Source organism: Xenopus tropicalis, chromosome 9, assembly GCF_000004195.4.
Source record: "Xenopus tropicalis strain Nigerian chromosome 9, UCB_Xtro_10.0, whole genome shotgun sequence".
In the NCBI taxonomy this organism is placed as follows: Eukaryota; Metazoa; Chordata; class Amphibia; order Anura; family Pipidae; genus Xenopus; species Xenopus tropicalis.
This window is the reverse complement of record NC_030685.2, coordinates 15,583,917-15,872,274: the sequence shown is the minus strand read 5'-3', so window position 1 is coordinate 15,872,274 and position 288,358 is coordinate 15,583,917. Positions and strand designations below refer to the sequence as shown.

Genomic DNA, 288,358 nt, shown 5'->3' with positions numbered 1-288,358 from the left:
AAAAATTATAGACGGTGGCACCCATAGTCGCACCGTCAACGTGCCAGTGTGGCATCATCAGGCTTGGCTAGAAAATGTAAAATGGATACCCACTCAGGACCCAGGTTCAATGCCCTAGTATAGGACTTCTGTAGCAAGCTCCTGGGTGCATCCTAAATTGTTCCTGGTACTGACCTTCCTGCCTGCTTTTGACCATCCTGTTTGCTGCCTAAACGGACCTGTGCCTGGAATAAAGCTGGCCATACACGTGGCGATCTCACGATGTTTCGTACGACCGTCGGTCGCACGAAACATCGTCAGATCCGCCACACACCATTCAGGGCTGAATCGGCAGGTAAGGAGGTAGAAACAATAGGATTTCTACCTCCTTCTGCCGATTCAGCTCTGAAGGGAGAATTTTGGTCAGGCGCCTTCTATGGCGCCCGATCAAAATTTTCTAACTTGGCCGATCGGCGAGCCGACCGATTTCAGCAGCTTCCTGCGATATCGGTCGGCTCGCTGACATGCCATACACGCACCGATTATCGTACGAAACGAGGTTTCGTACGATAATATCGGTGCGTGTATGGCCACCTTAAGACCTTGAGACTGTTTCACCCTTTTGGAATATTTGCCTAAACTCCAGACTACAGTCCAGACTACAATCCTATTTGAGGCAATCAGGCCTGTACACAGTGTATCTGACCTTGATGGACTTCCACCTATAAGAACTCTCTTCCAATGGGGTAGAACGCTTGTGTGTTGGTAAAAGTACAAGACTCGTAGGGTTGAAGTGGATGTAACAAGGTTGTGGGCTGGTAATGGATGAGTCAATGGGAAGATGACTTTAGTCTTGCCTTTCAATGAAATGCAATCCTTGTAATACCTCTGAATGGTGTAATACCTCTGAATGGTGCAAGATCTCAAAAGAAGCACATGAATTCTACAGTTGTGGGTTAAACATGCCCTACTGGGTGTTGCCAGTCAGACAAAGGCATTTCATAAAAACAAACCACAATCAGAAGTTTCATGACAAATAACTAAACTGGAATTTCAGGTGTAACTACAATCTAACTGTATATATATATGGTGCAGATTTGCAGGGCAAAAGACACATTCCTTTTAGGAGGGAAGAACATACTTCAACATACCGAAGTCTTTTTGGCTTCTTTGCAGAACAGAATTTTTTAAAGCGAGAACAGATGAGACAGGGATTTTTTTTCCCCTAAAATGAACCAGCAAATATTTTATCTTATGGCCATACTGTTATTATGTATGGCTAGCAAAGGAAATATCTAAGGGTTTAGGACCATAGATATATTTTTTTCCAGCAATTACTTTACTGCAGCCTAACACATAAAATATTATTTATGTATTGTGTGATATATGTCAGTTTTGGGCACAGGTGAATTCCCCCTTCAGTTTAGGAATTTTATTCTCAAGTGGCTCAGACGGACCAGGGCAGAATGGGCAGGGATGAATAGTGACAGTGTGAGGGGGTGCAGGGAAAGCAGGAGTCTGTTGGAATGGTAAGTACACTCTCTGGTGGGATATTTTTTTACTTTATTATTCATTATTATGTATTTGTGTGATTCATTACAGCTTGGCATATTCTTCATTTTCAAAGAATGGACATTTCTGATTTTATATTGAAGAAGGATTTATTATTCTGATTTGGTCCTGTTGTGTCTTTATTTCATAAAAGAAATATAAATATCTCGGACCATGGATAGATAATTATTAGATCACCAGACATAGTGCATATAGACATTATAACTTAATAGAAATATAATTCACTCTAAACTAAATCTTGGGTTTTGATTCTGAGATTTCATTTTTTCAGAAACACATACAGATTCAGGACACTGGAAGCCAGTGAAGAGGACCATGTTGTGTCCACATTTAATTGGACACACACTCGTAGAATCCACTCATCCTGCCACAGATATACAGGGCCAGACTTACCAACCGTGGGGCCCAATTGGAATCATTTTGGCGGGCCCCCCTAGACAGTGTGTTACTGTTTGGCACAGGGTTTCAGGGCAAATAGTTTCTGCCTCTCCCTCTCTCCATGTGACTGCTTGCAGTCGGGGTTGTGGGCAGGCTCAGCCAATTGGGTTTGGGGCAGGCTGGGCAGATGGGGTAACAAGTAAAAGCTCCTGGCTCTCTGAGTTGCCATAGTGCGGGTCCACATGGGCAGCCCAAAGGCCGTCTCTACAGATATAAGTCAATAGATATATGGATGACAGATGAAAGATAGACTATAGATAGAACTGGGTTTATTTATTTTGTGTTTTCTCTCCCTTTCTTGCTCGCTTCTCTTCACTTTTCTTTCTGTTGGAAATTATTTTTCTTGTTTTCAGATCACTGCACAACAGATCCCTACTTAAAACTGAGAAACGATGGAAGAGATGGAGCGGTCTCATCACAGGCAGGTGTTAGTCAGCACCACACCACACAAAACACAGTACTTAGTTATTACTATGTTAGACTGCACTATAGCCTACACCAGGGATCCCCAACCAGTGGCTTGGGGGCACCATGTTGATCCCCAACCCCTTGGATGTTGCTCTCAGTGCCCCCAAACCAGGTAGTTATTTTTGAATTCCTGACTTGGGGGCAAGTTTTGGTTGAATAAAAACAAGCTTTCCTACCAAATAAAGCCCCCTGTAAGCTGATAGGGTGCATAGAGGCCCCTAATACCCAATCTTAGCCCTTATTTGGCTCCTCCATGAACTTTTATGATGCTTGTGTTGCTCCCCAAGTCTTTTTACATTTGACCGTGGCTAACAAGTAAGAAAGGTTGGGGAGCTCTGGTCTACACCATATAAGTCTTTACCGCCGATAACTAATAATCTTAAATTTCACTTTTTTATGTCCTTATTAAGAATGAAAATGTCTAGAAGCAGTCACTGGAGATGTAGCTAGAGTAATACACTTTAAAATGCATTTTGAAACACTTGGGACAAAGTAGCCCAACGCCTCACTTGCGAGCAAAGGAAGGCAGTTGTAATAAAAAATAAAATTCTCAATAAGCCCTGTGTCAGTGTTTTGTTGGGTTGCAGATAAATTAGTTTAATGGTGATGGTTTGCAGTTGGGCAGTCAGGTAAGGATTGCCTAAGGGACAAGCACTTCTAAGGGGGTACCTTGGCAAGAAAATGACCCAAACCAAAGACAAAATAAGTTTTCTGTATCATGTTTGTAAGATACTATCTTCAATAAAGCCAGGGATGGCTCACTTGGAGGCACTTAAACCTCTTGTTAAACTACCTGGGTACTGCTGAGTTAAACAGACAGAAAAAAAAGCAAATTAGACATTCGTGATTGATTTCGTTGGGAGACCTTTGTTACATTGTGTGAGTGGATAAAGTTCCCTTTCAAGCTGTATCTTTTAGTTAGAATTAACCTTTATTATTATGTAGACGTTGCTATTCAGAGATAACGTGCAACTGGTCTTTTTTTCCAATTTTGTAGGTTTGAGTTATTAAAAATTAATAATGACCAGTAGCAGATTGTATTAGAAGACTGGTCTAGTATGTACTGAAAGTTAAGGTTATGGGGAACGTACCGTTCAGCAGTAATGCAGCATTGGTTACAAGTAGCTCGATGTGACCTTTCAAGGTATATTTGATTCCACCTGCCCAAGGATTCCATAGACTTCTTTATATGGCATCATTTTAATATAATTTGCAGTATAGTCCATAAGCAACTCGTTACACAGAGAAGAGTTGGCCCGGCACTTACATAGATTAACACGATGTGCTTCTGCCGTTTCCATATGCGCTGCGCAACTATGAACTCAGACAAAGAGGGCGGGACAATGACATTGGGAGGTTTGGTGATGAAGTTGGGGATGTGAAATTTGGTTGGGAGTTGGGATGCCAGGGGTGTGGCTATGATGTCACGGGATGTGACGGAAAACCTCACTTCCTTTTTTACGGCTGCCCATCAAATCGCCATTGTTTAACAACAAAGTATTAAGGTATGTATGGGATCTAGAATTGCATGTTTGCAAGCTTTATCATAATATTATTCAAAGAATCATGCTACGGCCAGCATGGGACTATATCAGGTCATTTCCTCGTAGTAATGGTTCGCACCGTAACTCAGCTATCCCGCTAGGTTCCACACCCACCCTCGCCGCTTGCAGGGATTTCCTCTGGGTGTATTCGCCCACAATCCAAGAAATATATAGGCAGGTACATTGACCCTAGTGTGTATGAAGTTCCGTAGGCAGGTACGACGGCAAAGTCTTTCTAGGCCCAAAAGCCAAATTGCAAACATATATCGTAATTGCACAGGCCTACATTCCTGGGCCCCCCAAGCAGTCACAGGGTCTGCTCCACCTATTGTAAGGTCCATTGGGGCAGGGATGTGTGTGTGAATGGTGAATAGTTTCCTTAAATGCACAGCATAAACATATCAGCACTATATAAAGGATAAAAATAAGAATATTTCTAAGACTTTTCACCTCTTGTATCGGTTATTGATTGCTTTATATGTTACTCTGTATGTGCAATGTATGAAACCCACTTATTGTACAGCGCTGCAGGATATGTTGGCGCTTTATAAATAAATGTTAATAATAATAATAATAATAATAACTGTTCAGGGGAACCCAGAAAAAATGTTTTTGGGGCCCCGAACTTAGACAGGCAGGTCCCACAGCCGCCCAAAGTCAAGTGGTCTGTTCCCCCTATACTTATGCCACCAGTCCTGAGTTCGATTCCGACCTGGACACTCTTTATAAGAATAAAATATCTGCACCAGCCTTAGGGCTTTTTTACAATGGTTCCCAATGAAGCAATAACTGGTGCTGGTGGTCAATTAAATATGTGGCAAATAATTTGTAAATCATTAATTTATTTGTGCTTAGTGCTGCCTTCCTGGGCCCTGAGTTTGATTCCGAACCTGGACATTATCGTTAGAATAAAATATCTGCAGCAGCCGTATGGCTTTATATATGATTCTTGCAACAGTTCCCAATTAGCGAATGAGTAATTGGTTCTGGCAGTAAATAAATATCAGCTTTAAAGAAGGAACACAACCCTTGCTTAGAGTAAGAATCATTAGATCCAGATTGTCACGCATGGTATCCCAAAACTCAGAACAAAAGCCAAGGTCCCGGTCTGAGCTCACACTTCTGCCTATAACAGCCACCTTTCACTTCGGGAGGAGCCTTCCGCTACTCGGGTGCCGCCAGGACTTATTGTGAGAGGACCAGGGCAAATGTTCTGAGCAAGCTAGGGAACCTAACGTTTAACGCAAATGTGAAACAGGCCGAGGTCATACATGTGCCGGGTCTAAAAAGGATGCGCGCATAACTTCACGCGCCAGAGGAGCTGGAGAGGCGCATCGGCGTGCACGAAGAGGCGGGCGTCCCCGTGTTTTATCATGTTTTATCTTTTCCCCAAATCAAGCTTTTTAGAACAAAAATTATGTACAGGTATGGGATCTTTTATCCGGAAACCCGTTATCCAGGAGGGCCATCTCCCACAGACTCCATTATAAGCAAATTATTCTAATTTAAAAAATTATTTCCTTTTTATTTGTAATAATAAAACAGTACCTGTACTTGATCCCAACTAAGATATAATTACCCCTTATTGGGGGCAGAACAGCCCTATTGGGTTTATTTCATGGTTAAATGATTCCCTTTTCTCTGTAATAATAAAACAGTACCTGTACTTGATCCCAACTAAAATATAATTACCCCTTATTGGGGGCAGAACAGCCCTATTGGGTTTATTTAATGGTTAAATGATTCCCTTTTCTCTGTAATAATAAAACAGTACCTGTACTTGATCCCAACTAAGATATAATTACCCCTTATTGGGGGCAGAACAGCCCTATTGGGTTTATTTCATGGTTAAATGATTCCCTTTTCTCTGTAATAATAAAACAGTACCTGTACTTGATCCCAACTAAGATATAATTACCCCTTATTGGGGGCAGAACAGCCCTATTGGGTTTATTTAATGGTTAAATGATTCCCTTTTTCTCTGTAATAATAAAACAGTACCTGTACTTGATCCCAACTAAGATATAATTACCCCTTATTGGGGCAGAACAGCCCTATTGGGTTTATTTAATGGTTAAATGATTCCCTTTTCTCTGTAATAATAAAACAGTACCTGTACTTGATCCCAACTAAGATATAATTACCCCTTATTGGGGGCAGAACAGCCCTATTGGGTTTATTTAATGGTTAAATGATTCCCTTTTCTCTGTAATAATAAAACAGTACCTGTACTTGATCCCAACTAAGATATAATTACCCCTTATTGGGGGCAGAACAGCCCTATTGGGTTTATTTACTGTTCAAATACATTTTTGCAGACTGAAAGTATAGAGGTCCAAATTTTTGAAAGATCGATTATCCAGAAAGCCCCAGGTTCTGAATATTCTTAATAATGGGTCAAATACCTATATTTAAATAATTACTTAAAAACCACAATTTTTCAGAATTATGTGCAAAAACCACCGAAAAATCTACTACAAAGTTTTTGGAAGTTTTGGGGTATGTCTTGTAATCGCATGAAAATTTCGAGGTATTTGTTCCGTGATTTTTTTCCTTCATGCTGCTTTCTTTTAAAAAGGTAAGTTATATGATTATTGCTTTACAGAAATTGAGAAGTAAATTGTATCTTATTCATTTGTGATTGAATTGATTTATAGAAACAGGGTCGTGCTGGGCCGCCGGGACACCGCGAAAAAACTCAGTGGGCCCTAATGGGTCCAGATCCCTGTTGCTGCTTCCCCTGTCCTCTCCTGACGCGTTTCACTTACACGCCCTCAGGGGAAGACGTTGGGTGGGGGTGTGGGTGACGCGGCCGACGGGGACACCTTGGGGGGTGCGGGGCCCCTGGGACGGCAGCCCCGGTGAGCCCTGCACCCCCCAGTCCGACCCTGTATAGAAAACATATGTGTATTAATCTTGTATTTCAGTTTCACTACTTACTGAATATAATAAATCACTGCAGTGCACAAAACACTCTGAAGTCTGAGAAATAATTCTCATGTTCTAGGCCTGTTCCTTCTGTAGGTACAGTCATTTTAATGGTTAAGTTCCCTCTGCACATACTCGTTCTGCCTACCCATAGTATTAGACTTTCTGTAAGTGCAGCACACTGACTCTCTGATTCGCTGCTAAATGCCCCTAAGTAGGGGATACAGTGCAAGAATTGTGGCCAGATACTGAGGTAACAAATGCTCAGGGGAGGCAAGCAGGGGGATGGGGTGCCTTGGGTGCCCTCACCTCTTTGCCCGGAACTGGATCAATTATTGAACAGGAAAACTTCAAGGAATCAGATCTGAGTGTGTGGTGTTGTTAAACTGTATAAGTTGGATTTGAAAGTCTAAATAGGTGGCGTGCCCTTCAGTAAATGGCTGACTGGAAAATACATTGGAGAGGTGCAAGTGATCATAACAATAATAGAAAATAAATAAATAAATAAATACAACAACAGAGGAAAAAAGGAGATATAGACCCTTCTCCCCATCCTACTAAGCTAGTTCAGACATAGGCTCCCCGGAATTATCTAAAAGGAAACATTTATTATTGTACTTAAAAACCTGCACCTGCAACTTTATAAAACATACACCACTACCCATTAATTGCTAGTGATGTACAGCGCCCATAGAAACGTAAGAATGAATAAATCACAAAGTGGACTGTCATAAAGCAGTCAGGGCAAACATAAAAGTGTTTAAGCAAGTAACTGCCATACCCCTTAACCCATTCACCATTTACTTTGGGACTAGTGGGGGCAAAGCCCAACCAAATTAAAAAAAACCTACGTGTGCAGCTTATATTTATTCACAAGCTTTTTCTATTATTATTTTTATAGGCCACAATGGAAGTGCTTTTTGGCAGACCGAAGCGGATATGGGATGCTGTTGTTGCTGCTAGAGGTGAGCCATTATTAAAATCAGTAATTACAATTAGGGGGGAAATTGAGTGGGAAATGCCCTACTTATGCAGCATCTATTATATTGGTGCAACGCACCATGATTTTTTGTCTCTCACACCTTAGACTTTCTTACAGAATGATTGCACTCACTTCTAAGTCTTGGACAAGCAGTGCCCACATCATTACGGGTGTCGCTTGGTTATGGCAAGGGAGTTGGTTGTCTTATATGTCCTCTGTTTGTGATTACAAATGGGACTGTGGATGCCTGGCCAATGGCACTGCTCTAGTAAATGAGGCCCACTGCCACTCTACCTAATGGCCAGCTAAACAGCCAATAACGTGCAAAAAATATGTATTAAAAAAATCATGTGACTCAAACACCATATATTTGTGCTCAGTAGACATAATGCAGTTTACTTTGAAGTGAAAGGCCCTTACTTGATTGCGTTGTGTTAATCTGCTCCCTCCTTGCAGACAGTTTTTTCTCTAGTGCAAGACTCATCCATTCAGTCCCCTCAGGTCCATGACATTCAGTGGCAGTTAATACACATTCAAGGCTGAGGCCTAAAAGCCCTACAAAGTGAAAATGAAGATATCAGATTTTTTAAGCACAACGCATAGTTCATATCAAGAGATACTGTTTTTATTACAACATTATTATTATGCCTTCTATATGGTAATGGTTCCTAACACACATTCATCACATTTCAGCCTTATCGTATGTTGATGACAGCACCAAACCTCTTAAGTAGATCTAAAGTATCTTGTTAAAATCCCAGTTGGTTGTACCAGGAGGCTAATTCTATGAAATACCCAAAGATTCAAACTTTAGTCAGTCGGCACCGCTCTAGAATGAATTGGCTGGCAGTTACTTATTAGATAGTAAGGTGTTTTTATTTTACATTACTTTACAGGATATTAGTACCACCTTCTTTCTACGAAAATATAAATCTTTCTTCCTACAAGCCCCCCACTACATACTGGGGCTGGACTTGCCCTTCCTTCCTCCACAGCTCAATGTTGGGCTTGGGTAAGCACTAAGTCCAGACAGCTTGGAGCAATGATGTATGTAGAGTCTCCAGCCTATCAGGTCTTTGCACCACACCCAAGCCGGCCACTCTCAATAAGGCATAGTAGGCTGGTGATACACTTGGGTAGCTATGCAAAGGCAAGAATTTACATTTCAAAAGAAAGAACAGTGCCATGAAGGTTACCAGATACAGCACTAACATTCTAACTTTGCACTTTTCAGACCAACCCACTCGTTTGTCTGTTGAAGAAACACAACCAGACCCCCGTACTGGAGTCTTCAGACAGCCACAAGAAAGCCGTTTGCACAAACGGGGATGCATTGCCTTTGATGATCAAGCCAGGAGGAATATATGTGTTATACATTTATTTTCTTAACTGGAGGGGGAATAGTAGCTGCATATATTAAAGACAATCCTGACATTCAGAAAAATATATACCTGGCACCGCTCTAGAATGAATTGGCTGGCAGTTACTTATTAGATAGTAAGGTGTTTTTATTTTACATTCCTTTACAGGATATCAGTACCACCTTCTTTCTACGAAAATATAAATCTTTCTTCCTACGAGCCCCCCACTACATACTGGGGCAGGACTTGCCCTTCCTTCCTCCACAGCTCAATGTTGGGCTTGGGTAAGCACTAAGTCCAGACAGCTTGGAGCAATGATGTATGTAGAGTCTCCAGCCTATCAGGTCTTTGCACCACACCCAAGCCGGCCACTCTCAATAAGGCATAGTAGGCTGGTGATACACTTGGGTAGCTATGCAAAGGCAAGAATTTACATTTCAAAAGAAAGAACAGTGCCATGAAGGTTACCAGATACAGCACTAACATTCTAACTTTGCACTTTTCAGACCAACCCACTCGTTTGTCTGTTGAAGAAACACAACCAGACCCCCGTACTGGAGTCTTCAGACAGCCACAAGAAAGCCGTTTGCACAAACGGGGATGCATTGCCTTTGATGATCAAGCCAGGAGGAATATATGTGGTATACATTTATTTTCTTAACTGGAGGGGGAATAGTAGCTGCATATATTAAAGACAATCCTGACATTCAGAAAAATATATACCTGGCACCGCTCTAGAATGAATTGGCTGGCAGTTACTTATTAGATAGTAAGGTGTTTTTATTTTACATTCCTTTACAGGATATCAGTACCACCTTCTTTCTACGAAAATATAAATCTTTCTTCCTACGAGCCCCCCACTACATACTGGGGCAGGACTTGCCCTTCCTTCCTCCACAGCTTAATGTTGGGCTTGGGTAAGCACAAAGTCCAGACAGCTTGGAGCAATGATGTATGTAGAGTCTCCAGCCTATCAGGTCTTTGCACCACACCCAAGCCGGCCACTCTCAATAAGGCATAGTAGGCTGGTGATACCCTTGGGTAGCTAGGCAAAGGCAAGAATTTACATTTCAAAAGAAAGAACAGTGCCATGAAGGTTACCAGATACAGCACTAACATTCTAACTTTGCACTTTTCAGACCAACCCACTCTGTCTGTTGAAGAAACACAACCAGACCCCCGTACTGGAGCCTTCAGACAGCCACAAGAAAGCCGTTTGCACAAACGGGGATGCACTGCCTTTGGTGATCAAGCCGGGAGAAATATATGCGGTATACATTTATTTTCTTAACTGGAGGGGGCACAGTAGCTGCATATATTAAAGCAATTCCTGACATCCAGAAAAATATATACCTGGCAACTATCCCAAATAATCAAATGCTACATTTGGTGCAAGAAAAAGGATTGAAGCTCATGAAATAATGGGTTGTGGCAAAGGTTGATTAGTCCGTGGCCTAGGCCGGTGGTTGTCCTACTTTCATTCAAGCCCAACATTTGCACAGAATCCTCCTCAGCTCATTGTAAGGTTGCAAACATATGCACGTATTGCAGAACCAGGAAAACAGCCATAGTTTAGGGCAGGGGTGGCCAGACCTTTTTCATCGTTTATCGACCGATGACCGGGGAATGTGGAAGTGCTGCATTTCCCGGCTTCATCACGGTCCACCAGAAATCCATGGGGGACCAACTGGTGGACTGCGATCGATGTATTGGCCACCCCTGGTTTAGGGGTGTGTCTAGAAAATCCAACTTGCAGGGCTGAACTGTCTGCAGTTTAATTTTAATGCAACCAGTGCTGCCCCCCGACATGTATTTATTAGATGTGGCCCTGAATTTTCAAGTGATTCATAGTTTAGCAGTGGCGTAGCGAGGGGGGTGCCGAGGGGGCCATGGCCCCGGGCGGCGTATCAGAAGGGGCGGCTCCTTCTCTCTTACAGGCAACAGGCGCTTTTATAAGGTTGCGCCCGTGCGTATGACTTCACACGTCAGCGACGAGGCGCAACCTTATAGAAGCGCCTGTTGCCTGTAAGAGAGAAGGAGCCGCCGCCGATGGTCTGTTGGGGGTATGTACTATGGGGGAAATTGGGGGCACTGTGTGGGGGCTACTGTCTATGGGGAAATTGGGGCACTTTCCATGGGGGGGGCCAGGTCTTTGTGGGGTATTGTGTATGGGGGCACTTCCTATTGGGGGCACTGTGTATGGGGCAATTGGGGCTCTGTGTATGAGGGCACTTTCTATTGGGGGGCAAGGTCTTTGGGGGGTATTGTCTATGGGGACACTGTGTATGGGGCAATTGGGGCACTGTGTATGGGGGAACTTCCTATTGGGGGCACTTTGTATGGGGCAATTGGGGGCACTGTTTATGGGGGCACTGTGTATGGGGGCACTTTCTATTGGGGAAACTGTGTATGGGGCAATTGGGGCACTGTGTATGGGGGCACTTTCTGTGTTGGGGGCAAGGTCTTTGGGGGGTACTGTCTATGGGGGAACTGTGTATGGGGAAATTGGGGCACTGTGTATGGGGGCACTTCCTATTGGGGGCACTGTCTAAGGGCAATTGGGGGCACTGTGTGGAGGGGGCTGTCTATGGGGACACTGTGTATGGGGCAATTGGAGGCACTGTCTATGGGGAAATTTGGGCACTTTCTATGGGCAATTGGAGGCAATGTGTGTGGGGGGCACTGTGTATGGGGCAATTGGGGGCACTGTGTATGGGGGTACTGTCTATGGGGCAGTTGTATGGGGGGGACCGTGGCCAGAATAGCGTTAGGGGGGCCTGGCCAGCATAGTGTTAGGGGGCACTGTGGTAGGGTGACCCTAATACTTTTTATGTCTGTGTGTCCTGTACTGATGGGAGGGGCCCCGTGATTTCTGATGGCGGCCCTGCCACCATGGGCAGCCACGGACGCACAGCTGAATCCACTTTTGACAATTATGACATGCGCACCGCATTTCAAATTCAATCAAAAAAAAAAAAAAAAATTTAATGCTGCTTTTTTTATTTTGTCTATTTTTTTTAAGAATAACTAAATAGAGGGGCGGCAAATTTCCGGTCGGCCCCAGGCGACAAAGCCCACGCTACGCCACTGTAGTTTAGCATATCTAGTATATTGAAAAAGTGTTCACCTCACATTTTGCTCTAACTGATTTCCAAGAGGGGCTTCCATGGGTATCTAGGGGCTGCACTACCCATTATTGCAGTTTGAGAACCACTGGCCTATGCTAGTAAGTGGAGTAACCATAGAAAGCCTTGTAATATGCCATGTTAATGTTGGCAGGTCAGGGATATGATAAAACTACTCATAAATTCTATGAGCAAGATGTTCGGCAGAAGTGTGCAGCTGGTTATAGATACAAATACAGCATTATCATTTTAACCTTTTCCTCTTAGATGAAGATATACCCTTATCTACTGAGGAAACACAACCGGACCCCCGTACCAAAGCACCATAGAAAAGAATCTCTTCCACATCGTCTGCCACCTTTCTAATGGGATGCAACAAGCAACGTCCACCATCTGATCTGCCCATTCTACTGAAATGCTCCATATTGGAGTCACGCAGTTGTATGCAACATCTTTGCAAAAGCAGGACTGGTTTATTGTATTTATTTTTTAACATTTTCAGTTTTTGTAAATATTGAAATCTCTCGGTTTTTTTTCTGCTTATATTTTGCTGCTATATATTATTGTTTTTATAAGGTAGTCTTTGGGTGAGCCTTCACTTGCTTCCCCTAGTGTATTATTTACCAGTTCCTTCCTTCTCTGGTCTATCACTGCAATGACAAAATGAAATAATAATGGTCTCAGTTCCATAATCCATCAATCTGATATTAGCTAGTGTCACTAACCAACATGGTGGCTTAAACCACTGAATTCCCCCAACATCTGTGTTCAGCTGGAGCCTGTTTCCTCTATTACAGTAAAGAAATCCCCCCTCAATGGCCACTTTCCTACCTGCGGCCAGGGAAGGGGGACATGGCATAGTGGAGACTTCAACAGGGAGTAGTTGATGGGGATTGAGTAGGGATAGGTGTGCACCGGGACTCTCCAAAGATTTTTTTAGCAGGGGGGCTTGTGGAACCCTAATTATGTCACTGGTTCAGCTGAACCAAATATGACATATTGGGTGTATCCCTACTGAAAATTAATTGAATTTGGATGGAATATAGCAACAAAAAAAAAATTAAGTCTGACATCCCTGGAATAATCATTCAAGGATTAAAGACAACTCTCCTTTCTTGTTTTTGATATGCAGGATTTAGACAAAGAGGAGGAGCAACTGGTTGAACCTGAACAGAAATGTTACCTAGATTTATTATTGATGTAATTTATAACACAATTATATGTAAGCTCTAACAATATTCAATTATAACTGTAAATTATTCTTGGAGAATGTGTGTCTGTGAATGCCAACCATTTGGCCTTGTATTTGTATCCCTTTTACTCTGTAGCGCTTCTTGAAATGATGGTGCTATATAAATAATAATAATAGTGAGTCATTTGTCACACCTAGCTGCAAAACAGCAGTATTTGTGCAGCAGGAAAAAAAAAATTTGTCTGCAGGAGCCCAGGAACAAAGCATGCAATGTATTAAACACTACAATGTGGGTGCATATTTATATATTAAATATATAGACAGGAGTTGTCTAAACCACACTCAGGTAAACAGGGTCGCATTGTAATTATTATAAAGGTGGCTTTTGCCATCTCTATTTATGTTCTGTGATAGTTCACAGCAAAAGAGTATGGAGGCTGCGATACTTAGATTTATTTCTCTCGTTATACTAAGCTAAGCTATGTGTCCTGGGGATTGTCCTTTGTTTATAGAATGTATTTATGTAGACAAAATGTACTTTGGACAAACGGCACCCCATAATGTAGCAGGTCCCTGTATCAATCAGATACTGAATGTAATTGGAATGTTGTTTAAATCAGTGTTTTTCAACCTTTTTTGGGCAAAGGCACACTTGTTTCATGAAAAAAATCACGAGGCACACCACCATTAGAAAATGTTAAAAAATTTAACTCTGTGCCCAGCAGCAGTGCCCCCCTAGTACACTGGTGCCCAGCAGCAGTGCCCCCCTAGTACATTGGTGCCAAGAGCAGTGCCCCCCTAGTACATTGGTGCCAAGAGCAGTGCCCCCCTAGTACATTGGTGCCCAGCAGCAGTGCCCCCCAGTACATTGGTGCCAAGAGCCAGCCCCCCTAGTACATTGGTGCCCAGCAGCAGTGCCCCCATAAGTCAGTGTGCCCCGTGGCCCCCCCTAATACATTGGTGCCCAGCAGCATTTTACTCTTCGGCGGCTTCAGCAGCATCTTCCCCTCACGCGCGCCGCCTCTGCACTTCTGCCTACATGCGACCGCACACAGGCCCTTTTATAACGTTGCGCCCCGTGCGTACTGACGACACCCGTACACACGGGGCGCAACCAATGACAGGGCCCGGATTTTTTTTTTAAAGTAAAAATTGCGGCCCTGCCTACGGCACACCAGGCAACATCTCGCGGCACACTAGTGTGCCGCGGAACAGTGGTTGAAAAACGCTGGTTTAAATCCTTCTATTGTACAGTTTCACAATAAACGCTTTATAAATACATGAAAATAAATGTCCCCTTGCTTCTTGAATTTAGTTTTCAGTATCTATTGCAAAAGCTTCATGCACGGACATGTGGGGAACATTTGTAGATAGTGACCAGGTAGGAAATGAATTCAGGATTATAGGACTGCATGGCAGCAATGCTAACCACTAGGGATGTAGCGAACCTCAAAAAAAAAGTTTGCGAACTCGTTCGCGAACATACGCCAAAAAGCGCGAATATTCGCGAACTTTGCGAACCCCATAGACTTCAATGGGAAGGCGAACTTTAAAACCTAGAAAAGCCATTTCTGGCCAGAAGTTGTTTAAAGAGTGCCACGACCTGGACAGTGGCATGCAGGAGGGGGATCAAGGGCAAAAATTCCTCTGAAAAATACTTTGTTGACCTAGCGGAAATATGCAGCGTTTTTTGCTATTTCGCACTATTAGCACCATGGAAACGGGATTTGCTTACACCAGTACTGGGCTGAAAAACGCCATGTGTGGCTTGTGTGGCGTTTTTAGACCGAGAAAAAACGCAGAGAAAAAATGCAGCGGGAGAAAAAACGCAGTGGAAAAAAAAATAGACGAACAAGAAAATCTGAGCTACTGTATATACTCGAGTATAAGCCTAGTTTTTCAGCACCCAAAATGTGCTGAAAAAGTCGCCCTCGGCTTATACTCGAGTCGGGTGCCATGGGCCCCTCTAGACTAGCACCCTCTGTCCTTTGTGTGCAAATTAGGCCCCCCGCAACCAGACCCCCCAGTGCCCTGGCCTAGGCTCCCACTAGCAATACTTATTCCCCCTTACATCCCTCCGGGAGTGGGTCTGCTGCCAGTTTGCCAATGCGCAATGAGCATGGGGTAGTACTCATATTGTTTTTGTTGACCCTCTTCTCCACTTACAGAGCTAGTTTACTGTTTTTCTTTGAAATAAATATTTAGAAACATATACCCCACTGATGCCTCAATTAATGTAATTTTATTGGTATTTATTTTGATTACTGAAACTTAGCATTTTTGCATTTCCCACCCTCGGCTTATACTCGAGTCAATAAGTCTTTCCAGTTTTCTTAGGTAAAATTAGGCACCTTGGCTTATATTCGGATCGGCTTATACTCAAGTATATACGGTATACAAGCCCACATAGAAATGATTCTTCTGCTTGTAAGTAATTTAAAGAGAATTCTTGGGGCAGCGACTGAGAAGAAACTCATATCCATTAAAGCCAGGGTTCCAAAGAAGAAGTGCATGGGGGTGTGGAGGTGGGAATCATTGAGAATCAAAAGAAGGATGAGAAAGTTCCCAATGAAAGTCAAAATGTAGATCAGGAGAAACAGCAGAAAAAGAGAAATATAAAGACTTGGAAGATCAGAAACCGTACTGAGAAGCAACTCGTACATGGTTTGCTTTTCACAATTTCACATTGCTATTGCTGTAAAAAGGAATTCTCACATAATAAGCATTATACGGAAACTACAGGAATCATTACAACAGACACTAACAAAAGAGACTGCCCTATAACTAGTTATCTTTCCTACAAAAAAATGAAAAGGCCCCACAAGACTGTGAAGACAAGAATCCCTGCCCACAACCCACACAAACTCCTGCCCTCCCATTCCAGAAATAACAAACCCAGAGCCCAGTTAGTGGGTAAAGGTCATCAACAGCTTTATTTATCCATCCATTTCATCAATGCACAGACATTACCCAACATTTAGATAATGTTTAGATAATGCCTTACCCAATATTTAGATCAGTGATCCCCAACCAGTGGCTCGGGGGCAGCATGTTGCTCTCCAACCCCTTGGGTGTTGCTCCCAGTAGCCTCAAAGCAGGTCTTCATTCTTGAATTTCTCCCTTGGAGGCATAAAGACCATGGCTGGTACCAAACAGAGTCTCCTGTAGGCTGCAAATCCACATAGGGGCTACAAAATAACCAATTACAGGATTTTTTTGGTTACCCCCAGGAAATTAGTTCATGCTTGTGTTGCTCCCCAACTTTTTTATATTTACATGTTGCTCACAGGTGAAAAAGGTTGGGGACCCCTGATTTAGATTTAGGGACATATTCGCTCATCACTAGTGGTTGGTGATAGTTATCTCTAATGTAATGTAAATGTTCCATGCAGAGTGACAGTGATATTGAAGTTGCAGTTGTGATATCCATTATATTAAGATATATGATTCAGTTAAAATAAAGTAGTTTGTTTCAGTGGGACTTGGCTGGATATGACATTGCTATATCTGCATTTAAGAGGGGCCTGGATGCTGTAATATCTACAGTTAGTATTAGTGGTTGTATATATAGTTTATGTATGTGAGTGTATAGATTGGTAAGTATAGGTTGTGTGTGCTGGGTTTACTTGGATGGGTTGAACTTGATGGACTCTGGTCTTTTTTCAACCCTATGTAACTATCTGGAAGTTTTTGAACAAAGGGTTCAAAGATACCTTACATATCATACTGTACAAAGATTTGTCTGATCGTTTCTGGGTTTCTGACAGTTCTTGAGAGAGGAGAAAATGGAGTTTTGTCATCATTGGAGCAAAGATTTCTCTTCTATGTTCCTTTCTGAAATTCCCTACAGAAGGGGATGATATCTATGCACTGGTAGATATTATATGTACTATGTGCTATGGCCCTTTGTTTTAAGCACCATAATAGCAAATACATTCCATCTTCCCATAACAGAGCCCTTTTGTGCACGTGTGCCTTGTGGTGGTGTAGCACGGTGGATTTTCTATTGATTTTATGATTTACAATATATATACATCTGCTTTGACATATGAATCAAATCTTAGGTTTGAGTCAAGTAAAAGCAGCAGATTTTGGGACAGCTATTGTCTAGTGTTCAAGGTATAATGTCTTTGTTCTATGTATATTGCTGGGTAAACAGTAAACACAGGTATTGTTACCCAGCAAATATCCTTGGAATAAACAAACAGACAGCATATAGACAATACACTTTATGTACAACTTATTTGAGCAACAAATAAGGCCTTCTAAGTCTAGTTAATAGGTTTTGTTCATGACAAAAGTTTGTACACAAGTCAGCACTTGGTGTTGGGGGTTTGCTAAGAACTCTACTATAAAAAGGAGCCTCCACCATGGGTCGGTAGCTTCGCCTAGGACTCCTGAACGAGTGCCGGGACATTTGGATCATCGCTTGGTTATCGGGAACCTGAAGGTCTTGCGCCAAAGGTTGTGGGGCTCCCCGATTGTGCTGAATTGTGCAGAACTGGCTATACTTGTAACTAATCATACTAAGATAAGTAAATCTATTTGATTCTATTATTACTTGTGTGTGTGTAAGTTATTGCTCACTAAAAGTCTATCAGAAGGTTTAATCATTGATCCTGCATATTTATTAATATTTGTCATTAATGTCAATTAATACAAATTATTAATATTAATAAAGGTTCACCCCCTTTTTTACATTTGGCGTAGTTGGCAGGATTAACCCTTTTGATGCTGGGAAGTGCAGTAATAACTTGTATAGAAATTGTAGAATTTATAGTGCAGCTTTGTATGGTAGTGTAGTGGCAGTATTGTAGTGGCTTGTGCAGGGCAAACATACTGTTGAAAGTTAGCAATAATGTTCTGTTGGTTGAAAAACAAAATTAGAGGGGTAGATGATCAAACGAGCAACCTTCCCACATGGGCTAGTTCCGGACCCTGGACCCATGTTGCTCGGGATGTGATAGGAGATCAGCAACTCTCTCAGGTGACTCACCCCCATCACCTGTTGCTGAATTTGGATTTGTCTATGTGTTCCAAGGAGCTGAAGTCCTCAGCACAATTGGGTTGGTTGTGTTTTCAGGCGCTCAGGGAGGAGACAGTCCAAAGGGAGGCAGTTGAGCTTGAGCTGCAGGCAGTTAAAGATCAACTAGCCACAATGAGAGAATGTTTGCTCTCCTCATTAGCACACAATGAGGAGTTGGAGATAGAATTTACAAAATATGTGGTAAGAACTATGAGTAAAAAGCACCATAGAAAAGGGACAGAACAAGCAGAAAATGGTGCATTAGTTAGAATAAGAACTCTTGTAAGTAAAAGAGACTAAGGGAGTGATTTATTTCTCAAGATAGAGAAACAAAATAAATGTTACATTGTGTTAAATTGTACTGTATGTTAATGTCATATGTTTTTCTGTTTCAGGATTTAAGAATCTGATTATTTTGAGTTAATATGGTTTTTGATAACAGGCATCAAGAGTTGATGGATCCATTATTTTTGACACTTTTTGTTTTGTTTTTTAAGTGCACAAATTTGTGCGTAAAGGCCTTAAGACATGTCTGTTTTTGTTAAAAAAAAGTTTAACAATGAAACTTGAAAGTTTTTAACACTTTTTGTTGTATGTTTCTGAGAATGTGTGGGCCCACATGCATGTTGTTGGTTTGTCTTGTCTTAATTGTGACAATGACTTAAATGTGACAGTGACTGAAAAATTCTTGACAAAGTAATACAAAATTAAGAAAGTTGATAAAGTTGACAAAACAGATCTTAAATGCTAAGAACTGATGTTGCCTTGATCTTTTGTTTTATAGATGTTTATCATGGATATAACAAGTGCATTAACAAATGGGTTAATAGCAAAACAATTGACAGCAAACAAGGATTTGGACATTGTTAATCTTGAATGGACATCAGTACAAAGTATTGAAGAACCTGGAATTCATTTGAATGGTGACCTGGAAACTTAAATGGACATTGGTTTTGGACTTTATAAATGAATACTTATGTTTTGTTCAACTGTTTCTACAGACTGAAATTAGCATTGCATACACTATTGTACAAAAGGTAATAGGAATGTTATGGCTTGTTACATTCACTGTAAAGTGCTAGTTAGTGGGTTTTATAGCACAGGCAGCACAGCTGAACTGTATATCTCCTATGGTATATAATATTGTGCAGTGAACCTGCAGTATAGAGCAGGCCCTGGCTGACAATCTGTAGATTCAGGCAAATGCCAGAGGGGCTGCTGTAAGGTGCCATAGACAGTCACTATCTATTGGGCTGGTGGGGGCTGTTTGGGTCTCTGTATTTGAAATGCCAGGGTCTATTTTGAAATTGGTGTCAACGAAACTCTTTGATAAAACAGAAAGAGTGAAATATATTATTCTGAGGGAGAAATTGTTATGTGAAACTAACAATGTCTGTAGACAAGCATTATGGTATAATTGTTGTAAGTGTGAATAGAGTAATGTAATTTTATGAGTTAGTACTATGATATCAATGGAATTAGCTGAATGTTGGCTGTAAGAGAGTTTGGACAACTCTATATGATTGAAGCAAAAGCCTTTTAAAGACTACAAGTTAATACACAATTCTGCTGAGGGACACAGTTGTTTATAAGAAGTCACTATTAGACTTGATAGTATCATCCCAAGTGATTTGAATGCCCTGGGTGATTTGTGGCCTTATGGGTGGAATTTGTGGATACTAGTGATAGACTGATATTTTGGAAAAGCATCGTCAGAATGTGTATTGAGGTTAAAACTCTGCTGAAAGGAATTCAGTTGTCATTTGGTCTATAAGAAGGGGGTAAGAAACAAAGTGCATGGCAGATACATAATATAGTAAACATATTGCTTATCAAAGAAGCACTGTTTAACTATGTGAGCTGTAAAGCCTGCAATGAAACCTGCCCTTGGCCTAATTGTTTTGAGCAGCTGATAGCCTATAATGAAAATGCAGAGTAAGAGGGATGCCTATACATGTTTGCCACATGTTTGTCTAAGATATGTATCTACAAGTAGACACAGATTTTCTCACTGGACAGAAATCATTATAGAGGTGTTTTATGATTTGGGATGTAGGTGAGATTTGTTTAATCTTTTGTTAAATGTAGTGTCCTTCAGTCAGAATTACAGTCATTAATTGTTTATTTGTTTAGGGTAATGGGGACAACCAGTGAATGCATATATTGCATTGAATGCAGCGTTGTATGTTATCTGTATTAGAGGACTTACCAATTTGTATACTGTTGGTTACTATTATCAAATCAAGTATATTTTGTAAATCAAGGGGTGGAATGTAGCACGGTGGATTTTCTATTGATTTTATGATTTACAATATATATACATCTGCTTTGACATATGAATCAAATCTTAGGTTTGAGTCAAGTAAAAGCAGCAGATTTTGGGACAGCTATTGTCTAGTGTTCAAGGTATAATGTCTTTGTTCTATGTATATTGCTGGGTAAACAGTAAACACAGGTATTGTTACCCAGCAAATATCCTTGGAATAAACAAACAGACAGCATATAGACAATACACTTTATGTACAACTTATTTGAGCAACAAATAAGGCCTTCTAAGTCTAGTTAATAGGTTTTGTTCATGACAAAAGTTTGTACACAAGTCAGCACTTGGTGTTGGGGGTTTGCTAAGAACTCTACTATAAAAAGGAGCCTCCACCATGGGTCGGTAGCTTCGCCTAGGACTCCTGAACGAGTGCCGGGACATTTGGATCATCGCTTGGTTATCGGGAACCTGAAGGTCTTGCGCCAAAGGTTGTGGGGCTCCCCGATTGTGCTGAATTGTGCAGAACTGGCTATACTTGTAACTAATCATACTAAGATAAGTAAATCTATTTGATTCTATTATTACTTGTGTGTGTGTAAGTTATTGCTCACTAAAAGTCTATCAGAAGGTTTAATCATTGATCCTGCATATTTATTAATATTTGTCATTAATGTCAATTAATACAAATTATTAATATTAATAAAGGTTCACCCCCTTTTTTACAGGTGGTAAAATGGCTTACTCAAGTTTCCCCCATTTCATTATGCCAGAATGGTTTAACCCGGCTTTAAAAACTCCTGACTGGCTACTCTTACATGTCTTCATATTTAGTGGAGTTGAGATAAAACTGGATGTCGGTGCTCTGGTTGTTATATCTTCCACATTAGTCATCAAACTCATAGGCTTCCACCTTGTCCGAATAGTCCATCTCCAGGGCTTCCTTAGCATCTCCATTCTGCCTGCAAGGGAAAAGGGTATAATCATTCCTGCTGTTGTTAAAAGAAAATTCCCAGAACCGGATAACTATAAGTGGAAAAACTGGCACCAGATCTAGCAACCAGCAAAAAGCATTTATTGGGGTTCTGATATTACAAAATACAAATTCAAAATACAAAATCTCAGATGAATGCACCATTGCTCAAAGTACTGCAAGTGACAAGGACAAAGCCGATTCCTGAGAGTCCAGTAACAACCAGCAGGGCAGATTTAAGGCAATGGTGGGCCCAGGGCAAAGATCCTACACGTTGGCCACCCACAACATACAGTAGCTAGAGGGATAAAAGGTTAAGGGAAGGGAATAAGGTCAGGTAGCCAGTAGATAAGCATATGGTGAAGACATGAAGAAGAAAAAATAAGAAACTAGAAGAACTTATACCCAGAATTCACATATAAAGAATATTGCTTGAAATATGCCCCGTGGTTGGGGCAAAATACAAATATTTAATTTGGGACCCCAAACTATGTCACAACACCATTTCTCATTATCGTGTGAGCATTTCAGGACCCCCAATACCAACAGATAAATCTCAAGAAATCCCTAATATTCAGAAACCACCACAGATGTGAATGGAATTGTATTTGGTGAATGCTCATTACTTGGTCAACCGTGATCTTTTCTTTGCTCAGATGGAAACTTTAATGGAATTAAAGCCTGGCTCCGGTTCATTTAGCTGATCAATGTAATTAAAAAGTAATGAAGAAATAAGGTTATTAGATGTAAATGTTAGGCAGGCTAATTAAGCCAATGTTCTAATCTGCTGCCAGCAGGCATCTGCCTATATTTAAATCATTAACGATCCATCAGTATCTCTATTCTGACTGCTAAAGACACCGGCAGCTTTCAGCTGTGGCCCCACAACCCAGGAATGGAGCAGGAAAGGGTGGGAACCATCACAATATATACAGCCTGTTCAGCCCTGCCAAGTATTGTCCCACCAATAAGATTACACTAAATTGGATATTATGTAATAAAGTGCATTCTCATTGGTGTGGGACACGGCCTGGGTACGTCCAATGCATTCTAGTGTAGCCCACCCTAGGGTATGGCTTGGTGTACTGTAGTTGTGACTGTGGTGACACCCCATAGATTCCCAGTAAATACCAACACAAACAGGAAGTAAACCCAGATTTATTACACAGGAACTGGGCTGAAAATGAGTTAGAAAAATTAAATGCAGATAAATGCAGAAAGTATGAACAGGCAGAAATAGCAATAACAGTGCAATGCAATGTAAACTGCACTAGCAGTTTAGTTCTAACAACTAAGTTTGGGAGCTCCCCTAATGTCCTATAAGCCGGCAGCGTTGGGGCCCTTAAACAACAATTTACATCCAGGATGCTTGTACTTTGTTATTATAGCTTCAAATGTATACTGTCACGATTATCTGTGATTCTAAGTAGTGTTTTCACTGTAATCCACTTGTGTTGGTCAGTAATAATAGTCCCACAGTGGCTTGTTGCAGTCTGTATCTCCTGTGACAACTGACACAGATTGTTCCTCCTGTAAAGTATGTATGAGGGAACTATATTGTACAGGATATCCCAGTGTTACTGCTGCTGCACCAGTTAGATATATACTGTATGTTAGTTACCTGTATCTCAGTACTGTGGCCCACTTACTACTGAGATGTGAGACAGGAAACTTGTTTGGGACCGCAGGTCTCCCTTCAGTGCTGGCAGGATTTCACTCAGCTTCCCACACTGCGCAGGGGGGATCTCTGTCACTGTTTTCCATGCAGCATCACACACATACTCTGGCCTTTAGCAGAGATCTCTAGCAGCTCTCCACCCCTCAGGTGCTCAGATCCACTTCCTCCCTTTTTCGAGCACATCCTCTCCAGAGCATGGCCTTCTGGGATCTGTAGTCCCTTCATTCCTATTACTATACATACTGCTGCAGTCCTTATATCAACAGTGAAAATCCACATAAAGCAGGAAAATAGGCTTACTTTCAAGGAAACCAGCTTGGCTACACTAGAAAAACTAACTTTTGTGTTAGTAACATAAATCCTCATTTTCTAGTATAAATAAGTACTTTGTATTCTGATGACTGTAGTGTAATAAGCGCTGGCCGGGATTGGGTCTGGGCCAGTGGGGCCCACTGGGTTTTCCTGCTGCTGCACCAGCCCAGTCAGACCCTGTGTGTAAAGGGAAAGGGACTGTTATCCTTGCCTCAGCCCCCCCTGTATTTAGCCTCATGTTGTAGCTATAAGCCTATATCTACTAAACCTGCTGCAACAGCCTGAGTAGCCGGGAGCAGTGCCCCCAGGACCATCACACATTATTATATTTTTTCTTACGTTACAGGTATTTTTCACTCGCAGGTATATTTGCTAACGACATGTGTGGCCCCCACATAACACAATAGGGACAATTACACTGATATTTACCCCGTGTTATAACTGAACCTGCTGCAATACACATCTTGAAGCAATTTCCATATGATACCGTATCTGCTGAACTGTTTGATCCAGGGTCCTTTTCAGAAGTTCTTGAACATTTCAGATCAGGTCCCCCTCCTAAATGAGGCAAAAATAGTTTTCTTTATACCTTTCAACCTTCTCTGCCCTCCCACACAATAATAATCTGCTCCTGACTACTGAGCTTGCCCCAGTTCATAGCAACCTAACATCTGTTAAATCTGGGTGTCAAGTCTCCCTGCACTGAAGAGCGGCCACTTCATTGGATAATGGGTCAACCCATACTGACAAATGTCTAAACCACACACAGACCCAGGGGCCCTCCCCAACTTGACATGGGGTCCCTCTTACTTGTATCACTCACTGTATGAACTATTTCATTTGGGGGTGCCCAGTCTATGAGCAGCCCCTTTACAGCCTGATGGGTGCTCTTCCCACAGTGGGCCCCTAACTATGCAGGAACCCAGGGCAGGGTAGTTACCCTAATCAGGTATTTCCAGCCTGGGCCAGTCCAGCTGCTACTGACCCACAACTCATTATACCATCACTATACTGAAGGTGCTGCAGGCCCTGGGGAGCCACAGAGGGACCCTTAGCAGCACAGACAGGTTTGGAAGGTAAAAGAGTGGGGGAGGTACCTAAATCAGCAATTTTTGAATCCCAGCTTCCACTCACTCCCAGACATATATATGGAACCTATCTCTCCCCAAAGCAATATGATAAGTCCTTTGTACTTTCACTAAAAGCCTGCCCACCTATGGGGCCACTACGAACCTGGGTACTTAAACAATAAACTACAAACTAAGAAATGGTAGTAACCTAAACTTAGAAATGGCTCAATTAATTTAACCTAAATGTCTCAAATGTCAGGAAATCAAGTAAATAAAACGTACCAAATACAAAAGAGAGATCCGGGTGTATAAACCCCGGATCTGTCTCACAGTTGATCTAGGTCAAATTCCCAACACCATCATATCAGCTCTCACAATGTGAAATCCTAAATACAAAGAACTCACCGTTGTTCAGAAGTGGTTCAGGTGCTCAGAGCCTGTAGCTGGGGAAGGCGAAATCACGCATATGCAAAAGGGCTCCAAATGCACCGGACACAGCGGCTTGCTTAAAACGCGATTTTTATTACTCCATTTAACAACAATACGCCTGACGCGTTTCGTGTAAATATACACTTAATCATAGGCATAACAAACACAAGCAAGAAAACATTTAAATAGTGACATAACGATGATGAGCAGGACATCAGTACCGCCCATTTAACTCTTAAACAGATGGAGAAAATTCGATACAATCAAGTACAATGTAGCAAGCCACACAAAGTTACACAGTAAAATTGAATCAATAATAAATATATAAGCACATGAGATAAAAGTCATAATACCCCACAGCGATGACCTTAATAAAATCAAAATGATTAAAGTAAGAAACAATGAATAAGGTCATTAAATTTCAGGTTAATTATGTCAAACATAGCAACTGATATCAAAAACAGAATTCAAACCAGTAGGATGCCGAGTGCCCAAAATAAAGATCCATTTCACCTCAAGGCGCAACAGTCTATCATGCATATTTGAACCTCTTTCATCAGGGAAAACCCTGTCAATAACTTGAATCTGTAAAAAGGAAGGATCGGCCTCGCAACAGTCCCAGTTCAGACCTGGTACCAATGCCTTGTACCCCACTAAGGGACCCCTGCCCATACATTAATAGACTGACCCCCCCCCCCCCCATACCTTGAGAAGCTCCAGCTCCACCTCATCCCTGAGCATCTGAGCCTCTCCCCCAAGCTCTTGGTACAGCCCGCCTGGGAACGCTGGGCCTGGGCTCCTGTCTCCGCTACAAGCTGCTTTGCCTCAGGCCTCCCCGTCTCCGACTGGTCCCGGTCCGAGAAGGCCCGGTAGAAGTTGGCCAGGTTGCCCTGCTGCCATTCTTCATGCAGGTACTTGGCTGTTCGGAAGCCGGCAGTGGCCAGACCGGAGGAGGAGCCTGTGCGGCATCCCGTTGCTAAGCAACACATTCCCAGCCAGCCAATGGGGTAATAGCGGTGGGAGGGGCCTCTGGTGTAAGTGCCCTATGTGGGAAAGGCGCGCAATTACATACTGAGGAACTCGCTAGTAAGAGCGGAGCTGTCAGAGACGCAACTGCTTGGGCAGCGGAGAGTATTTATATGCGCACCCTGATCCGCAGCCTCACACTCACCGCTTCCCCCCAGTGCGCACCTCACAGCTCTGTTCTAGTAAAGCTATGGCCTTCCTGTATTAAATACTACCTGCGTCGACATCAGCCTCTCATTTTCTATATCTCAGTGGGGAAACGCCTGGGGCAGGGGCCCCTGGGGGCGTCCAGAAAACACACAATGGGTACAACTCGGTCTGGACCACCGGGATACCCCAGCCCTGCTGTGGGTGTGTGGGGTTGGCTGTACGGTACCTTATCCCATTGGGCTCCACGGTGCGTCTGTAGTGCAAGGTGGCAGGGCTTGGGGGCGTGTCCCAGCCGGTCCCGCCCCCTTTTGAGGTGTGCGCTGGCAGGGGGCGGGGCTGGCATCTGGGCAACTTGTGGGCAGGGGGTGCAGCCGGAGCAAGGGGGGGTGGTAGGAGCAGGGGGAGCCGCAGAAAGCAGGGGGACGCTGGAGGAAGGTAAGGGGCAGCTGGAGGACGCTTGGAGGTAGCTAGAGGAAGGTAAGGGTCAGCTGGGGAGGACATTTTGGGGAAGCTGGAGGATTTTGGGTGGATGCTGGGGTGAGCTGAAGGATGTTGGGGAGGACGCTGGGGAGCTGGAGGATTTTGGGTGGATGCTGGGGGGAGCTGAAGGATGTTGGGGAGGACGCTGGGGGGAGCTGGAGGATGTTGGGTGGATGCTATGGGGAGCTGGAGGATGTTGGGTGGATGCTGGGGGGAGCTGAAGGATGTTGGGTGGATGCTGGGGGGAGCTGAAGGATGTTGGGGAGGATGCTGGGGGGGTCTAGATGATGTTGGGAGGATTCTGGGGGGAGCTGGAGGATGCTGGGGGGAACTGTAGGATGTTGGGGAGGATGCTGCAGTGGGGAGTGGCCATAGTATGGGGGATACTGGGGGAGGACCAGCAATGTTTTAGGGGGCCCTGGGCTGGCTTGGCTAGTAATGTTTAAGGGGGTCCCTGCTCTGGCACCAATGCAAAACATAACACCTGGCTATCAATGTTTTAGGGGGGCCCTGACGACCAATGTCTGTCATGAGTCTGTCATGATTTACAGGTGCCACAGTGCATAATGAAATCCTTAGGTCCACAAAATGATTGGGGCTACTGTGTCTGTCTTCTGGTGCGCTTTTGTGTATTTTATACTTTTTTTTGTAAAATGGGCCTGTTTGGGGGGGCGTGGCCAGATATTTTTGTCCCTCTTTCTGCTTTTCAAATGTTGGGAGTTATGGCTAAAGGCAGGGCCCCTGTGGGTGTAAGGCAGCAATTAGTGGTAACGGCAGGGGCCCAAGGAAGGGCCAAAGAATTTCAGTGGGTGAAGGCTGGGGCCCTAGATTTAAAGTGGCCCCTGAGGGGGAAGACATTAAGTATTTAAATGTTCCTGTCAGAGATTTCCAGCCTGCAGCCCTCCTGCTGTCCCTGGGCTTCAAGTCCCCACAGGGGATGCTGGGAGTTAGCGCGTCTCTCTGGTTTATTTATCATCCTCCCAGGTGTGTGCCTTTCTGCTGCGCCCGGGGCCCTGCTCCTCTAGCTCTGGCCCTGAGACTCCATTATTTGCCTGGTTCTGTGTGTAGGTAACTGGGGTGTATGTGTATTAGTAGATTAGTACAAATATTAACTCACTTTTCTGGATAAACCCAACTAGTCAACCTGATAAAGTTTCCTGAAACATGAAATCAGTACACACATTTCTTTAGTATGATTTTTTTATTTAATGTTAAACATTGCACAATAGAAAATACAAAATTGTAACATATTATTTACATTAAAGGGTAACTAAACCCCCCACAGGCAAGAGTTCATATAGGAGCCATCTTCTGGATCTTCAGGTCCTCTTCTTTCCCTTCGCAGACGGATGGAGCCTTCTGGCGCAGATCCTCTTCTTTCCCTTCGCAGACGGATGGAGCCTTCTGGCACATTGGCAGTCGGTGCTAATCCCAGACTAGCTCCATCTGCGCATGCCTGGAAAGTAGGTTTTCTGGATACGTAACAGTGCCATAGCCAAGAGGAAAGTCTCTGTGAAGTCTTTCTGTAGGTCAACTCTCAAGTCTCTTGTTTGAAGGTCTCCTGTGAGGTTCCTGGATATTTATAACATTTCCTACTCCGTTCCTCTTGGTTCCTCTTGTTTGTATGTGAGCAGGCCTGCCCGCTACTTGTGCCCAGGGCCCATTGTATTTCCAGCAGCAGCGCTTCAACTGGCACATGGCTTGTATGAAAGGGCATCAGGGATTCCATCCAGTTGTGTCTGTTCCTTGGTGTGGCTCTGTGTGACTCTTTGTGTGATTTCTGTATCCATTGGAACAGTCCCAGTATCCAACTTGTATCCCTTCTACTGGCCAGTTCAGCAGTACGGTTTGTTTCTCTTGCTGCCGCTGTGCCCGTGCCTTATATAACGTAGGCAATGCTAATCTTATGGCTGCTCATTGGCACTTTCTTGGCCCATTGGGGGTTCATTTCAGTTCTGCCCGTAGCAATAGCCTCCCACATTGCCTATCTGGATAGGGGCATCTCATTTTCCATAACTCAGTGCTGGGCATTCTTGGGCCACGGCCTTATTTCCTGGCAAAACTGTTATTAGCAAGGAGAAAGTCTCTAGAATATTCGTTAAGTGATTCTATAGGTCAGTTCTCATTCTCTTTGGTTCTCGGACCTTTATAAATTCTCCTCCACATTTGCGCTTGTGCGCCTTGGAGCCCGGAGTCCTGTCCGCAAGCCGCCTCACTACTTGTGCACAGGGACCATTGCATTTCCACCAGTGGCGCTTCAGTGACTCGTATTCTCGATCAAAATCATGATAGACCTATAAAATAACAACAGAAATATCATAAAAGCTGACAAATTAATAAGAATAATGAATAAAATATTAATAGAAATTAATGGTACTATACAATGTAATGTATAAGTGTGTGTATGTATATACTGTATATATACGGAACTACTTACCGTAATATTTGCGCCACTTTCTCTATTGATTCGTTCCATGTGAAAATGAAAGGTTGCGCCATGATCTATATCACTTGTTCCTCTGAGTCGCTGGTAGTAGTGGATCATTTCATGCAGGAGCGTCTGTAGGGTGAGAAACAGCCCCAATGTTACTTGTTCTGCCTTCATGTATAGAAAATGCATCACATCTTTGCAGGCAAACCCATGTCTTTTCATAGATATTACATGCACACATCTGATTCCACCTGACACATCACCTAGGCCAGGGCTGCCCAACTAGAGGCCTGCGGGCCATATGCAGCCTTCCTAATGGTTTTAATGGGGGCACAAACCAATGCTGTATTAGAGCTAACTGCCAGGGAGTCATTTGTTTAGTTTAGATACAGTATAGACTATTTAAAATCTTCTGCTATCTCTAGGGGATATTGGTGCAGTCCATGCTATGTCCCTAATGGACCAACATAGTTTCCCAGCAGCACCAGCACTTGGCCAGTTTGGCTGTTTTCATTTTCTACAAAAATACACAAGAAAAACAGTCAAAGAGAAGACTTACTTCCACTGTATTTTTCCTTGGTCGTAAATCAAGGAGAGGTTTGTTCAGGCGAATTCTGCATTTTCCACTTATATTATCTTGGATGCAAATTCCCGCAGTGCTGGAAAAAAATAATGCAGATTTAAGAAGTGTCTGAGCTGAATAAACTCTATTTATATGATACTGCACTTGTCTTGTTCCAGCCCCTGCCCTGTACAGCCAGTATGTGGGTACCTGTTGTACCCTTGTTAGTAGGTTTGCTATGGAGAAGGCAGATAATGACAGTTAAATACATGGAATGGGTGCATCTGTGCATTTAAGAGGACAAATTGTGTGAAAAACAAGAATGTGCCAGTTATACTCTAAGTTAACTTAAGATCTATGGGGAGCTCCAATAAAGTTTAAACCTTTAGCCCAGAGTGAAACCAGCACCATATAGTATTCATTATTGCCTACAAGTTTAGGGGGCAGTCACTTATCCTATGTGTCTCTTTTAACAGAAAACTAATGGCTCTGCACATACAGATCTGTCCCTCCTGTGCACCTTACCAGGCTGGGGAAGTTGGGGGGAAGCTGTATAGCAGTGACAGTGACACAGATTGCCCCCCAAGGTCTATTAACAACAAACCCCATTAGTTCCTGACTTACATGCATAACCTGTTACTCCATTTAAGGTCAATTGGCGGCAACAGTCCACGAAAGAATCTCTTATTAAACTCGTTAAATAGGGCGTGGATATCAGGTTTGGGGTCCAGCACCTCCCAATATGGATCCACAACCGACAGCTGCTCAATAGCTGGCTGAGTCACACCAGGATCCCCATCAGTCTGACAAGCTACAGAACGCTTTTCACGAGCCTGAGAAGTTACATTTTCGGTAGAATGATGATTAGAAGAAAAATCAGGTGAATATGGTGTCGAAATCTGCTCCGAAGAGCAACTCGGCGATGAGAAAAACAAGCCCATCCTCCTCCAGCTTGTGTCTCTCTAGCGCAGTTGGTACCAACTGACGATTTCTTTGGGGGCCGTTGGTCTCCTATGATGCAGTTGTGAGGTCATGTGATGTTTGTTTACACTGTGAGTGCTGCAGGGGCCTCATTGTGACAGCGCACTCCTGCTCACTGCAGCAACCACTAGTTGTTGAAGGAAAAGTACATTTTAAAAAACCACTTTCAAGGCCTTAGTTACCATTAATGGGTACAGCTGAAATGTGCAAACAATTGTTATACATGTAACACTGTCATTGAACATGTCAACATATACAACTGCACATTTTTACCACAGTTGCACTTTGTACCCAAATGGACACATTTTGCCCTTAATGACATTGGAGCGCTTGATATATATACCAGTCAACCTTGATCCCAAAACGTTTATTTGGGTTGTTTGTTTACCCATGATGCTGTGACAGTTGGTCTTGCCCATGTAGTGCAACATTAAGGTTGGGAACTCAGATGCCTCAATATAGGGGAGAGCTTTTTGGAAGGATTTCCCAATGTTTGCCAATCATTGTACCCATGCATGTATCTCAGGGATGCTTATGGTATGGGCCAGGATCCAAATATGGGTTCCATGCTATTGCACTTGGTTTCCATGATCCCCCTAAGTAATGATATTTTATTTTCTGCAATAAAAGAGTTTTGGGTTTGAAAGCTGATTCTGCAACATAATTCTATTCCCCTGAGAAAAAGAGTAAGAACCACTGAGCTACATCCTTGGAGAGCCTTTGCCGCCTTCAGGTTGCACTTTCCTTTGGCCATTCTGGCAGATTCAGAGACCTCGGCCTCTTGTTCAGGACTGAAATCTGGGAGGTTTCTGGCCACATCCAATGCTCTGCTACAGCTCAGCTTGGCCATACAAATACGGGCGACTTACAGATAATCTCGTAGGACTGACAGGTCTGCTGAAACCTGGTGCAAGGAGTAGAAGACACCTGGGTGCATGGGGACCTGGTTCTTATCAGCTGCCATAGGCATTCTCTGAGCTCATAGAGTTGCTCCTGTGCTTTACTCAACCATTGGCTACTAATTACAGCACTGACCCATTACTCTATACGTTACTAGCTGTTTGCCATTATTATGATATATTTAGACAGCAGGGTGCCCAGATTCTGTAATGCAGAAAGAGTCACTGACCTATCTTTTCAAAGACATATCATGTAAAGGTTAAGAATGTACCAGTGCATTATATTCCTCTAAATATAGAAGGATTGTGCTTAAAAAAGTTGTGCTTCTGACTAATTTATTGAGAAATTTCCCAAAAACCCTACTAGTCCCGCCCATCTGTTCCACTTCCTGTGCTTCTGTCAGGGATCATTAGGACACGCCCCCCTCTCATTTGAAACACAGACAGGGACCTGAGAGAATCTATAGGGAGCTGATTCCCAGTGGTATGTTACATATAGAGATAATTATGTCATTTTTTCCCTTTAAATTAAATGACACAGGAATCGGTCATGGGGGTAAAGGAATGGCTGTGGAGATCTGGGAAAAGGTTTAGTAAAAATGTTATTGTGCAATATTGCTTTATGAATACAACCCTGATGTTGCTGGACTACAGCTCCCAGCATGCACCACCCTTCATTATATGTTACATTATCCCGGGATATGTAATCCCAAAAGTAAAGTTTGGTTGAACAGTGCAGCAGGGTTTACATCCCATTTAATATCATTTCCAAAGATACCTTGTTCAGGTTATGTACCAAGAGATATAGGACCTGTTATCCAGAATGCTTGGGACCAGGTGTCTTTTGCATAAGGGGTCTTTCCTTCATTTTTTTCTGGATTGTTTTGCCTCCAGTAAGAATTCATTGCATCTTAGTTTGTATCAAGTTCAGTATACAGCTATTTTATAGCTACAGAGAAAAAGGAAATCTGTTTAAAAAATGGAATTGTTTGATTAAAATGTTTAATAATAATAATAATAAGTTGCCAATATAGGAGTTGCCCTACCAGTAATTTGGAGCTTTCTGGACAGCAGATTTCCAAATAATGGATCCAATACCTGGTGCTGTAACTATAAAGGTTGTGAGGGCCATATAGCAGTGAAGAAATCCCACCCCCCCCTGATACTTTCCTACCTGTGGCCAGGGAGGGTGGACACGGTGGGTGGGAGGTGCTGGCGGGTAGTGGGGGGGAGCCTCTGGTGGGGGGTGGGTAGTAGGAGGCTTGGGGTCTGAGTAGGGATAGCTCTGTGCCGGGCCCCTCCAAAGATGTCACTGCCATTACTTGTGCACAGATTGCACTATAAGAGTGAACAATGCACCTCACTTTTTGCCATATATATATATATATATATACTGTATATATATATATATATATATATATATATATATTTATATATAGTTAGAACCATACAATCCCTATTGGTTCCAGAGCAAAACAAACCACTGACAATGCTCCGTAATATCCGCCTTAACGTTTGCTGCTTTTTACTCATTATTCTACGCAGCGACTTCCAGCAGAATTTACTCCCTTCTTGAACTTTTCCCATTGACTTTAATGGCTCACTTGAGGTCTCAGGTGGTTTAAAATGAATGGCGGAACAAACAGCAAATGGGGCTTAAATAGATGACACTCATTTAAAAAAACTACAACCAGTTCTGTTGTTGAATCGTTTCCAGGATCACCACGGACGCCATACGGAGAAATACACAGCTTTATGAATAAGGCATTTTATTGATACCAACTTTTTTCCCATGTAAATCGTTTTCAGCTTAGTAGATAAGCCCCTCGTATCCGATGGCTTCATAAGCCCCCCTAAGCCTGTTTAACTGGCACCCTTAACCCCTACCATTCACTCCTGCATATAGAAATACAGGTATTCGGTCTGTTATCCAGAATGCTCGGGTTTATCCGTTAAGGGATCTTTATGTTATTGGGATCCACGTACACTGCCTCTACTAAAGTCCTTTAAACATGAAATAAACCCAATAGGATTGTTTGGCCGCCAATATGGATTTATGCAGCTTAGTTGGGATCAAGTACAGGTACTGTTTTATTATTACAGAGAAAAGGGAATCATTTAACCATTAAATAAACCCAATAGGGCTGTTCTGCCCCCAATAAGGGGTAATTATATCTTAGTTGGGATCAAGTACAGGTACTGTTTTATTATTACAGAGAAAAGGGAATCATTTAACCATTAAATAAACCCAATAGGGCTGTTCTGCCCCAATAAGGGGTAATTATATCTTAGTTGGGATCAAGTACAGGTACTGTTTTATTATTACAGAGAAAAGGGAATCATTTAACCATGAAATAAACCCAATAGGGCTGTTCTGCCCCCAATAAGGGGTAATTATATCTTAGTTGGGCTCAAGTACAAGGGGCTGTTTTATTATTACAGAGAAAGTAAATCATCTTTTAAAATGTGAATTATTTAACCAAAATGGAGTCTATAATGACATTGGAGCCTCACAAGGGGTTATGTAATAAAAGACACTAAGATCGCCCAGGAGCAGTAACCCATAACAATCAATAAGATCTGCTTTTAAACAGGTGACAAGTAATTTCTACCTGCTGATTGGTTGTTATGGGTTACTGCTCCTGGGCAAACTTAGTGCCTTTTATTACATAACCCCTTGTGAGCAGTAGTTTTTGGGCTCCTGAAGTGGGGGTGGGGTCAGTGAAAACTGGAAAAAGACAGAAGACCAATTGAAAAGTTGCTATAGCAATTCTAAAAGTTCTGTTAAAGGTAAACTACCCCTTTAATAAAATGCAGAGTAGTGCAGAGGGGTTTCCAGCTCTCTTCTCTGGCTGCCTGACGTGCCTTTCCTTGTATTTAAGTCACAATGTGAATTTCAGCAGTTCTACTGTCCCCATTGGCACCAACTTAGGATAAATATACCAATCGCATGGAGGCATACGGTCACTGTAGATGTCAGCGGCTAAAGAGGATTCAGATTTCCTGCATAGAAGCTAAGCAGCCTCATGATGGCGCTGCGCCACTGTGAGATAAAATGTAACTGCTTTGAGCAAAAGTGGCCACATGATGGCGCTGTATCAGTGTAAACTAGAAGTCAGTGATTTAGGTTTTGTATTGGAAAATGGTTTATTTTCTCTCCCTTTAAAATAGTTCTAGCCATGTTTCTGATTGCACATGTCCTGCTATTTACATCTCATTTTCCAGTCATTCTCATTCCAGCTCAGCTTCACCCCCCAAAAGTCAGGGATCCCGCTGGATGGGGAGGGGGGCAGACTTCTGTGAATCCCCTCTTCTGTCATTACTGTAAAAAGCAAGAAAAAACAAACAGAAACATATAATGAAACTATTCTTGTACAATTTCCCACCTCCTGAGCCTGAAAAGCTGGAATCCTATGGCAGGAAGAGGAAATAGATTAGAAATAAGAACTGTGTGAGGTACTTGCAACAACACCAGTGCCCCGCCGATGCACCAACTGCATGAATGGGCACAAGCAGTGGCGCCAGCACCCACCCACGCCCTTGGAACTAGGGCAGCCACCTTCTTCTGTCAATACTAACGGCTTTGGGGCAGGTCGTGACATCATTTTGGGGCAGGGCTATGACATAAGAGCAGGAAAATAGGTGGACTGGGCGGGGAAATTCTGGGTGATTATACACCCCTGGGCACCCTGAGGTGGACTTTTTGATGCCAAATGCCAGAGGGGCTGCTGTAAGATGCCATAGACACTCGCTATTTATTGGGCCAATGGGGGTCTGTTTGGGCTCTGGTGACCCTGAAATACCTGGACTTATTTTGAATCCCAGTCCAGGCCTGGGGCTGCCTTAATTTTGCCTGCTGATAGCACTGTACCACAGTGAAACCACGGTGGGTTGCGAGACGCCGCACCATTTGCCAGTAATGTATAATCCCCTCGTTACAGATTTGGGCTTGGATGAGGCTGGGAATAAATGTGCGAGCCCGCAGATAATTTAGCAGTGAAGATCCACTTAGCGCTGATATGAGACTCTCAGTGAGTGCAGCCTCTCAGCTCCTGTACTTAGCGGCAATTGTTTCAGCCTCTACTTCCCCCCTATAATAATATGGCCGCCCCCGGCCTGCTCCGTGCCCATAAGTGCTCAGCTCCATTACATTCATTTACATTGGGATTTGGATACAAACATGCCCAATTATTTAATCTTTCAACTTGTGGGGTTTATTTATAAAGTTTGCACAGGGCTGGACAGGTGGTGGTCCCATCAGGGGCCCTATACCAGTGAGGGGATTACATGAACCCTGTGTGGGTGTCCCTTCAGGGATTTTGGTGCTCATTCACCCTTATTGTGTGCTGGAGTTCATAGGCGCCATCTTCTGGGTCTTTAGATTCTCTTTTTTCCCTTCACCGACAGATGGAGCCTTCTGGCACATGTGCAGTTGGAGCTAATCCAGATAATATTATTTTCCATATTCTGTTGTGCAATCTTTAACATCATCAATAAAAATTCATACTAAAGAAATCCTTGTACCGCTTTCATGTGAATGGGATAAGTAGTAGAAATGTCTGACTGGGGGGGGCGTGGCTACCAGCTTGATGTGAGCGGTCGCAATTCCTTTGGGCTCTGCTGCTCGGGCCTAAAACAATCTCCTGGGGCCACTTCAACACGACCACTACGGACTCCGATATCAATAGACAGACTCCCCTTCCCCAGCGCAACAAAATGGGGCCAAGTAAAGCGCAGAAAAAAGCGGCGGAGACAGCAGCACGACTAGAGAGATTTGCCAGGGAAGAAAGACCAGCACAAAATGGCGCCGATGAGCAACCAGTCTCCCCAGGCCCTTCAACTCCCGGCAGCCCAACCAGGACCGTGGAACCCTCCCTTGCCGACCTGCTCCTTGAAAGCAAAGCTACCAGAGATGTATGTACCACTCTCATAACCGCCAAAACAGAGGAGCTGAAAGAATTCTGAATTCTCCATCCTGAAACACGATATTCAAAAACTGCTAGAGCATACAGTGGAGGCAGAACAACAGATAAGCTTGCTGGAAAACTCATATAACCCTCTCCCACAACAACTACAAAATCTCCAGCAGGCAGTAACGCAATGGCAAAGTAAAGCTGACGATCTGGAGAACTGCCTACGTCGCAACAATATTCGCCTACTCGGCTTCCCGGAACGGGTGGAGGGCCCTAACCCAGAGGTCTTCCTGGAAAACTGGATAAGAGACACGTTCCAGGTAACAAATCTTTCTAATGCCTTTACCATAGAAAGAGCCCACCGTATTCCGATGAGGGCCCCAATCCCAGGTGCCCCCCCCCCAGAGTTCTAATTGCACGTCTTCTCAATACTAAGGATATAGACTCCTTATTAGCAATGGCACGAGTCAAGGGCCACTTAACATATGAAAACGCCAAAATATCATTTTATCCAGATTTTTCCCTGGAAATTCAAAAACAAAGATCCAAGTTCCAGGAAGTGGAAAAATCTTAGTAAAAGTCCTTGCCAACAGGTTAGGAAAAGTCATACTCCAACTAGTGCATGAGGACCAAACAGGCTTCATGCCGGGTAAATCTACTGCACTAAATATAAGACGTCTATATACTAACTTAACATATCCCCATAACAACATAGGGCAACAAACAATTGTGGCACTTGATATAGCTAAGGCATTCAATATGGCCCTACCTATGGCTGGTAATGGAAAAATTTGGCATTGGGCAAAAATATATCAACATGGTAAAACTATTATATAAATCCCCCAATGCCTCCATCCGCATAAATGGGGAACTGACCTTACCTTTAGCACTGGGAAGAGGAACCAGGCAAGGCTGCCCCCTCTCTCCCTTACTATTCGCCCTAGCCATGGAACCATTTGCCCAACACATAAGGTCTCACCCAACAATAAATGGCCTAAGAATAGGACAAATAGAAGAACGCATCTAGTTATATGCCGATGATACATTGCTATATATAGGGGATAGAGGGAATTCAATCCAAAGTACAATGGCAACTATATATAGGTTTGGGCGTAACTCAGGTTTAATTACAAACAACTCTAAATCTATGGCACTGCTCATAGACCCCCCAGGTGCTAGCGAAGACCTGTCCACCTTCCCCTTTAAAATTGTCCCACAATTGACCTACCTAGGGGTGAACATAGCACTACCCATAACCAGTTATGCTTTAACTAACCTTGACCCAATGAAAAGTTGGCTGCAATCAAAAATCAAAACATGGTCCTCACTACCACTGGGCCCCACGGGCAGAATAAATCTAATAAAGATGTTGGTACTACCTAAGCTTCTCTATGTTTTGCAACAATCTCCAACTTAGATACCGAGAGCAAACTTTCTGAAATTAAACTCTCTATTTCACCAGCTTATATGGGCTAACTCTAGATGTAGGCTTAAGCTGGACACCCTAATGCGATCCAAATCAAATGCAGGTACCTCTTTCCCCTATATGTACCTATATTATATTGCTGCACAGCTATCCCATCTGATAACATGGCTGGAACACTCCAACCACCTCACTCTAAAAAACATTTGGGCCCAAATTACTGGTCTCCCAACACATCCAATAGGATGGCTACTAGGTAAACCCACTAAGTGTGCCCACAACAATACAACAAGCCCAATATTAGTAAATATTTGTCGTATATGGAAGGCTGCTACTCAAATAGTCCGAGACAAGGGTGTCGACCCACGTACCCCCATTTGGTTTAACTTAATGTACCCAACTCTAACAGGCACTGGACATATGAAACTATGGCTTGATAAGGGTGTTGAGACTATAGGTGATGTGTGGACAGATAACAGCACGGTACCCTTTAGAGCACTTAGACAATCTTGGGACATACCAAACAACCAATGGTTGCAATACAACACAATCAAAAAAGCTCTACAGCTGGCCCACAAAAAAGAACCAATAGTAATATGCAGGAACCGGTTACTATCTCATATTAACAGACCTTCCACCAAAGGGTTAATTTCTATTCTATATGCACTACTCCTTCAAGAAAGTAGAGCAAAACCACTAGAAAACCTACGTAATAGGTGGGAAATGGAAACTGAAATAATACTAGATGACGAATGGCAGGAAGCCCAAGAGTCGCACCAAACAGTATCTATATGCTACAGGCTTCGCATGATCCAATTATACACTATACACAGAGCCTTTTATACCCCAACCAGGTTAAATTCTATTTATCCAGCCATACCAGATACCTGCACAAGGTGCAATATAGAGAAGGGTACACTGATACATATGCTCTGGGATTGCGCTCACATCAAACCATATTGGTCTGCCATCCTGGACGAGCTTGATATCATAATACAAAGTACCCTCCCTAGGACTCCAAAAGTCTGTCTGCTAAATGTCCTTAGCAAAGCAGTCACTAACCCATACCACCGTATACTTACCAGCGAAGCACTCTTCCTAGCTAAAAAACTTATAACACAACACTGGAAAAGCACAGTTCCCCCAGACATCCGCAATTGGGAAAACCTAATGGCAGAAACCTGCAAACTGGAACAATTAATATACCTCAAAAGAGGCAGCCCAAATAAATTCCACAAGATCTGGGATCAATGGCTGGATAGACACCCCCTTCCCAATATAGTTAAAGATCAATAAAATATGTACAGATACAGGGTTCTGCCCATAAACGAGAAACCACAGTTGGAGTGTGTGCTAATGTGTAATAAAATGCTGCTACTCACTGGGTGAAAAACGTTTATTGACAATGTTAACATGATGTACATCCTATGGTTGACAATTGTATATCTCAAAGACTGTAATGCATAATGTATACCTGCCCAATTTCAGGCCAGATGTTGGTCAGCCAGTCGTTAGTGCCCATATGCGGTCTGATAAGCTGGCAACCCATATTGGCAGCTAGAATCGGCCCGTGTATGGAGAGATTTTACAAAAACTAACTAACTAATATGTTAAAAAAATACAATACAATAAACCAGTCCTGCTTTTGCAAAGATGTTGCATACAACTGCGTGACTCCAATATGGAGCATTTCAGTGGAATGGGCAGATCAGATGGTGGAAGTTGCTTGTTGTATCCCATTAGAAAAGTGGCAGACTATATGGAAGAGATTCTTTTCTATGGTGCTTTTGGTACGGGGGTCCGGTTGTGTTTCCTCAGTAGATAAGGGTATATCTTCATCTGAGAGGAAAAGGTTAAAATGATAATGCTGTATTTGTATCTATAACCAGCTGCACACTTCTGCCGAACATCTTGCTCATAGAATTTATGAGTAGTTTTATCATATCCCTGACCTGCCAACATTAACATGGCAAACTACAAGGCTTTCTATGGTTACTCCACTAACTAGCATAGGCCAGTGGTTCTCAAACTGCATTAATGGGTAGTGCAGCCCCTAGATACCCATAGAAGCCCTTCGATTTTTCGATGTACTAGATATGCTTGGAACTATGGGAAGGTTACCAGGTCACTTGAAAATTCAGGGACACTTCTAATAAATACATGTCGGGGGGCAGCACTGGTTGCATTAAAATTAAACTGCAGTCGGTTCAGCCCTGAAAGTTGGATTTTCTAGACACATCCCTACATTTTCAAGTGATCTGGTCACCCTAAACTATGGCTGTTTTCCTGGTTCTGCAATACGTGCATATGTTTGCAACCTTTTTATGAGCTGAGGAGGACTCTGTCCAAATGTTGGGCTTCGAAGGCTTGAATGAAAGTAGAACAACCACCGGCCTAGGCCATGTGCTAAGTCACCTTAGCAACAACCCTTTATTTCATGAGCTTCAATCCTTTTTCTCGCACCAAATGTAGCATTTGATTATTTGGGATAGTTGCCAGGTACATATTTTTCTGGATGTCAGGAATTGCTTTAATATATGCAGCTACTGTTCCCCCTCCAGTTAAGAAAATAAATGTATACCGCATATATTCCTCCCGGCTTGATCACCAAAGGCAGTGCATCCCCGTTTGTGCAAACAGCTTTCTTGTGGCTGTCTGAAGGCTCCAGTACGGGGGTCTGGTTGTGTTTCTTCAACAGACAAACAAGTGGGTTGGTCTGAAAAGTGCAAAGTTAGAATGTTAGTGCTGTATCTGGTAACCTTCATGGCACTGTTCTTTCTTTTGAAATGTAAATTTTTGCCTTTGCCTAGCTACCCAAGGGTATCACCAGCCTACTATGCCTTATTGAGAGTGGCCGGCTTGGGTGTGGTGCAAAGACCTGATAGGCGGGAGACTCTATAGGGCGAAGACACACGGGGTGACTTTTAAAAACTTAGTTGTGGCGACAATTTGCAACATGTGTCTTGTATTGCAATTTGTCCTTGCAACTGATCAGCTGCTGTAGCCACTACCCAGAGGCTTTTGTGCAAACTCTCGTACAAGGACCCGATGACGCAGAAGTCCCCGCCTCGAAATCCAATGACATATAGTTGCGTATCAGTGTCTGTTCACAAAATCTGGTTTCCTCTGCGTATTTTTGCAGTGTGTAATAGAAAATGCTTTCTGTGGAACAGTTGTTGGTGTTCATGTATATTTTATATTATTATCAACAAACCAAGGAAAGAGCGCAAAAGAAACGACGTAGAGCAAGAAGATACTGGGTGCATCCGCTCACAGATCAGCGGATCAGCAAGGGGCAGGGTCATGTAATGTACACGGACCTGCGTAACTACCCTCAAAAGTTCAAAAACTACTTCAGGATGTCAATCACAACCTTTGATGAGCTGCATGATATTTTAAGACTGAAGCTTGTTCCTGCTCAGACTTTAATGAGGTTTTCTATTTCACCAGAGGAAAGATTGGCTCTAACTTTAAGTTTGGTATGTAATGCAAAAACCCAAATGTTGCACTCTGCTCTTTTATCATTCTTTAATCTTCATAGTCTAACTGAACTAACTTGTTGATGATACTTGGCTTATATTAATAAAAATTTTTGTTGTTTAAGATTTTTATCAACTGGACATCCCTTTTCATCACTGTACTACCAATTCCTTGTTGGTCGGTTTACTATACGCCACAACGTTCAGGAGACCTATAAGAAGATTTGGTCAGACCTTCGTTATGCCATGTCCAAACGAACAGCAATGGCAGAAAATTGCTGATGAATTCTACATGAAAACAAATTTTCCAAATTGCTTGGGTGCATTGGATGGGAAACACACAAGAGTTGTCATGCCACCAAATAGTGGATCAAAGTACTGGAACTATAAAAAAAAAGTATTTTTCAATAGTCCTTCTAGCAGTTGTCAATGCAAACTACTGTTTTTCAGTAATAGATGCACTGGAGATTCCAGTGCATTCAAAAATTTAGTGCTGGGACAAAAGTTGCATGATGGTTCACTATCCCTTCCCCAGCCCAAGCCATTACCTGGAACAACAGCACCAGATTTGCCATTTGTGTTTGATGGGGATGAGGCCTTTGGACTAACAGAAAACTTTATGAGACCTTATCCAGGAATTTAAAGAAGTGTAATGATAAGACTTTTTAACTATAGACTTATATATATATATATATATATTATAGACTCAAGAGTACGACGTATGGTGGAATGTGCATTTGGAATTCTTTCAAACAAGTGGAGAGTTTTTCACTCTGCTATTAACTTGAAGCCTGATTTTGTGGACATCATCCTAAAGGCATGTCACATACTTCACAATTTGGTCCATCAGCGTGATGGTTACAAGTATCAGGACACACTTTCTAAACTTGATTGGGCAGCTGTGAGAGGTCCTGTTGGGGCGATGAGAATTCAGAACCAATTTGCGAGTTATTTTATGTCGCCAGATGGTGCAGTACCGTGGCAGTACTGTGACAAAATGCATGTAAGCATTTTGTTTTTCTTTGAATACTGCACTTTCTCATATAATTCATAGTGATACGTGATTTGTTTGTACAATTATGTTTTCTTATGGAGTTTCACAATAACCCATTTTGTAGCACTGCAGTTTCTTTAGCGGTAAATAAAAGATATTCTATATTGCTGTGTGTTTGTTTTTTAAATTGGCCAAGCAACAACATTATTGGAATGAATTGGTGACTAACATTGTGGCAAATCTTACAATACCTTCAATACAGTGTGGTGGGACGGGTGCAAAAGTAATTTGGCTAATCCACTCACTAGCCTTTGGTAAGGGGCAAGAGACATTACATTAATGTTAAAGATGTTACAGTAATTTGGCTAGTCCACTCACTAAAAATAAACAAAGCATGAGTATTATCTGTACCTCTGTACCTGATCACAAATGACTATATGGACTATATAACTGTACTGGGCAAATTTCTCTACTGTTTATTTATAGAACACAATAAATATTCTGTATATTATATCCTTATAACATACAGTTTGGTCATTTCCCTATGGGACCAAACTGTAAATTATATCCTTATAAACAGTGAGTAGTAATGTCTTCAGTTATAATCGGAGCTTAGTGATGTCATTTCTGTCACAACTCACTAGAACTCGTGCCTAATAATAAATAAAGGATTTTCATGACCTGTATAAAAGCACATTAAAAGGGGGTACTTTATTCAATATATACTGTAAACATTGGTGATGTCATCAGTTATAATAAACATTTAGTGATTTAAAGTCTGTGACATACTCTGTGTACTCTATTCACTATATTATTTATATAGAGTGGCCCTAGAGTGATGCAGCCTCCAGTTTGCAGGGAAATGGTCATTTTCATAAAAGTAGTTTTACGAGCGTCTATTTGTGCGCGATGCGTTGATTAGCGCTCGTTCCGTCAAATACCGCATGAAAATAGTCTTCGCGACTTAAATAACGCAAACAGCATCGCGTCTAAATTAACGCAAGTATCCTTTTAGTGAATCGTGCGTTAAGACGCGAAAAATTAGACGCGATAAAATTTTTGACTCATGCTATAAATAGCGCACGTTTTATCGGCCCTTAGTGAATCAACCCTTATATGTCTGGATAAAAAATCAGAGACAACAGGTTCAAAGAGAAAAAAACCTTTATAGTACAATAACAATAAATTATTGCTGTGTGGCATATATAATGAGCAGCCGGCGCCAATAGCTAACTTGCCGCTACAGCCGTCTAAAGGCACGATAACTGCCAATGTGATTTGGCCAAATTGCCCTTCTTTGTCTCCTTCTTTGTCTCATTCCTTGTCTTATTCTTTGTCTCATTCCTTGTCTTATTCTTTGTGTTCTTCTTTGGGCTGGTTGGGCAAGGTTTCCTTGGAAAACAGAACCTGAATGAAAAAAATCTTTATGTTACATTTTTACATAATTTAAATGATTCCTATAGTGTAAATTATTTAGTTCCAGGAGCACATTTTGAATCATATTCATAAAAGCCCCTTGGTTCCTGTCTTCTCTCTCTCTGTGAGCCAGTAGCCAATATTTTCTATTGCAATCTGGGAGAGTTTGTATATGCGGTACAAGAGTTATAGTTTCTTTTCCCCCTCTCCTGAATTATGTTAATTTCTACTTTGAAATTATTTAGCAGCCTGTAGACTAAAAGTAATGTATGCAGCAAAGCAATGTGGAGTCCTGTTCCTCCACAGGCTCAGCTTGGCAAGCCCAAGCCTCCTCTTCCTCTTTGTGCACCTTATGTGCATACTTCCTGCTTCTTCTAGGGCCTCTATCTGCTGTCTGGGCGCAAAGCGCGGGGGGGGGGGGCAAGGGGTGGCCAGGGAGTGTGGTCAACATGTTTGCCCTGTTCATCCATACCTTCTTCCTCTAGCTGTCCCTCCTCCTCCTCTTCCCACTGAACTTCCTGTTCCTCCTCCTCCATGAACATTGGATCAGCAGGGCCAAGAAAGTCATCGCCTGCAGATTATGTAAAAGAGAACAGTTATTTGTCACCACACAAAGAAAGGAGGCATGTTAGCAGTCAGCTGGCATTTCCTGCTTCTTCTAGGGCCTCTATCTGCTGTCTGGGCCCAAAGCGGGGGCAAAGGGTAGCCAGGGAGTGTGGTCAACATGTATGCCCTGTTCATCCATACCTTCTTCCTCTAGCTGTCCCTCTACCTCCATCTCCATGACCATTGAGCCAGAAGGGCTACAGAAGTCATTGCCTGCAGATTATGTAAAAGAGAACAGTTATTTGTCACCGCACAAAGGAAGGAGGCATGTTAGCAGTCAGCTGGCACTTCCTGCTTCCTCTAGGGCCTCTATCTGCTGTCTTGGCCCAAAGCGGGGGGCAAAGGGTGGCCAGCATGTATGCCCTGTTCATCCATACCTTCTTCCTCTAGCTGTCCCTCTACCTCCATCTCCATGACCATTGAGCCAGAAGGGCTACGGAAGTCATTGCCTGCAGATTATGTAAAAGAGAACAGTTATTTGTCACCGCACAAAGAAAGGAGGCATGTTAGCAGTCAGCTGGCACTTCCTGCTTCTTCTAGGGCCTCTATCTGCTGTCTGGGCCCAAAGCAGGGAGTGTGGTCAACATGTATGCCCTCTTCATCCATACCTTCCTCCTCTAGCTGTCCCTCTACCTCCTCTTCCCCCTGCACATTCTGCTCTTCCTCCTCCTCCTGCTCAACTTCACCAGCTGGTCCTGAAAGCAGAACAACAACAAATGTCAATACACATGAAGAAAATTAAGGAAAAAAGCCCAGTGTGTTAGGTTAAAATGTCGGATGGAATGGATCAGTTGAAGTGGAAGGCATGGGTGGATAGTATGGATACCAGGGCTGAGGTGGAGTTATGGGACATTCAGGTACATTTGGCTGTTGTGCCTGATTACGTGACCAGTATCATTACCACCTGCATCAATTCTAGTTGCAGGGCAGGCATCTGATCTGGCGGGATCATCATTACACTGGGGACAAGTCCTGCACAGAAATAAAATTCTGGAGTATTTTTATACGGCAGCTTAATGACTTGGTTGTATTTGGGGCTGAAACCATATGGAGCAGTGAATTAAACATTTCTTTCAAGGACCCTTAAGTATTCTCTGAATTCTTTCTTTTTTTCTTGGGGGGGCAGAGGATGAACTGCTTTGCTCTGAACTTGATGTGCTTGTGTTTGGTGATGGAGTATTGGAAAGGGGTGATGAATCTTGATCCAGTTCCCTTGATCCAGTTTCATCTCCCTGGATGGTGTCCTCTCAACTGGGAAATGAGGTTCAATGTTGATAAGTGCAAAGTTATGCATTTTGGTAGAAATAATATAAACGCGAACTATCTACTGAATGGTAGTGTGTTGGGGGTTTCCTTAATGGAGAAGGATCTAGGGGTTTTTGTAGATAACAAGTTGTCTAATTCCAGGCAGTGTCATTCTGTGGCTACTAAAGCAAATAAAGTGCTGTCTTGTATAAAAAAGGGCATTGACTCAAGGGATGAAACATAATTTTGCCCCTTTATAGGTCCCTGGTAAGGCCTCACCCTGAGTATGGGGGCAGTTTTGGGCTCCAGTCCTTAAGAAGGATATTAATGAGCTGGAGAGAGTGCAGAGACTGCAACTAAACTGGTTAAGGGGATGGGAGGGTTAAACTATGAGGTGAGACTGTCGGGGTTGGGGTTGTTTCTCTGGAAAAGAGGCGCTTGCGAGGGGACATGATTACTCTGTACAAGTACATTAGGGGGGATTATAGGCAGATGGGGGGGTTCTTTTTTCCCATAAAAACGATCAACGCACCAGAGGTCACCCCTTTAGATTAGAGGAAAGGAGCTTCCATTTGAGGCAGCGTAGGGGGTTCCTCACGGTGAGGGCAGTGAGGTTGGGGAATGCCCTGCCGGGGGATGTTGGGTAGGGGGTTCCTCACGGTGAGGGCAGTGAGGGGGTTGGGGAATGCCCTGCCGGGGGATGTTGGGTAGGGGGTTCCTCACGGGGAGGGCAGTGAGGTTGGGGAATGCCCTGCCGGGGGATGTTGGGTAGGGGGTTCCTCACGGTGAGGGCAGTGAGGGGGTTGGGGAATGCCCTGCCGGGGGATGTTGGGTAGGGGGTTCCTCACGGTGAGGGCAGTGAGGTTGTGGAATGCCCTTCCTAGTGATGGGGTAATGGCAGATTCTGTTAATGCCTATAAGAGGGGCCTGGATGAGTTCTTGAACAATCAGAATATCCAAGGCTATTGTGATACTAATATCTACAGTTAGTACTAGTGGTTGTATATATAGTTTATGTATGTGAGTGTATAGATTGGTAGGTGTAGGTTGTGGGTGCTGGGTTTACTTGGAAGGGTTGAACTTGATGGACTCTGGTCTTTTTTCAACCCTATCGGCAAGGAGGGAGCAGATTAACACAACACAATCAAGTTAGGGGCCTTCACTTCAAAGTAAACTGCATTATGTCTACTGAGCACAAATACTGTATCTGGTATTTTGAGTCACATGATTTTTTTAATATATATTTTTTGCAAGCTATTGGCTGTTTAGCTGGCCATCAGGTAGAGTGGCAGTGGGCCTTATTTACTAGAGCAGTGCCATTGGCCACAGTCCCATTTGTAATCACAAACAGAGGACATATAAGACAACCAACTCCCTTGCCATACCCAAGCGACACCCGTAATGATGTGGGTGCTGCTTGTCCAAGACTTACAAGTGAGTGCAATCATTCTGTAAGAAAGTCTAAGGTGTGAGAGACAAAAAATCATGGTGCGTTGCACCAATATAATAGATGGTGCTCAGTGTATTTAGCTGCATAAGTAGGGCATTTCCCCCCTAATTGTAATTACTGATTTTAATAAGGGCTCACCTCTAGCAGCAACAACAGCATCCCATATCCGCTTCAGTCTGTCAAAAAGCTCCATTGCGGCCTATAATAATAATAATAATAGAAAAAGCTTGTGAATAAATGTAAGCATTGAACTTATGTCTTGGGATTTATTTTTATTTGGTTGGGCTTTGCCCCCACTAGTCCCAAAGTAAATGGTGAATGGGTTAAGGGGTATGGCAGTTACTTACTTAAACACTTTTATGGTTGCTCTGACTGCTTTACGACAGTCCACTTTGTCATTTATTCATTCTTACACTTTTACTGTCCATCACTAGCAGTTAATGGGTAGCGGTGTATGTTTTATAAGGTTACAGGTGGTTTTTATGTACAATAATAAATGTTTCCTTTTAGATAATTCCGGGGAGCCTATGGCTGAACTGGCTTAGTAGGATGGGGAGGACGGTCTAGATCTCCTTTTATTCCCTCTGTTGTATTTTTTTTGTTTTCTATTATTGTTATTATGTGTTATTCTATGCCACTGTCAGCCATTTACTGAAGGGCACGCCACCAGTTTAGACTTTCAAATCCAACTTATACAGTTTAACAACACCACACACTCAGATCTGATTCCTTGAAGTTTTCCTGTTTAGAAAATGTTTTGATGTCAACGAAAAACCCATATACTGCTTCACTCCTCCCACTTGCTAATGCCAATTGCTATCACCAGCTTTATACAACAACACCACCATGTACAAAAGTAAATCTTTTTATTAACTTAGAACCTTGGTATTTGAAAATGATGAGTATTTTCTGGGATCCCATGATGGAAGATGGGCTTCTATAATTGATCCAGTTCCAGGCAAAGAGGTGAGGGCACCCAAGGCACCCCATCCCCCTGCTTGCCTCCCCTGAGCATTTGTTACCTCAGTATCTGGCCACAATTGTTGCACTGTATCCAGGCCCGGATTTGTGGAAAGGCCACAAAGGCCCGGGCCTAGGGCGGCACAAGTTTAGGGGCGGCATGCCGCCCCGCCGCAACAGAATTTTTAAATTTGGCTCCCATACGGAGCAGTCGGGACCTCTCCCCACTGCTCCGTATGGGAGTTTAAATGTGCGATTGCGCATGCGCGTTGATCACACATGCGCACTCGTGGGGGGGTGGGGGCGCCCTTGGGGCGCCGCAAAGTTAAATCCGGCCCTGATTGTATCCCCTACTTAGGGGTGTGACATAACAGGTTGTATGGGTTGGAGGGAAACATGAAATATTGTGGTTGTGCTGAGGTGTGCCCCCTGCGCCCTCCTGCCTCTTGTGGCAAGTGCATTGTGTCACAGGGCGTGGCCCCGTGTGCCCTCACAACAGGGGCAACCACACTGGAAGGGCCAGACAGAGCCGGCTGGCCACACATAACACACACCCAGATGAGACCAACCCACACAATGCACTTGCCACAACAGGCAGGAGGGCGCAGGGGGCACACCTCAGCACAACCACAATATTTCATGTTTTCCCTCCAACCCATACAACCTGTTATGTCACAAGGGGCATTTAGCAGCGAATCAGAGAGTCAGTGTGCTGCACTTACAGAAAGTCTAATACTATGGGTAGGCAGAAGGAGTACAGTATGTGCCGAGGGAACGTAACCATTAAAATGACTGTACCTACAGAAGGAACAGGCCTAGTACATGAGTTTTTTCTCAGACTTCAAAGTGTTATGTGCACTGCAGTGATTTATTATATTCAATAAGTAGTGAAACTGAAATACAAGATTAATACATGTATGTTTTCTATACAGGGTTCTACTGGGGGGTGCAGGGCCCCCCTAGGCTGCCATCCCAGGGTCCCAGGGGCCTCGCACCCCCATGGTGCCTCCGCCGGCCGCATCACCCACACCCCCCACAGAGGCCCCCGACACCTGCCCAACGCCCTCCCCTGAGTGCATGTAAGTGAAACATGTCAGGGGAGGACACTGGCGGCCAGGGGAAGCGGCTACAGGGATCGGGTCTGGGCCGGGTTTTTTCCCGGTGTCCCAGCAGCCCAGCACGACCCTATTTCTATAAATCAATTCAAACACAAATTAATAAAATACAATTTACTTCTCAAATTCTGTAAAGCAATAATCATAAAACTTAGGGCATATTTATTCAAATTTGTATTTGTGTAATTTTCCTGGTTTTTCTTTACACCATGACTAAACTAACTTTTAGTCTTTTTAGTCCAACTTAGTTGGGATCAAGTACAGGTACTGTTTTATTATTACAGAGAAAAGGGAATCATTTAACCATGAAATAAACCCAATAGGGCTGTTCTGCCCCCAATAAGGGGTAATTATATCTTAGTTGGGATCAAGTACAGGTACTGTTTTATTATTACAGAGAAAAGGGAATCATTTAACCATGAAATAAACCCAATAGGGCTGTTCTGCCCCCAATAAGGGGTAATTATATCTTAGTTGGGCTCAAGTACAGGTACTGTTTTATTATTACAGAGAAAAGGGAATCATTTAACCATTAAATAAACCCAATAGGGCTGTTCTGCCCCCAATAAGGGGTAATTATATCTTAGTTGGGATCAAGTACAGGTACTGTTTTATTATTACAGAGAAAAAGGAAATCATTTTTAAAAAGTAGAATTATTTGCTTATAATGGAGTCTAGTTTCCGGATAAAAGATCCCATACCTATACATGATTTTTGAGCTAAAAAATTGGGGAAAAGAAAAAACATGAACGCTAATAAATCTGGCCCTAATGATTCTTACTCTAAGCAAGGGTTGTGTTCCTTCTGTAAATCTGATCTTTATTTACTGCCAGAACCAATTACTCATTCGCTAATTGGGAACTGTTGCAAGAATCATATATAAAGATTTAACAGAAAAAGTACTCAGACGCCCAGTGTATTCACAGATTGCACTGGGTGTCTGCCAACCTAATTCAATAATCAGAAGGCAAGAAAGATTTAGTGCTTCATCTGATTAATTAAAACATAACTTTTAATTCATACATCTTTAAAATAATGGTTTATATGCAATCTTATAAGTGAGTATCCCAGTTCATTAGTCCATGTCAACCAGAGACATGGATAAGTTAAAAACACATATAAATATACACACACACTCTGAATTCAGCTATAGATGAACCATATAAACCATTATTTTAATGATGTATGAATTAAAAGTTATGTATTAATTAATCAGATGAAGCACTAAATCTTTCTTGCCTTCGGATCATATATAAAGCCATACGGCAGGGGCAGATATTTTACTCTAACTGATAATGCCCAGGTCGGAATCAAACTCAGGGCCCAGTAAGGCAGCACTAAGCATAAATAAATTAATGGTTTACAAATTACTAGTCACGTATTTATTTACCATGTATTTAATTGACCACCAGCACCAGTTATTGCTTCATTGGGAACCATTGTAATAATTATATATAAAGCCATAAGGTGCAGATATTTTATTCTTATAAAGAGTGTCCAGGTCGGAATCAAACTCAGGACTAGTGGCATAAGTATAGGGGGAACAGACCACTTGACTGTGGGACCAGAATGCCTTGCAAGACAGGCAGGAGGGGTGTTGGGGATCACCCGTGATTGCATGCCTGTCTAAGTTCGGGGCCCCAAAAACATTTTTTCTGGGTTCCCCTGAAGTTATGGCCCTGCTCTGGACCCTAGTGAGGCAGCGATTGTAACTGCTCAGCTAACAATGAATAAATAAAATTCAAATAATTGTATCTATTACTGTAAAAATAATAATAACAATGGATACAATTATTTGTACCTTATTTATTTGCTTATATTTGAATTCATAATATATTATATATATGATACAATAAGTCACTATTTTCATGTGCCAAGTAGGGGTTCTGGTCCTTCTGTGGACTGGATTTTTATTGGTTCTCGACCCCAGTTATTCCTTACTAATTGGGAATGATGCTCCTATAAGAATCGGATGTAAAGCCATAAGGGTGATGCAGATATTTTGTTCTTTCCCCTATGCCACCCCCCAAATATTACTGCTGTCAGCAAAGCCATCTCACTATCAATATCATATAAAGAACCAGTATTTGAAGGACTTCATTACCATTACCATTGCCCCTGCTCATATATTTTTATATAAACATTCTTAGAAATATTCTTATTTTTATCCTCTATATAGTGCTGATACGTTTCTGCTGTGCCTTTACAGAGACTATTCACCATTCACACACACATCCCTGCCCCAATGGACCTTACAATAGGTGGAGCAGACCCTGTGACTGCTTGGGGGGCCCAGGAATGTAGGCCTGTGCAATTCCGATATATGTTTGCAATTTGGCTTTTGGGCCTAGAAAGACTTTGCCATCGTACCTGCCTATGGAACTTCATACACACTAGGGTCAATGTACCTGCCTATACAGTATATTTTTTGGATTATGGATGAAAACGCCCAGAGGAAATCCCTGCACGCGGCGAGGGTGGAACCTAGCGGGATAGCTGAGTTACGGTGCAAACCATTACTACGAGGAAATGACCTGATATAGTCCCATGCCGGCCGTAGCATGATTCTTTGAATAATATTATGATAAAGCTTGCAAACATGCAATTCTAGATCCCATACATACCTTGATATTTTGTTGTAAAACAATGGCGGTGTGGCGGGCAGATAAAAGCCGGAAAAAAGAAAGTGAGGTTTTCCGTCACGTCCCGTGACATCATAGCCCCACCCCTGGCATCCCAACTTCCAACCAAATTCCATGTTCCCAAATTCATCACCAAACCTCCCAACATCATTCTGCCGCCCACTTTGTCTGAGTTCATAGTTGCGCAGCGCATATGGAAACGGCAGAAGCACATCGTGTTAGTCTATGTAAGTGCCGGGCCAACTCTTCTCTGTGTAACGAGTTGCTTATGGACTATACTGCAAATTATATTAAAATGATGCCGTATAAAGAAGTCTATGGAATCCTTGGGCAGGTGGGATCAAATATGCCTTGAAAGGTCACATGGAGCTACTTGTAACCAATGCTGCATTACTGCTGAACGGTACGTTCCCCATAACATTAACTTTCAGTACATACTAGACCAGTCTTCTAATACAATCTGCTACTGTTCAATTTAATTTTTTAATAACTCAAACCTACAAAATTGGAAAAAAGACCAGTTGCACGTTATCTCTGAATATCAACATCTACAACATAATTAAGGTTAATTCTATCTAAAAGATACAGCTTGAAAGGGAACTTTATCCACTCACGCAATGTAACAAAGGTCTCCCAACGAAATCAATCACGAATGTCTAATTTGCTCTTTTTCTGTCTGTTTAACTCAGCAGTACCCAGGTAGTTTAACAAGAGGTTTAAGTGCCTCCAAGTGAGCCATCCCTGGCTTTATTGAAGATAGTATCTTACAAAGATGACACAGAAAACGTATTTTGACTTTGGTTTGGGTCATTTTCTTGCCAAGGTACCCCCTTAGAAGTGCTTGTCCCTTAGGCAATCCTTACCTGACTGCCCAACTGCAAACCATCACCATTAAACTAATTTATCTGCAACCCAACAAAACACTGACACAGGGCTTATTGAGAATTTTATTTTTTATTGCAACTGCCTTCCTTTGCTCGCAAGTGAGGCGTTGGGCTACTTTGTTTCAAAATGCATTTTAAAGTGTATTACTCTAGCTACATCTCCAGTGACTGCTTCTAGACATTTTCATTCTTAATAGGAACATAAAAAGTGAAATTTAAGAATTTTGTTTAAAAGGTTCTCCCCATGTGTTATCGCTGGTGAAGAATAATATGATGTAGAGCAGTGATCCCCAACCAGTGGCTTGTGAGCAATATGTTGCTCTCCAACCCTTTGGATGTTGCTCCCAGTGGCCTTAAAGAAAGTGCTTTTAATTGAAATCTTGGCACGGAAGAAAATTTTGGTTGTATAAAAAATAGGGATGCACAGAACCCACTTTTTTGGGTTCTGCTGAACCTCCGAATCCCGATCCAAATCTGAATCCTAATTAGCATTTGCTAATTAGGATCGGGAAGGGATAAAAGTTGCAGCCCTTTCGAATGCTAATTAACATTCAGTTCAGCTAGGACCGTGGATTCGGCCGAAAACGAATCCATCAAAAAAAGGCTGGATTCGGACCAGATCCCGAACCTAATCCGGGATTCGGTGCATCCCTAATAAAAAACAGATGTACTGCCAAACAGAGCATCATGTAGGCTGCCAGTCCACATAGAGGCTACCAAATAGCAAAAAACAGCCCTTATTTGGCACCTCCATGAACATGTTTCATGCTTGTGTTGCTCCCCAACTCTTTTTACATTTGAATATGGATCCCTGGTGTAGGCTATAGTGCAGTCTAACATAGTAATAACTAGCTACCGTGTTTTGTGTGGTGTGGTGCTGACTAACACCTGCCTGTGATGAGACCGCTCCATCTCTTCCATCGTTTCTCAGTTTTAAGTAGGGATCTGTTGTGCAGTGATCTGAAAACAAGAAAAATAATTTCCAACAGAAAGAAAAGTGAAGAGAAGCGAGCAAGAAAGGGAGAGAAAACACAAAATATATAAACCCAGTTCTATCTATAGTCTATCTTTCATCTGTCATCTTTATATCTATTGACCTATATCTGCAGAGACGGCCTTAGGGCTCTGGCACACGGGGGAGATTAGTCGCCCGCGACAAAACTCCCTGTTCGCGGCAGGGCGATTTCAGGAAATCGCCGAAAAAGACTCGCGAGTCTTTTTCGGCGATTTGCGCGAAATCGCGCCGCCGCGTCTGCCATCCCGCCGGCGACTTACATGTTCGCCGGTGGGATGGCAGGGGTAGGCAACTCGGGGAGATTAGTCGCCTGCGAACAGGGAGTTTTGTCGCGGGCGACTAATCTCCCCCGTGTGCCAGAGCCCTTAGGGCTGCCCATGTGGACCTGCACTATGGCAACTCAAAGAGCCAGGAGCTTTTACTTGTTACCCCATCTGCCCAGCCTGCCCCAAACCCAATTGGCTTAGCCTGCCCACAACCCCGACTGCAAGCAGTCACATGGAGAGAGGGAGAGGCAGAAACTATTTGCCCTGAAACCCTGTGCCAAACAGAAACACACTGTCTAGGGGGGCCCGCCAAAATAGTTCCAATTTGGCCCCACGGTTGGTAAGTCTGGCCCTGTATATCTGTGGCAGGATGAGTGGATTCTACGAGTGTGTGTCCAATTAAATGTGGACGCAACATGGTTCTCTTCACTGGCCTCCAGTGTCCTGAATCTGTATGTGTTTCTGAAAAAATGAAATCTCAGAATCAAGACCCAAGATTTAGTTTAGAGTGAATTATATTTCTATTAAGTTATCATGTCTATATTACACTATGTCTGGTGATCTAATAATTATCTATCCATGGTCCGAGATATTTATATTTCTTTTATGAAATACAGACACAACAGGACCAAATCAGAATAATAAATCCTATATATAGGATACCGAGCTGTAATGAATCACACAAATACATAATAATGAATAATAAAGTAAAAAAATATCCCACCAGAGAGTGTACTTACCATTCCAACAGACTCCTGCTTTCCCTGCACCCCCTCACACTGTCACTATTCATCCCTGCCCATTCTGCCCTGGTCCGTCTGAGCCACTTGAGAATAAGATTCCTAAACTGACATATATTACACAATACATAAATAATATTCTATGTGTTAGCCCCCATTAAAGTAATTTCTGGAAAAAAATAAATTTAAACCCTTTTTTGCTAGCGATGCATAATTACACTATGGCCATAAGATAAAATATTTGCTGGTTCATTTTAGGGGAAAAAAAATCCCTGTCTCATCTGTTCTCGCTTTAAAAAATTCTGTTCTGCAAAGAAGCCAAAAAAGGCTTTGGTATGTTGAAGTATGTTCTTCCCTCCTAAAAGCAATGTCTCACTTGTCTTCGCAGGCAAACTCCAATAGTTACTGGGAAATCAGACTATATATACAGGTAGATTTGTAGTTACACCAGAAATTCCAGTTCAGTTATTTGTTTTGGAAACTTCTGATTCTGGGTAGGGCATGTTTAACCCACAACAGTAGAATTCATGTGCTTCTTTTGAGATCTTGCACCATTGGATCGCAAGACTAGAGTCATCTTCTCATTGACTCATCCATTACCAGCCCACAACCTTGTTACATCCACTTCAACCCTACGAGTCTTGTACTTTTACCAACACACCAACACACAACCCCATTGGAAGAGAGTTCTTATAGGTGGAAGTCCATCAAGGTCAGATACACTGTGTACAGGCCTGATTGGCTCAAAATAGGTTTGTAGTCGGGACTGAGGAGGAAGCTTGAGTTTAGGCAAATATTCCAAGAGGGTGAAACAGTCTCAAGGTCTTATTCCAGGCACAGGTCCGTTTAGGCAGCAAACAGGATGGTCAAAAGCAGCCAGGAAGGTCAGTACCTGGAACACTTTAGGGTCCAGAGTGCGTATCCATTTTACATTTTCTAGCCAAGCCTGATGACGTCACACCGGCTCAGTGACGGTGCGGCTATGGATACACCAAGGAGCTTACTACAGAAGTCCGATACTCGGCCATTGAACCTGGGTTCTGAGCACGTATTTATATTAAATTTTCATACCAATCCCGATAAAGTTGCGCCGCCATCTATAATTTTTACGAAGCGGAATAAACAACATAAACAAAGTACAGTTGCTCAACATGATTTCATCATATGTTTTTACGGCTAAAGACTTTTATATTGTGCAAGGGTAAATAAATGATAAATACAGAGCCACTTTCCCAGGAAGCTTACATTCTCAGGTACACCCAAAGGCAAGTCATCAGTGCCAAAGGCATTGCCCTGAATACAGACAATGAATGCTGTTGTTACTGATGTTTGTATGGCACACTGTAGGATACGTTTGCTGTTCCTAAACCTGCTGCTACGTATTTGGGTAATAACTATACCTACTCTATTCTCTGTATTGTCAAAATAAACTAAGTACAGCTGCACAACATGATTTCATGAAGTTTTATATGCTTTTACGGCTAAAGACAGGCATTGCCCTGAATACAGACAATGAATGCTGTTGTTACTGATGTTTGTATTTTTTTTGTTTTTACAAATCATATTTGTTAGTGATAAAAATTGTGGATTATACTAATTTCTCTAAACTGCAAAAACTTGTAATTAAATGAAAAATCCCCCCCCCCCCCCCACAAAACTAGACCATCTAAAAGTTCATGTAGAAGTCAACGGGAGCCGTCCTTTTTCATTTGGCAAAACGTTCTCTTTGTCATGGTTTTAGGGGTTTTCAAGTTTTTCGCTTGCATTTGTCCAGAAAAAAAACATTCTTATGCAAACGAGGTTTTCAGATATTTATTCAGATAGTTCTTTGTTTGTGCTTCTTTATAAACAGCTGTTTAAATAAATTACTTAGCATTTTTGGTTTTAGTGAGAATGTTGATAATTCGGCCTCTATGTTTATTGGACAAACAGGAGTCTTCTTGTGATATCAGTGCCGGTTTACCTCCGTGCCTCAGCTCGGACATGCCTACTTGTTGCCAGGAAAGGCTGTTCTGTACACACAGTAACCTGCAGTAAGCCCTCATACTTTTTTAAGTCAAAATAAATAGGGTTAACCCTACCTTCAGCAGGAATTTTACAAAGATGTCTGCACACGTATGTATGTGTATAAATGTAATAAAAGAAAGGGTGCTGCTAAAATAACTGACAGCAGGGAGTAACTACAAGCCTTGGTAACTAATCCCAAACAGAAATGCTTTGTTCTCAGACAGAAATGCAAAAAGTAAAGCACCCAGAACGCTGTAACTGTACGAATACAAACGGCAGAATTATCCACGGCAACCATCCCATTACCCATGATCCCATCATGAAAATGCACCTTAATTTCACCCACTGGGGCAAAGAACAACAGCAATGTAATTCCATCTTGACCTACATATTCTGTGGCTTAGTAATACTAAGGAGCCGCTAACAATATAATGACCTGTTTTGTCTCACACAAGACATTTTGCTTTATTAACCCGATTGCCGAAAACCCCTCTTCATAAACTTTTCAGGCTTACACGTGCAGCCCAGGAATGGGGACTTTTTCACCCGTGGTTTAATCTCGCCTACCATGGGGCGACAGGGCGGAACATATGCACTGCGTATTCCTTCCAACTGGCAATTCACTTTATTGCCAATGGAAAGGCATTTCAGGGAGTTCAGTCATCAGTGGTAGGCAAGATTTAACCGTGGGCGACTAATCTTCTTGTGTGCCATTACTCTAGATTTAAGAAGCTGACACATGAGGAGATTGGTTGCTCTGTAGAACGGGCGACTATTCTCTTCTGAATGCTTTTCCACCAGTGATAATGTAAATCGCCAGTAGGAAAACCTATGTGTACCTGTGGCTTTCCAAAGTTGCCCTGAGTTTCCTTGCAAAGCAACTTCAGCGATTTCAGAAAGATGAAGCAACTTGTATGTTTTCCCATTGGCGATTTACATTATCTTGGGTGGGAAAGCATCTGCACTTTATGAGATTAATTGCAGGGTAACTAATCTCCTCATGTTTCAGGGCCCTTAATGAATTGCTCTCTGTGAAACCAAAAACTCTGGTCTGGATTAGTGTGAATGAATAAAATCGGGAGGTGTATGGAACTGGGTTTTTTAGTGCAATCTTTTCAATATTCTTTGTTAAAGAGAGGCCTTCAGGGAAGCCATAGTACACTGGGAATTAAAAAGCTCTAGAGGGTAAATACTGAGATCGTATCAAAGCAACAGCCCTGTAATTAGATTGCAATAAAATGAGTTTTGAAATTTACATATGTGCTTTTGATGTATTGGGTTACCTACACACATCCAAAAACACAAGCAGTTTGAAGGAACAACCAGAGACTTGTAGCCTTGGTTGGCAGTTAAAAGAAGAACTAAAACTACTAGAACTAATACTACACCTTATGCCTTAAGCTTCTGTTCCAGCCCAAGGCAACCACAGCCCATTGGCAGGAAAGGTCTGTGCCCCTAAAGATGCCCCCAATAGCTTCCCATGTTCTTTCTTCCCAGCACATGTACAATGAGCTTCTATGACAGATTTAACTCATTTTCTGCCAATGTTTTGATGATCTCTGATGGCCCCTTAGCTTCTCAGCAGCAGCCCCAGAGCCCACTGAGCATGTGCAGTGCCACTGACGCACAAAAGATGGCCGAACAAGATCCAAGATGGGGACAACATTGTTATAGGACTGCTGCTGAACCCCTGGAAATGCTACAGATCTGATACTCTAGCACTGCATCAAAATCATAAGAAGTCCCTCTTCCAGCACTACTGGAATACATTTTAAAAAGCAGAATGTTATTATTAAAAATGTATGACTTTACAGTCATGATTCTTTTGGGAAAGTGCTGCTCAGTAGCCCTCCAAATTTCCTCTGAATAAGTCCCGGAGTGTACAAAATGTGTAAGGCGGAGTACTATGGGACCTGTATGTATGTATGTACAGACACATTCTATTTAAAAGGATAGTTCACCTTAAAAATACTTTTTAATATGATGTAGACACTGATAAGACCATTTGCAACTGGTTTTCATTTTTGATTTTTTGTGGTTTTTCAAGTGATGTACGCAACAAATGACCTAATGGCACGGACCCCTTAAGCTTACACTAGATCACATGCTTTGAAACCTTTTCTTTCAGTTAAATGTAAATGTAAAAACGGTAAATGTAAAAAACTTGTATGGTGATAAATTGTTATCACTAACAAATATGATTTGTAGGAATGATGAAAATACCGTGGGCCCGCTTTTTCTTTTCAATCTCATTCGTCCTCAATAGTTTTCTAGTATGTGATTATAAAAAGCATTTACCTTTTAAAAAGAAAAATACATAAAAATATATATATATAATATATGTGCCAATCGGAATCGATTTCTAATTTAATCAAGTTCCCAATTAAAATACTCTTGTATCTGTGTCTTTAATCAGCAGTCTTTGTACCAAGGAACCTTTCATTAACTGCCAGAAAGTAAAGGTTTAATGACATTTGTATACATTTTCCACTGATAGCAGTAGGGCTTGATGGCAGACTATGTTTTGCATTTGATTGCTGGGAAAATGGAGTGAGCAGACCTCTGTGTGATTCAAATAATTTTGTAAGGAAGGGTGCTCTGGGATTGGTGATGGAAGGGACTTCGGCAAAGGAGCTGTGAGGATATAGAAATCAATAAGAGACAGTGTCACCAGTGGAGAAGGTATGGAATTTGGGCAAGGAGCTGTGAGGATATAGAAATCAATAAGAGACAGTGTCACCAGTGGAGAAGGTATGGAATTTGGGCAAGGAGCTGTGAGGATATAGAAATCAATAAGAGACAGTGTCGCCAGTGGAGAAGGTATGGAATTTGGGCAAGGAGCTGTGAGGATATAGAAATCAATAAGAGACAGTGTCACCAGTGGAGAAGGTATGGAATTTGGGCAAGGAGCTGTGAGGATATAGAAATCAATAAGGGACAGTGTCGCCAGTGGAGAAGGTATGGAATTTGGGCAAGGAGCTGTGAGGATATAGAAATCAATAAGGGACAGTGTCGCCAGTGGAGAAGGTATGGAATTTGGGCAAGGAGCTGTGAGGATATAGAAATCAATAAGGGACAGTGTCGCCAGTGGAGAAGGTATGGAATTTGGGCAAGGAGCTGTAAGGATATAGAAATCAATAAGGGACAGTGTCGCCAGTGGAGAAGGTATGGAATTTGGGCAAGGAGCTGTAAGGATATAGAAATCAATAAGGGACAGTGTCGCCAGTGGAGAAGGTATGGAATTTGGGCAAGGAGCTGTGAGGATATAGAAATCAATAAGGGACAGTGTCGCCAGTGGAGAAGGTATGGAATTTGGGCAAGGAGCTGTAAGGATATAGAAATCAATAAGGGACAGTGTCGCCAGTGGAGAAGGTATGGAATTTGGGCAAGGAGCTGTAAGGATATAGAAATCAATAAGGGACAGTGTCGCCAGTGGAGAAGGTATGGAATTTGGGCAAGGAGCTGTAAGGATATAGAAATCAATAAGGGACAGTGTCGCCAGTGGAGAAGGTATGGAATTTGGGCAAGGAGCTGTGAGGATATAGAAATCAATAAGGGACAGTGTCGCCAGTGGAGAAGGTATGGAATTTGGGCAAGGAGCTGTAAGGATATAGAAATCAATAAGGGACAGTGTCGCCAGTGGAGAAGGTATGGAATTTGGGCAAGGAGCTGTAAGGATATAGAAATCAATAAGGGACAGTGTCGCCAGTGGAGAAGGTATGGAATTTGGGCAAGGAGCTGTAAGGATATAGAAATCAATAAGAGACAGTGTCGCCAGTGGAGAAGGTATGGAATTTGGGCAAGGAGCTGTGAGGATATAGAAATCAATAAGGGACAGTGTCGCCAGTGGAGAAGGTATGGAATTTGGGCAAGGAGCTGTAAGGATATAGAAATCAATAAGAGACAGTGTCGCCAGTGGAGAAGGTATGGAATTTGGGCAAGGAGCTGTGAGGATATAGAAATCAATAAGGGACAGTGTCGCCAGTGGAGAAGGTATGGAATTTGGGCAAGGAGCTGTGAGGATATAGAAATCAATAAGGGACAGTGTCGCCAGTGGAGAAGGTATGGAATTTGGGCAAGGAGCTGTGAGGATATAGAAATCAATAAGAGACAGTGTCACCAGTGGAGAAGGTATGGAATTTGGGCAAGGAGCTGTGAGGATATAGAAATCAATAAGGGACAGTGTCACCAGTGGAGAAGGTATGGAATTTGGGCAAGGAGCTGTAGAGATCAGTGAAGGAAGAAAAGAGGAGAGGGGAGAAGCACTGTAAGATCAGTAAGAGTGGGAGCCTCAGGGAAAGAGCCGGTAAGGGAGAGGGAGGAGAGGGAGAAAGGTACACTGGGAGGGTCAATGATGATTGTGTTTTTAGACTACGGAACGAGCTGTGAGACTATAACCCAAGAGTCTTCTTTTATAAAATAGAATTTTTAGCCGTATAAAGTAGCAATTTTAATAAATGATGACATTTGAATGATGGGATGTGCCAGGAGATGCAACAACAGAACATTCTGGGCACTCCCAGACCTCTAGAACAGCAGTAGCCTGGAGCTCGATCCTCTGGGGAGAAGGCACTACCCCCCCAAGCAATAAAACCAAGAAAAAATGGCATTCCAAGGCAGTTGCAATAGGGAAACAACTTTTGATTGAGATGCCAGAAGATGCCCCTGTGCCACCCACCTCCCACTTTTCCTATAACCAGGGGAGAAAGAGAGAGAGGTGCAATTTGGTGCACTCCACTCTGGGTGAAGTTGTGCCTGGGTGCTACGGGCAAATTCCATTGGGACAAGGTGCTCATTTTTTAACCTTTGCTCCTCTTTTGTAAATAAGGCCTTTATTTTATAAATAGTATAATAGCATATTGTATAGGTGCCAAAAGAATGTGTTTTATAATATAATAGCACAATAAGACAAAAAAGTATCAGCACTCACAGGATTTAAAATATTTGAAAAAAGATACATTTTTCAAAATATGAAAAGGAACATTACAGACCTCAACGTTTCAGTCCCCCACAGGGACTTTCATCAGGAGGCAGAGAAAAGACAGCAATATAATAGCATATTGTATAGGTGCCAAAGGAATGTGTATTTTGCAACAGAGATGATTTCACGGAAATACTTTTTGGCCATGGAATAACATTTACTTTGTGGGTTGGAATGTTTTATCTGTTGCATTTCCTGCAGCCATAGTGTCTCACAAACCCAAGGCTTTATTATTTCCTTCTGTAATATAATGCCAAGATTCTGCCTCCAAAGGAAGGCTGCCCAACTGGTGGCTTGCAGGCTAAACGTGGCCCAAGGGGCAACATCTGTGTATAACATCATAACTTCTATACAACCCGGGCCATAACCGTGGCATATTGGATAAATAGCCCACTAGCTAGATACAATTAGTGAGTGACAGATATAAGGAAAAAACACATTTCCCTGCCATCAGATTTACACTTGCATTTTCTGCATTTGTTGTGTGAAGAAAAAAAAATGCTAACAACACAGGTTAAAGTTTCATCCCAAAGGCACATGGTCAGAATGCTACAAATGCCACAAAAACAAACACAAATCCGTGCCACTGATAAAAAAAACAAATTGTTACCATTAAATGAACATGGCCAAGCCCTTCTTAGAGGAATAACTTATACATGTGAACATTGGGTAATGTAACCTTTAATACTAAAGTAAATATGACTCAGTTGATCCTGTATGTTATTCTGTATAATGTTGTTGCCTCATTGCAACATTACAAGAGGATCAGTGGGAAAGTCTCAGAATTGTTGGGGCTTTGGCATAAACAGATTCAGACTTGCTTCTAAGGTGGCCATACACGGGCAGATTTCAGCAGCCAATTAAGACTGACTTGCCAGCTTATCTGCCTCTATATGGGGCCCTCCGACAGGCCTCCCCGACCAATATCTGGCCAAAAATTGACTATATGTGTATCAGACAGGCTTTATTTTTTATTGGATCGACGAACCCATCAGATTATTGATTCGGCCCTCACTCCATCTTTTCCTAACGCCCTCATTGCAATGGGATCGTTTGGATCGCATTAGCAAAATATCAGCCACCCAAGTTGCGCATAGTGGGGGAAAGATTTGCTTGTTTGGCGACTTTGCCAAATGAGCAAATCTAACCATGTATGGGTACCTTTAGAGTGTTATCCATTGGCCAAGAGCTTTTCCACTTATGTTAGTCTTTGGTCATCCAATGTGTAGCTATAAATACATTATGTAAGTACAGCACTGGTCTCCTTCAGCCTGGGGCTAAATCCAACTGTATTCTTTAACCCTTTCATCCTCCTTTGGTTTTTGTTACTGCATTCTGTACTAGAGGTCCCATTGTCTTCCAGTAATCAGACCCGCTCCCCGCTGAGGCCCTGGGTACAGTCGGGTAATCATTTTTTGGTCTTTCCCTGTTGCTTAAATTGCTGCAGTTTCTGCGCTGTGTGATAAATCCAGCACTGCTTGCTTTTTATATGGATCTGTTTTGTGTTTTTTTCTGGTATGAGGCTTGATTTTCCAGAAACAGTGTCTCTCACTTTACAAGGGAAGATATAATTACCCCTTATTGGGGGCAGAACAGCCCTATTGGGTTTAATTAATGGTTAAATGATTCCCTTTTCTCTGTAATAATAAAACAGTACCTGTACTTGATCCCAACTAAGATATAATTACCCCTTATTGGGGGCAGAACAGCCCTATTGGGTTTATTTAATGGTTAAATGATTCCCTTTTCTCTGTAATAATAAAACAGTACCTGTACTTGATCCCAACTAAGATATAATTACCCCTTATTGGGGGCAGAACAGCCCTATTGGGTTTATTTCATGGTTAAATGATTCCCTTTTCTCTGTAATAATAAAACAGTACCTGTACTGTACCTGTACTTGATCCCAACTAAGATATAATTACCCCTTATTGGGGACAGAACAGCCCTATTGGGTTTATTTAATGGTTAAATGATTCCCTTTTCTCTGTAATAATAAAACAGTACCTGTACTGTACCTGTACTTGATCCCAACTAAGATATAATTACCCCTTATTGGGGGCAGAACAGCCCTATTGGGTTTATTTCATGGTTAAATGATTCCCTTTTCTCTGTAATAATAAAACAGTACCTGTACTTGATCCCAACTAAGATATAATTACCCCTTATTGGGGGCAGAACAGCCCTATTGGGTTTATTTAATGGTTAAATGATTCCCTTTTCTCTGTAATAATAAAACAGTACCTGTACTTGATCCCAACTAAGATATAATTACCCCTTATTGGGGGCAGAACAGCCCTATTGGGTTTATTTCATGGTTAAATGATTCCCTTTTCTCTGTAATAATAAAACAGTACCTGTACTTGATCCCAACTAAGATATAATTACCCCTTATTGGGGGCAGAACAGCCCTATTGGGTTTATTTAATGGTTAAATGATTCCCTTTTCTCTGTAATAATAAAACAGTACCTGTACTTGATCCCAACTAAGATATAATTACCCCTTATTGGGGCAGAACAGCCCTATTGGGTTTATTTAATGGTTAAATGATTCCCTTTTCTCTGTAATAATAAAACAGTACCTGTACTTGATCCCAACTAAGATATAATTACCCCTTATTGGGGGCAGAACAGCCCTATTGGGTTTATTTAATGGTTAAATGATTCCCTTTTCTCTGTAATAATAAAACAGTACCTGTACTTGATCCCAACTAAGATATAATTACCCCTTATTGGGGGCAGAACAGCCCTATTGGGTTTATTTCATGGTTAAATGATTCCCTTTTCTCTGTAATAATAAAACAGTACCTGTACTTGATCCCAACTAAGATATAATTACCCCTTATTGGGGGCAGAACAGCCCTATTGGGTTTATTTCATGGTTAAATGATTCCCTTTTCTCTGTAATAATAAAACAGTACCTGTACTTGATCCCAACTAAGATATAATTACCCCTTATTGGGGACAGAACAGCCCTATTGGGTTTATTTAATGGTTAAATGATTCCCTTTTCTCTGTAATAATAAAACAGTACCTGTACTGTACCTGTACTTGATCCCAACTAAGATATAATTACCCCTTATTGGGGGCAGAACAGCCCTATTGGGTTTATTTCATGGTTAAATGATTCCCTTTTCTCTGTAATAATAAAACAGTACCTGTACTTGATCCCAACTAAGATATAATTACCCCTTATTGGGGGCAGAACAGCCCTATTGGGTTTATTTCATGGTTAAATGATTCCCTTTTCTCTGTAATAATAAAACAGTACCTGTACTTGATCCCAACTAAGATATAATTACCCCTTATTGGGGACAGAACAGCCCTATTGGGTTTATTTAATGGTTAAATGATTCCCTTTTCTCTGTAATAATAAAACAGTACCTGTACTGTACCTGTACTTGATCCCAACTAAGATATAATTACCCCTTATTGGGGGCAGAACAGCCCTATTGGGTTTATTTCATGGTTAAATGATTCCCTTTTCTCTGTAATAATAAAACAGTACCTGTACTTGATCCCAACTAAGATATAATTACCCCTTATTGGGGCAGAACAGCCCTATTGGGTTTATTTAATGGTTAAATGATTCCCTTTTCTCTGTAATAATAAAACAGTACCTGTACTTGATCCCAACTAAGATATAATTACCCCTTATTGGGGCAGAACAGCCCTATTGGGTTTATTTAATGGTTAAATGATTCCCTTTTCTCTGTAATAACAATCAATAAGATCTGCTTTGAGTTGCGAAGAATAGCAATTCTAAAAGTTCTGTTAAAGGTAAACTACCCCTTTAATAAAATGCAGAGTAGTGCAGAGGGGTTTCCAGCTCTCTTCTCTGGCTGCCTGACGTGCCTTTCCTTGTATTTAAGTCAAAATGTGAATTTCAGCAGTTCTACTGTCCTCATTGGCACCAACTTAGGATAAATATACCAATCACATGGAGGCATACGGTCACTGTAGATGTCAGCCGCTAAAGAGGATTCAGATTTCCCGCGTAGAAGCTAAGCAGCCTCTTGATGGCGCTGCGCCACTGTGAGATAAAATGTAACTGCTTTGAGCAAAAGTGGCCACATGATGGCGCTGTATCAGTGTAAACTAGAAGTGAGTGATTAAGGTTTTCTCTTGGAAAATGGTTTCTCTCCTTTTCAAATAGTTCTTGCCACGTTTCTGCTATTTACATCTCATTTTCCGGTCATTCTCATTCCAGCTCAGCTTCATCCCCCAAAAGTCAGGGATCCCGTTGAATGGGGGGGGGGGCAGAACCACTTTTGGGGTTTATTTATAAAGTTTGCACAGGGCTGGACAGGTGGTGGTCCCATCGGGGTCCCTATACCAGTGAGGGGATTACATGAGCCCTGTGTGGGTGTCCCTTCAGGTATGGGGCCCTACGTATATCTATAAAGGTGCAGAATAAAATACTATCTGATTTTGGTGCTCATTCACCCTTCTGGCACATGTGCAGTTGGAGCTAATCCAGATAATATTATTTTCCATATTCTTTTGTGCAAAGAATATAAAAAGAGAATAAAAATTGATACTAAAGAAATCCTTGTACTGCTTTCATGTGAATGGGAGAAGTAGTAGAAATGTCTGACTAATTCTGAAGAAAATAAATCCCCCCCACAAACACACATACAGCTTAGAAAAACAAAAGACAAGTAAAATGTTATATTTCAGGGCATAGAAAAGTAACATTTTGGCTCCCATTGTGACCTTTTATCCAATTACTGCCTGACTATATTACTAAACTGAACAAGAATGCAATATATATATATATATATATACAGTATTATAGATGAGGTAGTTGGCATTGCCTGGGATATTCTATGTCACATCTGTAAAATATATTATATATAAGAATAATAAGAAATACATTCTGTGCAGAACAGAAAGGGAGATGACTCTGTATCCAGTATTTGCCAGGAAACCAATAAAGCTGAGAAGGGACTTTATTTTACCAGCACTTGATCCGTCCATTATGGTGATATCAGCCCATATGGTTTGTCCTTTCCCACAATTCCTGCAACTTGGGTCAATTTTCGAAACAGGAAGAACAAGGAGAATTTCAGAAATAGCTCTTAGCCTTTTATTAACATCCAAGCATGTGACACTGTGAATTTGTTTTGGGGGGTAAGGGGTTGGGGGGACCTTCCTTTGTCAGTAATGAGAATGGGAAGATAAAGAAGAAAGGAATCTAAAACAAAGGGGAGAGGAGACAGCGCCCCCCTGTGTGCAGAAGATGCAACTACTAAACGTAAGCAGAGAACATGTTATACCCAGCCCTGTGTGCCATTCGCCTAAAAGGCCATGCCAAGAGAGCACAGAATATATGAGGGAATATCTATGTAAAACCAACCATAAGATTCATTTTAGTGATGACAGAATTTATTCGTCAGGCATGGATTTGCAGTGAAATTCCGTATTTCGCCATTGCCACACCCAGTACTAAATAGGATCTTATTTTTTCTGGGAATTTATGGCATTTTGATGTGGTTTACTATGGAATTGCACAATTTGACTCAATATATGGGTGGGCCAAGGATTTTGCTTTTGGGCGGGGAGACAGTACTTTGCAGCTCAGTATCATAGAAAACCCCTATACACTCGTTTAAACTCTGCCACAATACATTGTTGAGTAGTGTAGGACAATGTGGAATGGCGCTATCTCATTGGTCTTATTTGTATATTTCAAGTCAATGCATGGAAGAATGAAATCCAGTACCTTTTAAAAATTGATGCAATCTGACTGGTTAGATGGGCGGAAGTGTGATTATAGTGTAAACCAATGGCAGAAGCCAATGGCTAAGCCCATGTTTTCTTAAATATAATTGTTGGCTATGGGATGCTGAAATCAAATAGCCTCTGGCTTCTTCATGTATGGGAGGCCGGTCCTGGATAAGGGTTTTTGTGTTTAGTATCTAAATGACTTAACCAGATGTAATTGTTGAACTCACGGATGAGAGGATGGAAACGTTGGGATCAATTCCAAGGTACTGTTTCATTTCTACATAAAATTCAGAATTATTTGATTATAATGGAGTCTATGGGAGACGGGCTTTCCGTAATTCGGAGCTTTCTGGATAACGGGTTTCCGGATAAGGGGTCAGATACCTGTATATATAATTTATATAACTGACTCGGTTGGAAGAAATATTAATATTGGCGGATCAACTCGCCGTGATATATTATATATAACGCACCCACTATATATGCAATTGGAATACGTGTGCATCACATACATTTGGATTTTTTATACATATATATACTGTATGTGTGTGGTTAAAACCATCAGTAAGGATCAACTGAGTATTTGTATTTGTGGCAGTAATAATGTACATACATTGGCCAGATTCTCATTTGCTAATTATTAATGACGAAATGGACAGGTCCCTCCTATAAGAAATTCCAGATGGCTTGAATTCATTAATAAGATGTCCCTTAAAAAACTACTGGTTGCTGCAGTGAGCAGGAGTGCGCTGTCACAATGTGGCCCCTGCTGCACTCACAGTGTAAACAAACATCACATGACCTCACAACTGCATCATAGGAGAGCCAACTGCCCCCAAAGAAATCGTCAGTTGGTACCAACTGCCCTAGAGAGACACAAGCTGGAGGAGGATGGGCTTGTTTTTCTCATCGCCGAGTTGCTCTTCGGAGCAGATTTCAACACCATATTCACCTGATTTTTCTTCAGTTCATCATTCTACCGAAAATGTAACTTCTCAGGCTCGTGAAAAGCGTTCTGTGGCTTGTCAGACTGATGGGGATCCTGCTGTGACTCAGCCAGCTATTGAGCAGCTGTCGGTTGTGGATCCATATTGGGAGGTGCTGGACCCCAAACCCGATATCCACGTCCTATTTGACGACTTTAATAAGAGATTCTTTCGTGGACTGTTGCCGCCAATTGACCTTAAATGGAGTAACAGGTTATGCATGTAAGTCAGGAACTAATGGGGTTTGTTGTTAATAGACCTTGGGGGACAATCTGTGTCACTGTCACTGCTATACAGCTTCCCCCCAACTTCCCCAGCCTGGTAAGGTGCACAGGAGGGAGAGATCTGTATGTGCAGAGCAATTAGTTTTCTGTTAAAAGAGACACATAGGATAAGTGACTGCCCCCTAAACTTGTAGGCAATAATGAATACTATATGGTGCTGGTTTCACTCTGGGCTAAAGGTTTAAACTTTATTGGAGCCCCCCCATAGATCTTCTCTGGGGTGGGTGTGTCCTTACAGTCCCTGCCAAAGGCACAGTAGGAGGGGGAGAGCCAATCACAGCCCTGCAGTCACTCAAGCAAAAAACAGGCTTTAGTTCCCTATCAGGTCCACCTAGCTGCTGATTGGCTCCTATCCCATAATGCAGTGTGCGGAGCCCCCCTGCGTAGCCTGGGAATTTATTCAGACACTTCTCAATTCTGCATTATTTTTTTCCAGCACTGCGGGAATTTGCATCCAAGATAATATAAGTGGAAAATGCAGAATTCGCCTGAACAAACCTCTCCTTGAATTACGGCCAAGGAAAAATACAGTGGAAGTAAGTCTTCTCTTTGTCTGTTTTCTTGTGTATTTTTGTAGTAAATGAAAAAACCCAAACTGGCCAAGTGCTGGTGCTGCTGGGAAACTATGTTGGTCCGTTAGGGGCATAGCATGGACTGCACCAATATTCCCTAGAGAGAGCAGAAGATTTCAAGTAGTCTATACTGTATCTAAACTAAACAAATGGCTCCCTGGCAGTTAGCTCTAATACAGCATTGGTTTGTGCCCCCATTTAAATCCTTAGGAAGGCTGCATATGGCCCGCAGGCCTCTAGTTGGGCAGCTCTGGCCTAGGTGATGTATCAGGGGGAATCAGATGTGTGTGAATGTAATATCTATGGAAAGACATGGGTTTGCCTGCAAAGATGTGATGCATTTTCTATACATGAAGGCAGAACAAGTAACATTGGGGCTGTTTCTCACCCTACAGACGCTCCTGCATGAAATGATCCACTACTACCAGCGAGTCAGAGGAACAAGTGATATAGATCATGGCGCAACCTTTCATTTTCACATGGAGCGAATCAATAGAGAAAGTGGCGCAAATATTACGGTAAGTAGTTCCGTATATATACAGTATATACATACACACACTTATACATTACACTGTATTGTACCATTAATTTCTATTAATATTTTATTCATTATTCTTATTAATGTGTCAGGTTCCATGATATTTCTGTTGTTATTTTATAGGTCTATCATGATTTCGATCGAGAATACGAGTCACTGAAGCGCCACTGGTGGAAATGCAATGGCCCCTGTGCACAAGTAGTGAGGCGGCTTGCGGACAGGACTCCGAGCTCCAAGGCGCACAAGCGCAAATGCGGAGGAGAATTTATAAAGGTCCGAGAACCAAAGAGAATGAGAACTGACCTATAGAATCACTTAAGGAATATTCTAGAGACGTTCCACGTGGCTAATAACAGTTTTGCCAGGAAATAAGGCCGTGGCCCAAGAATGCCCAGCACTGAGTTATGGAAAATGAGAGGCTGCTATCCAGATAGGCAATGTGGGAGTCTATTGCTACGGGCAGAACTGAAATGAACCCCCAATGGGCCAATAAAATGCCAATGAGCAGCCATAAGATTAGCATTGCCTACGTTATATAAGGCACAGGCACAGCGGCAGCAAGAGAAACAAACCGTACTGCTGAACTGGCCAGTAGAAGGGATACAAGTTGGATACTGGGACTGTTCCAATGGATACAGAAATCACACAAAGAGTCACACAGAGCCACACCAAGGAACAGACACAACTGGATGGAATCCCTGATGCCCTTTCATACAAGCCATGTGCCAGTTGAAGCGCTGCTGCTGGAAATACAATGGGCCCTGGGCACAAGTAGCGGGCAGGCCTGCTCAAATACAAACAAGGGGAACGGAGTAGGAAATGTTATAAATATCCAGGAACCTCACAGGAGACCTTCAAGCAAGAGACTTGAGAGTTGACCTACAGAAAGACTTTCCTCTTGGCTATGGCACTGTTACGTATCCAGAAAACCTACTTTCCAGGCATGCGCAGTTGGAGCTAGTCTGGGATTAGCGCCAACTGCCAATGTGCCAGAAGGCTCTATCCGTCTGCGAAGGGAAAGAAGAGGACATGAAGACCCAGAAGATGGCTCCTATATGAACTCTTGCCTGTGGGGGGTTTAGTTCCCCTTTAATGTATGTTACTATCTTGTATATACTATTGTGCAATGTTTATCTTTTTCAATAAAAAATCATACTAAAGAAATTTGTGTACTGATTTCATGTTTCAGGATTGACTAGTTGGGTTTATCCGGAAAAGTCAATTCAGGCATTCAGCAATATAGGGAGTTCTAATGATATTACCTAGGATGCAAGGGTGGAGAGGCAGTGTGATGGCTCCAATTAATTCTGTGATGACTATGAATGAACTATATATATATATATATGGGCAGGGAGAACCATGGTAATGGGCGCAATTTTGAGCTAATATATTTATACATACAGTCTGCAAGGACACTGCCCATCTGCAAAGACCATCAGGCTATACATTGTGTAAAGGCCATCCAGTATTGGCCCGAATGAGCTGCTAATATATGTGCTGGTCTGGCTTTATAATGCGCTAGGGATATACAGCCGGCTTGGGAGTGATATTAGCTACCAATATCCCACACTTACTGTTAGTGATCGGCGACTGAAAAGTAATTGTTTGTAATTGTTAAAGTCAATGGGTGTTTTTTCTCTTTCATGCCAGCCTCGCCCCCTGCCATCGCACACCTCAGCAGGGGTGGGACCTCCTAGGACAAGTCCCCAAGCCCTGCCAACTTGCACTTTAGACCAACAGTGGGGCCCACCAGCAGCCAACCCCACCACACACCCCAGGAGCACAGCAGGGCCTATCAGGACTGGGGTATCCCGGTGGGCCAAATTGGTCTGATCTGAATATCTGACAAATGAGCCAATGATCACATTACCCTGGTGGCAAGTAAAATACTGCTGATCATCAGCCAAATACATGGGTTGGTGGGGTCCTTGTCATTTTTGCCTGTCCAGATTGGTACAGGCAGGGGAAATGCACAATACTTCAAAATTTAATTTTGAAATGTCACATGGGGCTAGCCATATTCTTAATTTCCCAGGGTGGCACAGCCATGTGACCTGTGCTCTGATAAACTTCAGTCACAATTTACTGCAGCGCTGCAAGTTGGAGTGATATCCCCCCAGCAGCTCCCAGTAGGTATCAGAATAGCACTCAATAGTAAGAAATCCAAATCCGGCTTGGGACTCCTCCAGTTACATGGGAGTAGGAGAAACAATAGGTTAGCTGAAAGCAGTGCTAATGTGCAACGTTGGCTCCTTCTGAAAGCTCAGACTCAGGCACACTTTACTGCTGCGCTGCAAGTTGGAGTGATATCCTCCCCCCTCCCAGTAGCCGATCAGCAGAACAATGTTAAGGGAGAAAGATAGCAGCTCCCAGTAGGTATCAGAATAGCACTCAATAGTAAGAAATCCAAGTCTTGCTTGGGACTCCTCCAGTTACATGGGAGTAGGAGAAACAATAGGTTACCCGAAAGCAGTTCTAATGTGTAGCTGTCTAATGTGTAATGTGACAGGCTGTTCCAAATTTGTTCCAAATATCCCAAGCAGACCATAAACAGCTGCACTTGTTCATATACAGTGGTTTAAAATATGGCCGACTGTTGCCAAATAGAACAGAGATATTCTTACCATTGCTGCTTTACTTGCGGCTAGTAAAGTGGAGGGAAAACAGAACCAACTCGCACGAAAGAGAAGAAAATAAAATCAAACCTTTTTTAATCACGGCCGGCAAGACTCAGAGCTACAGATTTCCTTTAGTAAAACTGCTGATGTTTATATAACTAGTTTACATTTTTCAATTAAAAAGCAAAGTATTTTGTTTCCAATATTTATTGCTTGCAAGAAGAGATGCTTGGTCGCTCTTATTTGTTCTCTTTCTCAGGGAAGAAGTCGTATGATGCCGGATCATATTCCTGCCAGAGTCGCTCAAACTCCTGCTGATAAGCCTTAACGATCACGCGGTCATCTGTGATGAGAATGTTCTCCCTGTTGGTTTGGGTGGCTTGAACGGTCCAGTTTAGGGAGCCAGTGAGAACCACTGTCCCATCAACAACAGCAAACTTGTGGTGCATATAGCCACTGGATTGGTCGTGTCGAACTGCAACACCTGCAACACAAATCAGAACACTTCATATACTAACCCAAGAGTTCTGGGTCGAAATAACAATTATTCCAGTGGTGTATCGATGTGGGCAATCATCCTCACATGAACGGAGTATTTCTGTTATTACAGTCTCCACGTTGGAAGCAGTTTCCTGGTACAGACCTGTTAGGTATTCACTGGCTGGCTCGACACCAATTGGTCAGATGGGTACAGTTATCTACTCTGGTATGGGGCAGGTTTAAGCATTGGTATGGGTCAGGTTTAAGCATTACCTGACAAAACCTGTACACTGGGCAAAGCAGCTTGACTCCTTATTCCTGACTTTATTTTTGTTAGCATAGCGTTGCCAAGACCCTCTGTCAGATCAACCTACCAATGTTTTGGGGCCCTAAATTGAATTAGCTGTGGGGCCCAGTAATATCTAGTTACGCCACGGCAAATAATAATAGCAAAGGCTTCAAAATTAATGTTATTTTTCAGTTGCTAGGTGTTGCTATGCCATCAAGTAGACAGTATTTTCAATGGCTACATTGGACTGCTAATACTTCAAAAGACAAATATATGAAAAAAATGACCAGAACAGGTATATCTATAACTTACTAAAAGTTAACCTCTGCTGTTATAAATTCTGTAGAATTTTGCAAACAGGCTAGTTACTCTTCACTCTCAGCGATCTGTCTAATTAAGCTGCTTTGTGACAGTTAGTTATTTTGAAAGGCAGTTATCTCTAATACTCTGTCTTTGCAAAAGGGAGAAGGCACACATTATATTTCATCCGTCAACCAAAATAAATAAAAAAACATTTTAATCAAATAATTCAGAATTTGAACTGATTTGCTTTTTCTCTGTAATAATAAAACAGTACTTTGTACTTGATCCCAACTAAGATATAATTACCCCTTATTGGGGGCAGAACAGCCCTATTGGGTTTATTTAATGGTTAAATGATTCCCTTTTCTCTGTAATAATAAAACAGTACCTGTACTTGATCCCAACTAAGATATAATTACCCCTTATTGGGGGCAGAACAGCCCTATTGGGTTTATTTAATGGTTAAATGATTCCCTTTTCTCTGTAATAATAAAACAGTACCTGTACTTGATCCCAACTAAGATATAATTACCCCTTATTGGGGGCAGAACAGCCCTATTGGGTTTATTTCATGGTTAAATGATTCCCTTTTCTCTGTAATAATAAAACAGTACCTGTACTTGATCCCAACTAAGATATAATTACCCCTTATTGGGGCAGAACAGACCTATTGGGTTTATTTAATGGTTAAATGATTCCCTTTTCTCTGTAATAATAAAACAGTACCTGTACTTGATCCCAACTAAGATATAATTACCCCTTATTGGGGCAGAACAGACCTATTGGGTTTATTTAATGGTTAAATGATTCCCTTTTCTCTGTAATAATAAAACAGTACCTTGTAACTGAGCCTAAGATATAATTAATCATTTTTGGATGCAAAACAATCCTATTGGGTTTAATTAATGTTTTATACATTTTTTAGTAGACATAAGTTATGGAGATCCAAATTACGGAAAGACCCCTTCTCGGGAAAACCCTTGGTCCCGAGCATTCTGGATACTGGGTCCTATACCTGTACTCCATTAAACTTAAACGTTGATTTAACTGTGATATTTACATACTCAACTGGTGAACTACAACTCACAGCGTTAGTAGTGCTTTTAAAGTGACAAGCAAACAAAAGATTGTTTAAAAGATTGTTGGAGAATGGTGGTTACCTTAATATAGAAAAGTAGGAAAATTAGAACACTTCAGTTGGTGGAGAAATTCCCTGTATTCTCACTGTCTTATCAATTGGCTGTTTATACCTGGGAGTCCCACAAGTTCAAGACAAGGAAGGAGCTCTGGAGCTAAGGGCCGTGACAGGCAGGGAGATTAGTCGCCATAACAAATCTCCCTTGTCGCGGGCGACTAATCCCCCCGAAATGCCATCCCACTGGCTAGAATGTAAATCGCTGGTGGGATGGCATACGCGGCGCAGCGATTTGCCGAAGTTGCCTTGAGAGGAAACTTTGGCGATTTCGGCGCCACATATGCCATCCCACTGGCGAGTTACATACTAGCCGGTGGGATGGCATTTTGGGGAGATTATTTCGCCCGCGACAATGGAGATTTGTCGCGCGGCGACTAATCTCCCAGTCTGCCACGGCCCTAACAGGTAGAATTACCTACTCCACGGTTTACCCTGACACGCGTTTTGCCACTGCTTTCTCAGAGGGCAAACAAAAAGGCATGTGTTCGTGGCCCCTCACCTGCGCTCCGCAGGGGCCCAATCTGAGAGCCGCTGGCAGCCATGTAGTCATTGTCAGTGATGACACGAACCCGGACTCCCCTGGTGTGTAGAAGTAGCACGGCCCGGGCCAGGGAGGGACAGGAGAAAGTGAAGACACAAAGCTCCAGGCTGCGCTGAGCCCTGAGGAGTAACAAGAGGAGGCGGCTGAAGGCGCTGTCGGTGTGAGGGAGGGGACAGGAGCATTGCTTCATGGGATACAACACGGGCTCAATACAGGTCACCGGCGCCGGGAAGAACAGCACCTCCCGAATGGGCTTTCTCCGCCTCATGTACCGAAGCAGCAGCTCCAGGCTGAGAGCAAGGCCCGCCAGGCCCGCCACTACCTTCCAGCGCCCCCACAGTAACATTACAATAGCTGGGAGCAAAAGGAGCCCAGGGACATAGGCAGATTTTCAATAAGGCTAGGGCAGGCTAAGTCTCCCCAAATCTGCTGGGCACCTTAAAAAAAACCACCTCACTCCATGTCTGCACTGTCCTGCCAATCTTTCCCTTTTCCTGCAAGCTCTGGCTCTGTTGTAATCAGCTGTGCTCTGATTAGATCTGTCTTCTTGTGGATTCTCCAATCAGAGCCCAGCTTTCTTGACAGACAGTAAAACTGACCAATCAAGGCACAGATGCAGGTCAGGGCTCGGGAGATATTACAAACTGAAGCCTGAAAAGAAGAATCTGCAGACTGTAAACTTTACCTCAGAACCAACTCTCAACTTTGCTGCAGATTTCATCTGCAATACCACAGAATTATTATTATTGTAATTTTTTATTGCTTATTTTTCTATGCAGACCCCTTAACTATTCATATTCCCAACCAGTTAGCTGCTGAAATACCAAATGGAGAGCTGCTGAACAAAAAGCTAAATAACTAAAAAACCATTAAAAATAAAAGAGGACCAATTGCAAAGTGTCTCAGAATATCAATGTCTACGTCATATTAAAAGTTACTTATTTTTCCATGCAGGCCCCTTAACTATTCATATTCCCATCCCTTGTTTAAACCACTACCTGGTTGCTATGGTAAATAAGACCCTAGCCCCAGTTAGCTGCTGAAATACCAAATGGAGAGCTGCTGAACAAAAGGCTAAATAACTAAAAAAACATTAAAAATAAAAGAGGACCATTTGCAAAGTGTCTCAGAATATCAATGTCTACATCATATTAAAAGTTACTTATTTTTCCATGCAGGCCCCTTAACTATTCGTATTCCAATCTCTTGTTTAAACCACTACCTGGTTGCTAGGGTAAATAAGACCCTAGCAACCAGTTAGCGGCTGAAATACCAAATGGAGAGCTGCTGAACAAAAACCTAAATAACTGAAAAACCATTAAAAATAAAAGAGGACCAACTGCAAAGTGTCTCAGAATATCAATGTCTACGTCATATTAAAAGTTACTTATTTTTCCATGCAGGCCCCTTAACGATTCGTATTCCCATCTCTTGTTTAAACCACTACCTGGTTGCTATGGTAAATAAGACCCTAGCACCCAGTTAGCTGCTGAAATACCAAATGGAGAGCTGCTGAACAAAAGGCTAAATAACTGAAAAACCATTAAAAATAAAAGAGAACCAATTGGAAAGTGTCTCAGAATATCAATGTCTACATCATATTAAAAGTTAATTTAAAGATGAACTACCCCTTTAAGCTAACTGGTCACAAACACAAATGGATGGAGAACCCCTCACAGAAGTGTGTGTATGAATACTTTTACATCCTAAGCATTTTAGGGTAAAAAAAAAGTCAGTGGTGCAAGAGGTAGTTGGGAGGTACACCAGCAGTGAATCCGCTAAGGGGCAGATTTACTAAGCAATTATGAGATTTACAAGTGGGTTTTTACTAGAACACGATTTTTTCGTTATTATTCCCAGAAAAAATTCTCAAAGTTTTCCAAAAATAACTCCCATAATTTTGTAAAATAAAAATTCGACAGGCTTGATCTCCCCTAAATGCCATCCCACCGGCGAAAATGTAAATCGCTGGTGGGATGGCATATGCGCCAGCGCGATCGGGGTAGCTGCCTCTGTTATGCCATCCCACCGGCGGTTTACATTTTTGCCGGTGGGTTGGCATTTAGGGGAGATAAGTCGCCCGCGACAAGGGAGATTTGTCGCGGACATTGTTTTTACTCAGCGTCACAGGGGAATTTAACCCCCTCATTGTTTTCAGTTTCACACCTTTCAAGGGAAAGTTAATCCCATCATTTTCAGTTTAACCCAGTTTCAACTGAAACTTAAACACATTATTGTTTTCCAAGAATAAGTGCCAATGCTCCTAAAATGGCTGCTGGGGCAATTCCTGTTTGGGAAAAATGAAAAGAATTCATGGAAACGAATGTCTGTTTAAACTCAAATTTTTTCGAGTTTTAACAATGCTTTCAAATCGAAAAAGTAGGGATTTTCGGGATGTAAACTCAAAATTTTCGTACGACTGATAAAAGCATTTTCATGACATTTTAGAACCATATTTTTACCATATGGTGGTTTAAGCCCCCCCAAAAATTGGATTTTAGTAAACGTGCCCCTTAGTCTCACATTAGCTTTAGGTCAGTCTATGTATGGCCCACCTTTAGCCTCCCCAAACAAAAAAGTTACCCTCCGCCTATGAATAGGTGGGAGCGAAGGGAGTCCAGGGATCATGTGGGGCAGAAAGGGCGGGAAACTACTAGCATGGAGAAGCTCTGAGGAGAAAATGACATTGAAAGCTGCTTCTGAAGGAATAGGGCTTCAGCAGACATTTTTATTTTTACCTGGGTCCCAGTATCAGGTGTTCTTTGGCGGCCTAGTCATATTATACTGTATAATCATTGTATTTCAGTATATACATCAGCAGAGTGAATATTGTATAAATAATAATGCTCCTCTGTGATCAATAATGCTCTCCTGTGATTACATGGGGCAGAAATGGCGGGATACTACTAGCATGGAGAAGCTCCGAGGAGAAAATGACTTTGAAAGCTGCTTCTGAAGGGATAGGGCTTCAGCAGACATTTCATTTTTACCTGGGTACCAGTATCAGGTGTTCTTTGGTGGCCTAGTCATATTATACTGTATAATCATTGTATTTCAGTATATACATCAGTATATAGAGTGAATATTGCATAAATAATAATGCTGCTCTGACTAGTAACACGACTCATGCAAGCTCTCTCTTAGTTATACAAAAATATATGTTATTGTAAAAGAAACACAAATCTTGGCATTCTACACAAAAAAGCCCCAAAATATTTTAGCTGAATTATATTTCTGTAAAACACAAAAAACATATTTCAAGATTATACATTTTTAATAACATTATGGAGGGATAGACAGAGCTCAGTTCAAGCATGGCACATTAAACCTATAAAAAATGTAATTAGCTATTCAACTCTGTATGTTTTCCTTATCTTTCCCCTTTGGTCTCTTCTGCCTCCAGGGAACGGGACTCTTCCAGCCATAAATAATTTGCTGTGCTGCAAAATGTAAGTAAACCCTAAAAATAGTACCTTAGTGGGATATTCCATAAATGCATAAAGAGTCTGAAAAGGATGAGGAATAAAACATTTTGATTTTAGTAGTTTTATTAAAAAGGAGTATAGAAGACCCTGCCACTAAATCTGAACACCTACGTATCGGAAGTAACTTCATAGAGTGTATGAGACAATATGCAATTGGTTTTAATTTTGTACTATGTGTGGTTTTCAAGTTATTTAGCTTTCAGATCAACAGCTCCCTAGTTTGGAATTTAAGCAGCTATCTGGTTGCTAGGGTGAATACTACCATAGAAACCAGACACTGATGTGTATGAGAGCCACACATATTAATAGGTGAGGAAAGAATAGAAAGATGGGAAATAAAAGTTGCAGTAACAATGTAGCCTTCCAGAGCATTTGTTTTTCGGCTGCCGGGGTCCATTATTAAACGTTGGAAGTCAGAAGTAGAAGGCAAAGTATAAAATAAGAAAAATGCATCATTATTTGTCTCTATTTCCTACCTCTGACTGTGGGTCTGTGATCACTTTGATGCCCCAGTGCCAATGTCAGTTCTACCTTGATGGTGGACACTGGTGCAGCACAAGCCCTAATAGCCATTGATTTAACCATGAACCTATATGGCATAGGCACTCACTTAATCCGATGACCAGGCCAGTAAAGTAAAAGTATACTTTATTACATGAATATGCTTTAAGCCAAGCTTACACATTTTTGCTCCAAAGCACATAATCAAAAACCAAAGATTTGGTCCCTCTTCACTATTAATGTGCCTCTACATCAGGGGTCCCCAACCTTTCTTACTTGGAAGCCACAGTCAAATGTAAAAAAAGACTTGGAGAACAACAAGCATCAGAAAAGTTTATGGAGGTGCCAAATAAGGGCTGTGATTGGTTATTAGGCAGCCTCTATACACACTATCAGCTTACAGGGGCTTTATTTGGTAGGAAATCTTGTTTTTATTCAACCAAAACTTGCCCCCAAGTCAGGAATTCAAAAATAACTACCTGGTTTGGGGGCACTGAGAGCAACAGCCAAGGGGTTGGTGAGCAACATGTTGCCCCTGAGCCACTGGTTGGGGATCACTGCTCTATATGTTTCAGCAGCTTACGTAGCAACCTGTCATTGCAAAATGAGTTTGATCTGTCTTATTTATACCACACTTAAAATGCCCCAAATTATTTGTATTGTTCCATGTGAACACTGGTGAGTTTCTAGTTTTAATTACCTAAATAAAAACATTGATGGGAAAACTGCCAATGCATGTGTATTCATGGTATCCTCAATGACAGTGATGCTGGGTCACTTCAAGCCTTTGTATATTGATCTTAAAAAAAACGTAATGGGCAAATGGCCCAATATATATGCCAATCCTACAATCCTATAGCTGCCAGTGACCCTAGCTAACAGAATAACATCCATGTATGACAGTAAAGATATTTTGGGTCTGATTCATGAACCTATATTATATTACATAACCATTTAAAGTAGACATGAACATATCCCAGTACTTTATGTAAATATGTATATATTATGCTATATATAGAAATAGCCACCCCCATCTGTGTGAGCTTATTTGTACATCTTTCTCTGCAGGCATGGGCAGAGGAAGGAACCCCTCTCCCCAGGCAACCTTTCATTAAGCCACTTTATACTCCATCAATATAAGCTGTTATTACAAATGTATAGATAAAACACATTGAAATGCACGTATGAATTACTGTTTAATGAAGTTATTTATGTGGGTTAATTTCCTCTTATATATTCTTTTTATGGTTGTACATATACAGTTCATCTCCTTGTATAAAGTCTGGTACTTCCAAGGCAGATTATATCTGGACTTGTCATCTACATCAGGGTGCAATTCAGTCCCCAAAACAACAGCTCCAGTCCATTCAGCCGAAGCAAGGGCAGTCGTTGAGTCCGGCTGGCTATGGGAGTCCAGTTTTCACACGGATAAAGAAAGGCTCAATAAATAATATATGCTGTTCGTAATACTACGAAATTACCAGCCCGGGGCTCCTGTAGTGAGTATGCATGTCAGTTCCGGCATTCAGAGGCAGTGGGGCTGCGCACACTGGACATGAGGTGAGATTTGTAGGTCTTGCTGAGACCGGTCATCCAGAATTTCAGTAACTTTATATTGTCCTCTTCTGAAGCCCCAAGGATACCGAGAAGTTTCTGTGTGTCCTCCTTGGGCCTGCTGTCAACTTTGGTGAACTTGAAGAGTACTTTCACTTTACTGTAAAAGTAAGAAATGGTATTGTCATGAATGAATGTCATACATAGACAATAATGTACACCTATAATAATATTCCTAGGAGACTTTCTATGTCCTATGGTTTGGAACAGGGATTCCCAACCTTTTTCTTATTTCAAATGGTTTGGGGAGCAACACAAGCATAAAAATGTTTCTGGGGGTGCTAAATAAGTGCTATAATAGCCTATTTAGTAGCCCCTATGTAGACTGGCAACCTACATGAGGCTCTGTTTGGCAGTACGCCTGTTTATTACACAAGCAGAACTTTCCTCCAAGCCAGGGATTAAAAAATTAGACCCTCCTTTAAGGCCTATGGAAGCAACATCTAAGGGATTGGTGAGCAACATTTTGCTTCCGAGGCACTGGTTGGGGGTCCCTGGTTTAGAACTGCCCCCTGTTCCCCTGCTGATCTGGCTGACTACTTTGAGACTCAAATAAAATGTAACAGTAGTCGACTGTCCTCAGCCTACATGCCCCCCAATTCCACAATCCCCTGCACACCTGATGTCAATAAGGATAGAAACATCACAGTGCAATGCATTGTGGGTTTTGTAGTGCCTGCATGCTGTCTGTAAGCTGTGAAGAAGTTATTACAATTTGTAACATCAGTGTTTTATTCCCTCCTCCCCTACTAGGATTTCAAATGATGCAGAAAGAGAAGAACTGTTTTCCAGCTGGATTTCAGCATATAAAAATGGTATTCATTCCTACTTTTTGAAGGAACAAATTATAGTTCTAAATATAGTAGGGTTTTCTGAGTTGTGTGGGGCTCTTTAACAAATTTTGGTTCAGAAGCTGGAGTTCCCCTTTAAAAATAGGTAGGTTTCATATTATATTTTCATCCTATCTTATCAGAAAGATATCTCACTGCATTAGATCTCCAAAACATGCTTGTAAAATGACATATGCTAGGAGTGATGGGGGCTATTAAACTGGTAGGCTTACTTCATCCACTCCTCCTTCAGGCAGATTAGACACTGATCCACCACATCCATAGACAGGTTCTCATTGCTCAGAGCAGCTTCAATCTTGTTTAAAATGGTGAGTCCAACTGTTAAAGATATCACACAGAATCACTAACCGTATGTGCAGTTATGCTGTATGTGTACAACTACCTTAGAACAGCAACAGTGGAAAGCTGTAGTTATTATTCAAGCTATCAACTATAACACAATTCATCTCAGGTTGTAAAGCAGGGTATATGGAACCTAACACAGATATTTAACTACCCCATGCAATACTTACCCTTGTCAATGGTCACAGGGCTACCGCTTGCCACCACAAATTCATATTTGCTCAGGGGCTCATCATCCACAAACAGGGCAGGGTAAAGGTTAGAGCGATTTGCATGGCGGACATCCACCATGACAGAAAATTCTGCAAGAGGAGAATGGATTTTTATCAAGCACTCTCTCAGAGGGGTCCAGAAAGAACCGATAGGCAGTGATCTTATATTACAAAAAAAATATGTGGGGAATGTAACCCTTGAACACCCTGTCCTGTAACACATGGCTGTACCGACTACTTTTCCAAGACCTGTTTTTGGTGCAGCACCCCTCAATTTTACACATCTTGAAATAATGTGTGATTTATAGAATTGAATGTGTTTTAGGGACACTCACCAGATGACTGTACATGAAGGGGGATCTCTGCCTGAGGGCTGAGTCCTAGAAAGTTGCAGCGATAGGCATCCTCATACTTCTCACTGTATGGTATGACCCGAACACAGCCAACGGGAAGCATGGCCTAAAGATAAGATGCAGGACAGAGCAGTAAGAATGCTGGGTTCAAGGAAAACCAAGGATTTTGTGACTGCTATAGAAGGCACTTTTTTGGTCAATCCATTACATTTCCATGGTCATTACTCATGCAGGAAGCTTCTATAAATATATATGTGCCAGGACTCGGGCTTCCACCAAATGGCCATAGAAGTCGGCGTGGGTGCTCTCACATTGTGTTTTGGCTAGCTAAAAATGCATTGTTTAAAATGACTGTGTGCCATAACTACAATGGCAATGGCGCAAGTAACATGTAACCAGAGAAAAACTGCATCAGGAATTGTCTCAATGCATATTATCTATAATTGTTATTTGAAAAAACTCTGTCTGCTATATAACTTGCCTTAAATAAGGCACCTTTGGCAAATACCAACAGAGAATCTTTTATAAACCCTAAAGAACTTTTCACTTAGAGAATTTCTTAGACAACGGTTAGCGAAAAAACAATGGCCGCACCTGCAAGACATCAAATGCAGACTGGATTAACTCCTGGTCTTGCCCCTTCCAGATGACTTGATTCCCCATAAGAACATGCCAGGCCAGCATGCGGAAAGCAGAAGCACCCAGGACCTGGGAGAAAGTCAAACAATACATAATCATCTAATGCCAGAAGCTACAGGGCAGCAAAGTCCACTCAAACTTCCCTGTCTGTAGTTACACCAGAGGTGTTTATATGTGCAACACATTTCTTACCTGCCTCATGTGTCTGAGAGATCTAAAGACACCCATCCGCCTCTGTACCATATTCCAGCTGCAGTCGGACAGCACTGACGATTCAGTGGGACATTTTGAAAGCTCTCTGCCTTCCATAAGTTCAGGTTGCAGCCGGGGTCTTCCTTCTTCCCCATCGGCAACCTCCCTGGCTGCACACTCTTCCTCTAAGTCTGCAGAAAACAGTTCAAATTAAAGAAAGAAAATCTGGCTCTTTAGGTTCAGTACATATTCCAACAGGTACACTGCAAAACAGGAGCCAAATTTAATCACAGTCTTTTCCATAAACAGTTGGTTATGGCTCACAGTAACATACAGTGTGATCTTTGATCCATGCCATCTCACATTAGCTTGTATTGGAATTCATTTAAATAAAGCTGAATCCTCTACTGTCCATACCTGCTTGCTTCTCCATCTGCACCAGAGTGTCCTCTGTGGGGGCTCCTTCTAATAGCTTCTCTGTAAGGCGACACCCGCAAGCCTTCAGAAGCCTAAAAGAAAGAAGGAAGCAGAGGGAAACATCCCAATGATTTCTTATCCCTTTAAAGACAGGGCTACAATGGTTACTTTATATGATCTTATGAAATGTAGCTTGCTCCAGTATGGAGCAATATTTTGTTGGCCAAAAACCTACAGTAGTAACATTAACTCCTGAACCATTTAGATTTAGAACTCCAAAGCTGGCAATACAAGGCACAATACGGTTAGCCCATTCTGTCATTTGTAATTGGCTGACATCTGTTCTGTATATAAGGCCAATAACGGATTGTTGTAGGACCCAATTGGATCAGTGTGCGTCAATGAAAATCCATTGCATGAGGTACTCTATAAGATCATGTGGAAGCTCATTCACCGCTTGTTCAATATGCTTATTCAGGGGCCCAACACATGGTGATGGTGGTCTGATCAAGATTAAAGGTGGCCATACACAACAGATTTAAGCTGCCAATTTAGGTCCTTCAGATTATTTTGGAAGCTTATCTGCCTGTGTATGTGCACCCCCGACAGACATACCTGACCGGTACCAATCAAGCAGGTTTGATTTTCCCATTGAATGTGGTCCTCACTCCGCATGGTCCTATTCCTGTCAAACACTCGGATTACTCCAATATCGCACACCTTAGGCATATCATTGGAAAAAACACTCATTTGGCAACCTCACCAAATGAATGTAATAGCTATAGTGAGTGTTATAGTGTATGGCCACCAACACAAAGTCAGTCTCTGACAATAACCACAAATCAACGTAAAGACAAGTGTCCTGTGCTCGTGTCCTACCATGCAAAAGAGGTGTGCAGGCAAGCCCAGAGGTTATCATCACTGGTGAGAGAGGTCAGAGAGCGGGCAGCGTTTCCATTGCGCTGGTGCAGAAAGGGTGTGAAAGCCGTGTTAATCCGCAGGGGGCGCTGGGGACAGCCAAACTGTTCTGCTTCAAACACCTGCAAGAACACATGTCAGTGCACATAACTGCAATGGTGCACAAAAAGCCTGGATATGAGAATTAGGCCAACTTTCCGCTATTCAATGAGTGTAAGCAGTACCGGCAGCTAAACTCACTTTTAGTGCTTTCCCTTGCAGTTCATCAATGACACCTCTTATCTTAGCCAGCAGGAAGGGCCAGGAGTTGATCAGGTAGATTCTGTCCATCATAATGACAATGATGCTGTACCACCTCTGGAACCCCCGAGCCAAACTGTCTTTAATGAAGAATGTGTGGCTAAAGACAAAGCCATGTTGCTCATCTCCAAAGAATATGGGACCTTCTCTACCAGGACATACCTGTGTTGACAGAAAGTGGTGTAGAACTGTGGCTTAGGTATAACTAAGGTTAATGGTACCTCCGTATGTGGTGTAGAACTGTGGCTTATGTATAATCAAGGTTAATGGTACCTCCATATGTGGTGTATAACTGTGGCTTATGTATAACTAAGGTTAATGGTACCTCCATATGTGGTGTATAACTGTGGCTTAGGTATAACTAAGGTAAATGGTACCTCCATATGTGGTGTAGAACTGTGGCTTATGTATAACCAAGGTTAATGGTACCTCCATATGTGGTGTATAACTGTGGCTTATGTATAACCAAGGTTAATGGTACCTCCATATGTGGTGTATAACTGTGGCTTATGTATAACTAAGGTTAATGGTACCTCCATATGTGGTGTATAACTATGGCTTATGGCACATGGGCCTTTTTGATTACCATGATTCATATGAATGGTGATTAAAAGGGTTGGATATGGTGGTGCATCCAAGGCAATACATCAATCGCTCAATACACTCTTGATGGCATTGGTTTAATATAACCATATCTGCCATTAACCACAGGCTAGAAAAACATGGGCAGCTTTCTCGTGGTCGGGCTGGCCCATTAGAGCACTGGGAGAAACCCCCAGTGGGCCCTGGACCTGTTGGGCCCACCGACACTGTGGTGTTTTTCTGGTGTATCGTTGGAGCGCTAGGGGACTAGAATGCACGGATGATTATATGCGGTTATTGGTAATTATCTGCGCTGATAGTGGTAACCAGTGTAAATACTGTTCCCCACTGAACTTACCTCACAACTCAGGCTGCGCACACAGGCCTGGCGCACAATGCTGAACAGCTGTGGGTGGTTGGGGTGTTGGTGGCTGACATATTTAATGGAAGTCTCTTTATCATGGCTGATGTACCCAGGATGCCCCGCAGCTAAGGACCTGCAACCCTGTGCAAAGAGAAAGGAGTCATATTAACTAACTGAACAGGAGTTCAGCCTGCTGTTGGTCACTCTCAGTAGAGGATTAATGGCTGCCATCCTTCTGATCTGGAATGAAAGGGAACAGGAAGAAGCAGATAGGATTTAACTTTCAAAACTGAGACCTCTCCCATTCAAATGGGCAGAGCTATGTGCTCCAAATTCCAGGAACACTTAGATCTTTAGGTTTCCAGGTACGGGGTCTAATACCTGTTTTCTTTTGGATTCTGCTCTCAAACAAACATAACAACACATATAAACGCTGAATTGCTCTTACCTCACACATATCCGACTTTTTGGGCCTGGGGCTGTTGGAGTCTGCACTTGCCCCCTCTGCAGGGCTGTGACATCGGATCCTGCTGCTCATCTGAATTCCCATCTCCTCATCTTCTGCTTGCTCTCCCTGCCCAATGCTGTCACCACAACTCGCCCCTTGGGGGTGCGGTGAATGAAGAGCCTCTGTGCAGAATAAAGTGCGGGGTCCATGGAGCTCACAGAAATGGCAGAGTGCCACAATGGCGTTCATGGTAATACCTGGAGATTCTTCAGCAGAAATACAAGTTCTATTTAAAACAAAAAGATGAGGATGTATAGTTAAGAAAGTTAGCAGTAAAGAGTAATCACACAATTGGTTGACAAAGCTAACTTTTAATCGGGCTGCTATTGGTTCTTTATAGGGACATTTCAACACAGACACAGTGGTGGATCCCCAAACACTTCATGGCAGACACTGTAGTGGCTTCCCAGCATTTCACCATAGACACAGTTTTGGCTCCCCAAACATTTCATGGCAAAAGCAGTGGCAACCCACACCCCAACAGTGCTCCCTGTCCTCTCATCTCCAGGGGGCTGTGCTCTATATAATGTGGGGGGTAATGTCACAGACTCATCTCACAAGGCTGGCCAACTGGCAATACAGGTAAATTTTTATTGGTTTTACAACATTACAAAACAAAAATACAAAACAGTGTTTAACATATTGACATTGGAATGGTGTCGAGTCAGGTTTAGGTCAATATAGACAAGGGTACTATTGCTAGGCATTGTAGTTGTCACAGTGTAGGTGGCTGTGTTTAGAGAGCCAAATTTTTTGCACTGGCTCACACGTGCATGAAACGAGTGAGCCTCCCCTGCACTGCATATCCCGCCCACGCCTGTGCCGTGTCTCCTGTAGCCCAAAGACCACCCCCTCCTGCTGATTTTTGCTACGGGCAATGAAATGCGATCACACTGTACGTGCAAGCCCGCACCTGGAAGAGCCAAATTCAAGGGGCTAAAGAGCCGCAGACTGCCCACCACTGGTCTTGTGGAAAGCAGTACAGCTGTGAGGTATGCTGACACCACAGGCACATTACATATAGTGAGAGGGAGTGGGTACTGACACCTCAGCCACATCATATACTGTAAGGCAGGGATCCCCAACCTTTATACTAGTGAGCCCCAGTCAAATGTAAAAAGACTTGGAGAGCAACACAAGCACCATAAAAGTTCATGGAGGTGCCAAATAAGGGCTAAGATTGGCTATTAGGGGCCTCTATGCACACTATCAGCTTACAGGGGCTTTATTTGGTAGGAAATCTTGTTTTTATTCAACCAAAACTTGCCCCCAAGTCAGGAATTCAAGGTTGGGGATCACTGCTGTAAGGCATAGTAGTTCCCAGCACCCCAATGTAATTAAAAGGCAGTAGAATATTAGGGTTAGTGTGCATTTGGCAGGATAAATGCTATACCAATTTCACTTATTATTCCCCCAGAAAACAGAGTGGGATAAACCCAGCTCCAAACTCATGTAGAATACCTAGGGTTGCCACCTGGCCAGTAAATATGAGGCTTGAAGCCAATGTTATTTATAGGAAGGCTGTTTTTTTTTCAGAAAAGATTGGCAACCCTAATAATACCCATAAGAATCTATGGTGGGTTAGATGCAATGATAACGTTATATATATGCCCTCAGTACATGTATTAGTATCAGTGTAGCCCCAACGGCAGGTACAATTCCCCCAACAAACGAATCAGAATGGAATTTATAATATTGTGCCATTGCCCGAGCCGAAAAGCCCCTACGGACCGGACCCTCATATACAGACCTGCCAGTCACGTCGCCATGTTTACATCACATGACAGGCGGAGACTTCCTTCTCTTTGGAAGATCGCATGTGCGGGAGTGGGGGGGGGAGCAGAAATGAATAATCCTGAGGCAGAGTCTTTGTAATATATATTAATAATAATTACGTCTTGAGGAGAAGGAACACGCAAGGGCTTTTTATGAGACGTGCACGGAATCAGTGATTAATGATTGGTTACGAAGGTGTGCACCCCTCTGGAGCAATGCCATGGTATGCTCCGGCCAGCAAGAGACTTGGCACAGTATCCCTCATGTGATGCTTGTCATGTGCTGCAGTTGGTCACTGCTCTGTCAGCGCCAAGCAACCCTATATCTTACTTACATATGGGTTAGCATAGGTATATCTGCCGGCCGGCACTAGTTCCCAGGGGCTTAGCCTCTCTGTCCCATGGAAATGTCTTTTTTAAATGTAAACTAGTTCACATAAATGTTAACATTAGATTGTGCCCTGAAATGCCTCTGTATCTGCTTAGAGCATAAGCAGCAAGTACTAAATGAAGAGGGGCTTATTACACAGGGCATCACCCTATTTCACCTCATTCCCTGTCACCAGTTCTGTTCCTCTATATTGTTGCTATTGGTGTCTAAATTCCCCTTCACTGAACAGGAGTGAAATACACTGGACTATATCCTAAGGGCTACTAAACTCCAGAAAATCCCCTGCCATAGACAATACTGAGAGTTACCTCTGCTAAAACACATGTAGAGTGTAAATGATCAGTAAATCATTAAATGATCAGAATTGTCTGTTTTAGTAGCCAGAACAAGTAGCTGCTACTAGTAGCTCTGTGTGTCTTCACCTTAAGGGCTGTGACACACGGGGAGATTAGTCGGCGCGCAACTAACCTTCCTTGTCGCGGGCGACTAATCTCCCTGAAATGCCATCCCACCGGCTAGAATGTAAATCGCCGGTGGGATGGCATGGCGATTTTGGCGCCGCGTATGCCATCCCACCAGCGATTTACATTCTAGCCGGTGGGATGGCATTTCGGGGAGATTAGTTGCCCGCGACAAGGACTAATCTCCCCATGTGCCATAGCCCAAAGAGCTGTGAGAGAGACAGTGATCAGAGACAGAGCCTAGCCATGTGACAGGCACACAGGACTGGATAAAGGATAGGTCACAAAGAAAGGTGGTAAAAAGAACATTTTCTAATTGGACTAATGATGTTAGTGGAGTACCTAATGACAGAATGTTATCACCCCCCATCAAAGTAAGTGTCAAGGTCCATTCCTACTGGCTTTACCTTATCTGCCCTGCCCACCGGCTATGGGTCCTCAGCCACAACTCTGCTTGCAGCAGAAGGTAGGGGCAGAAAAGTAAATCACCCCCCTACCTGTGGCTACCAGCCAGCTATACAGCAAACCACATGACTGGCCAGGCCCCCCTCTCCCATGGCCTGCATTATAGCAGTTACTCCAATGGGAAGAGATAGGGCCCATTTAATCTTACTATGCCCTTGCCAGTACTGCTTGTATCCGAGGGAATTTCTGGAGGATAGTTAGTTCTGGAGAATTTTAGTTGTTGCCAATTACAGGTAGTGGGAGACCGGGCTGTTACTGCAGAAGACTGGGAAAGGGGGGCCAAAAGCAGGCCACCCTCAATTACATGAAGTGAGAGACTAAAGGGGGCCAAAAGCTGGTGACGATAGTAGAAATAAAAATGCACACCCAGACCTTTCCTATTTCCAGCCGGTGCTCAGTTATGGGGGACAGCAACCTCTCCAACACTTTGTACTCAAAGACATTACCGGCGCAACATGGCGATTGTAAGCAGGGTATCCACCCTTGTGTGTTTATTGCAGAAAAGATGCAACATTTCAGGGATTGACAAAGGGGGCAACCCCCAAAACGTATCTGGGGAGTTTTGTTGATAATAAGTTGTAGGCAGTTTCATTTAGTGGCTTCTAAAGCAAATAAACTGCTGTGTTGCTTAAAAAGGCATTTAATTTTGTCTCTTTGCTTAGAGGCCTCACCTTGAGAATGCAGTACAGTTTTGGGCCCCAATCCCCAAGTTAATACTGAGCTGGAGAGAGGGCAGAGATGTACAACTAAAAACTGATAAAAGGAATGGAACAATTCAACCATGACAAAAGACTAATGGGGTGATAGAGTGGGCATGGATCACACCCACTTTCAATCATTTATGAACCACAACCAGTCACGGTCTGAGCCAGGACACTATCAACAAGGGGGCTGTGTGCTCTTCACATGTGTGTTTCCCCAGGTTACCTGGTGCCTCCCCCTACTGTGTGCTCTGAACTCACACTTTAATGGCCTAAATTATGATAAACATGTTCTGAATGAGATATAATCCTGCAGGAAATCAATTCATATACTTGCAGGGATAAAGGCTATTAATAACTATCACTTATACTGTAATGTCACCCACTGTGACCTACAGCACTTATATTTGCCTATTTGTGTCTGTTAGTTAGCCCTCCCATATAGATTGTAAGCTCTACAGGGCAGGGACCTCCTTCCTCTTGTGTTTCTGACTCTTATTGCAACTGTACCTTGTATTTATTGTTGTACTTTGTATTTATCCATTATCTTTAACCCTGTTTGTATTAATGTATTCTGCTGTACAGTGCTGCGTACATAAGTAGCACTTTATAAATAAAGATATACATATATACATAATAACACACACGGACTTGCTGCCCATTTACCTGTTATATCCAGGTAAGTAATTAAGTTTGGTGCCAACCTAGGCCCTGGATCTAAGTACACCCCCCACTACCAAGTTATGGGGAGGTTTGGGATGCAACCTTTTTCATCAGAATTTGGCCAAATCCACATACCTGGCAAAACAAATCCAAATCCTTTTATCAATTCAACCCTTGTGGCCTAATTTACATATGCAAATTAGGATTTGGGTTGGTATTCGGCCACATCTTTCATGAAGGATTGCCCCAATCCCAAAATAGGGGCTTTAATGCATCATAGCATTTATTGATTATATAAGCACCCTAGGGTAGCCCTTATCACAGGCCCTCGGGTTCCTATATATAAATTGGCCCTGGGTGTCTCCGGCAGGGGCGGGCCAAGCTGACTGGGCGCCCTAGGCAACCGGGTCGGCCACCTCGCCCCTGCACCTTCCGCCCCCCCCTCGCGTTTCAGCGCGCATGCGCAGTTCCGGGGGAGGGGGGACGGTGGCTACGCGATAGTTCATTGCCCCCACCGCATATTGACAAGCGGCGGGGGCAATGAAAAAGGAGCTAGGGGTAGGCAGGAGAGGTTCTTGCCTGGCGCCCCCCCAGTGTTTGCGCCCTAGGCAGCTGCCTCTTCTGCCTACCCCTAGTTCCGGCCCTGGTCTCCGGTAGCCACTTCAGTTGGCAAGTGTGCATGACTTGGGAGCACTACTTATCCTGTACCTTAGCCCTACCTACAAAGATATCTGCCCATAGACCAGCCACATTTAACGTGACACTGATAAACACAAAACGAAAGGCATTGGATCCAAGTAAATGCATTTATCCTTCATGGCAAAGGTCAGACACCACTCCACTCCACGCAGCCCCATATTTATATATAGTAAGGATGCAGCCGAGAGAAATTCACAACAGGTTTTATTTCTTAAAGATTGTTTTCCTTGAAGTGTAACTGTGTAACGCATATTGAGCAGAGAGAAAAATGTTATAAATATTTGCTTTCATTCCCATGTAAATGTCCAGGCAGAAACGCTTATCTCCTTTCTCTGCTCTTCTTTATATCCGAAGACTTATTTTATTGTGGGGGGGATGCTGAAGGTTTTTGCATTGCTGATTATCCACCGTTGTTGTTGGGAATACATAGTGGGGATGTTGATCTCAAGAGTAGCTGGATGGTTTGCTTCCTGAATCGTCATCCTGAGACCCCATGCTCTGGAAAAGAAAAGTTCTATTTTAGTGCAGCTAGCAGTTTACGGCGCCCCAAGGCCTTGCTTTCAGGGAGGCGATTTATGAACCTTATCAAGGTGTTACCCCAATTTTAGAACAAGCAAACTGTCTGGCTATTGTGGTCTATGAGGAGACCCTATAACTGACATGTGCAGGGGATTGTGGGATTAGAAGGATGCAGGCTAAAAGGCAGGCTGAGGAGAGACAACTACTGGTGATGTGCGGGCCCGGCCTGCAACCCATGGGAACCGTGGGTCGGGGCAACAATGCAACATCAAAAGCAGGTTGCGGTCCAGCCCTCCTGCCTCCCTCTCCGCCCAGACATAACTGAGCCCCCACTTCCGAGTTTGACTGCGTCTATTTATAGGCCTTGCCCCTCAGTTATGTCATAGGCTGGGCGGGCTCGGGTCCATAAATAGAGGTGAAGTCGCAGCCAGGGGCGGATGAGGGTGCAGAAGGGGCGGGTTAGGGTCAGGTGTGGGTCAACAAATAGTCGACCCACACATCACTAGTGACTACTGTTACATTTTATTTAAGTAGCCAGCCAGATCAACAGAACAGGGGGCGGGGCTTGGGGAACTGTTCCAAACCATACTATTACATTACAAATGAAAAGGCTGCATATTTTGTTAACTGATGTATATTTTTCAAAAAGTTTTAGTTATGTTTTGGTGGCGTTCCCCTTTAACACTTCCCTTCTCCTTTAAAAAGGTAGTCTTTAAAGCCTTTATAGCATACTTAAATACCTTTATAACCTACATATAAATGGTAACGTGCAATGGGATACATTTATCCACTATTTATTCTGTCAGGTTAAACCACGCATTGCTTCAAGTGATGCACAACTACGATCGCCTACGGTTTTGTTTTGTCTGCTCCACTATAATCAGCCAGTAGCTAGTTACCTTTTGAACAAACTGAGGGTTCACAGTGATCTCTTGATCCATTGCTTTCAACCTATCATCAAGGTCTATACATCGCAGCATCTAGGGGAAAAAAAACCAGATACACTTGTTAGCAAAGTACCATGCTGGAAATCTTCAAAGCAATGTCCGAGACTGAAAGGAGTCTGTGTAGGAGACTTAGTCTGCATCCTCCAAATCCCACAATTTCCTGCACATATATCAATAAAAAAAAACATCACAGTGCAATGCATTGTGGTTTATATAGTTCCTGCATTCTGTTAGCTGTGGAGAAGTTGTTACAAATTGTAACATCAATGTTTTAGCCCCTCCTCCCCTGCAAGGATTTCAAATGATGCAGAAAGAGAAGAACAGTTTTGCAGTTTAAACCAGGTTTTGTTTGATGTTTGTCTCTAAGTCCTAAGAAATATTAGAGGAAGACAATACATGCTCTTGAGTAACCATTTCCCCTTTGCTGTTAGCCATATCAGTTCAAGAGACTGAAAGGGCAATATACGGAAAATATACGGGCAAATTACGGAAAAGCTCCCTTATCTGAAAAACCTCAGGTCCCGAGCATTCTGGATAATAGGTCCCCATTCCTGTTCCTTTTAAACGTAAAAAAACCCACAATTCCAGAAAATTTAACACTTCTTTGTTGTTAAATGTGGATGATTCCCATCCCAGTCAGAAACTGACTTATTTAGCAAGGGGGTGCCCGGAGAAATTTAACGCCGTATGGGGCACGTGGCTGGACCTATAAAGTTGGTGAATATGGATAACTAGTAACCCGGTACAACCAGAACTGCTACCTTAGCCTCACCCTCCCCTCCCCCGTTTCTTTCTCTTTCTTCCTTTCTTCTTTACTTTGTTTTTCTCTTGTTTAATTGTTTGTAATATGAAATATGCAAAATAAAATCTTTTAATTGTTAAATGTAAAGGAACCGTAAAGTTCTATCAAGTAGTGACTATTTTTAAAACTGGGTAAACATTAATAAATAAGTTTGTCACTATGACCCAATTTATATGAAACAAAGATGCGTCTCACCTCTTGATCAATATTGTGAAGCATCGCAGGATTGTTGTATTTCTCTGGGTTATCGTGAAAACACACCATGCCGTCTTTTTGATTAATACTTGCAAATATTTCACCATCTTCTATCTGGGGGAGAAAGAAGGAGGAGATGACTGCACAACAGCCTAAATCTGAGCAGCAGCAAACCCAGTGACAGTGACCTATGGTACAATATGGCAGCTCTCTTTACAGGTGATAGAAAAACCTATGGAGGCTTTTATGGATCTATCCCCAATGATAACATACCATAGCCCCTTGACTGTCAGGCCTCACACTTGGATAACTGTAATATCATTATCGTATACAGTTTGTTCATTTCCCTATTAAGACCAAACTGTAAATTATATCCTAACAAATGGTGCTTAGTGATGTAATCAGTTATAACCAGAGCTTAGTGATTTCTGTCACATGACTAACTAAAACTTGTATATTATAATAAATAAAGTACCCCCCTGTTGTAAAATATTAGGATATTAGAAGTCACCTTGGAGTTCTATCACCTGTATAAAGGTCATGGAACTCCTTGGTGACTTATAATATCCCTGTATTTTACAATAGGGGGTACTTTATTCACTATATAAATGCAATAAAAGTCTAACATCAATTGAAAAAGGAAAACTAGACAGAGGCTCAGCACAGTCTGTCCATTACACTTCCAAGTGATGCCAATTTCCTTTTGGCCCACACTATATTTAACAGCAATAATAAAGGAAGTTGGGAGAAGCAACCATTTCCCTTCTTACCATGTACAGCACATATTTTTCTGCCTCCTGAGCACCGGACAACTGAACTCGACTAGCCATGTCTTGTAACGACAGCGTTAAAAATGTCTGCAATGAGAGGGGTAGCCGTTAAACATTTTATGAACAAACTACACAGCATAAAAACAATACAAGTGAGGGTTCTTATCCCTGTGCGCTGAGGAGTGAAAGGCACTTACTTTGGTAAGTCTCTGAATGTTCTTCTTGTAGAGGGATGACAGGCATTGCTTGACCAGCCCCATGTTGTTGTCCCTGGTAAAGGTTTCGTTGTGTTTGCTTACAAGATTCCGCAGCTCTGCTGGGTTATTGGTTGAATAGACTTGTGCTAACTCATGGTAAGCATTGCTAAGAGGCTGCAACGGAAGATGAATAAACATTCATTTCTACAGGTCTGTAAAATTACATAACATTAAGGATTAAAGGGGACCTGTTGTATTTGTCAAGCAAAAGCAACTTCACTTCCACTATATAAATTATATAAATCTTGTTTCCTTCAGTCTTGGAATTACACAATCACAGAAAGCAGGCAGGCACCATTTTGTGGGCACTGTTATTAAGGCAAGTTTTGTATCACCCCAAAACCTTGTGTATGTGCCAGATTGGGGGGGCCTGATGCCCATGCAATGGCTACAGATTTAGATGGTGAGGAAGGAGGGGGAAAGTGAAGGGGTAAAGAAAAGTTAAAGTAATTGTTCTCCCCACCTCTATGGATTAAAAACTATTTAAAAGGGTTACAAAAGTCCCTGCTTACAAGTACTTACAATCATGAGAAATTAACTTGCTGTATTTTCACACAACAAAATACATCTAAGCAAATCTACTAGTTCCAGCTTACCTTGATAAATCTACCGACAATTTGCGAGGTATATTTAGGTAGCTGCTGAACCTTTCCATGGAGTATCAAGGAAACTAGAATATACTTTTTATAGGCTTCCAGCATTATGTGACTAACAGCCATGGCTGGAGTAGTTATAGCCTGCAGAAACAAACCAAGCAAAATCATTACAGGGGTTAACAACATTTCATTTCATTCCATTTGACCTACTAATAATGCAAGACTATACAGGAAAAAAATGCTTAATATTGATTAAGCACAAGTTACTGCCATATAAACCGTGCTATGGTGGCATATTAATCTTGCTACACTGCGTAGAGCAGCCATTGGCATGCATAACTGATGCTACAATTATATATTCAGTGGGGGTCATTTATAAACACTGAGCAAATTTGCACCTGGGCAGTAACCCATAGCAACGAATCAGTGATTACATTTATTCAGCAGCTGCAGACAGAACAACTGAAGCAAACATCTGATTACTTGCCATGGGTTACTGCCTAGGTGCAAATTTGCCCAGTGTTTATAAAACAGCCCATTTGTCACAAGCCACCATAACCCTTTCATGCCACACAGCAGAAGAAAAAGCCATGTTGTTTACTCTTTGTAGGACACATGCCATGTTGAGATGGCAATCAAAATGGTAGCTTATCGGCCCGTGTAGGGGCACTAACGACAGGCCTGCCTGACATCTGGCCTGAAATTGGCAAGATATCAATCTGGCAGGTTTAAAAATCCGTCGGATTAGGGACCACATCAGCTCGTTGATGAGGTTCCCAAACCGACAGACGCCTATACCCATCGCTCTAATTCGATCGTTTGGCTCCAGGGCCAAACGACAGAATTAACCCGATATCGCCCACCCGTAGGTGAGGATATTGGGAGAAGATCCGCTCACTTGGCGACCTCACCAAGGATCTTAGCGTGTATGGCCACCTTAAGACGCCATTCAATCTGCATTAGAGAGCCGGCTAGGCCTCAGAAACTAAAAAACAACTGTACCTGCTCATAAAAATACAGTGCTCTCTCGAAGTTCTTCAAGCCTGTGTAAATCATCCCGCCGTAATAGTAGTAACACAGGAAGGGCTTGGCATCGTAAGCGCCATTCTCTTTGCAAATATCCATCATATCTACATCTAGGTACGCAAGTGCAGGCTTAAAACATTTCGCTAAGAGAGAGAGCTACAAAGGAAAATGTAGAAATCAGAACAGTGAAATGCTACAGTTTTACATTTGCTGATGCTAAAATTGCACAAGTTTTTGCTAAAAATAGGTAATAGCTAAAATAAAATACTCCTGAACCAATGTAGTAGAAGCCAGCTAATTAGCAGGCCTGGAGGAGAGATTGTTTCAAGAGTCACAACCAGAGAGAAGGAAATAAGGAATAAACCAATACTAATTCCAACTGCTATTAGGTAATCAGTGGATATCCTCCCCGCCCCTCCCAGCAGCCGATCAGCAGAACAATGGGAAGGGAGCAAGATAGCAGCTCCCAGTAGGTATCAGAATAGCACTCAATAGTAAGAAATCCAAGTCCGGCTTGGGACTCCTCCAGTTACATGGGAGTAGAAGAAACAATAGGTTAGCTGAAAGCAGTTCTAATGTGTAGTGCTGGCTCCTTCTGAAAGCTCAGACTCAGGCACAATGCAATGAGATGGCGCCTACACACCAGTATTACACCAACTGTGTTACAAAATTTTAAATGGTAGAGTGAATTATCCATAAAAATCATGATAGAATCCCTTTAACTAAGCAATAGCCAAAGTTCAAACTATTATTGTGTGTTCATCTGTTTATGAGAATCATACCTGGCAGAGATCTGCGTGGATTGAGGTCAGCTGGTTTGCATTCATTTGCATCTTGTCTATGGCTTGTCTGAGAACACAGATTCCCCGCAAGGGCTGTCCAATACAAAACTTCTGTCACAAAACTGTATCCGGTACCAATTCATTCATGCTACTGAGCATTCATTTTATATACCTTTCCTTGCTAGACTGATTGTACACTCAGTACAGTATGAGCCCCCACATGAGAATGAAAAATTAAAATAAAACAAGTTTGTTGGCCTTGTGGCAATGTGTTTGATTACAGCAATACATAACTGCTGCTCTATGGGTCCCATTTCAATCCTATCTACACCCTTACTGAGACCCTAAGGGTGAAGACACACAGAGCTACTAGTACCAGCCACTTGTCGTGGCTACTAAAAAAGACCATGCTGATCATTTACTGGTAACTGTCTCTACGTGTGTTTTAGCAGAGGCAATTCTCACTATTGTCTATGGCAGGGTATCTTCTGGAGTTTAGTAGCCTTGAAAAAGTAGCTGCTACTAGTAGCCCAGTGTGTCTTCACCCTAACAGAGACTGCACTGTCTGTTGCTTTACAATCCATGGCTGGCCCATATAACATGTTTTTAAAGTAGCTCAATCCAAAACAAAAGTATCCATGGCGAAGGATAAAAACCTAGCAACTGCCTACTGGCAACATCCAGTATTTTCTTTTACATAACTTGCCCTTTAGGAATTAAAGCACATTGCACTATAGTATCAAATTCTCTTGCTTTGCCAGCACACGTAGTACTGCAATCTCTGGTTAAAAAAAAGAGTGGCTTCCTCAAAAGCAAATGTAGAGGATTTACCTGCTTCCTTTCCACAAGTGCATTTGTTAATTGATGACAGAGACCAGCAACTGGAGACAAAACAAAAAAACACAGAAACATGGTCAATAATTTATTGCAGTCAGAAGAAAAGCCCCGGCACCTCCCATAAGCATACTCACAAGTATCTGTTGCGTATCTAATGTGCTCTCCGTTGCAAGTGCTGATAAAGAGTTGAACTTGAGAAAATAAAGTCTCAAAGTCAGGAATACTGGGCATGGAAAACTTCACAAACCTTAAAAAAAAGCAGACAAAAACAGCATTTATTCCCTATATGGACAAAACATAATATATAATAAGTAGAAGGAACGGTTTAGAATCACATTCAACTTAGTTCCTTCTCTGTGACAGAAAACAGTGATGGTGGTCCCTTTAAAAAGATGAACAGTACAGCAGAGGTTTTCAAACTGTCGGATCCCCTTAGGGTAGTGACTCCCAAACAGTGGCTGGTAAGTTACTTACCACCCCCTTTGATGTTGCACCCAGTGGCCTCAAAGTAGGTGCCCATTTTTAAATCTCTGGCTTGGAGACAAGTTTTAGAGATATAGTTTTACTTTAAAGCGAAACCTCCTGCAGGCCACACATGGGGCTACCAACAATACTTTTTACATCTGCGTGTAGCTCACAAGTAAAAAAGGTTGGGGATCCCTGCCATAAGATCTACTCCCAATCTTCTCCTGATATGCCCACCTAAGGTGGGTGATATTGGGCTAATCCTATCATTTGACCCTAGGCTGATGAGCATAGGAAGCATCAAAGCGAGGGCTGTATCAATGAGCGATCCAACGGGAAAACCTTCCTGAACGACACCTGCCCGATTTCCGGCTAGTTATTGATTGGGGGGGGGGGGCCCATAGATGGACAGATAAGCTGCTGAATTGGTCTAAAGGACTTGAATCGGCAGCTTAAGTCTTCAAGTGTATGGCCACATCTAGGGAGAACAGAGACTTGGCTGCTGGGGCTCAGACTAAAACCCAGTTAGGAGAGGTTTAGGGAAAATTCCATTCAGGGTCGGACTGGGCCGCCGTGAAAATACCCGGTGGGCCCCAGCGGCCCAGATCCGACCCTGTTAGAGCGGATGCGTTCACATACGGGGGTGATGGTTAGGGGTGCACGTCGGGGGCCCCTGCAGGGGACGTGTGCCTAGGGGGTGCGGGAGCCCCGGTGGGCCCTGCACCCCCCAGTCCGACCCTGATGATGCCATTAGATACTCCTAAAAGCCCAATTTGAAAGTCAAAGTGAGATTTGTGGTTGAACATTTATTTGCTGTTCTTTATCCTTTATATAGGTACCAATGTGGTTCTCACCCAAAGGGATTTTATTACAAATTTAGGACCGACAGCTATCAGTCAGGGCCCAAAACAAGGGCCAATGAGCTTCTAACCGAGTCTAAAGGGCCAAGTCAGCACTTTTCATTGGCTCATGAATAGCCATCGTTCCTGTTCAAGGGTTGGAAATCATGGCAGAAGTACTGTGGAGAGGGCCTTTTTGTGGTGGGAGAACATTGAGTGCTTTCAACGTATGTATCAAATATAAGGGGCAAACACAAAGCTACTTACAAAACAGCTAAGACCCCGAGAGAGTGTTCCTGTACATCTAGAGCCCCCAGAACAGTGTCCAGATGAGAGAGGTTCTTTGCTAGTAGCTCGCCACTCTTGTTAATTAGCTCACATAGCTGTGTCATTTGCCCTGTAAAGAAAAAAAATATATATTCTCAGAAAAAAGGAAAGAGAATATAAAATAAAAGCAGAAATGTAACCTTTCAGTAAATAAAACCACAAGAGCCAAAGGCAAATGTAGCTTTAAAAACTAAAAGTTGTAGGGTTGGTTAACCTTTAAGTTACATTTTAGTACGATGAGACAACTTCTAATTTGCCTTTATTTTTCACAGGATCTGAATTCAGCTTTTTGTTCACACTCTCCGGTTGCTATTTTAGCAGCTCTCTCGTTACTAGGGTCCCATTTACCCTAGTAACCAGGCAGTGGACTGGAAGATTAGGAGAGCCAAATAAAAAAAAAAACGCTAAGGCTAGGACATTCTATAACATACTAAAAGTTCATATAAAGGCACACTAATCCTTCAGCTGATGAATCTCCTCCTTGACGATGAAACAAACAATCCTCTATTAGCCAGGGGAACAGATCCTCTGGGTTGGGAAGAACAGACAAACCACTTCATGTTTAAAAGACAAATATGTGACCATCATACTTAATTACAATTATTCACACTTATCCCTACCCCAAATAAACACAACAATTATGAATACACACACAAACAAAGCCTAATTTCCAAATGACATTTAACGACCATACACGGGCCGATTGTAGCTGCCAATATCAGTCCCTTAAGCTGGCCATACACGCACCGATACTATCGTATGAAACCTCGTTTCGTACGATATTCGGTGCGTGTATGGCATGTCGGCGAGTCGACCAATATCGCGGGAAGCTGCTGATATCGGACGACTCGCCGATCGGCCAGGTTAGAAAATTTTGATCGGGCGCCATAGAAGGCGCCTGACCAAAATCTGCCGTCAGGGCTGAATCGGCAGAAGGAGGTAGAAATCCTATTGTTTCTACCTCCTTATCTGCTGTTTCAGCCCTGACTGTGTGTGGCGGATCTGATGATGTTTGTGCGACCATCAGATCGCCACGTGTATGGCCAGCTTTACACCGATTCCAAATCAGGTGTAGAAACATCACCGGCATGCACTCAACGGACTCCAGGACAGCGGTTGTAAAACTTCAAAAAGGCTTTATTCAAGGATCCAGACCTTAGACCGATTCGGCAGCTTATCGGAATGAGGGGCATGCCCGACCGATATCTGGCCTGAAATTGGGCAGATATTGATCGGGCAGGTTAGAAGATTTAGTCAGGGACCGCATCGGCTCGTCGATGCGGTCCCCGAACCGACTGCCCCATTGCTGCCATTATAATTCGATCGATTGGCCCTAGGGCCAAACAATCGGATTAGCCTACATGTTACCCGATATCGCCCACCCATAGGTGGGGATATTGGGTGAAGATCCGCTTGCTTGGTGACCTCGCCAAGCGAGTGAATCTTCACGTGTTAGGGCACCTTTATAGTAACATTATAAACCCAGACCTAATGACATATCAAGCAACAACAGTGATGAGCAACATACAAGATTTAAGGGGCCAAAAAATATATATAACCAAAAATATAAAACCACTTTCTAACTTCCCCAGCACACGAGAAGATGGTAAAACACAAATTACCAGTCCACATCCTCTGTATAATTAGTTGCTCCTCCTCTCAAAGCCTGCAGCTTAGGGGTTTGTTTATACAAAGCTCATTATCTCTCATTACCTTGTTTATACAGCAGAAAGGGGGTGGATTAGAGTAAAAACCCAAGTTTTCCATTTTAGAAACAGAACACAATTTGGAATAGGAAGAATACACTTCCAGCACAAGTCCTGATAATTGGGTTTATTATAGGTGTATACATCTTCTTTAAGTTTCAAAATCCTATTCCTTTTGTTTTATTATATGGCTTTCTTGAGAAATAGTATGTAATGTGCATATAACTCAGAGTTATAAATTGTGGTGGGTGTGGCGCAATGGTTTAGTCCAAGTAAGTAAAGTACAGAGCAGCAGGTTTATTCGGAGGCAGTCGCATATCACTGCACTGGCTTTAAATCAAATTCAGCATTTATTGTTACCTTTAGTCATTATTATCCTTTATTTAAAAAGCACCAAAATATTCCGGTGTGGGGGTTATACACTAATAACATCAGCCCCTTCGCCAGCGGAGCTTACGATCTAAGGTCCCTATCACAGTCACACACAGAGAAGGGTCAATTATATAATAAGCCATTGCACCCGCCTGTATGTATTAGAAGTGAGGGAGGAAACCCGCACAGACACGAGAAAACAATAACTAAAAGGCACTAAGTTTGCCCAGGGGGCAGTTACCCATAGCAACCAATAAGATGTTTGCTTTTAAACAGGTAAGCAGTAAATTCTACCTGCCAATTGGTTGCTATGGGTTACTGTCCTGGGCAAACTTAGTGCCCTTTATTACATAACCCCCATAAACTCCTGGCTGGAACTGAACCTAGAACCCAAGGTAGCAATGCTTACTGCTGCTTCACTGTGAGTAGGCAGGGTACCAGAGTAGCAGCAGGCATTGGGGATCCCTCTAGCAGTTTAGGGGTGCAGCTGTTTATCAAGGGGGTTCTGCCTTATGGCTCTCTCTCTCTCTATAGATATATATACATATATCTATCTATATCTATCTGCCTGTCTATCTATCTATATCTATCAACATCTCTATAGATATCTATCTATCAACATCTCTATAGATATCTATCTATCAACATCTCTATAGATATCTATCTGCCTGTCTATCTATCTATCAATATCTCTATAGATATCTATCTATCTATCAACATCTCTATAGATATCTATCAACATCTCTATAGATATCTATCTATCAACATCTCTATAGATATCTATCTATCAACATCTCTATAGATATCTATCTATCAACATCTCTATAGATATCTATCTATCAACATCTCTATATCTATCTATCTGCCTGTCTATCTATCTATCTATCAATATCTCTATAGATATCTATCTATCTATCAATATCTCTATAGATATCTATCTATCAATATCTCTATAGATATCTATCTATCTATCTATCAATATCTCTATAGATATCTATCTATCAATATCTCTATAGATATCTATCTATCTATCTATCAATATCTCTATAGATATCTATCTATCTATCAATATCTCTATAGATATCTATCTATCTGCCTGTCTATCTATCTATCTATATCTCTCTTATCAATATCTCTATATCTCTCTATCAATATCTCTATATCTCTCTATCAATATCTCTATATCTCTCTATCAATATCTCTATATCTCTCTCTCTATAGAGAGAGAGAGAGAGAGAGAGAGGAGCACAAATACAGTAAATAATGGATTTCCCCTGCCAACCACCATACACCTTCATAACGTCACAGCTTCTACAGGCCAGCGTAAGAATGCTGCCGATCTACAGGCAACTAGAGAGGTGAAGTCGCAGAACTACAACTCCCAGCTTCCCCCAAGAGCCAGGAAGTTTAGTTGGCAGTCAGTAACAACATGGCAGCCCTCACTCATATACAAAGGGGCTGTAGCCTATCTGGATATACCAGTTGTGTCTCTCACACGCACATCTGCACCCAATGAGCAGCGCCTGAGAGGCGGCCACTCCTATCCCCAGGTAGAGAAGCCCTGAGGCTCTAGCAGCCCAGGCCCCAGCGCACACTCAGCGTGAGGCCTCACCTTGGGAAGACAGCTGTCTCACGCTGTTCACGAACTGCTCCAGTGCGGAGGCCATACCGCCTGGGTCCCGCCTCCCTCCGCGGGGAGCTGCAGCCGGGAGCGGAGCGGGAGGAACGGAGCGGAGCGCAGGCCGGGCTCTCACTCACACACACACACACACACACACAACCCAAATCTCGCGAGAGTACCCGCCGGTCCGTCCGCTGTCACAGGCGGCACATCTCGCGAGAATTGAACTCTCGCGAGATTGCTGTTGGCGCTTGAAGCTTGGAACGGGCGAGATCTCGCGAGAACCTGTCGGGGAACAGCTGGAACGTGTGGGCGTGGCTTGCTCTGTAGTGACGTCTAAGGTGGATGCGTATATCATAAGGGTGCTGGTTACTCAGAGGGGTGGAGCTAAAGGGGATGTATCTGGGTTATAAGGAGTTTGGTTTATAGGAAAACTGTCTGTACAGTAATACTGGTAATACGATGTGTGCATTTGCCTCAACTCCGGTAACCAATCTGAAGTTTGCATTCAAACCAGCTTTCTGTTGCTTGCCACTTCCTGATTGGTTGCTTGCTGGTACCACACCTTTTTATTACCTTACTGTACAAGATTCCTACGTGTAAAATGAATTACTCTTAACCTAGGGGTGAAAATTACCACTGGTCATAGGGTTGCTGCCTCACCCCCAATACTGGCCACATATTAAATCAACATGTTGCATGGCTGCACAAAAATCCATTCAGTCTGCAGCATGCATGTAAATGAATTGGTTATTAGTTTGATTTCAGCACATGAGGTCAACTCTCCGGGGTTGGGTTGCCACCCTTTTTGCTATTAATACAGGCCTTTAGGCTGATGCCACACGTGACGTTTTTCCGCTGCGTTTTTTTCTCAGCCTAAAAACGTCGTACAAGCCACACAGCCCCTGACTATGGCGTTTCTCAGCCTAGTACTGGTGACGTAAGCAAATCGCGTTTCCATGGTGCTAATAGTGCGAAAGAGGAAAAAACGCTGTGTATTTCCGCTAGGTGTGGCAGCAAGGGAATAGCTTGCTTTGCAAATACTGGCGTATTTCGGCCTACGCTTGAAAAATCCGTGCTAAGGCGTTTTCTAGCGTATTTCCGCATTGTGTGGTTTGCTTCGAGTCTTTTCAAGCTATTTCTATGGATGATGATATCAGGCGTTTTTCAGCCGCCGAGAGAATTAGAAAATACGCAGCGGAAAAACGCCTCGTGTGGCATCAGCCTTAGGTTGGGGGCTGGCAGTAATGACAGTTGGGGCAGGGGAATGGGAGGATTGGGTGGGGGGATGGGAGGGTACATGGGTTAATGGGTGGGGCATAGGCTGGCCTTTATATAAAAGGTGAGTGATCCGCCACAGAGAGGGTCAGGGAAGGAAGGGGTTATAGCTAGGGTTGCCACCCTTACAAATTTACTGGCAGCTATATTTCCGGTGAATTTGTGAAACTGGCGCTGGCCCTAGCGGGTAATTTGCTGGCTAGGCTGGTCACATACCAGCTGGGGGGCAACCCTAACTTAGGGTGACGGCTCAAATGGTGCCCCAACAGTAAGCTTAAGGCTTATCATTGAAGAACGGGCTGCGTCAACAAAGTCCTCCTTAAAATCAGTTTATTTAATCCCAGAGCTGTCAAGCCCCCTATTTCTTTGGGAGTTACCCGATTTTGAAGGCTCTCCCCCATTCTTCCATCCCCCAGCAACATTCTTCCGATTTTTACAAAGTCCTGAGGTGAATTTTGGTCATTTGATGCATTTGTGCACACGCGGATAGAATTTGGCTTGGTTGTATTTTGATGGCCTTAAATGATTAAATAAACTCTTTTTTTATGGAAGACTCCATTGATGCGGCCTTCTCTTATTCATTGATGTACAGTAGAGTATAAATACAGGCAATAGCAGCCTGTTTCAGAACTACAAGTCCCTCCCTCAGTGACAATTTTACAACAGGGGCCTCTTCTTATGAAAGAAAACATACAGTCAGAGCCTAAATTCATAAACCCACAGCAAGAGTCTGTTGAAAGAATCCCATTATTTATTCACAGCAGGGCTTTTGACCTATGGCCCTTCTGTTGAACTGCAGTTGCTCTCCTTTGGGAGGGTGAGGGGAGTTCTACTTTAGTAACAACTTAAGGGCCACTGGCTTGCTAACACTGGTATACCTTGTTCTTTGTATTGCCCTACCATTGCCATCTTGTCCTGCTATTGCCATCTAGTTCTGCTGTCACCATCTTGCCATACAGTTACATGCTTTTCCTGCTGGTGCTGCTGCCATTTTGACCTACGGCTGCCATCTTTCTCTTACTGTCTCCATCTTGCCTTTCTTTACTGTTGCCTCCCTACCTAGTCCTATTGCCCTGTAAGACTAGCCAACCAGTTTCTGGAGGTCATGCACACAGCAATGTTTGCAATTTAGTTAACAACGAGGTCGCCAAGTGAGCGGATCTTCTCCCGATATCCCCACCTACGGGTGGGCGATATCGGGCTAATTCGGTCATTTGGCCATGGGGCCAAACGATTGAATTAGAACGACGGGTATAGGCGTCTGTCGTTTCAGGGACCGCTTCAATGAGCCAATGCGGTCCCCGATCCGACTAAATTTCAAACCTGCCCGATGGAGATCTGGCCGATTTCAAGCCAGATGTTGGTCGGGCATGCCCGTCGTTAGTGCCCATAGATGGGCCGATAAGCTGCTGAATCGATCTAAGGGGCCGATATCGGCAGCTTGAATTGACCCTTGTATGGCAGTCTTTAGTGACATTTAGATGCTGGTAACAATAACTGCCGTCCACCATGAAGGGTTCAGTTCCTTGGGTGTCTTACCATAATTATGTTTACAAGTGGCAACATCTGGTTAAGCATCACCCATCATTTTGGAAAGAGACTTACCCCCATATGTAATAAAAGGCTCTAAATTTGCCCAGGAGCAGTTACCCATAGCAACCAATAAGATGTTTGCTTTTAGACAGGTGACCACTAAATTCTGTTGCTATGGGTTACTGCTTCTGGGCAAACTTAGTGCCTTTGATTACATAACCCCCAAAGAGCTAGAAAAAATACCAATGTTAAACTCCCTGGCACACATTTGGTGTTGCGGAACTTTGTTTCCCAGATTTTTACAACAGCAGACTGGTGCTGGGAGCTGTAGATAGCATACTGCATCGGTGATGTAGAAAAGTAAACTGAATAGGGAAATGGGGGTGTAGGCGACCAGCATGGCAACCCCAGCTTGATACTGAGCACTTTATAGATTGGACTAACGCAGATTCAACATATTCTTGTTTTTGTTTTGCAGAAGAGTGTGGCAGTGAATGAGTTAACCTTCCAACCCCCCCCTTCTCTTCCTGATATTCTCCCCAGAGAGGCTGGAGCCTAGAAACACAAGCATATTCCCAGCAGGGTGCGTGTCTGTTTAAGAAGAGGTGGCAACTTGTCTGCAGCAGCAGCAGCGGGTGTTGGAGGAACTGCTGGCAGCGAGAGAGCAGGAGGGCGTTTGTCTGTCTCTGCATTGCAGAATCCTCTCTGTGAGTACCCTGCTTTACGGCGCATAGTGAGGACTCGCGCTCCCAACCCATAGGACACATTGGCACATTCTATTCCTGCAGTGCACATTCCCTGCATAAACAGCATTTCCCACGCTAAGCTCCTCCTCTGTTGCTGCACACACATTGCACTGCTACTGGCCTCCCCTAAAATGCCCACACTATGATTAGACAGCACTACAGTTGTACTGTGCCCGGGGGCTGGGACAAACTGCCCTCCCCCTCCCGCTGACCTGCCTGGACTTGCTGACGGCGGAGGATGATTGTGTGCTCACTGAATAACAACACACTAACTCTCTTTTTCAGGACACTGGTGCTGAATGAGTCCGACTGAATTCCAGATGAATGGCACTCCAGCAATGTGCCTAGTGACCTGCTTTAGTGTCACACAACCACATATATGACGTGAGGCAATCACCTGGGTCCCCTTGCTGACTATGCACCTACCTCTAAATGGGACCCTGCTTGTGACTTGGTCACTCGGTGAAGAGTTGCTGCTATAGGGGCTGTATGCTTACTTGTTACAGAGCATAGCTAGCTCCCCTGCTATGGCCTTCTTGCCCAGCTTGTTGCGTAGGGGCAATATGCTGTCTCCTAGCCTTCAGAAATCTAGGTGCCACTCGTCCACTTCAAATACCCGGCGTCTAAGGGTCCTGGTGGACATGGATGGGGTGCTGGCGGACTTTGAGGGTGGCTTCCTGAAGAAGTACAGAATTCGCTACCCAGATGAACCTTTCATTGGGCTGGAGGACCGCCGAGGATTTTGGGTCTCTGAGCAGTATGGAAGCCTAAATTCCGGGTTGTGTGTAAGTCACTTCTATATTCTATATTACATGTACTGGCCCAATTATATCTCATACAGCATGTTGGAGGGCCGATTCCCTAAGGGCAGTGGCACACTGGGAGATTAGTCACCCCGCGACAAACCTTTGTTACCGCCGGTGAATAATCTCCCCACAATGCCATCACACCGGCAAGAATGTAAATTGCCGGTGGGATGGCATACACGTCGCTATGATTTCCCGAAGTCGCCCGTAGTTGCCTCTCAAGGAAACTTCAGGGCGACTTCGGGAAATCGTAGCGACGCGTAATATCCCCGTGTGCCACTGCCCTAAGGGTGAAGACACATGGAGCTACTTAGTAGCAGCTACTTGTCACGGCTAATAAACGTCAGAAAATATACTGCCATAAACAATAATGAGAATTGCCTCTGCTTAAACGCATGTAGAGACAATTATCAGTAAATGATCAGCATTGTCTATTTTAGTAGCCATGACAAGTAGCTGCTACTAAGTAGCTCCGTGTGTCTTCACCCTTAAAATTATGATGTCATATAGTGAAATTTATTGGGCCTCTGAGCAGACTGGGGGCCATAAAAATCCCTTGGAGGGCCATATTCGGTCCGTGGGCCTCCAGTTGGAGAGCCCTGCTATAGTCCATTCTATGGGTTCTGTTCCTGGACATACAGACCTAGGCCTATGAAATACTTTACACCAATTAATGAGGAAGTGTTTATGGTGCTTAATAAATGTACTATTGGAGGGAGTGCTAACACATTTTCTCTTCCTCCACAGAATAAAGCCATTAGTATTTGGGAATCAAAGAATTTCTTTTTAGAGCTGGATCCCCTTCCTGGTGCTGTGGAGGCAATGAAAGAAATGGCCAACTTAGAAAAGTAAGTGATTTCTAATACTCTAATACTAATAAAGAAGACTGGGAGGTGGGTCAGTTTTACTTGCACGTCTAACTTCCTCAGTTTTATGGCCAAGATAAATCATGGCTTCCCGAACAGGAAGTGGGGCATGCAAAAAGAAACAGCCTGACTTTTCTGGCCACAATAAATCATGGCTTCCCGAACAGGAAGTGGGGCATGCAAAAAGAAACAGCCTCCGTTTTATAGCCATGACTGTTTTCTAAGGACTGTGTTGAGACTGCTGAACTGTATATTGGGAAGACCACATTTTAATTTGTTTCAGTCAGATGCGATCTATAAAGCTGCCTGATGCTAGCACTGGGGGTGAAGTACAGTATAGATTTGGCCATTTGCACTAAAGCTGCACACTGTTGGACTTGTCAGAACACACACTCGGGATTTCTACCAAGAGAAGTCAGTCACGTGAACACTTGGGGGATATATTTATACCTATGGATGAAACTTTTATACGTGTGGTTCCTGCCTTTCCTTATCCCTCTTTATTTCCTCCCCCATTTATAATATTGGCTATGCATCATTATGTACCAATTGAGCCAGTGAACTACCTGCATGATGGCAACTCCATGCACACTAAATCACATTGCCTTTGTCTGCATCTAATGCAGGGACCTTCAATTCAGTGAAGCAGCAACAGCCCTTAATACAATAAATTAAAGGAACAGTAACACCAAAAAATGAAAATGTATCAAAGTAAATAAAATGTAATTTACTATTTCCCTGCACTGGTAAGGGCTGTGACAGATGGGGAGATTAGTCACCTAATTAGGCGACTAATCTCCCCGAAATGCCATCCCACCGGCGACAACAGGGGTCCCCAACCTTTCTTACTTGTAAGCCACAGTCAAATGTAAAAAGACTTGGAGAGCAACACACGCGTCATAAAAGTTCATGGAGGTGCCAAATAAGGGCTGTGATTGGCTATTAGGCAGCCTCTATGCACACTATCAGCTTACAGGGGGTAAGCAGGTATTTGGCAGTAAATCTTGTTTTTATTCAACCAAAACTTGCCCCCAAGTCAGGAATTCAAAAATAACTACCTGGTTTGGGGGCACTGAGAGCAACATCCAAGGGGTTGGTGAGCAACATGTTGCCCCCGAGCCACTGGTTGGGGATCACTGGGTTACAACATAAACTCTGTAAAATACAATGGTGTTTTATCTGTTATCAGCTATGTAACCTGGGCCTTTTCTCCTCTTTCCAGCCTGAATGGCTGCCCCCTTGGCTACACAGCAGGGTATTTATATAAACTATAGTAGGGTTTCTGTAGCAAGCACCCCAGCTGTACCAGTGCAGGAATGGCTGCCCCGGTGCTACACAGCAGGGTATTTATATAAACTATAGTAGGGTTTCTGAAGCAAACATACAACTTTTAAGAGTGCAGGGCAACAGTAGATTACATTTATTTGCTTTAAAACATTTTCTGTTTTTGGTGTTACTGTTCCTTTAAGACTTGGGGCAACTTCTTATTGCCCCCAAACACATCACTGTGCACACAGATCTTTTAGATGTTTCCCTATTAGCATGGCAGAGACTCACATTTTCTGTCTCTGAAAATCACTCCATTCCCTGTCAGCCACCTGAATGGCCATGTAATTGACAATCAAGTAAGCTGGCCAGACAGGTTGCTGCAGGGACTGGGAGATAAAGAAGGGCACCACACATTCTTCTGTGACCCCCGTAATAGTAAGGACAGACTTATCCAGATCGCCTGGAGATGCGCCAAGTAGTTTTCATGCTGCTAATAAGTTAATATGGTCCAACTATATCAAAGGGGTAGTTTACCTTTAAGTTAATGTTTAGTATGTCAGAGAATGACCCATTCCTAGCTACTTTGCAATTGATTTTGGTTATTTATTTGTTATCATTTTTGAATTATTTGCCTTCTTCCTCCGCTTATGATAATAATATATATAATGAACTATTCTAATAATGTACTTTGTATGAGGAATAATGTGCTGACACTGTATGAAGTTACACTGTAGTATAAGCTCTTTTTAATACAGTAAGATTTATATATGTGCTATTGATTTTATAACCTAAGAGTGGTCTTCTTGCTTTCTCACAGCACTGACGTCTTTATATGTACCAGTCCCATCAAACGTTACCATCACTGTCCTTATGAAAAGGTGAGCTTGTACCATTACATTGATGGCTCCATCTTCCCCCATTAGCACTTCATTATTTCCAAGCCCTTTATAATACCTACACCATTTGCACTGTCTGAATCTAAATTTTGTGAGGGTGGGCTCAAGATGTCAGGTTCTCTGGGTGGGCCAAGGAGGTACAGACTTGTCCAGCTCTATGCATGACCCATATTTGAAAGAAATAAACAGAGATAAAATAATGTTTCCATCATTGGCATTACTGTTTAGGAGCAGAAATAGGGGGCCTGGTAAGGACCTTTGGCCACCCACCTCATTCTCTACAATTCCCAGTGTGAATGGTAAGAAGGGGCAGGCAAGGGTCCTAGGTTACACCACCGGCTTCCATTGTACCTTTATCACCACACCATAGCCCAGGGTTATGCAAAATGAGCCTTTCTCTGGGGCAGCTCTGTTATTTGTAGCCCTTATTAGACATTTTGACAGCCATTTGTGCAGTATGGGTGCTACATGTGTATCAGGTCCTGCCAATGTGCAGTCAGCCACAGGGTCTCCCACTGTACATAGACAATACAGTGCAAAGGGCTTTGTGTGTATGGTTCCACGGCCAGCCATACAGTGCTAGAGCATTCTCTTGTGCTCACTTCTGCTCAGTTTAGATGACTGTTATCCTTTTGCAGCAAATAAAGTACCTATACCCCGAGACAGACTAGCAGTACAACCATTTTGCTTTGTGGCTAATCTCTCTCCAGAGAGACCAGAAATACAGAGTTTTACTTTGTACATATCTCCTAACCCAGACAAGCAATACAATACATGATTTTTTAATTTGTACCCATTTACAATGAAGTAGTGTGCAAGAAATAAAAGACTGCAGTCCCCCATCCCCCTGTAGCTAGTAGCCCAAATACCCTGTTATTGCTTCATAGGAAACAATGCTAGCTATTTCCTGCTGTTCTCTAGTAATACAATACAGCTGGAATCTTACATGTAGGAAGCTCAGCAAGGTGCTATGGAGAAAGCCTCTCAAAGGGAAGTGTAACTGAAGTAAAACTTACTCTTATCTGTTTATAAATGATAGTTTATATATATCCATTTCTGTGAAATGTACCCACTTTTTTACTATATTATAGTAATAATATTTATTTAGACAGTGACGGTACATGTTTGGTTTCTGGGCCCCTGCAGTGCCCTCTCTGGTTCAGGAGGTGGCGCCAGTGGCCTTGCAGAGTCCTCTAACTGCTGGAGCCCGTTCATTACTGCACTGCAATATCATTTAAGGGGCCCTCTAATCTTTAGGAATAAGAAATTCTTCATAAACATATACTGAAACTGCTTATCAGTCAGTGCCCCTCGGTCCCCTATACCTCATGGGCCCCCCAGCACTTCCTCTCTAGTAATGCCCTACCAGCCCCCCAAGGGAGAGAGCACTAGACCCCAGCATTTCCAGCTTACCACCTATGTCTGTGGAAGACAAACCTTGTGTTTAAACCAAAGGCTCACTATTGTGTTTGTGTTCCCTATTCGCCAGTATGCGTGGGTGGAGAAGCACCTGGGGCAACGGTTCCTGGAGCAGATTGTCCTGACCAGAGACAAAACCGTGGTGTCTGCAGACCTCCTCATTGATGATCGGCCTGATATCATTGGTAAGTTGGCCTTTATTAAGGCCAGTGACTGTTATTGTCGAAATGCTACATTAATTCGGTTTACAAGATTTTTATGTTGCTGTGTAAATGTTCCTGTAAATAGAAAATGAGTTTAAAAATCAATATTGTTTATTGTAAATACAATTGTAATGCCATCACAGGTATTGCCTTAAGCTAGCCATATACAATAAGCTATATACTTGGAGCTCCAGACTGAATAGGCCCATGGGTGGGGAATCCCTGATGGCCTGCCTGACCAGCATTTGGCCAAATTATCCTATTATTTTTAGAGGTGTATAATGCAATATAAAATACTTGTTCAGCTGCTATTTGTGCCCTTTTATAAGCAGCTTTACTCAAACTGTTTAATCTCCCTAAATCAGTCATGGCCAAACTGTGGGGTTCACCCCTTTTGGAGGGATTAGAGCAGTGGCACTGAGGCTCAGCCTGAACAGATGCATCTAAGAGCCAGTGGCTTTACAACTATGCGCCGGGCCCCTCCGCTACAAATCTTTGGAGGGGCCCAGGCCCAATGCTCACAGAATCTCCTATCTCCTAGGTGTTAGCGACTGGAGAGGGGGGATTTTGATGACTATAGAGGAAGCAGACCCTGCAGTCCAGGCCCGCACATCAACAGTGGTGTCTGCATCCTTTATAGTTACGCCACTGCTAAAAGCCCAGCTTGAATGACTGACTGACATTTGGGGTGAATATGCCCCTGCCTATTATTAAACTATGGCTGAATGACAGACACACCAATATTTCCCAATATCTGTACCCATTTAATTAGCTAAGGGGAGCCTGGGGCAAAGGTTGGACCTTCAAGGGAGGCACTGACCAAAGGTTGGACCTTCAAGGTTTGGCAACCACAGGCCTACTAATCAAGGACTAACAAAATCATCCATAGCAAAAAATCAGAAGTTTCAGGACTTATTAAACCAGACCACACCCCATTTCTCCCCAAACATATCCCCCCATCAGGTTTATTACTAGGAACTCAGTATAAATCCAGGATAGTTGATAGGACTGCAAGAACACCAATTCTATCATGCCCATAAGCTTTATGTAGGGTGAGCTTTGTTCTGTTATACAGTTAGTTAAGTCTTCATTTTCCCCCCATGTTTTGTAGGTGCTGAGCCGAATCCCACCTGGGAGCATATCCTCTTCACTGCCTGTCACAACAAACACCTCAAGCTCGCTCCCCCCAGTAGGAGGCTTCCATCTTGGAACCATGACTGGAAGAGCATCCTGGACAGTAAAAGAGAGCAGGCTCCATGAAACAGGGGGGGCTGTGTGAGTCAGAACAGAGCGGCGGCCCAATCAAAACACTCCATTCTGCACAGTCCATACGCACCATTGTCTTGTATTCTAGGGACACAATCCCACCCACTACTGTCTTGTATGAACAGGTGCTTTATGCATGGAATTTCCCAATTTGGACCTTTCCATTATGTTGATCGACAACATAAATAGTGCCAACTCGGTTCTTCCAGATTTTGTGTGGAACTTCAACATACACCTTAATAGCTACAATACTGTTCCACAGTGCTTTACAGACATTATACACCATTCCTGCCCCAGAGAAGCTTACAATCTAAGGTGCTTATCACATTCACACACATTATGGTCAGTTTTATCAGAAGCCAGTTAACCTGCCTGTATGTTTTTGGAGTGTGGGAGGAAAGCAGAGTACCCAGAGGAACCCACAGAGGCACAGGGAGAATGTAGCTCTCCTTGCAGATAGTGCCCTGGCTGGAACCTAGAACTGCACCACCATGTTGTGTTATAACAGCCAATTACACTTATTTTAAAATCAAGAACAATCACCCTCGTGTCCCAGAACCCTTACACCAGTGATCCCCAACCAGTGGCTCGGGGGGCAACATGTTACTCCCCAACCCCTTGGATGTTGCTCTCAGTGCCCCCAAACCAGGTAGTTATTTTTGAATTCCTGACTTGGGGGCAAGTTTTGGTTGAATAAAAACAAGATTTCCTACCAAATAAAGCCCCTGTAAGCTGATATAGAGGCTGCCTAATAGCCAATCTTAGCCCTTATTTGGCTCCTCCATGAACTTTTATGTTGCTTGTGTTGCTCTCCAAGTCTTTTTACATTTGATTGTGGCTCACGAGTAAGAAAGGTTGGGGACCCCTGCCTTACACTATAGGGATATCCCAGAATGCTTTTAACTGATAGCCTGAATTACCCTAATACTATGTGAAGTTACTTGCCAACCTTGCCCTCAACACCCATGGGCAGAATAATGTTGGGTTGGAGTGAATATAATTGGTATCCATCTTCAGTGCAGTTAGTGATTTTCACACTGTGGCTACTTTATCCAGAAAATGCTCCAAGCCAGCGCTATGCCACCCACACCGGGATGGAGCTCCTGGTTTAGGCCGCCATGTTGGGAAATGCATGGCCCATAAGGGGCAGGGCTAGATGAGTCCTCACACTGTTTACTGGTCAGTTATGCCACAAACCACATCTGGGCTCATTTAGGTCACTGAGGAGCTGATCCAAAGTCATTGCAGGTCGACTGATCCTGTGAACCAAAGGGAAAAGTTCTCAAGTTATTTTTAAAGATCTGCATATCTGTCTTCCTCACTATCACTTTATTTCGGAATTCAATGTAGCATTAAAATCTATAAATGAAAGTGTCCCCGCTCCTTTTGTCATTTCCCGTGGTTCTCAGCTGTTGGCGTAACAGCGTCCATGTTGGAGCTTCAGTAATAATGCTAGGGTTGCCACCTTTTTTTGTAATTAAATACCGGCCTTTGGGTGGGGGAATAGGAGGTGATGTCACATGAGGGTGGGGAAATGGTAAGGGTGCGTGGGGAAATGGGCATGCTGGGGAATGGGCGGGGCATAGGTGAGACAATCAGGGGAGGGAGGGATTTGCTGGGTAGGGTGGCAGCCCTAAATACTGCTCTTTTCCTGGGTGTCGTGCAGTTTAGTGGCACAGAAAGACTGAACCTCTGCCCCTAAGCTCCTGGCACACTTGGGTGCTAACATGTAAGTGGATGGGAGAAGGGTGTAGCAATCAGGGGTGGCAGGGACTGTAGGGGACACAGAAAATTTTAGGCCAGAAAGGGGAGCTGTTGGGCAGCAGTCCTTTCTTGCCTGTGGTGGAGCTCTGGTTAGTGGGATACTACATGGCAGCGGGGGCACCTTGGCACCTCCCAATTCTAGGAAGACAAAGAAATATCTAGGCACAAGTCAAGCTTACAAAGAGTCTGCTGTTTATGGGGACTATGGCAGACCAACCCCAAATGTCTCGCTTTCCAACCATGGAAAAATGGTGTTTTCGTAAAATGGGCATTAAAGCCCATAAAGGTGAAAAGAGAAAAAAAGGCTCCTGTACCAATACAAGTGCTGTATGCAAACGGCTATAACACAAGCACATTTCTAATTGTTTACCAATAATGCAGTTTTTTACCCACATTTCTAGATAAATAGAGTTGTATACTAGTGTTTCTCAGCTATAGAGGGCAAGGGAGCAGGTCTGTACAGAGAGATACCATACCATTGGGATTCCCCTGTACTAAGCACAATTCAGCAGGAACAGCCCCCTAAGTTTGCTCATAGCCTGTACAGAGAGATACCATAAAACTATGGCAGCATAGGGATTCCCTTGTACTAAGCACAATTCAGCAGGAACAGCCCCCTAAGTTTGCTCATAGCCTGTACAGAGAAATCCCATAAAACTATGGCAGCATAGGTATTCCCCTGTACTAAGCACAATTCAGCAGGAACAGCCCCCTAAGTTTGCTCATAGCCTGTACAGAGAGATCCCATAAAACTATGGCAGCATAGGTATTCCCCTGTACTAAGCACAATTCAGCAGGAACAGCCCCCTAAGTTTGCTCATAGCCTGTACAGAGAGATACCATAAAACTATGGCAGCATAGGGATTCCCCTGTACTAAGCACAATTCAGCAGGAACAGCCCCCTAAGTTTGCTCATAGCCTGTACAGAGAGATACCATAAAACTATGGCAGCATAGGGATTCCCCTGTACTAAGCACAATTCAGCAGGAACAGCCCCCTAAGTTTGCTCATAGCCTGTACAGAGAGATACCATAAAACTATGGCAGCCTAGGGATTCCCCTGTACTAAGCACAATTCAGCAGGAACAGCCCCCTAAGTTTGCTCATAGCCTGTACAGAGAGATACCATAAAACTATGGCAGCCTAGGGATTCCCCTGTACTAAGCACAATTCAGCAGGAACAGCCCCCTAAGTTTGCTCATAGCCTGTACAGAGAGATACCATAAAACTATGGCAGCCTAGGGATTCCCCTGTACTAAGCACAATTCTGCATTAAAATACAAGTGTACTGTGGCCCTTTAAAATCACTTTGTTGATGCTGCACCCTATCTATATCTTTGCCACCTATGCTGAGAGCATGTTCCCAGTACATTTCCAGCACATTATCATTAACGTTTTATCATCGATTCCCCATTGAAATTCCAGCTTCAAGAATCAGCTTCCGGTGTGTATACGGAGGGGGGCACAGCGCTTGTGTATACACGTCACCTGCCTATACTACACACTGACACATTCTGGCTTGTGGTTGAATAAAGGACACAAAGTCCAAGGCCATTTGCTGCCAGTTATGTAGTAAGTAAGCGTCATTACGCACCCTACAATCCGTCGCTTCCCACTCATGGGGCTCTGTGTCATTTCACCACCCTCTCTTATGGAACCCAATGTCTCCTCTGGTCTGAGGATGCACAAAGTGCCAAAACATCCTGTGAATAATGCGCCAGATGAACCCAAACACAGATAAGGAAACACGGAAAATACATTTATTGCCTCTGTCGAGCGACTTACTGCATTAACTCTTGCAGTTCAGCTTATGGCACCACCAGGGGGCACTGTATGATCTTAAAAGCAGAGTTATTATTATTATTAACATTTATTTATAAAGCACCAACATATTCCGCAGCGCTGTACAATAAGTGGGTTTCATACATTGGACATACAGAGTAACGTATAAAGCAATCAATAACCGATACAAGAGGTGAAGAGAGGCCTGCCCAAAAGAGCTTACAATCTACAAGGGTTGAAACACAAGGTTTGGGAAAGGGCATGACCAGAGTTGCAAACAACTTCCGGGATCTCGCAAGTAGGAAAGGAGACCCAGAATATGGGTTTTAGCCTCCATTTTTTACACTTGCCAAGTTTTGCAGCCCTACGTTATTCATTAGGATTTACATTCACTTTCTTTTCCTAAAAACAACAACTATTCTGCACAGGGAGGCATATGTATATGCTCATGTTTCTTTAGATAAGGAGGTGCTGCCATATTGCTTCCTCTTGCTACCCTCATTGACAGAGACATCAATCTTCCAGGGCCATAATCCAGAACATTTCTGGTCCAGCCCACATCGGTTACACCTCAACAGTCCAAGGCCTACTATACCCATTGCTCCACTCCCATCAGGGGCAAAAATACAGTTAACTACTGAATTAACAGATCTGCATCAACATGAATGAAAAGTGCTATGATCATGCTAGATTCCCTCTCCCTAAATAAAGCAGACTGGCAGAGGGGCTGCTGGGAGTTGTAGTTGTAGTTAAGGCTGGTTGCACAACCTTGAACTACAAAATCATAACATCTACAGAATAATAGCGGGTTATGTTTATTATCGTTAGGCCCCATCTAGCAAAGAAGTTTAAAACTTCGGGGTCAGTGCCCCCCAAGTAAAGTGGATGCCAATTAGAGATGCACCAAATCCACTATTTTGGCATCCAGCCAAACCCCGAATCCTTTCTAAAATAAGGTTGATAAGATTTCCCCTCCAGCACGCAGAGGGTTACAGGGAAGCCCAGAGATGGATGACGCAGGCGTCGGTGGGTTGTTTATGGACACAGGGATCTCATGGTGTCAGCTGACAGGAGCACAATGTCCCCTGGTAGTTTTATATGAATCGGCGAAATAGTGGCCAATATTTGGGGGGGACCCCTTCCCAACGATTTCCCAGAAGCCTCAGCAGGGATACTCTAGCAGAGCCTACAGCAGCAATGGCAGTACAACTAGTATTGGGAACTATATATATGTAATGGTCCCCCGTCCCATCTCTGATATAAAATTGGGTGCAGAAGTTATTTTGATTCTGTGTATTGGAAATAAGAAATGTTTTCAAATAGCCAAAATTTTTCCTATGACCCCTATGGTTTTAGGAACCAGTGAAGATGCAGTTCCCATTATCACCAACAGGGGGAGCTGTTAGCCTACGTACACAGTGCAAAACATTCATTACACACTGTCAGTGGTTTTAAAGTTTTTTGTTGATGTAATTGCTATTGAAAGCCATGTCTGTCTGGTTGTTTATATTCTCTGACTGCAGAAATCATGTAGCAGAAGCCAACTGGGCAACAGAGCTGGAAGAAAACGGATTTTTGCATTTGGGGGCTCTGTGTCTCATGATATGGACTGGGCTGAGAACCACAGAGACACCCCATGTTGCCGTTTATGTTACATAACAATGCCTTTGAAGTTTGTTATTGGGACCCACATCATGGGATGTGCATGTGTAGTGCTTAATAGAACATCTGGGCTTTATGGCAGTGCTGTTCAGCCTTTCTTATGTTGTGATGTTTGTGCTGCAACTTGATTTTGTACGTAATACACAAGCGTCACTGAGACTGTGCAGCCAACCTGGTGGGCCCCGGCCCCTGGGGGCCCCATCCACCCAGGCCCAATCCCTGCTGGCACAATCCCGCTGACCTCCAAACCTGCCAGCAATCTGTAAATTCTAGCACAGTGCTGTCCAACTGGCGGCCCGCGACCCCCCTCTGTGTGGCCCCCCACCTGTCTGGCTGCTTTGATGGTTGTATAAGCTTTAAATGGTATCAGTACTGAGATTAAGTGGCCCCCTGGTTCTCACCTCAGATTCAGGCTGTAATCCCTCTGTATTGTTTAAATATGTAATCCCCTGTGTTGTTCACACCTTTTAATCTCTGCATTGTTCACCCCCTGCAGTGTTCACACCTCAGGCTCAGGCTGTAATCACCCACATTGTTCACCTGTTCACACCTCAGGCCTGTGTGTAGGCAGCATAGGGTAGGCAGAGTATGGCACAGAGGCAGCATAGGGCAGGGAGGGTATGGCACACACCGGCAGCATAGGGCAGGCAGAGTATGGCACATAGGCAACATGGGGCAGGGAGGGTATGGCACACACAGGCAGCATAGGGTAGGCAGAGTATGGCACATAGGCAACATGGGGCAGGGAGGGTATGGCACAAACAGGCAGCATAGGATAGGGAGGGTATTGAACACACAGGCAGGGTAGGGCCGAGTATGGCACACACAGGCAGGGTAGTGCAGAGTATGGCACACACAGGCAGCATATGGCAGGTAGAGTATGGCACACAGGCAGGGTAGGGCAGAGTATGGCACACACAGTCAGCATATGACAGGCAGAGTATGGCACACACAGGCAGGGTAGGGCAGAGTATGGCACACACAGGCAGCATATGGCAGACACAGGCATCATAGGGCAGGCAGAGTATGGCACACACAGGCAGCATATGGCAGACACAGGCATCATGGGGCAGGCAGAGTATGACACACACAGGTAGCGTAGGGCAGGCAGAGTGCTACCCTATGCTGCCTGTGGGAGGTGAACCTGGCAGGGGTTTGTTCTGGGAGTTTGTTAGCAGTTGGAAATAGCCATTAAATGGTCCCTAAGGTGTGTAATTATGTACTGGGGGTTGCTGTGCTATCCACAGGGGAGGAGGAGGCATATGGAATTTAGGGTGTGTCTTAATATGACATAATATAATTCTTTCACATATGAATGATGGTTGATATCCCTGCACTGAGGACCAAGCATTTGGGTTTTTGCTGCACTACCACCATTGTGATAAAATGGGTGTGGTTTAAAAGGGGGGAGTGGCTTCCATTAGTGGCCCTCCACCATGTATGCGCGAGAAATTCTGGCCCTCGGCACCGCAGAAGTTGGACAGCACTGTTCTAGCAAATACCATAGGGGCTGCTGTAAGATGCCAAAGACAGTTATTATTTATTAGGCTGCTGGGGGCTGTTTGGGCCTCTGCTCATGGCTTATTAGCAATTAATTTAGGTACATGCTGCAGACTAAACTGATTTCTGTGCAGCCATGCATATAAATAAATTGCTAATAAGCCATGCAGGATATGTATTCAATATGTGGCCGGTATTAAAGGGGTGAGGTGGCCCTAGTAGAATTTGCAGCATATGTAGGATGTCCACTCTATATGGGGCAAGTGTACGTGTTATACGTGGCAAAGGGGGGCACGGTTTGTTCTCTTTCATCTCCCAGCACACCCCTCCCTTGTGACTCGGCCGAGATGGGTGCACACTGGGTGCTCTGTGCAGTCGCCCTGTGGCGAGAAGCCTTGGACGGCGATGAGCATCACGAGGGTGGAACTGACACTTTCATGCAGATAAATGATCTCCTGTATTCTGCCCGCTGTGCATCATGGCTCCCCGGGCGCTTGGATTCATAGAGAGGCACAGATTGTTCTGCCGTACGTGGGGGTCAGCAAGTACCGCGGCTTCTCAGAACACAAAGCCCCTTCTCTGAGCCGCATCGGGACACTTGAGCGTAAGGGGGGGCTTTGTATATGCTAAATACGAATAACAGTATTTATTTGGAAATGTCAGTACCACTGCTGGTTCTGACTCCTGAAACAATGTAGCAGAAGCCCTTTGGTCACCAATGTGGCTGCTCCTGGGCCAACAACCAGACCATACAGGGATCTGTGGGAAGAGGAGATCCTTAACAGATGCCAGGGAGGCCAAACAGCTGGTCCTATGCACAGGCCAAAATGCTTCCAACTCAGTCTGGAGGGGTTGGGTATGGGCAGTTGTAGTTCTGCTACATTGTTTCAGGAGTCGGAGGGAACAGAAGCATTGTGTTCATCAGAAAGGGCCAGTCCTTACCCTCCATTCTGGACTGGAAACACTTGCGTCTGTGGCTACTCACATTGTGGCAGGGTGCAAAATGGCAAAAAAATTGTGCCTGATCTCTGGCACTCTGACCGCTGCCCCAGTGTTATTAAATGACCAACCAGCAGTTTATAAGTACAGGGCTGCCCTGCACCCTCCAGCGCTGCGCCCCTTGCTGCCCCATCACTTAAATCTGGGGCTTTTGGGAATGATATCGTAAGCCCTTAGCAGGATTGATAGAGATAGGCAAGCTTAGCAAGGCAAAGGAAACAACACCACGGCACTTGTATAATATCAGATATAAGCTAGCCCTGCCATATTGCTTGCCTGATCCCAGAAATCTGCACCAACAAACAATATAATAACTTAAATAACACTACAATATAGCGATATACAGAGCACTGCCGCGCAATGGCATTTTACATTGCGTAACGGAGAAAATAAAATTAGAAAAGAAAGCAGACAGGGGATTAAATGGCAGTGGTAACGAGATGAAAATGAGAGAGAGCCTAAGGCTGGGCAGATGGTGGTGCATTATTCACAGGCTTGGCCAAAGCTGTTGTTAACTTTGCTCAGAGCCGGCCTCTGTATTGGGGCAGAGTGGTTTGCAGAGAAGGGAGTGTTAGTCGAGGCAGGGAGGATTCTGGGAATGTTTGGCCACCCCCTACTGTAAATGATAAGGATATTAGCAGTCACTGAGGGGTTCTGTGCCCATATAAAGGCACAAGGCTGCAGGCTGAGTTATACAGGGAACTCTGAGTATCACTCATGTATTATAAGGGATAATGTACCCCCTACTGTAAATGATAAGGATATTAGCAGTCACTGAGGGGTTCTGTGCCCATATAAAGGCACAAGGCTGCAGGCTGAGTTATACAGGGAACTCTGAGTATCACTCATGTATTATAAGGGATCATGTACCCCCTACTGTAAATGATAAGGATATTAGCAGTCACTGAGAGGTTCTGTGCCCCCCATATAAAGGCACAAGGCTGCAGGCTGAGTTATACAGGGAACTCTGAGTATCACTCATGTATTATAAGGGATAATGTACCCCCTACTGTAAACGATAAGGATATCATAACTCACTGGGGAGTTCTATAACCATATGAAGGCCAAAGGATAATCCCCTGGATTCGTTCTTCATGCTTTAAAAGTGTGGTATTTTGTCCACAGAATTAGTCACAAATGTAACTTTCGTAAACAGCAGAGTGAATGCAGGAGAGAGTGGGTTCTTACTGATCCGTGTCCAATGTTTGCCCCGTGCTTACGGCTCGCTGAACTGAAGCCACCTGCCTGCTTGCCAAACCACAATAACAAACTGATGTCATGTGTGTATTGTAATGTAACCGGCCCAGCACAGCAGCACCTGTGAGCTCACTGCTTGAAAAAGATGCACAAAATGACTTACAGAAACTTTATCCTTTCTTTAGACAGGTGTTAGGAAAATGTACAGGGTCAGAGCTGCCATTGTCTTGTGACATTATCCCTTATAATACATGAGTGATACTCAGAGTTCCCTGTATAACTCAGCCTGCAGCCTTGTGCCTTTATATGGGCACAGAACCCCTCAGTGACTGCTAATATCCTTATCATTTACAGTAGGGGGTACATTATCCCTTATAATACATGAGTGATACTCAGAGTTCCCTGTATAACTCAGCCTGCAGCCTTGTGCCTTTATATGGGCACAGAACCCCTCAGTGACTGCTAATATCCTTATCATTTACAGTAGGGGGTACAGTATCCCTTATAATACATGAGTGATACTCAGAGTTCCCTGTATAACTCAGCCTGCAGCCTTGTACCTTTATATGGGCACAGAACCCCTCAGTGACTGCTAATATCCTTATCATTTACAGTAGGGGGTACATTATCCCTTATAATACATGAGTGATACTCAGAGTTCCCTGTATAACTCAGCCTGCAGCCTTGTGCCTTTATATGGGCACAGAACCCCTCAGTGACTGCTAATATCCTTATCATTTACAGTAGGGGGTACAGTATCCCTTATAATACATGAGTGATACTCAGAGTTCCCTGTATAACTCAGCCTGCAGCCTTGTACCTTTATATGGGCACAGAACCCCTCAGTGACTGCTAATATCCTTATCATTTACAGTAGGGGGTACATTATCCCTTATAATACATGAGTGATACTCAGAGTTCCCTGTATAACTCAGCCTGCAGCCTTGTGCCTTTATATGGGCACAGAACCCCTCAGTGACTGCTAATATCCTTATCATTTACAGTAGGGGGTACAGTATCCCTTATAATACATGAGTGATACTCAGAGTTCCCTGTATAACTCAGCCTGCAGCCTTGTACCTTTATATGGGCACAGAACCCCTCAGTGACTGCTAATATCCTTATCATTTACAGTAGGGGGTACATTATCCCTTATAATACATGAGTGATACTCAGAGTTCCCTGTATAACTCAGCCTGCAGCCTTGTGCCTTTATATGGGCACAGAACCCCTCAGTGACTGCTAATATCCTTATCATTTACAGTAGGGGGTACATTATCCCTTATAATACAATATTGCGCATGATGTTCAGGATGGGCGAGTTCTAGCTGGAGAGGACACTGGGGCGCCCCAGGCAGTGAATAAAGTGGCGCTATGAATGCCTGAGTGTTTCCCATAATTCCTCTCCCTGTGTTTGTGTTCAATAACACAGAGCAGGTCAATCATTGACTCAATGTCACTATGCAGTGAGTGCATCCCGGTAGGGAGCAAGGGGCAGGGAGCGGAGTGCGCAGGTAAATAAACACGTTCTCCTGTGTATTGTTCAGGAAGGTACATTGCAAGGAGCGGCGCTTGTGTGTGTGAAATTGCCACGGCAGGGGGCAAAATATCAGGAGTCAGAACAGGAGGTGCTACTGGATGCGCTTCCCTATAACTATCATTATACCCCCATGATCTGTCACTACCAGGGTCGGACTGGGGGGTGAAGGGCCCACCAGGACCCCTGTCCCAGGGGCCCTGCAGGTGCCCCCAGCCAGGTGCGTCCCCTAACCATCCCCCGCAGGAGCGGTCGGGAGGGGGAGCACCGGCAAGGGTCGGGTCTGGGCCGCCGGGGCCCACCGGGATTTTTCCCGGTCACTACTGGGGGGGTCCCGTGGGTATAAAGGGCCCAGTAAGGCACTGACTGATAAGCAGTTTCAATGTGCGTAAATTATTTTGCTGTGGGGCCCTATAACTTCTAGGTACCCCCTGCTTCTGGTGAGCTTTAGGGTGAAGACACACAGAGCTACTAGTAGCAGCTTCTTGTCGTGGCTACAAAAACAAACAATGCTGATCATTTACTGATAACTGTCTCTATGTGTGTTTGAGCAGAGGCAATTCTCAGTATTGTCTATGGCAGGGGATTTTATGGGGTTTAGTAGCCTTAAAAAAGTAGCTGCTACTAGTAGCTTAGTGTGTCTTCACCCTTAGAATGAGTCCAACTACTTGAACTCAGAGTTAATTTCAATTCTTGGCCTGGCTGTTCTAGATGCAGCAAAGGTGCCAGCCTACAGTTTGCCTGGGTCCTTTTTCTGGGAAAACATTGGCTTTATTTACAGGGGTACAAACAAGGGCAGGTAGTGACTGCACTCTGTAACTATGGGCTATTGTGTACAGAAGGGCAAGTTAGTAGCAGGACAAGTCACTGTTACTATGGGTGGTTACTATAGTAGGTACAATAAGGCAAGATGTCAGGGCAGGATGCAGTAAATAAGAAAGGATATTTTTGGGGTTGCTGTACACCCAGACATGTACAGCAGCTTTTTGCCTGAGCTAAAGCTATAGGTTTATTGAGCCACACTGTAATATTGCAATGGTAAAAGAGAAAGTGAGGCAATGGAATGCTGCACTGCTGTAAAGTGCAGCCAGAGAGCTGTATTGAGCACTATTCCCTATATACCCACTGAATATCCCCCTTTCAATTGCTTCTCCTTTACTTTTTTTTAAATCTTGTAACCCGTGCCGACCCCTCAGCAGCCACCGTGTCCAATCATGACGTAAATCAGGTGCAAATAACATAAAGGGAATACGAAAGGCACACAACTCTCTTATTGTGAGCTTCCTAACAGCACAGATTCCAGCCAACCATATGAGCGCTCACAGGGGCCACACGGTTCCTACTAAGAGCCGGGGGGCCCCCAGCTTACAGTTGGTTGCGATTTCTCTCCTTTTATCTGCGTTCTGCTTGCAGCCATCACTGATACACTTACATGCAACTCATTTTGGGGGAGTTTCTTGTGTTTTTTTTGTTACCGGGGTCAATGACCCCCAACAAACATAAATGCAGGCTGCAATGGAAAAAGGGCAGAATAGGACAATAATTAAAAAATAAACAATTAAGACCGATTAAAAAGTTTCTTACAATTGGCCCCTCTATAACATTCTGTACGATGAGCTGCTGGGGGGACAATGGAAGAGGCTCAATGACATAGAGACGCTCTGTTCTAGGCTGCACAATGCCAAGCGGGAGCCCCCTCAGCCAATAGGAACCAGCGCAGGCATCTCAAGGCTCTGGACAAACAGGAAGTTGTTTATTCATTAGCGGAGAGTACAAGTGCATTACATAACGAAGTAATTAGCAGCTGCTGCCCCACAGTGAGTGTAGTACAACCCTTATGTCCCCTGCTCCCCCTCCTGTCTCACATACAAACTCAATGTCATACGAGTCCCAAATGGAAAGACTGTATCTGGGATTGAAGAAGATGACCATATCCACAGTACTTCCAGGCCACCCCTTGTTACACCTGGCCACACCCAGTTACACCCCAACCACGCCTTGTTATGCTCTGCCCCCCCCCCTTTTGTGAGCCCCACCCATTTAAGATAGGTCTGTCTTTTGCCAGCTGTTATGCTGGGTGGGAAAATAATGTCACAGCACAGGCTATGAGCAAACTTAGGGGCTGTTCCTGCTGAATTGTGCTTAGTACATGGGAATACCTATGCTGCCGTATTTTTATGGGATCTCTCTGCACAGGATATGAGCAAACTTAGGGGGCTGTTCCTGCTGAATTGTGCTTAGTACAGGGGAATCCCTATGTGCCATAGTTTTATGGTATCTCTCTGTACAGACTATGAGCAAACTTAGGGGGCTGTTCCTGCTGAATTGTGCTTAGTACAGGGGAATCCCTATGCTGCCATAGTTTTATGGTATCTCTCTGTACAGGCTATGAGCAAACTCAGGGGGCTGTTCCTGCTGAATTGTGCTTAGTACAGGGGAATCCTTATGCTGCCATAGTTTTATGGTATCTCTCTGTACAGGCTATGAGCAAACTTAGGGGGCTGTTCCTGCTGAATTGTGCTTAGTACAGGGGAATCCCTATGTGCCATAGTTTTATGGTATCTCTCTGTACAGGCTATGAGCAAACTTAGGGGCTGTTCCTGCTGAATTGTGCTTAGTACATGGGAATACCTATGCTGCCGTATTTTTATGGGATCTCTCTGCACAGGCTATGAGCAAACTTAGGGGCTGTTCCTGCTGAATTGTGCTTAGTACATGGGAATACCTAGGCTGCCATAGTTTTATGGTATCTCTCTGTACAGGCTATGAGCAAACTCAGGGGGCTGTTCCTGCTGAATTGTGCTTAGTACAGGGGAATCCTTATGCTGCCATAGTTTTATGGTATCTCTCTGTACAGGCTATGAGCAAACTTAGGGGGCTGTTCCTGCTGAATTGTGCTTAGTACAGGGGAATCCCTATGTGCCATAGTTTTATGGTATCTCTCTGTACAGACTATGAGCAAACTTAGGGGGCTGTTCCTGCTGAATTGTGCTTAGTACAGGGGAATCCCTATGCTGCCATAGTTTTATGGTATCTCTCTGTACAGGCTATGAGCAAACTCAGGGGGCTGTTCCTGCTGAATTGTGCTTAGTACAGGGGAATCCTTATGCTGCCATAGTTTTATGGTATCTCTCTGTACAGGCTATGAGCAAACTTAGGGGGCTGTTCCTGCTGAATTGTGCTTAGTACAGGGGAATCCCTATGTGCCATAGTTTTATGGTATCTCTCTGTACAGGCTATGAGCAAACTTAGGGGGCTGTTCCTGCTGAATTGTGCTTAGTACAGGGGAATCCCTATGCTGCCATAGTTTTATGGTATCTCTCTGTACAGGCTATGAGTAAACTTAGGGGGCTGTTCCTGCTGAATTGTGCTTAGTACAGGGGAATCCCTATGCTGCCATAGTTTTATGGTATCTCTCTGTACAGGCTATGAGCAAACTTAGGGGGCTGTTCCTGCTGAATTGTGCTTAGTACAGGGGAATCCCTATGTGCCATAGTTTTATGGTATCTCTCTGTACAGGCTATGAGTAAACTTAGGGGGATGTTCCTGCTGAATTGTGCTTAGTACAGGGGAATCCTTATGCTGCCATAGTTTTATGGTATCTCTCTGTACAGGCTATGAGTAAACTTAGGGGGCTGTTCCTGCTGAATTGTGCTTAGTACAGGGGAATCCTTATGCAGTGTAGTTATATGGTGTCTCCTTTCACCTTGCCACTGACTTCCCTATGAGTGCTGACTGTGAGTACATTGTGTATCTCGGCCGTAGAACAGCCCTGTCATCCCCTAGTGATCTCAGGGTGCCATTCCCAGGCAGAAGGCATCACGTGAGCCCTGGTGATTAAGTGAAAATGGACAAAGGTGAAACCAGCAGAATGTTCAGCCAGGAAGATGTTCTAGCAAGTTATTAATGACGTTTCACAGAAAGCTAAAGGCGCTGGTCAATATGTATGAGAGTCAGCCCTTAATTACCACACTTACCCGCAAGCCTGGCAGCCTTTGCCCAAGTTGGCGCATCTGCCAGAACCATTTGTCCACAGCTCATTGGGTAAACACACAGAACTGATTGCAGTATTTACCTACGGTTCTACCTGGAATCCCCGGATGTGACAGATATTCTGTGTAAGATAAAGGAATGTGACTTTAATAATAATAATAAAGTTTAATGCCAGTGGGAACCATATATATATAATAGTAGTACTTGCACAGGGCATGGTGATGTCATGGTTAAGTCCCCTTCCTTTTGTTCCCAAAGCAGCAGTTCTGCCCTGCTTTATGGCAGAGAATCTAGCTATCTTTATTAACCACAGTGGTCATAGAGTCTATCTGATAGTTATAGTTCACATTACTGCAGGTCTTTGATATCTTAAAGGAAAAGGAAAGTGAAAAACAGTGGGTGCCTATTTGTCAGGTACCCCCCCCCCCCCAAGTGATTTCCGCACTAACCATGGACCTATTGGCTGGTGCTTCTGTTTGCTGAAAATGCATTGGCCCTGGGACAGCCAGGGGGATGCTGGGAGACCCAACGTAACTGCTGACTGAATGGGAAGACATAGGAAGCCACCATGGGACTATATTGACTAAACTGATAGATGGGCCCAGCCTGGGACTCAAAATAGGCCCTGGCATATCACATACACAGAGGCCCAAACAGCCCCCCCCCCAAGCCCAATAAATAGTGAGTGTCTATGGCATCTTACAGCAGCCCCTCTGGCATTTGTCAGAACCCACAGATTGCCAGTCTGGGCCTGGATAAAGGCACCATTTAGGCGGGACAGGCAGGAGTCTGTGGCGCTGGCAGCCATTAGCTTGATCAGGTGAGGGGTTTGCCCAGGTCAGGATAATGACCAGATGGGGGTATAAGGCCCCAAAACTCAAGGAACCAACCTGTATATTGCAGTGTAACCTCTAGGCACAGTGCCAGGAAAGGGTTACATGTTTTTCCACAACAATTCTGCTTAATGAAACATTACACATTGTTTTCAGGACTGATAATGTTCCAGAAGATGACGGTGTGTGCCAGATCCTGGTGCTGGGATGCACTTACCCTAAGTAATGGCACCCTACCCCATCCCTATACAGACACAGCGTGTATATAAAGCTGTCGGCCTGAAAGGGCAGATTGTTTACGCCTGGTGTCCGCACAGCTCTGTTTGCAATAACAAGGCGGCTGTGGAACAGGTTCACTTAATTCTTCCCTGTAACAGCGCCAGCTTGCTTTGTGTTCTACCCCTCCTATTAACTAATGGTGGGTTCTCTCCTTCCAGGCTCAAGTGAGGAGCAACTCTAGTTCCTTTGGTGCTGAATGGGCGGTCAGTGGCCTGGCACAAGGGGTGGGCAGCATGGCACCTGTATCAATGATGCAGCTTCATCTATTGTCTCTCACCTGGCGTACAAATTGCATTTCTCCCATGCCAAGCATTAACCCTCTGTATGCAGTGCAACTGATACCCCCATGTATGCAGTGCAACTGATACCCCCTGTATGCATTGGAATTGATACCCCCTCCCTGTATGCAGTGGAATTGATACCCCATGTTCGCAGTGGCACTGATAACCCCATGTATGCAATGGAACTGATACCTCCTGTACGCAGTGGAGCTGATACCCCCCTGTGTGCAATGGAACTGATACCCCCTGTATGCAGTGGAATTCATACCCCCCGTATGCAGTGGAATTGATACCCCCCTGTATGCAGTGGAATTGATACCCCCCTGTATGCAGTGGAATTGATACCCCCCCTGTATGCAGTGGAATTGATACCCCCCCTCTATACAGTAGAATTGATATCCCCCCCCTGTATGCAGTGGAATTGATATCCCCCCTGTATGCAGTGGAATTGATACCCCCCCTGTATGCAGTGGAATTGATATCCCCCCTGTATGCAGTGGAATTGATATCCCCCCTGTATGCAGTGGAATTGATATCCCCCCTGTATGCAGTGGAATTGATACCCCCCCTGTATGCAGTGGAATTGATACCCCCCCTCTATACAGTAGAATTGATATCCCCCCCCTGTATGCAGTGGAATTGATATCCCCCCCTGTATGTAGTTGAACTGATACCCCCATGCATGCAGTGGAATTGATACTCCCATGTATGCAGTGGCATTGATACCCTAGCAGGGCCGGAACTAGGGGTAGGCAGAAGAGCCAACTACCTAGGGCGCAATGATTGGGGGGTGCCAGACAGGAGCCTCTCCTGCCTACCTCTAGTCCGCGCTCCTTAGTCATTGCCCCCACCGCTTGTCATTGGGGGCAATGACCCTTCGCATTGCACCCCGCAGGGGGGAGGTGGCCGTCAGGGTGGCCATCAGCTTGGCCCACCCCTGTACCCAGTATTCAGTGGTATTGATACCCCCTGTATGCAATGGAATTCATACCTCCATATACGCAGTGGATTTCATACCCCCCCCCTTTATGCAGTGGAATTGATACCCCCTGTATGCAATGGAAATGATACTGGCAATGCCAAAGAGCAAGTGTTGGACTTTTTGCAGCCTTCTTTTTTTACCCAGAATTCTACCATTGCCAAGGCTGCCACTAGGTGCAAGTGATAAACAAACATCCAATGCATCTACTTGGCAGGGGCATTCTCTTACAGTGTACAAGTGCAATTGGATAAGGCACCTAGAAATGTGTGCAGACACAGGGCGCAAATGGAAAGCTGTTTGCCAAGCTATGTCCAACCCTGCCCCAAGTTCCCCTTCATTTCCTAACCTGCACCAGACCCAACTCCCTCCAATGATGCCACAAACACCTCAACCCACATCTGGAGCTGAGCTTCCCAGGCCGAACCTTGGGCAAACAAGCACTTGGGGGTCCTGAGGCCAACCTGCCCATCGCTAAATGGCACAGTTCTATTTTTGCCCATAGCACCGTGTTATTGTTAATGAGGCCCTTATGTTCCAGCCGTAGCATCACATTTCAGGTTTGTCCCAAGGTATCAATGCCCTACATTCTCAGGGTACTTCATCATACTGTACATACACCTGCCCGGAAGGGAGGACGTGCCAGGCTGCAGCCATCCACACACGCAGCGTATTTGTTCCTTGGCACATAACTAACGGCGTGACCCTCTGCAGAACTAATTAGGCAGATTTATTCCCTTTGTGCCGGGGGAAGCACCGAGCTGACAGTCTGTCCTGCAGGTGATTTGCTGTTTTCCATCTACCTGTGTACTGAGGCTCAGATAAATACATGCCCTGTCCTCCTCCGCACTCACACATGGGGGGGAAAGAACCTTATCTGAGGAACTGTATGTGCAGAGAGATAGTAGGAAACAAAGGCTTGATGTTCCACTGGATAGATCTATCCATCCAACCAAAATACTCCAAATGGGCCCTGGTTTAATTAAAGGTTTCTACTGCTTACTAAATCAGGTACCAACACTATCACGGTAAGCAGATACCCAACTTATTTCTATACCATGGCCTAATGGGAAGATTGGGCAGGACTGTTCAGGGCCCCAGTATTCAGGCCTCAATAAAGGACATCACAGGCCTGAGGCTGAAAATAGACCTATTCCTTAGATGGTTTTCAAATACAAAATGATAAATTCAGTATATAGGCAGATGCGCACACCGTAGCACATACAGACTCACATCCTAGGAAAAGTGGTCCTTCTTGCCTGGGCTTAAAGGAAAACTATACCCCCAGAATGAATACGTAACCAACAGATAGTTTATATCATATCAAGTGGCCTATTAAAGAATCTCACCAAACTTGAATATATATATCAGTAAATATTGCCCTATACATCTTTTACCTTGAGCCACCATTTTGCGATGGGTTGGGTGTGGTCAGGGGCGGAGTTGGGGTGTAACTAGGTGTGGTCAGGATGTCAAAGGGCATGGTCTGGGTACAACGAAGCTACAAAAAAAGCGAATGGCACTCAGGACTACAAACAAGGGTATAACCCTTAAAAGTGTATTGCGCAATAAACTTTTAAGGGTTATACCCTTGTTTGTAGTCCTGAGTGCCATTCGCTTTTTTTGTAGCTACAGTGTTTTTGGAGGGTGCCGATCCCTTCAGCAGTGTGCACCGGACAAAAATCTTTTGGAGCGTTAGGGTGTGCGGATAAGGTCTCTGTGATCTGGGTACAACGAAGCCTTGAGTCTTGACTGCTGTGGATTAAGGTTGCCAGATCATGAGACAAGTTGGCTATAACTCACCGGTACCATCCTGACACTGATTGGTTATCGGTCACAGGTACCACCCATCACTGAATGGGTGTAATGCTATTGAAAGGAAAATGGCTGCTTCTGTACAGCGCAAAGCAGGACCCATGGCTGATCTGTATTAGCTTCTAAATGATTGACTAATGTCCTATTGCTAGTGTAATGTTCTACTGTTAGTATAACGGCCTGGGTAAATGAGTTAGAAGATTATGACAATCCGTGAGTAAGAGTAATGTGACCCATTATTGGGTTCAGAGCCACACAGAGATACAGCACACACACATTCTTAAAAAGGGGATGAAGTGCCCCCCATTTCCAGGGGATGGTGCAAGTCACGTCGCTGGGGAATATGAGCTAACGATTGGAAATTGGATAGGAACAAAGACCAGAGTGAATATGTAATTGTATCTAACTGGCAGGTAGCAGTGAGAAGGAAATCAATAGTCGCCGCTAAAAGCCACCGACATGGAAAATGCCAGCTCCATAGTTAAATTGGCAGGCCTGGGGGTTTATCATGTTAATGTAGATAATAGAGACTCCACCACTTTCCTTCAACTGCCTCTGACCGACCAAACCTCCATTATCTAGGCCTCCCCTCTTTATTTACTGCAGCCCTTTCCCACCACCCTGATCAGCCGCTGTGAAACTTCAGCAACCACTATGGACAGACGCTGACATTTACTCTTACTTGCCACAAGCTACTGCACCTCTGTGGCCCTTTGGGGACCTGGACTAGATAAAGTCTACTTTTGTTATAATGGCTAGTTGTAAAAACAACTTTTCAGGGCCCACATATCCTGTATAGTTGTACCCCCTAAACACAACTGTCGGTTGCCCAACAACACAGTTACATCCCTTCTCCTTTGCTTTCTTCTTCATTCTTCTCCCATTTTCTATTCTTCTTCCTCTTTTCTTTTTCATTTTTCTCTTCACTTCCATTCAGTTTTTCTTATCTCTTTCCCCTTGTTTTCTCAGTTTCTTTCTCATATAGGATTGTCCGAGGTCTAGGCATAGGAACGGACATCCCCACTGATACCTAGTCTTACTGGGAGTCCCCCAGGCATCTATTGCATAGGGCCCACCCGTACCTTCCCTGGTGTCCCTGTGGGCCAGTCCAACCCTGGACACCTGGAGGTCTACACAAACCCTACTCATTGGATAATTAATTCCACTAGGCTTCCTGAGCTGGTCAGGGGCATCTCATCTAAGGTAAAAACAACTTTTCAGGGCCCACATATGCTGTAAATTGCCAAACAACCTGCCATGTATGGGGCAATTCAAACCAATGATCCTGTGTTCCTAACGGCTCAAGGATTATGGGTCCTCATGGGACATTTTCATTGGATGGGTAAAAGGAAGTGAAGAGGAGGTGCAACACAGATTTTGTTCCTTACTATCTTCTATCCTTTTTACATCCATTCTTCTTTGCTTTCTTCTTCATTCTTCTCCCATTTTCTATCCTTCTTCCTCTTCTTCTCCTGTTCCAATTTTTCTCTTCACTTCCATTCAGTCTTTCTTATCTCCTTCCCTTGTTTTCTCAGTTTCTTTCTCATATAGGATTATCCAAGGTTTAGGCATAGGAACGGACATCCCCACTGATACCTAGTCTTATTGGGAGTCCCCCAGGCATCTATTGCATAGGGCCCACCCGTACCTTCCCTGGTGTCCCTGTGGGCCAGTCCAACCCTGGACTCACTGGAGAATTAATTCTACTAGCCTTCCTGAGCTGGTCAGGAGCATCTCATCTAAGGTAGACCAGCATTGCCTAAATCCCCCGTGATACAGATAAGCATTCTTTATTTTTTAGATCCTTCTTAAAATATCCCAAGCACAGGAAAAACAAACAGACATTGTGGCGGAAGAACAATTAAAATAAAAATAGCAATATGGGTGAAAAATAAAAATAAATTGGTTTAAAAATAGCTTTGTGTGATAATAGCAACTTGATAACAGGAGGTTTCCCTGAATGGCTTGTTACTGAGCTTTCCAGCATTTACAATCGGCCAGCGGATGTTTTCTGTCTGGATCTGTAAGAGGTCGGCCAGGCAGAAAATCATAACAAGCACAAGCCCCGAGTCTCAGGCAGAACCCTATGTAGTGAGTCTTTAGTGTAAGCTGCATGTACAATGGGTTGGCACTGAAACAACAAAAAAATATGGGCTGTTCTAGTGTGTATAAATTAGTCGCCTTGTCCCTTGGCCTTATCCAGTCAATGGGAGAGCCCAAATAAAACACAATTATAGGCAGCACAGATCACATAGTCCACATGGTGTCGGGCTATATTAGTCTCTCTAGGCAAAGCGGCAGAGTTCATTGGACCCTTGACACTCAGACAAGCCTCCAATCACATTCTCAGAGAGGAACTACAGTGTAGGGAGCTCCAATAAAGATGTATTTGTTGGAATTTTTGGCCATATGTATAGCATGTATGCATTTTTTAAACACTGACTACATGATTCTATGCAGGGTTAGGGAATAAATAGGCTACAGTTTGCTGTTTATTTAGCAACCCATAGCAACCAATCAGCAGGTAGCATTCACTAGTCAGATATTTAAAAACACATCTTCTGCTATGATTTACTATAGATGGGCAAACTTTAGATCTTTATTATACAGGTATAGGACCAGAATATATATATATCCATATATATCCATATATATATATATCCAGAATGCTCGGGACCAAGGGTATTCTGGATAAGGGGTCTTTCCAAAATTTTGATCTCTATACCTTAAGGCAGTGATCCCCAACCAGTGGCTCGTGAGCAACATGTTGCACCCCAGTCCCTTGGATGTTGCTCCCAGTGGCCTCAAAGCAGGGACTTATTTTTTAATTCCTGGCTTTTGGGCAAGTTTTGGTTGTATAAAAGCCAGGGGTACTGCCAAACCAAGCCTCATGTAGGCTGCCAGTCCATGTAGGGGCTGCCTAATAGCCAATCAGAGCCTCTATTTGTAACCCTAGGAACATTTTCCATGCTTGTGTTGCTCTCCAACTCTTTTTACTTTGAATGTGGCTCTTGGGTAAAAAAGGTTGGGGATCCCTGCCTTAAGGCTACTAAAAAATCAATAAAACATTAATTAAACCCAATAGGATTGTTTTGCATCCAATAAGGATTATTTATATCTTAGTTGGGATCAAGTACAGGTACTGTTTTATTATTACAGAGAAAAGGGAATCATTTAACCATGAAATAAACCCAATAGGGCTGTTCTGCCCCCAATAAGGGGTAATTATATCTTAGTTGGGATCAAGTACAGGTACTGTTTTATTATTACAGAGAAAAGGGAATCATTTAACCATTAAATAAACCCAATAGGGCTGTTCTGCCCCCAATAAGGGGTAATTATATCTTAGTTGGGATCAAGTACAGGTACTGTTTTATTATTACATAGAAAAGGGAATCATTTAACCATGAAATAAACCCAATAGGGCTGTTCTGCCCCCAATAAGGGGTAATTATATCTTAGTTGGGATCAAGTACAGGTACTGTTTTATTATTACAGAGAAAAGGGAATCATTTAACCATTAAATAAACCCAATAGGGCTGTTCTGCCCCAATAAGGGGTAATTATATCTTAGTTGGGATCAAGTACAGGTACTGTTTTATTATTACAGAGAAAAGGGAATCATTTAACCATGAAATAAACCCAATAGGGCTGTTCTGCCCCCAATAAGGGGTAATTATATCTTAGTTGGGATCAAGTACAGGTACTGTTTTATTATTACATAGAAAAGGGAATCATTTAACCATGAAATAAACCCAATAGGGCTGTTCTGCCCCCAATAAGGGGTAATTATATCTTAGTTGGGATCAAGTACAGGTACTGTTTTATTATTACAGAGAAAAGGGAATCATTTAACCATTAAATAAACCCAATAGGGCTGTTCTGCCCCCAATAAGGGGTAATTATAGCTTAGTTGGGATCAGTTACAAGGTACTGTTTTATTATTACAGAGAAAAAGGAAATCAGTTTTAAAATTCTGAATTATTTGATTAAAATGGAGTCTATGGGAGACAGGCTTTCCGTAATTCTGAGCTTTCTGGATAACGGGTTTCTGGATAAGGGATCCCATACCTGTATTACCCCATGATCTCTCTAAGAACAACACCCCACCCCTAACTCAATCCACATAACCATCTGCCCATCCCCACAGCTTGGTTCCACTTGCACCCCACTGACACTTTCCACTGGCTCCTCCCTTTGGCTGCCCAGCCATGTGTATCTTTTAAGTACCCATAGTTCCAGCCCTGAAGGTGGTATATATAATAGAGAGATGAAGGCAATAAGGCAATAAAATGGAAGTGGGCCAAGATGATGGCCTAAACATTTTCTATCAGTGTTAGGTCAGTCTAAAGTTGGCCATACACATTCAGATTTTAGTTGTCTTCTGACGAACATTCAGATATCAATCGTACATTTAAATGCAACAATCTAAAACTAACATTCAGACTGAAATAGCAGGATAAAGTCATAATAATAAGAAATGGGAGGATGTTCTGAACATAAAATAGTTTGCAGACACCAATCGTATGAAAGTGATGTCCCAAAAATGCGCTGTAGGTCGCCCAAGGATGTTGTCAGATACACAATACATGCACAGATTTTATCCTTATCCAGCTGAAATAAATGACTGATTGCCATGGTACAATGGATGATAATTTGGAGCCCACACAAGGTCCAAAAATCATACGAACCATAGTTCATACAGTTATATCGGTGCGTTTGGCCTTCTTTATTTGTAGCCCTTCAGATGTTGCCAAAGTACATCTTCCAACAGGGCCTGCTGGGGTCAGCCCTAATAGATAAACATAATGGGGTTTATTTTGCAAGAGGCCATCAAAAAAACACTCTTTTATTTGGCTTTTTGAAATCATCTGTAAAGAATAGGCTATTTGTATCTGGGGATGAAGTCAGTTCAGGTAAGCTGTCAAGAACCCTGTTAAATAGCAAAGCTGGTGCTCGACAGGTTGGAAAGAACACAACTCCAGCGGATGGATGACCATCATTCAGGGGAACTTCTAGAAAGCACTGAGTATTCTACCTTGCCCTTTCTGTCAGGACAGTGTGATTTCCGCCTGGATGGACCACAGCCCCGCTCATCAGATGTCTGTAGTTATCAAGGAACATTGTGCTCAGCACTGACATTAGCCACTCGTGGCATCGGGAGGGTTATAGACAAACTGTTCTGGCACAGAACATCAAATACACTTCAAGAGGACACACATTTGTCATGCTTAACCCCATAGTTTCCTCATTTGTAGTGCTCACTGGATCACTAAATATTGATATATATATATATATATATTGTGTATGGGGCCTGGAATAGGGCTAGCATGATATACAGGCCTGCAAAGAAACAGAGAGCTGGTTCCATTCCATTGAAATATGACCGTATTCGGTATTGGATAAGATCTTTACTTCGCTTAAGTTTATGGTCTTTCTTTATTCTTACTGAGCGCCCTTATCAAGAAGAACTATAAACACTTTCTAAAACTGCCTTCAGTTTGACTTAAAGCTTGTTCCTGACTCCAACATGGCAGTTGAGTCATTTCTACCCCCCATCCCGATAAATTATCTCGTAAAAATAAGCTTTCCTGGAATTGTAGGGTCTGGCCTTGTGCATTCTAGAAAGAATTACCACACACATAATCACATGAAACATTTAGGAGGTACTTTCCCAATTATATTACACTTGGCCAACCAATGCTCTATCAGTCGTCTTTAGACTCTTTCTAGTTGCCTAAACATGTTTTTTTGTGAACTAAATTGTAAATATACTGCTTTTTTAGGTCCCTGAAGTAAAGGGAGTAAAACCCCACCATATATATCTGCTCTGATCCTGAAGGAGAAAGTCAGAACTGGTTACATAGATGATGATTAAAGAGAAACTGTGATTGGGAAAGAGAACAGTATTAGAGATATATGATGTGAAAAAGGGAGAAAATGGCCAGGAAGTAGAAAGACAAATTGAGAAGAGGTTAGAAGGCAATAGACGGGATGGGATATAAGACAAAATGGTTCAATAGTACTAAATGTAAAGAAATTTGGTAGCCTTGGAATTGATAGACTTCAAGAAAGGAACATACTTGCTCTTTCCCCCTTTGTCTCCTCTCATCACTTCCAACCATCAACCATTGGGTCTGAGTTGTTAAGTAGCCACCCCATATATTTGATCTGGCACTAAAGGAGCAGGTCAGGACTAGTTACATAGAAGCTGAGGGGAAATGAAAAAGACACTATGAATGTAAGATGATATGGGGTAAAAAAGGGAGAAAATGCATAGGAAGAAGAAAGACAATTGTAGAGGAGGTTAGAAGGAGATAGAAGAGATGGAAGAGATAGAAGAGATGGGATATAAGACCAAGTACTATAGTAGGGTTGGAACTGATGGACTTCAAGTAAGGAACACAACTGCTTTTCCTTTTGTCTCAGCTCCTTTCCTCAGCCCCAGCCATTACCCATTGAGTCTGAGTTGCTGAGTATTCTTGAGCCAATGTTTTCTCCCTGAAAAACTGTGACATTATGTATAGACATGGCGTCTTTTGTACCTTAGGTCTGGGCCAGGACATCTCTCAATGTGACCTCACAGAGCAGCAAGGACCGTGAAGACTAAGATGGCCATGCTAAATCAAGATGGCGACAGTAACATTTTTTTATTGTTGGCTCCTCAAGTATAACGACTTGCCACCACTGCAACAGTTGACCAGGTGAAGGCCTTTTTATACAACACACAAGGTATACATCAAGCAGCATGCATCTTGACTTAATTCCTCATGTCATTACAACCTCCATTATCATGAATGGATTCCCTCTTTGCCACACTAATTTTGAAATAGCTTTATAATCCTCGGTTTGTTTCTATTTTAGCGAGTTCATTATCTGAGCTCACTGCATGTGAGGAAACGTTATGTGCAAAGTTTACACAAACCAGGGACATTGGTGATAGAGAGGCACCTTATCTTGCGCAGCTTATCTCTCCGAATAGAATGGATGAAATCCTAATGTGTGGGCAGTCTCTTGGGAAATGCTTACTCACTTCTTGGCTTTACAGCTTGTGAGGGGCCTTGGCCTTCAGATCAAGTCCAGCTCAGTCTTCCCTGTTCCCCACTCTGGTTCTACATCTTCAGACCCCCATCCTCATTAAAGGTCCCCATACACGGACCAATTCTAGCTGCCGATATGGGTCCCTTAGACCAATTTGGCAGCTAATCGGCCCGTGTATGGGCACTACCAACGGGCCTGCCAGACCGATATCTGGCCTGAAATCGGCCAGATCTCGATCGGGCAGGTTAGAAAATCTAGTTGGATCGGGGACCGCATCGGCTCGTTGATGTGGTCCCCGAACCGACTTTGCCTATACCCATCTTTATAATTCAATCGTTTGGCCCCAGGTCCAAACGATCGAATTAGCCTGGATTCTCCCGATATCACCCACCCGTAGGGGGAGCGGATCTGAAGGTGTATGGGCACCTTAAGTCTTTCTCTAAATTATCTATCCTATCATGGGCCTGCCCCTCTGTCAGGCTATCTTACTGGCTTATCTGGCACTACTGATTTTTATTAAGATATTATGGCAGTCATTTTTTCCCAGGCAAAAGTGCAGAAGGCAAGTTTGGGGACCCCCGCTATATAGGCACTCGAGGGCAGCTTTGGGGGGGGGGGGCTTGGATGCCTATATGGTAAATAAAACTTTTTTGCAACGCAACTTCTTCCACTGCCGCCAGATACTTTACTATGATATCCAGTGGCAGAGGTGGAGTGTACCTCTGCAGTGTATATCTGGGGTCACCAGCAAAAGACTAAAAGTTTCAGGGCTCCCTCCGCCAAGTGTGTGCATGACCTGCATGACTGAGACCCAAGAGGCCCAAGGAAACCCGCTTTAATATTTCATCTTGCTTTGGGTTATGTATAAGAATCCAGGACAAGGCCAGTAGCCCAATATGTTGGTTGTCATGACTCGAGGATGTCTATGGGGGCACATCTGGCAGGATCTACAGAAGTTCAACCTGCTGAGGTTTCATGGGGAAGACGAGGCTTTGGACATGTCCTTAGCGTGATCCAGTTCTGGATTTTCTAAAAACACATTCTTCTTCACTCTAAAGGTGGCTATACACAGGCCGATTGTAGCTGTCGATATCGGTCCCTTAGACCGTCATCCTGTGTAGTTATAATTTGATCATTTGGCCCCAGGACCAAACGACCGAATTAGCCGAAATTCGCCCGATATCACCCACCCGTAGGTGGGGATATCGGGAGAAGAGCCACTGGCTTGGCAACCTCGCCAAGCGAGCGGATCTTAACGTGTATGGCCACCTTAATTGGTAACACATAAATGCCTGGAGTGGATCATTAACACCTGACTATGATTGGTGCAATAGTTTGACATGGTATGTACAATGTACATGTATCTATGAATCATCCAGTTGTGTCTGTGTAGGGAACCAGGAACAGTTTGGTAGGAACACGTACATCGTACTGTCTGTGCCCAGCGAAACTCTTTATTCCCTTACCCACAGTCCCATGTAGTTTTGCTGATAAGCCACGTGGCCTCCGCTTGCAGAGCCAATAAAATTTTGTACCAAGGTAATAGCGATGACTTGGCCATGTGTGTAATCTTCAACCCGCAAAACTTTAGCAGCTTGACCTCGATCCATGGGAGATATCACGCCGTTTGACCCTCACGCTGCCAAAATATTTGGATTGCGAAACCTATTATAAATGTTTAATCTGCTGAATAGGCAGCATGTGTGGTGTCTATGGAAGGTCGGACTGGAGAGACGTCACAAGCAAACCAGAGGGATACTGTTCTATTCTTTGAGCCTGTGACAGTCAGACTTGGATGAATAGCTGAATTAAATATACTAAATAGTGATGGGCGAAATGTTTCGCCAGGCATGGATTCACAGTGAATTTCTGTGTTTCGCCATTGGCAGATTGGTTTGCGAAACGGATGAAAAAATTCGCCACGGAAAAATTCGCACAGTGTCCAAAAATTGTCGCCCGCGACAAAAGAGTAGCCGCGTGACAAAAAAATAGCAACGGGCAACAATAGAATAGCCACGGATGACAAACAAATAGCCAGGCGACAAACGAATAGCCAGGCGACAAAAAAATAGCCGCGGACGACAAACGAATGCCACACGACAAAAGAATAGCCGTGAGCAACAAAAGAATAGCCACGGGCAACAAAAGAATAGCCGTGAGCAAAAAAGAATAGCCGCGGGCGACAAAAGAATAGCTGTGGGCGACAAAAAAATAGTCGTGGGACATTTTTGCCATTTCGCGAATCTTTTGAAAGATTCACAAATTTTTTGGCGAAGCAAAACGGGACAGATTCGCTCATCACTAATACTAAAGCATTACTGCCCAATGATAGATAAATATGAACATGACAAGCAAGCTAAGGGGCGCCAGCAGCCCAGTTCTTGCCACCTGTGACCAAACTTGCTTTTCTGAATGACATGTAAGTTAGGGGCAAGCAAAAGACAAAGGGAACAGGTAGGGGGGCGACAGGGCAATGGCCAATATCCATAGACAGCAGTTATAATGCAGTGTTTCAGCCAATCAAATAACATGACCAGGAAATCTCCTGTAGGCCCTCTAATCTAACCTATTGGCCTCTTGGCCTGAATTCCATCCCAGTACCACGTCTCCTCTTACCCTAGTCCATTACTGTGTACTGTATAGTAGGCTGAATATCCACTATAGTAAGTACTTGGGGCCAGGTTATAATATCCATGATAAAAACAATGATATAAACAATAATACCATAAATAAGTCATAGACGCCATAGAACCCAGGAAGACGTTCAGGTTCCATAACAAACTGGACCCCCAGTTCAATCATGTGTTCACGTTCTGCTGAGCTTCTGCTCAGAAACCCAATTAGACCAATGACACACAAGGAGATTAGTTGCCCCATAACTGATCGATCGAGTTGCCCAAAGTTCAGGGGACTTTGTAAAGCCAAAGTGCCGCATATGTTTTCCCAGTGGCGATTTACATAGTTGTCAATGGAAAAGCATTCAGAGGAGATACGGTAAGTCACCGCCGCTAGAGGTTATTAATGGTGGGGCGACTAATCATCTCATGTGTCATTGCCCTTAGCATTCTAGGGCCGTGTACAAGCAAAGCACCAGTCTTCGGTACAGTTCTGCATATTTACAGAAATAGCCCCTGTAACCTCCTTATGGTTGGTCTACTCCTGAAGGAAATAAGGGATTAGGGGAGAGAAAGTTGGAGAAAACAGTATTATAGAGTAGAGGATCAGCAATATAGAAATGGAGAGAAGAAATAGAATAAGGAAGAGAAAGATCAAAATGGTGGAGAGAATATAAAAAAGGAGCATCCATGGGGGTAAAGAAAGAAGAGTAGAGAAGAACAGATACAGTCAGTCCCATTATATGATGGTGGATGGCAGAGTCGTGGCAGTACCACCTCTCAAACCCAAGCCCAATACACTTGGGAAGAAGTCAGGATGGAACTGTTTGTCTGGCGGTACATTGGCATCTCTTGGAATAAAAAGGGGCCATGCGTCAAACTTGCTGAGAGCTGATAGGACAATAGACTGTGACACTGGTAATATGGACATATTGGTATGATAAGATTATAGACTGAGCTACCTTGCGGATATTGATCTGGTAGGGCAAGCGGTTGAGACATCTGTCTCATAACGTAACATATGAAAATACAGGTCTAACAGGTTCACATAGGCGGAGGGTGACTTTTTTGTTTGGGGAGGCTAAAGATGGCCCATACACAGACTGACCTACAGCTAATGTGAGACTTAGTGGATTCGCTGCTGGTGTAAAAAATTAACCTCCCAACTACCTCTTGCGATTCCCACTGACTCCCAGGGATACTGCGCAAAAGTGCGGGTGGGGGTGCTTTTAACCCTAAAATGCTTAGAATGTAAAAGTATTCATATGTGCTCTTCTGTTGGGGGTTCTCTATACATTTGGGTTTGTGATCAGTTAGCTTCAAGGGGTAGTTCACCTTTAAATTAACTTTAACATGATCTAGACATTGATATTCTGAGACAATTTGCAATTGGTCATCTTTTATTTTTAATAGTTTTTCGGTTATTTAGCTTATTGTTCAGCAGCTCTCCATTTGGTATTTCAGCAGCTATCTGGTTGCTAGGGTCTTATTTACCAGGTAGTGGTTTAAACAAGAGATGGGAATATGAATAGTTAAGGGGCCTGCATGGAAAAATAAAACTGTAGCTTCACAGAACAATACTTTTTGGTCAGTGACCCTCATTTGAAAGCTGGAAAGAGGCAGAAGCGAAAGGCAAATTATTCAAAAACTATAAAAAATTAACTAGGAAGACCAATTGCAAAGTTGCTAGGAATAGGCCATTCTATAACATACTACAAATTAACTGAAAAGTGAACCTCCCCATTAGATGTGTTTAAGTTAGCTTTATAGAGAGAGAGGCAGCAGGTACTGACATCCCATGCACGTTATATACAGCGAGACACAGTCTTTATATACAAAACCAGCACATTATATGCCATGAGGAGCAGTGGGTACTGATGGCAGATATTCAGGCCCTGGCACTATAACACTGGCACTGATACACAACATTGGCTCCACTGTAACTAACTAGGAATGAAAAAAACAATGACAAAAGTAAAAGAAAAATAGAAAGTGCAAAAAACCATAACAAATATATAAAAGCACAATGAGCTTTGTCAGGGGGGAAAGTTAACTTACCCTCCATCTGTTAGGGTAGGGGATAGGGATATTATAGATGTCAGGTGACAAAAAACAATTTAATTTCAGCTAGTGGGTCAGTCTTTAGAACATATACAGTATAGTTACTTGTGTATAGTACCTGTGGGATGAAAACTGCAGCAAAAGTTCAAAGTTGTGCACTGGCTCCAGTTTGCAAAATCTCCTGATCCCTGTCTGCATCTGCGCCTTGATTGGTCAATTTTACTGCCTGTCAAGAAAGCTGTGCTCTGATTGGATCTTTCTTCTTGTGGATTCTCTAATCAGAGCACAGCTTTCTTGACAGGCAGTAAAATTGACCAATCAAGGGATCGGGAGATTTTGCACAGCTGATTTCTGCAGAACCCCGAGAAGATTTGCAGGGCAGTGCAGAAACGGAGCCAGGTTTTAAGGTGCCAAATCAGGTTTGGGGAGGCTTAGCCTCCCCAAGCCTTATTGAAAATCCGCCTATGCAGGTTCATAAATGAAGATACTGGTCTTTGAGGGCAACAAAGAGAATAGACTGAGGTGCTGGTGCGGTGGGGGAAAATCATGTAATGGACTCATAGAACAATAGAAAGGGATACTGGTATTGAAAGGCTAACGATGGGAGATATTGGTATGGTAATAGATTGAGGATATTATGCATGTCTAGATACTAGTCAGGTAGGGCAATAGATGTAGATACTGGTCAGGCAGGGCAATAGATGTAAATACTGGTCAGGTAGGGCAATAGATGTAAATACTGGTCAGGTAGGGCAATAGATGTAGATACTGGTCAGGTAGGGCAATAGATGTAGATACTGGTCAGATAGAGCAATAGATGTAGATACTGGTCAGGTAGGGCAATAGATGTAAATACTGGTCAGATAGAGCAATAGATGTAGATACTGGTCAGGTAGGGCAATAGATGTAAATACTGGTCAGATAGAGCAATAGATGTAGATACTGGTCAGGTAGGGCAATAGATGTAAATACTGGTCAGATAGGGTAATAGATGTAGATACTGGTCAGATAGGACAATAGATGTAGATACTGGTCAGATAGAAAAATAGATGTAGATAATGGTCAGGTAGGGAAATAGATGTAGATACTGGTCAGAAAGAGCAATAGATGTAGATACTGGTCAGGTAGGGCAATAGATGTAGATACTGGTCAGAAAGAGCAATAGATGTAGATACTGGTCAGGGCAATAGACAAATATACTTGCCTCCTAAGCCAACAGAGATAGCTATTGGACAGGCAGTCCTACTAAGATGCTAGTCTGGTAGAGCAATACATTAGCCCAGTGTGTAGGGGGAAAGATGTAGGGAATATACTAAAGTGCCATAGAATGATAGTACGTGTGTAGGATGGCGACAGAACAGAACAACTGAGGCCCAAAAATAAACTAAAAGCGCTTGTTTTTCATCTCCCAGTTCCAATATAAACACAAAGTAAATATTTTTTTTTTTTTTTAAAGTATATTTTAGTATCCTGTTTACAATTAATTGGCTTTTTCTCCCAGACAGTCATAACTAAGAAAATGTTCTTTAAATAACCGCTTTGGGTCATATGGTCAGAAACAAACATATCTCTTATTACAGAAATATTAGCAATTAGGCGCCACTAATTGGCTCGCTATGTCCACCCCTCCATGCCTGGTGCAAACTGGCTTAGGCCGGTGCAAATACACAATAATCTCCCTGCCAGGCTCGGCATGCTAGTGGCCTTCTAATGAGAGGGGCATGGAGTGCGTTGCCATGGTTACGGAAGACTGATCAACAGCACGGCCATTTGTTAGATCCAGGGCAGGCAGCACCATAAAGCTGCTCAGCGTGCAACACTATGTATATATATATATATATTTCTTATTCATAGAATGTCAACAGCCCGGCTTTAGCAGATTAGGATACTTGACATATATAAGCAACCAAGGAGCCGAAGTGGAGTTAATATATAAACAAGATAGAAAATAGGCATTTATATACACAGCAGATGGAACCTGATAGTGTAACTAATGCCCAAGGGCTTGTTATTCGGTGCTACTTCTGTAGCTACTACTATCTCTGTTCAGAAGGCAACAAAACAGATCTTAGGGTTCATTTGCTGCTGTGCAAGGGCAGATGTTGGAGGGCTTAGGGGCACAAAACAGCAGTTCTTAGGGTTCATACACAGAGCACAGGTAGAAAGTGCAACTCCAACAGGTGCAAGGGTAGAACTGTTACACAGCACCCTAGTGCCCTCCATACCCCTGGCACTACCCTGCTTGTGCACAATCTAGGGGCATTCCAGGGAACTTTCATGACAATTCATATTGGCTTGGTGTGTCCTTTGGTGTATGTATAAGCAATTTGCTAAGGGGAACTCTCCAAAACACTGATAGAAGGGGGGTAAAGCTTTCAGCAAAGGACCAGTTAGGCACAAAGAGGAAAAATATAGGACTAGCCAAGGAGGAGTGGGCAAAGATCTGGGACAGAACTGGAACACAATGGGGTGAAGCTGGCCTTGAAGCAGGACAGACTGAAAGATGGAGCAGGTGGAGAAGCAGAACAGATAGGAGGACAAAGCAGGTAGGGAAACAGGACAGACTGGAGCAGAATGGGGTGGGCAGAGAAGCAGGACAGATAGGAGGACAGAGCAGGTGGAGAAGCAGGACAGACTGGAGCAGAATGGGGTGGGCAGAGAAGCAGGACAGATAGGAGGACAGAGCAGGTGGAGAAGCAGGACAGATAGGAGGAAGGAGCAGGTAGAGAAACAGGACAGACTGGAGCAGAATGGGGTGGGCAGAGAAGCAGGACAGATAGGAGGACAGAGCAGGTGGAGAAGCAGGACAGATAGGAGGAAGGAGCAGGTAGAGAAACAGGACAGACTGGAGCAGAATGGAGTGGGCAGAGAAGCAGGACAGATAGGAGGACAGAGCAGGTGGAGAAGCAGGACAGACTGGAGCAGAATGGGGTGGGCAGAGAAGCAGGACAGATAGGAGGACAGAGCAGGTGGAGAAGCAGGACAGATAGGAGGAAGGAGCAGGTAGAGAAACAGGACAGACTGGAGCAGAATGGGGTGGGCAGAGAAGCAGGACAGATAGGAGGACAGAGCAGGTGGAGAAGCAGGACAGATAGGAGGAAGGAGCAGGTAGAGAAACAGGACAGACTGGAGCAGAATGGAGTGGGCAGAGAAGCAGGACAGATAGGAGGACAGAGCAGGTAGAGAAACAGGACAGACTGGAGCAGAATGGGGTGGGCAGAGAAGCAGGACAGATAGGAGGACAGAGCAGGTGGAGAAGCAGGACAGATAGGAGGACAGAGCAGGTAGAGAAACAGGACAGACTGGAGCAGAATGGGGTGGGCAGAGAAGCAGGACAGACTGAAGGATAGAGCAGGCGGTGAAGCATGACGTGAGCAATGTCGGATCTTGACCCGCCTTTCTCCCAACCTTAACCCCTTTGCCTCTTTTACTTACCAACCCCAATAAACACACGGACACCAATTCTTGGGATAAAATGGCCGCAGAACATTTATTAATAACAATTAGGGTTTTAATTTAAAACATATCATAAGAGCAAATAAGATACAAAACAACTCAAGAACACAATACAAATGTTTGTATAACAAACAACCAACTTTGAATAAACATTAATCATAACATACACCATAACAAGCCAATAACTGCGCGGCGCAACTGGCGCTGCCAGCTGCCCTTCCAGCCCGGAACCCCCTACCCAATAAAAATCACCTCCTAATCCACTTACTTACCCCTGAGGTTCCAGGCATGCCATCCCCAAACAATTAACAAACTCCCTTCCTAACCCAACCATTGTTTTCCCCCAACTCAATCACCCCGCCAACACCACTCGTTGCCTCCACCTCTATAGGGAGGGAGGGTGGGCGTTTTCCTATGCTGCCTAAAATGGATGAGGAGCGGGAACGTTTTTCAGCTATTTATACCCCAATACGAAACAACCAATCAGATAAAAACTGGGAGTGGCTATGTCTGCCCTACTGCTACGTCATGCCCCTGCTTCCCTACGTTTCCCTACGGGTCATTGGGCTACTGGACAGACTGGAGGAGGAGCAGGCAAGAGCCAGGAGGGGCAAGAGCTAGGGACAAAACAGTGCTCAAGCAACAATGCTCAAGTTCATATTGGAGAAGGGTTTCACCAAGAGCCCTGGTTCAAATCCCAGCAGAGCCTTACAGTATGCTCCTCTGCCTGTGTTTGGCAGTGCTACACAAACAGTTACCCCATGTGACACAACAAGACAATATAAAATCCTAGAGCTCTCTAGCACCTTTCATCCCCTGGTGCACAAACTAGGGGTGTTACCAAGTACTGACCCTTCTATGTGCAGCATACAGAGTTATACTTCAGGATAGAACAAATCAATATGAATTGTTACAAAGCAACCCTGGTGATTTTTGACCCCCAGCGCACAAGCTTGGAACATTCCAGGAGACCCTCAAATGCCGTCCCTCCTGTAAGCAGCGCTCCATACAGCAATGGGCCAAAATGTGGGACTTTTGCCAGATTTTTTGCACTTTGCCTTATTTATTGTAATATTTGGATTCCATGTTGTATATAAACAACACTGTCCTAAAGGGGAAGTTTGCCTGACAAATTAGCGAAACAACAATTTACAAGGAAACTGGTCACACTGGCAATATGAATAGAGGGCTCCACAACAGATTGGCTTACGCACAGAAGGCTAGTGAAGCCCTGGCTGTTATTTGTTATTTGTCCCAAGCAACTAAATAATGAATCTGAGTGTTTATATGTGGGTTAAATGAAGTGCAGGCAGCAGGTAGGACAATACTATTGTGTGAACTGTACACACAGCCGGTGTGAGCAAGGCCTAGACATGCCCGACTTGTACGGGACATTTATAACAAAGGCAGCTCTGCCATGAACAAATAACTGTAACTAATCTAGGAGAATAGTAATCTCTGGGCCTAGGGAACATACCCCTGCCCCCCTGACCTGAATCAGGTGCAAATGGATTCATCCACCCTTGTTCCACTTCATCCTTCTGCCCCGGTACATTTCCTTAATGAGGCACAAGAAACGGCACATTGTGACCTGTGTTTCCCTGAATGTTCAGCTTGGATGTGTTTAGAGTTAGTTTTATTGTATTTAGTTACTGTTTCTAATACTCTATTTGGTTTTAAACTCTCCAAGAAGGCTAGTATTTAACAAGGCTCCCACAGCTAAAAACAAGGTTACAGATATATAGAAACATTGGGGTAACAGTCACCCTGCTATAGTTCCAGGGGTACCCAGGGCACAAATAAGCACTCACCCCAAATCCCCCCCTAACTGGCCTTCAGGCTGGGCCCCCTTAGCTCATAACAAGGTTACAGATATATAGAAACATTGGGGTAACAGTCACCCTGCTATAGTTCCAGGGGTACCCAGGGCACAAATAAGCACTCACCCCAAATCCCCCCCTAACTGGCCTTCAGGCTGGGCCCCCTTAGCCCATAACAAGGTTACAGATATATAGAAACATTGGGGTAACAGTCACCCTGCTATAGTTCCAGGGGTACCCAGGGCACAAATAAGCACTCACCCCAAATCCCCCCCTAACTGGCCTTCAGGCTGGGCCCCCTTAGCCCATAACAAGGTTACAGATATATAGACACATTAGGGTTTTACATCAGGGGTTTTGCTGATGTAAAACAAAGGAGGGCACGGTGTGACTATGGACCAGTTGAACCCTGAAACCAGGCCTGGACTGGGATACAAAAAAGGCCCTGGCTTTTCAACTACACATACAGCCCCCCCCCCCCCACCAGCCCAATAAATAGTGACTATAACATCTTACAGTAGCCCCACAGGCTAATGGAGCAGATTTTGGCCCTTCTCTGTGCACCTGCAATCAGCCTGGTGTGGCAGTAGCCTAACCCCCGTAGCACTTAGCTTTATTTTTCAGACTTAATGCCCCCCCGCCCATTCCTATGCTATCAATAATAATCCGGTTAATGTCTGTGGCGCTGCTTTTTTACTCCAGGGAAGCGTTGTGCCTACGCACAGAGATAAGTGCTTTATTTTGATTCTGATTGCGGCTCGGGGGCCGATACCGATCTGTTTTGTTGCTGCTAAAGAGAAGGAGGGGCTAGAAACCAACCCAGCCTGCTATTACCCTCTCCTTGAACCGATCCCATGCAATTAGCCTAGATTCTGGAGAGGGAGATGAGAGCAAAGGAGGGAGGCTGGGGGGGCGCAGACAGACTCTGCTGGAGATGTGGGCTCTTGGCACAATGCAGCTTATTAAATCTGCCCCTCATATTCAGTATGTAACAGGCAGAGAGGATGCAGTTCAATCAATATCCCTAGGTGGGAGCGTTTTATTGATCACTTTCCCCCTCTCCAAACCTGACCTACATATTGGCACATCCACCGGCCCCGTGCCCTGCTGCCATCAGAACACACAGCGATCCCAATAACACAGCCCACACATGTGTTACTCCGACCACTGAAACAGCGATTACGAAAGTCAGTTATTAATCCGTTGGCTTCAGCTACATTGTTTCAGGAGTCAGAACCAGCAGTGGCAGAGAATAGAAACCTCAATAGGAATTACGTTTACAAACAACTTTAAAATCACTGGGCATTTTTTCAATAGCTGGAAATTGGAAAGCTGCTTAGATTGATATTTGCTTTGCAAAAAAACAATGTTTTAAAGGTCAACCCTTTAGCAAAAATGGTAAACCTTCTTAAAGTGATACTACCAGATTCAGAGATCCACATCACAAAACACAACAGATACTTTGGGGCAATTGGCTTCCCCTTCTAATGGCAAGCTAGTGTCCTGCAGTGTTTTGCTCCAGGGCCCATGGTCCCCTAGTTATAGCTCACAATAGCTCACAATGACCAACTGATAGCAGCAAAGACCAGATATTCCCAATGAATCATTCACAGGCTGATGAGCAAAGGGTTAAGGTGGCCATACACGGGCGATGTCGCCAAGCGAGCGGATCTTCATCCGATATCCCCACCTACGGGTGGCGATATCGGGGAGGCATGTTGGTGAATTCGATCATTTGGCCCTGGGGTCAAACGATCGAATTCTGCAAGCGGCAATGGGGCAGTCGGTTCGGGGACCGCATCAACGAGCCGATGCGGTCCCCGATCCGACGGGATTTTCTAACCTGGCCGACCGACATCTGGCCAATTTCAGGCCATATATCGGTCGGCCAGTCCGATCGTTTCTGCCCCTACACGGGCCAATAAGCTGCCGAGTCGGTCCAAGGGACCGATATCGGCAGCTTCTATCGGCCCATGTATGGGGATCTTTACTCTTGAGCCCCCACATCCCTCACTCTGCCCCAACACCATTTTCCAATTGAACCAGTTGCCCTGTGTATGGGGGACCAACGGGGCTGCAGATATTTGACACATATCAGGCAGGGCCACATTGGCTCATTGATGGCCGGCATTTACCACTAATGTGCCAAAATGCCCAAAATACCCTTGTATGGCAACCTCAACAAATGAGGGGATCTTTAAGTATAGGCTTTTAGATATTGGACTGATTAACAGAGTAAGCAGGACACTTGTCTCCTACAGCTTGTCTCCTTGTCTCCTACAGCCAGATGCATCACTCTGTGATTAGAAAGAAATCCAATGCAGCCTCAGCAGCAACAGGTCGGAGCACAGAAATGATTGGGAGAAGAGGGGTTAAGGACATGCTATTTGGTTGTCAGGGGGTCACTGACCCCAGCAACCAAGATAAAAAAAACTTTATTGCACATTATGGGACTGACTTTGTACCCAGGTACAACATTAGGGCATTTTCTGTTGCTGCTTTCTGGCCCTTGAAGGATATGTAAATAGGATTTATCAACATATTACCTAGGAATTATTATTTCCTGTGTTCCATTCATTACAAACTCTTGTTTTTTTGCAAAGCAAACAGTAGCACCAGCAAGGCCTTGCCAGGGCGATAAGGGAATACATTATTTGTGTTACCCAGAACTAGAAGGATTGGCAAAAATGTGTTTATCCAGTGAGAACAGGAGCCGTTTGCTGTTAATTCCGATAACTCCCTGGGAAATGTGCACCTGAAAATAACCCCCCCCCCGTTTATGAGAAATGGCGTATTCTTCAGAAATGCTGTGTGATAACCCTGAGGGGTTCTGTGCCCATATAAAGGCACAAGGCTGCAGGCTGAGTTATACAGGGAACTCTGGGTATCACTCATGTATTATAAGGGATAATGTACCCCCCTACTGTAAATGATAAGGATATTAGCAGTCACTGAGGGGTTCTGTGCCCATATAAAGGCACAAGGCTGCAGGCTGAGTTATACAGGGAACTCTGAGTATCACTCATGTATTATAAGGGATAATGTACCCCCTACTGTAAATGATAAGGATATTAGCAGTCACTGAGGGGTTCTGTACCCATATAAAGTCACAAGGCTGCAGGCTGAGTTATACAGGGAACTCTGAGTATCACTCATGTATTATAAGGGATAATGTACCCCCTACTGTAAATGATAAGGATATTAGCAGTCACTGAGGGGTTCTGTGCCCATATAAAGGCACAAGGCTGCAGGCTGAGTTATACAGGGAACTCTGAGTATCACTCATGTATTATAAGGGATAATGTACCCCCTACTGTAAATGATAAGGATATTAGCAGTCACTGAGGGGTTCTGTGCCCATATAAAGGCACAAGGCTGCAGGCTGAGTTATACAGGGAACTCTGAGTATCACTCATGTATTATAAGGGATAATGTACCCCCTACTGTAAATTATAAGGATATTAGAGGTCACTGAGGGGTTTTGTGACCAAACCAGGCGGAGTTGTACAGGGAATTCTGAATTTTTGAGAATACAAAGGGGACAATCTCATTCATTGGAAATCTGATTTACACAAATCGAATAGTTTCTGCAAATCTCCAATTAAATCCCCAGCAGATTGTGAGTCTGTTTTTGGCCAAGGTGCCCATCTGCCAAACATAATTTCCCCTGCCGTATGTTAGTGCGTTATTTATGACCTAACAGACACGCATGGAGGACGGCCTGTAATGAAATCATGCCTGCCATGGAATCAATGAAGCAGAACTAAATATAGGCTGGGAATGAAGGAAGGGACATTGGGCCGGCTCTGTTTAATAAGGTGACGATGGCGAGGGAGGTAGAAACACCAGATATATTAAAATAGAAGAACTTCTGTATAACAGGCGCATACAGGGGGTGGGAGGAACGGAGGGAATGCGCTGCTCAGAAGTGAGAAATTAGAAGCAGAAAGGCAATTAGAAGCCAGTGAATAGTTATTTACCTGTGATGTGCAGCCATGGCAGCTATTTGCTCTGACCTGCTGAGCTCTGGGCTAGCACACATGTAACTGGGGCTAATAAGCCTGTATGTGAGGCTCCTGGTATATAAGTATCACCGACGTATGTCAGGCTGTGATCATAGAAGCTTTGCCTCTGGCAACAGAACCGTACTAACATTAAACCATATTATGGAGCAGGGCTAGCAACCAGCTTGGGGCGGCATGAGGGTTCTCATACAGGGTGTATCCAGGAGCAGAAAAATATTTGCCCACTGCTAAATCCGACAGTATTGGAATCAGAGACAGGGGGTACCTTCAACCAGGTCCCCAGAGCAACACCGGACCTCAATACAGCCCTGTTATTTCTAAATTGCACTGTTATTCTTGAACTATTATTTAGGCTGTAATATTTGTGTGTAGGCGCCATCAGCTTTCAGTTAACCTATTGTTTCTCCTACTCCCATGTAACTGGAGGAGTCCCAAGCCGGACTTGGATTTCTTACTATTGAGTGCTATTCTGATACCTACTGGGAGCTGCTATCTTGCTCCCTTCCCATTTTTCTGCTGATCGGCTGCTGGGGGTGAGGGGGGGGGGATATCACTCCAACTTGCAGCGCAGCAGTAAAGTGTGCCTGAGTCTGAGCTTTCAGAAGGAGCCAGCGCTACACATTAGAACTGCTTTCAGCTAACCTATTGTTTCTCCTAGTCCCATGTAACTGCAGTAGTCCCAAGCCGGACTTACCTACTGGGAGCTGCTATCTTGCTCCCTTCCCATTGTTCTGATTGGCTGCTGGGGGGGATATCAATCTAACGTGCAGCACAGTAGTAAAGTGTGACTGAAGTTTATCAGAGCACAGGTCACATGGCTGTGGCACCCTGGGAAATGAAGAATATGGCTAGCCCCCTGTGAAATTTCAAAAATAAATATAAAAAAAATCTGTTTGTGTTTTTGAAAAACAGACTGTGGAAAAGCTGTTACAATTTGTAACATCACTGTTTTAGTCCCTCCCCCCCTGCCAGGATTTCAAATGATGCACAAACACAAGAACTGCTTTGCAGCTTGATTTCAGCATATAAAAAAGGTATTTATTCATAATTTTTGAAGGAACAGAGTACGGTTATAGGTATATACGGTATATTAAGGTTTCTGTGTTAAGTGAGGCTCTTTATTATTTTGGTTCAGAAGCCGGAGTTCCCCTTTAACTCTATGTGGGGTTGCAATGTTTCATTTAACAAACAAATAGCAAATGTATGGGATGTATCCCCCTTGCAATAACTGTGTTACCTGCTCATTGTGTACAAACAATTGATTTGTTTTTCCTTTACCTCTGTTTTGAGTTTATGGAATAAGTAACAGCAGTGCAACCTGTAATAAAGGAAGAAAGTCATTTGGGGGATAATTCCATGGAGCATCTAGGTCAAGACAATTAAGGCCTGAAAGCAAGAAGGAAGTCTTCTACCTGCAAACAAACAAGGTATTTTGTGGTTCAGCGAGACGCAGACCCAACGCGGGGGCCCTAGTGGGTAATTTCAGGGCTGACACGGACAACATCCTTTTTGTAGGGGACTATAATTACCGGCCTCTCACCGCCGTACATTCAGTTCTACAGACATTCCATTCGTTGCTGCCTTGGTCCTGAGCCAGGAGCTCAGCAATCACGCCGAGAGGAAATAACGGCAAGAGACAAACAACTGCTTGATTGCTACTTACAGCAGCCACACGTATCCTCAGCCGGGGGAACCAATACATGAAATGTAAGGGTACAATGTAGCGGGGGTGGAGTGTGTGCGAGAGTGAGGGGCATTTCTGCCCAATAGAGCAAAAAATATTGTATGTATATACATAATTTACTATTTGACCTACCCAGTCCATAGATAGATAGATAGATGATAGATAGATAGAGATAGATAGATATTGGTTGAAAGGCAGACAAATATAAATGGCTAGATATAGACTGACAGACAGACAGATAGATAGATAGATAGATAGATAGATAGATAGATAGATAGATAGAGATTGATTGAAAGACATGCAGATACAAATGGCGATAGATAGATAGATAGAAAGATAGATAAAGATTGATTGAAAGACAGACAAACATAAATGAATAGATATAGACTGACAGACAGATGATAGATAGATAGATAGAAAGATAGATAAAGATTGATTGAAAGACAGACAAATATAAATGGCTAGATATAGACTGACAGATAGATAGATAGATAGATAGATGATAGATAGATAGAAAGAAAGATAGATAAAGATTGATTGAAAGACAGACAAATATAAATGGCTAGATATAGACTGACAGATAGATAGATGATAGATAGATAGAGATAGATAGATATTGATTGAAAGGCAGACAAATATAAATGGCTAGATATAGACTGACAGACAGACAGATAGATAGATAGATAGATAGATAGATAGATAGATAGAGATTGATTGAAAGACATGCAGATACAAATGGCGATAGATAGATAGATAGAAAGATAGATAAAGATTGATTGAAAGACAGACAAACATAAATGAATAGATATAGACTGACAGACAGATGATAGATAGATAGATAGAAAGATAGATAAAGATTGATTGAAAGACAGACAAATATAAATGGCTAGATATAGACTGACAGATAGATAGATAGATAGATAGATGATAGATAGATAGAAAGAAAGATAGATAAAGATTGATTGAAAGACAGACAAATATAAATGGCTAGATATAGACTGACAGACAGACAGATAGATAGATGATAGATAGATAGATAGATAGATAGATAGATAGATAGATAGATAGCGGAGGATTGTGGGGGAGGAAAATTGTTTATTAAGGACCAATTCAGTTAATTTTTATCCTTGAGACGTCTTTGAGAAGAAGATAAGTCAACACTGAACATGTTTGAAAATGGGAGCCATGGGAAGTAACCAAGAAGATGTATATAGACAAGCAAATGAAAGCATTATAGGAGTAACTCTTAGATTAAGAGCTTTGTTAGGGCTACAACCACAGTCACAAGGGGGAGAATATCTAACAGCACTACTAATCCAAGGATATCTCATGAAAGGTCAAGAGACGGGATATTTGGGAAGACTCCCTAAGGGCTCTGGCACACGGGGAGATTAGTCGCCCGCGGCAAAACTCCCTGTTCGCGGGCGACTAATCTCCCCGAGTTGCCTTCCCCCTGCCATCCCACCGGCGAACATGTAAGTCGCCGGTGGGATGGCAGACGCGTCAGGGTGATTTGCGCAAAATCGCGCCGCCGCGTCTAATTTCCCCATGTGCCAGAGCCCTAAAGGGCAGAGCTCTGCAGAAGACATCAGGACTTCATTTCAAGAACCCAAATATCCCCAGAAATGTTTGTCTCCTCCACCTAGATGTCCACAGTGGTTTCCTCATTCAAAAGAATGGAATTCTTTTACAATGTAGATACAAAAAGCATCCTATCTGTGTTTTAAGGTTTTACTTGCCCTTTATAAATAGAAAAACGTATAAAGTTATATACAAAAACACAAGCAATTGATTCAAAGTTATTTTATGCAGTCAGATGGATGAATGATAGGAGCCTTACAGCACTGGGATCCTAGGCTGGTTATTTGGCACCTGCTAAAACAAACCCTAGTGTGTGTGAATGGAGCAAACATGTTATTATATTCCCTGGGAAAATATATATAGTGAATAAAGTAGCCCCTAAAATATAGGACTATTATAAATCACCAGAGTTTCATGACTATATAAAAACATGAGGCTGAGGGCCGAGTGCTTTTATACAGGTCATGGAACTCTGAGGCGATTTGTAATATCCTCATATTTTCACATCAGGGGGTACTTTATTGTAATACAAACATTCATGTGAGTCACGTGGCAAAAATTACATCACTAAACACTGATTATAACTGATGACATCACTAAGCACCGTTTATAAGGATATAATTTAAAGGATATCCATGGCTTTTGGGTATTATATATATATATATATATATTTATATAAAGGATCGCACAAAATGCTCCCAGTACCTCCGTATTGGTACTGTTTTCAGTGAGTGAAGCAGAAATGAGCAGGGTTAATTGCTCATTCACGGAAACATGTTTTCCTTTAGGCCGGCATATTGCATCACAGAAGTCCTAGCCATCCGTAAACAAATTCCTCTATCTGCGTATTTCATGTTCCAACGCAGGTCCTGTATCCCCTTGGTGTTTGGGGTATGTTGGCAACACGCTGGGAGAGATAATGAACACAGGCTGGCTGCGTGCCAATGCACAACTAGTTCACTTACACACCAACTCGTGTACTTTGAGAGCAATGGGAGCAAAGCGTGTCGGGAGCCATTTTAAATGAAGGTAGCTGAAGTATAAGTTCCCCTTTTTAAAGGGCCACTAACGTTAGAAAATGCAAAAGCACTAAAATGACGTTCGAAGACCTGGACACGTGTAACCTAACAGAACAAACGCATCCTTAGGGGATGCCCACAATCGTTCCCTGTAGCCCCAGCTACTCCCCCATCTGTAGCCCCAGCTACTCCCCCATCTGTAGCCCCAGCTACTCCCCCATCTGTAGCCCCAGCTACTCACCCATCTGTAGCCCCAGCTACTCACCCATCTGTAGCCCCAGCTACTCACCCATCTGTAGCCCCAGCTACTCCCCCATCTGTAGCCCCAGCTACTCCCCCATCTGTAGCCCCAGCTACTCCCCCATCTGTAGCCCCAGCTACTCCCTCATCTGTAGCCCCAGCTACTCACCCATCTGTAGCCCCAGCTACTCACCCATCTGTAGCCCCAGCTACTCATCCATCTGTAGCCCCAGCTACTCCCCCATCTGTAGCCCCAGCTACTCCCCCATCTGTAGCCCCAGCTACTCCCCCTTCTGTAGCCCCAGCTACTCACCGATCTGTAGCCCCAGCTACTCACCCATCTGTAGCCCCAGCTACTCACCCATCTGTAGCCCCAGCTACGGCCCAGACTGGCAATCAGTGGGTTCTAGTAAATGCCTCAGGGGCTGCTGTAGGATGCCATGGACAGTCGCTATTTATTGGGCTGGTGGGGGGGCTGTTTGGGCCTCTGTGTACTGGAAATGCCAGGGCCTATTTTGTATCCCAGTCCAGACCTGCCCCTGGCTCTGCTGTATGGCCAGGGCTCAATTTTAGGGCTATGCCACCCTGAACACCCCCACAATATGGCAATTGGTGCATACAGTTTCCACACCAGAAGTGCTGTTAGCTGTCTATTTTTTGGGAACAAAAGTATATAGAGCACAGAGCCCAGGGCAGCTGTCCCTTATCCGCCACCTTATAACGACAGCTCTGGCCATGGATACAGTAGGGTTATTGGTCAATAAATGGAGGGGAGTATTTATTAACGCTGGAAACAAAAATCACCACTGATGTTGCCCATAAAAATCAAGAGTTTTACTCTTGTTTTCTAACTTTTATGACTCTTCAAATCTAATGCTGATTGGTTGCTATGGGCAACATCACCAGCGACATATGTTTCTAATGCTAATGTCTATAATCGCCAAAGGGGCTAGAAGCAGTAACCACACTAGTACAGAAGAATAGATTAATAACAGGGGGTTATTAAGATAATAATAGATAAATACAAAGTATAACAATAAATACAAATAAATACAAGATACAGTTGCAATAATTTAAGAGTCAAAGACACAAGAGGATGGAGGTCCCTGCCCCGTAGAGCTTACAATCTATATGGACTAGTCACAACGTATCCCATAATGCAACGGTGTTTTTGAAGTGACAAGGGCTGCTTGTTATAGTGCCCCATGCAATAGGGCGCCTCAATGAATCACTTCCATCACCAAACACCATATACAATGAAACCTTTTGTCAATAACTTAGCGCAGCCGAACGGGCCCTTATCTATGACGTCGCGCAAGCCGCGGTCGCGCCAGTGACATCATTACGAAACCGCCGTATTCAGCTACAGGCCGCGACGCACAGCTTGTGACGCAGTATTTGTGCTGCCGGTGAAGCCAGCGATAGTAACATGGCTACCGGCGGCAATGTGAGACCGGCTGAGGAGCCGGAGGAGGAAGAAGAGGAGGATGAAGCTGCCGAAGAGGAGGAGGAAGAGGAGTATACCTTCCTACCGCTGGTGCACGACATCATTAAATGGTACAGTTAGTTTGGGGGTCATTGTAACTGAAACACTGCCCCGCTACTGAGCTGTTTCAGCAGTCGGAACCAGCAGTGTTTGTGTATCATGGGAAGTTGCCTGGAATGTCATTTTGCTTTAGTATGTAGCATAAATGTATTTGTATTTACTGTCATTTAGTTGGACACCACTTGCAGGTACTTTTATTGCATTCCCTTTGCAGCCAGTAGCATTCTGTGTCCCTTTGGCCCCATACAGGTAACATTGGAGACAAACATCACTGGGGATGGTGCCCATGATTGGTTAGGTTGGCTTCCAATGTTAATAAATACACCCCTTTATATCTGCAGGGCTTATTTACACTTGATTGTGGTTTGGAATACCTGTTGGTGGGTTAAAGAAGAAGGAAAGGGGGAATTATTGGGGGGTAAAATGTTAGCGCCCCGCCCAAGTGACTAAGATCACTTACCTGATACCCCGGGCTGGTGCTCCTGTTAAGCTTTATCAGAAAGGTCTATGTAAATACAGCCATAAGCACTCACACAAACGCTGCACTGAGTCCTCTATCAAAAGAAACAGGGTTTGTTGTCTTTGTTTTCCTGTGCCAGAGTCTGTGCAGCTTTCTCCTCTCTCCTGTCCCCCCCCTCAAGAATGCTAAGAACTCCCCCCCCCCCCTTAGGAATGTTTGATCTGAGCCAATCAGCAGGAAGCTGACTCATAGTCTAACTAACTGAGCATGTACACCAGTCTTGGTCTTGGTGCAGGAGCGAGGCTTTATGGGAATTTTCTTTAAAGAACTCAGCCTTTTTTTTTGTCCTATGAGGCTTCTGATCATCTGAACAGGAGAAATATGGGGAGACTTAAGGGCACTATTGAGAGAACTGAGGGTATGCCTGCAGCTTGAGATTAACTCTCTATTAGCCTTTCCTTCTCCTTTAAGTTGCTGCTGTGAAGAGTAGACCACTCTTGCCCCAATGGAAACACTTTATGTGATTTTTCCTTTACAGAATCGCACTTTCCATCTCATTAGCGGTGGCCGTTTTGGGTCCACTGCCAAGGACACAGGAAGTACTAATGTGCACTTACCTCCTGTTTCTTCTACCAAGCATATATGCATTTGCTGAGAAAACAAGAGTTTTTGACCTGCTTCTGCCCTGAACCCACGCAAGCCCAGGCTGACCCATTGTGTTAACATGTCTTATAAACCCATGCCCTACCTGCCCACTTTTGATGTTGCCAGAGGGGGGTGGGTTAGAGGCAAGTTTATAAAAGAAAGTGGCCAGGAAGAGTCAGATGTAGCTGAGCTGGGTCGTCATAATGATAAGGGTGGAAGGAGCTGGGCCAGGAAGTGATGTCACACTGGGTAAAACGGGTAAAGCCGCAGGGTATGTGTGGGCCGTGCATCACGTGCTAAGCCCAAGCCTGCAAATGGCAAATTTCTCCCAACCCACAGCCTCAAATAATCAATGTAATATTGCTAAAGGATGAACTGTATATGACAGAAACTGCTGAATTTGCATTATGGGGGATACAGCTGGATCAGAGCCAGTAGGTGTCCTTCATTCAGAAATGGCAGCGTGTAGTCTGTGCAGCAGTGCAGCCGTCGGCAGGAGACTACAGCTCTCATAATGGGAAATCTAAAGGCAGAGAGGATTGTACCAGTTCCATTAAGGCGGGGGTGTCAGGCTCTAGTCTGTCCAGCAGATATGAACTACAATTCCTGCATTCTTAATGTTTGTTTGGGAGCAGTGCTGTGCAACTTGTACTGCATAACTTTCCTGCTATGTGGGACAACAATCACACACAGGGTATGGATTATATTGATATTATGGCATGATACAAAGAAGGCAGTGGAGCCTTTGCCTAGGCTGGGGGCTTTAAGTACTTATTGGAGGGCCCCACCTGACCCACAGGCCATTTAGTTGCCCGAATCTTCCCTAGTAACGCTTTATAGTACATTATGCATATATAGATAATTTGTGTTTACTATAGGAGCCCCTTTAATGAAAGCAGGGCTGACCAACTGGAGCCTCTGGGATAAATGTGGCTTTTCACGTTTTAGGGCTTAGTGGCTGCTTATACTCGTCCGTATGATCTCCTCATTTCAATATTTATCCAACCCTCAGACATGATATGACTACTAAGCAGCTGACTACATAGGAATCCAGTAAGCCCTGCCAAGTTTCATTTGTTAATGTGACTTGATAATCGCAGGACAGGGATGTTACTGTGCCTTTAAATCCTAACCTTTGGCTAATTTTATGTGCCAAAAGTTGGACCCAATTCTTTCCCCCTATTACTGACTTGTGTTGGTCAGCGACATATATTTATGGCCGATAAAAGCTGCCACCCAGTGTGGTGGGCCCAGATCTGCTCGTTTGGTGACCCCACCGAATGAGAGGATCTGGCTGTGTATGGCCACCTTTAGAATTGACGTTGGGCTTGAAGGCTGAGCAAAGTTCTGATAGGCTGGAGGTAGAATCCTGCGAGCCTGGGAAACTGCTGGTTAGTTTACTGGTAGCAAGTAGGGCTTGTACATAAGGTTATGGGTGCTGCTTGGGGGACATGGGTGTCAGTATAAGGCGTGTCTGGGCAATGATTATGATAGGAGGTTGGGGTTGGATCAGGTTGCAGGTCTGGGTCTTTCCCAGTAGATCTAAATAAATCTCTAGCTGGTGGGTCACTTTAGGAATGTGAGATTACTCCTGAATTCATTGACCCTTTATACAACCCTGGCCATAGGAAAGCAGTGAGAAATGAAATGGGAAGGAGTCGCCATTGTGGGGCGATAGGGACATGCAGCCTTCAGCCACTGAGGAATTCTATCTCCCATATCCACTGCCGATGCTGGGAGTTATAGTGCTGTAACGGCCTGCGGGGTCCTGTTGGGATAGAACAGATCCGCTTTACTTGCAAGCAGGCACGTAGCCTATAAATACAATATCCAGCTGTTTGCCTGGATGCCGTGTCCTCATCATTGCTCCCATCTCTGCATCCGCCTCTGAATCAGCCCCCGATAATTCCTAGCTCAAGTGCACTCACAGCCGCACAAGTATCTGCTATCGATCAGCGCTCTGCGTATGTCACTTCTGATTCCGAAGAACTGCAGTAACAACACATTGTGCAACAGGGACACTCATTACATACAGGAACCCTTTTCACTGCACTTTCTTGTTAAAGGGGAACTAAATCCTAAGGAAAGAGCAAGTTAGAAATGCTGCAGGTTAGTCTTTAGGCTTATCTGCCAGGAAGGTCTGTGTCCCTAAAGATACCCCGAGTAGCTCCTGTCTCTCCCCCCCCCCCCCCCCCAGCTATAATACTGCAAAAATGGAATTGCTCTCCAGTTGCCCTGTCTTCACTATGCAGTCAGAGCCAATCAGAAGAGAGCTTACATTGGTCCCACTGCACAGAGAAGGCAGGGTGACTTCTGGATATTGTATGTGTGTAAGCACTGGGGAGATTGGGTTGCCTTTAGTATATAGATTTGCTCTGTATATGATAAGCACCCACACATACACACATATAGATATATATAGATATATACGCACTCTCATCCCTGATGAATCTATGCAGATAAATGCAGTAAATGGAAGCCTAATTGCTGTCGGAAGTGACAGTACAGACAAGGTAGCTCGTTCCTCGTGTTAGCATCTAATTAAGCCTGCCTTTCCTACAGAGCCACTAAAGTGAGGTTAATTGGAGCTGGCAGCAGCCTTACATACAATGGGGTGGGTAATGCTATAAAGAAATGTGTAGGCAGATTTACCCTTGTAATGGCAATGACGCACTAGCTATGGGTGCTGCCCTTGCCTGGGTGTTTGGGGCCCTCCGACACTAAGGTGCGTGCCTGCGCCCAAATACACAACAAGCGGCACGTTGCCCGGCGGCCGGCAGCAGGTGACTGAAATGATATGTATAAGGAGCCAATGAATATAAGTCCCCTTTGCGTAGGCCTCCCAGGAATGCATATGAAAGCAATATCCTCCATCTGGCCGTGGATTTGCCTGCGAGCCCTGTGTTCAGCCCGCGGCGGATCAGAGCTCTCGAAGAAAACAACTGCAGTTACTTAGGTGCTACTTTACTCTGCTGCCCCTTAATCTCTGTTCCATCCATGTTGGTTCTGTTCCTGTAAGAGAACTGCATCGTGTTTGGCTGTTTGAGCAGCAGGTTTTGAAACAACATCCGACTCTTAAGTCCATCCATGGCGGGCGGCTCTAGGCCCAATAGGCATTAGACTTGTATAACCTATGGGCCACAGAATAGGCCCCCTGCGCTGCCTGCTGTTGGACATAGTTATTAAAGCAAGGCACATAATGGGTTCTAAAGCACATGTTGGGCTGCAAAGCTGGTTCTGCAACTTGAATTGGGAAACGGCAAAGAACCTGCTTTAGTGGGAGTTGGGCCTGAAGCCTTGGAGTTGGGAGGGTTCGGGCAGTTAATCACCCAATGGGTCACGGGTGTGTGGTGGGTCTGAAAGGCAGAGGGGTCCCCCCTACTTTATTTCAGTTCCTCCACCAGATTTATAATAAAAGTGCCCTCTGGCGTGCTGGGGGTATTAATAAGCTTTAATAATAGCCTCCCTCCTATGCACCGACCCCAGGGAGCCTATATATAAACATGGCCTTGGGCACAGGTGGGTGCAGGTTGGTGAGGATCAATGAACTGTTTACTAGAAGCTGCTGCCCCCCTATTTTTTTTTAAAGGGCAAGTGCAATTACTAATGTGTTAGGCTCCTCCCAGTGAACACTACACTGGGTAAAGATAGCAGCACTCCCATAGAAAGTACCCCAGGCTGCTCCATTGTCAGGGAAGAAGAGCAGTGAGCCCAAGGTTACCAATAACAGTACCAGTATTGGTTTTATTCAGCCCCCAAATGCTTATTTTTAACCAGTCTCCTCCTCCTCCCCCCTAGCATGGACAAAGACAGCCAGGACGTGTACCAGGAGCTGAATGAGTTAAAGAGCAAGTTCCAAGCCATGCGCAAGCTGGTCGGCAACATGCCCGGCATCGACCTGAGCCCGGAGGAGCAACAGCGGCACCTCCAGAGCCTGAGGGAACAGGTACAGACCAAGAATGAACTGCTCCAGAAGTACAAGAGCCTCTGCATGTTTGAGATACCCAAGGAATAGCTGTACGGACTGTTGCACCCAGTGGGAGGTTCTGCCAAACCCAACATGGCGCCCGGAACACTGGCCAACCAGAGTGTATAAATATGGAGGGATCCATTGCAATTCCTAAACTCGATATAGGGCAGTTGCCCTTGTACATGACTTCTGGACTCAGGGCAAATTCCTAATGGATGTTTTTTTCTAAACTGCTATGTGGTTGCTAGGCTCAGTCCCTATAGCAACCACGCAGTGGTGTGAAAGATGAATAGGAGAAGATAAGGACATATTACCTCTATCTACAACGTACTAAATGTTTGTGTAATGGTTAAATTCCCCTTTAGTGTAATACATTCTTTTGTAATGACAATATTTTTTGTTTTTTTTTTCATTCAGGATATGAGTCTTTCCATAAAGTTTATTCCACCGAGCTATTAATTGTGCTGTAAGTTTCTCCGGAACATGAATCACGGGTCCATTGAGTTCACAAGTTCATTAAGAAAGTAACGCAGAGCAATTAGCAGGAGCTGAAATAACGAGTGGGTGTTCCACTAATAAGCAGCCGCGAGCGCTCGGGTTCCTTAAAGGTAAAGTAGTCCCGAAATACACACGGCTCCCTCGCTAAAGGGCATCGGCGCGGAAAGGCCGCCTTGTATGGAGAGGCCTAAATATATCCGCGCTGATGTAGTGCAGAGGAATCCGATTGGCTCACTATTTACCCACTTCCTGGAACCCCCTGAATAAGGACAATGTGCCAGATGGACACTTCCCCCCCACCCCGCAGTTTCATGTCTAATATTAACTTGCTATGATGGTGAAAGTTGCAATTAGTCTAATTTATATTTTGTGTTTTGCAACTTTAAGGCTTGTAATATTACCCTGCTACCTGGTTGCTAGGGTTGTAATTACCCTGGCAACCAGGCAGCAGTATGGATGTTGAAATGGAATGTTCAGTGGAATGGTGAGTGCCTGAATGGAAAGATAAGCAGTTAAAAATAAGAATAACAGTAAAACTGAGCCCTTACAATGTTTTTTTTTTTTTTTGTTGCTGGGGTCAGTGAGCCCTGACAACCAGCTTGCAGTTGCAGGCTGAAAATAGGCAGTATAGGAATGCTGACAATCAAACATTATTCAGAATAAATAAAACCCATTTAATAATGAGCTTCCCCTTGAATGTATTATAAGTGAGCTCCTCATACTTATAAGGGTGAAGCCACATGGAGCTACTAGTAGCAGCTACAGAAACAGACAATGCTGATCATTTACTGATAATTGTCTCTATGTGTGTTTTAGCAGAGGCAATTCTCAGTATTGTCTATGGCAGGGGATTTTCTGGTGTTTAGTAGCCGTGACAAGTAGCTGCTACTAAGTAGCTCCGTGTGGCTTCACCCTAATTGTGCTGCAGCCAACTCACTTGTGCCATGGCTCCCAGGCTGGCTGCAGAAGCAGTTGCACCAGGTTAGAAACTGCATATGCCATTTATTATCACTGTGTGCCCATGTACAGAGCTGTTACATAGGGCTGTAGATGTTGCTAAACTACAATTCCCCACATACTGAAAACAACCATAGCCTCTAGTGACGCTGAAAATAAGAAGAGTTATTGCAGGGTAGGGAGTAGGCCTGGGTCTAGCAATTGAGACTGTATTGTCTATATGCAGTATGGCAGCTCCCTTCTATATGTATGAACACACATAAAGTAAAGTTCTCTGCTTTGCTTCTGATGATCCATCTCACTGAGCATGTGCTGTGCCACTGACACTCCTAACAGGATCCAAGATGGGGAGTTGCTGTGCACAACTTTGAAGGTCGAAACCTCTGGGCTGGTACAGTAAGTTCTGTATATGCAGCATTTCTAGCCAGAATGTGTGTTGGGGACTAGTTCCCCTTTAATGATTGCATCACTTTGGTACTTGGAGCGACCCTGTCTGCGCCATTTACTCAGCCAATCATCTGTATCCTATAAAGCGCTGCCTCTCATTTCCTGGAGGGAAGTGCTCAGGTGCAGGCAGGGATCTGCCCCCACATAACCGTGTAATTATAGCATCCATTCATCCATCTAATCCCGCTGGGCTGCAGCGTAACTATAGCTCCCACTCATCCCATGGAATGCGCTCAGTACCTGTGTGTGAGTCACGGGGCGTTGCTATTGGATCTCATTGGGCTGAGCAGCGGATGTTACCTCTGTAGAACCCGATTTCCTTAGTATTGGGGTCTGGGAACCTTGGCCCCCTCCCTGCTGTTACCTGTACAACCCTGCCCAGTCCATCCCATTTCCCATACAGTCTGTGCCAGGCACCTCCAGCTTTGCAGCTACCACAGAGGCCCAATAGTACGTGCTTAACAGCTGCTCCAATGGTGCTGCCCAGAATATGCCTATGGGCCTGGTGTCGGACAAAGATGTCTATGGGAATATCAGGCATGTATAAAAATATAATGGGGGGCCACAGCTGGCACAGGGGCCTCCAGTTGGACAGCCCTGGCTTAGAAGGGAAAGTTGAAACTGGATCTTGTGGAAGGCGCTACAGAACCACTGCCGGATGTTTGCCATTCAATAGGCCAGTCTGATCCCTGTGTAACTAGATACTGTGGCAGAACCTACACAGATTTATGACTATGGCTGCAGCCAATCAGAGATTAGCTTTGATCAGTCCAGTGCAGTTTGAACACTGAAATGAACTGTTTGATTGGTAGCCACTATGAATCACATGGGCAGCATGTAACCTGGCTACTGTGGCCACTATATCTAGCTCTGTAAATGCTTTCACATTAGTCCTGCCCCTATTCCCCCAAGGTGGGGCCTATAGTGGCCTGATCATGGCATTTATCTGCACACTAACTGCCTATGCAATAAGCTGAATGCTGCTCGCCCTGCCCAGGGAGGGGCCTTGGCTCACATGCTGTCCACATGTTATTCCCCATCTCCAACACACACGGCCCATCTGTTCCAGCCACCTCTGGCGGAATATTCAGCAGCGACTACTGCTTACTGGGAACAGAGAGCCGTGTGCGGCACACATGTCTGGGGAGCCACTCCATATGCAACAGCAACAAACTGCATCTGCCCAGCTGCCTCCGGCACCGTCCAGTCTCTGGCATGCTCGCCTCTGCTCAGGAATGGGTTAATGGTCTTACTCCTGAATCCTTACCTCTCCTATGCTTTTATCTACTTCTATTTTCCTTCCAATGGAATAGAGAAAGTTTACGGATCATCTAACAAAGGGGTTAATGGAAAACTGAATAAACCTGCAAAGTAGTTTTATTTGCCTGTGTAATGTCACCACATGGCCACTAGGGGGAGACAGAATATAACAGATTAACTGCTTCACTGGAGAGGCTGTAATTTAGTTATGTGAAACAGTGTCTGGCACTGCTGGTATTTATGGGTATAACTACATGCTGGGGCTCGGCAAGTAAGGGGTTAACAGCAGCTCTCCATTAGGGTATACAAACCTGACCACTCACACCCCCCACCCCAAGTTTTTTCTTACTAGTTTAACCCTTTGTTGTGCAGGTGTCTGCACTTTGTAATGCACATTTAGAATTTCCAAACTGTGTCTGATTCTGTCTCGAATAGTGGATTCTAGGGTAACCAGTATGTGCTGCCAAGGTACCCCTGGACCTGTTAGTAACCTTGTTATGGGCTAAGGGGGCCCAGCCTGAAGGCCAGTTAGGGGGGATTTGGGGTGAGTGCTTATTTGTGCCCTGGGTACCCCTGGAACTATAGCAGGGTGACTGTTACCCCAATGTTTCTATATATCTGTAACCTTGTTATGGGCTAAGGGGGCCCAGCCTGAAGGCCAGTTAGGGGGGGATTTGGGGTGAGTGCTTATTTGTACCCTGGGTACCCCTGGAACTATAGCGGGGTGACTGTTACCCCAATGTTTCTATATATCTGTAACCTTGTTATGGGCTAAGGGGGCCCAGCCTGAAGGCCAGTTAGGGGGGGATTTGGGGTGAGTGCTTATTTGTACCCTGGGTACCCCTGGAACTATAGCGGGGTGACTGTTACCCCAATGTTTCTATATATCTGTAACCTTGTTATGGGCTAAGGGGGCCCAGCCTGAAGGCCGGTTAGGGGGGGATTTGGGGTGAGTGCTTATTTGAGCCCTGGGTACCCCTGGAACTATAGCGGGGTGACTGTTACCCCAATGTTTCTATATATCTGTAACCTTGTTATGGGCTAAGGGGGCCCAGCCTGAAGGCCAGTTAGGGGGGGATTTGGGGTGAGTGCTTATTTGTGCCCTGGGTACCTCTGGAACTATAGCAGGGTGACTGTTACCCCAATGTTTCTATATATCTGTAACCTTGTTATGGGCTAAGGGGGCCCAGCCTGAAGGCCAGTTAGGGGGGGATTTGGGGTGAGTGCTTATTTGTGCCCTGGGTACCCCTGGAACTATAGCAGGGTGATTGTTACCCCAATGTTTCTATATATCTGTAACCTTGTTATGGGCTAAGGGGGCCCAGCCTGAAGGCCAGTTAGGGGGGGGGATTTGGGGTGAGTGCTTATTTGTGCCCTGGATACCCCTGGAACTATAGCGGGGTGACTGTTACCCCAATGTTTCTATATATCTGTAACCTTGTTATGGGCTCTGGGGGCATATAAAGCAGACACTGGATCCCCAAGGCACTGGGTACTATGATGCCACAATGGAAGCAGCTTGTTGTTATATTGCTGAGCAAGAAGCTGCCAGACACAGACATTGAGTTGATTTTATGTTTTTTTATTAAGTAGAAAAATAAAGACACTGGAAATAAAGCACAAAGTATCTAAACACTTTGGATTTGTTCTCATCCAATACTCTGATTGATGGCACAATGGCACCATGTAAACAAATCACTTTTCCTTTTCAGTCCTGATACAGTTATTAACATCCCTCCTCCTCCCCCCACACTCAGTCCAGAGTTGCACCCAGTTCGGGAGGTTCAACAGATCAGAGAGTTTTCTCAAAGTACAGATTGTCCACTCCAGCAGTCACATGACTGTAAAGCTCCTGGCCAGCTTCATGGCCACTTCCAAACTGTCCAACAACGTCTGCCCCATCAGGCTTCTCCTTTCCTCAGCAGCCTGACTAACCATCAGAAGGCACGGAGGGGCAAGTGGAACCCCCTCAACGGTCATGCCATCTCGGCTTTGGCTTCTTTCAAAAACGCCACGGTCTTTTCTGTTTCTCTATGTATATATTTATAAAGGCACCGGTGCCAGACCTGCCCAAGCCCTAGCTGATCACACACCTCTCTTTGTCTTTACTCTGGCCGCCTCCTACGGCCTTGGCTCTAATGTACATTAAGTCACTGTGGATGCTGGGTCTGCGGGCAAAGGGGGCCACAATGCCATAGGCGTCCCCATCCTCCTTGACTTTCTTGCCCTTCAGGGACTTCTTGTGCAAGATCTCGCAGTATTGGACAGACACTTTACGGTGCAAGTCTGGGCTCATCTCACTGGGCAGCTTGGCCATGGTGAACAGAGCCTTGAACATCTCATCCAGGCTGGAGTTCTTCTTGGCCGATACCTCAAAGTAAGAACATTTACTGTCCTCCCCAACCAGCTGCTCAATCTCATGAGGTTGCACCTCCCTGTAGAAGTCCCGGTCCACTTTATTCCCACAGATAACGATGGGAACATCCACATTCTCCTTGGTTTTGTTCTTGAGACAGGACTTGGTCTCAATGATCTGCTGCTTCAGCCGCTGCACCTCCTCAAAGGAGTCCCTGTTGTCCAGGCTGAAGACCAAGATAAACACATCACCTGGAGGAGAGAAGAAGGAGGGCAGGTTAGTAGCTGTCGTAACGTTGTTACTTTCATTGTATTTAACACTAAACAAGAGGATCTGGACTCAATTTGCGCTTCAGAGACAGAAGCTCACGACTCTGTAGTAATATAATCCCAAGAGCCCTTCGCTATAATAGGCAGTTTCCCCGTCTGCGAATAGGGATCCCATAATAAAAGCAATATAATAGTTACAGCAATGGGCACCCTGCTAGAAACTGAAGGTGCTGAGCATTTACCAGCAGTTAACTAGTTGCCCACTAACCCAGTTAGGAAAAGTTCTGACTACTTGCCAACAAGTGAGGACTTACCGGTGAGGATGGAGAGCCTTCTCATGGCCGGGAAGGGGTGGTTGCCCGAAGTATCTAAGATATCCAGCTGGTACACCTCCCCCCGGATGCTGTAGAACTTTCGGTGGAAATCCTCGATGGTCGGGGTGTATTGCTCCTCAAATCGGCCGCTCAGGAAGCGGGACACGATGGAGGTTTTGCCCACCTTGGAGGAGCCCAGGATGACCATTCGGTAACAGTTCTTGGGGGGGATGTTCAGCTCGGTCTCCCCGGGGCACATTTTCTTGATCATTGCGGTGAGTCTGCCTCTGACAGAGAACGAATCGCTGCGACTGAGCAGCATTAGATACTGAGCGATGGGAGCGGAGAGTTGATCTGATCGGGAGCTCAGGCTGCAGCCGCTTATATAGGGAGCCGGGACACGCCCACCGCAACGTCACAGCCAAAACACTGCGCTCTGTCCGACTGTCAGAAGCAACAGGAGTCTGGGGAGAAGCAGAGCTGCCACTTACCTACTGACTGGCACTCACAGCTGCCACTTACCTACTGACTGGCACTCACAGCTACCACTTACCTACTGACTGGCACTCACAGCTGCCACTTACCTACTGACTGGCACTCACAGCTACCACTTACCTACTGACTGGCACTCACAGCTGCCACTTACCTACTGACTGGCACTCACAGCTACCACTTACCTACTGACTGGCACTCACAGCTGCCACTTACCTACTGACTGGCACTCACAGCTGCACTTACCTACTGACTGGCACTCACAGCTGCCACTTACCTACTGACTGGCACTCACAGCTACCACTTACCTACTGACTGGCACTCACAGCTGCCACTTACCTACTGACTGGCACTCACAGCTGCCACTTACCTACTGACTGGCACTCACACAGCTGCCACTTACCTACTGACTGGCACTCACAGCTACCACTTACCTACTGACTGGCACTCACAGCTGCCACTTACCTACTGACTGGCACTCACAGCTACCACTTACCTACTGACTGGCACTCACAGCTGCCACTTACCTACTGACTGGCACTCACAGCTACCACTTACCTACTGACTGGCACTCACAGCTACCACTTACCTACTGACTGGCACTCACAGCTGCCACTTACCTACTGACTGGCACTCACAGCTACCACTTACCTACTGACTGGCACTCACAGCTGCCACTTACCTACTGACTGGCACTCACAGCTACCACTTACCTACTGACTGGCACTCACACAGCTGCCACTTACCTACTGACTGGCACTCACACAGCTACCACTTACCTACTGACTGGCACTCACACAGCTGCCACTTACCTACTGATTGGCACTCACACAGCTGCCACTTACCTACTGACTGGCACTCACAGCTGCCACTTACCTACTGACTGGCACTCACACAGTTGCCACTTACCTACTAACTGGCACCCCTCGTCCTTAACTGGCAGTCAGCTAGAGCTGGGCACTCAGCTGCCACTTGTTACTGGGTACTCTTATGCTTGCAACTATGCACATATATCTACTGAGGGTGCCCTCACCCATAGCAGGCATAACATATATATATATACCCTCACCCCCATACCCTGGGCACCCTGACATAGGTACAGCCGGGCATCTCATGCTGGGAACAATATATCTGCTGAATGGCTCCCTGACTTCTAGCCCACAGGTAACTACAGCCTGGCACATAGTCCAGTGCCAGCCAGGGGCATGTGTATGGAGAGTGGGTGCCAGTTAGCGGGATATTTATTGCCAGAGGGTTAGTACCACACAGAGTGTTAGAGTACGGGCGGGCAGGGTATTTACCCATATCAGGGGCAGTGCGGCCGGGCGGGTAGGGACTGAGTGAGGGCAGTAGGTCCGTACCGTTGGGCTTGGGGGGTCAGTAGGCTGAGACACAGTAGGGCGGCACCAGGGGGAAGCGCTGGGGCAGATCCAGTGTCTCTCGGCTCCCTGCCCTGTATTTACTCATATTGCGCTCTCCGTGCGGGAAACTGAACTGATCTGTATCCCAGTCAGTAGCGCCTGTGGGATCCGCATATCGGCCATTTACTGGCTCAGCTCCGGGGTTCGCACAGATACTCGCTGTGTACTTTGCACTCACTTCTACTGCTTTCTGCGCCTCCTACTGCACCGGTTATTGTGCCCTGTCTGTGCCCTGTCTGTGCCCCTCTCTGTGCCCTGTCTGTGCCCCTCTCTGTGCTCTGTCTGTGCCCCTCTCTGTGCCCTGTCTGTGCCCCTCTCTGTGCCCCTCTCTGTGCCCTGTCTGTGCCCCTCTCTGTGCCCTGTCTGTGCCCCTCTCTGTGCCCTGTCTGTGCCCCTCTCTGTGCCCTGTCTGTGCCCCTCTCTGTGCCCCTCTCTGTGCCCTGTCTGTGCCCCTCTCTGTGCCCCTGTCTGTGCCCCTCTCTGTGCCCTGTCTGTGCCCCTCTCTGTGCCCTGTGCATTTGGCTTTGCCCCTCTCTGTGCCCTGTGTATTTGGCTTTGCCCCTCTCTGTGCCCTGTCTGTGCCCCTCTCTGTGCCCTGTGCATTTCGCTTTGCCCCTCTCTGTGCCCTGTGTATTTGGCGTTGCCCCTCTCTGTGCCCTGTGCATTATGGCTTTGCCCCCTCTGTGCCCTGTGCATTATGGCTTTGCCCCTCTCTGTGCCCCTCTCTGTGCCCCTCTCTGTGCCCTGTGTATTTGGCTTTGCCCCTCTCTGTGCCCATCTCTGTGCCCCCCTCTGTGCCCTGTGCATTTGGCTTTGCCCCTCTCTGTGCCCTGTGCATTTGGCTTTGCCCCTCTCTGTGCCCTGTACATTTGGCTTTGCCCCTCTCTGTGCCCTGTACATTTGACTTTGCCCCTCTCTGTGCCCTGTGCATTTGGCTTTGCCCCTCTCTGTGCCCCTCTCTGTGCCCCTGTCTGTGCATGTTTATCAGCCAGTGGAAGGCAAGGTTGCCCGGTTCCATGCCGGGTTAGTGCCCAGTGAGTGCCAGTGCAAGCGCTGCCAGTGCCCCTGCAGATACTGTTGGAAGCATTTGGTTTCGCTGTGTTTTGTACCTGCAGCCCCACACGGCTTGCCCACTGAGCTTGCAATCTACACTGCAGTCGCTTAGAGTGTTTGTTTAAGCACAGCTGGGAGGCCATGGCTTCTGTTCTGGCTCATCCATAAAATCCCTACCCTCCTACTTATCTGCTGAGTCTGTGCAAACACTGCTGGGTGCTGGGCATGGGCAGCTCTCTCACCAATACCTGTTAATATTTAATATGAATCGGCTTTATCTCCGTCTCCCATTTCCAATTCTGTTATTTACCCTTGCACCCTGCCCTTTCATACTGTCAAATGCAACGCTGTCTGTATCCATTAGAATAAAGGCCTATAAACATACATATTGTAGCGCAAGTTATTATTGATACGCTCGGTGCTAATTAGTTTCGGGCAGGTATTGTGATGCTGATTGTATGGTTACTGCCCGCTCGGCGGTTGCTAATGAGAGCGAATGGCTGCTGCGAGTAATCCCAAGCTTCCCCACTAGGGGGCGCCTGGCAGCGCAGGTTGAATGGAGCTTTGGGGAAGCAGCAAAGCGCTGGCAGCGAACTGGGGACATGTAGCTTGTGAGATCCAGGGATGTGACTGCTAATGTGACTGCTAATGTGACTGCTACAGTAGGGAGAGAAGGAGCAGAGACACACAGAACAATTCCCCATAATGAGGGAGGGGCTTAGGCACTAGTGTTATCTAAAGGCAATGTCACCTCCATAAATGCACCTTTCCAAATGCAATTGCTTTCTGCCTAGAAACTCTGCCTAGTTCTGCCATCTGCACTGCCGGACTGCTGAAACAATGTAGCAGAAGTCAGCTGATTCCTGCTTGTTTCAAGAGTCAGAACTGGCAGTGCAGAGTATATACTACTGCTTGTTTCAAGAGTCAGAACTGGCAGTGTAGAGTATATTCTCCTGCTTGTTTCAAGAGTCAGAACTGGCAGTGTAGAGTATATTCTCCTGCTTGTTTCAAGAGTCAGAACTGGCAGTGTAGAGTATATTCTCCTGCTTGTTTCAAGAGTCAGAACTGGCAGTGTAGAGTATATACTCCTGCTTGTTTCAAGAGTCAGAACTGGCAGTGTAGAGTATATTCTCCTGCTTGTTTCAAGAGTCAGAACTGGCAGTGCAGAGTATATACTCCTGCTTGGTTCAAGAGTCAGAACTGGCAGTGCAGAGTATATAAACAGCCACGCATATACCTCTTTAGTTTCTTTTAATAGGCAAGATTGCATATCTATATGTATGTATATCTTTATTTATAAAGTGCTACTTATGTATGCAGCGCTGTACAGTAGATACATTAATACAAACAGGGGGTATATTTGGGTTTATTTCCCCTTTAACTTTCTTGTCCGCTTGGTAGATTAGAAAAAGGCGGAAGAGGAAGGAAAATGAATTCAAATTGCAAAATTGATTAGAATCTTCCGCCTGCAAATTGATTCATGGCTGCGCTTTCCCTTTAATCAGCGCGACAGCAGATGGGGTTAAATATTTTACTCTTCGGCGCCGCCATGGTTGGAGAGATTTCAGCTCTGAAATGGTTAATGGTGTGGGATAACAAAGCGGCTTATACGTATATTTATAATAAAAGGTCAAGTGGAGAGATTGGTTGAGAGAGAGAATTTCCCAGAATGCACCAGGACAAAGGCCTTGAGGCTGAGGCATTGTGGGTAAAGTGTTGGGGATACTTTCCATTAGGGGACTCAACCTGCAGCTTCTAGATGTCGTTGAGCCGCAACAAAGGCTGCCAGGGAATGCTGGAATTTGTAGTTCAGTGACAGCAGGAGAGGTGCAGCTTGGGTTATAAACATGGACCCCCCTTCCCATAAACACTCTCTTCCCTGTGGCCCCCCAGCACCTTTCACATAAGTTGCCCCATTCTTACACCACTTGCCCAGTGGCAATAGTAATTTACCCTTCTCTGTTTATTGCCCAATGGTAAACAGGACCCTCAGCCTACAGGGGCTATTACCAGTTTGTAAGGGGTTAACCCCCCCCCAATATAATACCCAGAGGCCCCGGGTTGCTCAGGTCTCCGTGCAGATAGGGAAATGCAGAAAGCAGCAGGGGGAATCAATGGAAGGGATGCAGGCTGCTCACTGGGGAAACAAATGGGATTTTGATTGGCTCTTATCATCCCAATGTGATTATTAATGATTATAAATAAATCTTCTATAAATAGTTGGCTGGGAGTCCGTCTGTCACGGTGGCTCATATTGGCCATTGGGCAGCTGTAGGGTTGCTGTAATCAGCAGCTGGCTGGCAGCTAGTCACTTTATTCTGGGTGCTGGGGGTCTCTGCCCTGAGCCGCACAGGGGTTTAATGGGGGTCCCGGGCATTGCCGGGAGTCTGACACCCCAATATGATGGAGAAGGTATACAAGCTCAGCAGAGATGTGATGGTGTTCCATGCAGAGTGTGCTTTCTGCTCCCCAATGTGTCAGGGAGGGGGTGGGGCTTCCTCTGTTGCCCCACCTCTTAACTGTACGTTGCTTTGATTGGCAGGAGTAACCTCCTATTTGCTCTCAGGCGGTGCAAATGGGAAAACTCAATCCCCCAACTCACTAGAAAAGCATGAAACTCGCTCCAAACCATTTTGGGTTCAGATGAGACGTCTGCAGGCAGAAGTGTCTCGGCCCATATCAGCACTCTAATGCTATTAGTTTAGACGTGTCAGTGTCACTTTAAGAGACAGAGCAGTTAATGTCCCAGCGCCAAATGTCATTGTCATAGTAACGGAATCAAAATTTTTGCACATTTCTTCTAGTGATAATTAATTGAATTCCAAAGACATTGTCCATTGTTATGAGGCGCAGACAATTTAATTCCCCCAATCTCCCCCATTGTGACATCAGCACCCAGCTTTTGTTTTACTATCACTCCCCCATGCCCCAACGCCCTGACGCCCCCTAGCTGGTCATACCCCCTGGGTCTCTCTTGGGCATGACTGGCTCACACTTTTCCTTGGGCTACAAAGAAGCAACTGTCTGAAGGGATGGGTTTGTGGGGGTAGGCCTTGGGCTATGCAAGGGGGGTGCAGTGCACTGAAGGGGCACAAGGGCTTCAGCCGTGGGTATAGGAGGGGGTGCAGTGCACTGAAGGGGCACAAGGGGTTCGGCTGTGCGTATAGGAGGGGGGTGCAGTGCACTGAAGGGGCACAAGGGGTTCGGCTGTGCGTATAGGAGGGGGGTGCAGTGCACTGAAGGGGCACAAGGGGTTCGGCTGTGCGTATAGGAGGGGGTGCAGTGCACTGAAGGGGCACAAGGGGTTCGGCTGTGCGTATAGGAGGGGGTGCAGTGCACTGAAGGGGCACAAGGGGTTCAGCCGTGGGTATAGGAGGGGGTGCAGTGCACTGAAGGGGCACAAGGGGTTCGGCCATGGGTATAGGAGGTGGTGCAGTGCACTGAAGGGGCACAAGGGGTTCGGCTGTGCGTATAGGAGGGGGTGCAGTGCACTGAAGGGGCACAAGGGGTTCAGCCGTGGGTATAGGAGGGGGTGCAGTGCACTGAAGGGGCACAAGGGGTTCGGCTGTGCGTATAGGAGGGGGGTGCAGTGCACTGAAGGAGCACAAGGGGTTCGGCTGTGCGTATAGGAGGGGGTGCAGTGCACTGAAGGGCCACAAGGGGTTCGGCTGTGCGTATAGGAGGGGGTGCAGTGCACTGAAGGGACACAAGGGGTTCGGCCGTGGGTATAGGAGGGGGTGCAGTGCACTGAAGGGGCACAAGGGGTTCAGCCGTGCGTATAGGAGGGGGTGCAGTGCACTGAAGGGGCACAAGGGGTTCAGCCGTGGGTATAGGAGGGGGGTGCAGTGCACTGAAGGGGCACAAGGGGTTCGGCTGTGTGTATAGGAGGGGGGTGCAGTGCACTGAAGGGGCACAAGGGGTTCGGCTGTGTGTATAGGAGGGGGTGCAGTGCACTGAAGGGGCACAAGGGGTTCAGCCGTGCGTATAGGAGGGGGTGCAGTGCACTGAAGGGGCACAAGGGGTTCGGCTGTGCGTATAGGAGGGGGTGCAGTGCACTGAAGGGGCACAAGGGGTTCGGCTGTGTGTATAGGAGGGGGGTGCAGTGCACTGAAGGGGAACAAGGGGTTCGGCCGTGGGTATAGGAGGGGGGTGCAGTGCACTGAAGGGGCACAAGGGGTTCAGCCGTGGGTATAGGGGGGGGCAGGGCACTGCAGGGGCACTAAAGGCTGGGGCCAGTATTACAATGTAGGTGATGCACGGGGGGTTGGGTTAGGGGTTAAATTCTAGCTAATTAGATGGTGGGGCTGTAATACCTGTCAGAAGGACACATTATGCTCCAAACGACAGCAGCAGGGAGTGTGAGATTCATAAAAGATTAATCAGATCCATCAGGCGCTCTCTCCCCCGTGTCCAATCAGGGAATTATATCACCGACGCTTCCCTCATTTGTCTAATAAAGCTTTAATGGCTTCTCTGCTTTCATACAGTGCCACCCTGCCACCCTGCCCTGGTACCCAGCGGCTGAACCATGGGATTGCTGATCCCTATGCAGGCACCTACTGCTGGGTGCTGGGTGCCCGTAGATGCCCTAAAACTTTCCCACTTTCCCTTCATCATTGCTGTATCTGTGCAGGGCAGGCTGTGGGTGGTACATGGGCATCCCCTTGTGTGTCCCTACCCTGAGTGCCATTTAGACGTGCACGCTAAGGGGGGCTACTGGGTGCAAAGTGCCCCGGAGCCCAGTACTTACCTATAGTAGCTTCTTAGTACTGTGCTGCCTGGGTCCGACTACTACGACTACTACTACGACTACGACTACAGAAGATATTGCCCCTGGAGCCCTATTGGTTGGAGTTTTGTGCCACTTACTACTCTTGCCCTCTGCCCCAAAGGCAATGTTCTGTTACAAAGCCATAAAGCAAGGCAGAACTGCTGCTCTCTAGGTAACATCTGTTAGAAGGAGGCCATAACTTGCCTGCAGGAAGGGCTCCATTACAGATATAATTCCTAAGATGCTGTTTAAGATAATTCTAAGATCTTTAAAAGGGGGCACAAATCTTCCATGAAAGATGGCTCACCCGATGGGTCCTGGACTACATCTCCCAGCATGCTCCAATGTGCCGTCACTGTGAGCCCCTACAGAGATGGGCCAGTTAGTAACTTTATTCTCCTAAACAGGTCCCAGTTCTAGTAACCCGTATTCTGTTGCAAAGAAAATATCTGATTGGTTGCTATGGGTTACTATACCTGGAGCAAACTTACCCCCAGGGAACACAACACTCCTGCTCTTCCTTTTTACTCCCCTATTGGTTTTGTGGAGCAGAGAAACCAATAGAAACAGCGGAGCGACATCCCATCACAGTATATTTATCCGCCTCGGCCTCCATCCCCAGTAACCCGACTGTCAGCTGAGCTCTGGATGGAAATGAAGGTCAGATCTCACCCGCATCCCATGTAAATAAAGGATAATAATGATGATGATGATGGTGATATTGAGATGAGTGACCCTCTCAGTTAATCTGACACAAGCCCTTCCCTGTAGAAACCCACTCACGCTAATGAGACAGGGAAAATCCCCCTGCGGGTCAGTCTGCCCTGACACTGAAGTGGCGCAGTTAATGCCCGGGGGCGGCCAAAGTTACTGTTTGATGGGAAAGAAAGAAACAGAAAGTGACAGCAGAGATATAAATGGGTTTCATGCAGGAAAGTATCATGGGGCTGTGCCATTACTGCTTGGTAGCAAACTAGCTTCTCATTCCCATAGGCCTCCTATTGTGTTATAAACCACTTACAAGAAGTCAGAAAGGAGCATAACCAAGCATGGGGCCTAAGGGGAGCAATTCTGGGCTGGACTGGCAATCTGTGGGTTCAGGCAAATGCCAGAGGGGCTGCTGTAAGATGGCATAGACACTCACTATTTATTGGGCTGGGGGGGGCTGTTTGGGCCTCTGTGTACTGGGAATGCCAGGACCCAGGCCCAGACTGGCAATCTGTTGGTTCTGGCAAATGCCAGAGGGGCTGCTGTAAGATGCCATAGACAGTCACTATTTATTGGGCTGGGGGGGCACTGTTTGTGCCTCTGGGTACTTGGAATGCCAGGGTTTATTTTGTATCCCAGTCTGGACCTGCGGGCCCCTAAGGGATATGAAGCCCGGCACATTTTTTTTCGCCCATATTGGACTATAGGAACTGTCAGTGCAGGACATGGTACCAGTAGTGATGCACAGGGGGTGGCACTTAGGATGGACACTCCCTGCCAAGCCAATTAACCACTTCTTTTCTCTTGACCCAAACCCACTGGTGAGATCACAAAGGGGGTGGGGCCCCATTCCTAACATCGCCAAGGGGAATAAGAACCATAGCTACAGAACAGAACCAGTAGAGTGGCCAAAGGGGGCTGATCTATCAGTACTGGAAGCTGGACCTACCATCCGCCCAAACCCGCACAGCAGTGCAGATCCCTGGGAATACTGGGCATAAGCCCCCCCACATCATTCACTCCCCCATAATTAATAAACCCTAATAGCAGTCTGATAGATATACCAGCCCTAACCTTGGGTTCTGGGTTTATTTCCAACAGACACGTGTGGGAAGCGCAATAATCTACTTGGTAACAATCTAATTGAACCAAAGCATTAAAAATTCAACAATGCCGGCGGTGCTTATTTATTTATAAGGTGTTTATAAAGCCCATTAGTACTCAGACTGCACGGGCAGATGAGATAAATAAAGGCACAATACAAAGGGTGGGCAGTGGCAACTGGCGGTTCATATGTCGGAGAGGGCAGGGAGGGCTCTGGGTTTAGTGGGAATAAACACACAATAAAACCAATCAATATAATTGTAACAAATTGACTTGATAGCAAGGAAACCCGAGATGCTCGGTAATACAATCTGCAAGCACAGGCTGATTGGCCGCAATGATGTTGGGCAGGTGATACATTGGGCTGGGAGTTTTATCCAACCCCCCCCCCCCAGCTCAGTACCTGATCCCTTCTGCTGTGTTGTTGCTCTGAAACCCAATAGCATTCATAGTCAGTATGTTAGGGTGGGTCTTCTGCTCCCCACGGTGACAATTGGTACAGACCAGCAGCGGCTGAAATGATCTGTATTGTACTAATCCACTGTAAGTACCGTAGGAGGAGGAGCCAGACCTGGGCTGGGATTCAACATAGGCCCTGGCATTTCCAGCACAAAGAGACCCAAACAGCCCCCCCACCGGCCCACTAAATAGTGAGTGTCTGTGGCACCTTACAGCCCCCCCTGGCATTTCAAGTACCCAGAGGCACAAACAGCCCCCCCAGCCCAATAAATAGTGACTGTCTGTGGCACCTTACAGCCCCCCCTGGCATTCCCAGTACCCAGAGGCACAAACAGCCCCCCCAGCCCAATAAATAGTGACTGTCTGTGGCACCTTACAGCCCCCCTGGCATTCCCAGTACCCAGAGGCACAAACAGCCCCCCCCAGCCCAATAAATAGTGACTGTCTGTGGCACCTTACAGCCCCCCTGGCATTCCCAGTACACAGAGGCACAAACAGCCCCCCCCCCCAGCCCAATAAATAGTGACTGTCTGTGGCACCTTACAGCCCCCCTGGCATTCCCAGTACCCAGAGGCACAAACACCCCCCCCAGCCCAATAAATAGTGACTGTCTATGGCACCTTACAGCCCCCCTGGCATTCCCAGTACCCAGAGGCACAAACAGCCTCCCCAGCCCAATAAATAGTGACTGTCTGTGGCATCTTACAGCCCCCCTGGCATTCCCAGTACCCAGAGGCACAAACAGCCCCCCCAGCCCAATAAATAGTGACTGTCTATGGCACCTTACAGCAGCCCTTCAGAACCCACAGATTCTAATTGTAAAAACTGGTTGTGCAGATTAAGGTCGTACTTATACCCATATCCAAGGGATAAAGAGCAAAAGACTTTCAGGCTGTTTAGAGTTTGGCCGAGTGATTTAAAAATGTTATTATGACACTGAGCAGAGGGCACAAATGGTTAAATTCCTTATATTACATATATTTATATATTTCCTTCTTCCGACGATCAGTGGTGAAAGACAAGTGTGAAGCCTATACACTCCCAAGATGACTGGGATTACTGGTGATTACTGACCTGCAAGCATGACACAATAATTGGTAGGATATAATGAGATGCTGTTAAGTAATAGTTTATAGACAATGAACTAGTGACAGAGGAACTTCATTGTATTCTAAAGAGATTGGGGTAAAGATGGAATGATCCACTCGTTTGGCAATATCAGGTCATTGGATCACACAGATGGGATGCCGGCCGTTGGGGCGCTCCTCACCCTGATGGACATCTTGCTGATTTTTTTCTACATATAGGTGGGGCCTGTTTGAGGGTTCCATACATGGAGACTGTCGGCAGGTTTCATTTCAAGTACACAGAGGCCCAAACAGCCCCCACCGGCCCAATAAATAGTGACTGTCTATGGCACCTTACAGCAGCCCCTCTGGTGGCCCCTCTTTGCAGCCCACAGTTACAGTTCTTTGGGGAGAGGAGACAATATCCTCAGAGCCAACATGGGACTAACACAATGAACCTGAGAGGGGCTTCCTGGGTTTCCTTGCCTACAGTCCATAGATTTGTTATGTTTTACTATTCTACAAATGAGATTACTGCTCTGTAATCATAGGAAACTTTGGATCCATGTTCTACACAGCCCACTGCCCTCCTATTGTGCCAGGGCATTCCTATTTCAAAAACTTGGAAAGTGTGCCTTTATATTGGTCAGGGTATATTGATGACATAAGTGGATGTGGAGGAGGCAGATTGGGGCCATGGAGATCGCAACCCCATGTGGTTTCACATTGAGTTTCCTGGTTTTGGGAACCCTGGGAACCAGCCGCTGGGTATCGGAGCCTGGATTATACAGGTATTGAGCGCAGTGGTGTAGGGTTGGGACGTCGGGTAGGACAATGATGCGCCCCTATAACTTATTAGTAAGGTACAGAGCGACTCCAGTGTTGATGAGGACACTCGCCTCGTACGTGCGGCTCAGTCCTATCTGGTCGCCTTGCGAGGTGATTTAAGGCTGCGCTTGCAATGGATGGAGGTTGGCAGCTGAAAGTGGAGCATCTGGCGCGGAGAACAGTTAATATAACTTAATGGCATAACTTGTTGTATTGTCAGAGAAGAAAGGGGAATGTGATGGAGAAAGACAAGAACTCATTAGCCTCATTGGACTTTGGCACCATATTTCCTCTCTTTTAGCCAAGGAATATATCATTCCCTCTATACAGTACCAGCGCCCTGGGGGGGGGATAATATATAACATATACATATATATATATAAAATCAAGTCAAACGCTATTGGGGCTCACCCCGCAGAGTGTATTGCCCGGCAGCTTTTCATTTTTAACTCTTTAACTTCCTGCAATGAGATAATAAAATGTGCAAAGTGTCCTACAGTGTCTAGTATCCCATAGCAACCAATCAGCAGGTAGCACTGACACTTACAGACAGCACGGTTCTTACATGGAGTGTCCAGTTCAAAACTGCCTGTTACGGATTCACAGAAACCCAAACAAAACTCTGCATTTGGGACGTGGGATTTTTGGCCTATCACTACTTGCTGCATCATAACTCCGCCCCAATATCATAACTCCACCTCCCAAATGTAATTCACCCTGCCCCCTCACATCATCTGCCCCATCTCCTGGCATCCTATGTCCACTCCTGCATGGAGGTAAAGGCAACCCTACCTCTGATTGGTTGTAATAAGTTAATAGACCCGGGCAAGCTTTGCCCTTTTTATTACATAATCCTATTAGTGGCCAAAATAACAATGTTGGACGTCGGCCAAGAAAAACCAATAATGTCATATTAATCAGGATACAGGAAGCAACGGGCTCACTTTCTGGCCCAAGTCCCCACCCTCCTGTCTGAAGATGATGGTTATTTACTTAATTCGTCTCTGACAATAAACACATTGTTAGTGGCTTCTCAGTACAAGAATTTTTCCCCTGAGTCACCTCAAATGTCTTTTAATTAAGTAAAAGCAAATATGTGATGGAATGTACGGCATGCACAATATCTCCCTCCCGTCTGTAAACATCATGGTGATGCAACATGGGCATAAAGTGAGGAGCAGGTGTTTATTTTGCCCCAAATCCATCTGGGGCAAAACTAATTAAAATTATTATTCTGAAAATGACCATTTCAGACACAGGCTGTATGCACGGCCTGCTGGGATAGCCCCCCCCCCTCCCTCTGTACCCTGTAGCGTTATATTATATATTGTAGCATCAGCACAGCTGTATGGGTGTATTTGGGATAGAACAGTGATAATGAATAGGATAGAATAGTTAGAATATCTATAGAAGCAATAAGACACAGCAAAGAAGATATACAAGACTCGTGGCATATAGAATGGTTAGAATGGAACAAACATTAAAAGGCTCGGTATAGGATAATTTGACCATGTTGGATAGAATAAATAGAATGTTTGGGAAAGAATAAATGGGATAGAATGGTTAGATAGTCTGGAATAGTGAAAATAGTTGTGATCGAATGGTTTTAGAAGCAATACGTCACCAATGTTACAATATATATAATAGAATGTTTCAAATGTATGGCATTTAGAATGGCTAGAATGCCTGGATAACACACATAGGGATGCATTTAATAGGCTATGTCAGCTATATTGAGTAGAATAATGTAAATATCTGGGAGAAAAGGGTTAGAATGAATGGGACAGAATAAGTTTTATATATGGGAGTCATTGATTGTGGGAATGGCAGCTAGTGGAATAAATTTGTGGCATAGCGTGCTTACAGTATATGGGATAGAATGATTTAAATGTCTTAGTATGTGTACAATGAAACATGTAGAATACATGGGATAGAATAGTAAGGCAATGCTGGTTCAGCAGACTGGTGAGAATGTATGTGTTCCAAAAAGTGGGCTATGTGGCATAGAATATGTAGGATATATGGGATATGTTGGATATGTTAGATAGACTGTGCTTGAGAGTGGTCAGACTGTGTGGGATAGAATGATTAGGATCAGAATGTGTGGGATAGAATGATTAGGATCAGAATGTGTGGGATAGAATGATTAGGATCCGAATGTGCGGGATAGAATGATTAGGATCAGACTGTGCGGGATAGAATGATTAGGATCAGAATGTGTGGGATAGAATGATTAGGATCAGACTGTTTGGGATAGAATGATTAGGATCAGACTGTTTGGGATAGAATGATTAGGATCAGACTGTGCGGGATAGAATGATTAGGATCAGAATGTGCGGGATAGAATGATTAGGATCAGAATGTGCGGGATCAAATGATTAGGATCAGACTGTGCGGGATAGAATGATTAGGATCAGACTGTGCGGGATAGAATGATTAGGATCAGAATGTGCGGGATAGAATGATTAGGATCAGACTGTGCGGGATAGAATGATTAGGATCAGACTGTGCGGGATAGAATGATTAGGATCAGAATGTGTGGGATAGAATGATTAGGATACATGGGATAAGTGATTATAAGATGCATAGAAAGACTGGTCAGACTGCATGGGAGGCATCTGAATGGCTGATAGTGTCTCTAGGGCCCCATGATACCAGGCTGGGGTGACACCAGGCTATTTCAAACCTGTTTTCCACCCTATGATATCCTGTGATAGCAGCAACCGAAATCATTACTGAAGGCCGGCCGGGTACCAGCAAAACGTGAATTAGTGACCTCAGCCCATGATGCTTTGCTCCTGTGAGTCAGGATTGTGTGGGGAAGTGTCGGGGTATCGGCTGCTCCAAGTCCCACACAAATAATGGCAATGTCACGGAACTGGAACCTTCAGTTTCTCCTAAGAGCCGGTTCCGTGCCAGGTTTTGGCTCGTTGTCCGGAAGGTGCTGGAAGGTGTTCAGATCATGTGTTTGTATTTACTGTAAGGAGCAATTCCCCTCATCCACCTCATTAATCTTCACTTTTGTTGTTAGATTTCTTATTTTTGCAGTTTTATTTCCCATTGTGAATTGGCAGAGATTTATTATAGACTATTTTACTGTAAGCTATGGAGATGGGTGTGGCTGTGCTCTGCACCTCCCACTGGATAGCAAATACCCAGACCCATCTTAGTGTTCCCCAATATCCCAGCAGATAATACCCAGACCCACCTTGGTGTTCCCCAATTTCCCAGCAGATAATACCCAGACCCACCTTGGTGTTCCCCAATATCCCAGCAGATAATACCCAGACCCACCTTGGTGTTCCCCAATATCCCAGCAGATAATACCCAGACCCACCTTGGTGTTCCCCGACTTTCCAGCAGATAATACCAAGACCCACCTTGGTGTTCCCCAATTTCCCAGCAGATAATACCCAGACCCACCTTGGTGTTCCCCAATATCCCAGCAGATAATACCCAGACCCACCTTGGTGTTCCCCAATATCCCAGCAGATAATACCCAGACCCACCTTGGTGTTCCCCAATTTCCCAGCAGATAATACCCAGACCCACCTTGGTGTTCCCCAATATCCCAGCAGATAATACCCAGACCCACCTTGGTGTTCCCCAATATCCCAGCAGATAATACCCAGACCCACCTTGGTGTTCCCCGACTTTCCAGCAGATAATACCCAGACCCACCTTGGTGTTCCCCCTATTTCCCAGCAGATAATACCCAGACCCACCTTGGTGTTCCCCAATATCCCAGCAGATAATACCCAGACCCACCTTGGTGTTCCCCAATATCCCAGCAGATAATACCCAGACCCACCTTGGTGTTCCCCAATTTCCCAGCAGATAATACCCAGACCCACCTTGGTGTTCCCCAATATCCCAGCAGATAATACCCAGACCCACCTTGGTGTTTCCCAATATCCCAGCAGATAATACCCAGACCCACCTTGGTGTTCCCCAATATCCCAGCAGATAATACCCAGACCCACCTTGGTGTTCCCCAATATCCCAGCAGATAATACCCAGACCCACCTTGGTGTTCCCCAATATCCCAGCAGATAATACCCAGACCCACCTTGGTGTTCCCCAATATCCCAGCAGATAATACCCAGACCCACCTTGGTGTTCCCCGACTTCCCAGTAGATAATACCCAGACCCACCTTGGTGTTCCCCAATATCCCAGCAGATAATACCCAGACCCACCTTGGTGTTCCCCAATATCCCAGCAGATAATACCCAGACCCACCTTGGTGTTCCCCGACTTCCCAGTAGATAATACCCAGACCCACCTTGGTGTTCCCCCGACTTCCCAGCAGATAATACCCAGACCCACCTTGGTGTTCCCCGACTTCCCAGTAGATAATACCCAGACCCACCTTGGTGTTCCCCGACTTCCCAGCAGATAATACCCGGACCCACCTTGGTGTTCCCCGACTTCCCAGCAGATAATACCCAGACCCACCTTGGTGTTCCCCAATTTCCCAGCAGATAATACCCAGACCCACCTTGGTGTTCCCCAATATCCCAGCAGATAATACCCAGACCCACCTTGGTGTTTCCCAATATCCCAGCAGATAATACCCAGACCCACCTTGGTGTTCCCCAATATCCCAGCAGATAATACCCAGACCCACCTTGGTGTTCCCCGACTTCCCAGCAGATAATACCCAGGCCCACCTTGGTGTTCCCCGACTTCCCAGCAGATAATACCCAGACCCACCTTGGTGTTCCCCGACTTTCCAGCAGATAATACCCAGACCCACCTTGGTGTTCCCCGACTTCCCAGCAGATAATACCCAGACCCACCTTGGTGTTCCCCGACTTCCCAGCAGATAATACCCAGGCCCACCTTGGTGTTCCCCGACTTCCCAGCAGATAATACCCAGACCCACCTTGGTGTTCCCCGACTTTCCAGCAGATAATACCCAGACCCACCTTGGTGTTCCCCGACTTCCCAGCAGATAATACCCAGGCCCACCTTGGTGTTCCCCGACTTCCCAGCAGATAATACCCAGACCCACCTTGGCGTTCCCCGACTTTCCAGCAGATAATACCCAGACCCACCTTGGTGTTCCCCAACTTCCCAGCAGATAATACCCAGACCCACCTTGGTGTTCCCCAACTTCCCAGCAGATAATACCCAGACCCACCTTGGTGTTCCCCAACTTCCCAGCAGATAATACCCAGACCCACCTTGGTGTTCCCCAACTTCCCAGCAGATAATACCCAGACCCACCTTGGTGTTCCCCAACTTCCCAGCAGATAATACCCAGACCCACCTTGGTGTTCCCCGACTTCCCAGCAGATAATACCCAGACCCACCTTGGTGTTCCCCGACTTCCCAGCAGATAATACCCAGACCCACCTTGGTGTTCCCCAACTTCCCAGCAGATAATACCCAGACCCACCTTGGTGTTCCCCAATATCCCAGCAGATAATACCCAGACCCACCTTGGTGTTCCCCAACTTCCCAGTAGATAATACCCAGACCCACCTTGGTGTTCCCCGACTTCCCAGCAGATAATACCCAGACCCACCTTGGTGTTCCCCGACTTCCCAGCAGATAATACCCAGACCCACCTTGGTGTTGCCCGACTTCCTGACAGGCCAGTCCAACCCTGAAAGTAAGTATTTCCCATTGCATACTTGACTACAAATATATAAAAAGTGAAGATTTATACATCAAAAGACTTTGTTTCGTACTCATTGATGGGCCCTGCTCTCTTGCTCTTTCCCCCAGGTGGAGGGACAAGGATAACCATGTTTTTTGGCCTTTACTTACCCTTTAAAGGCCACCTGTCACCCAAAAATTGTTTCCCCACCAGAGGTGCGGCTGATATAATACAAACACAGCTGTTAGCACCGGGGGCTCCCAGTGGGGGAGACATATCGCTCACGGGGGACATATTTTAGCCCACACCTACAGTGGGGGAAACCATTTTTGGGCGACAGGGGACCTTTAAGTTGGTTTGTAGCCTCATCTCAGGGGCCTTGCTTTCCTGCAGTGCCGAGTCCCTTTCTGCTCTCTCTGTATCCGGCTCTGTCTCACCTAATGAAACAATGATCGTTACATAACAGGGAGATATTTACCTACAGCAAAACTCATTATATAGGAACGCAGGACCCGAGGCAGAAAGACACATAGCCGCCAAGTTCAAATGCCCCTCTATTAATGTCTCCCCACCTCTAGGTTAAAGTGAACTACACTTCCCAGCATCCTCGGGTGCCAGTAGTTAGACAATCAGATGTCATTTTATATTCTATTGACATACAGACAGGCTTCCTGGCACAAAAGGAATTTCTGTAACTGAGTTACTGTAACTGCCCCAGAGGAAAGTCAGTGTAGGTGCCTGTCCCTTTAAAGGGTTTGTATCAGGAGCCCCTTTGGCCCAGTCCTACTATAGCCAGGTTAGGGCGGGGCTTACACCAACCCCAGTCATTGCTATGGCAACTCATCACATTGCTCACGGGAGGAGGAAGATATAAACATGGATTACAGAATTGATCTATTTTCAGACTGGATTATCTTTTGTCGGGAACACAATTCTCATCAAATCCAGGTTTCTGGGAAGAGGAAATTGACTAATTTGTGAGTGTGGGGTCTTATACTGCACCCCCCGCACATAGATACGCCCCAGGGATGTTAGGCCCAGCAATACAAACTAGGCCCAAACTGTCGCTGCTCCCTGTCTTTGGAATTCCAACCCCAAATCAATTTTCTGCAATAATCATACAGGCATGTCTGGGGTTAATGCAGTGCTCTGAATCCATTTTCTGCAGTGATCTTACTGGTACGACTGGGGTTAATGCAGTGCTCTGAATCCATTTTCTGCAGTGATCTTACTGGCATGACTGGGGTTAATGCAGTGCTCTGAATCCATTTTCTGCAGTGATCTTACTGGCACGACTGGGGTTAATGCAGTGCTCTAAATCTATTTTCTGCAGTGATCTTGCTGATATGACTGGGGTTAATGCAGTGCTCTAAATCTATTTTCTGCAGTGATCTTGCTGATATGACTGGGGTTATTTCAATGCTCATCCATTTTCAGCAATTACTGACATGACGGATTAATGAAATGCTCTGAATACATTTTCAGCAGTGGGCATAACTGGGGTTAATGCAGTGCTCTGAATCTATATTCTGCAGTGATCTTAATGGTATGACTGAGGTTAATGCAATGCTCTGAATCCATTTTTATTAGTTATTTTACTGGCATGTCTCAGGTTAATGCAATGCTCTGAGTTCATTTCCTGCAGTGATCTAACTGGCATGCCTGGGGTTAACACAATACTCTTAACCCAATTTCAGCAGTGACCTTTCTGGCATGTCTTGGGTTGATGCAATGCTCATTATCCCTTTTCACAATGACATTACTGGCATGTCTGAGTTATAAAATGCTCATTATCGTTAAAGGGAGTGTCAAAAGGGGGAATAATGGCAAACTGGGCGTGGCCTAATACATATTCATCTTTTCCACATTCGCCTATGGGCCCATATTTTGTTGACACGGTGACTGATTCCATATAGAATTATAACAACTCATTCTCCGTCGCAGGTTCTGCCACTCACAGTGTATTTACCGTCACTGAATCGTGAGGGGAATTATGGCTTTTATTGTCATTATATTCTCTGTATACGAATTCCCAACATAAGAGAGAAAGAGAAACTGACACCCGGGGGGGGGGCTCATAGGCCCCCATTCCTTACAATGTTATTGTTCATTAACTTGCTCACTTGCCCTTTACTGCATCCGCTCTGCTCATTCCTCAAATCCTCCCACAAATCTGAAAAGTAAACTCACTTTTTCAGTGTGAAAATGTTCTCCTTCTTTAGCCTTTATTTTGTTCCAATTTCCAAACATTACACTCAGTGGCCTGAGATCATCAGCATTTGGCCAAGAGTGTAACGTTACCGAGAAAAAAAGGCTCACTAATATCTGAAAATATTACAAATATTTTGATACAAAAGTTGCAATGTGGAAAACCAGAAATAATAATTAATAGCCTCTGGGAAGGGACTGTGGCTGTGGGATAGCAGGTATAGTAGGGAGAGATGGTGCCTATAGTAGCAGTGGGGGGATAATAGCCTCTGGGAAGGGACCGGGGCTGTGGGATAGCAGGTATAGTAGGGAGAGAAGATGCCTATAGCAGCAGTGGGGGGATAATAGCCTCTGGGAAGGGACTGGGGCTGTGGGATAGCAGGTATAGTAGGGAGAGATGGTGCCTATAGTAGCAGTGGGGGGATAATAGCCTCTGGGAAGGGACTGGGGCTGTGGGATAGCAGGTATAGTAGGGAGAGATGGTGCCTATAGTAGCAGTGGGGGATAATAGCCTCTGGGAAGGGACTGGGGCTGTGGGATAGCAGGTATAGTAGGGAGAGATGGTGCCTATAGTAGCAGTGGGGGGATAATAGCCTCTGGGAAGGGACTGGGGCTGTGGGATACCAGGTATAGTAGGGAGAGATGGTGCCTATAGCAGCAGTGGGGGGATAATAGCCTCTGGGAAGGGACTGGGGCTGTGAGATAGCAGGTATAGTAGGGAGAGATGGTGCCTATAGTAGCAGTGGGGGGATAATAGCCTCTGGGAAGGGACCGGGGCTGTGGGATAGCAGGTATAGTAGGGAGAGAAGATGCCTATAGCAGCAGTGGGGGGATAATAGCCTCTGGGAAGGGACTGGGGCTGTGGGATAGCAGGTATAGTAGGGAGAGATGGTGCCTATAGTAGCAGTGGGGGGATAATAGCCTCTGGGAAGGGACTGGGGCTGTGGGATAGCAGGTATAGTAGGGAGAGATGGTGCCTATAGTAGCAGTGGGATAATAGCCTCTGGGAAGGGACTGGGGCTGTGGGATAGCAGGTATAGTAGGGAGAGATGGTGCCTATAGTAGCAGTGGGGGGATAATAGCCTCTGGGAAGGGACTGGGGCTGTGGGATAGCAGGTATAGTAGGGAGAGATGGTGCCTATAGTAGCAGTGGGGGGATAATAGCCTCTGGGAAGGGACTGGGGCTATGGGATAGCAGGTATAGTAGGGAGAGATGGTGCCTATAGTAGCAGTGGGGGAATAATAGCCTCTGGGAAGGGACTGGGGCTGTGGGATAGCAGGTATAGTAGGGAGAGATGGTGCCTATAGTAGCAGTGGGGGGATAATAGCCTCTGGGAAGGGACTGGGGCTGTGGGATAGCAGGTATAGTAGGGAGAGATGGTGCCTATAGTAGCAGTGGGGGGATAATAGCCTCTGGGAAGGGACTGGGGCTGTGGGATAGCAGGTATAGTAGGGAGAGATGGTGCCTATAGTAGCAGTGGGGGGATAATAGCCTCTGGGAAGGGACTGGGGCTGTGGGATAGCAGGTATAGTAGGGAGAGATGGTGCCTATAGTAGCAGTGGGGGGATAATAGCCTCTGGGAAGGGACTGGGGCTGTGGGATAGCAGGTATAGTAGGGAGAGATGGTGCCTATAGTAGCAGTGGGGGGATAATAGCCTCTGGGAAGGGACTGGGGCTGTGGGATAGCAGGTATAGTAGGGAGAGATGGTGCCTATAGTAGCAGTGGGGGGATAATAGCCTCTGGGAAGGGACTGGGGCTGTGGGATAGCAGGTATAGTAGGGAGAGATGGTGCCTATAGTAGCAGTGGGGGGATAATAGCCTCTGGGAAGGGACTGGGGCTGTGGGATAGCAGGTATAGTAGGGAGAGATGGTGCCTATAGTAGCAGTGGGGGGATAATAGCCTCTGGGAAGGGACTGGGGCTGTGGGATAGCAGGTATAGTAGGGAGAGATGGTGCCTATAGTAGCAGTGGGGGGATAATAGCCTCTGGGAAGGGACTGGGGCTGTGGGATAGCAGGTATAGTAGGGAGAGATAGTGCCTATAGTAGCAGTGGGGGGATAATAGCCTCTGGGAAGGGACTTCTGGGCCTACTTAGATCCATTGCTTGGTTGATAAGGGTAGAAGTTGGTACTGGGACACAAATTGCCTTTTTTGGACAGGGTTTCTCACCCATCACAGTGACTCACACATTCTGTTACAAAGGGAACATGAAACTGCCGGCTCATATATCAGAGGTACCAGGAAGTCAGTGAGTCGGTGCTGGCGCGGGGCCCATAGAGCTGACAAGAAGTATAGCTGAAAGCCTATAAACCCAGTTCAGCCATTAATGATCGCAGCTCAGGTTGTGAGCGGTGAATTTCCAGGTTGTAGAGTTGAAACATATCAGCTGGCAGGTTGCAGGTTGCAAACATTGGTTTCCATAGCCCCCCCATGACAGAGGCGCATGTGGCCATTAGGGACAGTACTCTGCTGACTGCGCTGTCTGCACTTACGTTTGCATGGATTCACCCCACGGGGTAATGGGTTCAGCGTCTCGGGCAGATTCCTGCTACTAAACATATAAAGGACAAACTGTAACTGTATCCTGCCCTTGCTTAGCTTTCTTATCTCAATTAACTGCTAATTAACCCTCTATAAAGCAGTGGGTATTGCATAGGATCTTGGACCACTATGGTTCCATTAGGCCCACAGCACACATTGCCGCCACTTTTACTTGTGATTACATACACGCCACTTGGCTTCCTATCGCCATCAAAGGCAGCGCCGTAACTGCGCTCAACCAATCACTGCCCAACGTATGAGTCTGAGTGATGATCTCCGTTGCTGATGATGGAAAACCTGACAATTAGCTTGGGCCCCTGATGATGAATTACCCCTCTCCCTGGTTCCCCCCCATACGTAGCTCAGCAAGCTTGATGGAGCCTCACAGTTCAACAAGTTCAAAGCTTTGGTTTCAACTCACATCCAAGACAGGGGGCCCAGCAGCTCCCAAGGAACTCTAGAACCCTAGGTTCAATCCCACAATATTGTTCTAGCTCTATACTCAGTATTACTGATCTTCTATTTTTTTTGTTCCCTCTTGTCCATGGAATAGACAACCTAAAAGCCCAAACCGCTGAGTGAATGGGGGGCCGGCTGAAGCTCAGTCTACAAGGTGATTTTCTGGTGACCCAGTCAACCTTGGTTCCAAAGAGAGATCCCATCAATCTTCATGGGTCTGTAAGAGAGTTTTGGTCAACCTGCCACCCCGATGTGGTTGTGGCTTTTGTATAGGATTTGTAGTTTACAGAGTGTTATGCCAATCATCTCTATTCTTGGAACTTGGGGTTTCCATGGCAAATGCTATAGTTACAGTCATACAGAACCTCATATTTTCAAGACTTTATTTATTTCTGCAATCCAGGTTACCGACTGACCCCCTACACGTTCCTCTCGTTCTAGGAAAGTGGTTGTCACGTTGTACATTTGAAGCACGCTGTAGAGGGCCAACCTTAGGTCAGGACCCCCCCTTTGCTCATAAAAAAGTTGCAGATATAAGAAACACATTTGGATAATAGTCATTCAGCCATAGTTCTAAACTGGAAAATACATTTTCATCCCAAGTTGCAACCAAATTGATTCCCAGCCTGGACGGTATACCATATAGGTGAGTAGGTGCTCTTCCTAGATCATAGCCTAACTGACTTTCAGGCTGAGGGCCCACTGCCTCTGCTCTAGAACTGCCCAGGGGGATCAGTTCCAAAATCCTGGAACCGAAAGTCTAAGACGTCTCAGCTCAACGCCCATTAAAACCAAGGTTCTGCTATTTCCACCATAATAATTTTGTCTAAATTTCCACTTATTACATTCTTTAACTCTTGCCTATTAGACGTAGGTTCTTTATTGTCTCTGCTGTGTTCTCTTTATCCCAGACTGTTCTTTAAAAACCCTAAAAAGGTTTCTGAAGATCCTCCACTTTAGGGGTGTTCTTAATATAACCCAACAGGAGGCAAATGGTTCCTCTTGTTGACAACCTTGTGTTTTCAATATTAAATGTCTGGGTCAGTTCAATGCAAGTGGCTGAACCAAAGGCAGCAATATGTCACGCTCCCAGTTATGTTGCCGAGGTTCTCGATAGCAGTGCTTCTTTAGATGTTCACGCTTGCAGTCTTTTCTCAGATGACACATTGCTTCTGTTTAGGCTAAAGTAATTCCGTCAGTCTCCATGTATGGATGAAAGCTCCTGCAGTAGCCTTGCCTGTCCATCACGTTCTCTCCTCTCCAGGCTCTGACCTCATTCGGGCCCTGAGAAATTTGCTTTGCACCAACCTGGCACATTCCAGCCCGGTGGGGCCCTTTGGTTTGCCCTTTGAAGTGATTCACAAGAGACCACTTATTGACACTGCTCTATACGAACTGACGCCTGCTCCTATAACCAGGGGTCAATAGCAAGACATTGTCATGGTTTGCCTTCCTTTGAAGCTCATACATTCTTGTTGATATTATGGATTGGATGCCAGTGTTTGTGTATGGGAGCTGAGGCCAGTACCTGAGCAAAGGGAAAGTAAATAAATACCCCACTGGCTGAATGCAGTTCCAACCTACACTGGAACTAAGCTTTTTAGGCATCTTAAGCCAAGTGTCTTCACTTTAATACACTAAAATAAGTCTGCCAGCCACTTGATGTATTCGACACACTTGAATGACTGTAGCAGTGCCCACCTGTCTTCATCAAGATACACATAATTAATGTGATATTCTATAGGTCTTTAAATTTTAAGTAGCGCTTCTTAACTTAAGCTCTTCTAAATGGAAGGAAGGAAGCCATCTTCAGAGTCAGCAGCTTAATGAACCATGTTTGGTGCTAAACTGATGGCCTGCTTGACCAACAGCTGGACAAAAATCGTTCATATATCTTTCAGGCATATTAGAAGTTCCCATTGGGCATCAATGACATCAGACTATTGATGTGGTCCTCACAGTTCTGGCCTGCATTGGCCCCCTTTTAGATTCGATCATTGGCTAAAGAGCCAAACAACCGGATCAGTGCAATTTGACCCAGAACATGGAAGAAATACCTGCTCTTTGGCAACTTTTCGTTTGTCCCACTAGCTTTTCTGAAGATAATATATTTGGCCTTGTTAAGTTGAGTTGGCCGCTGACCTACTGGGGAAGGTGGTCTTACGGCATTTGGATCCTGGGGGAAGGTGGTCTTACGGCATTTGGAACTTGGGGATGGTGGTCTTATGGCATTTGGAACTTGGGGATGGTGGTCTTACGGCATTTGGAACTTGGGGATGGTGGTCTTACGGCATTTGGAACTTGGGGATGGTGGTCTTATGGCATTTGGAACTTGGGGATGGTGGTCTTATGGCATTTGGAACTTGGGGATGGTGGTCTTACGGCATTTGGAACTTGGGGATGGTGGTCTTACGGCATTTGGAACTTGGGGATGGTGGTCTTATGGCATTTGGAACTTGGGGATGGTGGTCTTACGGCATTTGGAACTTGGGGAAGGTGGTCTTATGGCATTTGGAACTTGGGGAAGGTGGTCTTACGGCATTTGGAACTTGGGGATGGTGGTCTTATGGCATTTGGAACTTGGGGAAGGTGGTCTTATGGCATTTGGAACTTGGGGAAGGTGGTCTTACGGCATTTGGGACTTGGGGAAGGTGGTCTTACGGCATTTGGAACTTGGGGAAGGTGGTCTTACGGCATTTGGAACTTGGGGAAGGTGGTCTTATGGCATTTGGATCAACTTGTAAAGGGTTTTGGAGGTTACATTGACCCCAGACCATGTTGATTGCATGGGAAGCAGGAAGGAGGGAGAGTTGTCTCATGATGAGGTGAGGGTGTACTCGGCACAGAACAGCTTTCTGTTCTACAGAATGGGTTCCAATACAGTGCAATAGTGGTCTATTACGATCGTTAATCAAGGGCCTTCTCCAGGAGAAATCTCTGAGCAATTAAGTAGAAAACTGTACAGCCAACTTTAGAATATGGAGACAAGCGTCAGCCTAGGTCTTGTGTTCTTCTTGGTTCCTATCAGATTTGCCCATGTTAAGGATCATGGTGGGCAGCAAGTTCCAAGGAGAGAAATCAGGGCTGGTCCTGGAAAATGAGGCAGTTAGCAATAAGCCGGCAAATTCAGAGAGTCCAAGGGCCCCCCACCAAAGTGACTGCATCGTAGGGTTTGTCAGTACCTCTGGGAGGGCGTGCCCTTTTACTCTACTGAGCAACACAGAAGCGGCCACCTATTGGGAGAGTACATATAATATTATGCAGATACCTGTTGCATTACTTCTGTGAAGGGTCAGGGACTTCCAACAAATCCATCCTGGCTAACAACACAATAAAAAACAAACCAGGAAGCATCACACAGAAAAACAATGTCTTTTCCGTTACAAAAGAACCCAGAATTCCTCTCCTTCACTTCCCCAAACCAGTAACTTGTTTGTTATCTCCGGAACAGATTTATGAATCCACCTCTTTGGCTCCTAAGGTCCAAGGTACAAATATCTGCCATAACTTAAGGATTGCCTTTGTGCCATTGATCTGTTTCCCTTTCCCTTTGTTCTCTCAGTCTCACTCTTCCCCAATGACTTCCTCCATCCTTATCAATGTTCTTTGCTCTGTAACCGCAGATAAACATGTTATATTTAATGATTAGTTAGCTGGTTGCTTGCTGCTGCCACGGATATGCTATTTCCCATGGGGCGTCTGGCTCACTTTCACTATTCTGACTGCATTTAATCTTTAGGTTAGACTAGTGACTATCGCCCTGATAACCGAGGCCTACTGGTCCTACTCATTGTTGGTACTGGCTCTTTATACTGGGCACACAGTGAGCAGCAGGTAACAGTAATGGCTCCTGTGCGGCAGTGCTATAGTGTATAAGAGCAGGCTGTGTAGCAGCACTATTATCCCCTTGAGTTGGATGCTATTGAGCGCTTGTGTATGCGTGAGTGCTGCCTTTCCTGAGAACAAGGCAATCTTTCTCTATTGTACAGGGCTCAGCTCTTGCCTTTTTATCCCCCCCTGCCTGTATCCAGTCCCGTTGCTTACAGTAAACAGTTCCAGGTACGCGTTCAAAACAAGGCAATTTATACCGGAATGCGTCGTGATAAACACAAACAGCGCCGAGCAGCACCTGAAACCGCCATTAACCATGGGCTGCCGGCTCAATATACACAGGGGCCCACCCGCTGACATTTATAGGGCCCTGACTCACATTCTCAGGTGGGAACTCAGCTCTTTGGTATTCATGTTAATGGGGTACTGTTCCTTACATATATATATATATATATAGCAAGAAAGTAAGCTGCACACACCAGGACTTGACAAAAAATAACAAATTTATTTAAGAAAAGAGATCTCTTTTCTTAAATAAATTTGTTATTTTTTGTCAAGTCCTGGTGTGTGCAGCTTACTTTCTTGCTTTATATTTTTTGCTAGCACCCTGGGCATTTGAACTCCTATAGGGTGTGAACCGTTTGTTCTTGCTATATATATATATATATATATATATATATATATATATATATGTGGTAGGTTATGTACAACATGGATCCAATGGAAGACAAATAATGGGCTCTAATACATGTTAGAGGCAGAACAATGGAACAAAGTATCAGTATTAGTATAGTATCAGTATAGTATTAGTGTTGTATAGTATAGTATTAGTATAGTATCAGTATAGTATTAGTGTTGTATAGTATAGTATTAGTATAGTATCAGTATAGTATTAGTGTTGTATAGTATAGTATTAGTATAGTATCAGTATAGTATTAGTGTTGTATAGTATAGTATTAGTATAGTATCAGTATAGTATAAGTATAGTATCAGTATAGTATTAATATAGTATTAGTATAGTATCAGTATAGTATTAGTATAGTATCAGTATAGTATTAGTGTTGTATAGTATAGTATTAGTATAGTATCAGTATAGTATTAGTGTTGTATAGTATAGTATTAGTATAATATCAGTATAGTATTAGTATAATATCAGTATAGTATTAGTATAGTATCAGTATAGTATCAATATATGGTGCATTATGGTTAGTGGCCACATCATACCGGTTCGAGACCCTACAGAAGTGATCGCTGACCAGTATGGTTGCCATTTTTTTGCCCATTAATACTGGCCTTTAGGTTTGGGTCGGGCAGTGATGTCACCTGGGGGCAGGGAAATGGGCAGGATAGGCCAATGAAATGGGCACATGGGTGATAAGGGATAATGGGTGGGGCAGAGGCTGCCCTCTATATAAAAGGGGGTGATCTGCCGCAGAAAGGGGAAAGACCAACTGGGGTTTTAAAGCCACTGCAGAAAACAAGAGAAAATATCTTGAGACAGAAGGAAAGGAGATTTCGCTATCAGCATGGGGAGGGCAGTCAGGTTATAGAATTCCCTACTAACAGAGGGGTAATAAGTGATGCCATCATTATCTTAAACCATAGGTGGATGCCCTTCTAGCCAAGGCTATGTGTAATTATTAGAACACAATTCAGTGATATATGAGGCTGTATATGAGCTGTATGTGAGGATGGAGGTGACCTCGGCTGCCCATGCTGTGAGCGATGAAAGGAAGGGGCATTCGGCGCTGCCGCTGAGCAGCCAAGGTGCAATCACCGCAGACAATTACTCGCTCTCGCCGCTTCTCAGCTCATAAAGACGAGCGTGCCGTGTAATTACCTGACACAATGTGCTGCTAGGGGAACATTAGCTTAATTAGCCAGGAATGTCTCCATGGGAAATGAAATGATCAAGAGTCAGAGCAGCAATCACTCTGCCCCCCTGAGCTCGGCCTACAGACACATCCTTACTGCTGGCACACTGGGGGCAGCTGGCTTTTTCATTATAACAATATATATGGAAAATGCCATTGACTTACATATACATGTATACTTACTGTGTCTGGCCCTTTGTATAGTATCCGCCCATTTGGCGGCGGTCCAATCATTCGGATGCCATACAGTATTGGCCGGTGTGTAGCCAACGTAATGCTTGTAGTTCCACGTTGGGATCAGTAATATAGATTAGGGGCCACAGACATGAGTTATATCATTATAAAACCTTTTATTGTCATCTAAATGTTATACAGTAGCGACGAGCAACAAACCGTATAGATCTTCCAACCAATCAGGGCTCACTTCCAACTGATCTTTATAGGTTGGAAATGACCAAGTAAAGAGACAGAGACATGGGGTTATGTAAAAATAAATAAACTAACTTTGCCCAGGAGCAGTAACCCATAGCAACCAATCAGCAGGTACAATTTACTGGTCACCTGTTTGAAAGCAAACATCTTATTGGTTGTTATGGGTTACTGCTACTAGGCAAAAGTAGTGCATTTTATTACATATGGGGGCTAGTGTACAACATCAATGACTCTTTAGGCCCCGTTTTTTAACCTTGGACTCCTAGATGTTGGACTACAACTCCCAGAATTTTTTCACCCCCTGGTTATAAGTTAAAGAATGCTGGGAGCTGTACTCCATTGGCTGTTACCCATGGCAACCAATCAGATGTTTGATTTGATTGTTCTACTTCCAGTAAGTTAAAAAAAAGCAAATCAGTGATTGGTTGCTATGGGTTACTGCCCAGGTGCAATTTTGCCCACTGTTTATAAATGAGCCCCAGTGAGTACGCTCTCCTATTGAACTGTTTTGTATCTTAAGATTGGCGGAATGATAACTGCACAAACTCAGCAGCAGAATACATCTACATTTATATCAAAACAGAAGAAGATGAAAGTCTCTTCCCGTGGGCTTGTTGCATTATTAATGTTGCTTAAAATCAGAATAAAAACCATAAGAACTTAGTGAGAACGGAAAGAATTTGTGGGCGCTGTGACCCCTGTAATAACACTGATAGCGGTCACATTTAAGGCTGATTGTCTGCAGAGGAGGGATTCACTATAACTGGTTATTGACCAACGGAAACCAGAATTATACCCTGGTACAGGATAGGTGTTTGGGTCACAGCCCATAAGCCACGTTTTGACTCCTGTAGCGAGACGGTCACGGCAGGATCTCATTTTCGCTTCTTTGCTGTCTCTTTCTTGCGGTAGATTTCCTCGGTAAAAGGTCTGAAGCAGGAGAAGGAGAGAGAGGAGAGTTACCATGGATGCCCAGTGGCAGGAATAGTACCCCTACTGGCCATTCAGGGGAAAAGCACCTTATACTAACAGGTTTCAGATGGACTTATAAAATGGCAGTTGGACCAGTCCCTGGATCAACTTGTACTAAGAGCTACTGCCCATAACCCTGTATTCCCTCCCTTGCTAAGAAGCCATCCAGCCCCTTCTTAAAGCTATATAATGTATCAGCCAGTACGACTGATTCGGGGAGGGAGTTACACAACTTCACAGCTGCTCAGAGTGGGTTGCTGACACTGGCAGGGTGAGACTGGGCCATGGGGGCACCCGTAGAAATCCAAGTTGGCCCCTACTTGCCTGATCTGGGGACAGGGGGATTGGTTTGCGGCAGTCACAAGAAGTATGCGGTGGGCAGTGGTGTAACAAGTGTGTGTCGGGCCCCTCGCCAACAAATCTTCAGAGGGGCCCAGTGCACAGGGTTTCCTACTTAGCCCCCATGTCTCCTGGCCTGCACGTAGAAGAGCAGTGGGGGGGAAGGATTTATTGGCAACTATAGAAGAAGCAGACATTATGGTCTGGCCCCCCCCATAGCGTGTAGATTCTACGACTGTCGGCAGGTAAGCGGTTAAAGCCATGTGTGCCAAGGCTCCGTGTTAAAGCTTGATATTAACCCCTTAATGGCTAATGAGGATGTCAAACTTCTTCTGTAACGAATTGCGCAAACCCTTGGATATTAAGTGGTTAAAAACTGCAGAACTGTATGACGGCGGGTCCCTCAAATCCCCCCATAAATAAAAGAGGTAAGGCCAAGTATAAAGTGCCTGGATCCATGGAGTAATGGCCTGATTCACACGCAGGGAGAGGAGCTGAGGTGACTGAAGTGCTAAACCGTTACCCAGACACTGCCAATATGTTGCTGCCCACCCTGGCACTGCCCACCCTGGCACTGCTTACAAACACACATTGTTGACGTGCCGGCCTGGAACTAGAGGGAACAACAAGCAAGGGGCAAATAAGGAGAGGTTCGGCTCCCAACGTGCCCCCTCTCATGGGCACAGGTGCCATGGCTATTAGGCCTCATTACCCTGTCACCTGGGGGTCCCAGCTACGGGCCGGAGCCAAGCGTCTGTGTGCCCAGTAATGAAGTCGACGTGCCATTCCGGAGTGCACTTTGGGCTTGGGAGTTTATAGCTGCCTAATGGAAATTGCTCCCTTCATTTTGTGTAAGTGGCCAGGCCATTTCCTGCGTCCCACGGCATCAGCAGGTTACACGTGGGATGAAACGGCTTAAAGTCGCTTATTTCACATGTACGCCCAGGTGCCCCTATGGGACTGGGTCTGGATTAACTCTCACACAGAGAGGGACAGATATTTGGGAGGGGCCCGCCTTGTGCTTTTACACCTGACACAAATGGAGTTATGTAATAAATGGCACTAAGCAGTAACCAATAGCAACCACTCAGCAGGTAGCATTTTCTGCTCACCTGTTTCAAAGCAAACATCTTATAGATCACTATGGGTTACTGCTTCTGGGCAAACTTAGTGGGGCTCAGTTATAAACATTGGGCAAATTTGCACCTGTGTGAGCAACCAATCAGCAATTAGCCATTTTCAGGCAGCTGCAAACTGGTTGCCCTGGGTTACTGCCCAGGTGCAAATGCGTCCAGTGTTTATAAATGACCCCAAGTGCATTTTATTACATATAGAGGGTCTTTATGCTGATTGGAAAGTTACCAGTTCATTTAGATGCATGCTGCATTGCTGCACAGTTACCAGTACAGTCTTTAATCAGTTCATTTTTCCACCTGAGCATTTTGGCTACTCCAGCTTCCATTACTTATCAGCCTAAGGTACTGAATCCACCACTACTGAAAGGGGCCATGCAGCGCCAGGTTCTGTGGCCTTGGCTTGTTCAGGCTGGGCACTAAACAAATAATAAGGGCACACTTTGGGCGACATGTGTAGAAGCCCTGATTGCGCGCTTAACTGGGCACGATTGGCTATATATGTGTAATTTACATGGACCGGGGGAAAGTGCAAATTGTGCCGCCTAAATGTGTGGGCGGGGCTTACTGCAGGGACCCAGTGGGACACATTTATCCAGTAGCCCATAGCAACTAATCAGCTTTTAGTTTTTTTTCAGCCAGTCGCTGGCAGAACAAGGCATGTAACAATTTGCTTGGTTGCCATGGGTTACTGCCCAAGGGCAAATTTGACCAGTGTTGATAAATGACTGCCAGCGAGTGAGTTCCCTTTCCTAGATGCCTGGACGGGTGGCATTATACATACAGAGAGGGAATGCAATCACATAACAAGGCAACTTGAGACTTACCCCTCATACAAAATGGCCACCTTGTAACACAGAGCCACCAGGGCTGTGAGGAGGAGGCCGGCAGGACTGGCGTTCCTGTGTGTGACAGAAGCAAGAGAACGAGCGGATAAGAACAGAGAGGTGATTACCCTGAGGTGGTTAAAATAAATGAGGCACTGGTTACACGTAGAGTGGCCATAATACAGCAACAGGGGATGGGAAAGGTGGGACATTAGAGCCCTGGCCATTTGTGAGAGCGCGGCGCCTCCAGAGAGAGAGGGAACGAGAGGACTCATGTAGCCTCCCGCTAATGGAAAAGTGCTGGGCATAAAGAGCTCTGTTATTACAAGCCGAGGATGGGGCCTGTGTGGGGAGAGACATGTCAGTGAAGTAATGAAGTCTCTTTATAGACTGCTGCAACCTGAGCAATGTGACTCCCAGCAAGTCTTGTGGCCCTGCACAGATGCCAACAGAAACCCCATTCACTAGCCCTTTGTGAAAGACACCATAAATAACCGGACGTCATAAGTGTGCTGCTCCATATCAGTGCTGCCATCTTGCTTGGCCAGTCAGTGCACTCTCACCTACAGTCTAAATGCATCAATTACTAAAGAAGCCCTGAGTACACAAATAAGGAGGCCATGTTTTTTTACCCACCATGCAGTGCTCTTACCCAACATTCTAGTGTAAACATGCCAATATGGACGCAAACTTTATCCCATATTGAATGAAGTAGCAACGTCACCTCTGGTTTTCTGTATTAATTTACTGAATACTGATATTGAGCTCCCAGCAGACATTTTGAGGGTACCTACAGCTCATCACATGGTCAGGGCATCAGAGCTTTCTGCCCAAATCCTGACCACCAACCTAATGCAGGATACTACCCCATGTATGTTCACTTGTACCGTATCGACAGCCACCAAAGATAGCAGTAGGGACCAATCTCATCAGAAGCTGATAAACCTACCAGTATATATATATATATATATGGCACAGGGCAATTGTAGAAGGAAAACCTGAGCACTTGGGAGAAGCATATAAATCCCCATAGAGACCATACAAACCCCAATGCCCCAGAACTGTGAGGCAACAATACTAACAACTGTGCCACTGTTAAGACTCCAGCCTTGCATATGTACCAAACAGAAAGGAAATCAGATTTTGCATTCCATTAGTGTCTATTACTCTGTCAGAGCTGTCCAACATGTTCCAAGCGCTACGCCTACTCTGGCAAGTTCCTGAGGTGATAAACCCCCCAATTATTCTGCTGAATTGTGCTTAGTACAGGGGAATACCTACGTTGCCATAGTTTTATGGTATCTCTCTGTACAGGCTATGGGCAAACTTAGGGGGCTGTTCCTGCTGAATTGTGCTTAGTACAGGGGAATACCTACTTGGCCATAGTTTTATGGTATCTCTCTGTACAGGCTATGAGCAAACTTAGGGGGCTGTTCCTGCTGAATTGTGCTTAGTACAGGGGAATACCTACGTTGCCATAGTTTTATGGTATCTCTCTGTACAGGCTATGAGCAAACTTAGGGGGCTGTTCCTGCTGAATTGTGCTTAGTACAGGGGAATCCCTATGCTACCATAGTTTTATGGTATCTCTCTGTACAGGCTATGAGCAAACTTAGGGGGCTGTTCCTGCTGAATTGTGCTTAGTACAGGGGAATACCTACGTTGCCATAGTTTTATGGTATCTCTCTGTACAGGCTATGAGCAAACTTAGGGGGCTGTTCCTGCTGAATTGTGCTTAGTACAGGGGAATCCCTATGCTGCCATAGTTTTATGGTATCTCTCTGTACAGGATTATAACACAATAAAAGGATTATGGCCAGTAATATGTCAAGTGTGGCCAGGAAAATAATAATATATATACCACTTCTATTATATATTTCTATTAAAGGAAAAGCATACAGCAGACAAAATAACTGACATATATGGGATGTATGTAACGAGGCCATCAGAATGAGTTTTTCATGGCTGGATAATGGCTGGACTCTACTATTGGCTTCAAGCTGAAAGGCCCAGTTCCATGTTGCTGACTGCAACTCCCAGAATCCTCAGCTGCCTAACATTTCGCTTACAAACAAGCCTGACACTGCAGCGTGAGAGCAGGAATAAAGGCCACACAGCGAGAGTGTCAGGAATATTATTGTTACTTTGTTCCACTGCACAAGTGAGAGCGGCTGAGCAATGAGCAGGGCTAATTCCGTACGTAAGCTCCTGTGCTATGGATTGTGTTTGTTGTGGGGTTTTTTTTTTACCCCCCCATCAACATTATGTTTAACTCCACAGTTGAGGAGGAGGTACGAGTCGTTTCATAGTGTGAAATCTCACTACGACGTGCTAACTGCAAACACAAAGCCATTACGCACACTCACTCACATAGGAACCTGCGTGCTTGTATTCAGCCTGTGCCAATCTCACAGTTAGGGGGGGATTTGGGCTGAGGGCTTATTAGTGCCCTGGGTACCCCTGGAACTATAGCAGGGTGATTGTTACCCCAATGTTTCTATATATCTGTAACCTTGTTACGGGCTAAGGGGGCCCAGCCTGAAGGCCAGTTAGGGGGGGATTTGGGGTGAGAGCTTATTTGTGCCCTGGGTACCCCTGGAACTATAGCAGGGTGACTGTTACCCCAATGTTTCTATATATCTGTAACCTTGTTATGGGCTAAGGGGGCCCAGCCTGAAGGCCAGTTAGGGGGGGATTTGGGGTGAGTGCTTATTTGTGCCCTGGGTACCCCTGGAACTATAGCAGGGTGACTGTTACCCCAATGTTTCTATATATCTGTAACCTTGTTATGGGCTAAGGGGGCCCAGCCTGAAGGCCAGTTAGGGGGGGATTTGGGGTGAGTGCTTATTTGTGCCCTGGGTACCCCTGGAACTATAGCAGGGTGACTGTTACCCCAATGTTTCTATATATCTGTAACCTTGTTATGGGCTAAGGGGGCCCAGCCTGAAGGCCAGTTAGGGGGGGATTTGGGGTGAGTGCTTATTTGTGCCCTGGGTACCCCTGGAACTATAGCAGGGTGACTGTTACCCCAATGTTTCTATATATCTGTAACCTTGTTATGGGCTAAGGGGGCCCAGCCTGAAGGCCAGTTAGGGGGGGATTTGGGGTGAGTGCTTATTTGTGCCCTGGGTACCCCTGGAACTATAGCGGGGTGACTGTTACCTTAATAATTCTATATATCTGTAACCTTGTTATGAGCTAAGGGGGCCACTTAGGGTGACATTTGGGGTGAGTAGCTATTTGCTGGGGGTTGGAAACTGGAATAACATCAGTATATGGAAGTGTCAAACACACACAGGCATAAATCCACAGGTTGAGGTTGCTGGTCTCTGTACTTGGCAACTGAAGGGCCACATGTTTGAAATTCCTAATGAATGTCAGTACCTATCTCACATGACACACAGGACAACATCTGAGCTCTGTGCAGCACGTGGCCTGTATAACAATGAGGGGCTGGTATCGGGGGGGGGGGGGGGGGGAGAGGTTTGGGCAGAGTGGAGATGGGACAGTTTTGTTTGTTTCAGTTGTGAGGGTTCCTACTCTGAGTGCAACAACAAAAAAGCCACCCGAGCACATTATGTCATCAAGGTCCATCTTTATTTGTGGTAGGGCCTGGGGCAAAACAGACACGTGCTGCCCCATTGTTTACTGACCTATGTCATCTGTCAGTGGGTGCTAAGAGTTATAACTCAGTGTGTCTCCATGTTTCTCTGCTAAACCTCCTTCTCTTTCTTCCTACAAGGAATTCTCTATGGGCCCCAACTTTGTGTGGAACCCAGGTCAGTTGTCCCTGCTGGCATTCCCTAAAGCATCCCTTGGGGCATTAGATTTTAAGCAGGTAGGATGGCACCACTCTAACAAGTCATACTATGTAGTTTGTTTCCATTTGGATCCAATAAAGCATTTATAATAAGCCCTAAAAGGTGCCAGGGAGAAACCTCTACTACCTTACACTGGAGATGGAGAGAGATATTTGCTAAAAATGTTGCATGGTGCAGTGAGGAGCCAGCCAGCGGCACCTTAGCACCACATTCCACCCTCAGCTTCTAATTGTAAATGCCCTCAGCCTCAAACACATTCCATATCACGGCGCCACACAGTTCCAAGAATATACACATTATAGCTGCTATTGTGTTAGCATCAAAGTAGCCTGTTGGCAAAGTGCCACCTTAAGCAGATACTGACTCTTTACTGATAGGCACCATAAAATCTATTGGGAATCTGTTTCTCCATAGAATTGTCTGCCAGCAGGGAAAGTCTATAATTAAGTTACTAGTTTATTATGTATAATTAATATAAAGCCTTGTAATGATGAGGAAGAACAAAGACCAAAGGTGGGCAGTGTGCCGCAGCCACACAAGAACCTTGTACAGACTGACGGCTCTACTTGCATTGAGGGGGTAAGTTCTACAGGTCACAATGACTTGCATCTTTGACTGTATACACTTGGCTACTGGGATACCTGACTGTATTCCAAAACCAAAAGGAAATGATGGTAGAACATTGTTGGTGGGATTGGCTTCCATATATATATGTTGTGCAGCAGTAGGTTGCCTCTACCTTGTCCCTTTAACAGCCTTTACTCATACAGAAAGGCTTTCCCCTAGATCAGTGATCCCCAACCAGTGGTTTGTGAAAAAAAAATGTTGCTCACCACCCCTTTGATGTTGCTCTCAGTGACCACAAAGTAGGTGCCCATTTCTAAATTACTGGCTTGAAGGCAATTTTTGGAAGCACAGAAACACAGTTTCACTCCAAGCAGAGCCTCTTGCAGTCCCGCAGTCCACATGGGGCTACAAAATAGCCAACCACAGCCCTTATTTGGCATCCCCAGAGAACTTTTTCTTGCTTGTGTGGCTCACCAACACTTTTTATACCAGCGTGTGGCCCACAAGTGCAAAAGGTTGGGGAAATCTGCCCTAGATGGTGGAACATTGTTGGTGGGTCTTGCTTCCATTCATATGTTGTGCAGCTCTGGGTCGAATAAGTTGCTCCTACTTTTGCCCTAGAACAGCCTCTACTCATCTGGAAAGGCTTCTCACTAGATGGTAGAACATTGTTGGTGGGGTTTGCTTTCATTCAAAGGTTGTGCAGCACTGGGATTAAATAAATTGCTTCTACATTTACTCTAGAACAGCCTCTACTCATCTGGAAAGGCTTCTCACTAGATGGTAGAACATTGTTGGTGGGGTTTGCTTTCATTCAAAGGTTGTGCAGCCCTGGGATTAAATAAATTGCTTCTACATTTGCTCTAGAACAGCCTCTACTCATCTGGAAAGGCTTCTCACTAGATGGTGGAACATTGTTGGTGGGTCTTGCTTCCATTCATATGTTGTGCAGCTCTGGGTCAAATAAGTTGCTCCTACTTTTGCCCTAGAACAGCCTCTACTCATCTGGAAAGGCTTCTCACTAGATGGTGGAACATTGTTGGTGGGACTTGCTTCCATTCATAGGTTGGGCAGCCCTGGGATTAAATAAGTAGCTACTACATTTGCCCTAGAACAGCCTCTACTCATCTGGAAAGGCTTCTCACTAGATGGTAGAACATTGTTGGTGGGGCTTGCTTCCATTCATAGGTTGTGCAGCCCTGGGATTAAATAAGTAGCTACTACATTTGCCCTAGAACAGCCTCTACTCATCTGGAAAGGCTTCTCACTAGATGGTGGAACATTGTTGGTGGGACTTCCCTTTATAGGTTGTGCAGCCCTGAGTCGAATAAGTTGCTCCTACCTTTGCCCTACAGAGCCTCTATTTGTCTGGGAAAGGTTTCCACTAGATCAGTGATCCCCAACCAGTGGCTCAGGGGCAACATGTTGCTCCCCAACCCCTTGGATGTTGCTCCCAGTGCCCCCAAACCAGGTAGTTATTTTTGAATTCCTGACTTGGGGGGCAAGTTTTGGTTGAATAAAAACAAGATTTCCTACCAAATAAATCCCCCTGTAAGCTGATAGGGTGCATAGAGGCTGCCTAATAGCCAATCACAGCCCTTATTTGGCTCCTCCATGAACTTTTATGATGCTTGTGTTGCTCTCCAAGTCTTTTTACATTTGACTGTGGCTCACGAGTTAGAAAGGTTGGGGAACCCTGCACTAGATGGTGGGTTTGTTAGTGAGGTTAGGCACTGATATTGGGGAACAGGCTTCACTGTAATTCATCCCACAGGTGTTCTGTTGGGTTTAGTTCTGGAGAGTCAAGTGCTGCATTTCTATCAGAGAAAACCAATTCCATATGGAAGGGGGCATTGTGGTGCTAAAAAAAGAAAGGGTCTTCCCCAAAATAAGAAGCAAACATGAAATTATATGTTGTAGTGATAATGAGGGCTGTGGCTTAAAATGTAACCAAGTCCAATAATAACACGGGGTGCCCACATATCTTTACAGTGTTTAGTTGCCCTTTAATAATATGAAAAACAGAGATTTCAGCTGCCAATAACTGACAGGTTTGTAGGCGTCTGAGTTCCTAAGACCTTTATAAATGGAACTGTCTGAAATAATTAGCAATGCTGACAGTATAGATATATATATATAATAGATAGCTGGATATCTTGGATTCTGAAATCCGCACAGCGCACTTTCATTCTGTGCCGGGGTGCACGACGCTAGAATGTCTAAGAACAAACTAATGAGATTATTTATCATCCTGGGCATCTCTGGATGCGAAATGAAAGCGATACATGCCCTGAAGCCAATTATTTTGTTTGATGTACCCTGTAAAGGGGAGCCTGCCATGCTGCATATTGGGAATATTTTTAGCTCTATAAGCAGAGCAGGGAGTATAAATAATCTTGCCTAAAACACAATGATATTATGACTCAAGATAAAAACAACTTTTGCATGTGCTTTCCAAGTGCCGCGGGGGATGATACTTTCTGGGAATAAAATTACTCACTCCTCTATTACACTTTGTACAAGTGGATACAGCAGAACATCGGCTGGGTATCAGTAGGGAGTGGGATCACCCCCTCTTTCCTGCCCAAAGGTATGAGGGGCTGTCTAACTGTTCACGTGAAAGTGATATCTCCTTAAACCTTCACCATCATCCCTCAGTTTTCCTTGCTTTTTACTCTTTATCTGTAATTTATTAATAACTGTACAATGGTCCGTCTACCTAAGCGGCCCACCCTGAGCAATGGTTGTTCCTCTCATTGAACTTAGGATTAGTGGAAACGACCCTCTGAGAAGTAATCTTGCAAGCAACATGTTGCTCACCAACACCAGTGGCACCAATTATTAATTTCAGGCTTGGAAGTAAGTTTTGAAGGCACAAAAACCAGGTGCACTGCCAAACCGAGCCTCTTGTAGGCTGCCAGTCATTAGAACTGCTTTCAGCTAACCTATTGTTTCTCCTACTCCCATGTAACTGGAGGAGTCCCAAGCCAGACTTGTATTTCTTACTATTGAGTGTTATTCCTTAGGTTTGGTAATTACATATTGGACAGATATATGGCCATATCTGGTGTATAACCCACCTCAGCCTCATCTCGGGCCAATCGAACCTTCTGCCGAACCTCAAATAGTGAGTAAGCAGAATAATAACACAGATCTGTTCTGAGCTAGTATAGTTTGAGAAGTCTCTGCCCGTTCAAGTCTTTGAAGACCACATCTGACACAAAGCTGTGCTTTTCCTTTGTAGTTCACAGTGACAGACAGGACCCCGAGCCTGTCCTTCAAACTCCTGCAATGAGACAGATATAGGTTTGCACTGCATTCTGTCCTGCGATCATTAGCAGCCGCCACACCCGGAGGGGAACGGCGTGCCGTGTAATTACACCGCATAGAAAAGCGGTAGAAAGGGCATCTCCCTAGGCGCGCTTTGTGCAGAATAAAGTTATGTTTAGAAAGCCAAGACAATGCCTAAAAAATGAAAAGGTCAAATATACAAAAGGTTAATGGGGAACAGGAGGCTTTTGTTAGAGGCTACCTGCATGTTGGTTTATGGAAATACCACCACATTGTACTGCATGCCTTAGAAGCCAGGCTGCCGGCTATTGCTCAGAAGGTTTTGTTTTTTCACATTGCATAAAACACTAAATGAATTAAAGGTAAAACATGGATGTTCTGTTTTTATACCAATAATAGATAGGGTCTGGAATGATATGATAAGGACAAGTAAACTGTAAAAAGGACTATGCCTTGGTATAGATACAGTATATTGTACATCAGTTCCTAAACTGTATCTGCTGGGAATCAATATAGAAGAAAACGGGGGCTACTGGGGCACCTCTGGGGGCTTCAGGCTGGTACAGAAGCCCAAAGCCTAATGCATTTCACAGTGGGGGTGGGGAGAACAACACAAATATGTGTATTTTTGATAGGTGCCTATTATAAGGCAAGGGGAGTGGTCTTCAGACTTTTTGCTTCCAGGCCCATCTGAACTCAAGGTTACGGATATAAGAAAACGTATATTGGAACAGTTTCAGGCCCTAATTCTGCTGCTTTTGGCAAAATAGGGCAGCACTACAGCTTGTCACAAAGCAAACACTGGCCACAAAGACCATTAACTGTGGAGAAATTGGGCCAGTAAATTGCTCCGTAGGCTGCAACCCGGGCATCTCTGAGCCCATTACACATATATTATTACTTACTTTCCATGCACCATGAGAGAGCAAAAGAGTTCAGTCCCCTATTTAATTATACAGTTCAGTCGTGTTCAATGGTTCCTGTCCCTTATTTAATCACATGGTTCAGTCAAGTTCAGTGGGACCTTTTCAACTCTCTCAACCCTTTAAAGATGTTCTTTAACAGAAATAGACTAGATTTTTGTTTTTTTACCTTCGAAGACTTGATTTTTTTTTTACATTTTTGTATTATTGATATAAAGTAGATGCGCTCAACTAATATATCCTGTATTGAAGCACCTACCAACGTCATAGTATATTAGATTTGTGCAGCTTGGCCGTTGCTAGGTGCTGGGGGGGGGGGCAAGTTCCATCAATATAAAATACATTTATTCCTCATACCTACTCTGTATCAATAATGCATGAAAAACAGCAAAAACTCAAAAGAAGAAAGTAAAGAACAAAAACATTAGCTACTGGGTAGAAATAGCACCGTGAGAGAGCAAAGGAGTTCACTACAGTTCAGTCCTGTTCAAGGGTTGGCGTCCCTTATTTAATCACATGGTTCAGTTTAGTTCAGTGGGACCTTTTCACCCCTCTCGGCCCTTTTAAGATGTTCTTTCACAGAAATAGACTGGGCCTCTTGTTCTTTACCTTTGTTCATATTACTGATATAAAGTAGGTTTGTCCCACTAATGTATGTTATCCATACTGATGGAATGAACCCCCAGCACCTACCGACAGCCAAACACTGTATTCTGCACAACTCTGATATAAACACTTACTGTCTTCTTGAATAATTCAGTTGTCATCTTGCCCTACTATATCTGCTAAAGCACTTCTACTGCTCAGGGGCCTTCTGACTCTTCTATACCGTCCAAATGCTATCACCCAATTCTACTATAGGCACCATCTCTCCCTACTATACCTGCTATCCCACAGCCCCAGTCCCTTCCCAGAGGCTATTATCCCCCCACTGCTACTATAGGCACCATCTCTCCCTACTATACCTGCTATCCCACAGCCCCAGTCCCTTCCCAGAGGCTATTATCCCCCCACTGCTACTATAGGCACCATCTCTCCCTACTATACCTGCTATCCCACAGCCACAGTCCCTTCCCAGAGGCTATTATCCTACTGCTACTATAGGCACCATCTCTCCCTACTATACCTGCTATCCCACAGCCCCAGTCCCTTCCCAGAGGCTATTATCCCACTGCTACTATAGGCACCATCTATCCCTACTATACCTGCTATCCCACAGCCCCAGTCCCTTCCCAGAGGCTATTATCCCCCCACTGCTAATATAGGCACCATCTCTCCCTACTATACCTGCTATCCCACAGCCCCAGTCCCTTCCCAGAGGCTATTATCCCCCCACTGCTACTATAGGCACCATCTCTCCCTACTATACCTGCTATCCCACAGCCCCAGTCCCTTCCCAGAGACTATTATCCCCCCACTGCTACTATAGGCACCATCTCTCCCTACTATACCTGCTATCCCACAGCCCCAGTCCCTTCCCAGAGGCTATTATCCCCCCACTGCTACTATAGGCACCATCTCTCCCTACTATACCTGCTATCCCACAGCCCCAGTCCCTTCCCAGAGGCTATTATCCCCCCACTGCTACTATAGGCACCATCTCTCCCTACTATACCTGTTATCCCACAGCCCCAGTCCCTTCCCAGAGGCTATTATCCCCCCACTGCTACTATAGGCACCATCTCTCCCTACTATACCTGCTATCCCACAGCCCCAGTCCCTTCCCAGAGGCTATTATCCCACTGCTACTATAGGCACCATCTCTCCCTACTATACCTGCTATCCCACAGCCCCAGTCCCTTCCCAGAGGCTATTATCCCTCTGCTACTATAGGCAACATCTCAGCAGCTCTGCAGTGTTGCATAAGGTTTAGCTGTGAGTGATTCCCAAATGCCACAAATCTAAGCAAGTGTCAATTTAACCCATTATAAAAATGCATATCCTAGGATAGATATATATATCCTGTATATAAGGAAACACTGTGCCACTAGTTACAGTAGGTGCAATGGGTGTTTAGGCACTAGGCACATAAAAGCTATAGATATACAAGTTTATGACCCTTGCGCTCCTTAGCTAGCTCATTATATTTACATTTTACTATACTCATTTTCTGATTAGTTTAGGTTAGCATTCATCACAGCCACTTTAAAGTTAGGGCGACAGTGAATGTGTCTGTAAACAGCATTTAAAAAGAAAATGACTATTATTTTAAAGTCCAATTTAGCAAATTATCAGCCTTAGGAATGGTCCGTGTCTCTACACAGAGATTACTGGCTGCACAAGGGACCCGGTAGGAGAGCGAGAGCGGAATTAGACACGTTTTTCTGCCCGAACAGAGAAAATTGGGCACAATTGTGTACAGAAAGGTACAGTTAGAGAACGTTCTCTGCTCCTAATGACAGGTTGCGGAAGATGTTAAATCTCTCTATGACTAATTGCTGGCGTGTCTCTCCTCAATCTCCCTGCTGGAGGGTTTGGTGAATGTGTCGTTTTATGGGGATTATTTTTTTTTCTGTTTTGTAGAAAAAAATAAATAGTTGGAAATATTAAAAAAAAACCTGTCAAAAGTTTCCACTTGTTGAGCAGAAACAGAACTGTGGAAAAACATAAAGCTTATTCTAAAAAGACTAACACTGCATTAAATCATTAGGCTGATCCACTAACTGGCACAGGGGCCGACATTCAGATCATTCCATGGGCCTTTGGCCCTTGTGGAAAAGTGTCCCCGTACAGAGTCCCCGCCAACAGCTATTGGCTTAATAATGTCCCCATTTTTGGCTAATTTCCCCAAAATTCTGCTGCGATGATTTTGTGGTTACAGCAACAAATTTATTTTTGGTGTTTATTGGGGGGCCTAATGTGGGTGTGGTCAAGGGGCTGGTATCACAAAGTGGGTGTGGCCTAAATAGGGTGGGTGTGCACTTCTATAGGTCCCTGGATTTCACTTTGAAAGCAGGTAACCTTATAATAATCTCAGTTCAGCTGCCATATAGTCAAGTTGGCAAAAACAGAAATGTGGAAAAACATATAGATTATCCTAAATGGACTGACGCTGCATTAAACCATAAAGCTGATTTGCTGGCTGGCACAGGGGCCAACGTTTAGATCACCCCGTGTGCCTGCGGAGATCCTTTCAGGGCTTTGGTCCTTGAGGGATATTGTCCCCGTACAGAGTCCCCGCCAACAGCTATTGGCTCAAGAATGTCCCCATTTGTGGCTCATTGTCCCACAATTCTGTGTAGGGGTGCTGCTGTAAGCTTGGCTCTAATACCAAATAGTAAATTGGCAGCTAATATTTGCCGTGTAGGGACAGCTGAAGTGATTTTAGCTGAAACAGGACTTTGAGAGCACGACTGTAGTACTCTGTGTGACAGCACTATTTGGGTGCAAATACTATATGTGACGGGCGTAGGTAGGGGCATAGGTAAATGATAGTTTTATGGAATGGCTCAGAACAAACACACTGGGGCCAACATTGCCTTCCCTTGTTCCCTATGACAGTGGCCTCAATCACACTTATCATCTAAAAATGCAGCAGAAATTGCCCCATGTTCATAGCCATAGAACAGTGATCCCCAACCAGTGGAACCCCTTGGATGTTGCTCTCAGGAGCCTCAAAGTAGGTGTTAAGATTTGAATTTATGGTTGGGAGGCAAGTTTTAGTTGCATAAAACCCAGTGTAAAGCCAAACAGACCATTCTATAGGCTGCCAGTCCCCATAGGGGCTACCAAATAGCCAATTATAGCTCTTATTTGCACCCCCAGGAACTTTTCCCATGCTTGTGTTGCTCCCCAACACTTTTTCCATTTGAATGTGGCTCACAGGTATAAAAGGTTGGGGATCACTGTCATAGAAGGTCCAAGGACACCAGAACAATGCTAAAAGCCATTATAATAAAAGTGGAAGTAGAAGTTCCCCTTGGCTACTGAGTAAACCAGATCCCATGTAGAGAAGTCTGATGGCCTTCCTTTTGGCCAGGAAAGCTATCATATTAAAGATAAGATTCTGAGCCACAAATGTGTCCTATTGTACCAAAGAGTTGCACTCTCTGCGCTTGACTTTCCTATCTGAACTGTCAACTGGGGACAGACAGCAGCATGACTAGAGCGAAATAAGGAAAAATTGAAGAGTCACTGACTTCAGCAAAACAAAACATTATACTCGGACGCTCTCCTTTAGAACCAGTAATAACAATCCGCAGGAGTGCCTGATATTTCTGTTGCATCCTAAACTGGCCAATACTCTTCTGCGTGTGTATTTCTGGTGCAGGCAGAGACCTCGGAGACCTCAGATGACACGCCAGACATCATTAAAAGTCAACTTTGTTAATATGGATGGTATAAGGCTCTCTGTTTACTGGCTCAGACACAACAGAGGCAACATAACCTCTTGCATTATTGAACCTGCTGATGAAGCAGATTGGAATTGACAGCACCCAAGCGGATACCACGGACTCAATTTAGCTCAGTGAGAAAGATCATACAAGGTGAGAGGATCAGAAAACAAGTGAAATGGCATGTGATGAAGCTCGAGGGAACTGGCGCTGTCACCAAAGCACGTGCCGTCAATTCCCATCCAAGAAGGAATGTTATCCAAATGCATGGCACATTTTTGGTCAATACGTGACATAGGGTGGTTCTATGAATTACTTGAAACCTTGTTCTTACTATATAATACCTAGATTTTCTGTATAAAAGTCATGCTCTAGTGCAGTGATCCCCAACCAGTGGCTCAGGGGCAACATGTTGCTCCCCAACCCCTTGGCTGTTGCTCTCAGTGCCCCCAAACCAGGGAGTTATTTTTGAATTCCTGACTTGGGGGCAAGTTTTGGTTGAATAAAAACAAGATTTCTTACCAAATAAAGCCCCTGTAAGCTGATAGGGTGCATAGAGGCTGCCTAATAGCCAATCACAGCCCTTATTTGGCTCCTCCATGAACTTTTATGGTGCTTGTGTTGCTCCCCAAGTCTTTTTACATTTGACTGTGGCTCACAAGTAAGAAAGGTTGGGGACCCCTGCTCTAGTGAAATTTCTATGGTGCCACATCCAGATGGATTTTTAACTCATGTATTTCCACCAGGTGCAATATGGCTAGGGGTATGTGTTGAGGAGTTCTGTCACTCCCCCTTGGTACCCAAATTTCAGTTGTATTTCTAGTAAGGATGCACCAAACCCACTATTTGGGATTTGGGACGAACCCTGAATCCTTTGTGAAAGGTTCAGGCAAATATCAAACCACATCCTAGTTTGCATATGCAAATTAAGGCGCCAAAGGGTTAAATAGAACCGAGCAGAGAAATATTTTCAACTTCCATGTTTATGTGACAAAAAGGTCACATGATTGTAAAGATTTGGATTCGGTTTGACCAGGCACGTGGATTCGGTGTAAGACGAATCCTGCTGAAAATGGCCGAATCTTGGCCGAATCCTCACCAATCACAGCGCTGTCTGGCTGCTCACTTAGAAACTGATGTCCTGGCACTTTGAGACTTTAGATGAATCCTTAATCCAGGGCATTGCTAGTTATGTGATTTTTCTTTCCACTTGTAATGATTCCAAAAGCTGGGCTATAACTAAAACTTTAGTCACTTTGCTGATACAAAACAGTCCATCTGGGAAGACATTTCTCTATTACAAAGGTTTTTCTGTATGTAATGTACTGATTCTGCATATGCACCTTCTGATCCAACCATGTCCAATTTATAGTATATTAGGAATTTAGCCCTAAAGCTATGTATCACCAAACCAACTCTTTCTCCCCAAGCTTTTATGAAGCAGTTGCATGGGGGTTTCTGTGCATTACACACGGGGAGAGGCCAAACTGTGCCAGTAGGAATATGGGCAGAACAACGTGATATGTACCGGGGAACCTCTGCACAAACACTACGTTCCTTCCCAGACATGCTGATTTGCACTGAGAGGTAATGGGAGATCTTGGTGCATGCAGTGAGGAATTATGGGAATTACTGAAACACTGAATAGAGGAAAGCTGGAGGGCTGTAGGAAACATTCTTCCAAGTGCACAATATCCCAAATGAATAGATTCAGTGCCGTACTTTAGGACCTTTTCCACTGCTTCCGTCCAATGAAGCCTTATTTATCAGCCAAAATGAGTGTGGAAAAAAATGGTCAGAAGCAGTAAGTACTGCAAAAGTAGAGTGTTTTATTGTTATTATTAACACTACATGTTTCGAGCTGTGCTCTTTTTCAAGTGCAACACTCGTTACAATAAAAACTCCTACTTTTGCAGTACTTACTGTTTTTTCCAGGCTAATTTTGGCTGATTCTGCCAAGTTTGCCCACCGGGGACCAATTGCTTTTAAAGCGCCTCTCTCCAGAGAACAAGTTCACCCAGTAAACCAGTTACTGCTCTCAGCTTCCAACCCTGGCCTTTGTTTATCAGCTCCAGTCCCAGTTATTGTACATTTAATATATGTCCAATCAGGTCTCCTGATTTATTTATGTAAGCGGGAACAAATTTACATGGCTGCTGATTGCCTTAATTGGATAACCGCTCCGTACACTTGGGGGGGAAGCGCTCGTTTAGTGAAAGCTAATTTATAGCACAGAGGCCTATCCATGATCGGCTAAATGTTCCTCCTATGGAGCTGGTGTTTTGCTACTGTAACTGGATGGGAAATATACATTCAATCAGTCCATGATAAGCTAATGAGAATAATAATTAGTCAATGTACTTCGTGCAATTACGGAGCTCACACAGCTGTCGGCCTATTAAAATCTCATTCACTGGAGTTCAGGGGTAAAAACAACGCATGGAGTTTTATTTTTTCTTTAGGATCGGGACACAGTGATCTCTCCAAGGTGTATCTCTGAACATAGACATGTGTACTGTTCTTATTATAATAAAATTAATTACAAGGATAAAAGCAGAGCACCATAAAGCACTTTCTAATAAAGGATAACCGACCCTCCACTTTTATGGCTTTTCCCATAGAACAGTGATCCCCAACCAGTGGCTCGGGGCAACATGTTGCTCTCCAACCCCTTGGATGTTGCTCCCAGTGGCCTCAAAGCAGGTGTTTATTTTTAAATTCCTGGCTTTTGGGCAAGTTTTGGTTGAATAAAAACCCAGTATAATGCCAAACAGAGCCTTCTGTAGGCTGCCAATCAACATAGGGGCTATTAAGTAGCTTTTAAGGTCAGTTGTTCCTGCCAAATATATGTTGTCATACTGATGGACTTATACCATGCCTTTAATTGTCCCTCTTTAGGTGGGACAGAGTAGAGGCAATGTTTAATTTAAAATGTTGGGAGTTATTCTATACACACACAGTTGAGCTCCAAACATCTCCGGACACGATATGCTGCTAAAACCAGGTCTTTATTATTCCATCTAAAAGCTAGACGCCTGACGCGTTTCGTGCGCGCACGCACTTACTCATAGGCATACACATACAACAGTATTTGTATAAATCAAATGCAATGGCAATATTTATACAGGTTCCAGATTCCATTATGTGTGCTTTTTACTGATGGGGGTGGATGCATTGATGTCCCAATTTGCATGTTTAATTGCTTGTGACACTATTTAAACCCTCCTACTGTTGTATGTGTATGCCTATGAGTAAGTGCGTGCGCGCACGAAACGCGTCAGGCGTCTAGCTTTTAGATGGAATAATAAAGACCTGGTTTTGGCAGCATATCGTGTCCGGAGATGTTTGGAGCTCAACTGTGTGTGATATAGATTCTCCCTCCAGCTACGGGTTCGGGGCCCTGAGCACCCGAACCATTTGTGGACTCTGGTGAGCTTTTTCTGATTCTGCATCATTTACAAATCTTTATTTGGGGCCCCCCGGAGATTCTTTGCAATCACGCTAGGTCTGGGGTGTTCTCACCTGGACCTTACTTATCCATTTGGTACGGGTTTTGATTTATTTGGGGCTTCATTTGTTATTGTTTACATTTACTTTGTTATAAATATTATTTAGACTTTAGGCTTTATTATTTGTTTAGGTATTCTATACACATTCACTCTTCCGCGTCTACATTATCTGTGGATTTGTGGAGTTGGCCTAGACCAATGATCCCCAACCAGTGCCCATTTTTGAATTTCTGGCTTGGGGGCAAGTTTTGGTTGCATAAGACCCAGTGTAAAGCCAAACAGAGCCTTCTATAGGCTGCCAGTCCCCATAGAGGCTACCAAATAGCCAAGTATAGCTCTTATTGGCACCCCCAGGAAGCATTTCCATGCGTGTGTTGCTCCCCAACACATTTTGTGGCTCACAGGTATAAAAGGTTGGGGATCCCTGCCATAGAAGTATGGTAATATAAATGTTTTTGACTGCGCTGCATGATATAGGGCGCCCAATCCTTGACAAGTAAAGAGTTGGGTGACTCCAAGTAGGCAGAGGGGCTTGTTTTTAGATAAAGTGGAAACTCTAGAAAATAAATGTCCCATTCCATTCATATAAAGAGCTTCCTGATAGAAACAAGGACACTTCACTATACACTCCTCTGCAATACTCACAAGAGGGCCAATCCCAGGTAGTTTGCAGTGCTGCCCCAGTACATCGGATTCTCCATGACGTTAAATGGGAAGCCGGTCACCTTCTTTTCCATTAAAATTCCAAAATAGTCTCCTAGAATTGAAGAACAAAAATCTCCCATCAGGCGCATTCTCCACCAAAACCGGGGAACATGGTACTGTAAACGAATGTTATCTTCCCCTAAATAAACATTGTAATAAATGTTATTTATTGTACAATAAGACAGATAAAAAGACTGGTTGTACCTACAGTTATAATGCACGGATGTACTACTGACATTAAAGAGGAGAGATATGAACCCAGTGGATGCATTTTGAAAAGGTTGGCCTTCAACTCTAGCCCCGCCCCAAAGTACGTTCAGCCTCCTCACTCTGTCAGTCACTAAACCCTGAGTAGAAAAGCCCACTGACAAAGATCCAAGTCTATATAATTGCCCCTAAATAGAAGAGACTTGTGTCTCTTTGTCAAAGCCTTTGATCAGCTCTGGGATGAAAGTGACAGATACCAGTCCATGGCCCTGCTCAAGGATAAGGTGATGCATATTTGATGCGGGGGGATCTCTTTTTGTAGCAAAAGACTTTGCTTTAGTTGGGTTCCAGTTGGAAAGTACAAGGCTATAACTGGGTTAGGGTTGAAATGTCTGACCCATTCATCACTAGAAGATATCATACTCCAACCCTTCACTTCAACGGCTCTATCTAGTGCTCAAATGGCAACCTATGCCGAAAGTGCTAAAGGGCAAGTAATGTATCAGCTCCCATTTAAAGAAGTGTACTGTGTGCAGAGAGTTGGCCTTGAGGTTAAGTGATGTGGCATCTCATGCTATAGAGCAGGGATCCCCAACCTTTCTTAAGGTCCCCATACACGGGCCGATTGTAGCTACCGATATGGATCCTTTGGACCGATTCGGCAGCTTATCGGCCCATGTAGGGGCAGAAACGAGGGGCATGCCCGACCGATATCTGGCCTGAAATTGGCCAGATATCAATTGGCCAGGTTAAAAAATTCAGTCGGATCGGGGACTGCATCGGCTCGTTGATGCGGTCCCCGAACCAACTGCCCCATTGCCGCCAATATAATATAATATAACGATCGAATTAGCCTACATGCTCCTCGATATCGCCCCTCCGTAGGTGGGGATATCGGGAGAAGATCCGCTCGCTTGGCGACCTCACCAAGTGAGCGAATCTTAACGTGTATGGGCACCTTTACTCATGAGCCACAGCCAAATGTAAAAAGACTTGGGGAGCAACACAAGCACCAAAAAAGTTCATGGAGGTGCCAAATAAGGGCTGTGATTGGCTGTTAGGCAGCCTCTATGCACCCTATCAGCTTACAGGGGCTTTATTTGGTAGGAAATCTTGTTTTTATTCAACCAAAACTTGCCCCCAAGTCAGGAATTCAAAAATAACTCCCTGGTTTGGGGGCACTGAGAGCAACATCCAAGGGGTTGGGGAGCAACATGTTACCCCCGAGCCACTGGTTGGGGGTCACTGCTACAGACCCTGGTTCTATTCCCCCGGGGGCAACTTCTTCTAACTTTAAACAAGTCACTTTATCTCCCAGTGTCCTGACATATTTACTCCGCCTATAATGGCTACTACACTTGCTGAGAAGTGCTTTGCGTCCCAGGGGAGAAAATCACTATATAAATAATTTCCCTTCCCTTAGTCATCCGCTACAGCGTATAAAAGGAAACAAACATTATTTTGAATGATAACAATATTTAGAAATTATGTATTATTTATCCTTTTATGGATGGGAGTAGTTTAAAATGCCTGCGTTTTTACGAGTAGCGCCCCTCCCGGCGTGTGTTTTCCCTCTGATATAATCCATGCTTTAGGGTGAGTGACTAGGCAGCTCCAACGAGTGCTGATGCCGGCCCTTTCTCGTAATGTCTATTCTCTCCGACATCTCATCCTACAGTATAACCCAGCACAGACACCCGTACGAGCCTCTCCGAGTTGTTAATATTTATTCCGTAACCACGTCACGGGCTAAATATACTCGTTATTGTGTTAAAATGCTAATGAGTGTTCCAGCAGGCAGGGTTTGTAATGAAATTTGTGAGCGGGTTCATTTTTTAATTTTTTTTCCCCCTCCTTGCTACTCAAACCATGACACTGGCTTTAGTAACTAGATAAATGTTTCAATTTCCCGGAGCTCCGTGGATATTTACGGATGCGGATCATAACGGAATGATGGGATCGCATGAGCAAAGCTGCATCTGAAAGCTCAGATCTGAATGGATGAAAAGCAGCAGACGGCTTTGTCCTTATTGTTCATGTCAAGAGATGTTATAGTACAATATGGGATCTATTATCCAGAATATGGCACTTGCACAAGTAATGATCTCCTTGGTTGCTACTGGTTACTAGACTAGGGCAAACTTGGTGCTGCTTATTACATAACCCTGATAGACTGCGATGATATCCTGTGCTTGGGCCGGATATCACTATATTTAAAGATCTATAGCCTCAGGCCTAACACCTAATTTTGTCTCCGATAGGAGGAAGGTAAAAAGAAAAGGGTTCATTTTCAATAGTTGTGTCCAAGCTACAATGGGCACCAAATCGGGTTCTTAAGCGCCATACCAGTCTAATTGTATCAGTGAGGCCCAGACTGGCAATCTGTGGTTTCTGGATGCCTTAAACCAGTGTTTCTCAACCTCCCTAATGCTGCGACCCTTTAATACAGTTCCTCATGTTGTGGTGACCCCCAACCATAAAATTATTCCTAACACCATCAGAAATATGTGTTTTCTCCTGTGAGAGGGTCATTCGACTCCCCAAAGGGGTCCCCGACCCACAGGTTGAGAACCGCTGCCTTAGACTTATGATATTATAGACAATCCATAGACTGCCACTATTTATTGGGGGCTGTTTGGGCCTCTGCCTTCCTAAAATGCCAAGGTCATTTTTAAATCCCAGCCCAGTAAACTACACAGCAAAACCCCAAAACTACTGTGAAACACAATGGACACAATTGCTATGGGGGAAAAAAACACTGCAAATTGCATCCAAAATTGCACTTTGTAGTTGTAAAGGACCCTTCAAGAGTGGGGCTGATTTACTTTTCCCTTTCCCTTAAAAGTTTGAAACACTTGGGGGGGTCTTTAAAGGGACAGTAACACCAAAAAATGAAAGTGTATAAAAGTAATTACTATATAATGTAATGTTGCCCTGTACTGGTACAACTGGTGTGTTTTCCTTAAAAAGACTACTATAGTTTATATAAATAAAGCTTCTGTGTAGCCACGGGGGCAGCCATTTACAGGAGAAAAGGCACAGGTTACTTAGCAGATAACAGATAAAACCCCATTATATTCTACAAAGCTTATCTGTTATCTGCTATGTGCCTGTGCCTTTTCTCCTTTTTCCCAGCTTCAATGGCTGCCCCCGTGTTGACATAGCAGCTCATTTATATAAACTATAGTAGCGTTTCTGTTGCAAACTTACCAGTTTTACCAGTGCAGGGCAACTGTACATTATATTTTAATTACTTTAAAACACTTTCATTTTTTGGTGTTACTGTTCCTTTAATTTTCTTTTCTTCTATAATTATGCCCCAAAGCTTGTTCTAGCTCTGCAACCCACAACAACCAAGCAATAAGCATGAAAGTGGTGGATATTATGAACCCTAATGATTCAGGATTGGACTGGCCTTCCTTAATAATAGGGGATCACCCAATGGACCTCAGCCTAGGAAATTACCATCAGCCCATCGTTATTTTCACTGAGGGACCTTATAGAAACCAATATATACCATTTGGCACTCTTTATATCAGTGGTTCTCAACCTTCCTAATGCTGCAACCCTTTAATACAGTTCCTCATGTTGTGGTGACCCCCAACCATAAAATTATTCCTAACACCATCAGAAATATGTGTTTTCCGATGGTCTTAGGCAACCCCTGTTAAAGGGTCCCGACCCCCAAAGGGGTCCCAACCCACAGGTTGAGACTTGCTGCTCTATATTTAATTGCTGTGAGATCAGGCCCAGGTTGGCAGGTGCTCTGGTGGCCCCCAGCAGACCCAGTCTGACTGGTTTCTAACGATAACTGGGGCAAATCAAAACCATTCCCATGTTACTATGTAACCCTTAAAGTTTCACTAGTTCGTCAGATGAAAAGAAAGAATCTCAGGAAGAAGAAGATTGGAAGGTGAGAGCGTCAGATCTTCACATAGATAATAGTCCCGCTATTAACCTGCCACTGTTTTCCTCTCTCATACACCATTTACTCTGCATCTGAAATAAATGCTATTAAAGTGCAATACTGCGGCTGACATGTCTCTGTTATACCTCCTAGTATTTAATTCTTAGCTGTGAAATTCTTCTCTCCCTGTGGAATCCTTTCACCATGGTGACGCTAGCAAATTCCTTTCTGCATATACATATATATATAAATATATGCATTGCTCTACAGAAGGTGAATCTTATGGCTGTTATTTGCATGATGGCAGGGTAAATAATGTGCAAACTGATAGTTCCAAGTACTGGAAACAAGGCGAGGAAATTGAGAGAGTACTCAGAATCCACAGCGGCGGCAGAAATCTACGTAAGAGCACCACAAAACTAGTATGACAGCCAAAGGGCTCCTAAGTGTTCCTTATGATCAAACCAGAGCTTTTCAGACATTTTAGGTTCTAGCTTCCCCTTAAGGCTCAGAATCATGGCCCCCTTAGCTGATAACAAGATTACAGATTTATGAAAACACTATTATATCAACCATGCGGCCCAGAATATTTATTATACCATACCAGGGTTGACCCTAAGTCTCACTAAAGTCTTAAAATGACCTTCAAACTGGGCTTCAAGAAGTATCTAGCAAAGCAAAGAGGTATTTTCCACCTATCTCACCCAAACAGGCCTTTAGCATAGCCTTGTTGTACTCTGGTGGACTTTACTTCCATCTATGATACCCAGGAGTCAGAAATGAAGGAGGAACATATAAGGTAGCCATCTGAAGGTCCATCTTCTACTCTTGCAAGTGCAGTAACTCTAATGGAGTCATGTTTTGCCTGGCAACTCTACCACCAGCAGGGAAGCAGCAAACTAAAATTACTTGCTCTTCAAAGGGTCCCCTAACATTGACATGGTGTGAGCAGGGCCTTGGGGAGCTTTTGGACTAAGTATGGCAATCTAGTTGCTGCTAGACAAGTCTACTCTATAGCTGAGGATGCTCAGAGTTGCAGCTTTGTCCATGCAATGTCAAGAGTCTACCCCCTAGTGCCAGTAGAGCGTAATGCACCAAGCAACCCACGTGAGCCCACTAAGGGCCGCTTGGGAAGCAGCAAACTAAAATAACTTGCTCTTCAAAGGGTCCCCTAACATTGACATGGTGTGATCAGGGCCTTGGGGAGCTTTTGGACTAAGCAAGGCAATCTAGTTGCTGCTAGACAAGTCTACTCTATAGATGAGGATGCTCAGAGTTGCAGCTCTGTCCATGAAATGTCTAGAGTCTACCCCCTAGTGCCAGTAGAGCGTAATGCACCAAGCAACCCACGTGAGCCCACTAAGGGCCGCTAGGGAAAAGATGTTGCTTTGCAGGTGAAAAACAAATATAAGGCTTTGTACTATTTATAGAGGCCTCCCCAGCACATATATATGGGTATATTTTTACACAGTGCCAACAACCATATGTGGGTAGAATAAAAAGTAAACAAACCGTGTGTACAATTCATAACAAGGATTACACGACAAGAAAAGGAGAGGAAAGGTCACTGCCCCTCAGGTCTTAATGGGATTTAGTAGTTCAGCTGCTGTGGGAATGTTATTTAATTACAAATCAGAGCTGTTGGAGCCGTGCCATTGGTTGGGCAGTGGACTAAACTGGTTCAGATCCTGCTTCCAAATACAGTGACCTTGGGCCTGACACCCGCTCCTATAATGTTCTCCGGTGTTCTAATTAGTGTTTTACCGCCAACAAGTCAGAAAGGATCACGTTAGGATGGAACCTCTTTTCATCTAATCTCAGTGGATGCCCATGTGTTTGCTAGAAAGATCTAATGATGGATAAGGCATCCCAGAGTATACTGTATGGTCCCCTTATATTTATATGCACTGTAGTGATCCTATCCATCCTTAACCAATTCTTCTCCAGTGTAAACAAGCAGCCTTTTCTTTATATCTTGGACCTTTCATATTCTTCTTTGGACTTTTTCTTTTGCATTTATATCTTTTTTAAGAACTGGAGACTAAACTTCACTGCACATTCCAGCTGGGGCCTTACCAGTGCCTTACAGAGGGGAAGAATGACCCCCTCCTACTGAAAATCTCTACCCCTTTTAATTTATGACAATACTTTTCAGACTGTTGACTCCTTCCTGCTGCTGTCTGGCAATGCTTCCTACAACTATGGTTAACCAGGTCCTTCTCCATCAAGGATGTGTCTAACTTAAGGTGCCCATACACCTTCAGATCCGCTTGCTTGGGGATGTCGCCTACGGGTGGGCGACATCGGGAGAATCCAAGCTAATTCGATTGTTTGGCCCTGGCGACGAGTATAGGCAAAGTTGGTCAACGAGCTGATGCGGTCCCCAATCGGACTAGATTTTTTAACCTGCCCGATCAATATTTGGCCGATTTCAGGCCAGATATCAGTCGGGCAGGCCCATCAGTAGTGCCCATACACGGGCCGATTAGCTGCCGAATCGGTCTAAGGGACCGATATCGGCAGCTAGAATTAGCCGTGTATGGGCACCTTTAAATGGCTATACACAGCCAGATTTAATATGCCAATATGGGCGCTTCCGACCAGTTCGGCAGTTTATCTTCCTGTGTATGGGGCCCTCTAACAGGCCTTCTCGACCAAAAATCGGGCAGGGTTGATTTTTCTGTGGGATCGAGGACTGCATTGTCTCATTGATATGGTCCTCACTCTAATTTTTCGTATATTCGTATACCCTTCATGGTAATGCATTTGTTTAGCCCTATGGGCAAATGATGGCGATGGCATGCACGGTGGGCATATCGGGGGAAAAATTTGCTCATTTGGTAACCTTGCCAAACAAGCAAATCTTACAGTGTATGGCCACCTTTAGTCAATTTTAGGCTTGCATATTATTGTGTCCCACATGCCTAACATTTATCAACACTAAATCTCATCTGCCACTTAGCTGCCCAGTTGCCAGTTAGTCCACATCTACAATACCAGCCCTATGTCAGTAACGAACAAACTAAATAAAAGTGAACCCTGCGGAACATCACTAAAGCTGGCCATATATGCATTTCGTTTCGTTGCGTGGATGGCAACTCGCCGAGGCGACAGATATCGCAAAAGGCTGCGGATACCGTCCGACTCGCCGATCAGGCGGGTTAAAAGATTTTGATCGGGCGCCATTGAAGGCGCCTCAGCAAAATTTACCTTCAGGGCTGAATTGGCAGAAGGAGGTAGAAATCCTATTGTTTCTATCTCCTTATCTGCCGTTTCAGCCCTGAACGTCTGTGGAGGGTGGGATCAAAAATCGCCACGTGTGTCTCCACCATAAAGCCCTACCCCAAACAGAGAATGCACCATGGACGGCCTTCCTCTCCTTTACGCTAATGGGGTTTTTCATTCTCTCCTGGCTTATACATACGCCAGCGAAAGAAAATAAAAACGACCCATTATCCTTAGCCAGTGGTCTATCCATGTACAAATACATTATTACGAACAGACCTAAAGTTTTTGATTGGCTGACATGAGTATTTACAAATGTTTACAGTGGAAAGAGTGAAAGAGAGTGTGGGCTGGGAATCCCAAGTTCGTGGCAACCCCAGAGATTTAGCAGAATCCCAAGTTCCATGACAGATCTGTTTAATTCCCATGCTGCTTCTGCGGCTCCGTGCATCAGTCTTTCATGAGCAGGAAAATAAGCAATGTCTCAGTTCTGCCAGACTCCCCATAGCAGAAAGGGAAGGGAAGCGTGACTGGCGTACAGCAACACGGCTCGGCGCATTATTACAGCACGATCACTAATGGTTCCTCGGAGAGCTTACTGGAACTTATAAAGGGGCACAGGTAGGAGAGAAGGGCTGGAATTGTACCTAATTGTATCTATAATATCTGCCTATTCTGCTACCCGATAATATAGCTGGGAAATACCATTACTTACAGTAAAGTCTAAGAACAGTGCAAGCCCCAGATGGTGTGTGATGGAGGCTACTTATCCAGCATGAAGTTCTGTTCTGTTATATAAGGACAATTTCTCTTTCTTTAAAGAGGTACAGCTCATGAAACTATAGTCCTATACACTGTAAGGATGTATATAGTGTCTTTCCAGATAAAATATGCTCAAGTGCACAATTAGGGGCCAGAGAATTCTGCACCAATTAGGCAGTTCTACACAGCTACACCCAGACGTGTTGTGGCACAATGAGAATCCTATACCTATGGTCAATTGGTAGAGTACCGGGCTATGTGTACCTCTGTGTAACACACTTGTGTACAGACTCATGACTTTTACAGAAAAAAACACTGTGATTGGCCCTCAAGGAACCCTAGTTGGAGTTCCTGGGTTGCCTCCAGTGTCATGTAGTTTTGGGTCAAAGCTTGCCCTGGTCTACAAAATATATATATAGCAACCAAACTAGTGGTTGTTCCCATATCTGCTACACTAGGTTAATCCAAGCAAGATGCTGGTTGGTGTAAGGAGCTTCTGGACCCTTTTCCTATAATTATAAAACACTTAGGGGGGCTGATAGAATCAATCAGAGATAGCAGATATAGGACGGCAAGATGGCACACTGCAGCAAGATGGTGACAGCACTATATGTATATGTTCTGCCAAACTGCAACCCCCCCACCCCCCAATATTGATAAGGAACAGCTCCCAGAAACCAATGGCTACCAAATACCATTAGAGCAGGGGTCCCCAACCTTTCTTACTTGTGAGCCACAGTCAAATGTAAAAAGACTAAGAGAGCAACACAAGCACCATAAAGGTTAATTGAGGAGCCAAATAAGGGCTGTGATTGGCTATTAGGCAGCCTCTATGCACCCTATCAGCTTACAGGGGGCTTTATTTGGTAGGAAATCTTGTTTTTATTCAACCAAAACTTGCCCCCAAGTCAGGAATTCAAAAATAACTCCCTGGTTTGGGGGCACTGAGAGCAACACCTAAGGGGTTGGGAGCAACATGTTGCCACTGAGCCACTGGTTGGGGATCACTGCATTACAGTATACTGGAAGTTGGGCATCACATATTGGACAGTCATCCAACAAGGATACACCAAATACAGGATTTGCCTCAGGAATCTGGTCTATCCCATTGCTTTTTGCAGGATATAGATGAATTCTGGGAACACAGCTGAACAGAATTTGGATCTTTAATGTCTCTAGGAAGACTTCCAATCATCCAGGTCAAAATATTAATTAATATATCTAGTAGTGATATGTCTAAATTACTCTTGCTGAGTAATCTTGAATGTGCTGTACCACAGATCCGAGCAGACCCTTGTAATTACCCTTTAAGTTAATTACAATTCTAACAATATAATCACCACCATTGTGATAAGACTATGGTAAATGTGTTAAGCTGGCCATACACGCACCGATATTATTGTACGAAACCTCGTTTTGTACGATAATCGGTGCGTGTATGGTATGTCGGCGAGTCGACTGATATCGCAGGAACCTGCTGATATCGGACGACTCGCCGATCGGACCAGTTGAAAAATTTTGATCGGGCGCCATAGAAGGCGCCTGACCAAAATTCTCCCTTCAGATCTGAATCGGCAGAAGGAGGTAGAAATCCTATTGTTTCTACCTCCTTACCTGCCGATTCAGCCCTGAATGGTGTGTGGCGGATCTTACGATGTTTCGTGCGACCGATGGTCGTACGAAACATCGTCAGATCGCCACGTGTATGGCCACCTTTATCCTGAAAGGCTTCTATGCCTGGTAAATCCCTACCACACCGATAAAGACCTGAAAAATGACCGTGCCTGAGTCATAAAGACATGGGATGGCCCTACTGGGTTAAGTGCATGGCTCAGTCCTAAATGTACAACACACGGATATATTTACTTACTATAAAAATTGTTAGCTGGGAATTGAGAGAAGCATCTAAGGCTTTTATCCAGGGAAACACAAATCACCTGACTGTTTGCAATGTACAGTGTACACACATTTGTATGAATCCACCCAAAATGACCTGGGCTTACACACCGAGCCATCTGCTCCTATGGAAAAAACCCATAGTAGGTTGGGATAATGAGATATAGTGCAGGAACCCTGCCTCCCTCTGTGGCTCTGCTGTGTATCTGAAGCAGCGTAGGGGGTTCCTGCCAGTGAGGGCAGTGAGGTTGGGGAATGCCCTGCCGAGGGTGTTGGGTAGGGGGTTCCTCACGGTGAGGGCAGTGAGGGGGTTGGGGAAAGCCCTGCCGGGGGATGTTGGGTAGGGGGTTCCTCACGGTGAGGGCAGTGAGGTTGGGGAATGCCCTGCCGGGGGATGTTGGGTAGGGGGTTCCTCACGGTGAGGGCAGTGAGGTTGGGGAATGCCCTGCCGAGGGTGTTGGGTAGGGGGTTCCTCACGGTGAGGGCAGTGAGGTTGGGGAATGCCCTGCCGGGGGATGTTGGGTAGGAGGTTCCTCGCGGTGAGGGCAGTGAGGGGGTTGGGGAATGCCCTGCCGGGGGATGTTGGGTAGGGGGTTCCTCACGGTGAGGGCAGTGAGGTTGGGGAATGTCCTGCCGGGGGATGTTGGGTAGGGGGTTCCTCACGGTGAGGGCAGTAAGGTTGGGGAATGCCCTTCCTAGAGATGGGGTAATGGCAGATTCTGTTAATGCCTATAAGAGGGGCCTGGATGAGTTCTTGAACAAGCAGAATATCCAAGGCTATTGTGATACTAATATCTACAGTTAGTATTAGTGGTTGTATATATAGTTTATGTATGTGAGTGTATAGATTGGTAGGTGTGGGTTGTGTGTGCTGGGTTTACTTGGATGGGTTGAACTTGATGGACTTTTTTCAACCCTATGTAACTATGTAACTAACTGTGTAACTATGTGTATTCAGTGAATGATACACTCCATTGTGATGGACAGTGTAGCAGGGACGATATATGGGACTTGCCCCTATTTACATACTAATTGGTGGCACTGAAAAGGACTGGAGTGGGTGGGATACAGAGTGGGTAATGGGCGTGCCTGGGTGTGGTCACCACAGACTAGGGGGTATTTGCCAGAGACAATGGCAGTATGAAGGTATGGGTTGCGCTCAATTACACAAGGTTAATTATTGCTCTTTATACTGGTATGGGACCTGTTATCCAGAATGCTCAGGACCCAGGGCTTTCCGGATAAGGGATCTCTCCGTAATTTGGATCTCCATACCTTGTCTATTAAAAAAATCTTTTAAACATCATTTAAACCCAATAGGATCGTTTAGCCTCCAATAAGGATTCATTATATCTTAGTTGGGATCAGTTACAAGGTACTGTTTTATTATTACAGAGAAAAGGGAATCATTTAACCATTAAATAAACCCAATAGGGCTGTTCTGCCCCCAATAAGGGGTAATTATATCTTAGTTGGGATCAAGTACAGGTACTGTTTTATTATTACAGAGAAAAGGGAATCATTTAACCATTAAATAAACCCAATAGGGCTGTTCTGCCCCCAATAAGGGGTAATTATATCTTAGTTGGGATCAAGTACAGGTAATGTTTTATTATTACAGAGAAAAGGGAATCATTTAACCATTAAATAAACCCAATACGACTGTTCTGCCCCCAATAAGGGGTAATTATATCTTAGTTGGGATCAAGTTCAGGTACTGTTTTATTATTACAGAGAAAAGGGAATCATTTAACCATTAAATAAACCCAATAGGGCTGTTCTGCCCCCAATAAGGAGAAATTATATCTTAGTTGGGATCAATTACAAGGTATTGTTTTATTATTATAGACTGTAATGAGCAAAGCCCTCTTTAGTTACTGTATCATTGTGTATCATTATAAACATAAGCACATTTCTGCCAAATCCTTAGTATCAGGACGGACCCAATAAGAAACCTTCAGGTCTGTTTAGTATTACTTGATTAGAAGTGATTGTTATTTAATAGGGACTTGGTACAACCCTCGTCTACAATATGATATTGCCAATATTTACAATTAATGGTTTTAAAGCCATCATGCAAGTTCTAAAGCAGCAGCAAAGCCACAAAATGGGGGATGTTGATTGCGCTGAACATTTATATGGATGGAGACGGCTGCTATACCACCGGCCGTGCCATAATGTACGCATGTGGAGGTACAGACACGTCAGAAAGTAGGGCAGAAAAACAGATTAAGGACGCTTGGGAGAGACAGGTCCAAGCGTTAAGAAAAGCAACAGACCCAAAGTGGTTGACGAGTATTCAGGAGGCGCGCGGTGAGGGGGGCGCTTATTGTCTGTATATGAAAGAGGCACAAAACATGGTGAAAAAAACCTCCTTTATGGAACAATGAGCAGGATGAATGCTCGGGAGCGGAGAGACAAATCCAGCACTGCTGGGCTGATAATCAACTGACACAGTAACCTTGTTCTGCAGCCGAGACACTGCAAGCGTATGGCTAATTAGGCTGCTTCATGAATTCTATTGTCTCTGCTGTGTATTTGTGTTGGAAGCTTTATTGTGTATGTTCAACAAGTGGCAAGGCATATAGTCTGTTAGCTCCGCTCCTTTCACTTTGTTATATCTGCCCAGTGCAACTAGCAACAGCCATGTTAGATGGGCAAAAGATCCACACGTTCTAATTGTTATAATTGGCTATGTACCCACACCCATCGTTGCCCACACAGGTGTCACTGCATCACACAATGACACCCAAGAAAATTCCATGTTTTCCTATATTATGGCAACAGTTTTTCCTGTTTTTCCTGCAGCACAATCATTCTCCCATGAACAACACCAGGTCCATACAAAATGGGTTTGCTGAGATTGGAATGGAAGAACCTGACTCACCTGAATAGAACCCTGACCTACTGGCCCAACAAAACCCATGGGATAAACTGGAACACTGTCAGTCAGTCCTCACTAATGCTTTTGTGGTCACTGAATGGATAGAAATCCTACCATCAACGTTCCAAAGTCTTTCCATAAGAGTAAAGGTTCTTATAGGGGAAATAAGATTTTGGACAGGCAGGTGTTTACATACTACTGGCCAGTAGAAAGTCTTCTCAGAAGAGTAGAAGTTCTTATAGGCAGGACCAATTTCTTATTAATAAACTTTGTTTGGGAATTAGATGTTGGACAGGCAGGTGTCCACATACTATTGGCCAGTGGAAAGTCTTCTCAGAAGAGAAGATGCTCTTATAGGCAGGACCAATTTCTTATAAATACACTTAGTTTGGGATTACGATGTTGGACAGAAAGATGTCCACATACTTTTGGTCATATAATGTATAAAATGGAATTAAAAAATTAGCCTTCTATTAGTGGCAATACTAAAAACATACAAAAACGTTGTCCTTCATCATCATCTCAGGTAAGTGCATTAAAGCAAGTAAGGAGTGGCAAACAACTTGGTACTGCAATTAGGCTATGTACCAATTGAATGGATGAGCAATCAAAATGGCCTCAGTGCCACCAATGGCTTGCCATTAGCTCCTGGTTCTGCTAACATCTAAAAATCAACTGCCAAACTGCCCCCATTTGATGCCCCTGCTGCTTGGAATATTTTCTGAATTGTGTTCCTTCCCAACCATCAACTATGTGCATCTTCATCACTGTGACAAATGCTGACAGTTACTCCTCTCTCATAGTGACAAAGATCTCTTCATCTAGCCATGGTAGAGCCATATTAATGGGCCAATTAGCCTTCTTTACACATGATAGGATGCTAACTGGTTGATTGGTTGGTCAATACAGAGACCTGCATGATGAAACCAATATTCTCCAGGAAGATGGTTTAAAAGTGGGTATTCCACTGGTATCCAATGGGGTGCAGGACTCTAGATCAATGTACTGTCTATGTACAGAATACTGTTTGGCCAATGCCTTCATATGGATATTATATAGGATATGATCACCTTCATATTCATATGGATATTACCAGTATATAGGATCTGATACCCTTCATATTCATTCTAACGTATCCATAAGAGCCTGGCACTAAACAGAAAGGTAAGGTGGCATTTTAGCGCAAATGGCTCCCCAACAAAAGCCCCATTACAGCAGCCAACAGAAGAAGGTTATGCAGCCTACGCCATGCCCTGCTGAGGTTACAACATGCCATCTCTGAAATATGTGCCATTGCCCAAAATAACTGGCACTTGCCTGAGCCCAAACTGTCACCACCCACATGCTTTGTTACATACAGCGCTACCGTTCCTTTCAGCTCTGACCTAGAAGGAGAAACAACGCCACGTTACATGCTGCCCAGACAAAGGCACTTTTCATTCTCACACAGGAGACAACTGGAACAGACATTGACACAGAAACCTAAATTCTGCCCATGACTCACCATTCACAGCTGCAATATTTACTGGGTTTTTTTTTTAGGATGAAGCAGCATTTATTATTATTCTTTTTTATTTCTCAACTTTTGATGGTAATGCTTCGGTCAGGGACGGGCGAGCTTTGTGCCGGCACATAATGATTCTCTATTCATTCCAAAGGTTTCATTCATGTTGCAGAACTTTGCAGGCCTGTAATTGTGATTTGGAAATAGCACGGGGGCTTTGCTTATTACATGAAGATCTCGGACTGGGCTGCTGTTTGTGGGAAATGCTAAAGCAGCTTGGCAAATTAACAAATACACAACCTACGAGGGTCTCTGGGGCTTGAGCTAGCCTTTAATAATGTACCCGTGTGGGTAGAAAAGGCAGCAGTACATTAAAAATGGCACCAACACAAGCACACACCCTCTGCCATACAGATCTATAAAAGGGGACTATGTTTATTATAATTTTTTTTTGTTGTTTTTCCCAAGGTAATGACTACCTCTCTCCTCACAGAGGATAAATAAAATAGAATCTGGGAAATGGGTATGACCTTCTATTCTTTTATTAGCCTAGAAAAAGAGCTTAACTGGTTACTATCTGTTTGTAGAGAAGCAGGGCCGCTGCTCCCTATAAGCAGAGTACTCAGTCTGCATAGGGCACCAACTCCAAGGGGGGCACCATCCCAGCTGCTCAAAAAAATCATTTTTATATATTATAACATACCCCCCAACACTGTCCCGCCAGTTTTTATAGCGCATCCCGCTGTCCCGGATAGTTCAATCAATCTATGGGGGCAATTGGGGGCACTTACTATGGGGGCATTGTCTATGGGGGCTATTCGGGGAACTTACTATGGGGGCATTTTCTATCGGGGATATTGGGGGCACTGTGTGTGGGGCCCCTATAGTAGGTGTTTTTTTTTATTATTTTATTTTTACTTCCGTAATATTTGGGGGAGGGGGCACAAAAGTACATTTCTGCTTAGGGCACCCATTTGGCCAGCAGCGGCCCTGAATGGACAGATATTATCCCGAACGCAGACGAACAACATATCCTAAAACTCCATTTACACGCAATGAGACTAATTCCCTCCAGCCAATATCAAATCATGACCCTACAGCTGCTACATCAATCTTACCTCACTCCATCACGGAGATTCAAAATAGGACAACTTGACAACCCCAAATGCCTCAGATGCAAAAATGACGAAGGTTCATTACTCCACTGCATTTGGCAATGCCCAATTATCCAGACCCTATGGACGCAGACGTATGACTATTGGCACCAACTGGCAAAAAAAAAAATTCACACCAGACACCGAATGGGCCTTCTTTAGCAAAATAAAAGGGGGGCAACAAATCACCAAACCTGCGGGAAAACTGGCTGCAGGAACAAGAGAAGCCATACTTCAGGAATGGCTATCAGTCACACCACCATCTATAAATCTGGTCAAGAACAAATTACATTTTCTTTTTCATATGGATTGGCTTGAGGCATCAACCAACAAAACAACCTACACTCACAGATTTTTTGACACATGGACAACTTACATCCTGAACCTTCCCCCAGACATTAGACAACTGACAGTTGACACATTCAAGAATACCACATGGTATGACCAAGAGAGCCTCAGAGGCACTTATCCTCTACTATACGCCATAATGGCTCCAAGATGAACCATCGCTGCCTCCCAGGATCCACAATACAATGAAACCAGGTACCCCAAATAACCTTCCCCGGTGAACTGAAATGTATATAGTTCATGTTGATTTTATCTGAAGCTTCACATTATATTTTGTTTGTTTGATCTATTTACCAATCGGACCCTCCACTATACCCTATTTTCGGGAAATTGGCTCACCTAAGCGTCAATTAGCCAATTACCTACCATCCATACACATGCATACCCTGAATAGGCTCACCAATGTAAAGATTTTAAACCCTAAGAGTACCAAATATCTATGCCTAATAATATGTTTTGACTCTTGTAAAAGATAATATTTTGCATATGTGGAAACCGATTGTTATGCATAGAAATAAATAAAAAAAATAAAAAAAAAAAGACAGTCTTTCTTTCCCCAAAAATGGGAAAGTGGCGGTTGAGTTGGAATTTAGGTGGATTTCTGTGAGAAAGTGTTTTCCCACCACTTTTACTGCAAAAAAGGCCTCTCTCCCCTCTGTGACTCCCCCCCAGAGAATGTTGCTAAATGGAGGATTCATTCCCCCCTACTATAACAGCCCCCCTAGTTATATAGGGCTTGGGGCAAGCGGCAGGCTCTAACCCTGAGTGTTTCAGGCAGTCGGTTAGGATACACGCATCGCCAGGTCTGGAGTTCGATTCTGGCCAGGGAGCCCGTCCATCAAAATAGAATTGGGTCTCATAGCTGATGCCTAGGTACATATATGTATCAGAATTGGTATCACAATTGAGCCCCATTGATGGAAGCAGAGGCACCAGGCCAGGGAATTGAACACAAGGACCATTGATGTGAGGCCCGACCCGCGCCACTGGCATACCGGCCTCCTCCTTTTTGTATTTTCAAGGGCAGCCCATGATTTATGATGCCAGCTATTAAACTGTCCCTGTCACAGTGTCTATGGCAGCTGGAAGCATTTGTCACAGGAAAAATCCCTTTCTTTTCACTGGCAATAAGAAGCCAATTGATAGGTGAGCTGAGCTACAGCGCAGGGCCAATGGGAATTCCAAGCCAAAATCAGCAAGTGCATTTTAGGGTCATTTCTGGAAATCTGATAAGGATACATGGAAATAATCATAGAACAGAAGAATCTACACTGGGGAGCTGATAGGGGAGTAATGGAGATATATATTCTGAGCAGTATAAGAGTGCCCAGCTGGTATTTAATACAGGAGATATCCTCTGAGCGCTGTTACCCCCTGCTGGTATATGGTACAGGAGATTCACCTTACTTCTATGCATTATCAGTAACCCTTCAGACAGTATAGAGTTCAGCCCCCCCAGCCCAATAAATAGTGACTGTCTGTGGCACCTTACAGCCCCCCTGGCATTCCCAGTACCCAGAGGCACAAACAGCCCCCCCCCAGCCCAATAAATAGTGACTGTCTGTGGCACCTTACAGCCCCCCTGGCATTCCCAGTACCCAGAGGCACAAACAGCCCCCCAGCCCAATAAATAGTGACTGTCTGTGGCACCTTACAGCCCCCCTGGCATTCCCAGTACCCAGAGGCACAAACAGCCCCCCCAGCCCAATAAATAGTGACTGTCTGTGGCACCTTACAGCCCCCCTGGCATTCCCAGTACCCAGAGGCACAAACAGCGCCCCAGCCCAATAAATAGTGACTGTCTGTGGCACCTTACAGCCCCCCTGGCATTCCCAGTACCCAGAGGCACAAACAGCCCCCCCATCCCAATAAATAGTGACTGTCTGTGGCACCTTACAGCCCCCCTGGCATTCCCAGAGGTGAGAAATGGAGACTGGGTGAAACCAAGCAAAACAGTAGAGCTTACAATTGATCTGACAGTTACACTGAGCTTCACTCCATTTTGAAAATGGTGGGAAAAATGTCCTTTAAAAGACAGTCTTTCTGGAAGCAACAAACCTTAACTTTCTCCTTCACCTACCACCAAACGAATTAACAACTAACCAAAAAAATAACCCACTATTCATTCATACCTATAAAGCTTGGCGCACAATTAGGCACAAATATAAAACCACTCAAAACCTCTCCCTATACCTACCTTGGACAGGAAACACAAACTTTCCCAGCGGCCTAATGACCAACATCTTTGCACAATGGAAACAAGAAGGACTCCACTGCATTAGAGACGTACTCAACAGAAAACTCACTATTATGACATTTACAGAAGCAACCACCAAATGTCCTTTTCTCCGAACTCAACACTTTCCCTTTATGCAAGCCACACACTATGCGAGAGAGGTTTTGAGACAATTAACAGAACAAGATCTCTCTAGCCCTGTGAAGCATATATGGAAAGGAGCCAACACTCATCCCTCCACAGCATCCATCCATAGACTCATTAGACCAAACCCAAACAACACACACAAAAATATATCCCTAAGGAAATGGACACAGGGCCGCTGCTCCCTATAAGCAGAGTATGCAGTCTGCATAGGGCACCATCCCAGCTGCTCAAAAAAATCATTTTTATATATTATAACATACCCCCCAACACTGTCCCGCCAGTTTTTATAGCGCATCCCGCTGTCCCGGATAGTTCAATCAATCTATGGGGGCAATTGGGGGCACTTACTATGGGGGCATTGTCTATGGGGGCTATTGGGGGAACTTACTATGGGGGCATTTTCTATCGGGGATATTGGGGGCACTGTGTGTGGGGCCCCTATAGTAGGTGTTTTTTTTTATTATTTTATTTTTACTTCCGTAATATTTGGGGGAGGGGGCACAAAAGTACATTTCTGCTTAGGGCACCCATTTGGCCAGCAGCGGCCCTGTAGAGAAGTCAAAACACATGTAAGAGCAGGAAGAATTTTATGTGGGGGGGAACAATGAACTTGAGCTTTGCTTAATGAATACAGAATCTAGATGTAGTCGAAACTAGTGATACACGAGTCAAAAGTACTTGACCCACACTTAACCTAACCCGCCCTATCTCAATCAGACCCAAGCTTTAGGACTTTTCATGATGTCAGACAGAGTGGACTCTTTGGTGGTTATGTCTCTGCAGAAGACATAGGAACCTAAGACCTCAGTCTAGCTGGAGACTAAGATCTGTAGACCTCAACCCTCACTGGAGCTTCAACTGCTGAGGTCTTTCAATCTGCTTTATGGGGGTTTAATGCTCTTTTTCATCATAATTTTATAAACATGTCCATAAGAACTTGACAAGTAGGTGCCTGTCATAATAGGAGGCATTATGTCAGGGAACCGCCATTGGGTACTAACTAGGTGTCCATTTAATGAAGTAATTTGATGCACTTTTAAATTTGAACTTATTATCGGCTTCTTATAGATAAGAATAATTCTCCAATGAGGGCCAACCAGAAATATGTCAGCCATCTTGCTCTTAATTAACAAGGGACGACTGGTGATATTAGACTGTAAACAGACATACTAAGGTGGCAAACAGTGATGTTTAGGTGTTCATTGTGCCTTCAGCTCTGATAAAAAAAAAACAAAGGACAGAGCTAGGAGCACACAAAACAAGCGGGACCATGACTGGACGATTCTCTAGCATTAAGTTGGCCAAGGGACTTGGGGAGCTGGAGGATATGTTCTACTATACAAGAAGATGTATGATCATTAATCTTAGTCACATTTGCTATGTTCTGTAACAAACACAGCGTGCTGACTAACGATGAGCCGGCGAATGCCTTCAGTTGTGGAACACAAACAATGGATACCTTGAACTGAAGTGTCACTTGACCAAAACACAAGCTTACATGGTGCCCCGGGGCTGCACTGAAGCATTTAAGAATCATTTAAGGATAATTACAGCAGAGAACAAGCTCATTAAACAGGGCTAAATGGTAGCACAGAGCTGGAAGGCCCCGGTGGAAACTGGAACGGTTATATTAATGAGCAACGCAGACAGGCACCTTGGCAGGGACCATTACATTCCAGATCTGACCGACCCCAGTAAAGCTGGCTAATCTGTTATACACACCAGCGAGGTTACCCGGCCTGCATAATATGTTCATAGAAATGAGAATTATTGCATAAACATGAGGATTAAACTAGTTACCGACGCGGTGCCAGGACTTATGGGGGCCATACATATAGGTGTATACATATTGTATAGCCCAGGGGGGCACAGAAGACTATTAAGCTGTGGGGAATGTACACAGTAAAAATGTAAATAAAAATTCTGTGCGGCCCGGCAAAAAAACTGTGGGTCCTGGAAACACAAAACTGGATAAAAATATAAAACAGATCTGAAGACAGAAGGTAGATGTCCCTTTTAGGGCTCTGGCACACGGGGAGAGTTGTCAGCAGTTGCCATCCCACCGGTGAAAATGTAAGTCGCCGGTGGGATGGCACACGCGGTGGCGGCCGAAAATGCCTTGCGAGGCAACTTTGGCGATTTGCCAAAATCGCCTGCGCAGCGTGTGCCATCCCACTGGTGACTTACATTTTCGCCGGTGGGATGGCAATTCGGGAGATTAGTCGCCTGCGAACAGGGAGATTTGTCGCGGGCGACTAATCTCCCCGTGTGCCAGAGCCCTTAGGGTGAAGACACATGGAGCTACTAGTAGCAGCTACTTCTCGCGACTACTAAAACAGACAATGCTGATCATGTACTGATAATTGTCTCTATGCGTGTTTTAGCAGAGGCAATTCTCAGTATTATTTATGGCAGGGAATTTTCTGGTGTTTTGTAGCCATGAAAAATAGCTGCTACTTGTAGCTCAGTGTGTCTTCACCCTTAAAGTAAAACTTATATGGAATTATCAAAGGGTATTTAAATGAGAAGGAAAGTCAAAGTCACTTGGGGGTGCCAAAATGTTAGGCACCCCCACGTGACTTCAATAGCCTACCTTTTTCCCCGGGCTGGTGCCCCTGTTAGGAGAAAACAGCATCAGCCCGGGGCACCTGTAGTGAGTGCTCAGTAGAGTGAAAAGCCAACGTCTCTGTTAAAGTTCGGCTTTTCACTCTACTGCGCATGCGTGCGCTGCGCTACAGGAAGGAGGAAGCACTGCAGGTACCCCGGGCTGGTGCTGTTCTCTCTGAACAGGGGCACCAACCCGGGGTACAAGGTAAGCGATTAAAATCACTTGGGGGTGCCTAACATTTTATTGACATGCTTCCTGTAGCATACTGATGCTCGAGAGAATGACTAATAATAAAACAGTACCTTGTACTTGATCCCAACTAAGATATAATTACCCCTTATTGGGGGCAGAACAGCCCTATTGGGTTTATTTCATGGTTAAATGATTCCCTTTTCTCTGTAATAATAAAACAGTACCTGTACTTGATCCCAACTAAGATATAATTACCCCTTATTGGGGGCAGAACAGCCCTATTGGGTTTATTTAATGGTTAAATGATTCCCTTTTCTCTGTAATAATAAAACAGTACCTGTACTTGATCCAAACTAAGATATAATTACCCCTTATTGGGGGCAGAACAGCCCTATTGGGTTTATTTAATGGTTAAATGATTCCCTTTTCTCTGTAATAATAAAACAGTACCTGTACTTGATCCCAACTAAGATATAATTACCCCTTATTGGGGGCAGAACAGCCCTATTGGGGTTTTTCATGACTGTAGCCAATAAGCAAGTACAGAGCATTAAGCCATTTCTGTGAAACAAAGCTTGGCGCACAGACGGCACGACAGTCAGTAGAACTCTGCAGGTCAGAGATCCTAAATATAAAATCAGGTCTGTGAGCCTTAAGTCCCACGGTGCCGCTTGCCTGAATCTGTGCCACTAAATACATTGAGATATTGATCTTAAAACAACAATATGGGGAATGTGAGACGGGGAGAGGAAGGAATGGGAGGAAAAAAGCTTAGAAGCTGGCCATGAAATGGATAGCCTTCCGCAGCCCATAACCTGAAAGCAGTCGGGTATCTAGGCCAGAGTGGCCACCTCATGATCAGCAGTCAGGCCAGAGATTCACCGTTAAATAAGATATTATGGGGCACACGTAGAAAATATCTATCCAGTGCGACTGGCGGCTCCTTTCATGTCGATTAGATGGCAGGCGAGCCATTGATCTGCACCGCAGGCTGAGTTACGCCTGCCACTTGTGACGCCAGACTCTCCATTACCCTAAGTAGCACCGTGCTGATAAGAATTAATGTTCCTCTATATGCGCAGCACACGGAATCTTAGGGCCTAGCTGCGGAGAAGGGGCTTGATGCAGAGGGGGTGGCACTAAAGGCCGGCTGTTATAAATATGTCCCACAGTGCAATAGGTACAGGGTACCTGCCCCATATATAGCACCAACAGATTGGAACCGTTCACTGATAAATACAGGACCTATAATTAAGTGCCCCTAAGGCACAAGACACCTAGGGCTCATGATGATTTTAATAGAAAATAGAAAACAATAATATGTTTAAGTTGCCCTTGAAAGGGCGTGAAATAGAAAACAATAATGTGTTTAAGTTGCCCATGAAAGTGTGTAAAATAGAAAATGATAATGTGGTTAAGTTGCCCTTGAAATAGCGTAAAATAGAAAACAATAATGTGGTTAAGTTGCCCTTGAAAGAGTGTGAAATAAAAAACAATTATGTGGTTAAGTTGCCCTTGAAAGAGTGTAAAATAGAAAACAATAATGTGGTTAAGTTGCCCCCGAAAGAGTGTGACATAGAAAACAATAATGTGGTTAAGTTGCCCTTGAAAGAGTGTGAAATAGAAAGCAATAATATGTTTAAGTTACCCTTGAAAGTATGTATAAAAATGTGCTAAACTTTTTACCCTTTGAAAATGTGCTTAACTTCCCCTTGAAAATGTGTCAAGTTCAGCCTGTCAATGATTTCTTTGTGTTTTTTTTTGCAATCAAAATCTAAACAATTGAATATTAAACAGTCTTCCATAGGACTCGGCAGCTTAAACCTGCCGTGTTTTTTTTTTTTTAAAAAGTCACATAACGTTAAATAAATTGCAAATGTTTGTGGTCTTATACGAATGTTTCGGAAAAAAAAAAAAAGCTCAGAAACCCTGAATTTTTCATGAAAAAAACCCCAAAAATAATGGTAACCAGCAGCGCAGCCTATAAACCATCTCTTGGCTCTGGTACGTTCCTATATAGTGTTTACTGAGCAGTTGGAGAGGTTCATGCAGCAAATCTAATGGCACTGGGCGCTGCGGAATATTGCTCCCCTTTCTCTTCCTCCTCGTTCCTTGCTCTGCTCCTATTCTGTATTATTCAACCGTGTTCTTTTAAATAGTCAAAAGTGTTCCCTGTAACCCATGGCAACCACCCAGCAGTTGCCATTTACTGGTCTGATGCAGTCTGAGTAACAATCCCACAGCTTTGTGCAGAAGCCAAAACCCTATGTAGGTAATGTACTCTGCCTGCAGAGAGCAGAAATATAGATTCTAAGAAAAATGCTCCTCCCGTACAGTGGGGGAAACAAATACAACATGATTATGTGAAGATATGAAATAACCTGCAATATCCAATCAGCAGGTAGCTTTAACTGGTACAAAGCAGGTAGAATAAAAAAGAGAAAAACACTTGATTGGTTGCAATTGGTTAGGGTGCTAATAAAACAGTACCTGTACTTGATCCCAACTAAGATATAATTACCCCTTATTGGGGGCAGAACAGCCCTATTGGGTTTATTTAATGGTTAAATGATTCCCTTTTCTCTGTAATAATAAAACAGTACCTGTACTTGATCCCAACTAAGATATAATTACCCCTTATTGGGGGCAGAACAGCCCTATTGGGTTTATTTAGTGGTTAAATGATTCCCTTTTCTCTGTAATAATAAAACAGTACCTGTACTTGATCCCAACTAAGATATAATTACCCCTTATTGAGGGCAGAACAGCCCTATTGGGTTTATTTAATGGTTAAATGATTCCCTTTTCTCTGTAATAATAAAACAGTACCTGTACTTGATCCCAACTAAGATATAATTACCCCTTATTGGGGCAGAACAGCCCTATTGGGTTTATTTCATGGTTAAATGATTCCCTTTTCTCTGTAATAATAAAACAGTACCTGTACTTGATCCCAACTAAGATATAATTACCCCTTATTGGGGGCAGAACAGCCCTATTGGGTTTATTTAATGGTTAAATGATTCCCTTTTCTCTGTAATAATAAAACAGTACCTGTACTTGATCCCAACTAAGATATAATTACTCCTTATTGGAGGCAAAACAATCCTATTGCGTTTAATTACTGCTTAAATAATGTTTTTAGTAGACTTAAGGTAGAAGATCCCAATTATACCCCTTATCTAGAAAACCCCAGGCCCTGAGCATTCTGGATAACGGGTCCCATACCTGTACTGTCTGGAGCCCAGGGTAAACATGCTAATCTGGGGGTGCAGCCATGTATGTAAGTTTAAGTGGAAGGCAGGTCAGAAATCAGGCCCCTCCCATTCTGTGACATCACCTGCTCATGGGATGACGTCACAGCGTCACCCTTGTTGGTAATATCATTGTGATTGGTTAGCACTGTATTCATTGCACACCCCCATGGTATTGCCCTTGTGTATGAGCCCTGATACTGCAGCAAGTACTTACCCAAATAGGTTCCAACAAAACCCAGCGCCAGAAAACTGGAAACCACCAACACCCCTCCAGCACCAATCAACATCCAGCTCAGGTAATAGACACCAGTGCTCTCCAGCGCCCCTATGTGGGGCTGAGTCTTCATGGCTTCTGTAAAACTGTAACAAAGGAATCATGTTAGAATCGCTGGTGGAGAAACAGACCATGGATGAAGCATTATCAATAATACTGGATGGGAAAAGCACATAGTAAAAAAAAAAAAAAAAAAGTGACGAGTTCTGCCCACCAGGGAGAGTAGTTCCTACCTGAAGGCATAATGCCAATGGTAAGGCTTGGTGGAAGACAATAATGATATTGGGCTGATGGATTAGGGCAGGGGTGGCCAAAACATTGATAGCGGTCCACCAGTCGATCCCCTGTGGACTTCTGGTGGACCGCGTTGGTGCCTGCGAATGTGGAAGTGCGCTTTTATGGGGTATGCGTATGTACACTGCGTCGCCTACGTACATGGGGAGGGGCCAAAAGTCGAGCGCGGAATGAAAAAGTCTGGCCACCCATGGATTAGGGTCTTTGGTTTCACTAAAAGACATACTTAAGGCTACACTGTATGAAGACATTTCAATGCTACGTATTTTGTGGCAACAGTTTGAGGGTTTCAGCTCAATAATGCCCCCAAGTCAGGTCTGTACAGTGCGGGTTTGCTGAGATGGGACTGGTAGAACCCGAGTGGCCTGCACAGGGCCCCGACCCCCAACTCCTATGGGATGAACTGGATATCCAACTGTGAACTGGGTCTGAACCCCAACATCATTGCCCAAACTCTTATGCATGAATGGAAGCCAATCCCAGCAACAATGTTCCACCATCTAGTGGAAACCCTGCCCACAGCAATATCCCTTTGCTTTGGGAATAAGATGTTAGACAGGCAGGTGTCCCCATACTTTTAGATACATCGTGGAATACTAGAAAGCTTCCTAGAAGATGTAGACCAAGGGGCTATTTTTGGAGGGTACAGGATCAAATCCAGCAACTAGTTTGTTCCTTTGAGATATTAAACAAACAGAAAACAAGTCACACCATGAGTAAAACCAGAAGGAAAGCAATCACATTCCTCAGCCATCAACATATACACCATATACACTAGTTGCTTCCAGATCTGCCAGGTTTGGACAAGAAACAAACATGGCTGATCCCCAGCGAGAACAGCCCCCTACTCTTTATCCATGTCAACAGGAGAAGCTTGAGTTACCACAGGTGGCTTGGGAGATGTCAGCTAAGCCAGACCAAGCACAGAACCTAACAGTGTTTGCATTGGAACCATGTTTGTCTCCAGGATCAAACACAAAGTCGGTTCCTGACGTAGGAAAGTCTGGGAACTGGAAAGAGTCTACAAAGTGGAGCATTAATGGGCTTATTGTGCCAGTGTGTATCTTCTACCTCAGTTTTTCTGCTGTTAAATGAATGGAAAGTGAAACGGAAAGGGAACACTGGTGTTTTTGTTTAGGTCTGTGGCGCGGTGGATATCTGTGTATCTTTCCAACTTGTTTTGAGCAATGCTTGGCCGTTATAAAGTTCAAGCAATGTTTATACACACCCCTGCCTGGCATTCCCATAAAGCCCCAGCACTGGAAAGCCTCCAGATGGCCATTCCGGGTAGCTGCCAACTAAGGGTTTCCAGTAGCTTTGTGCAATGGAGAGACCTGGGAGGTACCAGGTGGGTCGGATGTTGGTGTCACATGTGAAGGACGCACTGACGTGCGTTACTGGAAATGAATTGCAATAGCCAAAATATCAGGAAATGATGCTCGAGGGCAAAGATGAAAAGAGTGACCTTTACATTCGCGCTGAGGGCACAATTTAATATCCTGCTGATTTCTTGCTTCTTCTGCACAGGAATTCATACAAAATACACGGCTGCAGGGTCTTAAGGAAAATGTACTGTGAAGAGGCTGCATTAGGGGTCTCCCTACCAGCAACCCCTCTCTCTACATACATACATAGTAAGTTAGGTTGAAAAAAGACGTCTTAAGCGCCTCTTCTTCAGTGTAAACAACCCCAACTTGGCCAGTCTTTCCCCATAACTGAGACTTCCCATACCCTTTACCAGCTTAGTTGCCCTTCTCTGGACCCTCTCTCATTCCAAGGTGGAAACTATAGGCCTCCATGAAGAAGCCTTGAATGTCCCCTATCCCCACGAGTGTCGGCGCTGCCCGCTGGGCATTAAATGGTGAAGCAGAAGAGGGTGCAGCACCACCCGCTGGATTCTGCAGACACAACACATCTCGGCAGTCTCTTATCTGCTCCAGGGCCGCACTTTGTCACAGGCTGCAGTGTTTGTTTTTTTGCTTGAAGGCACTTTGCGTATGCAGGTATTGCTGCTTAACCCGGCACCCAGGGCCATATGCTTCTCTGGGTCATGTGGCTCCCTATGCTCCGAGTCCAAGGTATAGCCAATGTTATACTTGATAATCAGTGAGGCGGAGAATGAACACACACTGGCCTATGCCCCCCGCCTCCCAAATGAGGGGAATCGTGATTATTACATAAGAAGGCAAACAGAGCAATGGAAAAACACAGAAAAAAAATGTTGGATATGAGGCAGAGCAAGCCCACTGGTTATTCCACCGGGGAACTCCGGCTTCCGAAGCAAAATGTGTTTAAGAGCCCCACACAACACAGAAACCCCTAATACACCCATCACTGTATTCTGTTCCTTTAAAAAGTAGGAATGAATACCATTTTTATATGCCGAAATCCAGCTGCAAAACAGTTTCTTCTCTTTCTGCATCATTTGCAATCCTGGCAGGGGAGGAGGGACTAAAACATTGATGTTACAAATTGTAATAACTTCTCCACAGCTTACAGACAGCATGCAGGAACTACATAACCCACAATGCATTGCACTGGGATGTTCCTTTTCTAATTGACATCACGTGTGCAGGGGATTGTGGGATTGGGAGAATGCAGGCTGAAGGCAGGCTGAGGACAGGCGACTACCATTACATTTTTTATATTAAAGCAGCCAGATCAGCAGGGGAACAGGGGGCAGGGCTTAGGCAACTGTTCCAAACCATGTTATATTATTTTTTAACTGATGTATATTGCAAAGTTGCTTGAAATTATGTGTACTTTCCAAAAGGTTATGTGTTTGGGTGAAGTTCCCCTTTAACTGCAACAAAAAAAACCCCAAAAACCATGCATTTTTGGTCATGTGTGCGACACAAACGAGTTATTTGTAGAGTGCCCACTACGGCAGGTTGGCATAAGTCTGGTGCAGTTATTGCTTAACTGCAGCTTAAAAGCAGAGATCTGATTGGTTGCAGTGGGTAACTGCATGGTACAAATATGAGACATATTGGAAGGCAGCTATGAATATGGGCCGGAGGCGGAGCCACAGACTGGCCCCACAGTGACAGATGTAGGAAAAGCAAACACATGGGAGGCAGATGCAGCAACTGTACTTGTGTGACAGCTCGGCAACCGCAGTTTTCCTTTCACTGTATATAAATACAGGAGATATTCCCCACGATGCAGCACTTTCCCTTGCGCTCTAATGACTCTAATTATTATCCCTTCAGCGTGTCGCACAGTGTGTTACAGGAAGCTGACAATCTAAGGTCCCTATAATAATCCATTCACACGCATTAGGGTTAATGCCATGGAGTAAGGCTCTATATGTGCCAATAAACATTTGGCTGAGGGCAAAACTGCTTACAGCTTACATAACCCAGGCATACGCTGCTACTGCCCCGCCCCTTTGTGGTCTCGGGGCCCTTTTTATGTGTTTCCCCGGCATCCCTGCAAGCCTCGTGCTCCACATAAACTCTTATGTAACGTTCTTCCCATAGGGCGAGACGCGGCTCCTCTGTACTGTTTTGTACCAAGGGCTACAAAGAAACAACTTAACCCAGAAAGGTACAGACCTGTTATCCGCAATGTGCGGGATCTGGGGTCTGGATAACAGAATCTTTCCGTAATTTGGATTACGTTTGCTAAATAATGATTTAAACATTAAATAACCCCAATAGGATTTATAGGAATCCTATTGGATTCCTGGATAACAGATCCCGTACCTGTATAACTGTATTATTATTATTATTAACATTTATTTATAAACTTTATAATTAATTAACCTACTAATTACCCAGTTGCTAGAGCGACCTCATTTTAGCTATAACTACTCAAACAACTAACATGTTATCCAGGTTTTTTCAACTGCTTGGCTAAAGCAGGGCAGAAGAGCAGCCCCACAGCAAATTGAATTTATTCCACCCAGGGTCACTTTAAAGGAACAGTTCAGTGTAAAAATGACAGGGTGAAATAGATGCACAAAAAAATGTTTTCAGTATAGTTAGTTAGGCAAAAATGTAATCTGAGTGGACAGATGTCTAACATAATGGCCAGAACACTACTTCCTTCTTTGCAGCTCTCTAAGCTTGTAGTCAGTAACCAATCAGTGACTTGAGGGGGGGGGGGGCATATGGGACATAACTGTTTAGTTAGTTTACATTTGAATCTGACCTATGGGCTCACAAACTAACAGACTAACTAAGAGGTTAGAGAGCTGAAAGCAGTAAGTAGTGTTCTGGCTATTATGTAAAAGTGGCCATACATGGGCTGAATTTATCTGCCTGTGTATGGGCACTACTAATGGGCCCCCCAACCCATATCTGGCCTGAAATTAGCCAGATTTAGATCGGTCAGGTTTGATTTTTCTGTCGGATCGGGGACCACATCGACTCATTGATGTGGCCCCTCATGCAACGACACCTATGCCTGCCGTCGGTCCTAGGGCCAAAAAGATCAAATTAGCCCGATATCGCCCACCCATGGGTGAATGAGTGAATCTTACAGTGTACGGCCGCCTTTAGACATCCGCCAGCCCCATTATTTGGAAACCAATGCTCCACATGTTTTGGAATTCCCAGCATCCGACCAAAAGCCATAGATGGATTTGCCATATTGATGTGTGACTTACAGTGCACGTAATATGGAGAGCGGGGACATTCTGAAGCTGCTAGAGCTATGTTCTCTAACCTGTACTCCTCTATTCCTAAAAACATGACCTTGCCTGTAAATATGACATATTTTCCATGTAAGAGAAACGACTAATGGAAGCAGGTCCTACATAAACGCCGCAGGTCAATTATCCCCTGTAATTATTATGGCGCGCTAAATTGATACCATTGCTGCTCCGAGTCCTGGGAAATGGAAGCAGTGTACCCCAGTTCCAAGTAAAAGGGATGCATAGAATTATCGTTTAATAAGAGCGACCTCGGTGCACCGGGACCCACATCCAACCCACTACCAATAAGTAGAATGTATGGGGCAGAACCAACATCCCAGTACTGCAGAGCTTTATTAGGAGTTGGCTTCTGATATCTATATATTACATGAATAAGCCGTAAAAAGCATATAAATGGCGTTCAGTGATATTTTCAGTTATACTCGGTGCTTAGCTCTTATGTTGCAAGACTGTAGGGTTGCCACCTTTCCCAATATAGCACAGGCCACTATATAAAGGGCGGATGTAACAGGGCTAGGTAGTGCGATCATGGGGTGGCGACTGGGTGGAGGAGGGGCCTAGCAGGGAGGTGTGGCTTAGCAGGTCAAGGAGAGCTGGCTGTGTTGGGGACTGATGAGGACTGAGGGAATAGCTGGGCAGATAGGGGCAGTATTTCCAATGTACCGGCAAGTACATTACTGGTTAGTCAGATGGCAACCCTACATGGCAGTGGAGTTCGTGGGCGGTGCATGTACTAAGTCCTACCATTTACACCAATGAATGTTGGCCCACCTGAACGTCCTTCATTTTTGGATCTTGTTCCTTCTCTATACTATAGCAGCAATATCTAAACCAATAAGTGAGAGAGACCCACTCTCAAAGTACAAATAGGTAAAAGGGAAAGGGGATCATTTATATTTATATAGTGCTTTTCTCCCGTGAGACTCAACGCCCTTTACAGCAAGCAAGGCAGCCATTCTAGGCGCACTAAGTATGATGGGACCCATCCAAGTAAACCCAGCACACCTAACCCACACCTACCAATCTATACACTCACATACATAAACTATAAATACAACCACTAGTACTAACTGTAGACTTGTCCAGGGTTACAAGGAGTTACTACAGGGAATTGAATCAGGGTCTCTAGCATGAAAAGGCTGATCCCTTAAACCCTAGGCCAGGGATCCCCAACCTTTTATACTCGTGAGCCACATTAAAAAAAAAAGGTTCATAGGGGTGCCAATAAGAGCTATACTTGGCTATTTGGTAGCACCTATGGGGACTGGCAGCCTATAGAAGGCTCTGTTTGGCTTTACATTGTGTCTTACACAACCAAAACTTGCCCCCAAGCCAGAAATTAAAAAATGGGCACCTACTTTGCAACATGTTGCTCACGAACCACTGGTTGGGGATCATTGGTCTAGGCCAACTCCACAAATCCACAGATAATGTAGACGTGGAAGAGTGAATGTGTATAGAATACCTCCCAACATTTTAAATTTAATCCATGTGCCTGAAACACCGCCTCTACTCTGTCCCACCTAAAGAGGGACAATTAAAGGCATGGTATAAGTCTATCAGTATGGCTACATATATTTGGCAGGAACAACTGACCCAAGGGGTTAGATACTAATTATTTAATATAGCCAGGGTGCAGCCTGTGTATATGGAAGGGATGAGCTGACAGCCCTAACGATTGCCTTACTGCTCCAGACTGGTTCCTTATCTGCTTCTTGGCAAAGAACCTCCAAGTCTCAATGGAAGCTTGGCACAAGTTGCTTGAATGGACTTCCGTGTGGGTCGGAATGCAAACACAGGCCAGGCGTAACACAAGTCAGCGTCAGGAGAGAGCAAACAGCATCTGCACAGCGACGCGCAGGTTTCTATCCTGACTGTAATTAAATTCGCATTTCACCTAATTACCTACTTTCACAAACAGGGGCCCAATCGCTCTGGCGATAGAACAACCCACAGCAAGAACATGGAACAGTTGCTTCCGAGATGCCTTATTGCCGCCCTTATTACTCCTGAACCGGCGCCCCCCCTGAGATCTCAAACCCCTGAACATTTGGTTTCTATTTTTTTTTTCTAAGAATCTATGAAGTTTAGTGACACAATAAGATACTGCCAGGGGCGGTTCCAGGCGTTCATAAACTTCTGCAAGATCTACAGTTTGATTATATAGAGAAATTCCTTAAACACTCCACATGTTTGAGAGAACAAGCGAGGTCACAATGGCATCAAATGCGGCGGCGCACCCTACTTATGTAACTGGTCTGCTTGGGTGAAAACAATCAGCCATATTTCAAGTTTATGGCTTATCACGAGTAAGAGGGATACTCCATGAACATGAACTGAGCTTCTGCCCTTAGGAACTTGGCATAAAATGTCCAAGAGACTTCACACATAAACCTGCCCCATGCCCTGCTTCATACAGATCCAGATAGTAACAGTGCCTACAGTAACAGTGCCTACAACTGTACCACCTCTTGTACTCAAGATACAGGACAAGAACTGGGACATGAGAAGGACTTTGGGCCAAGTATTGGCTGAAACCACAGAAACACTGTTGTTTGGCCCATTGCAAGTCCACTTAGAAAATGTTTACTCTGGGAACTTCACAAGCTGCTGAACACAGATCATTAATATAAGCCTCCTTGGACACTTCTAAAACGGAACTTTCTCTTGCACACAGGATACAGCAGTCACAGTTGGGTCATAAGAAGGGCTTTGGGAACTCTGAAACACTGTTGCATGGCCCACTGCTGTACACAGCTCAAGAAGATAAACCCAAGAGGCTTGCCTACAGCAAGAACTTCATTTTGCAAAGGACACAGTAGTAAAAGTCGAGGGGCTTAGGATCTTGGTATTTGCTAGGACTACTGAAACAATGTTGCTTGAACATAGCAAGACCCCTTTACATAATGTTTATGCCTAAGAAATCACACAGTTCCTTAAAGGGGACCTGTCACCCTAAGAAATAATTGCAAATTATTTTCTATTGTCTTTATCAAGCAAAATAAACTTCAATTACACTATATAAATTATTTGAAACTTATTTCCTTCAGCCTTGGAATTCACAATTGCAGCAAGCAGGCAGGCGCCATTTTGTGGACACTGTTATTAAGGAAAGCTGTGCATCCTGCTAAAATCTTGTTTCTGTGCCAGTATTGGGGGGACCTGATACCAATATCCATGCACTGGTTACTCAATTAGATGGTGAGGAGGGAGGGGGAATGTGAGGAGGGCAGTGACATCTAAGAAGTTCTGAATTGAAAGTGAAAGTCACTGTCTGCCCCACCCTTATGCCTAAGGCATAGAGGCGGGTCAGGCAATATATGATTGACAGCTGGGACTTGAAATGCTTATATAATGGGTATGGATGTGTTAATAAAAAAATGACTTTGGGCTACATGTTTAATTTGAAAATCGCTTTAATTATACAGCTTTTTATGCCTGGGTGACAGGTCCACTTTCTTTTCTCTTGTACCCAGGATACACCAGTAGAAGTTGAGTCATAAGAAGGACTTTAGGCCTTGGGACAACTGGAAGACCCATCACAAGACCCCTTACCAAACGCTGACCTTCTGGGACATCACACAGGATTGGTGTATAATATAGGTGGTAGCATAGATAAGGAGCGATGTATGAATCTGAGTAACTGCAGAGGTTTGGGGTGGTAAAGTAATAAATGGTACAAAATTTGCTCTAGTGACCCATAGGATGACCCCTGAAGCTGACCAAGCAGTTAGATTCTCACTCTGACCTTTAGTATCAACGATGCAAACAACACTGCATATAAACAGAAACTCTGGGTTGATAAACCTTCGGAATGGTTGATCTATTTATCTACATAGACTGGAGAACTGATTCTACTCTCAATGTCCTCTTTATATCACTGGCGCTGGTCAGGTCCAACTGGTTGTTTCTAAGCAGTCATCCCATATATTCTCCAGGCATATCCTGAAAGAATAAGCCACTACAGTATATATTTATTTTCTGCTTACCATAGGTCATACAGAGAGAGATGAAGGTATTAGTTAATCATTATAAAAACATTCATTGTTCAATGTGGGGAGAAAAGCAGAAAAAACACAGAGACCATCCAAGATGATACTCCTCATTAACATGGACTCCTTACCAGTGACTCCGTAGGACGGCTAAGGAAATAATGACTACGCCCAGACTGTAGCACCCAATGTACGGAGAGCCAAATAACCTAGTGATGGTGTGGGTCCGATACTCCCATCTGGCAACCTGCAGAGAGACAGAACGTTATATTGTACTGAGAAACAAGAGGCCCAAAGACCAGTTTGTCAGTCAAGGAAAGACATGGTGGGGGTTGTTGCAAAACTATGCATTAGAGTAGGCAGTGAGCATGGGTTAGAAAACAAAATGTATCAAGATGAAGTATAGGGCTTGTAGTCCAATAGTATATCAGGACAAAGAGGTTAGTAAATGCTATAGAGCAGGGACTTATTGGAAAAACAATACAATAACAAGTTTGTTCATCATAAGGATATTTGAAGCCACTGAGAAGTCTGTGATAAGGAGATGCATTATTTCCTATAATTTACTGCACTTTGGGCTAAAATTGATCATAGTAAATGCTTAGAAGTAATTTATGGTTTCCCCTTTCTTTATCGTCCCTCATTATTGTACCGTGTTGCTCTGAAAGACATATGGAATTCTGCTATATCAACATGACAACCTGTATCCTTGTTACCGGATTCCAAGTCACGATCTGTACATTCCATCTCTTTTATCACAGTTTCCCATCTCATGTGTCATGTTATAACTGGTGCAAAGCTTGAAACTATTATCATTGACAGGTTAACAGCTCGGCTTTCAATTGGTTTATTACATCACATCCACCTTTCTATTATATCTACCTATTATATCTGATCATAGTTAAGCAACTAAGGTCTATTATGATTCATACTGCAAAAGCATATTAGTTTCTGTAGTTGAAAAATCTGCTGTATTATTTGGCCTATGGTTTATTTGCACAGTGGGATCTATACCTGACCTAACACCCACAGGGTGCCAACTTGTACCCCATAGCAGTACTTTGCTTTTCCCATGAAATCATCTATTGGCCTGACAAGAGTTTAAAACCATCATGTAACGATGATCTGAATTAACCTCCAGGGTGGGATTGCAAAGAAAAGAAGTAAAAAGTACCCTTGGGGGCGAGAGTTGCAATGTTGGGTATGGCCTGTGGAGGAGCTTATGACTGCGGCAGGGGCCCCTGAGGTGGCAGCCCCAATGTGCCCTGGGCCCCCAGTCCGACCCTGTCAAACCCATCATAAAAGGTACCTAACCAACTTGTTGCATTGCAGAAAGCTGCACAATCATTCATTCACAGGCAGATCTAATCTGCTGACTCAGCACCTTCAGACCAAGTCGGAATCTTGGCCCCTGTATGGGCCCTTTTCAATGGTTCCCTGACAGTTATCTGTAGGTTTATAAATCCTGTTGGGTGAGGACCTTATCAGCAAGTGGATAAAGTCCTGCCCGGCCTGCAAAGCCTTCTGTTATGATTCAATCATTGGCCCACGTGCCAAATTATCAAATCAGCTTGATGTGGCCAGTAAACTTGGGTGGGCAATGATCCGTTTGTTTGGCAACCTCATCAAGTAAGCGGATCTTTAAGTGTATGGGCAGCTAACTTAGGAAGCAATTAAAGCAAATAGGGTGGCTAATGGGTTCGCCTTATCTGGCAGTATAGCTCAAACACAATATGGGCCCATTTAATCCCATAGGCCTTCAAGCTGTGACGTTAAGGCCGTCCTCATCATTAATTACTGTACAGCTAATCTCGCTCCCCAGAACAGGTTCTCCATCCCTCGGCTAAGTCACAGGACACAAAACCCAATATGTGGTGCGATAATGGCATAAAGAGCCTGACAATAGTGCGCCAGCATTGCCCTATAAACAACACCCGCCTAATAATAAGCTCTCCGCTTCACTAAGCACCGACCTCGCACACAGATTGCACAGCCCCATCCCACACAACCTGCCAGGTACCTTATCTCTACTTAACCATTTGAATTTAAATGCAATTAAAAATTAAAAGAAAGAGCAAACAGAGTCTGGTGATAATTTGGGAGCAGTAACATGTGTAATTGTGTTCTCTGTTATTGCAAAACACCTTCTGTATGTGAGTGGGCCTTGCGCTGCCGCTATCTATTGGGCTTGGGGCTGTATGCAATAGGCTGTGTAGCAATGAATTTGGGCTTCTGGATAAAGGTGGTGTCAGTGCTAAAACAGAATTAACCCCATCCGTATCCCTTCGTCTAGAGATGAAGGTGCCCTTTTGGCAGGCTGGGTTCCCCCAGACCATCCAGGCAGGGGCAGAAGAGGCAACTGCCTAGGCTGCAACTGGGATGTGCAGCTCCAAAATTTTAGAAACCCCTACTTGGGGTAACAAGTGGAAGGAGGGGCTGTTGTGGCAAGTAGGTGGCAGGCAAGCAAGAAGTGGGGACAAGATTTTAGGTGGCCATACACATTAAGATTGAGGTGGCCAAGCGAGTGGGTCTAAATTTAGGCTAATTCTGTCGAATTAGAGCGCCGGTAATAGGCCCAGTCGGTTCAGAGATGCGGTCCCCGATCTGACTAAATTTTTTAACCTGCCCGATTGATATCTGGTCAATCTCAGTCCAAATATCGGTTGGGCAGGCCCGTCGGTAGTGCCCATACACGGGCTGATAAGCTGCTGAATCAGTCTAAGGGACCAATATCGGCAGCTACAATCGGCCCGTGTATGGGGAGCTTTACTTGCCTTGGGTGACAGTACCTCTGGGCCCGGTTGTGTATCCTGGTAGGTTCCAAATGCTTAGCGAGAGCAAGGACAATTGTAGGGACTGCTGTTCTGGGCCAAAGAGCCAGGGAGCAGGCCTTCCCACTCTCAGCCAGACAAGACTATTGGGGTAATTTACAACCCTGAGTGGGTGCAAGAGCAACAGTACCAAGGAGCGCAGGGACACTACCCCTTAGAGCTCATTTACCAGCACCAGATCAAAAATCAGGCACTCCCTGTCCTTACCGACTGCCTTAGGGACAACTGCATTGATCATGACATCAGTGGCCATGGTCAAGGCCCTCTTATTAACCATTTAGTAGTATGGATAAATACTATTGATGGCCTTATAGCCTACTGTGGGGTGAAGCCTCTCAACTCTCCCACATGACAGGCTGCCAGGCAGGGAGCACATTAAGTCAGCTGAGAGCCGGAGCACCCCTCTTTCTTCTCAAGACATAGCCAGAGCATTATCCTGCTTTGCTCCATAGGACATTGACTTTGATCCTTTGCATACACAGAATCCCTGCCGTAAAGGGAGACACAAATGCTGTTGTTTGCCTGAGATGAAGTAGAAGCACCCCTCTTTCTTCTCAAGACACAGCCAGTGCATAATCCTGCTTTGCTCCATAGGACATTGACCCTGATCCTTTGCATACACAGAATCCCTGCCGTAAAGTAAGACACAAATGCTGTTGTTGGCCTAAGAGGAAGCAGAAGCTATGTGTATCAGGAAACATTGAAAAGAAATTTTTTTTTTAAATTCTATAAAGCAGGTGTTATGCTAGTACCCGTGGGTGTTTCAGCTTGTGTCTGCCATATTGTGTCTTTTTTTCCGCTTTTCGCCGTAAAGGCTTCACTGATAGAATGAGATGATTGAACATTTCAGTTGCGGCAAAGAAATGCCCCTTATTCTAGGCACAAGGGGGCGCACCCAGTGGTACCTTCCCAGCCAGGAGCTGATTTCAATAGAAGGTTCAACTCATTATTAAGGGTATACTTCCCCTTTTAATGGAAAAATAAATTCAAAATCTTCACCTTGATGGAACTTTATTTTCCGGCAAAGAAGAAGGTTCTACAGAATATCTACAAATTCCATTATTTCACACAACTTGAGATCTATTCAACTGCTGTCAGTAAAATTTTTTTCTCTCCCTTTAGCATTCCCCATTTTCATTTCCAGAGCAGCGGCCCCGGCTGTGATATCCAATGGCCCCTTCATAATATAAGGCTGACAGTCCCAGCGGGACACCAAGTCGCTTTAATAGCGAAGAAAAGAATGAGCCCACTCAGCCAATTAAAGCTCTACATGGAGCGCCCGATATCTTACATTGTGTCAGACACTTAATGCATATATTGTTGCCATGTCCTTTATTGCTTTATATTATAGAACATGGTGTATAGAACACAGGGCGTTCTTGCAATAATTCTGCCTTAAACAACCACTAACCAATGGCGTAACTAGAGACTTGTGGGCCCCAGCGCAGGATTGGTTCCTGGGCCCCCCCACCCACACTTATACTTTTCACTTCCATCTTCTTTCTGTCTTCCATCCTTGCACCCAGCGTCTCCAACAGGCTGAGGGTTCAACTGCAATACAAATTAGGGGTTCCATTGATGTTTAGAAGAGCTCCCGATCTGCCCTCATTGAATATATCGAGCTCTGCGTAAGACATGGCACAGTTTTTATGAGAGGAAATCACAAAAAGAGTGGTTACCTATAGCAACCAACCAGGAATTTTCTTTCATCAGTCTTCTTGCAGCTGGTTGATGCAAGGTAACGGCTGATTGGCTCCTGTGTGGGTTAATACAGAGGAGTAAAGTATACAGCTATTTTGAGACTTCCCATCACCATAGTCAACTGGGCCGATCAAAGAATCACCCAGCGGGCCCCAGCCAAGGACATTTCCCATCATCCCTTTTTTATTCCCACAATATTTTTTTTAATTTTATGTGAGAATGGGCCCTGGGTTCTCCGGTGGAGCCTAGAATGCTCAGCTGGGCACTGCCCCCACAGTCCCCATTGGTTAGTATATTAGGGCTTTCATCGCAGGGTATAATCAGACTTTAAGATGAATATGTACCCAATATAGTAGTAATGTTTCCCCTCTGCTTGACAATAAATGGGAGCTGCCATACTGCTCAGCACAACAGATCAGTGGACCAGTACAGACTCAATATTACTAATAGGGGTGCAGCTGACTTGCTGTCTGTGAAAAGAACTTAGAAAGAGATGGCACGCTTCCCCTTTAAGGCCATGCTGAAGAAAAAAACGATATTTCATAAGACTGAACTCTTCTTTTCCCACCTTATTGTGAGGCTAGATTTCCAGGAATTATTTGTTTGCCGGGGTGCAGCGAATGTGTGAATTGTACATCAGAGACCCCAACGCCCCCCCCACCCCTTGCTCAATAACATTCCCATGCCAAATGATCTCAGTGGCAACAGCCTTTGAACTGCCCCTCGATGCCGTTTGCGGGGGCCACTTAGGAGGGTTCACTATTTGCCACATCCAGCCACAGAGCCCGGCGTCTCCCAGACGTATTTGCACAAGGAATATGAAATAAAATAAAGCATATTTAGTACTAATATTCTCTGTTTTTGCCCCAGTTTGCTTTTGATGTAACCAGCTCTGTATTAAAGGGGTTGTACACCATTAAATTAACTTTCAGTATCATGTAGATATTGATTCTGAGATCATTTTCAATAGGCATTCATTTTCTATTGTGTATGTTTTTTTCTAGTTATTTAGTATTTGGTTCAGCAGCCTTCCCGTTTGATATTTCAGCAGGTATCTAGTTGCTAAGGTATTATTTACCCTGACAACCAGCAAGTGGTTTGAACGAGAGACAGAAATATGAATAGGTGAATAGAAAGATAAGTACTATAGAGTAACAATAGCAATGAAATTACAGCCTCACAGAGCAACAGTTTTTGGCTGCCGGGGTCGGTGACCCCCATTTGAAAGCTGGAAAGAAGAAGGCAAATCGTTTAAAAACAATAACAAATAAATAATGAAAACCAATTGCAAAGTTGCTAGGGATCAGCAATTCTATAACATACTAACCCCCAACTGTAATAAAAGCCACTAAGTTTGCCCAGGAGCAGTAACCCATAACGACCAATAAGATGTTTGCTTTTAAACTGGTGACCAGTAAGTGCTTGCTTCTGATTGGTTGCTATGGGTTACTGCTCCTGGGCAAATTTAGTGTCTTTTATTACATAACCTCTTAAAAGTTAAACTAAAGTTGAACCGCACTTTAAAAACAACAAGCTTACCCGCAAGCAGTGTCCTGAGCTTTTGAATAATCTGATTTTTATAGCCATATATTTATATATCATATAGCTATGTACAGTGATTAATATAATCTAAGCTTTGTTGAAGAGGGTTATGCAAGAAGCCTATAAAATCCCTCTGTTCCGGCAACATTCAGTACTAAGGAGCAGGCAGTTCATTGGCCAGCTTTGTGCATTAGGCCGAAGTGCCTCTTTAATATGAGAACATTTCCCATTAAAAACAGCGCTTGTAGGCACCTAGCCTGCAATTCAATTCCCAAATATAATATACGAGAGGTATATAATGCAGTCTAGCTGCTGAGAGTGCTATCTACTGGCTGTCAGTAGATGGTGGGAGTTACAGTCTAACAACAACTTGGCTCCAGAGGGATGCACTGACCTAAAGTTATAACCTTGGGCCAGAGCTGGGGCCCCTGCTTGGACTTCCCATCCACAAACAACCTGCACAGCCAAGCTTTTCCCACACACACAGGGCCCCAGCAGACAGTACTGTAGATAAGGGCCCTTAGCGCAACAGCAAAGTGACACAACATTAGCTATCAGCCGCCAGATAGAGAGCGACTGCCACCTGTGTACCCATGCAGTGGCCCTGAGGCCGAGAGGGAACACAGATAACATGCAGGTGTCACACATTGCAACACGCAGCGTTTGCGTCGCATACAGGTCAGGGGCACTGGGTAATGGGCACAAGCCACGCACACTTACCCAATTAAAACGTGGCCTTATATAAAGCTCTACACTTGTCTTAAAGGGCAGGTTCACCTTTCAGACTCCTACTGGGCATTCTGCCTCCTTTATGGACTAATTTGCATTCCATTGATCTGATTGGCTGATTGCTTTTATTTTATGCCAATTGTTGATAGGTTGCCACTGGTAACTGCGCTTGTGCAAATGAACACCTACGGTATGTTAGTAAATGCAAGGGGTTAACACATTTTCCACCACAAGTGCAGAGTGGTATACACAATTCACCGTGTTTTTTAGCCACAATTCCACAACGGGGAGATGAACCTAATGTAGTGTCAAAATCACATCTTCATCTGATTCTATAGGTCCAAGTATGGACCTATTGGCGCTGGCCCTAAGTAACTGCCATCTTGAAGGTGGCAGTAAGCATGGCTGGAACTAGGGGTAGGCAGAAGGGGCATGTGTCTAAAGCACAACAGTGGGGGGCAATAGGCACATGTATGTATAACTTTATTTATTTATACATACCTGTTTTGCCTGCCTACTGCTAGTTTTGGACCTTCTGCAAGTCTGGCGCCCCAAATTCCCCTTGCCCCTTGAGGGGTGATTTGTACTGCGAGGGGGTGCCGCCCTAGGCCACAAATCCGGGCCTGGGGGCAAGGTCATGATGTCATTTTGGGGTGGGGCAATGAGATAAGGGGCATCAGGAATGGACAAGTGGGAAAAGGTGGGCGGGGCCAGGAAATGGGTGGGGTTATAGGCAGAGCAGAGGTGGGCCCTATTGTTATAAAAGGTGATCAGCAGCAGAAAGGGTTGGGGAAGGGAGACATTTAAAGGGCATTACAAATTGTTAAATTTGTGCCTTTAACTACTGGTACCTTTAGAGTAGGGGTGGTCAAAACTTTTGGCTCAGGGGCCACATTGACTTTAAAATTTGACAGATGGACCGGGTCAGGCCAGCGTTATGCCGTTTCCACTCATCAGTCCCCAGATGCCAAGTCTCGCATGATGAGACTTGCGGAGTCAGCGGGGGCCGGATTAAAAAGACAAACGGTCCGGATGTGGCCCGCGGGCCATAGTTTGCCCACCCCTGCTTTAGAGAATGGGTCAGTTAATGCAAAAGCTCAACATTTTTTCCCACTGCCATAACCGCGGTTGCAAATAAGCCCTCCCTTGTCTGTAGGGGTACCCTCAGAGCTCTCCACTTTCCTCCAATGCTGCAAAAACATTCATGTAGCTTAACTGGATCCTGCCATCGTGTGTGTGAATGGGATAGGGGCATTAGATTGTAAGCTCTGCAGGGGGGCAGGGACTGATGGGAATGTGATAGGGACCTTAGATTGTAAGCTCACTGGGGCAGGGACTGATGGGAATGTGATAGGGACCTTAGATTGTAAGCTCCACTGGGGCAGGGACTGATGGGAATGTGATAGGGACCTTAGATTGTAAGCTCACTGGGGCAGGGACTGATGGGAATGTGATAGGGACCTTAGATTGTAAGCTCCACTGGGGCAGGGACTGATGGGAATGTGATAGGGACATTAGATTGTAAGCTCTACTGGGGCAGGGGCTGATGGGAATGTGATAGGGACCTTAGATTGTAAGCTCTGCAGGGGGTCAGGGACTGATGGGAATGTGATAGGGACCTTAGATTGTAAGCTGACTGGGGCAGGGGCTGATGGGAATGTGATAGGGACCTTAGATTGTAAGCTCACTGGGGCAGGGACTGATGGGAATGTGATAGGGACCTTAGATTGTAAGCTCCACTGGGGCAGGGACTGATGGGAATGTGATAGGGACCTTAGATTGTAAGCTCCACTGGGGCACTGATGGGAATGTGATAGGGACCTTAGATTGTAAGCTCCACTGGGGCAGGGACTGATGGGAATGTGATAGGGACCTTAGATTGTAAGCTCCACTGGGGCAGGGACTGATGGGAATGTGATAGGGACCTTAGATTGTAAGCTCACTGGGGCAGGGACTGATGGAAATGTGATAGGGACCTTAGATTGTAAGCTCACTGGGGCAGGGACTGATGGGAATGTGATAGGGACCTTAGATTGTAAGCTCCACTGGGGCAGGGACTGATGGGAATGTGATAGGGACCTTAGATTGTAAGCTCACTGGGGCAGGGACTGATGGAAATGTGATAGGGACCTTAGATTGTAAGCTCACTGGGGCAGGGACTGATGGGAATGTGATAGGGACCTTAGATTGTAAGCTCACTGGGGCAGGGGCTGATGGGAATGTGATAGGGACCTGAGATTGTAAGCTCACTGGGGCAGGGACTGATGGGAATGGGATAGGGACCTTAGATTGTAAGCTCACTGGGGCAGGGACTGATGGGAATGTGATAGGGACCTTAGATTGTAAGATCCACTGGGGCAGGGACTGATGGGAATGTGATAGGGACCTTAGATTGTAAGCTCTGCAGGGAGGCAGGGACTGATGGGATTGCTGCGTAATGTCTGTACAGCGCTGCAGAATAAGTTGGCGCTATATAAATGCAGGATAATTAGAAATGGTTAGAATATATCAGATACTGGGCCCCAGCACTGGATAAACACCCAACCTAAACAAGTACCAGGAGGGGGAAGTAATGAAGGCAACAGATTAACGATGGAGGCAACAGCGCCACAGACAATGAGAACATAAAGAGCTAATTAATTTGTACAGGTGGGTAATGAGCTCATTTCAATCTGTTCTCTCTGCAGGTTTTTCCTATAAATTACAGCGACTGATGAGATCTCGCCACGCGGGGGCCATTATGTGCATGCTGATGAGCTGGCGGCTAATTGGCTCTTTAGCAACAGCTGACCTCCTGCTGCTGGTATGTAATGCAGAATGCGCACCCAGCCTGATGACCCCCCCACCCACGGCGGCGGGATACAGAATCCTGACCCTCAAGCTGTCTCTGGAAAGCATGATAAATTGGGTCAGTGCCAGTGCAACATATAAAGGATTTACCTACATCCCAGGTTTTGCCCATAGATACAGAACTGACTGTACATAAGCGCTAATTGCCCTCATTAGTACATCGGCCCGTTTGTTCTACTTAATGGACACGGATTTAAATTGTCTGTTTTCCACCCACACAATGAACCAGAATCCATGCAGGTAGATTTAGTAAGACTTTTTATTGGCCCATTGGGATCACCTAATTGTAGCTGGGAAGGGTAGGAGCTACAACATGGAGCTGGCCACTACTCCTGTATAAACTATAGTAAACAAGGGAAAGTTGTGCAATGTCAGTGGGGCCAATAAAAGGGCAGCCATTTGGGGGGGTTTACCCTCGAAAGCAAGCAAGTTGCAGGTAAAACTCAGTCCCTTTGTTAAATGTATATTGAAGCATTAAAATTCTTGATGAATCAGATAAGTAAGTGTAGGAACTGGCCAGACCAGGGATGACTGTGACATAGTTGACCAGCCTGAAGTAGATTGCAATATATGCACCATTCCCTGCTTTGCTTAAAGCTAAGGGCATTTCTTGGTCTTAATGTCCTAGATATATTGATGATGGGCGAGTGCAGAGAACCTCTTGTTGCTATATATATATGATATATAGATGACTACGGACCAGTAATAAAAACAGAGTGGCACCCTATAGCATTAGTGGGATGTGGCAACAAGTCTTATGATTATCAGACAATAAGTTCCATCCAAGAGAAGCCACAAATTATGTTTATAAGTCTATGTCTGTCCAATATATAATTACACTGTAATATTAGATCACAGTAATTTCCCTGTGTTAGATAACAGGAAGGCGGCCGATGAAGTACTGGTAGGAATGATCCTGATTGGAGGATTGATTTGCATTTGTTATTACATAGACTCAATTTTAATCAAATAATTCACATTTTTAAAAATGATTTCCTTTTTCTCTGTAATAATAAAACAGTACCTTGATCCCAACTAAGATATAATTACCCCTTATTGGGGGCAGAACAGCCCTATTGGGTTTATTTCATGGTTAAATGATTCCCTTTTCTCTGTAATAATAAAACAGTACCTGTACTTGATCCCAACTAAGATATAATTACCCCTTATTGGGGGCAGAACAGCCCTATTGGGTTTATTTAATGGTTAAATGATTCCCTTTTCTCTGTAATAATAAAACAGTACCTGTACTTGATCCCAACTAAGATATAATTACCCCTTATTGGGGGCAGAACAGCCCTATTGGGTTTATTTAATGGTTAAATGATTCCCTTTTCTCTGTAATAATAAAACAGTACCTGTACTTGATCCCAACTAAGATATAATTACCCCTTATTGGGGGCAGAACAGCCCTATTGGGTTTATTTAATGGTTAAATGATTCCCTTTTCTCTGTAATAATAAAACAGTACCTGTACTTGATCCCAACTAAGATATAATTACCCCTTATTGGGGGCAGAACAGCCCTATTGGGTTTATTTCATGGTTAAATTATTCCCTTTTCTCTGTAATAATAAAACAGTACCTGTACTTGATCCCAACTAAGATATAATTACCCCTTATTGGGGGCAGAACAGCCCTATTGGGTTTATTTAATGGTTAAATGATTCCCTTTTCTCTGTAATAATAAAACAGTACCTGTACTTGATCCCAACTAAGATATAATTACCCCTTATTGGGGGCAGAACAGCCCTATTGGGTTTATTTAATGGTTAAATGATTCCCTTTTCTCTGTAATAATAAAACAGTACCTGTACTTGATCCCAACTAAGATATAATTACCCCTTATTGGGGGGCAGAACAGCCCTATTGGGTTTATTTCATGGTTAAATTATTCCCTTTTCTCTGTAATAATAAAACAGTACCTGTACTTGATCCCAACTAAGATATAATTACCCCTTATTGGGGGCAGAACAGCCCTATTGGGTTTATTTCATGGTTAAATGATTCTCTTTTTTCTGTAATAATAAAACAGTACCTGTACTTGATCCCAACTAAGATATAATTACCCCTTATTGGGGCAGAACAGTCCTATTGGGTTTATTTAATGGTTAAATGATTCCCTTTTCTCTGTAATAATAAAACAGTACCTGTACTTGATCCCAACTAAGATATAATTACCCCTTATTGAAGCCAAAACAATCCTATTGGGTTTAATTACTGTTTGATTAATTTTTTTAGCAGACATAAGGTAGGAGATCCGGATTATGGAAAGACCCCTTATCCAGAAATCATTCTTTATCATGGGTTCCATACCTGTACCGCCTAACAATGTAGGGCTCCATAAAATATATGGCATAAAAAAGCTCATATATAAAACCCTGCCTTACCTAAATAAACCATTTTCATAAAAATATTATTTTTTAGTAGTATGTGCCATTGGGTAATCCTAAATAGAAAACGGCCATTTTAAGTACTAAGGGCCACCCCCTGGGATAATAGGATTCACAGTGCACACAAACAAGCCAAGGCACCCATACATACTGGGCCCCATCAACCAATTAATGGACAGTTCTGCCTGTTACAGTTGCATTATTTCCTGTCAGCTGATCTCCCTCAGAGCCAATCACAAAATGGTGGCTCAAGGGAAGAGATGTAAAGGGGCAATATTTACTGATATATATATTACAGTTTGGCGAGATTCTTCAACAGGTCACTTAATACGATATAAAGTGTTGGTTAAGCATTCTTTCTGGGGGTATAGTTTTCTTTTAACCAATGATACCTGTCCATTGTGACTAAGTGTTGTTATGGTTGAACTTGATGGACGTATGTCTTTTTTCAACCCAACTTACTATGTATTTTTCTTTCATCTTGTAAACTGTGTCCTATCTAATTCAGTGCATAAGATCATCAGGAAATAGCCCACAGTTGTACCAATGAACATGGTGTGCAGTAAGCATAGTGCAGGGAGATTTACAGGAAAGACAAGTCCGAGTGTCTCTGCAAGTGACAGAACAGTCTCTTCTCCTATTCGCTCCGTGCCAAAGGTCCGTGTACCAACGATGCAAAAATAGCTTTCTATTAATCCCAGGACAGACCCTGCAGCGTTAAATGTACCGGGGTAATTAGCGTGCACATCCATAAATTTGAATCTGTAATATTATTAAATAAGCATCGCTGACTGCAGAATGAGACGGCCCGATATCATTTCTATTAAACGAATATTCCTAACCCTTTGTGTTGGATGGCAAGTTGCTAGGCCCATAGCATAACACTCACATCCAACAACATTTCGCTGGAAAACAGGAGCAACGTCAGGATTTTCAGGTTCAGGAAGGGGTCTAATAGAATGGGGTTAAGATTAAAAAACAAATTATCTAACGGGTTGACATGAAAAAAAAGTGTCAAAAGATATCATTGGTTTAATTATCCTTTTTTATTAGCTAGTTTTTTTCTCTTCCTGTTCATTTCCTGCTGTTAGCAATGAGCATGCAATGTGACTAAGTGTTGTTAGCGAGCATGAAACGCGTCACAGCAATATGGATAGCTCATGCATTCATTTACTAGCCTAGTGCCTGTCCTACATTTAGTTTTTATATTGTACTTGACCTGAGCTAACAAAGGCCCTGACCAACATTAACCTTCAAGGAGGGGGTGCTTCACCAAAAATGTTATGAATTAACAGAAGCCCTGGCCAACATTTACCTTCAATGGGGGCTTCACCAAAAATTGTGGGAGCTAGGGCTTCAGCCAAAATGTTATGCACTAAAGAAGGGCTCCAATCAAAATGTTTTGAGTTAACAGAAGCCCTGGCCAATGTTTACCTTCAATAGGGGCTTCACCCAAAATTGTACGAGCTAAAGGAGTTCCTGGCCAACTTTTACCTTCATGGAGGGCTTCAGCCAAAATGTTATGAGCTAAAGGAGGGCTCCAATCAAAATGTTATGAGTTAACAGAAGCCCTGGCCAACATTTACCTTCAATGGGGGCTTCACCCAAAATCTTCCGAGCTAAAGAAAATCCTGACCAACAATTACCTTCACAAAGAGCTTCAACCGAAATGTAATGAGCTAAAAGAGGCCCTGGTCAACATTTACCTTCATGGAGGGCTTCAACCAAAATGTTATGAGCTAAAGGAGGGCTCCAATCAAAATGTTATGAGTTAACAGAAGCCCTGGCCAACATTTACCTACAATGGGGGCTTCACCCAAAATTGTACGAGCTAAAGGAGTTCCTGGCCAACATTTACCTTCAAGGAGGGCTTCAACCAAAATGTTATGAGCTAAAAGAGGCCCTGGTCAACATTTACCTTCATGGAGGACTTCAACCAAAATGTTATGAGCTAAAGGAGGGCTCCAATCAAAATGCTATGAGTTCACAGAAGCCCTGGCCAATATTTAGCTTCAATGGCGGCTTCACCCAAAATCTTACAAGCTAAAGGATTTCCTGGCCAACAATTACCTTCACAAAGAGCTTCAACTGAAATGTAATGAGCTAAAAGAGGCTCTGGTTCACATTTACCTTCATGGAGGGCTTCAACCAAAATGTTATGAGCTAAAGGAGGGCTCCAATCAAAATGTTTTGAGTTAACAGAAGCCCTGGCCAACATTTACCTTCAATGGGGGCTTCACCCAAAATCTAACGAGCTAAAGAAAGTCCTGACCAACAATTACCTTCACAAAGAGCGTCAACCGAAATGTAATGAGCTAAAAGAGGCCCTGGTCAACATTTACCTTCATGGAGGGCTTCAACCAAAATGTTATGAGCTAAAGGAGGGCTCCAATCAAAATGTTATGAGTTAACAGAAGCCCTGGCCAACATTTACCTACAATGGGGGCTTCACCCAAAATTGTACGAGCTAAAGGAGTTCCTGGCCAACATTTACCTTCAAGGAGGGCTTCAACCAAAATGTTATGAGCTAAAAGAGGCCCTGGTCAACATTTACCTTCATGGAGGACTTCAACCAAAATGTTATGAGCTAAAGGAGGGCTCCAATCAAAATGCTAAAAGTTAACAGAAGCCCTGGCCAACATTTAGCTTCAATGGCGGCTTCACCCAAAATGTTACAAGCTAAAGGAGTTCCTGGCCAACAATTACCTTCACAAAGAGCTTCAACTGAAATGTAATGAGCTAAAAGAGGCTCTGGTACACATTTACCTTCATGGAGGGCTTCAACCAAAATGTTATGAGCTAAAGGAGGGCTCCAATCAAAATGTTTTGAGTTACCAGAAGCCCTGGCCAACATTTACCTTCAATGGGGGCTTCACCCAAAATCTAACGAGCTAAAGAAAGTCCTGACCAACAATTACCTTCACAAAGAGCTTCAACCGAAATGTAATGGGCTAAAAGAGGCCCTGGTCAACATTTACCTTCAAGGGAGGCTTCACCCAAAATTTTATGTGCTAAAGGAAGCTATGACCAACAATCACCTTCAAGGGGGGCTTCAACCAAACATTTATGAGCTAAAGGAAGCCCTAACTAACAATTACCTACAGGTGGGCTTCAACCAAAAAATGACAGGGAATCCCTACTGTAAACAGTGGATTTAAATGCGTGGGTCACTAATTCATTGAGTCATGCCAACCCTAAACCCGGACAATTCAATCCATACCCTACCCAGCCTGAGCCAGACACAACATCACAATGGGGGTGGGATAAGGGTGATTACTTCATCAAGGGGTTGGGACAGACATGTGACAGGGGGCTGGCTAGTAAGAGAAATTGGACCCACTATATACATGCAGTGCACTTTGCCAGTGCAAACCCCTCTAACTGGTCCTGTGCATTCCAAGCCAGCCCCCACACCTCTAACGGGCACATCCACTGTGTTGAAAAGCTAGATAGAATTCTATTCATAAAGGGTAACAGAACCACTGCTAGTTACACAAGTTGTCATTTATATTATTTTTAGTTCCTATTTTAAAATCTAATCCACAGTCCATAAAGAAAATGTACCAGCCATGACTAGATTTTTAAAAAAAACCTTGGGCTGTATAGACCATGATGCTTTACCAATAGGAATGGTTAGTAGCCCATCTGATATTATGGGTTTCTACATCCTTGCCCGACGTTCCTAAAACTCCGGCTAAACTGGCAATATGGTGCTGAGTCTCTGTAACAGTAATACTGTTTCGTCACACATTCAAATCAAACACAGGAAGCCTGAAACCTGAGCTGGATGAGTTATAAACAGGCAATCTGAGTAATTTAGCATTGGGGGTACCTCCTAATGTAATACTAATACTTTTGAGTAAAATACTTGGTATATAATAACCAGAATCCTGTTTCCTCCCAAGCTTTACCTGGTGCACCAACCATATATCTTAAAGACTGGAGGTTCCTTACATAGCTAAATTGGGTTAAAAAAAAGACTAAGGTTCATCAAGTTCAACCCCTTCAAATCAGATCACCTTCTCTGTATGTAGATAGATAGATAGATAGACAGACAGACAGACAGACAGACAGACAGACAGACAGATAGATAGATAACTAGTAGTCCCAAACTGCTTTTGCTCACCCCCCCCATTGATGTACAACATTTAGTTTAGGCTCCTCTAACCAACTTTTCTCCGGAGAAAAAATAATGAAGCTCTAGGTGGCAGGGCTATAATCCCAAGGGGGTGGAACTGGGGTGGCTCACCCCCAATCTCAACTTGAACCGGACCCTAATTTGCAAAACCGGCACCCACAAAACGCTGCCATTGTACGACCCCCACCCAACCCTTGCCTGCATCTTCCCACTCCGTATGCTACCTCTGCGCATGATTTTGGTTCCAAGATAAGGAATCTTCGGGAGCCGAGAAGAAGCGTACTTTCCCCAATCTGACCTACACCCAACCCGAACATGCAATGATCACCCAGATTTTAAGTCTGACCAGCATGTTTACTCACACATCACTACTAATCTTATATATTTTGCTCCTTTCGTCCTTTTTTTCATGTTTCTCTTCAATGTGCCCTTAAAAACTCTTACCCTTTCCCTTATGCTTTCTACCTTTCCCCGCAACCTGCATTTTAACCTGCCTGGACCCACTACCCAAACCGACCTGTAACTGCCTTACCCATAACCCACTGACCATCATTCAACAGAAAGTGCTGTTGTTGAAAACCGGAAATGGTTCTGGTCATCAGAAATGGGCAGGAGTAAAAAGAAATGTTTAAGAAAAAGGTGTAAAATATAGATGACATATAGACAAGACCACATCCCAACGTTCAGACCTGCAACCTGCATCTATACCCACATCCGAAAATCCTACCGGGAGGGTACCCACTTTTTTGTGTGTAACCAGTGGGTACCCGACCTGCTGCAGGACTCTACATTATGGCTTAGAGAGGGGACAATCTTTGTAGGGGAAGGGCTTGGGGCTCAGGGGCACCACGTTTCTCCCCAACCCCTTGGGTGCTGCTCTCAGTGCCCCCAAACCAGGGAGTTATTTTTGAATTCCTGACTTGGGGGCAAGTTTTGGTTGAATAAAAACAAGATTTCCTACCAAATAAAGCCCCTGTAAGCTGATAGGGTGCATAGAGGCCCCTAATAGCCAATCACAGCCCTTATTTGGCTCCTCCATGAACTTTTATGGTGCTTGTGTTGCTCTCCAAGTCTTTTTACATTTGACTGTGGCTCTTGAGTAAGAAAGGTTGGGGACCCCCTGCTATAAATGATAATAAAAGGCTACAAGGGACAGCAGTAGCAGTCCTAGTGCAGCACTAAATGCCTACTATAGGAACACATTAACCTCAGACATATTGTCACGCTAGATTATGAAATCAGAGCAGCTTTACGGAATGGTTGTGGAGTGATTATTTTCTGCCACTTGAACAAACAAATTGTCCGTGGCGAATCGCACACTTGTCGCTCTACAATGTACAAGTGTTAGTGGGTGTCGCTGTCAATTCCTTCCTGCAAACACAGAGAGCAGAACTGATGGCACTGACAGTGGGTGCTGAGCATACAGACCTGTATTATAATCATAATAATAATGTACAGAGGCAGAAGGAACTTCACTTATTGTCATCTCCTTGTTTCTCATAATTATCCCAGTTACAGCATGAGCCGAGGGGCCTGGGATATATGGAAATACAACAAGTCATCTGATTGCTGAGATTTACATTTACACAGAATATTGCAGCATGTATTCTTATTATATGGCCTTTATGTGACGTCACAAACTCAGCCTGGAGATTCTGTTACAAACTGTACAACAGCTGGAAGGGCAATTTGCTTTTATTTTTAGTGGCCGGCAATGTGGTACTGGGTAAATTGCAGAATACATCTTAAAGGGATTCTGTCATGATTTTTATGGGGTACTTTTTATTTCTAAATGACACTGTTTACATAGCAAATAATTCCCTCTGCCATTTAAACTTTTATTCTTGAACCAACAAATGTATTTTTTAGCTGTAATATTGGTGTGTAGGCGCCATCTCAGTGCATTGTGCCTGAGTCTGAGCTTTCAGAAGGAGCCAGCGCTACACATTAGAACTGCTTTCAGCTAACCTATTGTTTCTCCTACTCCCATGTAACTGGAGGAGTCCCAAGCCAGACTTGGATTCCTTACTATTAAGTGCTATTCTGATACCTACTGGGAGCTGCTATCTTGCTCCCTTCCCATTGTTCTGCTGATCGTCTGCTGGGGGTGAGGGGGGGGGATATCACTCCAACTTGCAGCGCAGCAGTAAAGTGTGACTGAAATTTATCAGAGCACAGGTCACACGGCTGTGACACCCTGGGAAATAAAGAATATGGCTAGCCCCATGTGAAATTTCTAAATTAGATATAAAAAAAATCTGTTTATGTTTTGGAAAACAGATTACAATACAGAATTCTGCTGGAAAAGCTCTATTAACTGATGGGTTTTGAAAAAAAAAAAACATGTTTTCCCATGTCAGTATTTCTTCAACTAGAATGGCACCCAAGCCAAACCCTGGTATGCCATGTCCCCCGAAACCAGTTAGATTTAAAGAAAAATTATACCCCCAGAACAACACTGGTCTCTATAAAAATATATAGCATAAACCAGCTCATATGTAAAACCCTGCTTCATCTAAATAAACCATGTTCATAAAAACACACTAATCCTAAATAGAAAACTGCTATTTTAAGTACTAAAGGCCACCCCCTGGGATCATACAATTCACAGTGCACACAAACAAGCCAAGGCACACATACATGCTAGGCCCCATCAGCCAATTAATGGACAGTTATGCCTTTTACTCCCATACTACTTCCTAATAAAGTTAAGGTGGCCATACACGGGCAGCTTATCGGGCACTGTATGGGCAGGTTAAAAAATTTAGTTGGATCAGGGACCGCATTGGCTCGTTGATGTGGTCCCCGAACCGACTGTGCCTATTAGCGTTGTTTTAATTCAATCGTTTGGCCCAAGGGCTAAACGACCGAATTAGCTTGAATTCGCCCGATATCGGGAAAAGATCCGCTCGCGTGTATGGCCACCTTTAGAGCTGCATTATTTCCTGTCAGCTGATCTCTGAGGGAGCACACAGCCCATCACAAAATGGCGGCTCAAGGGAAAAGATGTAAAAGGGCAATATTTACTGATATATTTATATTAAGATTCTTTAATAGGTCACTTTATATGATATACACTGTTGGTTAAGTATTCATTCGGGGGGTATAGTTTTCCTTTAATCTCTGGATTATGAGTGGTGTACGGCTCAAGGCGAAGAGTGTGGCACAATACCTGCTCAAAGAGATATGTTTTTGCCCAAAATGCACCTACCTCCCCCTCTGAAGGGAATAATTCAGTGGTAAAGGGGCCTATGAACGCCCAATGCCCTTTATTCCTACAGGGGTGTGCTGGCCTTGTTGCAGCGGGTTATTGCTGGATCTCTGTGCAGAGGCCCGATGGATCTCGGTGCATCCAGTGTACGTGGGCTGAGCTGTACAGAGTATCTGTGAATGTACGTTATGTAATACACTCACTGTTCCCTCTCAGTCTGATAGTAACATCAGTCAGGGCAGACATCGTGTTTGGTGCTAGGAAATGTTTTTAATGTCCCCTGGCCACAATCGGATCAAGAAGGAACACAAATAACAATAGAATAATTACCATAGAAACACTGTCGCAAGTAAAGTGTATTCTAGTTGCCGGGGCTACTGCACCCCAGTAAAGGGAAACTAAATCCCACCAGTAGCCATACTTGATATGGATTATATATATGTGCCCAGCACAGGTTTGCGATCCCTTATCCGGAAAGCTCCAAATTACAGAAAGCCTGTCTCCCATAGACACCATTTTAATCAAATAATTCAGATTTTTTTAAATTTATCTTCTTTTTTTCTCTGTAAAAATAAAACAGTGCTTTGTATTTGATCCCAACTAAGATATAATTAATCCTTACTGGATGTAAAATATTCCTATTGGGTTTAATTAATGTTTTATTGATTTCTTAGTAGACTTAGAAGACCCCTTATCCAGAATACCCTTGGTGCCTAGCATTCTGGATAACAGGTCCTATACCTGTATTAGAATATCTAACATTTTGACATAAGCAACATTATTTCTGCGTTATCTATAAGGACCAGTAACAAAACGGGTCAATCCGAGAGCAAAAGTGCCCAACGGAGGGGGGCTGGGAATGAAAGTGTGTCAGGAGTTCACGGGGGTTTGTGTTTATAGAGTCGAAGGCTTGGAAAATACAAACAAATGCATTAGTGAGTCTGGGGGCCTTTTAGCTTTATGCTGCTTACCCATAAGCCTCTAATTAATAGCAGTTCCGAGAATGCTACGCTTTGTTCCGCGTGTTGGTTTGTTCCGTGCGTTATTTATATTGCTGGTGAGTTGCAGCCCTGGATCACAAATGGACCCATCTTCTCGACAATTTCCAAAACAGGAGTAATGAAAGGCGAGAGTGGCCGAAATAAATGTGCATTAGCGAGCGCTCTGAGAGGCCGCACTGTTTGCCTTTCTAATGAAGCTCTTACGGGGACGCTGTTATGGATAGACAAATGGACACTCTAGGCAATGGGTGTCTTGCAAATATGGGGCTAGAATATTTTTACTAAATATTTAGCATTTCCCTTTAGACCTATGATGCCAGAGGTGTTTTCAACCCTGGGTAGTTATGCCAGCTATCAATATGCCACTGGCAAAGAGCACTTTCCAATTGCTTGAGACATGAGCTGCCATTTTACTTTCTGTCTTTATCAGCGGAAAGGTACACACTAGAGGGAGTTGCGCCATGTTGATTGCGAGGGGACATGATTACTCTGTACAAGTACATTAGAGGGGATTATAGGCAGATAGGGGGTGTTCTTTTTTCCCATAAAAATGATCAACGCATCAGAGGCCCCCCCTTTAGATTAGAGGAACGGAGCTTCCATTTGATGCAGCATAGGGGGTTCCTCACAGTGAGGGCAGTGGGGTTGGGGAATTCCCTGCCGGGGGATGTTGGGTAGGGGGTTCCTCACGGTGAGGGCAGTGAGGGGGTTGGGGAATGCCCTGCCGGGGGATGTTGGGTAGGGGGTTCCTCACGGTGAGGGCAGTGAGGTTGGGGAATGCCCTTCCTAGTGTGACTGTAATGGCAGATTCTGTTAATGCCTATAAGAGGGGCCTGGATGAGTTCTTGAACAAGCAGAGTATCCAAGGCTATTGTGATACTAATATCTACAGTTAGTATTAGTGGTTGTATATATAGTTTATGTATGTGAGTGTATAGATTGGTAAGTATAGGTTGTGGGTGCTGGGTTTACTGGATGGGTTGAACTTGATGGACTCTAGTCTTTTTTCAACCATATGTAACTATCTATGTAACTATGTAATTGTTACCTTAATAAAAATGCTGCGAGTCATAGCTATCAAAGTATACAAGTTGGACTGAACTGCTGGGAGAGTGGGATGGTTTCTGGTGGGCCCTGTCCTCTTTCTCCATCACTGAGCCCTACATGAACTCTTTGCTACCTTTTTTCAGGTTTATTTTCAGTAGTATTTCCAACATTTTTTTCCAACGTAAGAAAAATGTGAAGTCCTAGGGAGTGTTAGAACCACTGTGGGTTTCAACAGAGACACCAACTCAGTAGCGTTATAAGCCATGTGCATCATCACCATGACCCTGCTTCCGCCCAAGCCACACCTGCTACACTCAAAGATGCATCTCCTCTGCCAAGGGAACCCTACCAACCTGCCAATGAACCAACCCAGCAGAGCCACTATCAGGGGGTTGCACACTAGGAGCCTGGACTGCTGCTTCTCACTAAAGGTACAAAGTTTAAGGTGGCCACACATGTGGCGATTTTAGATCTTAGACCGATGGTTGCACGAAAGATCGTACAATGCGCCACTAACCGTTCAGGGCTGAAACGGCAGATAAGGAGTTAGAAACAATAGATTTCTACCTCCTTCTGCTGATTCAGCCCCGAAGACAGATTTTGCTCAGATGCCTTCTATGGCGCCCGATCAAAATCTTTAAACCGCCCGATCGGTGAGTCGACCGATATCAGCAGCTTCCTGCGATATCGGTCGACTCACCGACTTGCCATACACACACCGAATATTGTACGAAACGAGGTTACGTACAATTTTATTGGTGCGTGTATGGCCAGCTTTAGATAGATTGTGGTTGGGCAGATAAGGGACTATTTACTGATATGCAGGTTGGAAGGGGTCTCTGCCTCTCCTCTATTGCTTCACAGCTATTTTAAATCACATATTTTATGTGTTATGTGTTTTTCTTAGCAAGAAGAGAATGTTTTGTGGTACGTTAGCAGTAGGTGGAACCTAGGCTTGAGGTTCTCCACTGAGCCCTTAGTGCCCCAGAAGTAGTTTATTCCTGAAGCGCGTGCCTGTTCCAAGAAGCTATAGCCAAGGCACTTGAGCCAAAGCAATATCAGAGAATTAGACATAAATGTATACATTGGCCTTTAATACACTTGACGCAAACAATATGTTAAAGAGTTATGGGTTCAGATGTCTCTCAGCCTTGGCCTGCTGTGCTAATGTACCGGAGACACAATATATTCTATTCACAAAGAACGTTGAGATCTCGGCTCTCTGATGTGCAGCTATAGAATGCGCTTGTAAAAACCATTCCCCAGAGGGTCTTATTTTACTGCCTTACATGCGTTCGGCTAGTGTTCTACCCTTCATGTTATAGAACATTCTGTTCTACTTCTGCCTCTCAGCATAGGGGAGAACTGCAAGTCTGAATCATGGGGGCACGCAGAGACAGATTTGGGCTAATGATCAAAACAAAAGCTTTCAGACAGCCCTTCAGATGTCGAGGAACTCTAACTGCCACCTACAGGCCTTTCCTGGAATGGTGGGAAGCGTAGTCCTGCTAGATGGTTTGGTCCTGATCTAGAAGTTGTGTACAAGCTAGGGTTCCATCTTTTCTATTAATACTGGCTTTTAGGTTGGAGGTGGGCAGTGATGTTACTTGGGGGTGGGGAAATGGGCGGACAAGGCAAGGGAATGGGCAAATGGGGCGGAGTAATGGGCAGATGGGGCGGGGCAGAGGCTGGCCTCTATATAAAAGGGAAAAGAGATAGGGAAGGGAGGGATTATAGGTAGGGTTGCCACCATTGCAAATTTGTAATACCAGCCCTAGTTGGCGAATACCAGCTGGGTGGCAACCCTCGTACCAGCCCCAGGCCAAGGTTAGCAAACTGCCTTATTGCCCCGAGTTCTGCAAAATCCATCTTTTCACATGCATAGAAAATAAGTCAACAGTGGGAAGTGGGTATATAGGGGGAGCTTTGTATATATTAAAACCAACCCACCTGCTGGTTTGCCAGTGCAAGTGAAAAATATGAATGCTACGGTTTGCATTAAATCATTGCCATTAGCTTTTTAAAAGGAGTTTTCCATACTCTTTGCAGTAATCCTATGTTCCGAGTCCTTGGAAAAGAACATATTGAACAGAAGGGGTCGGGTGGCCGTACACAAAGGAGTTAAGAGATATTTCACGCAGAGCGGGCCCATGTTACACGGAGGCGGTACAGTCTGTACCTGCAGATGCTGCTGAAGCACGGCGCTAATAACAAAACACACAAACGGCAGGAGAAACCCAATCTCCCAGCCTATACACGCACCAAATCCACAATCACTAAATGTACGTGTCCATTTCATTGCCCACAGCCTGCCGCTGCTCAGCCCGGGCTTGCGGGATTGGGTTCCATGTTCTCCGCTGCGGCACCCTCTGGAACATTTCCCATGAACAGGACGACGGCATGGCTGAAACTGCGTGAAAGGGCAGTAACGCAGAAGAACACCATGGTACGGGCCAGAAATATAAAGTACTGAACATGCAAAAAAGGGGCACAGAGTGGGTGGTTCCGACATTTTGGCTCCTAATAATGCAAAATCTCCAAAATTGCCAGAGGAGGTCCTTTAAAGGGGAGGTTTACCTTCAGGATAACTTTTATTATGTTATAAAATGGCCACTTTTTAAATCGGTCTTAATTTTTTAATTTGATATAGTTTTTGAATTATTTGCCTTCCTTTTCTGACACTTTCCAGCTTTCAAATGGGGGTCACTGACTCCGGCAAGCAAAACAACGACACGTTTCACACCATCCTCTGATGAAAGGCCCAATGATGCTTTATGAAGGCGGAGTTTGGGGATCATGTGGCATTGGGATGCACCTGTATGTCATTTGGTATGGTTCGCACAATTCTGATTTGATTTATTTTATTGAATTCTTGTGACCAATAAATGTTTTATATGCAACTCCATTAATTTGTTAGTTTGTTAATTATTGTCTATGAAGATTCTCATTCATCCAGGTCATGAAATACAGTATCTAGTAGACTTGAGTCAACTGGACAATTGGACTTTTCTGAGTCTTTCTTGAAAACTTTTCACCACTCATCCGAGTGGCTTCTTCAGTACAAATGACTGGTAGGGAATTCCCCGGTATTTAAACACTTGGTGGTAGTATAGTCACAGATGTCCAATCACAATGGTTCCATTGAACTTATTCAGTTAGGAGTTAGCTGAAACTGACAGGTGTAAGAAGGTAAGTTTCAGTCACAATGGTACCATGATTCCCATTGATGCGGGTGTTAATCCTTCAAAGTACATGACTGGAAGTGTGAACTGTTGTGAAACCGCTGGGGTAAGGATGTCAAAGCGGCATTGTATGTAGATGACACGCGGTGTCGCAGGCCCCCTTCTCTGTTCAGAGATGGTTTTTCCAGGCTGGCATAAATGGCCTCATTCATACCTCTTGTTAATTATTGTTACTTTTTATTACTTATCTTTCTGTTAAGACCCTCCTCTAGTCATATTCCTGTCTCTCCTGCTTGGTTGCTAGGTTGAATTAGACCCTAGCAAACAGACCTACTGAAACTCCAAAATGAAGAGCTGCTGAACAAAAAGTGGAATAATTCAAAAACCGCAAATAATAACAAATGAAGGCCAACTGCAAATTGTCTCAGAATGACTACATCATACTAAAATTTAAAGATGAACAACCCCTTTAATACACCCAAGATCCTGGCACCCTGATAATGCTTTAAAAGAATATGGCTCAGGGAATTCTGAAAAGTTTTATTGCGAGCAAGTTAAGTGCGTATGTTAAGCTTCATATGAGGAATTATGCAACGTGGCCGCACACTTGACCGCAAACGCAGAACAGAGAACTGGGAGTCCTACAGTATTTAATTATGAAATCGTATTAATTTCTAAGGATGGCAGCCACTCAGAGCTTTCCGCAGTTCTTACAAAGCCCAGCACTCATCACCTAATTACACAAACGAGATTACATAAATTCATAACTGTCTGTGTCTGTAACTGGTACCCCTCTGCTGATCAGACAGATGGACGTTTACTACCAAAGCCCTCCAATGTGGGTTTGTAAAATCTGATTATGCATACTGTACAGGGTCGGACTGGGGGGTGCAGGGCGCCACTGGGGCATCTGCCTCAGGGGCATCTGTACCCCCCAATGGCCCCCGCCACCTTCACCCCCCTCTCCGCAGAGGCCCCCCAACACCCTCCGACCCCCTCCCCCAAGTGCTCCTTACCTGCGGCCCGCTGGGGGAGAGAGACAGCAAATCCAGGGAGCACCCTGGGGGGATCAGATCTGGGCGGCCAGGGCCCACCGGGTTTTTCCCGGTACCCCAGAGGCCCAGTCCGACGGTGATACTGTAACGATAACTCCAGACAGTGTACCTTTAAACTAATTTGTAGAATGAATGTAGATAGTGATAAATAAATAGGTAGATAAGTAATAAAAAGTAGCCCTAACAATAAAATTGTACTGCCACAGAGAAATAGTTTTTGCCTGCTGGGGTCAGTAACCCCCATTTGAAAGCCGGAGAGAGGCAGAAGAGATAAGACCAACTGCAAAATTGCTAGGAAGAGGCCATTCTGTAAAGGAGTATAATGCAAGTACTGGAACGCAGTAAGGCAGAACTTCAGACGGACATGCCCCTTGTCTCTATAAGAACAACATTTGACCTTACTGCACTGGCCTAAAGGTCTAGAACCTCTATAACAGGAATGATCCAGGCCTACAAAGGTGTATGCAGGGGTCCCCCATCGTGGATCTTAGTTTGTTGCAAACCTTTAGGCAGAAAATGAGGTTCACCTGTCATAGAAGCTGATGTTTTAAATGTTTTTTTTTTAATATTTTGAGTGTTTTTTACATTGGATAAGCTCAATACACAATGCAGCTGTGTTCTGCTTGTGAATTGCACACATCCACCCATGGACGGGCCAAGCCGACTGGTCGACCACCTCGCCCCTGCCCTCTCCCCCCACCACGCCCTGCATCCGCCATAAGGACTTTTGTTCCATTTTTCCTATTTTTATCATTTTGGCACTGAAGGAAATGGTTAACACACTGCTGCACGCTCCAATCACAAATAACAGTATTGTTGTGTCTATGAAGATTCTCATTCATCCAGGTCATGAAAAACTCAGAAAAGTCCAGTTGTTTTAGACTTAATTCTACTAGATACAGTATTGTTGTGGTTTTGCCTACTTGGCACAGGCACTGAAGGTCAGACAGGAACCTCCCAAGCCTTAATATAATACAGTGTAAAAGTCTGGCCTGATATTTGCACTATTACAAGGGACACGTTGCTGTGATAACGTTAAAAGACTCGACTTTTCGCACTGTGGCCAAAGAACATACGTCACGGGCCAAGTACGCCCTAAATAACATACACACATGCTGACTGCTTCATTCAGACATCACTTGCCTTCGTCAGACTGCCTTATTTTTAAGTGACCATAATAAACCCCATTGCAGCACCCTTTCTTGGAACACTGCAGAACATCATAACAGCTGGGAAGTCACCAAATGGGGAAAGTAAGGGGGGGCGGGTTCTAGGTTCCAGTACCAACCAATCTGATGATGCTTTTCTGTGTTGGAACTGTATTAAACCAGTGAAAGCTTACTGCTCATTCGCTGTTGTACTTTAATGGAATAAATCCCTAATATCTACTAGCACTGGAAATCCGTTTAGGGCAATGACAGATATAGCTGTTTGTCACCCGGGGGAAGAGGCAAGAAAAAATACCTTGTAATGCCAAGGAATGAGGTTCGCCACATGTTTATTGTATTACAATGCCTTCTTCTGCATTACAAGGTATTTCTAGATGCTTTGCCACAGTGTAAGAGAGCGATCCCCTATGGCCAACAAATCTTGGTGAAAGCAGACCCATTTCACTGGAACCATGGCTGGAAATAGGGGTAGGCAGAAGGGGTTGGGGGGAGCGGGAAGAAAGGAAGTTTCTTGGCAGTCCTTGTCATTATCCAAGAGGGTCACATTTACATTTGTTTAAACTGGTGATCATCAGATGCTACCTGCTGATTGGTCACACTGGGTAACTAAACCTAGTGCACATTTTAGCACATAAAGTTCAAGCCCTTGACTCAATTACACTGCTAGCCCAGCATATCTACTCTTGTTATTCCAAATCCTAGTACTGTGTTCCCCTGACAGATAAAACTGTGCTTTTGTCTTGAGGGTACAAAATGTGCGCCTGTTTGGGACTGTATCTCTGCTGCTTGTACATTTCTGGATAAAAAGCAAGGGCTTCTGCCCATTGTTGTTTCAGAGAATTCTCCCTCCTGGTTATTGGTACAGTTTTATTTCATTCTGTCTTTGAAACGGGCATAGGTTACATACCATTCTCTAAATAACCATTATTACAAATAATGGACATACTGCAGTGTTCTCTGATTTTCACGTCAAGGTAATAGTGGAAAAACAGCACAAATACACAAGGATAAATACTGTGCCCTCCAAAGCACAAAGCGTTTGTATTGAGCCTGAAATATATGTCATGTATAAAAAGCATGTTTCTGCTTGCATAGGGTAGTATAATCCCTTTCCCTTTTAGGGTGAAGACACACGGAGCTACTAGTAGAAGCTACTTGTCACGGCTACTAAGGAAGCTGGCGGATGGGAAGATTAGTTGCCAACGAAAAATCTCCCAAGATGCCATCCCATTGTCAAGAATGTAAATCACTGGTGGGATGACATATGTGTCGCTTCGTGTTTTCAAAGTCGCCTGAAATTGAATCACAACAACTAATCTATCCCATCTGCCACCTCCCAAAGGGTAAAGTCATGGAGCTACTTAGTAGCAGCTACTTAAAGAACATAGAACATAGCTTAGCAATGCACAGGAAACAGAGTAGCTACAAAAAAAGCACAATATAAATATATTCAAAGTGAAAATTTAGTGGTGGGCCCTAGAGAGGAAGGGAACATAGACAGAGTTATCTAGGCAGAACATTTTAAAGGAGAAGGAAAGGCTAATAAAGAGTTAATCTCAAGCTGCAGGCATACTGTCAGTTCTCTCAATAGTGCCCTTAAGTCTCCCCATATTTCTCCCGTTCAGATGATCAGAAGCCTCATAGGGAAAAAGAACACTGAGCACCAAGACCAAGACCCCTTTACATGCTCAGTTTGTAAGACTATGAGGAAGCTTCCTGCTGATTGGCTCAGATCCACATTCCTAAGGGGTGGGGAGGGAGTTCTTAGCATTCTTGAGGGAGGGGGGAGCAGGAGAGGGGAGAGAGAGGAGAAAAAGAAAGAGACAACAAATCCTGTATCTTTTGACAGAAAACTCAGTGCAGCGTTTCCGTCAGTGCTTATGGCTGTATTTACATAGACCTTTCTGATAAAGCTTACTTAGTTTTTACCATTCCTTCTCCTTTAAGGATAGGTTTTAAAGTTCAATGTCAGCAATAATGCCCCCAGGAGCTCTAGGGGGCAACTGTTGTATTTGGGGGTCTGTGTGTATAGATGAATCAGGCAAAACCGAAGTCTTTAATTCAGTGACCTGTTGTTGAGGCAACAGGCAAGAGTACGGCCACTCTAGTAACAAGCCTGCTTTGCAGCTCTACACAAAACAAGCTTGTTGTGCTTGGTACCTAAGCATCCAACATATTTCCAAACAGCAAGTTGACTTCTGAATATTAATTCAGATTTAAGGGTGTCAGCACTCAACAGCTGCACTGCATTCTAACACCCCAATTTATCATGAATCCCCAGAAATTAACAATTAACTGATTGCAGGTTAACAGGGGAAAGTACAGTAAATCTATCAAAATCTGTAATTTCTACCAAACTGTAATCAGTAAGGCAACTAAAGAATATTTTGTATAATGCCATCCCCTTTACACTGCCTCCATCCCACTATGGCCCACGGTGTACCTTCCAGGCCCACGGTTGCATGTGAGAGCACTGTTGCAGTGACACAGGCAATCAAGTGGGTTCCATGGTTAGACAGACCCTGGTCCAGTCACATCCTCTGCCCTCAGTTCATGTCAGAATGCTGATATTTAATGGGGGGGGGGGGTGATTTTGGACCATCCCATGTCAGCCAGTGAGTGAACATTTTCTATTACAGTCATCTTGTATTCCTGGGCACTGAGGCAGAAAGAACCATCCCCAACCAATTATTATTCCACTGGTGGAAGTATTGTTTCTGCTCAGCAAATAATATAATTTTATAATGTTATGATGCTGTTTTTATACCCAGTGCTTAATCCCAGGGTATAAAAACAGCATCATAACAGCTACACCAGCTAATACCAGCGCCCTGCAAGTGGCTGCATACTCACCAAATTCCAGAACAAAGGATTGAAGACTATACAGAGTAAAGCAATGAGAAAACGGGTGTCCGTCAGCACCACGTACTCCAACAGTTCTGCCATGATGGACAGATTCACCTAAATTGAAAAGAACATTTAATTTAAATGCACTCAATATATACTCATTACACATTTTCACTGGTTTAAGTTAGTTATGTGGGAATGTATTTGCTACTGAAAGCAGTGTCTGTCTGTTCCTTCTCTGCACTGCTTCTCCCGACTGTTGAAGAAATTTCCCACAATACCTTGCAGGTACCGTCACAGGTCTATTAATCACAGAACATGCAAGGCATCATGGGTAGAGGAGTCATGGCTAGAGGAGAGCTGGGCAATCTCTGCCCTTTACACCCAGTTCCAGTCAGGACTCTGCAACAGCGGCACATAACAGGCTGACATTGGACAGGGGGAATTGATTTTGGACCCAATCCTGTCAGCCATTTTTGGGCACCCAGGCAGAAGGAATATAGTGCTGAGTACAGGCCAGAGAATGGACAGGAGATGGGAACAGACAGAAGGTGGGGCAGGGAGCGGGAAGACAGGTCTAAAAGAGACCCACAAATAACCAATACTTCCTTAACCTATAACCTCATATAAACCTCCCAAAACAAAATCAAGGGGCTAAGCATGCTGAAAACTGTGGTTCTGCAACACATGGGGGTATATTTATTATTCTGTGTAAAAAGTGGAGTAACACATTACCGGTGATGTTGCTCATAGCAGCCAATCAGATGCTTTGCTCGCATTCAAGACTTTGCAAGGGCTGCCCCCCTTCTCTGGAATTCACTCCCACAAACTGTCAGACTTTCTCTGCCTTCAAGAGATCTCTAAAAACACATTTATTCAGAGAAGCTTACCCTAATCTAGTTTAGCAATACCCTGTGCCCCACCTCTCACAACTCTGGTCATGCCCATTCCCACACCTTGTCTCAACCCTTTCCCCTTGTAGATTGTAAGCTCTTTTGGGCAGGGCTCTCTTCCCCTCTTGTATCGGTTACTGATTGCTTTATATGTTACTCCTTGTAGATTGTAAGCTCTTTTGGGCAGGGCTCTCTTCACCTCTTGTATCGGTTATTGATTGCTTTATATGTTACTCTGTATGTCCCATGTATGAAACCCACTTATTGTACAGCGCTGCGGGATATGTTGGCGCTTTATAAATAAACGTTAATATCTATCTATAAACTATCTATCTATCTATTTATCTATCTATCATCTATCTATTTATCTATCTGTATGTCTATAATGTATCTATCATCTATCCTTGTAGATTGTAAGCTCTTTTGGGCAGGGCTCTCTTCACCTCTTGTATCGGTTACTGATTGCTTTATATGTTACTCTGTATGAAACCCACTTATTGTACAGCGCTGCGGGATATGTTGGCGCTTTATAAATAAATGTTAATAATAATAATGTAGAGTGTAAGCTCTTTTGGGCAGGCCTCTCTTCCCCTCTTGTATCGGTTATTGATTGCTTTATATGTTACTCCTTGTAGAGTGTAAGCTCTTTTGGGCAGGGCTCTCTTCACCTCTTGTATCGGTTATTGATTGCTTTATATGTTACTCTGTATGTCCAGTGTATGTAACCCACTTATTGTACAGCGCTGCGGGATATGTTGGCGCTTTATAAATAAACGTTAATAATATCTATCTATCTATAAACTATCTATCTATCTAATATCTATCTATCTATAAACTATCTATCTATCTATCATCTATCTATTTATCTATCTGTATGTCTATAATGTATCTATCATCTATCCTTGTAGATTGTAAGCTCTTTTGGGCAGGGCTCTCTTCGACTCTTGTATCGGTTATTGATTGCTTTATATGTTACTCTGTATGTCCAATGTATGTACCCCACTTATTGTACAGCGCTGCGGGATATGTTGGCGCTTTATAAATAAATGTTAATGTAATGTAATGGTTTTCTAACTGTTGAAATCTAATTAATGAATGGTTGCTATGTGCAACATCCCCGGTAATGCTTCACTCCACTTTTTACACAGCATGATAAATATACCCCCTGGTGTTCCAGGTTAAGAAACTGGGCTTATTTATCAACAAATGTGTGTAAACCATAGCCGCTTGCCAGATTTTTGCTTCCTTTCTCTAACCTGCAAAAAATCCACTCAGTTGCTATGGGTTGATACCTGGATACCAATTTGCCCACAGCTGATAAATAAGCCCCATTATATGCATTATCACTTACTTCCACCAATCACATAATGTTTCATTTTTCAGCTCCCCATTCCCCCCATAAATATAGGGAGCACCAGTAATAAGTTTATCCCACCACAAGAGTTGGTTCATTCTTCATCCCTAGTAACACCTGCCTCACTTACCTGCGAATAATCCAGATTGCCCAGCCCCCCACAGCAGTCCAGCGGCGCAGAGGCAGCAGAACGTTCCAGCCTGACTTATTAAGCAAAGTCCAGACAAAGGGACGGGCAGGGCCCCCGGGACATCACCTCAGAGAGCAAAGGTCCCTCCTCACAATGGGACACTGTCACACACGTGAAGCCAGCATGGCACTTCCTGGTTAGATTGTCAGAGCACTCCTGATTGGCTGCAGAGTAATGATGCTGCGATTGGCTTGTCACATCTGATCTCTTATTGGCCCATACGTACGAATGAGCCCGCCTACTCAGGAACAGAGTTGGCAAAGCTAAAGCGGCGTGGTTGCCTTGACTACAACATCCGCATGTACCTTTTCCTGTCACCGAGCTCGGCAAGTACCCAGCATGCTCAGTTGGTAATACAGAAACCTAATGGGGAGATCAGAGATAGGGAGGGCTCTCTCAGTGTCAGTGTAGGGTGCAAAGTGATGGGAATGTTTTTGCAATAATGTGAGATTGTAAAGGGGAGATTTTCCTTATGTAATAGGTGTAACTATGAGGTGCCCCCCACAGGCGCACACAGAAAACCCTTCCAGTCTCTCCTGCCCCCAGCAGCTTGCTCCCAGGTAGGAAAGTGGTTGCCAAGGAAGGAATTTCTTAACTACAGAGGAAGTGGACCCAGGTTCTGGCCCCCTGCGACCATTGTATGTATGTATGTATGTATATCTTTATTTATAAAGCGCTACTCATGATAATGGAAAAATACAAAGTACAACAATAAATACAATAAATACAAGGTGCAGTTGGAATAAGAGTCAGAAACACAAGATGAAGGAGGTCCCTGCCCCGTAGAGCTTACAATCTATATTGGGTCTGCTTCCTCTATAGTTCTGCCAGTGCACCAAATGCAACAGGGCTGCCGGGGCAGCTGTAATATTGGTGTGTAGGCGCCATCTCAGTGCATTGTGCCTGAGTCTGAGCTTTCAGCCAGCGCTACACATTAGAACTGCTTTCAGCTAACCTATTGTTTCTCCTACTCCCATGTAACTGGAGGAGTCCCGAGCCGGACTTGTATTTCTTACTATTGAGTGCTATTCTGATACCTACTGGGAGCTGCTATCTTGCTCCCTTCCCATTGTTTTGCTGATCAGCTGCTGGGGGTGAGGGGGGGGGGGATATCACTCCAACTTGCAGCGCAGCAGTAAAGTGTGCCTGAGTCTGAGCTTTCAGAAGGAGCCAGCGCTACACATTAGAACTGCTTTCAGCTAACCTATTGTTTCTCCTACTTCCATGTAACTGGAGGAGTCCCAAGCCGGACTTGGATTTCTTACTATTGAGTGCTATTCTGATACCTACTGGGAGCTGCTATCTTGCTCCCTTCCCATTGTTCTGCTGATCGGCTGCTGGGGGTGAGGGATATCACTCCAACTTGCAGCGCAGCAGTAAAGTGTGCCTGAGTCTGAGCTTTCAGAAGGAGCCAGCGCTACACATTAGAACTGCTTTCTGCTGACCTATTGTTTCTCCTACTCCCATGTAACTGGAGGAGTCCCAAGCCGGACTTGGATTTCTTACTATTGAGTGCTATTCTGATACCTACTGGGAGCTGCTATCTTGCTCCCTTCCCATTGTTCTGCTGATCGGCTGCTGGGAGGGGGGGGGGGGGGGATATCACTCCAACTTGCAGCTAAGCAGTAAAGTGTGACTGAAGTTTATCAGAGCACAAGTCACATGGCTGTGGCACCCTGAGAAATGAAGAATATGGCTAGCCCCATGTGAAATTTCAAAATTAAATATAAAAAAATCTGTTTGTGTTTTTGAAAAACAGATTACAATGCAGGATTCTGCTCGAGAAGCTCAATTAACTGATGCATTTTGGAAAAAAAAAACATGTTTTCCCATGACAGTATTCCTTTCAAGGACACTTTTTCATTAAAATGAGGCTGATATCCCTCAACCTTTTTCTACCTAACTTATAGTTCATCCAGGAGAAGGCAAAAAAAGAAAAACTGTAGCTGCCTACAATTTACTTCAAAAAGGCGAGAAAAATCCCTTCCTGACTACAGAGCGCCAACTGGACCAAACCATAGAGGAGCATTGTAATATGAGCATTAGTGTCAGTGACCTTGTACCTTTTCACTTGCTAATCACATAAAAGACAATGTAATTTCCCCTCAGGAATATTTTCAGTTGCCAGTTTACACTGGGTATTTTCAGTCACAATGCTGCGCGGAGGTTCTCTAGGAATTGTGGGTGAGGGCAGGTGCGCTTG

The 288,358-nt window shown here is 44.2% G+C and overlaps 9 protein-coding genes and 1 long non-coding RNA gene across 12 annotated transcripts; 4 read left to right on the top strand and 6 right to left on the bottom strand.

The window, feature by feature from the left end:
• The first annotated feature begins 1,100 nt into the window (after positions 1–1,100).
• On the top strand, positions 1,101–3,014 carry LOC116407530. The gene is made up of 2 exons (XR_004220391.1): positions 1,101–1,508; positions 1,823–3,014. It is a non-coding gene; the product is annotated as an uncharacterized LOC116407530 (long non-coding RNA).
• A 26,087-nt stretch (positions 3,015–29,101) lies between these two features.
• On the bottom strand, positions 29,102–30,971 carry LOC105948377 (sprT-like domain-containing protein Spartan). Its single transcript, XM_031893832.1, has 4 exons — positions 30,611–30,971; positions 29,984–30,083; positions 29,431–29,553; positions 29,102–29,287 (listed from the first exon to the last, which is right to left on the bottom strand). The coding sequence occupies exons 1-4, from the start codon at positions 30,925–30,927 to the stop codon at positions 29,102–29,104; spliced, it is 726 nt and encodes a 241-aa protein (XP_031749692.1). The 5' UTR covers positions 30,928–30,971.
• Positions 30,972–68,476: 37,505 nt separating this feature from the next.
• On the top strand, positions 68,477–70,983 carry LOC105948379 (sprT-like domain-containing protein Spartan). Its single transcript, XM_031892761.1, has 4 exons — positions 68,477–68,940; positions 69,439–69,538; positions 69,970–70,092; positions 70,236–70,983. The coding sequence occupies exons 1-4, from the start codon at positions 68,624–68,626 to the stop codon at positions 70,419–70,421; spliced, it is 726 nt and encodes a 241-aa protein (XP_031748621.1). The 5' UTR covers positions 68,477–68,623; the 3' UTR covers positions 70,422–70,983.
• A 1,830-nt stretch (positions 70,984–72,813) lies between these two features.
• pld6 (phospholipase D family member 6) lies at positions 72,814–75,987 on the bottom strand. The gene is given in 2 exon segments (NM_001016875.3): positions 72,814–73,214; positions 75,497–75,987. Coding segments are annotated over 2 exon segments (633 nt in total). The 5' UTR covers positions 75,885–75,987; the 3' UTR covers positions 72,814–72,969.
• A 4,720-nt stretch (positions 75,988–80,707) lies between these two features.
• On the bottom strand, positions 80,708–88,580 carry flcn (folliculin). The gene is made up of 12 exons (NM_001011353.1): positions 88,567–88,580; positions 86,757–87,042; positions 86,303–86,449; positions 85,303–85,524; positions 85,024–85,184; positions 84,145–84,236; positions 83,728–83,918; positions 83,491–83,604; positions 82,879–83,002; positions 82,502–82,633; positions 82,202–82,307; positions 80,708–81,238 (listed from the first exon to the last, which is right to left on the bottom strand). The coding sequence occupies exons 2-12, from the start codon at positions 87,003–87,005 to the stop codon at positions 81,037–81,039; spliced, it is 1,740 nt and encodes a 579-aa protein (NP_001011353.1). The 5' UTR covers positions 87,006–87,042; positions 88,567–88,580; the 3' UTR covers positions 80,708–81,036.
• Positions 88,581–92,158: 3,578 nt separating this feature from the next.
• Positions 92,159–104,153, bottom strand: cops3 (COP9 signalosome subunit 3). The gene is made up of 12 exons (NM_001017238.2): positions 104,024–104,153; positions 100,274–100,403; positions 98,837–98,949; positions 98,697–98,746; positions 97,866–97,958; positions 97,060–97,239; positions 96,058–96,198; positions 95,402–95,575; positions 95,205–95,291; positions 94,435–94,548; positions 93,390–93,470; positions 92,159–92,469 (listed from the first exon to the last, which is right to left on the bottom strand). Exons 1-12 carry the CDS (start codon positions 104,076–104,078, stop codon positions 92,416–92,418), a joined length of 1,272 nt encoding a protein of 423 aa, NP_001017238.1. The 5' UTR covers positions 104,079–104,153; the 3' UTR covers positions 92,159–92,415.
• A 103-nt stretch (positions 104,154–104,256) lies between these two features.
• On the top strand, positions 104,257–115,690 carry nt5m (5',3'-nucleotidase, mitochondrial). 3 transcript variants are annotated; one of them, XM_012970294.3, is made up of 7 exons: positions 104,257–104,373; positions 107,387–107,550; positions 107,875–108,374; positions 109,143–109,243; positions 111,348–111,408; positions 112,916–113,030; positions 114,160–114,798. In XM_012970294.3, exons 3-7 carry the CDS (start codon positions 108,117–108,119, stop codon positions 114,306–114,308), a joined length of 684 nt encoding a protein of 227 aa, XP_012825748.1. In that variant the 5' UTR covers positions 104,257–104,373; positions 107,387–107,550; positions 107,875–108,116; the 3' UTR covers positions 114,309–114,798.
• A 44,133-nt stretch (positions 115,691–159,823) lies between these two features.
• On the top strand, positions 159,824–165,556 carry med9 (mediator complex subunit 9). The gene is made up of 2 exons (XM_004918071.4): positions 159,824–160,033; positions 164,926–165,556. The coding sequence occupies exons 1-2, from the start codon at positions 159,906–159,908 to the stop codon at positions 165,140–165,142; spliced, it is 345 nt and encodes a 114-aa protein (XP_004918128.1). The 5' UTR covers positions 159,824–159,905; the 3' UTR covers positions 165,143–165,556.
• Positions 165,557–169,825: 4,269 nt separating this feature from the next.
• Positions 169,826–171,501, bottom strand: rasd1 (ras related dexamethasone induced 1). Its single transcript, NM_001078940.1, is given in 2 exon segments — positions 169,826–170,866; positions 171,199–171,501. Coding segments are annotated over 2 exon segments (801 nt in total). The 5' UTR covers positions 171,470–171,501; the 3' UTR covers positions 169,826–170,336.
• Positions 171,502–199,953: 28,452 nt separating this feature from the next.
• Positions 199,954–286,270, bottom strand: pemt (phosphatidylethanolamine N-methyltransferase). The gene is given in 7 exon segments (NM_001006844.1): positions 199,954–200,985; positions 203,327–203,401; positions 220,417–220,528; positions 245,018–245,163; positions 254,155–254,270; positions 283,725–283,832; positions 286,096–286,270. Coding segments are annotated over 6 exon segments (597 nt in total). The 5' UTR covers positions 283,818–283,832; positions 286,096–286,270; the 3' UTR covers positions 199,954–200,930.
• Positions 286,271–288,358: the final 2,088 nt, after the last annotated feature.

What these genes read in the sequence shown, in the direction of transcription:
- LOC105948377 (XM_031893832.1), bottom strand. Translation starts at nt 30,927, where the DNA reads ATGGGCTTGTTTTTCTCATCGCCGAGTTGCTCTTCGGAGCAGATTTCG. An exon ending in TGGAGTAACAGGTTATGCAT is followed by an intron (nt 30,084 to 30,610) that starts GTAAGTCAGGAA and finishes ATTTTTTTCCAG; the next exon opens with CACTGCGGGAATTTGCATCC. An exon ending in CAAGGAAAAATACAGTGGAA is followed by an intron (nt 29,554 to 29,983) that starts GTAAGTCTTCTC and finishes CTCACCCTACAG; the next exon opens with ACGCTCCTGCATGAAATGAT.
- LOC105948379 (XM_031892761.1), top strand. Translation starts at nt 68,624, where the DNA reads ATGGGCTTGTTTTTCTCATCGCCGAGTTGCTCTTCGGAGCAGATTTCA. An exon ending in TGGAGTAACAGGTTATGCAT is followed by an intron (nt 68,941 to 69,438) that starts GTAAGTCAGGAA and finishes ATTTTTTTCCAG; the next exon opens with CACTGCGGGAATTTGCATCC. An exon ending in AAAGTGGCGCAAATATTACG is followed by an intron (nt 70,093 to 70,235) that starts GTAAGTAGTTCC and finishes GTTATTTTATAG; the next exon opens with GTCTATCATGATTTCGATCG.
- flcn (NM_001011353.1), bottom strand. Translation starts at nt 87,005, where the DNA reads ATGAACGCCATTGTGGCACTCTGCCATTTCTGTGAGCTCCATGGACCC. An exon ending in AAAAGTCGGATATGTGTGAG is followed by an intron (nt 86,450 to 86,756) that starts GTAAGAGCAATT and finishes CTCTTTGCACAG; the next exon opens with GGTTGCAGGTCCTTAGCTGC. An exon ending in CCCTGTGACCATTGACAAGG is followed by an intron (nt 82,308 to 82,501) that starts GTAAGTATTGCA and finishes TATCTTTAACAG; the next exon opens with TTGGACTCACCATTTTAAAC.
- cops3 (NM_001017238.2), bottom strand. Translation starts at nt 104,078, where the DNA reads ATGGCCTCCGCACTGGAGCAGTTCGTGAACAGCGTGAGACAGCTGTCT. An exon ending in GAGACAGCTGTCTTCCCAAG is followed by an intron (nt 100,404 to 104,023) that starts GTGAGGCCTCAC and finishes TTTTCTTTACAG; the next exon opens with GGCAAATGACACAGCTATGT. An exon ending in TCCACGCAGATCTCTGCCAG is followed by an intron (nt 97,240 to 97,865) that starts GTATGATTCTCA and finishes TTTCCTTTGTAG; the next exon opens with CTCTCTCTCTTAGCGAAATG.
- nt5m (XM_031892588.1), top strand. Translation starts at nt 108,117, where the DNA reads ATGGCCTTCTTGCCCAGCTTGTTGCGTAGGGGCAATATGCTGTCTCCT. An exon ending in GCCTAAATTCCGGGTTGTGT is followed by an intron (nt 108,375 to 109,142) that starts GTAAGTCACTTC and finishes CTTCCTCCACAG; the next exon opens with AATAAAGCCATTAGTATTTG. An exon ending in ATCACTGTCCTTATGAAAAG is followed by an intron (nt 111,409 to 112,915) that starts GTGAGCTTGTAC and finishes CCTATTCGCCAG; the next exon opens with TATGCGTGGGTGGAGAAGCA.
- med9 (XM_004918071.4), top strand. Translation starts at nt 159,906, where the DNA reads ATGGCTACCGGCGGCAATGTGAGACCGGCTGAGGAGCCGGAGGAGGAA. An exon ending in GTGCACGACATCATTAAATG is followed by an intron (nt 160,034 to 164,925) that starts GTACAGTTAGTT and finishes CCTCCCCCCTAG; the next exon opens with CATGGACAAAGACAGCCAGG.